Source organism: Ambystoma mexicanum, chromosome 7p (genome assembly GCF_040938575.1).
Source record: "Ambystoma mexicanum isolate Mex_15411 chromosome 7p, UKY_AmexF1_1, whole genome shotgun sequence".
NCBI classification, from domain to species: domain Eukaryota; kingdom Metazoa; phylum Chordata; class Amphibia; order Caudata; family Ambystomatidae; genus Ambystoma; species Ambystoma mexicanum.
Window position 1 is genome coordinate 232079717 of NC_090939.1, and position 288358 is coordinate 232368074.

The 288358-nt window shown below is 46.7% G+C and overlaps 2 protein-coding genes and 1 long non-coding RNA gene across 3 annotated transcripts; 1 reads left to right on the forward strand and 2 right to left on the reverse strand.

The window, feature by feature from the left end:
- Positions 1 to 11800: 11800 nt before the first annotated feature.
- LOC138525854 (carbonyl reductase [NADPH] 1-like) lies at positions 11801 to 108215 on the reverse strand. The gene is made up of 4 exons (XM_069636122.1): positions 108156 to 108215; positions 39902 to 40207; positions 13896 to 14003; positions 11801 to 12386 (listed from the first exon to the last, which is right to left on the reverse strand). The coding sequence occupies exons 2-4, from the start codon at positions 40188 to 40190 to the stop codon at positions 11950 to 11952; spliced, it is 834 nt and encodes a 277-aa protein (XP_069492223.1). The 5' UTR covers positions 40191 to 40207; positions 108156 to 108215; the 3' UTR covers positions 11801 to 11949.
- LOC138526545 (uncharacterized) lies at positions 96761 to 97392 on the forward strand. Its single transcript, XR_011283619.1, has 2 exons — positions 96761 to 96899; positions 97282 to 97392. It is a non-coding gene; the product is annotated as an uncharacterized lncRNA (long non-coding RNA).
- A 39659-nt stretch (positions 108216 to 147874) lies between the features above and the next one.
- On the reverse strand, positions 147875 to 278321 carry LOC138525856 (carbonyl reductase [NADPH] 1-like). Its single transcript, XM_069636123.1, has 4 exons — positions 278243 to 278321; positions 200201 to 200506; positions 150405 to 150512; positions 147875 to 148893 (listed from the first exon to the last, which is right to left on the reverse strand). Exons 2-4 carry the CDS (start codon positions 200487 to 200489, stop codon positions 148457 to 148459), a joined length of 834 nt encoding a protein of 277 aa, XP_069492224.1. The 5' UTR covers positions 200490 to 200506; positions 278243 to 278321; the 3' UTR covers positions 147875 to 148456.
- Between the last annotated feature and the right edge of the window lie 10037 nt (positions 278322 to 288358).

A 288358-nucleotide genomic window follows, 5' to 3' on the forward strand; every position in this document is an offset into this window, starting at 1 on the left:
AGACTTACTTAGCAAAACTGTTTGAGACAAAGAATTCCTACTGTGTACCATGGACATAAAGGCACTGTACACTTACATTCAACACAAGCTAGCGCTGACCACAATAGACTACTATTTCAAGGACAAATCAGCCTCTATTGTGTTACAAATGGACATGCAAGCTAAAAGAATTCCTAGCGTTTACCTTACAACAGTGTTTTGCACAGACAGACCAAAAGGTATGGCCATGGGAGCGAGTTACACACCCTTCCTGGCCAACTTATTTATGGGTGTCTACGAAGCAGAACATGTATCCACCCATCCTGAGTTCTTGGATAAAATCCACATGTGGGTCAGATACATAGACAACATCTTTCTTACTGGAAGGGCAATGAACACAAACTAGTGGAATTCAATTACTATCTGAACCAAAATACATTCGGTATCAAACTGACACATCACCTTCCTAGATCTAAACACTGAAATAGAAAATGACAGAATTGTTACTTGCACCTTCAGGAAACCAACTGATTTCAACACGGTACTGCATTCGACAAGTTGTCATGAAGAAATCAGTACTGACCATCATACCCAAGGGGGAACTAATAAGAGCAAGGAGAAATTGCAGCACAGACTCTGCTTTTCAGGAAGAAGCACTAAATCGTACAGAGGGTACACTACTGAGTGTATAAAGGAAGCGAGAAAACATGTGGACAAACTTAACAGGTCTACATTACTAAGCCTCAAAGAAAGAAAGACAAAAACAGACAACATGAATGATCAGCATATTCGGTAGAAACGTCATAAAAAAATCTTCAGGAAGCACTGGCCCATGCTATTATTAGATGATGACCTGAACAACTATATATCCAACCACCCAGACTTTGTGTTCACTAAAGCTCACACACTGAAAACCAAACTAAGTCCTAGCTTCACGAGAGAGTCTAATTTGCAAGTTCAAACCAATGCGATAACGGGGAATGTATGTGATTTCACCGAATTTACTTCACCTAAAGGTGAAATCTTAGAATTATTTTCTTTGAATTATTTTTTCATTATGCGGGGGGAGATTCCCCACCCCACCCACTTCCCCTACCTTATCCTATCCCCTTACCCTACCCCATCTATGTTTTAAAATATACCCACTTACCCAACCGATTCCAAAGACTTTTTTTTCAAAGATTTCATATTAGGTGAAAATGGATTCAGTGAAATGCAGGGATACAGATAACAGGAAACAAGTTGAGTGGTTTCTACAAATGCATGAAAAGCACCCTATGCAAATATGCACTAAACAATGTCAACATTTTTTAGACAAAGGGCAAACAGAAATTGGTTATTGATGATCTGATCAACTGCAGATCCAAATTTGTGGTTTATATCATATGCGTGTGTCACAAATTGTACGTAGGTTCAACAATCAGAACTATGCCTAAGAACCTGGGAGCATCTCAATATGAATGTCACCAACTCCACATAGAGGAAACAACCTTTCCAAGAACACTGGGTTACCAAACATCAAATGGACAACAAGGATGCAATCAAGTTCGTTGGAATCGAATCAAACACATCCTGCAAGATGTCAGACTCGGCAATTGTGAACTCATCCCAAGGCAAGAAGAAGCACAAATAATTTGCAAGTTGCAAAGCACAAACATGGGTCTCAACAAGGAAGATGACATGCAAGTTTTCCTGTAAAATGTTGCAAGATCAGCTAACTCTTTGCTGTAACCATTTAATTATAATGATTGTTATTACTGGTTTATACATTGATGATCTGAACACTAGCACATTATAGATTCACAGATGTCTGAAAAATAATATGATGTACAGATGGATGACTTGTGCAGACTGATGCAATAATAGCCCCATGATAATAAAGACCTTCAAATAAGTCAGAGGGCAACGATTCATATTGGGCTAACACCCTACAGCCCCTACTTCAGGTATTCCTACAGGGTCATACTACCAACACACTCAACATAGCCCTGCAGCGCATACAGTCGCAGTCTTAGCTATGCACTAAAATACAGGATTACCCAGATAATGATCAATGAATAATGGGTCTTAACTACAAAACGGAACCACACAGCAGGAGCAGCAAAAATAGTGGGTGGATAATTCAACCGTACACACACAAAATAACAAGACCGACGACCGTCAGGTGTAACTCACTGCGGGGTATCACCTGCACGGACATAGACCAGCCCTAGCTGAGTAATGATGTACCTAAGTTAACAAACCTTAAGGAACATGTACAAACATTGCAGCTGAATACAGTGCTGACATATGCACCAGTAGAGCCAACACACATGTATCTCAACACACATACAGCCACAAACGGCAGTAAGATTATGCTGACACAATGTTTCAATAGCACAATGATTAATTTACAAAGTGCGACTTTAACCACTCAGGGCTAGTCGTGACTTCCTTAACTAAGGAAATATGCAGTGAGGGCTTCACGCCCACTCGCACAGTAATCACACAGGCGTTTACATGGCCACACATCACAGGCCAAATAGCATTCGGAAATGTGACCCCCATTCAGCCAATAGACGGCGGGAGGTGTATGCATACGAAATATGGAATTTAGCACAATTATTAATTTTCATAGTGTGACTTAAACGGTTTTGGCCCTTTTTTAAGTCTCAACTAAGGAAATATTTAGTGAGGGCGATACATTAATTATACAGGCACTGAAAGGGCCAAATTGACAGGCCACACTACATCCCGGAAAGGGACGTGATGATGTCACGCTGACGCGCCGCACAGAAGGCATACATAGATTTTTCCAAGATGTCGGCAGCAGCATGACAAAGCGGAATGCCGCTGTAGTCTTGGAGTGAATCACCACTGGAAACAAGGAAATAATAAGGTAAGAAAACCCTAAGACGGGCCATTAGGCTTATGCCCACCAGCCTACTGCGTTATTTATATTTGGGTTTCTTAACAGAGAAGCCATGCCACTTGCACAGGTGCTCTCCATAAAAGAGCCCCTGATTGATATAAATACGTTCCTTCCAGGCAAGCTCACTAACAAGTGACCTCGAAATACCAAGGGGGGAATAATTCAAGACTATAGGAATCCACACCTATGAGCATAGAGATATAAGTAATTACCCAACCTAGATTTCAGAATCCATATGATAAATGCCGGGCTCACTCATTAATTCCTAGATCAACCAACGTTTATTTCACAGGATTTCACCCTGCTTAGGATTCATGGCAGTGGTACTTGATGCCGTCTTTCTTAACACTGCAGGGCAGCGCGCACAACCAAAGAAGGTAATGATCATGCCCGCATCCAACAATATAGTCACCCAGAACTGAGACCCTTATCATATTACAAGGATATAGACCTGGTGCCCACCTGATCCCCCTTCTTAAACAAGCTGCCTTAAATGCCCCCAACCTTTAAATTACTTCCACTTCCCTGCGAGGAAACTAGCACTCGGGCAACCAGAATTAATAAGGCCACGCACTGGATATTGTATGCCAATGGACACGAACCCACCATAATCCATCTACATGGGCACACCATACGTTAGTGTGATATATAAGACTATCCCTGGGATCTCCATTTCACATGAAGCACAAGTCACCCCAAGGCAAGAACTGTATGAAAATATGAATGCATTTAGCAAAAGGTGAGCAATAGAAGTTAAATGTAAATTGCTACACCATGCAATTGAATTTATACTTCTACTCACACGTTTCATTTTTTCTTTTTTCCACTCTCATTTTCAGATCAAATTCTTGATTATGTACTGTACTTTAAATACATGTGACTGTGTACAAATATATGTGTAGATGTTACTTAACAGTGTTAAATTGTATCACAGTAAAAATACACTATCATAAAAGCGTGCTATCTGAAATACAACGGAAAGATAATGTGAACTATGCTAGATGATCTACAGGGTATCTACGATTCCAGTAAAAACAAGGAAACTTAACTAGCCTAAAAGGCACGTGCACCAAAAGATTATTGTTGGCTGATAAAGGTTTTATTTGGCTGATTAAAGATGTGGATTTTGTGTATCCGAATTCATGGTATGGATGCCACAACTTTACTTTACTTTAATAGACTTATAATGCGCAGCAATGGATCCATAGGCATGATGGCGCAGACAAGACAGAAACAAAGAACATAATCAAGGGACGGCCAGAGAGAAAGAAGGAATAGAGGAAAAAGGTTTAGTCAAACAAACAAAGTTTCAAAGTTTTCTTGAAGGGCTCTAGTTTTGTTTCCAGCCTGAGTTCCAACGGCAAGCTATTCCAGGCCGCCGGTGCCGCTATAGCAAAGGCTCCTTTTTCAGCCCTTTTAGATTTGCTTCTAGGAATCCTTAGCATTTTTTTCTCATTTGATCTAAGTGATCAAGAGATGTTCTTAAATGTAATGAGTTCATTCAAATAACGAGGCATAATGCCCAAAAGGCTCTTGAAGGTGATCAGGAGAAGGTGATAATGAATTCTCGCCTCCACACTGAATATCTATAAATATTCACATAACAATGACACAATTAAAACATGTTTGGTGAGACACACAAGACTAGTTAAGTTCTCGTTGTAAGAAACCATCAGGCATTGAGAGCATAATTATGGGGAGAGGCTTAGATTACTGCTAATTACATTTTTCAGGTGTTATGGTTTTCTCCCCACCTGTTGCAGACAATGCCACTAAAGCAACACAATATATTTATAAATAAGGGCTGGCAGAGTGACACTTGACTAACACGACACACTTGTATAGCTAAGTCTAGGGTGTTGCCTTGGTTGTGCGTGGAGAGAGCACAATTTGCTTAAGGACCATGGAAGCGGTCCATGCAAAAAGCATGCTTGGAGTGTGGGTTGTCAGCTTGTGACTCAGGGACATCAAAATCATTGAGAAAGACACTATTTGAATGTGATAATTTGGCAGAGGATAGTGTGTTCAGATATCTGCAAAGAAAGAGTCACTCCTGTGACGTGGTCTGTAGATGAGGTGGAAAGTAATGGATTCCTTGTGCGATAGAGGGAACCATCAGGCAAGTGATTCAAATGAGCTTGTTCTGGCAGAGTGGATAATGGAGCATGACCTGTCGCTCCTGTGGATGATTGCCATTCTGCCTCCTGCCCGTCATGGCAGGTCGGCAAGTTGGATTCAGTATCCTTAGGATAGTAGGACATCCAAAACATGTGGGGATGATGGGGTAAACCATGTTTCAGTGATGATCAGGCCATCAAGGTTGTTGTACGAGATGAGTTCAGTGATCTCTACAGCATGAGCTACTGCTGAGCGAGTACTGATCAACATGAGAGAGCGTGTGCATGTGGCCTGTGGATGTTGGTTGGTGGCAAGGTAAATATTGAGGAGGTTCGCAAGGGTAGCTTGCCGGGGCTGCCCAGGACACTTGGCCATTCGCACCCTAGTAAGAATTGGGATGGACCGTGGAGGGAGGAGACACATGGGGATGTCTTGATGAGTGGTAGTAGTAGATATTAGTTTGTGGGTGAAATCCAGGATAGTGATTCAGGCCCTTCAGCCCATCATGCACAAACGGATGAGGTCCTTGTCTTTGCACGTCCTTCGCAAAGGATGTCAGTGAGGAGGACGCCTAATGAGGACTGATTGAATAGGGGGTGGGTGGAGCGACTAAGTGGAAGTCCTGGCCATGTGACCAGAGGCCTACTACAAGCTGTCTGCCTGGAGCTGGCCTACAGTCCTTAAGTAGAAGCTTGGAAGGCGCAAAAACTGGAGGCGAACGGGGCAACTGAGTGGCAGGGCCTGGCCATGTTACCAGAAGCCTACTGTAAGGAAGCAGAAGGAGGAGACTGACACAGGAGTGGCATACTGGTTGGCATAGACTTTTATTCAACAAAAAGAAAAGGAGAAACCCAACTTTCCCTAACACTAAGAGTGGTATCATTGCCTCAACTAAAACTAAGGATTCTGTCAGGATGTCTATCCAAAGTAAATAGCCCACCTTCTATGTCCAAAACCTATTTCCGCCCCTTACACTTTCAACTTAATTAAAGCTGGTACCACTGTTCTTGGTCCAGAAGAATGGCACCCTTCTCTTGGACAGTGATTTACAGTTCATGTGGGTAAGTGAACCGTTGACTAAGGGAATTACTCCCTTCCCCAGTTTATAGTTCTTTTCCTAGATGTAAATTTCGGATTGAAAATGGTGTAACAAAAGAAAGTTCCAAAGTGTGCAAACCAAAGTTCCTTCTTCTTCTTCTTCTTCTTCAAATTATCGAATGTGTGGGCGGACCCACGCAGGTGCTTCCCCATCCAAAAGGATGATGTGCACCTACCCCACCAATCTTACACCCAGCCCTCACATTCTCATAACTCCTCCCACTACCCGTCTAAATCTAGCAGCACACTGCTCCTCTCCCTGCCTCTCACCCCGCCTCCTCCCAGCAAAGCCTTCCCACTCAGTTCAGCCACTCCCAGCGCAGGCAACCGAACCCTCATCAACTCTCCCTCCTCAACATGCCTCTCACACGCAAGCAAAAAATGTCCCACAGTCTCAGGCACCCCACACACCGTACAGTCCCTCAACTCATGCTTCCCCACTCGAAACAGACTGTCATTCAGCCCCACATGCCCTATCTTCAACCGGTTCAGCATCACCTCCTCCCTCCTCCTCCATTCCAGTTTCCCTGCATCCACCTTCACAGACACTTTCTCACGAACACCAAACATCCACCTGCCCTTCACCCCACTCTCCCACCTCTCCTGCCACTCATCCATAACCCGCTTCACCACCACAGCCTTCACCTCATCCACACTCAAAGGTATCCTCACATCAACCGCTCCTCTCCTCATACCCGCACCCGCCGCCAAATCCACCAACTCATTACCCAAAATGCCACGGGATACAAAGTTCTTAAAGAAAACAAAGTTCCAATTGGAACACTTGGGATTGAGAATATGAATCCCTCCTCTTCGTCTTTCTCTGGCTTCTTCCAGTGCCAAGAAAATGCCTCCCTTCTCTTGGCTTACAACTACTTCTTAGGATACTGTAGTTGGTGTTACGCTCACCTGGTCTCTGCGGGGACGTTGGGGCACGGTTGGAGCCCTCCCAGAAGTTGACTCCCTTGGATAGCTTCTCTCCCCCAACTGCAGTGGAATCGAGGACCTGGGGTGCTGGTCCTGGTCCTGAGAGAAGATGAGAGGCAGTGAGAATAGCGTGGTGGTGCTGTGATTCCTCTCGACCCTTTCGTGCCAAAATGTAGTGTGCAAGAGTTTGTACATGCAAGCTCACCTGTTTTGATGTAATGATGGGCTCTCCATCCTGCTTTCCTTCAGCAGGGGCGCTGTGGATGGGCCTAGTTGCGTCACTGGTCCTGGGTGTGGAGGTCCAGACAGGCTGCGACCATTCCGTCTTGAAGCTAGGTTTATTACTATGATTATTGTCTGTATCCTTTGTGGTAATTTCTCCCCGATGATTATTGTCCGTAACCATATATTGTCCTTTCTCTCCCTAGGCATGAAGATGGCCCATGATCGCGTGTTGATGAAAAAAGTCTATCCCTAAGGACCGACTGGTGGTAAGTAGACTGTTCCAGAACTGCGCCAAGTTTGTGAGTTGCGCTGCTTAATGTGTGATAGTCTATCCGACTTGCTCACCTTGTGTTTTCTATTCCGTTTGCAGGTGCAGCCAGTCAGTGTTAGCTGGTGAGCGATTTCTGAACTCCTGCAGGCTGCCGGAGATGAAGATCTGTGTGGATGCTGCGCCGGAAGATGGCCCGTGATGATTGAAGTTTGGGACAGGTAAGGATGCTAGGCGGCACCCGCGGAGGACTCAACAAGACTGGTAACAGGAGCGCGGCTGTTTCAGCGTCGGAAGCGGTAGAAGTGCTTCTTCAAGCGATGGCGAGGCTGACTCAGGTAAGATGCGCGCAGCGGCTGCAGATGAAAGCAGATGACAGTGCTTCTTCAAGCGAAGGCGAGGCTGACTCAGGTAAGATGCGCGCAGCGGCTGCAGATGGGAAGCAGATGGCAGTGCTTCTAGCAATGGTGTGGCTGATTCCAGGTAAGATGCTGGAGGGTTCCGGAGACTGAAGATGCACATGCTGAACCAGGTAAGAGTCTTCTGAACGGCAGTAAGCGTTACGCTGCTCCAGCAGACTAACACGAAGCGCCAGCATGCGGGTGGGGCTGGCTTATATAGCCTGGCCCTAGCCACTCTCCTTAGGCCCCGCCTTGTGGCCCCACCTTGCCACTCCTCCTGTCTTCTGCACGTGCCTTCCCTGTATTGGTAGGGCCCCGCCCAGCCTAGAGGCATGTGCTTTCTGTTTTCTGTGTGCAGAGCACACTTTGTAATGAGCTTGGTGCCATAGGCGCCAATACTGGGTCCATTGGGACCCTGCAGGTGGTGAAGTACTTGGCCCTTGACCACTGCCCATGACAGTTGGGTTAGGCAAGAAGAGGTATTGTGCTTCTCTATTTTTGCCATTCTCCACAGATGCTTCACTTGAACTACTACTTCTCAGGCTAGGGTTACTTTGTCAAGGCCTTAACTTCTGTTGTGGGTCGCAGACTCACACTGGATTCTTGGTAGGTTCTGTCCACCTAGTATACTCGCCTGCCAGGTATTGAGAATATGATATGCCTCTTGGAGGCCTTTATGGTTTCTGTGCGTGTGGGTCCCAGAATCTCACTTTTATTTCTGCCAGTTCTGCCTACCTGGTATATTAGTCTGCCAGGTACTGTGACTATGAATATGAAGATCTTGTTGGAGGCCTACGGCTGGTAATAGGTCCCAGACCTGCCCTTCGTAATCCTCCTTTTAGCTGTCCTGCCAACCTTCCTGGTCTCCCCGACCTCTCTGGATAGCTTGCCGGTGGTGTTCGGTTGTCTGTGGGTACTTCAGGCCGTTCTCGGCTTCCCTCTTCTGCTTCCAGGGACTGCGGCAGCTTCTCCACGTGCATCAGCCTTCAAGTCTGGCTGGATACTCAGGCCTCTGCTTCTCTCGGGTGTCCATCTGAAACTGATGTTTTCGGACTGCCTCTGCCAGCGGGCAAGCATCCCACACCCGATACTCTCAGCGTCCTGTCTCTACTGCTGCCGGGATTCAAATCTCCCACTTCCTCCTGGGAGGGTGTCTCTCTTCACCAAGTCCTTCTTCCCTTTTTATGTATGTTCCTCATTTGGTTGATACAAGTTGACTAGTGCATTTGTACTGGTTCTGTGGAGCAATACACATTACTAAACACTCCTTCCTCGTCACAGTATTAAATTCATCCCTGTACTCAATGTTCTTCCTCATCGTAGGGGTTCATGGGGAAATAATGTTTTCTACTTTACAAGAATATACACAGGAATGAGTTTCTCTGGACTACCATGTATGGCATAATAGGGTGGGAATGGTTTGGGGGTGGTGTTCTCCCTGGATTTCCATCCCTCATCCCATATGGGTTTTCCCCTCCTATTTGATCCTCCAACACTGCACCACCCCCAGGGGCATTATTAGACTGTGGCTGCATAGCATATGGGAGAAGGGACAACATCCTGGTTTTCATCACAGTACTGAATGCTGTCTGTCTTGAGCTGACCTACAGTCCTTAAGTAGAGGCCTGGAAGATGTGAAAACTGGTGGTGGGCGAAGCAACTGCATGGCAAGGCCTGGCCAGGTGCCTAGCAGCCTACTCAATGCCCGCCATGCATGGACCTGCTTGGTTGCATACTCCTTTTATGCTATACCTTACTACTATCCCTCATTTTATTTATTATTTGTTTATAGTTCAATTAGAACTTCAACAAATCATTACTTTAATATAATCCCATAGATCTGTTAAAACACAAAATTATTACATCCATTATTACTATCCTTAATGAACATGATATTTTTCTTCCAACTCCTATTGCCCTGATCACCACACATAATCCCTACAACATCCAAACCTCTTGCTTAATTTCATAATTCCTCATACGCACGCCCTACTAGCCCACATTCCCTTCTTCCCTTCTTTCTTCACATACCAAATTTCTACATAAATACATTCCCTGACTGCATAAACCCAACATCTCTAAACGCATTCCAACTCCTTATAGTTCTTCTGTAATTGTGCTACTCGAGCGCTGAAAAGTTTGCCGCGATTCTGCATTTGGCTCAATTTCTACACATGTAAAATAGCTATTTCTTGCATTCAACCTCTGAATTCAGTTTCATATCTGCTAGTTATCCAACCATCATTGCTAGTGTTTACCTGAAGCTATCCAAAGCGGATACTACTAGTTTTGAATCCCATTTAGAGAATTAAATCCATTTTTAGCATTTTTCCCATTCATTTAAAATCACATTCAAAAGCAATTGACCTGTTTTGAAATCATTCCTGTTTCTCTCTAAGCTTGCTGGGTAACTGGGATTGAAACTGCATTTGTAGAGTGTTTATTCCTGAAATCTGTTTCCTCGCCTTCCATCTCTATATTGCATATTAGTGGGGATTGAGTAGTATCAGGGGGAAAGAGTGATTACATTGCATTTGATTGAATTCATATCAAGTTTTATTTCTGTGCTGCATTCATTTCCTATCATTGCATTTGACTGAACCGACACAAGGTTTTATTCTATGCTACATTATTCTTCTCATCCATACTCCTACTGATTAAAGAGATTGTTGATTGTAGTATCACCCAACGCTGATCATTGTATAAATATTAATAGTGTGATATCTAGATATTGTTCAAATTCATAAAAATAAATCTTTTAACTTTGCAAAACAACCTGCTCCTTGGTTCAGTGAGACCAGGGGGGATTCAAAGAGAGGGGTGTGATATAAGGGTACAATATTCAGAAATAAAAGAACTTATAGACACAAATATATAATTAAGGGTTCCAGCTGGGCATCACACGCTAGGCATTGACTTAGGTGGAGTGCTGGGTTCAAACCACTTACACTTTGCCCAATTGTCTCCTTCATTGGCTAAGCTGTGGCTTTTTTTAAATGTGTTATGTTGTTCGTTACACTGGTGACACCTCTGTTTTTTTTGTCTTTGGGGGTGTGCCATTGATGATGACCCTCCCTTCCTCTGCATTCACTTGTTTGCTTTGCATTGAATGGATACACGAGAAAAGGCACACTGTGGAACATTTGGCGTGGTAACGGGTATTTCCAATAAAGTATATCAAATGGCAACATCGTCAAAAATAAGCTGATAGAAGAACTCTGTATGGGGTAATGGAAAGGTTTTAGGATATGCGCCATAAGCATTCTGACGTTCGCTGCCTTGGTTCAGTCCGCACGTTGCAGTGAATTATACATTCTAAAAGAAAAGTATATGGGACTCTACATGAAACCCACTTCGCACAAAACCACATCATCTTAATGGGCAATCAATACTGTAATTCTAAATGTTGTAACAGTCACAGAATACTTGAAACAGGATCAGATTTGAGAAGAAATACATATATGCAGACTGAAAAATCATAGGCATATATTTTTTCGTACAGCTGTACAATCTATAAGTGGACTGACCAGCACATATCAAAGTATTCATCAAAAGGACTTGTGGTATATGGCTGCATCGCATTCAACTGCACCTGGTCTGCTATACATGGGAATAGTATGGAAAGCCAGGAATGCGTAAAAAGATGGCCACATGCCTTCCACAACAGCCCATGCCTTAGTATGTCGAAGCTCTCATAATAAATATGAGAGGAGCAACAATTAATTGTGTTCCAAGAGAGTACCCATTGGAAGCCAGTCGATGAGAAAGAATGTTGGGGATTTGGGCCCTCAAGCGAATATTACAGAGCGCTTTGAGAATACGCCGATACATTAACAAAAATGTTTTGCCAACCCATGTGTATGGGAAAAGCAGTCTCAGTTATTGCACTTTATTTTTTTCTAAAAAAGTTTCTTCTAATCAAGGCACAATGACCATGTAAGGAAGACAGTACGCTCACAGTGCCTAGACATGCAATGAGGGGTACCCAGAGAAACGCATGAAGTGAACGTTACATGTTTCATTTACCACTTTCCCACTTTCTTTTCACTAACAAATTGCCCATGAGGCCCATCAGAATTAGGGGGCAAGAGTGCCAAGTAAACCGGTGTCTCTGCTCCTTCGTCTGGAGATTTGGTGGCCTTGGGACCTGCCATGTCTGTCCTGACCCATCCAGGACAGCAGGCATTGAGGAGAATTCCATCTGCTCCCCTTTCCTCATTCAACTTCCTGGCATGAATCCTGGACAAAACAGTCACTCCAATTTTAGAAACCCCATAGGCTGTATTGGGCCAGCCTTCTTGGCTGTGGATTCCTTTCTTGGTGTCTTCCACAAACTTTTCCATGAGTTTCACGAGCTCATCTTCTGTGATTGAATCACTGCGAAACTTCTCCTGCAGCTCTTTGCTACAATTAGCCAATGCACTGAGGCTAACCATGCTGGACACATTCACCACTCTTCCTGCAGGAAGAGAGAATTGTTTGATTAGGTTTACTATAGGAAATTTGTTAAGGGAAAATGAATAATAAAACAAGCTTTTACAAAGAAATGATTGTATTTGATTCCATGTTTGCTAAAGGGAAATCAAACTAGGAGAAAAAGTGTGTACATAGCCATACAATGTAACTGATGTTAAAATAAAACAAGAAACTTTTGAACTGCAAACAGTTCATCTCTAAATTGGAAGTAGACCTTCGTTTTATGCACTCTGGGATTTCCCATAGTATCCATTTCGTGCTTTCCACCCATGTGCTCCATGCTGTGGCTGCACAAGCATTGCTAACATATGAGCATTGCAATCACAATGATGTATCCTCTCTCAAGAATTGCCACTGCACTCAGTTAATGTTGCAAATTCTGACTATTCTATAGCGCTCTTCTGTGTCTTCATTTCACCAGATAACCCAAGGCCTCCCCACATCTTCTGTGTTTTCCCTCTTCACTGTGTCCTCAACACCATGTGCACCTTGTCCCCAACTCAAGTGCATTCTTATTCACTTGCATCCATTTGCGCAGCTCTGTGCCCCTTCTCATAAATTCATCCTTCTCAGTGTTTGCTTTGGCTACCCCCAGACCGGTTTAAATGGGCATGCATGGCAGAATCAAATGAAAATTATCCAGGTCCAACAGACCAATCCGTAGAGGAGTTGACAAGACAGAAAGGGATATGAGCAGCCTCAGGAGATGGTCGGGTCCTGCAGCAGAAACCTACATGCCTCTTAGCAGCACAATACATTTCTGCCATCGTGTGTATTTACAGTTTTTCTTGTTAATTTTCTGTGTGATTAGGTTTCCAAATCGTAGGTCCCCTGTCAAATGACTACTATGAAATGTAACTTCTCTCTCGCGATGAACCCCATCGCCAATTCATTATTCCCATGTGGTCACCTCATTTAGTGTTCATGCAGAATGGCCCATGATGGTTGCTTATTGATTCAAAATATCACGTCTGCAGCCTCGCTATGTATTGCATTACTAAGAAACTGATGAAAACACATCAACAGATAACACTTTTGAAATAAACAGATTCCGGAAATGTTATCAGCATTTTCTAATGAATTCCAAGTATCTCGGAGATTATCATCTCCCTATTGGGCTGTGATGCTTAGGAAGAGGTGCTGCTATCGATGACTGTCTATATGTAGGATGCTGTGCCAGGAAACAGGCATAAACTGACAAAGGGTAGTAAAGCACACACAGGACAATCAAGCACAAGTGATCTAGTGCCTTTTGCAACCTTCCAATAGGCTTAATGGATTACCGGTTGCTCTTGAGCACTTAACAATAAGAGATGTTCAACGTTCTGATACAAAAAGAGAAGCCCAAAGATCCGAGAAGAGGAGTGCTCCACCTGGCAGCACAGGTCACTTGGAACACTCCCATAGAATCACAGATCTTGCATGTGCTCGGAGGACTGGAATGTATTCCAGGCATCAATACTTGGGGGGGGGGGGCGGCGAATAAACTTACCATGTGGCTTTATGAGTGGTAATAACTCTGTGCAGACATTCCTAGTAGCAAAAAAGTTGGTTTTCAGGGTCACCTCTGCTTGTGTATGAAATGGAGTGGGATCAGCACCTGTTCAATTTGTTGGGAGAAAAGAAAACATTAGTTTGAGTTCTTGAGCGAAGATGGACTGTAAACAGCGACTAGAGTGCAGCGTCTATGGCACACAATCCGTTACATAAAGCTATGTATTGACTCCTCTGCTGCAGAAATAAATATATGCTTTTGCAGGGGACCTGCATACCGGTACAACGCTGGGTACACACATATCGATATTGGTTTCTCTGTGCAGTATGACAAGCTGGCAAGGCTCCATTTACGTCTCTCAATGTCCAAAATAACATGTGTGCCCATATCACCTCTGCAATCCCCCCCAGTCCTCCTCGAGTATGTAGCACCACCTGTGGCTTACGTAGAAGGTGGGTGCATTGCTGGCATACCTCTCCAAATGCCAGTACATAGGAACACACTAATCATAAAAGCCTATATGAGGGACATTTTGTAAATGAAGCAAATGGGGCGGGGGAGGAGGAGGTTGGGGGTGAAGGGTGCATTCTGCAACCATAAAATATCGATGCTCTAAACATGCATTAATCCAGCAAATGACGGATGCCAAGGCCAAATGGAGGCCTGCACTAAAAGACTGTAAAGCAGTGATATCATTTTAAGAAGTAGGCTGATGTATCAATCAAATAGCACAGGAGCTCCCAACGGGCTTTGGATGTTCTTGTGGAAGCAGTAATATTCACGAGATACAGTACTAACAACCTGTACTAGTGTACAGTCATGTCAATTCAACAATTTTTACTCAAAGAACTCTTATAGAATAAAAACAAACACAAAATTGTACCTTCGTATTCGACCGAATCGCCCCAGTTCTACGCGATCTACACTAGCTTCCTCTCCAGGCCTGGATACTGTTCAAGATAGCATGTATCATCTACAAAGCAGTCATTAGTAGCACACCAGCATACCTGCCAGCGATTTCGCCAATCTTTAAAAATATGGCTTTTTCAACAGCACCAGACCATGGACTAATCCCAATGGTCACACAGAACGCAACTCACAGTATTGCGCTACTGTTAAAAGATGCCAACTCGTAGACTGCTAGGGGGTGCAGGCAAGATGGCTGCCTGACACAACCGCTTCGTGCTGAACCCCCACAGTGAGCCCGACGCTAAGGGTGGCGAACAGCCAAAAAAAACAAGGATTGTGTGGTGCAGTGGGAGAGGCACTCTCTAGAGCTCGAAGCAGCAAAGCAGAGAAGCTAACCTCCGGGCTGAAAGCAAAAGTGCGACACAGTGGGCCTCCTAGTGTAGCGACCACAGTGAAGAGTGGAGGCAGAGACTGCCCGGTACCGGAGAGGCGACGGCCTGCAATCAGAGAGATCGCAGAAGGGCTCCGCCACCCGCCTCCCGGGACGAGGGAATTGCAAGGAGGACACCTCAGGATGAAAGAGAAGAGCTGAGCTGGGCACCCGGGAAGCGAACAGGCGTCCGCTTCGGAGAGAAGGTGTGAGCCACCTCATGAGTGAGGGACAGAGCTCAAGAAGGAGATCCAAGACGGGAGAGGCAGAAGCGGCCTGGAACTGCGCTCGGATTTATGAAAGGGAGAGGAGCAGCCCACGCCCCTCGGACACGGGGGTTGGGTACAATGTCCCCACCCACCACACCCCCTGCTGGGTACTTGGTTGAGGTATCCCCTGGGGAGAAGAAAAGCATGCGATGAGCGGCCCTAAAGAACAGCTGTGCCAGCACCCGTAATAAGGTCCGGACCTCTGACAGGGCCTGGAGTAGACCCGGGCAGCAATAAAGAGGAAGGTGTGCAAGGCAGCGGATAGTACAGCAGAGATGCCCGAAGGCAGTAGTGGGCAAAAGGAGGGGAAGGAGGCACAACCCAAAAAACTGGAAACCTATAAAAGTATAGTGCCAGGCACATCAGGACCCACAGATGCAGAGATGGGGTCAGAGACAAAGGACACGGTCACGAAAGCCGACTTCACTGCGCTGCTAAGGGAGGTTCAGTCCATCAGAAAGGACATCCAGAACTCTCTCCAGGTCCAGGTCCTGGGAGGCCGGGTGGACAAACTTGAGGAAACAGTCCAGGGGCTGGAGCATTCACAGCTGTCCGCGGACGTTCTTGAAATGTGCATGGAGGCACGCATGAAGGAACTAGAGGAGAAAGACTATGATACCTCCATAAAGATAGATGATCTGCAACATCCGCATTTTAAGGGTGAAAGAGGGGGAAGGAGAAGGGGCACTGGTGACGGAGGCGAAAGTCAGTCCATTCTGGAGATGTTGCTTGGAGAAGCGACCAACGGGGCAGCAGAGATTCGCTTTGATAGAGTGCACAGAGCTGGGGGACCCTCAGGCGGCCCACGCTCTGTATTAGCCAAATGCCACAATTACAGAGGATTCCAGAGAAGGCCAGACAGCGGCCGAATCTGACCTACGAAGGGATGAAAGTGGTGATATTCCAAGACCTGTCCGCCTTCACATTGGCTAGGCGCATAGACTGCCAAGCCCTGACCCAATGGTTAAGAGAGCAAGACACAAGGTATCGCTGGGGCTACCCCTTCTTGCTCACCTTTGAAAAAGATGAATAGTTTCAAAATACCTCAAGAGAGGAGGCTGAGGGGCCCACCTGCAAGACAAGGCCATACATCCAATGAAAGAGGGAACTGAAGTCCAGAAAGAGTGAAGGCCCAGGGCGAGGTGGAGAACAGTCAAAGAGGCCAGGCAGTCATACATTCAGAAGGCTGAATACTCCCTCTCCACCAACCTGAGATGGGAGACTTACCCATGAACAATAACAATCTGCTAAAGCGGTTTACGATGAGACGGAAGGGAGAAGAGGCTTGCTGTTCAGAACTCAAATGTTATGTTGACAAGGGTGGGGGGTGGCGTGGGGAGTAGGTATGGGCTCACCTGGTGACTTGCTGTTGTTGGGGCATCTACGCAAGTTCACCGTGCAGGGCCCCGCGGAGGAAGGGTCAAATGGGGCCAATAAGGTCTACTGGTTTTTTGGTTCCTGGTTGTTTGGCGTTCAGTCGGTGGGTTTCATGGCGCAGGGGGGACACAGTGTTACGCTCACCTGGTATCCACGGGGACGCCACCCAGCCCTGGTTGGATGATTTGAACTCTCGAACCCTCTTGCCGGTCTCTTGTTAAGGCCTCTGGTTACAGATGGGACTTAATTTTGTAAAAGGTGGATTCTTCGTCCTGCTCCTCGTGGCAGGGGCGCGTAGATGTGGGGGGCGAGCAGCGGCCCAGTTACTTCACTGGTGCAAGCCCTCTGTGGGAATCCAGGCCTGCTGCGACTATGTAGGTTTTCTGCTTTACAGTCTTTAAATGCAGTTCTTATGTTCCTCTGAGTTCGAATAATAATGACTTGCTTCTTCCTTTTAGGTATGGAAAGGTATTTTGGTGTTGTCATGCAGTTTGATGAGCATGGGCCGGTAGGCGAAAGCACGATGTGCGTGATGCTGTCCGGTGAGTAATGCGCAATGCGCGGCACTGTTTCGCCTTTTATATTGCTAACCTGTGTCTTTTCTCTCCTTGCAGGTTGCGATGTTCCTCGCCGAGTGCCGTAATGTCCCAGCAATGATACTGACCAGGAGATGACTAACCAGGTAAGAATTGTGTGGCTTTCTTCATTCGGGAGGAAACGTGAGTAAATGCTTATTAATGCTGTCTTTCTTTCTCTTCTTTCCAGGTTATGGTATTCCACGATGCATGCGGTGCCGGATGTGAGAGTTCGTACCTTCAGGTGAGTGGAACTGAAGTCAGCGATGGATTGAAGACAGGATACTGTTCCAGGTAAGTTTCGTAATGTTCTTTCTCTCTCTGCAGGTCCTTGGTATCAGGTAAACTGGCATAAAAGAACTGGACATGGTGAGCATTACGCTGCCCACAGCAGAATAACGCAAAGCATGTTCTGCTGTTGGGGTGCGGTTTAAATAGTCTCAGGTAAAGTAGTCCAGGTAAAATAGTCCCAGGCCTGCCACACCCAAAGTAGTCCAAGTAAAGTAGTCCCAGGCCTGCCACACCCAAAAGACTAGACCGCATAGCTCAGTTCCTTGTAACTGAGCTATGTGTGTGCCTCCATGTTGGCTGACCCCCCGCCCCCCAAGTCAAATAGTACCAAGTAAATAGTCCCATTCTAATGTTGGTCTTCATGATGGTTATGAGCCTGGCGCCAAAGGCGCCAGGACTGAATCAAAGAGAGTCTTGGATGAGGTTAAGGCCTTTGACCTGGCCCTAACTGGAAGGCTGGCTTGCCAGTGCGGGCCAGGAGCAAGGGTCATGACACACAGGGGGCAGCAAACAAGGGACACCTAGGGGAAATGCGACATGAGATGGTGGGGCAATGGATAAGTGATGGCAGGGACAATGACTGAAGGGAGTAGGGGTGAACGCAGGTTGGCCATAGGCACTCGCAATGTAAAAGGCCTTAACTTGTCTACTAAGAGGTCCTTGGTGGTGCACGAATTCCACAAAGTGGCCCAGGGTATTTTATTCCTGCAAGAAACTAGGTTGAAGACCGGAGAAGAACACTCCTTGAAAGAAGGTGGAATAAGACATGTATACTGGGCCTCTGGCCTAGCCATGAAGGGAGGAGTGGGTATTGTAATCGGCAAGCACTTACAGCTCACACATGTTTCGAAAGCTAGAACTGATGGAGGGGAAGCTATTGATACTCCAGGGATTGTTAGAAGGAATCAGCTTAGTGTTGGCATCAGTGTATACCCCAAATCAAGGTCAGAAGGAATTCAATGCACCCGCTTTGGCTGAGGTGATGGCACGGTCGAGAGAGCAGACAGTCCTGGGTGGGGACTTTAAACTCATGGGCTAACCCTGCGGTGGATAGGGTGTCCGCCGGGGAACAGGTTTTGTTGGGTCACAAGAGGGTGGATGGTTTTGGGAACACATTAGACGGTCGGGCCTGATAGACGTCTGGAGAATAATCCAACCCGGCAGGAAAGGCTACACATTTTACTCTGTGCCGCACGCAACATACACGCATATTGATTAAATACTGGTCAATAGGGAGCAAGGGGCCAGAATTCGCCACTGCAGCATTTGCGCAGTTGGTCCACATGGTGATTGATGTAGGTGGTCTGAGCAAGACCGATTCAAAATGGTTGTGTAACGACTCATCATGGCGGGACACACTGTTCGCTGAGAGCTCGAGTACAGAAATTACAGAATACTTCTGCGTCAACGATACTGGGCAAGTAAGTGTAGGGATAGTATAGGATGCGGGGAAGGCCACCTGGAGAGGTCTTCTCATTGGTGAGGGGGCTAGGAAGAAGCGCGAGCGACAGCTACTAAAAGACATGTTGCGCAGGGATATTGCTAAAATGGAGGAAAACATCCACAAGAAAGGGGTATATTAAGAGGAAGACCTGCATAGTCTGCAAAAGAAGCATATGGAGTTAAAAGCACTGGGTCTGGAAGACATGGCTAGAAAACTAATGTACTTAAAACAAAAATATTATGAAAAGGGGGACAAGGCTGATGCAATGCTAGCAGCTAGACTCCGGGCACAGAGGGCAGTGAGATGGGTGACAGGGATTCGGGACGCAGTGGGACACTGGAGAGGAAGCCCAGGGAAATATCTGAATGCTTCGCACAATATTATGGGAGCTCTATACTAGCGATACCCAGGGGAAGGAGGAAGAACTGGGGAAGTACCTGAAGGGCATAGACATGGCAAAGTTAAAGAAGTGCGATGTAGACCTGTTTGAGAGCCAATTTACCCCGGAAAAAGTGCAAGAAGCCATCAACAGATTGGCCAACGGGAAGGCCCCAGGTGAAGATGGCTACACCATCGGCTTCTGTAAGAAATTTGCAAGGGTTCTTTTCCCCCAACTGGTTAAACTGTTCAACCATGTGACTGAAACGGGGGTAGCCTCTCCCTCCTTCAGTAAAGCTCTGATTACAGTGATTCCAAAGTAAGTCCTACCGTCAGATATTGCTCTTGAATTTGGACGAAAAGATCTAAAATAGAATGGTAGCAATGAGACTGCAAATGATGATGCCATACCTCATTCACCCAGGTCAAGTGGGCTTTATAGTGGGGAGGCAAGGGGCTGATACAAGGCGCAAGACACTGAATATCATGGAAAACGAGGAGGGAGGGGAAACTGTATTATTAAGCTTGGATGCCGAGAACCGCGTGGAATGGGGGTTCTTGTTTGCAGTTCTGCAAAAATGTGGGTTTGGCCCAAGGATCCTGAAAGGCATTCATCAATTTACAGAGACCCATCGGCCAAGGTAGCGGTGAATGGTAGAACATCTAAATCATTCCGCCTGACCAGGGGGACCAGACAGGGTTGCCCTTTGTCACCTCTGTTTGCATTATCAATTGAACCCCTGGGGATACAGATCAGAGAAGAATCAGAGATAAAGGGGCTAACAATAGGAGAAAGAATATAAGCTTGGAATGTATGCAGACAATGTTCGTCTACAAGGATCCGCATAGATCCATACCTAAGCGATCCAAGTGCTGGAAGACTACAGAGAGCTGTCAGGCTTTAAGATTAATAATAGTAAATCAGTAATTCTCCCTTCCGGTCGCTCAGCGAGGCAGCTAGTGGGCATTGAGAGGTATGATATGCATATAGAACATACAGCACTGAAATATCTGGGGATTTGGGTGACGCAAACAATACGAGACCTCCATGAAGCACATTTCCCAGTATTCCTCAGTAGGCTCTTTTCAGACTTGAAAACCTGGTCCTCCCTGACGCTCTCTTGGCTAGGCCACTTAAACGTGGTGAAGATGACCCTAGTACCGAAGGTGTTATATCTATACCACATGCTGCCCATAAAAATGCCACAGAAACACTTTAAAAAACTCACTGGGAAGATAATGAGATTTATATGGCAGAGACAGAAACACAGGGTGGCGCGAAAGATTCTAATGCAACCTAAAGATAGGGGAGGGGTGGCCCTATCTGACATTTACACTTAATACAGAGCCACACAATTCCGCGCACTGATTCCACACCTGGGGATGGATAAGGACAAACATTGGGTAGATATGGAAAATCACATGCTCTGCCCAGTAACTGTGGGAGAATGGCTGTGGGCACAGCTAAAAAAATACAGCGCAGTGTCAGGAAAAACAACATATTAGGCCCACTCTAGGTACTATGGAATGTAAAGCAGGGATGAAGGGGGTGATGACTTGGCCATCACCTTTGAGCCTCATCTGGGCACCCCCATTTATAGAAGAGATTTGGGAGCCGGCACACTTCCAAGAATGGTTTGAGGCAGGGCTTGAAAGAGCGGGACAATTGGTAAAAAAAAAGGAGGCATTTATCACGATTGAGGAGGGGCTGGGGTTGAAAAGGCTTTCTGTGTTTGAAAGGGGTGTTTATGGCAGAGAAATTAATGGAGGGAATACAGAGAGATTTGACAGCGATGGAGTAGATATTGAGTGAAAAGCAGACAAACAAGGGATTAACCTCCAGTATCTATCAGGCACTCCTCCAGGCGGGTGAGGGGGACACAGGGCAGTACCTTAGAAAGTCGGAAAAGGACCTGGGGAGGGAATTGGATGAAGCACAATGGAAGGCCTTATGCAAGAATGCGCACAAGACGTCTGTGGCATGTCAATACAAGCTGCATGGGATACAACTGCTTTACAGGTGGCAGTACAACCCCCATGCTTGTCTAGAATGTTCCTGGGGGTGAAATCCATCATGCTGGAGGGGCTGCGGCCAGAGGGCTACTTATTGGCACATGTGGTGTGCTTTTTTGGAAGTTTGCAGGTACTGGAAAGAGGTGCTCAGTTGGGTCAGGAGGCTAGATTGGATAAAAAGAAGGATGGACCAGCTGCAAGTGCTATTTGGGGTGGAGGAGGTGGATGGAGAATGGACGCGCTTGCCACATATGGTGCATTTCCTGCTTTTGGCGGCTAGGGCATGTCTCGTCATAAGGTGGAAAAAACCCAGGCTACCCACGGAGGGAATGTGGGCTCTCAAAGTGGGGGAGATCTATGAAATGGAGAATGTAAGAGGAATCTTGCATGCCCAGCGAATCGGAATGGAGCCTATTGTTGCAAAAATACGGCTTAACCCCAATATAGGGGGAGGCCATCTGTGACTCTCACTGGGTAATTCTGAGTATTCTGGGAAGCCCCCACCATAAAGAAGGTGCACTGTCCTGCTGATGTTGCAACCCAATCACAATAGTTGTTCATACTTCAGCTGCCGGGAGGCGGGAGAAGGGAGATGGGTGGTGGGGGTAGACAAGGGGGGGAATTTGAAATAAAATTAAAAATACTTTTGCACTTTGTTATTAAATGAAGACCCTCTCCTGTTGAGGGGTCAGTTTGTAGAACAAGCAGAAGAATAAAGAATTAAAAAAGAAAAAGATGCCAGCTCAAACGATGGCTCTCAAAACCTTGTACATCGCTCCATTGCTTACAATGCACACGCTTTAAACAATAACATATATATACATTTTTTAAAAATCATATTGTACTGACATGCACTTAAATGACCGATATGCTTGCGTTAAATTAGTTTGCATTTGGACAAAGTAGTTTCTAACCAAACTACCATTAACAAACCCAATATGTTCAACTTTGTATAGGCAATTAATATATCTGCAGGTGTATGTGCAGGGTGAGGGCGTATGCATAAAGGGGTACATGGATTTCGTGGGTGTATGTTGAATCCGAGCATACGTGCGAGTGTGCATGTGCAGTATTAGCATGCATTTGCAGTATGAGGGTTTATGCGCAATGTGAGCAAGTATGTGCAGAGTTTTGAACAGACATGAATGTTTGAGTGCATGTGTATTGTGTGGGTTTATGCACACTTTGTGAACAATTGGTTATAAATATTGTTATATATGTTTATAGTGCATACCTAGTTCGCGAGCAATGGAACACTTTACAGGTCAAAGAGCAAAACATAGGTAATGAGTATTTAACTAGCCATCAAGTAAACATTAATAATAATCATCACAGTACAACATATGGTTGCAGGTGTGCACAAAATAGCCAGAATCTATGTTAAACTAAGGCCTTAATTTCTTTCCAAAACTGAAGGAGACTTGGACGGGTCTAGGTTGGAACTCTCGAGAACCGGCGTATGGTACGAGAAGGATTGTTTACTTGCTTTCTCCTTGCAATTCAGTCTATTTTCCAGTGTTGTGATGGTCTTACTACATATTGACTGTGTACTCCATGATGCTTTTAGTTTGGCCGCTAGGTAGCCCAGCACAGATGGTGGTTGCCATGTAGGTACGGTCAAGCGGTTTTGGACCAGATGCTCGATGAGATGGTGAACCAGGGTAATTCGTGCAAGGGTGGGTGTGGTGTGGTGACATTTCACAGAGCCATCAATGTGGTGAGTTGCGGTGTGGTAGAAGGCTTGGAGGGGAGACAAGCAAACAGCAGGGAGTCCTGCAAAGAGGGTGTTACCCCAGTCGATATGCAACATCACTGTGGCCTACACCACAGTTTGGAGGTCCTGCGACTGGAGGAAGAGCTTCACCTTGCAGAGTAGAGAGATCAGATACTAAGCCATTTGAGCCTTTTGGCAATATGTTATTGGAATTGTAGCGGGTCAGAAGAAGAACACAGACTGATCTCCCATCTCAATGTTTAGGTTCATTAAAAAAAATAAAAATACATTTTAAAAAAGTGAAAACTCCTAACTTCCCCTATGCTAAGGGTATTCCTACCTAAAAAGCTAAGGGTATTCCATACTTAAAATAAACTAACTACAGTGCGTGTCAGTGAGAGTCCAAATCAAGATCAGTCCACTGTCCAAACTAAGCTATTTTAACTCTACCACTGTCATGGGCCACAATAATAAACATAGAATTCCAGTGCTGGGAAGGGCTCAGGAACTAATGACAATCAGCATCAAGAAGACGCAAGCCACTAAAAACAAAATACTATTGTACAAAAGGCTGTTGTGTCCTTTCTGCAGGAGAAACAGCTCACGGACAACATCTCCCAAGCACCCCCGGGCCAAGAACTACATTTTGGAGCCCACGTCGGGCGGGGCACGCGCGCGCATGCGCACGCGTTTAACAAGAGCACGGGGCTTGTGCTCAGGACAGCAACCAGAGAAGACGTGTTCTTCGGAGCTCCGAGCAAGGGGAAGCTCACGAGGGGCCATGCCCCATCCAACCTCCAACCGAGCCCCTCAAGCCTTTCAGAAAAGTACCACAGACTATCGGCAGCGTAAGCAGACCTGGGGGAAGGCGCGCAGCGCTGTGCTGAATCATAGAGAGTCAGAGGATACCACCAGCAACTGCGGTCAGGGGCACGCGCAGGGGGGCTCCGCCCAACTTCCTCATGTTCCCCCCCTGCTCCAGCAAGCTAAGTGAAAGCCTTGAATTGAATATTAACGCCATAGTGCCTGCAATTCGAACTACGCGCAACTATAGAAAAACACGCAGCGCATAGTCGAGCATGTTTTAACCCACTAACAGCCACTCTTGATTACGCCACGAGTTGTTGCTACGCAGAAGCCTTTGGGGCAATACAGTTTGGGCAATAATGGATGCGGAGCCACGCGCGGCTGTAATCCGCTCATAAAGGGGAAAAGCCAGCATAACTTTTTGGGCAATAAAAGACACGGAGCCACGCGCGGCTGTAATCCGCTCGTAAAGGGGGAACGTTAACAGCTGCATGCTCTAAACTACTTGAGCACTGAAGGGTGCATGAACTTCTAGTGCAAGAGTGAGTGAATGTAAACATTCGGTGTGATGTAACACGCAGATGGTAATTCCCACTCTCTTTTCAGCATAACACTGCTCCGGATTCCGGACCTGAGAGTGCACAGGCAGGAGGCCAGCACTCACCCCTTGAGATAAGTCCCTTTCTGGTTATAACCCTTGTTGTGGGGTTTGGGGGGGGGGGAATGTGCATGTTGTGAATGTGTGTAAATGCCAACTATTGCTTTTGTTATCCTATGTCCCCTTCCCTGACCACCTCCCCTCTCCCAGTCCTCTCTCCGGTTACCCTAACTACTGAACCTATCCAACTATCGAGATCCTAACCCTCTTTCCCCGCCCGGGTCGCGGAAGCTTGTGTAAGTCTAAACTTGCAGGCGTCAAGACCCTGGAGGGGTAGGTTGGTTCGTGCCACTCCTGAGCCTGGAAGCTGAAGCCGTGACAACCACTATCAGAATAACAAAAGACATGAGAATGACTCCCTTCTCTTGTGAGCTGGTTCCCCAACGACTTCAGTTTAACAAAGTACCTTTAAGTAGCTTTTAACTAATTTAATTAAATTATACCGTTCTGATGGATTCTTTCAGGTTTCAAGCATCGTCTCCCCTTAATTACTCTCTTTCTTCTTATACTTCTCTTGTCTTATTCTATTTATGTTTGTCCTTTTCTTCTCAATGGACAAGTCTAGTCCCTTCTCTTTATTCAGTTTAAAGGTTTCCCCTTTATCCAATGTCTACTCTTTATCTTGACTGGGAGGAGTTTGGGCATTCGAGTAAAGATTCTCACTCTATATATTTAATGTTGATACTTTATCTTGACTGTGAAAAGTATTAGCGTCCCAGTAATTATTTTCGGTCCCTCTTCCCCATAACCTGGATTATTCAGGGATAATGTCACTGGGATTTGCAGCAGACTGGGACCCTCCCTTTCACTCTTCAGTTTTGCTTCTCAGTTTTCCAATGTACTCCCATACTTGTTCTCAGTTCCTCTTTCGATCGATCCGTTTTGCAATTCCTCAACAAAGTCATGTCAGCATAGTTTATGGTCCCACACAGCTTGTTTGCAGTTACGCCACCACTTATTCTTCTCTCATGGTCATGACGCCTTGCATTCATGTCGGTTTGCCGCGCGTCTCCTACTTTCTGACACTGCACATCTGAAGTTAAGGTACACTTGGGCTTTCCTTCCCCATCAGCCGCCGTGTACCCAGTAGTTCTGTAGCGCACTTCAGCGAACGGATTTGAAACTTTTGGGGTCTCTCTCAATGTCTTCGCCTCCCATTTTTATTACACTTATTACGCTGTGGTGGGACTTAAAAAAGCGCAACAACAAAGCCCCTCCTTTCTTCCAATGGTTTTCTTCGTCTCAGTACAACATATGTTTTTCATTAAAGGATTTGGATGACGACAACAAACTCTGGTTTGCTCTTCATCTTCTTCTTCAGTGGATGTGGTTGAAGGGGGGTTAGTGATATGTGGTTTAGGGAGTTCCCATAAGAATGGTTGCCCCGAGCCCCAGGGAGGGCATTGCAGAGCAGGTTCACCTCCTAGCCGCACAGGGAAAGGCTCTCCCCTGGCGAGAAGCGACAGAATCTAGCACTTTGTCACAGAAGACTAGATTGCTTCCAACAATGAAGCATAGGGATTTTAGAGAGTGGATAAGGTGAGGATTTAACCTGTCCAAAAGCCTTTAATCCGGCCAACTTCGAGTGGGTTTGTGCCTAGTGGGGTGGCTCTGTAGTATGAATTCGGTCTTCTTGGGGTTTAACTTTATGCAGGCACTTGTCATTCACATTTGAATGCTTGCAACAAAGGCGAACAATACTTTTGGAAATAAGGAGGTTCTAGGGGACAGGGTAAGAGGGATCCCTTTGGAGGTGAATCCCCCCTTAGGGAACAGAGAAACCTCAGGGAGAGACTCATGTCACCATCCCACCACTCCAGAGACTAACACCTTTTTGGGGTGTGCAGGAACTATGATGTGTGATGGCTGGCTTGGCTTCTGACCCAAACTTCTGCAGAGTGGGGAGAGAAACAGCAAAAAGTCCCAGAGTGGGGAAAAGAGATGGAGAGGAGCCTGCTGTGGGTGAAAGGTCAGATGAGCCGAGAACAGGAGTGAAAGACTCCAAGACCCCCAGACAGCAGGAAGGGGAAATATGAAAGTCTTACCAAAGTGAGAAGATACGCAATTTCAAGAAGAATCAGAGAGATTTCCCCACTTAGCAAGCCCTGCTCACCTGGTGCCTTCCTAGTTGCCGCTCTTTTTCCCTACTTAAGGAACCCTCCAGCCTATTTTCCTTTGCAAATGGGGAGCAGGCAGATGCAAGTGGATCTAGGTCACCTGGCCTAAGCCCTGCCTACCTGACGCCTTCCAGGTTGCTGCCCTTTTTCCCCAATTAGCAAGCTCCACCCACCTGGTGCCTTCCTGGTTGCTGCTCTTTTTCCCCTACTTACGGAGCCCTCCAGCCTCTTTTCCTTTGCAGATGGGGAGCAGGTGCAAGTGGATCTAGGTCACATGGCCTAAGCCCCACCTACATGGGGCCTTCCATGTTGCCGCTCTTTTTCCCCACTTAGCGAGCCCCGCCCACCTGGTGCCTTCCTGGTTGCCACTTTTTTTCCCAACTTAAGGAGCCCTGCAGCCTCTTTTCCTTTGCAGATCGGGAGCAGGTGCAAGTGGATTTAGGTCACCTTCTTAGCACTGCCTCTTCCTTCCTGCTCTTAACTCTTAGATCAAGGGCGTCCATCGCCCAGGCATCCGAAGTGAAGGGCAGATGAAGAAAAGGGCAATTCCTGTTTGGACCTGTTCGGACTCAGGGCCCGACCCCCTGCTCAGACACCAATTAAGCATGCACCAACATGTGTTTACTCCCTCTGTCCCCACAGGCCATCCCCACCCCTTCTGGTCCCCCGTGATGTGCCCTTGTGCCCCCTCCCTTCTCGCACACAGGTGTTGCCTGTTTTGCTTGATTCTTCTACCCTGCCCCCCCCCGCGCCTCCAGCCTACTTCTGCAGGAGTCTGTCCCGATACGTTCTCGTTTCACCATCACCGTCTTGTGGCCAATGCTGGATTTGACTTTTATGGACTTCATTGATTCACAGTGTGTCACCCTTTCTCAACTCTCATGCTGGACTTCCTTTGCATCTTGTACTCATGGTGGCCCTGAATCATGCTGTTTCCGTCTTCATCTTGTATCCTGGCTTGCAACTTTATGTGTTACTACTGACTTCTGCAATTGTATTCGCTCTCCCCTCTTGCTTCCCCACTCTTTTGACTGCTTACTCTCTATTCTCTCCTCCTCTCCCTTTTCCTATCTCCTCCCCTTACTTTCTTCTATGCACTTACTCTATCAGAATTGTCCCTGGACCTAGTAGGATAGCAACCTCATCTGTCTCCTCCCTCTCCCCTGCACTATCTGAAATGTCGTCAGGCCTAGTACGATAGTCGCTGGTTTTGTTCCTCCCCTCCCTTTCTGCACCCCTCTTGCTCACCTTTTTGTTTTTCTCTGGCTCTACCAGAAATGTCGTCAGGCCTAATGCGATAGTTGCCGGTCTGTTTCCATTTCCTTCCCACTCTCGCCCTCCCTTCCTTATCAAGGTCTTAGCTCTTGTACTATCTGAAATATCGTCAGACCGAATACGATAGTTAATTTCACATCCTTACTGTTCATGCCCTGTTAGAATGTCATTGTATTGTCCTTTGTTCCCTCCCTTGCCTTGAAGCGCTTTGAAACACATTGTGTATAGGCGCTATATAAATAAATGATTATATCATATCCAGCTGGAACCCCAGGACAGTACTCCAGCTGTACACAAACCTTATGTTTTGGGCTGTGAACAAGGCAAGGGACTATGCTAAATAGATACATGGGTGAATGTCAGGGGCCAGCAGCCATCTGTTTCTTTTGGGCAAAGCCCATGGTTGTTTTAGATTTTCAGTTGAGCAGTACAAAGAGAAATAGGTTAGAATAGGATTTGTGGACAGAGAACTTTATGTTTGACAATCTTGACCAAACGGCAAACACCCCTTTGTATATTCATTTGTATAGAGTATGGTTTACTATCACAGAGTTAGGGAACAATTAGGTTTTTTTGAAAAAGAAGAGGAAATAAAGATTTTTCGAAATCATGCATGCTTGTCTGTCTCCTGATTCTGACCTACCGCAAGATCATGTGCCAGGGATTGGGTACCAGGTCTGTGGGCGATTCCTGTCTGCACAAACAAGCCTTTCCAACATCTTCTTTGGAGCCCCAAAACACTGTTCACACATCCTGTCAGAAGGCAGGTTACCCCTTCACCATTCTGGATGCACAATTATCCCTCGCTCCTAATGCCTGGTTGGCAGGTCAGAGAATCAAAGCAATTCGGGAGCACAAGACAGCATTGTCAGGTACCCGGGGAGGGCACAGGAAAGCTCCACAGTTTTCAAGAACATGACACAGAAACATATCACCACCAACAATTGAAAGCATAGCGGAGCACCTCCATGCCTTAAGGAGGTCAGAGAAAGCCACTCTGCATGCCTGGTAGATGCAGGAATCCACCACTACACGCCTGGAGTACACATTGAAACACACCTGCATTCCTGGAAGGCACCAACCGCTCCTTCAGCAGCTCTGGAGTACAGAAGATCACCTCTACATCTTTGCGAGGGGAGAAGGGCACATGAAGTGCCATCCACACCTTTGGGGGATACAGCACTCCAACATCCTCGTGAAGAGTGGAAGAAACCGCTGTACCTTGGAGAGGTCACACAAAGCACCCTCTGGAGCCCTTGGGAGCATATGGATCCCCATTAGCTCTGCTAGAGGGTCATGAAATACTCCCAGCACCCCTGGATGGCACACAAGGAGATTTCGCACCACAGAAAAGTGCAGCAAGCTCCTGGCATCTCTTCTCAAAAGCACACATTGCTCCTGAAGAGCCACGAAGAGCCATAAAGTACTATCACCCCTGAAGGGGATGGAAAATACCATTAATGCCCCTCCAGGACATAGGTAAGACCCAAGTGCCTCGAGCTCAGACGCAAAAATGGAGGGAAGGAAACAAGGGCGAGGGAAAGAAGGCAAGGAGAGGGAGAGTAGAGAGGGAGTAAGCCATGCCAAACCGTGCCTGAATGGAAATAAAAGCCAGTGTCTTTGTCACTTTTGAATATTTTGGGGCAAGTGCCTGATGGTGGAATTATCCAATTGTTTGCATATCACCATATATATCAAAACACAATACAGAAACTGAAAACGCATTATCAAGGCTAGAACTGATGCAAAGACCAAGTCAATGCTTCCAGGTGTTTAATAGGTTATGTACCAAAGTCCATATCAAATTATTTCTAGATTTGTACAAGAGTTATGGCCATTTAGCCAGACAGTGTTCAGGAGTAGATGTAATTAGCATTAGGATGATTGCTTGTAAAGCAGTTAGGGTTATCTTTTAGCTGCAGTTTGAATGAGGTCCAGCATTCCCTGTAAAATATTTTCTGTTGAGCGAGTACTATTTGGAGATCTGCCATTATGTTTTTGGGGCCACCATAGATCATAACTGATGGGGATACTAATGGCAAGCTCCTTTTTCCCAGTTCATTGCAGCTTTTCTCACTTTCGAGTACTTGTTGATTCACATGGCTTGTTCTGAACAAGAAAACTTGGATCATTCAAATGTGTTGCATAATGGAAGGACTGTGGTTTGTGTGGACGGATTGCAAAATGTATTTGAGACTTAAGTAGCTCTCCAAAACACTGAAACGAAGGAAACAATTGAGTTGTAGGGATCGGACCAGGAATGTTTTCTTGTGTTGCCAGACTTGTTGAAGAGACAAGACGTCAATAAATATCCAAAAAGGCCAAACTAGGGGTTTGCGCCATTGCAGAATGTAGGGGATGTTCTTAAGCAAACACATTCCAACAGAAAAGGTAAATCTTTACCTTATTATCGAGTACTCCACAAAATTATTGTATGGCACATTGATAACGGCACTCAACGAACTGCAAATTCATCACCCAACCTAATCGAGGTTATGAATGTTATGCATCAAACAATGCTGTCAACTACCACATTAAACCATTTATGAATTTGAAGGAGGGGGTTGTTCTCCCGGCTAGCTTGCTTGTGTGATTTAAAGAACTTGTTCTTCCACACTAGTTGATGTGATATACTCTTGCTTTTATTTGTGCAATTGGTCGTTTTTTCTTCAATTTATAGGTATACAGGTAGTAGTACATCTGGGGCTAATACATCCCCTAATTGTCAGCCGACATGTGTTTCGACCTGTGGGTCTTTATCAAGCCTATTGGTTTTAGGTCTGGTGCCCCCTGTGGGGTCCTGGTACGTTGAGTAGGTGTCCTGTGGATACAGTGGCTCCTGTTGGGCCCAGAGTCTCATCCGCGCACTGGCTCCTGTTTGCCTTCATAAAGACCCACGGGTTTTGGCTAAACCTCAACAGCTCCTGTGATCTTGTGACTCATGAATCTCACCCCAATGCACAAGAAATAACAGAGCTCAGCAAGATCAACTCCAATTCTAGAGCCACCCCGTTTCTACCATTTATGAATTTGTCCTCGGTTTACCAAAAAAAGTTGCTCCCTGCCAGTTCCAGACATTGTCGGATGAGGAAGCTATCCGGGTATTCATCCTCAAGGGATGTACGTCCTCCACTTTTCGCAAGCATCTCCTGATGAAGACACTACCTCCAACGTACATACACGACTGTGTCAGAATATAAGAGCGGGTCGAGACCTAAGCTGCAATAGAGACACATAAAAAGGGTGAACCACTTTGCTGCCATATCTGCCATACCCATCCCTCAAGAAAAAACAGCGGCCAGGAAGATGGCGGTCCCGAATATCCAGCTCTCCTACAGATGCGGGTTCCCCTTCTCACCCAAAGGTCCATGGCCCACCATTGGACAGACATGCAGAAAATGTGGATGCCAAAATCACTTTTAGGCAGACACAGAGAGAAGAAGAAAAAGGTTGCATGCTGGCACCGTTAAGAAAGCCTGTAAAATGCTGTTCTATCCACCTTTGTGGGGTATCAGGTAATATTTTCGCCACCAAAAATATCGCCGTACATATGGTCGTCGGGAACGGCCATAGGCGATATTTTTAGTGGGGATAATATTAGGTGCGGGAGTTGCGGGGGTGTCCCCCACACATTAAAAAATGATGCGGGGGTTGCGGGGGTGTCCCCCGCAGGGTCCATGTGTTATTTCCGCCACAAAAATATGGCAAAATTTTTGTATGGCGATATTTTTGCGGCGAAAATATCACATGGAACCCTTTGTGGATGGGGCGTTTCCATTGAATGGGTCCTTCTCACGAGGAGCATATAACAGGAAGGCACATTTTTTTCTGGAAAGAGTTTCAGGGTCTATTATTTCAAGTAAAAGTTCATAAAAAATGTCACATTCCAATAGCAGTTTGTATTTAAATGCGACTTTGTAAATAGAGTTCACGTCTCAAAGATATTCAACTATCTTACTCAAGCGTTTATATTTGGGCTAGTAGCAAGTGACATGTATTGTGCATACTTTGACATTAAAGGTGTTTTAGGAAAGTTTGGTATTAGCCCAAAAAAGAGAATTAAATTAAGGCAATCAAGTACGGACGCCCCAGTAGATCACACAGGGCATTACCGCAAACTGCACAAATGTGACTGGTTGCAGGACTGTAAACTATCGTACATTTATTTCAAATTGGGCGAACTTACAGCCAACGGCCAGCAGAGGGGTTCTCTGTGGTCAGGTCTACGTACAACACATATCTTAGTTATGCACTTCAGGAATGTATTGAGATTTATCTGATTTGACTTGCCTTCTATGGAATCTCCATTAAGAAGGACCCCACAATATTCTTTAGTTTGAGGATACCTGCATGGTGTTGAGACTGTGCTGAGCAGCGCAGTTATTCAAGACATATCTATGTAACAGGCACCATGGGTGATCTCAGTGAGGCGCTTATTTTTGTTGCGAGAAACGGTTGGCAAATCAAATATGAGCTTAATGCTATGCCCAACCATGACACATCTTATGCCAGGGTTGCAATTATGGCTCCAGAAAATATTTTGAAGTGAGAGTATTTTACTCCCTATTTTTAAGATTTGGGAGTTCTTTATAGACAAGTAGAAATATATTTAACTCCAGGACAGATATATTTTTGATATCCATACCCCTTTCCACCTAGTAATTCATGCCAGTTAAAATATGCATTTTCTGGGGGCGCTGTTGCGCACGACCAAGATGGCCGCCTGATGTGAGAGCGCCGACCCGACAGAAATTCGAACTACATTTGAATCCTGTTTCGGAGCCCCCAGCGGATAGTGGAGTCGAGCAGAGGGTGCACCTTGACCCAGTCCACACCCGACCGAAATCCTGAGAGCAACGGGCTAAAACTCACAGAGATATCAGCGTTGGCGTGGTGAGCGGGAGAAGGCCCGGGAGTTGGCCGCAGAGGACATCCGGCTGGACTACACCCCGCGCCGCTGACGCTCTAGCCTGAGAGACATAGAGAGGTGAGACTCCTGTGCCGTGGTCGCAGTGTCGGGCCCGTGGACACTGCAGAGCGACTGGAGTGACCCCCCCTGGGCCCTGTACGAGTGGCTGTGCAAGCGTTGCTGGCTCGTGGGCCCTGCTCCGGACCGGAAACGAGGTTTTGACCGGGCGTGCCCAGTGGAACCCTGCCTTCGCAGTTACTGAGACCATCCTGTTGGGCGAGAGCTGGAGCTCCCTGCCGCGGCGCGGCGGGTGCTGGAAAGTGGGCCATCGTGGGACGGCGTGATATCCTCTCCTCCCCAACTGAGGAATCGACTGCATTTTTTGGCCGGCAGCCAGGGCGCGCCACGCGGGCTACATTCCCTGCAAGTTGGCGGGACGGTGCAGCTCTTTTCTAAGCGTGAGGGGTCGAATTAGCAAACTACCGCTGATACCTGACCGTTGATGGCTCCATGAAACACTATTGTTGCGATACCCAGGCCGGAGCGAGCCCGCTTGACAAACAATATCCTACGTGGCACAGGTGGCCTGCCTCCGCGGTTAAGTCACACAGATTCCGCTGCCCCCGTCGGGTTGTGGTGGGATACCGGCAGGTGTGGCGAACATGGGCAACACTAGGAAGCAGGATAAGGTGGCTGAAGGGGCGACTGGGAAAAAGAAAGGTCCGATGGATTCGTACACCAGTAGCCAAGCAGCTGGCCACAAGCCGGATCCATCGACGGCGTCAACGGCGGAGCCTAGCGTGGAGGGCGGCGACAGGGTTGATCGCCTTACCACGATAGTGCAGAATGGCTTCCTATCCCTGAATGTGAAACTAGACGACATTGTCAACACTATAGGAGCACTGAAAACCAGAGTTGACAAAGAGAGCCTTAGAATCACTGAGGCCGAAGACAGAATTGGTACAAGAGAAGACACTATTGCGCGGCAGAATCGCGACATAGCGCAGCTTAAGGCGGGCATGACCGCACTGCAGAGTAAGTGCGAAGACCTAGAATCCAGATCCCGAAGGAACAATATTCGGATTGTGGGACTTTCTGAAAAGTTCGGGAAAGGTGCTATGGAACAGCAAGTGGAAAACCTACTTAAGACTCTTTTTGGAACAGAATCCTTTTCAAGCCAATTCCTGGTTGAGCGAGGGCATCGCACTCTGGCCCCCGTGCCGAAGCCTGGAGCCCCACTGCGTACTATCATCGCCAGACTGTTGAATTACAGGGACAGAGATGCAATACTTAGGAAGGCCAGAGAAATTGGGACACTACAATATGAGGAGAACCGCATACATGTCTATCCAAACTTTGCTGCGGGAGTACAGGCCAGCAGGAGATCATATGAGCCGGTCAAACGGCTACTGAGGGCGCGTCAGGTCCCGTATGCGCTGATATTCCCGGCTAAAATGCAAATCCAGTATGGAGGAAGAGCACACTTTTTTGAGACTCCGTCCGCCGCTCTGGCATATGTGGAAGCAAATATACCCCTACCACCTAGAGGCCGTGGACCGGACCAGAACGGAAGATCACCTCTGGGAGAGGGAGACCGGGGTGCTGTTGATTGAACGTGGTTGCGCACTTATCATAAGCAGCTGTTTTGTCAATGTTTAAAGGGATTCTGCTCCCACTGGGGGGCTCTGAGTAACCTTCGAAACGGGTCGTGAGCCCGCTCGGGTGGCCTCGTGACGACAACGTGGCACCCACAGGAAAGTTCCAAAAAAGTTTAAGGGTACATCGTCAAGTTGGGGTGGATGATGTGGGTGGAGGGTGGGGTTGGGGAAGTCTGGAAGTTACAGATTGTTATTGCTGCCAGGGCATGTTTGGGACCTGGGATTTAGATTGGTTTAATTTCAGTTCCAGGTTGGTTGAAATCAGGTCTGGCAGGTGCACGATGCGGCTACAGCAGATAAACACTAGACATGGTGGAAGCAATGGCACGGCATGGATTCTGTATATGGAGAAATGGGTAACGGGGTGAAAATCACTTTATTATCTTGGAATGTCCGAGGGCTAAACAACCCGATGAAAGCCAGAAAGGTAGGAAATTATGTCACCAGACACGGTCCTCAAATCCTAATGCTCCAGGAGACACACGCCCAGGGAGCGGTTAACCGTAACATAATGGCTAAATGGGGCAAGCTATGTTATTATACAGAATATTCTTCACAATCTAGGGGGGGTCATAACACTCATACATCCTGCAATGGGATTCCGCACTGAGGGGCACGAGGCCGATCCAATGGGAAGATATGTGTTGGTGTGGGGGGAAATGGCCGGCAGACGAGTGACCCTGGTTAACACCTACAGCCCTAACATAGATGACCCGGATTTCTATCTGAAAATGTTCGACACAGAAATTGACACGACACAGAAATCATTATATGGGGCGGCGATTTCAATGTTGCACTCGACCCCATGTTGGATAGGTCAACCAGTGTAGCGAGGGCTCCCACTAAAACAGCGATAACCCTGAACCAACTCGTCCCACAGTTGTCACTGATAGACGCTTGGCGGGTTCTGCACCCGGATGATAGGCAATATACATATTACTCAACAGTGCATGACAGTGAATCACGTATAGACTACTGGTTCATATCCTCTGACATCTCGAATACGCTGCAACACTGCACGATCCTTCCCCGCACACTGTCCGATCACTCTCCGGTCTTATTGAGCCTCGTTTTCCAAGATGTTCCTAGACAGGCCAGGAGGTGGAGAATGCCGGGGGGACTGTTGGGAGATGCAAACATGGCCGAATTACTACATGAAGAGATAACCAACTTCTTTGCAGACAATCTGGGGACGGTGGACCGGATATCCACGGTCTGGGGAACCTTTAAGGTTTGGGTTAGAGGGATCCTTATGTCCAAATCAACAGGACTCTTGAAGGGGGTGAGACGGGACCTTGAAGGGGTGGAACGGGAACTGAAAGAGCTGGAGAAGATATATAGCCGCACCCATGATAGGGACACCCTTGCTGAAATTCATAGACTCCTTAGGACCTTTGACAATTTAGCCACGAGGGAGGTACGATACATTGCGGCCCCCATGCGGGCACGTCGCTATGGGGAGGGGAATAAGACGGGAAAATGCTGGCCAACCTGCTTCGAAATGAAACAAATAACACCACAATAGCCGCTATTCAAACAGCTCCAACTGTAATGGTCACAAGCGATAAAGGTATTAACAATGAATTTGTTGAATATTACAAAACACTCTACACAAATAGAGACCAGAAAACCCCCACTGAGACGAAAGAATACCTGGCCTCACTGGGTCTCCCGACACTCCCAGATGAAGATAGATTGGCTTTGGAGCTACCTGTCACGATAGAAGAGATCACTGAAGCCATCAAGGATCTCACGTCGGGTAAAGCTCTGGGTTTTGATGGACTGGGGGCTGAATTTTATAAGGAGTTCCATGAGGAGCTGGCCCCTATTCTACTCAGAACCTGGGAGGAGGCCCTCGAACAGCACAAACTGCCCCCTACAATGAGGGAAGCTATTGTTACGGTGCTTCTCAAGCCCAGACACCCACCCCAGGATATGTCCTCTTACAGACCCCTCTCGCTCATAAATACTGACGCAAAAGTTTTCGCGAAGGTCATGGCCAATCATATGTTACCCATGGTTCCAGCACTGGTTCATCCGGACCAAAATGGGTTCATTCCCAAAAGGTCTACAGCCTAAACCTCTGCAGGCTGTTTGGAATCATGGCACAAATTGACCCGGGCAGGCAGGCGGTCGCGGTGTCCCTCGACGCCGAGAAGGCATTTGATTCAGTCTCATGGGAGTACCTCTTCTCGGTGCTGGACACGTTCGGGGTGGTACCCAATTTTATCAGATATGTCCGCCTACTCTACACAAAGCCCGGGGCGAGAGTATACACTAACAGAACCATGTCTGACATGTTCGAACTGGGAAGGGGCACAAGACAGGGATGCCCGTTCTCGCCAATCCTATTTGCTCTTACAATAGAGCCCATGTCTGCTGCAGTCAGATTGTGCCATAAAAATAAAGGCATAGTCATGAAGGGCTCTAATCAGCTGATTTCGCTTTATGTGGATGACACGCTGTTATATATCCGTGAACCCGACAAAAACCTGGCGCCCATAATGGCAGATATACACGAATTTGCTGATTACTCTGGTTACACTGTGAATAGTTCTAAGTCAGAAATCTTCCCACTCACCCCTTGTACTAATTGCCCGGAAACGACGGAGGGCCCTAAATGGACGGAGAGATATATTAGATACCTGGGCGTTCTGGTCTCCGGGAGCAGACAATCTCTATTTACCGATAACCACAAATGGGCGCTACAGTCAATTAATGCAAAGCTCACGATATGGAGGCAACTCCCTATCTCACTGCATGGCAGGATAGCAGTGCTAAAAATTACCGTCCTTCCTGAAATGCTGTAGCTGTTTGTGAATATCCTGATATGGCCAGGCAGGGAATTCTTCTCCAGGCTGCGATCAATGGTGACCACATTTCTATGGAACGGGAAGACTGCTAGAATGGGATGGGAGAAAATGGTGGAACCATACAGTACCGGAGGCATAGCAGCCCCGGACTTTGAACTTTATTATTTAGTTGCCCAGGCGCAGTTCGCGAGATATTGGTATGAGATGGCAGAAGAAGCACCGCATGCATGGGTGGAGACACACACAGTTGCACCCTCGGATGTGAGATCAATTATCTTCGCCCCACGACATAGAGACGTGTGTGAATACGACCCGGCAAGCTGCACTGTCCGGGCTTGGGGGGCAATATGCTGGAGACTTAAAATTGAAAGGCCCTATAACCCACAGATTCCCTTGTGGAACTTTCCCGGCATTCCTCCCACATTCGACACGGAAATGCAGGAAGCATGGGACCCCAATAGGGAAATGGTGGTAGGGTATATGTTCATAGAGGGGACATTTGTTAACTTAACAGATATTTTAAGGGCACTGGGGAGAGGACCGCTTTGAACGCTCCAATACTACCGAATTAGATCAGCATTCCAGGCTAGATGGCCCCTATTTCCTGATGCGCCACTCTCACACCCTTGTTTACAAATGATCACAACTCATGGGGGTCTCGGAGTCTCCAAATTATATGCATCGGTGCAGGCCCACACCCCCACGATCAATAATGTGAAAACAAAATGGGAAGCAGATTTGCAGGCAACCATTCCTGATGAGAAATGGGTAAAGTATTGTACACTCACTAAAAGGGTGTCGCTCAATGCAGGGCTGCGCCAGATACAATTTAAAATTCTGAACAGACTGCACTATACACCGGCCACAGTTGCGAGGTTTGTACCAGACTCCTCGAGCGAATGCCCCAAATGCGGCGCCCCACAAGCAGGGTCTTTCCACATGTATTGGGACTGCCCTGAGCTGCAGCAGTTCTGGTGGGGGGGTGGCTGAGTTACTGGCGGAACTAACACAAATATCCCCATTCCTGTCTCCACAAAAATACCTTTTTGGTGATATTGGGAAGTTCTCGGAGAGAACTAGAAGACTCTAATTTTTCTTGCGCAGTCGCTAAAAAATGCATTCTCCAGGCTTGGAAAAGCCCCACGCCTCCGAGCATGAACACCTTTTTACGAGAATTGACGTATGTGAATGAGAACGAGGAACAATATGCACTGACTCAGCCGAGAATGAGCCGACCGAAAGATATCTGGGGCCCGTTCAGGACATACTTATGTGAACTGCCGTCGGACAATGAAGACCCCATGTAAATATGTATCACTTGTGAAAATGCATAGTGCCACTGTATACTTTTTTGTTATGATGTTGGAACGAGTTGTGAACCTGCCACTACCTCAATAAAAAGATGTTTAAAAAAAAAAAGATGCATTTTCCCTTTCAATTTCCTCCTGCGATTAGGCCGTAATATCACTAGAACCCTTCCTGTACCATTGTTCTGCTGGTAACACTGATCCCACAATAACAGTGGAACTTTGTGGGTGGAAGCATGTTGTAGACTTCTATGTGCCCATTTTTTCCTATGTTTGTTGGGCATTTGTCCTTTTTTTGTGGTGGGAGTATTTACCACTTCTGAGACAGGCAAAGTCCGCCGATTATCTATAGGGCCGGTTAGGAGTAAGCGTTTGACGGATCTATTTTCTGGGAAATGGCATGTTGATAGTAAGCACTACAAAAATAATTCCAATTAGCATACCCTGTGGTGCAGCAATAGGGATGCTATTATTCTTCCTACACATGTATTTGCAGATGTCCCCATGGCGGGCGCACATACAAGGACACCCCCACCTACCCAATACTGAAGGTACTCACTAGCACTCAAGATCCATACACACCAAAGACTAAATGCACACTCCAATTACATTAATTTGGAATGCACAGGGAAACATCAATTTAAAAAAGGAGGAAATCAGTGGAAAGAAAAACAGTTTTAAAAAGCAAACTCCAGCACACTACAAATTAGACCTTACCTCGCACGACTTTAAAACACTCATTTTAGTGAAGTAGCAGAATATTTGATTTGTAGTGTGATGAGGTTTGTTTGTGTTAGGGAAATACTTCATTTGGAAAGAGTGTTTACACCTGAACGTTGGTTTCCCAGCCTTTGTGGGTATGACATTTTGTTTCATTTTGTTTCTTTTATGCTGAGGTGTTTGTATCTTCCAATTGTAGGCTTCATTTCTTTTAAGTAACAACTTTAACTGTTTTAACTGGTGTCAATCTCCCACCATGTTACCTTTTCCACTTTCTGAAATTGATTAAAGCCTTAATACATAAGTTAAAAATAACAGATTCAGTAGCTTATCATTTACCTTTGAAAGCAATTCCTGCGTTGTTGATCAGAACATCTATTCCTCCATACTTTCCCTTGAAGAAGTCCTTCAGTGCCACAATACTATGCGTGTCATTGATATCCAGCTGGTGGAAAAGAGCAGTCAGACCTTCCTCCTCTTGTAGCTTCTTCACAGATGCTTCCCCCAGTTTTGGGTCTCGGGCTGTCAAGTACACATCCCCACTGAACTGCTTGCATAAAGCCCTCACAATTGCCAGTCCGATGCCTTTATTCCCTCCGGTCACCACAGCTACTTTGCTGCTGGCCATAGTTTGACGGCAAAGTACTAAAAGAAGGGAAAGGCAACATAAATAGAAGCATAACACTGCAGTGCACCAAAGGTGGGCCAGGAAAAGGTACTAAACTATGAGACAGTCACAAGACAAGCATAGGGGAAGACAAAACATGCTAAAGGTGGCAGAGGAACACAAGACAAACCCACATTGGGTGAAAGGCACAACACATTGCACAGATATTGTAGAGAGACATCAAAAAGGCAGACAGAGTATGTAGGGGAAAACAAGACAAGATGTGCTAAAGAATAAAACACGTGACAAGACTCAAGACGTACCCAAAGTAAGAGAAAAACACGGATGTGCTAGGTGTCCCGAAAAGGAAAATATAGGTAAAAGGTGGGAGAAACAAGCAAGATGTACCAAGGCAGAAGAGAGATGAAAAACAGCTGTGATGAAAGGGAGAAAGAGGAACAAAAGAAGACATATACCATGTAGAAGGGAGACACAGGAGAAGATGTAACACATGAGGGCAAGACACAAATGTTGTACTAAAAATGACACGGACAGGAAAACATTTGCTAAAAGGCAGCAGAGGGATATTGGGCAAGTAAAATGTGCTAAAGGACCCAGGAAAGGATATGCTATACTCAGGGTGCCAAATGTGCACTCGCCACTAGCCAATGGATAGTGACAATGAATTCTCAGCGAGTAGGAACTGCTGTGATATGTCTATGTTTTGAATTGAGGTGGCAAGTGACTTTTTGTGGCTGGCTAGTAGCTTGCAACCTGACATTTGTACACCTGCTACAGGTAAGCATGGCTTCACATGCCAAAGGTATAAATTAGAGCAGAGGTCTTCAAACTGTAGGGCGCCCTCCCTCCCTCCCCCCAGCGGGACGCGAGAGCCCAGCATGAAAAGTTTAAAAAAAAAACACATTTAAAATTACTTGGCTCATATGTTCGGAATGGAGCATACAAAGGTCTCGGGCACCAATGAAAAAGTGGCCTGCAGTTGCAAATGGATACCTATTCCTTTAGTCACAGACTATTTGAATAGTACCCAAGTGGGTGTATTTTGTTAAAATGGAAGCAAATTGTGATATTTAAAGAATATTTATTCAGCAACAATGGTCAAAACGACTAGCTGCATAGTTAAGCAACTCATCAAACTGGCCCACATTGGCCAGAAAAAAGTGGCCCATTTGGCCTGGCCCACAGTAGCATTTTTGGTATGGGCATTGCCCTAGAGGCCAGTTCTGGCCTGGCGGCTCATCCATAATGGGCGAGGGAGTGTACACCCACTGGCCCCCTCACCTATTATGGAGGTGCCGATGAGCCAGCCTATTGAAACACTGAGCACTCGCTCTGCTGCTTTTTTCAGCTGTGAGAGTGCTCCTGGGCTGGCTGAACTGTCAGAGGGAAAACTTTTTCCCCTTGACAGTTCAGTTCCCCAGCTGCACATGCTCACTGAGTCATGCAAGGCTGGGGCGTTTTGCTTTGCCAGCCTTGCATAGCTCATTGAAAATGCTGGTTGGGGCACTGCATGTCTGTATGTGTGAGGGGGGGGCTCCTGCACCTCCTCGCATGTTCAGCCTGGAGCTGGGCATTTCAGCACCCACGCGCAGACCCCTGCAGAAGGTACGTTTATGTTAATTTACTTTTATTTAAATATATGTATGGAGGCATGTATGCTTGTGTTATGAGTGAGTGTATGGTGATGGGTGCTCGTGTGAATGATAGATTGATTGCTGCCCAACAGCCGGGTCCAGAGATGTTTTTTACAGTAGGGGGAGTCTGGGCGGGGCCAGATTGTCTGAGAATGAAGTGTTTCTTTGTTTGTTAGTTTATTGATTTATAAAGCGCACCAAACCCTTAGTTATCTGGGCGCATTACAGGTAAGTTTCATGGTTTCAGTTGCAAGTGTTGTTACAGACATTCTATACATTAATCAGTTTTAAACTTTACAGTAAGGAGAATTGTGAACATTAAATACAAAATATTTACAGACAACATAAAAAATGTAACAGTATATACATTGTTAGCTTTACATCAACAATTTACATAAGAGGAGATAGTGTTGAACCGTGAGAGGCGACCTGGGGTAGCCACGAGTATTTCATGAGTCCTTCGTGAGGTGCCAACTTTTGGTGTTTTTCCAAAAACTATAGAATGATTGGTCAGTTCTCAGGGCAATAAGAAGCAAGTTCCACATTTGAGCTGCCAAGACAGGGAAGCTGCTGCCTCCATATTTTTTCAGATTAAATCTTGGAACTGTGATGCAGAAGGAGTTGGCTGACCTGATAGGGCGAGTGGATGTTTTTTGGGAAAAGTTTTTCATTCAGTAACGAGGGGCTGAATTACTAAGGCATTTGAAGGTGAGCGAGACAGTTTTGAACTGGATTCTGTCATTAATGGAGAGCCATTTGATATTCAATCTAGTCTCCGAGATATGTTGTCTCCTCAGTATACTGAGGGCAGTTCTGATGGCATTATTTTGAAGTATTTGAAGTTTATAGACAATGTGTGTTCTTGCCCCTAAATAAAGTGCATTGCAATAATCAATTTTGGATAGAATTAAGGCTCTCGCTAACATGATGCAACTTTCGATAGAAAGGAAAGGTTTGCAAGCCTGTATCAATTTGTAAGTGTAGGCTGTTGCTGAAGACGTAGCCTTGACTTGTTTGCCTAGGCTGAGAGTTGAATCTAGGTAAAAGCCCAAGGGTTTAACCTCCTTAGCCACAGTAACGTCAATGCTGTCAATCTTGAAGGCTGAATATTGACTGCTAAGTTTGTTAATGTTGGCAGACGTTCCTAAGATTAAGAGCTCAGTCTTCTCGTCATTCAGGCAGAGGCCATGAGTGGCCATCCATGCCTGAATGACTAGGTAGAATTTGTTTCCCATTGCCACGTTGGTATCATAGTCTCCAATAAGTGGGATCAGGATCTGGGTATCGTCTGCATAGTTACTGTAGATGACACGTAGATGGTCCAAATCATCAAAAAAGTGGTTTGGTGAAGACATTATACATAGTAGGTGATACGCAAGAGCCTTGCGGTACACCACATGTAATAGATGTGGCATCTGCTGAAGCTGAAGGTGAGAACACTCTCATTGATCTATTGTTAAGAAATGAATGGATCCACGCAGTGGCTTCATGGGAGAAGTGGGCAACTGTAGCCAGGTGTTTGCATAGCACTTAGTGGTCCACCAAATCGAAAGCGGCAGATAAGTCTAATAAGTAGGAGGACAAATTTCCTGTTGTTTTTGATTTGATCAATTTGGGTCTTTAAATCTATCAGTGCCGTTTCCGTGCCATGTAGCGGTCTGAAAGCAGACTGGCGAAGTCCTAAAAGGTTATTAGATTCCAGATAAGCTTGTATCTGGAGGTAAGCCGCTTTGTCTATTGTCTTGAGTAAAAATGGGACTGTAGTTACCGGTCTGTAGTTTGTTGGGATGGACGGGTCCAAGGAGCATTTTTAAAAAAATGTTTAGGAGAGGCATGACCCAAGCGTCCTTCAAATTAGTAGGGACGTTACAGGATAGAAATTAAGCATTCATTAGTTTTGTAATGAAAGTAACCAGCTCTCTGGTTGCTTCTTTAATGATCTGGGCTGGGCATATATCGCCCTGACACCTTGAGGGTATAAGCGATGCAATGATGTTTACCACTTCTTGGGTAGTAACTTGGGCACATTTTGAAGCGCAGAAATGGTTTAAGGATATGATCTCGGTATTTGTGATATGCATTAGTTGTGGACAGGTTCAGGATTTTTTTCTGAGATTTTTGTTTGGAGGAGGGAGATTTTATTAGAGTGCATTCTGGATGTTAGTACACCATACTTGACCCTTAATACATGTGTCCACAGGGGAAATAGGAGCTTCCAGTTCTCCAAGAATACTAAAGAGTTCCTTAGTACTTGAACTAGCTTTATTGATCCTGTCGTTTGGTGAGTAATATTTCGGCTTTATATTTCGCAGAAATGTTCATTAGATTACATTTGTTATCCTTGGTTGGGAGGTTTTTCCACTGGACTTCCAATTTCCTTTTTTCTGCTCTACGGGCCTTTAGTTGTGGCATAAACCATGAGTTCTATTGAGCTCTGGGTTTACTCTTACACAATTTGTGTGGGCAATAATATCTAGGGCATGTGGAATGGTGGAATTATACAAGTCCACTAAGGTTGCTGGATCTGAGGTGGCCGACAACGGGTTAAGGATAGGCAGCAGATGGTGCATTAACCTATCCACTGTGATGTTCCATGTATTCCTTGTGAGGAGTGGGGGTGCTAGTAACATAGTTTTGCTAGATTGTGTATTAGCTTTTCGAGTGAATGATACTAGGTGGTGGTCAGTGCATGACTGAGGAACAATGGAGGCGATAGTAGTCTTGCAATTAAGGTCAGCCACCCAGTCTCAGGTTCTGCCTTTGTCATGGGTAGGCTGGTTGAATCTTTGTGTGAGGCCAAATTCAGCAAGGGTGTTGGAAAGCGCTAGTACGTGTTGGTCGTTAGCGTCATTAAAGTCTCCTAACACTAGTATTTGCGAGGAGGGTTTGGAGTTGGCAGTTATAGTGGTGAGGTCTTCCTTGAAGGAGCCGGTAGGACCTGGTGGTCTATAGATTAGGTGTGCTGTTACCGTCCAAGATGCTGATAATGGGATTTTCACAGAGAGAAGTTTGCACGACTGGACGTGAGCTGACGAGATGACTCTCAGCCCTAGGTTTGATTTGGAAATAAAAGCAAGGCCACCCCCTCTAGATGCTTCTCTATCTGCTCTCACGATAGTATAATTCTTAGATATAGCAAGTGGAGGAGAAGGGCCAGCAGCTGCATGAAGCCAGGTCTCCGTAGTAGCTTGGAAGTCTAGTTCCTCAGAAGTGATCAGATCATAGCATGGGCTGGCAGGGAACTCACGTTAATTAGAGACCCTTTGATAAGACTAGTATTCGTTATTGGGGGTTTAGTGAGTGGGTTTCTCTGACTAGTTTGGTACATGTTTGTATTATTGGTCTTAGAGGACTGGTTATTGAGCATTTTAGAAGGTAGTCTGGCCTGCGGACAGACAGATATGGTAAATCTTGAGCGCAGCCTGTCATTTCTCGCTGCAGTGCGATATGGTAAGTTAGATGCTGGACTAGAGGCAAGGTTAACTTAGGCTTTTGGTTAGAGATAAAGTGCCTTCTGATCCAGTAGAAGTGACATCATCTAGGGTGTGTTGCTTACGTATAGGTTTTAACTCTGGTAGGAAGGTCGTAGGTTTAATGGAGGATGGCAGGGGGCAGTAGTTGAGGGCATGTAGGAATTTGGTTGGCTTCATCCATAATGGTGGTGAGGTAAGAATGGACATGGTGGAGAGCTGGCACTCAGCCGGTCAATAGTCTCCAACTGTATTATAATGACTATCAACCAGTAGCTAGAGCCATAGTTTTACAAAGAGACACATGGCAGCGTACATAGTGTTAATAGCACGGTCAGCTGATTCTGGAGGTGAGGCAGGTAAGGGTGACGTTGGCAGTAAGTAAATACAAAGGCTTTACACGGTATTGTAGTAAGCTTATACAATGTGCTAGTGATGTACTTTAGCAATGGTAGGGTCTTAACAAGTGGACACAGGTATAACGCTTTGCATTTAGTCAGTATCAACAGTAAAAGAGGACATGCCTAAATAATTGCTAGTGCGTCTGTATGAAGTAACAAAGATAGCCAAGTGTGATAAGCAGTAAAAACAGCTCCAGTGGTAGCAATTAGTTGTTTGCCTACGGAAGGGCAAGGTCCTATGGTGGTGCTACAACCTGCAGTAGAAACATTTGAACAAGTGAGCGGTGTTGACAGAACAGTGATGATAGGGTTGCACAGTTATAGAGAAAACTGGTAAGGCGACAGTGTAAAGGTAACAGTGTGGTGCATCCTTGCATGTCAAGGACTGGAGTGAAGTTTCAAGAGTTCAGGATATAGGGTTACAAGAGCGTACATGAGTATAGACGAACGCTGCTTCGTTACGGCCAAGAGAACAGTCTAGTGTGTGATAGCCGGTACCATCCGGTTGTCGAAGCAGTAAAAGTACTATATTTGTAAGATGGGCATGTGGTTTCAGGCACAACTATAAGGCAGTGCGTGCTCAACTTTGGCTAGTGTGGCAGAACAGCAGTGGATAACAGGATGCAGAAGCTGCGGCCCTAATGCAGACAAGGACGTTTTCTTCAGCCTTCTTCGCCTGACTGGCTTCCACCTGCCGGCGCAGCGGATTGGTTGGGTGAAAGGCGCGGTTGCTAGACAACCAAATAATTAGCCTCTATGTGGTGCTGAGTACCGCCAGACATTTTTGAATCAGGCGAAACACACAGCGACGAGGAGGGAGAGCAGAATAGAGGCATGAAATGAAACACCAAAGGGTATTTTTGGTGCCCTCACTTAACAGTGCTATCCGATGCACTGGGGGTGATATGGATGAAGAAAGGGGTTATTCCTGGCATCCAAAGTCTGGCAGACCTCGGGATGTTGCAGCTGGATGCTCCTGAGTCAGCTGAGCATGAGGGGAAGGGGCTCCTGCGTTGATGAATTGGCTGTTTCTTGTTCTGCGATACAGCTAAAGTGGAATGAGGTGCAGGGTGTATGTTAGTGAGGGGGGTGAATTGGGAGTGGTGATTAATGCTGTTTTATTTGCCATGTTTTGCTGTAGCATGCATATTTTGGTGCGCATGGCATTCTGAATATTAGGGCACCAAGATTAGTCTTTGTTGATGCGGTTAGGTGCTGAGACAGGAGATTCTAGTTTTGAGTATTTTGAATAATTCTTTAGAGTTGGAGCTGGCATTAGCAATTCTGGTGTTGTAGACTTTTGCTCTGGCTGCCGAGATGTTGTGTTTGTATTCTTTAGCAATCTTATTAAATCTTATTGTATGGTAGTCCCGATTTTTTTCCAGCTGGCTTCCGCCTGCCTCTTCAGAGAGTGCAGGGCTTGGAGGTCAGAGGTGAACCAAGGGTTGAGGTGGCAGGTCGGTTTGGATTTTCTGGGGAGGAGCGCGGCCACCAGGTCTACTGCATTGGTCAGCGTGTTGACATAGATGTCTGCTAGGCCTTGAGGGTCAGTATCGTTAAGGCGTCCAGGCTGAGGGTAAGAGGGAAGATACAATCGAAGCATTGGTGATTTTGCGGGAGTTGCAGGCTAGTGTGGGTGGCAACATGGTTGCGAGGGTAATGGTATTATCCAGTGGTATCCCATCTGGTGTCCCCCAATTATGTTTAGTTGTGGCATTAGGTTGCACTTTTGTGCATCCTATAAGGCGAAACTATTACACTTGAGTATTGCTAGGAGAAGATAGCATGAGAGGAGGGATATGCATCGTGTGGGTGTTTGGTAATTTATCCACCATCCACTGCCTATGCAATGCTGATCCCTATGGCCATTCCCAAAGACTACCGGGAAAAAATAAAATCAAAAAGGAGGAAGCATGCTGGCCATTGTTCTACAAGAGAGCTGTGTAGCCACTCAGCCTAGACATCAAAACACAAATCCATTCACATCTAGGAACTGTTCACAGAGCGGACAGTGATGGGATATCAGATTATTGTGGCTTTCATATTTGTTCGCTCTTCTCAGTCACCATGCCACAAACCTGGCATGGCTTGTTTAGATGTGTCTACTACCAGGCTGATTAAGGCAGATATATCTCAGAGGTGCAGAAGTTAAATTAATACTTCTGCCTGCAGTGAATGCGTACCTGAAGAATTACCTGTATCATTTTATGAATACAAATCAAGAAAGCTATCAAAAGCGCTAGAGTAAGAGGAAACATTTGGTGCTCACTTCTGCTGCGGAGTTAGAGTCCTCTTTGTCTTCCCCTTCTTCACTGAAGAAGAGAAAGGAGCACAAGAAGTGCCTTTCTGTGTCTGAGCGGAGGGACATATTTGTGCAGCATGCTTTGAAGGAGGCATTGGGGCACAAGAAAAAAACAGCAAGTAGGGTGGCATTGTCTGCTTCAAAGTAGACTTCTTCATCTTGGACCTCCTATGTGGGCATGTCTAGTTCTTTGTAAAATGGTGATCCCAGGGGAAAGTAGCTGGATGAAGAAGAACTAGCAATGGTGCTTCAGTAGGTGGTGGATGGAATGGGTTCTCCTTTCAGGAAGGGCCTGGGATGTTGGGGGATTCAAAAGGTCAGACAGTTTAGGAAGTCCTCCAAACTTGGTTTAGCACTTATTTCCCAGATCAATGACATGGTTTTATTTGAAAGATGGTACCAGATCGGATCACCCTTCCATACTTTGCGGCCAAATTGTATCCATTGAAGTGCAAGGAATTGCCTTTTTCAGAGAATGTGGAGATTAATCCAATATTGGCCAGTTTGGTAGCAAGGTCATCCATGGTGGCCAAAAAGGCAGCTCTGCTTGATCCGTTGGATCATAAAGTGATGTAGCCTTAAAGAAATTGTATGCTGGGACCCATTTGGCTCTCGGGTTAGTACATGCCCAGACTGAATTGGGGGACTTTTCAGAAGTTGGGCAATGCAATTATGCAAGAGGTTGAGTGTGTCTATTCCGGTGGGTATGTTCACCTTCAGGTGAAGTTCCAGCAGTGGAGAAGGGGAAGAGCCGGGTAGCAAGGCAGTACGATCGCCCAAGATCTCTGGAACTAATATTTGGCAGAGAGGTTCAGCTTCCAAAAGGGCCACAGATGACAGCATTCAAATAAGTCATGACCTTTTTTTAGGGAGAGGCCAAAAGGCAAGAAAAGAAATGGGTGGTCCATGATCCACAATGGAATACCAGGGGTTCGGGGAAGGACACTGGCAGTCAATCCATCAGAAAATGCTCTCATTCAAAGCAAATAATCAGTTTTGGAAAGAGAATATTGTTTTGTAGTTACTTACAAACAACCCAGTTACTTTCAGGAGTGAGTTATATCAATTAATGCTAAACTAAACATAAAATAATTGTTTCACAGAGGAACCTCCTTTGGCCACAGAAAGTGTAAATGGGCCAAGAAGCATGACTGTTCTATGCGTTTCGTCTACCAAGGTTTGTAAGTGGACATGCAATTTGACCTGTTGTGGGTCATTCACTCACAAACTGCAGTCGACAAAACCACTATATATCATGCACATCTTCCTTTCTTCCACTGCAACCGGAACTTAAGGTGCACATTTCACAGTCTTAAATCAGAATTTGAGTAGAAAAGAGAAACAGGTCTTTGATGCACTGAGGGGCAATGATAATATTGTTATAAAATCTGCAGATAACGGTACAGATATTCTTCTACTTAATACTGAGTGATGAAAGGAGATGTAACAATCAATACCCTACCGTGCAACTCAAAGAAAACCATAAAAGATCATGTTCGTATAAAGATAATGGGATACTTTTTAACAAGAAAGTGATTTTCTCATGCCCTTTGCAAAATGAGAAGCAATGTTCATGCTTTGCTAAAATACAAAGTGTTTACTGAATTCTACCACTACCGAGGACAACCGATGGATGGTATGAATTCTGTTCTAGCACCTTGATCAAAATATGCAGACTTCTACCTTAGATAACATATCTCAAATATGAGATCACATGTATAAGATACCACCTATAATATAAATATTGTTGAGAGAATGAACTATGATCGAGAAGAGTTCTGGCTTATTGGTTTAGATGTCAAGTCCTTATATACAAATATTTCTCCAGGAGAAGTAAATTATTATTCAACATCATCATCCTGACTTGGAGAAATCTAGACAATAATTGATAGAATGGTGTACCCAAATGACTCTGAGAACTTGTTTAGAGAGGAATTCTACCATCAATTAGAGGGCACATATATGAGCTTGACAATGGTTTCTAATGTAGCACATTTCTATATGTAGTCTTTTTAATATGACTCAGACACAAGAATATTTTTTCAAAAACATTATCTTATGGAAACGATACAATATTTTATACATATGAAAAGGTTCAGAGGATTTGGCATTGGAATTGTGCAGCTGGCTCAACTGTTTACATCCACATCCAAGTTTCACATATACTATGTATCATAATGAAACAGATTTCCTGGACATAAAGATCTTTGAGAAAATTCTACAGAAAGGTCATCACCACCATGATCAACCCATTTCCGCTTCAAGGAAAATGAGTATTAACTTGGCCTTGTAAAGGCCAACATCAGCAATAATAGAAACAACTTACCAAAACTGAGATATGGGGATTACCAAGACCAAAAGGCCATTTATAGACTGAGTAGTCTAGGTTTGGATACTGAGTGCAATCTATATTTACTAATTGCAATACAAAAAGGATTAGTGTACATGATTATGTACCCGTGGTACAAGAAGCAGATAAATGATATGATGCAGACTCTAAAGACCAGAATTGGTGAACATGGAAACAGCATATGGGCCAAGAATACGGAGGCTCCTTTAATGTCATACTACATGGCAGCAGGACACAAAGAGAATGGCTTACAGTGAACTGTGATTAAAATCAGACAGATACTCGTTGAAGAAATTGGCACAAAGACTAATCTTTAAAACAGAAAGGTCATATTGTAGGACTCATTGAATATTTGGGAATGCTTCACATAATATCCGTTACACCAGTGTCATCAAAATCTGTATGAATAGTGACATTGCCTCAAAGAATGGGTATTTTGGCAAAACTGGATAAAGGTCGAAAAATCATGTGAATGATTTGATTTTTTATTTCAATGTGGGATTATTATGGATTCTGTCAACACACATTCATTACATTATTGTATGTTTTTCTAACACAATGAAGAAGTGTTTGTGGTTTAGTTAACCAATGTTTGACCATGAATCTGACTTATGTTGGAATGTTTGATTGGGAACCTTTTGTTTTTTTAAGCATTAACATTGTATGACAAAATGTGCACATGGGGTCTAGTTTATCCTTTCAATATAGCCACCATCTGTGTTCCAGTCACAGAATACACCCGTAACTAAGCGAATACCTATGGAATGATTCAGATAATTGTTTGCTTTCTAAATGCCCCCTGCATAGCTCAAAATGCAGTGTGTAACTAGTCTACAGCTAAGCAGAAGGTAATTCTGAACATGTGAATAAACAGAAGGTAATTCTGAACATGTGAATAGTAGCAGTGAGTCTTGAGACAGCGATCGTGGTGGGTGTGTACAGCATATGATCTTTTACGCAAGAATGCTCTGCGTATTTACAGTGATCAATGGTTGGCATTTTCTTGTCCCATTTCTTGACGGCGTTTGTGAAAAGACGGATATGCGTTACCATAGTTGATGAAGTTTTAAGAACTTTTTTTTATCCACTAACACTCTGTAAACGGTCACACACTAAAGTGCATGGTGCATTCTGTCTGGGTAGTCCTTTCGCTGTAAATATATTGCAGTTTTATGTACTAATTTATAGGGTACTGTGGCAAATTGAGAGTGTTTGCCCCTTCTCCCCAAGCAGGAGCCACTCCTTTGAGGAGAGGGAAGTGAGGTCCCACTTAGGGGATAAGAATTCTCCTTCCCACGAAGAACTCCCTAGACCAAATATCCTGTCTGCATATACAGGACTGCTTTCTATGAAGAATGACAGACCCTCCTATTTGCATTCAGACATTGTTGAATCAAACCAAGCATACAAAGGAAAAGCTAACTCTTTAAGAAGAGATCTGTATAGAACTGGGATGAGTAAAGCAAAGAAAGAGAACGGTATGCAGGGGAAGCCCCGGACGTAATCATGCCTTGGAGAGGTGGAGCAGAACTAAGCCACAGAGAGGCAAATTATGCCAAGTCGAGATGCCGAAGGACCGGCAACACCAGCAACAGGGAAACCATTTGAAGAAAGGGGAGAGAAGACCCATCCAAAGTGGTGGCGTGACCACGGTCATACCGTGATGGACAAGATGTCTGTCTAATGGTGGAGAGACCACAGAGCAAGGATCGCCAACAGCTTCCAACTGCCCGCACCCATAGACGGCCACATCCTGAAGGCCAGGAACGGGGCGCTGACAAGGACCGAGAACGAGACACAAGGAGGCAAGGTCGATTACTCAAGCGAGTGCCAAGCCCTGCGATGTTCCCCTGCAGAAACAAAGGTACCAGGGAGAACGGGAGAAGCGGGAGGCCGCCGCGGCAGCATGATGTGAAGAGTGAAATTGGTAGAGACCATGAAGGTTAAATACAAACTATAAATCAGTATAATTGGGATATGAAAAACCGTTGAGGAAAGTGGCAAATAACATTGTTTGAAAAAAATGCATAAAATGTTGTAAACTAAGACCATCAAGTGACTTGAATTTTACGAGTAATAATCCAGTCGAGAGAATCCTGAAGAGGGATTCCTAATCTAGACAAAGCCATAGGAAACCCAGAAAGGGCTGGAACTCCAGAAAGTGACATAAAATCAAATGCCTGAGAGAGTGCTCAAGGAAAACCTCAATAAGCATTCTTTTAAAAAGAGTACAGTACCCAGGAATATTTGGGAGGAACTTCAAGAGCTCATTAATTATTACCCAAGAGAGGGTCAAAGAAAGACCATCGTAAGAAAACATAGTTCTAAAGAGAGACATTCACAAAAGGAAACTACCAGGAGAAGGGGGACATTATTTTGGTCGATTTTGAGTTGTTCATGTTAGTCCAGACCTATCTCTACCTAACCTTACAACTGAGGACATCTGCTTTGGACTTCCTGACCACAGACAAGCACCTTTAGTTATTGTAAATAAGCAGGGAAACTCCCTTTAGCAATAGGGAAAGATGGGCCTTTTTATATTATTTGATTAAACAATCATTAACATATCCGAAGTGTGTCTTTCATTTACTATGACCATGTGCAATGCTTTGGCCAAAGTGCTATATAAAGATCAATAAAATACAAATACTGATTATGCGAGGGTTCGACTACTTCTTCTGACCCACCAGAGTACAAAGAAAACCTGTTGGCACATATCCAAACTGGTTTGCATGATTTTAAATTTTAAAGAAGCTGCATGCTTCCATATGTGTGGATTTTCAGGGATAATCCCCAGATCTGTTCCCTTTCTTCCTTCTTAGATTTGCTTCTTTATTCTTCCATATCATCCAGTTTCTCTGCTGTCCAATACTGGATGCACTCTTGTTTCCTGCCAGTAAATCTGCCAAAACGAGATTCTTTTCTTTCCTCCATCCTCCCCTTCGTCCCTATGCCTCCTCCTGGTCTTTATCCCCCCGCTTCCTTTTTCTTCTTAAGCTCGTAACCTTGAAGTCATCTTCGACTCTTCACTTTCCTTCTCATATCTCACAAACTGCCTATGCCTGTTGCTTCCACCTTCACATGCTGCTTCCACCTTAAAAACAGTCACCGGATCCATACTTTTCTGCCTTTCTTATTACCTCCTCTATTTTCTCTTGATTACTGTTCTGCTGTCCACCTAGGTCTACCTCCTCTCACCCCACTACTCTCTGTCATACATTCTGCCATTTGTCTTCTTTTCCCAATCCCCAATGCCCAATGGCTCTTCAATCAACCCCTCCCTGCTCTCTCTCCCTTCCTCCTTACAAATCTCTCTAACTTTTCCATTTCCTCTGTATAGTATGTAAATGTTATCACGGTCTATCTCCTATCTTTCCGCTATTTCTCCTTATTTCCCTCCTGTGAGAAACTCAGAGGTTCTCCTTAGATCTACTCCTCTTGGATCCTCTTCTGAGGTGGCCAAGTAAAGGCCATCGCTTTTGGATCCTGTCCCTTGGGGTGGAGATGCGAGGAAGGATCACCTGGGTGTAGGGTCCTTGGGGAAGAGGAAATTCGCAGCAGAGACATGGTATCCCCCTATTCCTTGTGAGAACCAAATTCACCCTCTCCCTGCCTTTATAGGCTGTTGCAAACTATCTTCCCTCATTCTCCCTCATTCAGACCATTATGGTACTGGGACGAGGAAGAGACGACTAGGAGCAATGCACACCAAATTGTAATTTCACCACTCTAGTACTGAGATGAGGAAGAGGCCTGCAGACTGTTGTAAATGTCAGGCATGTCCAGAGTGCTCCACTAATTGCAGTCAGGCAAATGGTTGCAGGTGCATAAAAGATGGAGCTGACAAGTTAGGAGGGGAGACCAACAGGAGAGACAGCAGGAGAAAAGCCGGCTGAGCATTGTGGGCCAGTGGGAAGAATCCTGCAGAGAAGGAGGTGGCCGAGTTGGGTCCTGCAGGAGAGCCAGGATGCCGGCAAGCACCCCCAAGAAGCCGTGTAGCCGAGGGCAGGGCGGGCCGTGAGAGGTGGCAGCCTCATTGTTTGGGTGTCAGCGGCAGGAGCAGTGGGCACGGAAGATATTTGCATACTACAAGTCACTGGCAGCATCCGCGGGAAGCGAGCAGAGCTGCCGGCAACCCACAAAGAGAAGGTTAAGTGCGAGCGGGCCCACTAGCTGAAGAAACTGTCGGTGTAACAGAACCAGAAGAAGCAGCCGCTCAGACTAGACGTTGCGGTAAGTGAAAAGGAGGGAGCACTCGAAATGGGGCACTGCTGGGGGCTGTCAGAATGTCAAAGTAAATGCAGAATGAATGAAAGTGTATGTTTAGGATGTAGTGAGCCGAAAGCAACCAATAAGATGGACAAGATGAACTTTGAGCAACAGAATGAAAGATTTCAATCATTGAATACCTAACAAAAAAGAAAGCTTTTGACACAGCTGTAAACAGATATGTTTGTGTGAAAGACACGTACAGTATATTAAAGCACAGAACAAACCATATGAAATGAAGTGTAAAGCAATTATGGAATATTGCTGAAAGGTATGAAAGCAAATGTGGTGAAGAAATTAACACCACTAAGTGAACTGTATGGGAAATCACATTATGGCAAAGTCAAGAGACCGGCAAAGAAGAGAACACATTGTGGCAAAGCCAAGAGGCTGGCAAGGAAAAGCCAAGTGAGTGTGAATCAGCACACAGGCACAGATACAGAAGAATCTATGTGGCCCAGAAGGCCTAGGCTTCCTGGTTGCGTGACCTTTAATGGGTGGACCGACAACTGCGCCTAGACCGGGGATACCCTAATTTGTGAAAGCCACAGAACTATACTGATAGCAAAGACAAGTGGATGAAAGAGATTGCTGAAGTGAAGCCAAAGAAAGCAACCTGTATGAACTATCAAGAAAGCAGGAGTGTAAAGTTAACCTGGAAGTGGTATTTTGAATATTGAGAAATTGAGACCAAGTACAAATTGGCAAGCTGAAGTGAAGTGAAGTCTTGAGGAGTTTAAAAAAAATAAAAAGAACTGGCCACCAGGGGGCGCACCGATGAGTATCCCTCCCGTGTGAGCTCCGTCCCTGCGGTCCCGATAAGCGGTATGAGCCCCCGCTGATGGACCCCCCCCACGAAAGTTCGAGATTCTGTGACCTGAACGGACCCCCCCGCAGCTGAGAAAAAACCCGACAAAAATCGGGCCCGTTTTGACCGAGAACTCGGTAGTTCCAGAAGTGCCTATCCGCTGCGCCACGGAAAGCGCGAACCCTGGCGTTGCATGGCCCGTGCGACAGGCGTTACCCGCAGTGAACATCTGTGCCCCAGGCCTGTGGTGGTGATCCCTCGCTCGCGGGAGGCGGCGAGCCCAAAGACTCCCAACGATACCGGGTGGCTGCACGGGGTGAGTGAGGGACTTCTACGCGAAACTCTGCGGTGCCAGGGCCCGCGCCTCGTGGTGCCGCGTAATACGCGTGACCCCCATCCCTGCCGCGGAGCTCATGCGGTGAACTGTACCCCGGGGGCTTTGTGCTACCCGAACCGGGCGGCGCATTGGCCTCACGAGGTGTTGCATCCCGTTCCGGAGGTCCGCGGCTTAACCCGCTGCAGGACTTGCTGCCTCCCGCTGCACCGGAGGGGGAGAGGCATCCTCCTACGCCGACCCGCGTTGGGCCGGCGTGAGACCCCGCAGCGTCCTAGGGACCCCCGTTCTGGCGCTGGCTGCCCCCCCTGCAGGGGCACTGCACACGACCTCCCTGAATGCTGTGAGGGGAGAAGGACATTGGACACCACGTGGATTGGAGGACACATCGCATAATGCGGTTTTGAGGAAACGCTGATCTCCACACTGTCACCCTGGCTTTCCGTCTCCTGCCTGCCTGGGCCATACGCTCCCTGCACAACACACTATGTCGGATGAACAAAGGTGGTCTGCTGGCCTCACACCAATTACAGTGCAGCCCCTCTGCCCACGCACACTCCTGAACCACACATAGCCTGCATTGGGGACACCCATGATCCCCCTGCGGAGCTGAATCGAGGAGTTGACCCATATCACACGAAGTGCTGAAGATCGAGGAAAAAACTGACCCCGCAACCCGCGTATCCTCATAGAGGGTAGGGCCCCCTACTCAGGGGCGTGTGCCTCCTCTAATCTGGATTTCGTCGTATGGACCTACGCCACAAACTAGCCAGATTTGCCTACGAACCGTCCCTCCCGCCTTGCGGATCTACAGGTGCAATGGCCATGGACCCATCGGAAGCAGGTGCCGCTGCCACCAAAGGAGACATTGCCACACTATTGAATGAAATAAAAAACATGGGAGCCAACCTCAGCGATAAAATCGGCAAAATCACCCAGAGGATGGACAGATTTGAAGAACGATTGGAAAGTGTGGAGAATAACCAGGCTTCGATTGATACCCTTGAAGCCCAGTACAGATTCGAAACATCGAAAAAAGGGAGGTCGAGGCGAGGCTCAAGATGGATGACTTAGAAAACAGGGAGAGGAGGAATAACCTCCGCTTTTTTGGTATTCCGGAACGTGAAGGTGAAACTGAAAAAGACCTGAAAGACACCATCCACGACATCATTAGAATATTGACCGCCGATGAAGACATCGATGAGCCTAAGACAGAACGCATACATAGAGCTGGTGGGATGCCCGGCGGCCCACGGTCTGTCCTGGCCAAATTTCATCGATATCAAGACAAAACCAGAATTCTTGAGAAGGCCAGGTCTGGAGGCCCGCTCACAATGGGAGGTGCCCAAATCACCATCTTTCAAGACTTATCCTCACTAACATTAGCCCTGAGACGCCTTTGCAGCCCCCTGACGAAATGGCTTAAGGACCAGGGCATAAGGTACAGATGGGGATACCCTTTCTCGCTCACCTTCGAGCATGGCTGTAGGAAAATAGTCCTACGCTCTGAAGATGAAATCAAAGATTGCATCGTCGACCTCCTTGGTACGGACCCGCGGGGCAAAGAAGGTTGCAACGACAGACGACCGGGATCGCAGTGGGAGCTCCAGGGCCCCAGGCGCAAGAGGGTAAAGGGATCGAGAAAATTTAGATGCCCCAACAACACCACCGACCATGATTAAGCAAGAGAAGCTGCGTCAGATTCGTGCTGGCTACAGTCATACCTAAAACACGATGCGTTGTCTCCCGCGGAGGGTGCGACATGGCGAAATCCCCCACTTTGGAGCCGCAGCGGACAGGGCACCCCCCGGAAATGGGAGGCGACGTGAACTCCTGCGGGATGACCTGAGAACCACACGTAACGTTGAAACTTTCACATGTTTGTTGTTACTATTGTTGAAACTGCATAATGTTTGGGGGAGGGGAGAAAGAGATGGGGGCTCACCCTTAAGTTGCGAAGATACATCTGATCGGGACCGTAGGTCAACGGCCCCTACTGATGGTCCGCCGACGGACTACATACTCTCATCCAGTCTGTTCCGGACGCCGTCAACAGCTGCCTATGCAGCACCCCCTGTTCGTAAGCTCAAGCGAGCACCATCAACTATGGTGGAACATGGGAAAAGGGGAGAGAGGTAACGGACACTTGGGAAATGTACAGATAACACTACGTTTGCTCCAAAGTATCATAGTCAAGATGGCACAGGGTATCCACTTGTCTCTCAGGCCGCTGGTGGTGAAGGATCCTAGACTGCAAACCGCTGATGGCATCACATGAGAAGCCTAAGGGCAAGGGTCTCCTCAGAATTGGGACTATCAATGTGAAGGGATTGAATTCCCCTACTAAGAGGTCGCTGGTGCACAGAGAATTCAGAAGATCTGACATTGACATTCTCCTCCTTCAAGAGACGAAATTTGCGAGAGGGGAGGAGCGGACGGTTCTGGGGAATCGGGGAGGTATGGAATTCTGGGGCTCTGGCCCGCTCAGGAAAGGAGGGGTCGGAATTCTCTTCAAGAAGGGAGTTGGCTTTGAACTAGAGAAGACCTGGTCGGATGTGAGTGGACGAGCCCTCCTGATAGTGGGGAAAATCGCAAGAGTTCAGGTCACAATTGCTACAATATACTCACCTAATAGCGGACAAGCTGCATTCCTTCAGAAAACGATACCCAAAATAGTACTGGAAAGTGCAGGCCACCTCATCATAGGAGGCGACTTTAACCAGTGGGTGGACCCATCCGTAGACTGGAGGCCAGGCAACCCCGACACGCGGACCCAGCATAGTGGGGACCGTACTGAATTTGCCGTCATGATGGAGCTATACGATCTACGGGATGTGTGGAGAACACAACACCCTGACGAAGGGGGCTTCACCTTTTACTCGAACCCCCACCGCACATTCTCACGCATAGACTATATATTCCTCGCGCCTGACCTTGCAAGGTCCACAAGTCACACGAGTATTGTCCCGATAACAATGTCAGACCATGACATGGTGCTAGCAGACGTCAACTGGGCCGACCTACCTGTCGCTGGGGGATCCTGGTGCTGCAATGAGTCCCTCTGGACCGACGCGGTGTTCAGACATGAAATGGAGACCGAGATCGAAGAATACTTCAAGACGAATGACAACGGGGAGGTCTCCAAACAAGTGATTTGGGAAGCGGGGAAGGCCACTTGGAGAGGCATATTAATACGCGAGGCCTCCTCTAAAAAGAGAGAGCGTAAGATTGTAGAAAACAAGCTCCGTAATGAAATACACCAGCTGGAGGCGGAACTAAGAGACAAAACAACGGTGGACTCCACCAAACTAGACATGGCCCATCGTAAAAGAGAGGAACTACGGCTGTTAGAACATGGCCAGGTGGTGCGGAAATTGCAATTCCTGAAACAGACATATTATGAGAAGGGGGACAAGGCTGATGCACTCTTAGCCGCCAGGCTCAGGGAAAGGAGGGAGGAACGCAAGGTGAAAGAGATAATAGAGCCCACCAATCCTGCGATGCACCCACCCCACTCAATACCCGAGTGTTTTGCCAACTTTTCCGAAAACCTATATACCTCCGAGCTGCTCTCGGCTCATTCTGACATATCCTCCTACCTGTCCCCAATTACTATGCCTACAATAACACACACAGAGACCGAACTCCTTGATAGTCCAATAACTGAACACGAGACACGAGAGGCGATCAAACGGCTTACACTGGGGAAGTCTCCGGGTGAAGACGGTTACACGGCCGGCTTCTATAAGACCTTCACCGATCAACTGTCACCCTTTCTCACGGAACTCTTTAATGAGATAACGAGCTCTGGGATCGCACCAGATTCCTTTAAGAAAGCCCTCATAACTGTCATCCGTAAAGAGGGTAGAGACCCCAAACTATGTGGGTCATATCGCCCCATTTCCCTCCTCAATCTTGATGCGAAGATTTACGCTCGAGTATTGGCGGCCAGACTGGAAACTTTAATGCCCAAGTTGGTCCACCCTGACCAGGTGGGATTTATCCTTGGAAAGCAGGGTGCCGACACCATGCGTAAAACTCTACATCTTGTCCACGTAGGGCACAGTCTACCAGATGATCCGGCCCTCCTATCGATTGATGCAGAAAAAGCCTTTGATAGGGTGGAATGGGATTTCCTGGGGGCAGTCCTCCAGAAAGTAGGGATAGGCCCCAAAATTCCGTGATGGGATACGAGCAATATACGCCTCTCCCAAAGCATCAATATTTGTGAATGGGGAATATTCCAGGTGGTTTGAACTGCAACGGGGGACCAGACATGGATGTCCACTCTCCGCGATCCTGTTTGCACTTTCCCTCGAGCCCTTAGCTCAAAAAATAAGGAACGATCCCCGAATAGAGGGAATACGGCTGGGAGGGACAGAATATAAGGCAGGGTTGTATGCTGATGATATCGTTCTACATCTAACTAAACCTATGACCTCCATCCCCCATGCCCTAACTCTAATAGAAGAATATGGCCGGTTTTCTGGGTTTAAAGTAAACATGTCAAAATCCATACTCTTTCCACTCCAAGGTACCCCGGATGATAATGACACCAAGTTCCTCCCCTTAGGACTCAAAGTAGAACACACAACATTACGATACCTGGGCATACGGATCACCAGAACCCTAGACGACCTCTACGAGGCTAACTTCCCCCTGCTCCTTCGTTGCTTCGAGAGAGACCTCGAGAAATGGAGCAAACTGACGATCTCTTGGCTGGGGCGTATCAACGCCGTCAAGATGGTGTGCCTCCCCCGTTTTCTCTACCCCTTTCAGATGTTACCGATCGAGATGCCCAAAAAATTCTTTGTGGATGCCCGAAAGATCATGTTGCGGTTCATCTGGCAGGGGAAGAGACCGAGGATCTCTTACGACACACTTATTCTCCCCAAAGACAGGGGAGGAGTAGGTCTTCCTGATCTTGGAAAATACTATAAAGCCGCCCAGTTACGTGTCCTAATTCCGCACTTCAGGGACCACAAACACCTGCAATGGGTTCAGATGGACAACCACTACATGTCCCCCGCCACAGTGGCAGAGTGGCTGTGGTCATCATACCAACGGGTCCAGGGGAGAATTAATCACCATCCCATACTGACTACCATATGGGCCATATGGCGCACTGGGAAAGAGATGCGAGAAGTTACCACCTGGCCATCCCCGCTCAGTCACTTGTGGTCTCCTGGCATAAATGACCAAATTCCGAATCTAGAGCGGTTCCAGTCATGGTACGAGGCGGGCCTGGAAAGGGTGGGACAACTCCAGAGAAAGGACTCGTTCATCACATTACCTGATCTGACAACGGCACTGGGGATAGGTACTTTATCAACATTTCACTTTATCCAGCTAAAAGGGGTGTTAACGAGACCTGATTGGAGAGAAAAACTGAGAAGAGACCTTACCGCCTTTGAGAAACTCCTAGACTCCAGAACAGAAATGAAAGGCCTCATATCTGTAATGTATCAAACGCTATTAGCAGCAGGAGGTGGAACTACAGAACCCCTTAGGGCCAGATGGGAAAAAGACCTCGGCGAAGAGACACTCCCCGATCAATGGGACTTAATGTGCAGAACTGCACCTAAATCCTCCATATCCAACCAATATAAGCTTCATGCAATAAAGCTTCTACACAGATGGCATTACGATCCGCTTCGACTCTCCAAAATGTCCCAGTCCATGAGCCCGAAGTGCTGGAGAAATTGTGGAGAAAATGCCAACTACTGGCACATGTGGTGGAGCTGCCCGCACATCAAAGTGTTTTGGACTGAGGTTCTGGGATGGATTAAAGAGGTAGACGACATCCACAGAGAACTTGACCCATACCTTGTTTTGTTTGGCCTTGAAAGAGACAAGGAGGATTGGTTTCGGGTGAACGGCCTGGCCCCCCAGCTATTACTGGCAGCGAGGGCCCTGATAGCGACCAAATGGAAATCTCCTCTGGTCCCAGGTAAGACCGAGTGGATCAAACTGGCCACGAGCATTTATGTGATGGAAACGATCACTGCCTCCCTGCATAATAAATCGGCAAAATGTGAAACTCTATGGATGGACTTCAAGAATACATAATATCGCACCCACTTACGACTCCCAACCAGAGGAACCCCCAAAAGCCTGACCGAATGATGCTATGCTCAAAGAACACTACAAAGGATGAGAATCTCATCTCCAGTGAACATGGTACTGCCAGATGTGACACTGTGTCAACCATACGATACTGATACTTTCGTCAATCAATTGCACTTGTGATGTACACCAACCCAAGTGGGGGGGGGGTGGGAGTGGGTTATGGCAAACAGTCAATGAGACATACCCAGATAATCGGGACTGTCGCACTACTATGAGATTCCAGTATATTGTTTTAGTCTGCACCGTTTGTTCGACATGTACCTGTGGAAGATGTATGATTTTATTTGAATATTGTTTGCCTCTTTTTGTTTCTTGCAAAACCAATAAAGTTTAATTTAAAAAAAAAAAGTGACATCTTGAAGAAGGGAACACAAGACTTTGTGGAACGGTCTTGAATTTGGGGAAGGGGAGCTGGAAAGTAAGCAAGGAGCTGGAAGAAGCTCAGAACTTTATTTGGAACACTATTTATGTTATTGCTGACATCCCTACAAATTGTTTAGCGTTAGTATTTAGGGCAAGTACAGGTTTTGGGCACAGACACACTTAAGTTGAACTTACTGACTCAGACGTTCCTTAATGTACTGAAATCCCACCTTAGCATAGGGCAAGTTGGTCCTTCCATCATCCTGACATTCAATGTAATAAAATACTTTATCTTGAACTTTGAATCTGTTGTCAGTGTCTTGCTTCATGATGCCTTCAGACTCCCTGGCCCCTCCGTTCAGAACACCAATATCTCTTAACCTCCCCCAAACACTCCTGTGTGTCATCTTTTATTTTTATTTTCGTTCCTTTTTCTTCCTTGCACCCAAACATTGCAACTCCTTACACTTCAATTTAAATTCCAGCCCCCGTCTCTCAACATTTTCCACCTCTGCCTAAAAGCTCATCTGCTTTCTACTCTTTCTTAACCTTCTTTCCCCTTCTGCTGGTTTATGTTTTATGGTTCAATGTGTCATTATTATTTTGTTTACTATAAGCATGTGCAATGCTTTGGCAAAAGCGCTACATAAATATCAATAAAATACAAATACTGACCATGCAAGGTGAGGCATTTTCTATTGCTGAGTTCTATAGGCAACGGTTTCTTGCCTTTCACCATTCTTAGTCAATTAACAATTATGTTATTTTTTCCCCATGGGTCTCCCATATTGATTAGGGTTTATGAAAGATGTATCATGTATGTTCAGGATGGTAGATAACACGGGTGCCCAACTCCAGGCTTCGAGGGCCAGAGATGTCAGATTTTGAAGCTACCCCTCATTAATATTCATGAGATAAATTTGCACACGATTCTAAATGTATGCACATTTGTTTTCATGAATATTAATGAGGAATATCCTGAAACCCCATCAGATTTGCCACCCTTGAGGCCGGGAGTTGACACCCTTGGTATAGAATGATTGCAGACCTGTGGAAGTGGACAGAAGACACTTTTCACATGTTATGAAGTAGACAACTAGTGTTTTTATGACTATGTTTAACGTTTTCAAGTAAGGTGATTTTTAAACCCCCTTGTTTTCATTTGCAATGTAGAACTCACCAATTTCCACAACTTTTGCAGCCCTTGAATAATCTCCAACTAAGGGGACCGAAACCTGTAGTATTGTGTCCCTCATGTCTTAATTGTTGGTATAACTAATTCAGGAGAACTTTGTGTTTTTTCAAGAATTGTCAATATAAGTATCACATTTCATTATTTTGCACTGCAATAATGTACTTTTATGTGTTATTTTTGAAATTATGTTTTGCTGGTGACATGTACTTTACAAAATTAATGCATTTAATGATGCTTGGCTATATAAAGGTTTTATTAATAAGAAAAATAACAATGGCAACATATTTTAATTACCAGGGGTTCTTTTGTAGTCAAACGTAGAGTATACCCAGTTTTACCCCTGGAATATAATCCAGATCCCTCTCATTGCTGTTATACATTACATTCTAATAGTACTGTTAGCCTCACCGGGTATCCACAGGGACGCCACCCAGCCGGGTTACTCGCTGGTATGCTTCTCAACTTTGCCCAGATGTGGTCTGCGGGGAAGGTTCTGCCTGAAAATACAGGAGGACTGTGTTCGAGACTGACCGACCGGGGTAAGTATCCTCGCTCCACCCCCGTATGATTTCAGCCCCTCTGGCGCCCTCTCCTCACCTTGTGGTAGAGTTAGGCGTGCTCTCCGTCCTGCCTTCTTTGCAGGGGCGTGTTGTCTTTGATGGGCGTGTGCGGTCCAGTTACTTCACTGACGTGGCCCGTTTGATATGGTTCAGGTAGGTCTTATTGCTTTTCTTTAGTTTTGTTGCTATCCTGCATGCCTTTCTTTGTTTAAAATGTCTCTTTTTTCTCCCTTAAGTTTGCGGAGCTTTAGCGCAGCGAACTGGCTTGGTTGAGCCCCGCTGGTAAATGATGGCGCATTAAGAGCGCTGTGATGCGGTAAGTAAGCGCTATACAGAGTTGCGAAGACTTGCCTTTGCTAACCTGTGTTTTCCTTCCTTGCAGGTCGCTGTGTTCTTCAGCGCAAGTGGAATGTGCAGAGTGGTGCCAGCCGAGAGCCGACCAGCCAGGTAAGCCTTTTGAGCAGTTCGTAATTTGCAAATGTCTCCACTGCTTACTTTAATGTTGCCTCTATCTTCCTCTTTCAGGTCGTTCTGTCCGGGAGGCGTGCAGATTCGAGGAAGCTGTTCTCAGTAGCTGCGAGTGGCTACAGATGAAGACTGCAGGTAAGATGCTGCTGCTAATGATGTTCCTTTTGTCTCCTTGCAGGTTCTGCTTCTCTGAGGTTCGAGGGAATAGCTGGACACGGTGAGCGTCACGTTGCAAGCTGCAAAGTAACGCAAAGCGTGTTGTCTTGCTCGGGTGTGGTTTAAATAGCCCCAACAAAATAGTCCAGGTAAAGTAGTCCCTAGGCTACCACACCCAAAACATTAGACCGCATAGCTTGGTTCCTAGGAACCAAGCTATGTGGATGCCTCCCTGTTGGCTGATAATACTTTAAGTAGTTCCAAAGCACATGTTTTTTCATGATGTATGAGCCTGGCGCCATAGGCGCCAGGAGTGGCCCCAAGATGGTTTTGGAAGAGGCTGCTAGGCTCTAGAGGCCCGAGTCCTGACTCTACCTGGCCAATGGGTTTGCCAGAGGGGGGTTTGGGCGAGGTCGTGACAAGTACCTAGTTAATGATGGTGTGCGATCTGTGGGTATGGGTGCAATGGCCTCTGGCAGATACCATCTGCCTCTGATGAGGTGCCATTTGCGGCTATGGGTGCAGCCTCTGACAAATGCCATCCGCACCTCAGCAATTGGCACTCTGAGGGCAACCACCTTGAACCTACCTTTTGAGATTGCTAAATTGTTTGATGATTCACTGGAGAACAAGTTGCATAGAGTCTTTAAAGCGGACAAGCAAGCAGATAACTTTGTCTTGCATCAGATCTTATATTATTGAACTCAGAAGATTGTTCTTTGCAAATCTGTCAAGCCCCCTTCTTCCTCTGAATCTAGGTGGAAAGTGAGCAAGAAAGTTGATTATGATTCTTCTAAGTTCCCACCAATGCAGAAGTCCTGGCAGGTGGGAGAGAGACTGTGCTATTTAATCAGCAAACTGGAACGCTTGGAATCCAATCCATGGGCCAATCAAGTATTGAGGCTAGGCTACATGATAGAATCCCCAGTTCGTCCTCCACAATCAGGATCCATCGTCACTATCATGGTCCAAAGGAAGGATCAAGAGATTGATGTTTCAACGAGTCCACAAGTTGTTGTACACGTAGTCGCAATGACTATCATCTTTCAAGTCCCCAAAGGATTGGATAACTTCAAATTAGTGATGGATTTGAGGAATCTCAACCAGTATGTGAACCGATTCCATTAAAAGATGGAAACGTTGCATAGAAACATTCCCCGGGAGAGAGTCCTGGTCTCCATCGAACTTCAGCATGAATCTTTCCATATCCCAAACAGGGATTTCTTTAGCAGTGCCTGTGGTTCACAGTGGGGAGACACCACAACAGTTCGAGATCCAATGGTGTTCACAAAGGTCCTTACTCCTGTGGTGGCCACCCCCACCTGGACTTTGCTTAGATTGATGATCTGCTGGTGAAGTCAACCTTGAGGATTCAGCTTAAGGAGTATATTTGATCTATGTGCTCTCGCTTGGCTTTCTTGGGGTTCCTAGTAAACTGGGGAGGGGTGTAGTTTCTTTTGCCTTCTTAATACACGAGAGAGCCAGCTTCAGACAGAGGTGGGAAGGGTCTTGCTCCTGGTGGATTGGGCAGTCCGTCTTAAGGACTGGTCACTTAGCTCGGCTAAAATGTGGGCGACATCAGCCTGGATGAAACTACAGGCACAAGGGCATAGGGCATCTTGCTTGTGCTTGTTGTGCCATTGGCAAGATTTCAGCTTAGGCCTCTGGTGTCACATCTACATCAACATGGTGTCTGACCTCTGGAATTCGAAACCCTGTAGCCAGCGACCCAGTCACTGAGGGACATTTTTCATTGCCGAGGGATTGGCCACACAGAAGAAGGATTTCTCACTGGTGCAAACTGTGCTGATCATTCTTACCACCAATACTAGAGGTACAGGGTGGGGAGCTACTCTTTGGGGGTTCACTCATCAAGAACTGGACGAGGCAAATAAAGAAGCATTCCTCCAAGTTGGCAGCGATGTGGTCTTTTAAAATGGATAACACATCGACAGTAGCCTTTTTCTACCAGCAAAGAGGTACTCGGGGCGAGTACTGGGGGCACCTGAATGGACAGAGTCATTTCAGGAGTTCCTGCACGCAATGCATTTCAAAGGAATGGCTGTTAGGAAAGATTTATCTTTACAGCACCTTTCCCTCCATTTTTATGGACCCCCAAACCTTTTGCTTTTATTTTTTAATCTGACCTACTCTTTTTGCAGTGCAGTCACTACACTGGCTTTTGCTAATTTGTCATTGGGAAATGGACATGTCTTTCAGGTTGTCAGCACTGGGAAACATTGTTTCCCTTAGTCTTGTTACATTGTTTCCCTTTTGGTAATTTATCATTGTACAATGCATCTTACATTGCAGTACAATAGGGTACACTTTTTGTTTTACCCTAGACTAACACTCTGAGGATTTTTGGTTACCTTAGGTGTGCCTAAGCCACAAGCTGGTGGCAGCAGTTACCTTTTGCTATTTTTAGTGTATTTCACTTTAGCATTACCGCGTTTGGCTACCTACTGTGACTTGTGCCCAAACATGGCTGTGCCAAAAGGTTTTTCCTTTGTCCGTTGGCCATCTTGTCACTAACCCTTTCCTGGGAGGCCAGTAAACTCCTTATTAGGGACTTCCAGTGCCCGGGAAAGCAGTGGCTTTTCAAGGGCTTCTACAGGACCATGTGTGTTTGCTGCCAGGAAGTGGTTTAGGACTGTCTGGTCCCAATCCACAAACTGGTTTCCGAGAGTCTGAATGGCATTCATGAGTTGTGTCACCAGAGGTCCTGATTGAGAAGAGGACCCCTGCACTCATTCGCCAGATATACTGGAAGAAACTGAAGGAGACAAGAATCCTGTCAAGCTGCAGGACGAGCAAGGAGACCGTGGACCCATTGGAAGAAGGCCTGTCGACCAACTGCTGCTGTTGTCCTGTAAGAGCCCCATCTTGTTGAAGATCTTCAGCAGTCCTGCGAAAGAGCTGAAACCCTTGGAGTGGAGGAAACATCCATTCGCAACATCAGCTCGTAGTCCTGCGAAGAAGATCCTTCAGCAGTGCCCCCGGATCACCCAGTGGCTGACCAGCTCAGACTTTGGGCTACTGTGATGCAGCCGTTGTAGCCTGGGGCAAGGGGGAGGGGACCACCATCTTGTGCTACAAGACTTACCTCTGCTGCCAGATTTCATGGTCCCAGCATCAAAGGGACCCGAGATAGGAGGTGGAGTATGACTGCTACAAGTGTGTCCCCCTGCTTTCTCCAACCTGAAGACCTTGCACCAGCATTTGGTGCTTACTGGAACAGTGCTCAAACAGGCAACCCCTGGGCATCAAGAACTGAAGCTGAATCGGGAAAAGCGACCTCAGACCCTCTTCAGATGACCTGTCAAGTCCTAAGAAGATCCAAGTACGGGGGAGAGTTGGAATGATACCTGAACCCCTTACTCTCTTTTAAAGGTTTGATAACTTTTACAACAGTTTGGCTTTGCCATTGCTTGCTCAAGCACTTCCAAAATTGGGGACACTTTGAACAATTTGTCCTCTACCAATTGGAACTCTTCATTGGACTTCAGAAGCCCATACACATTTTTTTTCCCGTCTCACAGAATTGTGTGCAACTTTGGTGAACATTTGGACACAAGGCCCATACATCTTAGGAATGTACGTCTAAAGTTTGTGTTGTATCTCTGTGGGCCTATAGTGCTGCATGCTCATACTTACCTTCCTTTTCAGGTGTTTGTTATGTATTTTGCCCTACTCCAGTGACTGTATATATGTATCTTTTATTTAGTGTTGTGTGATAATTGTTACGCTCACCTGGTCTACACAGGGGCGCCGAACGGAACTGGACGGTCCGATGTTGAATGGCTCCTCGTCCCCCTCTGATTCCCTCTTCCGTCACTGAAACAGGTTTGCCTAAAAGGTTAAATGAAATGTTACCCAACCGTAAGGAGGAAGGCCAACTCCCACTTCCCGTGGCCTTCTTGTGCACCCCTCTGCTATGTCTCACCTTAGCGTTATGAATGGCACTCTCTCCATCCTGCGACTGCATGCAGGGGGGTGCATAGTAGTTCAAGGATGTAGATACTTCACTGATCCTGCAGAGTTCCAGACAACTGTGACTCAATGGGGTAAGTCTTTATACCAATGGTATGGATTGCTTTAGTGTTCAAGTTGTCAAAAGTTCACTTCTGTGCCTCTTTCTTACAGGTTTCCCCTTGGGGCGAAAAGATGAAGCGGACTTCTTCCCAGGAACATTGAGCTGGATTCCAAGGTAGGTTTCACACCAGCATTATGCGATAAAGTCTTTACATGCGGTATTGTTCTTCTGCGCAACTAACCTGTTGTTTCTTTTGTATTCTGCAGGTGCTGTATCTCCGGGACGGAGATCGCGTGGTGATGCCTTGCGGGACCGCTAGGAAATGCAGCCCTCAGGTGAGTAGTACTGCTGTGTAAGAGTTAAATGTCCAATGAGGTCTTTCCCCAATGCGCAGCTAACCTGATGATTTCTTTGTGTTCAACAGGTGCGGCAGCTCCGGAGCCGCGATCGAGTGATGGTGGCGATCAAGTGATGGTGCTTCGATGGATCGCTGGGATGAGCAGCCCTCTGGTGAGTATTAGCGTTGCGCAGGATAGCTATGTAGTTTACGTGGTCTGCGCGGCTAACCTGATGTCTTGTCCTTTTCAGCTCAGCAGAAACAGAAGCTCCAGAGCGATCGAGATGGAGCATCAGGTAAGAGCCTTGTTCTGTTTTCTCCTATCTCTTCCTTCCTTTGCAGGTAGCTCGTGGAGAAATGGACGGGCGTGGCTGAAGACAGGCCTGAAGTTAACAGACACGGTGAGGGTTACGCTGCAGGAGTGCAGAATAACGCGAAGCGTGTTCTGTTCTGAGGGCGTGGTTTATATAGCTTTCAAGAAGTAGTTCCCAGGTAAAGTAGTCCCTCCAATCACACCCTAGCAAGTAGTTCCTCAGGTAAAGTAGTCCCTTCAGCCTGCCTCAGACTGGTCTGCACGTGGGTCTCTCCCTTTGAAACCTGCCTTACTTATGATGGCAGCATAAGCCTGGCGCCAACGGCGCCAGGACCAAGTCCAGGAAGCCCTTATCGAATCCTTTGGGGCTTTACAGGTCCCCTCGGGTGCCAGTACCCTGGGCAGGTTGGTCTGTTCCTGATGTCTGGGGCAAGTACTGTGACAATAATATAACATGCTAGCAGTCATTTTGCATAGTGTTTTATGGCCATGAAAATTGTTATAACTGATTGCCTATGTGTGTTCCCTGACTTTTCACTTTGTGTGCTCATTGAGGAGCCCTTACAAGTTCACCACCTCTTGAGGCTTAGTCTAGACCACTCATCCACCTACCTTGAACTAGTTTGGCTACAGCTCAGAGTTGTCCCCATCACTACACTAGGTTGGCCTTCTATATATCTGTCCACCAGGCCAGAGCAGGGCTTAGGATTGGATAAGCAGGAGGTACAAGCAGCTTCTGGGTATCCAGCAGTAACCAGTCACCAGGAGCTACCACTGGGGAAGAACGAGCTAGTATATAGTGTTACGCCAATTTACTTCCACATAAAATGCAAACATGTATTATTCATGACCCCTAATGCTTTAAATGTCATATAGATGTGTCATAATGTTTATTTATAGAAAGTCCCAAATGCACAGAGTTAAAATTCATATATGTGTGTTTGTTCGGAATCAGTTGGCACGAGGAGCCAAAAGTGGCTCCTGGTAAGTGCTGGTTTTAAGCTAACCAGGCTCTTCTAAACTATAAGCAGGAGCTAAATAGCTCACAGATCCCCGCAATTTCCAACCCTACCGAGTATAGAAAATCAGTCCTAACAAATTGGTTTACAGTGGTGGGATGACCCTCTCCACTTGCTTCACTGGTGCTGGATGAACTTTTATATTAATAGCTGCTTCTTTCTTTAGACATTATTTTAAAGTGTTTTTAGCTGTATTTTTTTCACTTAAATGTGTGTTGATCGTTTTCTTGGTTAGAACTATATCCCCCATCAGCTTCTGTAGTTCTCCTTATTAACTCTGCAACCAGGAGCGTGAGAGAGGCCGGTCTGTGCTAGGTATGCGCTTCCACTTCCACTCTCTGTACCTGAACTGCCCTAGTATGCAGGTGCTGGATGCTATTGAACGCGCCAGAAATAGTTTAGGTAAGGAGCGCGCCAATAATTCTTTTATTACGTCTTCCCGAGTGCATAACATTGTTGAACAATATCTGCCTATAAGTACCGATTGTTGAACTATATATAATGCAACACAGAGTACAGATGGACAGCTTGACAACTAATTGTTTTGTTAACCCTCCGATCATCTTGTCTGCCTCAGTTATGCCACACGGTCCTTGTGAAGAACAACTTACCTTGGAAGTCGCTGATGATAACAGAACTGTTAAAAACATCATGTACGTATCTTCTGTACAGAAATTCATGCACTCTACAATATACAAGTAGCAACATCAGACACTTTAATGACCTTGTGATCCCTGATGTTGCTGACCCAGGTCCATTGCCCTTGTGTCTCCTCTTTGGGTTACTTAACACTCGTTCCATGGTTAGGCACGCAGAGGAGGTTTCCAACCTGATATTGACTCTGAATCTTGACGTTCTCGGTTTTACAGAAATGTGGCTTACCAGTTTGATTAATCACACTGCCATTACATCACTCCCTAGTGGATATCAGATGTTCAAAACTCACTGGGATATAGGTTGGGGTGGTGGCACAGTGATAATTGTCTATCTAATTATCTAAATAATTTGTCACCCACAGATGTACCTCTTCTGAGATGGATGAATGTCAATATACTTTTCTCAAAGTCTCAGTTGATCATAACACTACTATTTTTATTGTTAATATTTAGCGCCCTCCCACAACCATGACCTGGTTTGAGAAGCAACTTCTGGTGGTCATTGGTGACCTCATAAGGAGCACATCCTATGTGTTTAACCTCCTAACAACCATGTTGCCCATGGTCTCCTCCACTCCGTTGAGGCTATGGGTCTGAAACAGTTTGCTATGAGCCCCACCCATAAGGGTGGTCACACCTTAGACTGTGTACTTACTCATCGCTTGGAAATTGACGATCTTGAAATCTCAGCTTGTCCTTGGTCTGACCACTGCTTTATACCCTTTACCGTGAACCTTCCTGGCAAAAATGTTAGGCAGAATACTAATCCACGTTGTTTGAGGGTTGTTAGGAATACCCATATCACACCTGCGGCTTTCCGTGAACAAGCTTTGCTTTTACTGCTCAATTGTAGCCCCTCCAACAATGTTGTGACTCTCAATGATGAATATAATGAAACTATTGCAGCCATTGACAACTTTATTGCACCTCTTTCTACTAAAACAATGAATACCGAAAACCTTAGTAAATCATGGTTCTCTCCTTAGTAAATCATGGTTCTCTGGTAAGATTCACCTTCGAACATGTAAAAGACAAAAAGAGCAGTTCTGGCAGAAAAATTCTTCAACTGACTCTCTGGCAGCTTATCGTAGAGCCGCCTCTGAGTATAAATTGTCCATCTTGGCAGCTAAACGCAACTATTATCAAGAACGCATTGAAACAGCCAACTCCTCCCAAAAAGAACTCTTCACCATTCTTAAGGAATTTGAAGGGAAAAATAACCCTTTTCCTCCTATCACAAAAAGTGATCAATGGTGCTCCGATATTCAACAGGGCTTTAGTAAGAAACGTAATGTCTATCGGGATAAAATCACTCTCCTATGCGCTGGTCATGCTACCTTGACCAATGTCCATTGCAAGGAACTTGAGTGCACTGAAACATGCAATTGCACTATCCCCGTTTTTAACTTTAAAGAAATAACGGAAGCTGAACTCTCGAATATCGTCCGCAATCTGAAGCCATCTTCCTTCCCTGATGATCTCTGTCCACCATCAAAAATTAAAGAATCTTTTGACTATCTAGCCCCTTTTGTCACTAAATTTGTTAATTCCTCCTTTGTCACCTCTACAGTACAGGCGTCTCTCAAAAATGTCTGGATTTCCCGTTATCAAGGTTTCTCTTGATCCGGCTGCCGTAGAGAACTACCGTCCTATCACCATTGCTACTTTCTTGTTTCTGGACAGGGTTGCTTACCTGCAGCTCCAGAAACATATTGAAGAAAATCAGCTTTTATGTTCTTTGCAACCAGGCTTCAGAACGCTTCGCAGCACCGAGACTGCTCTGTTGGACCTTAAGGACAACCTGTGCCGTGTTGTTGACTCTGGTCAGGTTGCTATTTTGATGCTCCTCGACCTCTCCACAGCGTTTGACCGTGTTGACCATTCTGTGCTGTTGGAGAGGTTGGGGACCATCGCTAACTGTTCCAGTAGCGCCTTGGGATGGCTGGCCTCCTCTTTGGGACCCCGCTCTATCCGTTTGGCCTCCGGTGGCTTTAAGTCACTTGCCAAACTCCTTACTTGCGGTGTCCCGCAGGATGCTTGCCTTTCTCCCCTCTTTAACCTCTATATTCGTCCTTTATTTGATCTTCTGGATAGCACCAGCGTGGGTTACACCAACTATGCCAATGATACCCAGATATTGATTGAGCTGACTGGCGACTACGAGAGGGATCGGTCCAGGATCACTTCTATCTTCTTTGATTGAGGAGTGGATGATTAACAACTCACTAGTCCTTAGTGGGAACAAAACCGAACTTATGATGGTGGGCACTACCCAATGCCCTGGTAAACTAGATCCCAGGTATGCCCCCTTTGAAAATTTCTGATACCTCTATTAAACCAGCCCCTGGGTCAAGACTCTTGGTGTTTATTTTGATGCCTCTCTTAGCATGAATATGCACGTTAGCCAGGTGAAGAGATCCTGTGACTACACTACTCACCTCATTAGCCAAATCAAGCCCTTCCTCTCTACAACTAATACTGCTAACCTTGCTCAATTCTAAACTGGACTATGGAAATAGTCTATTGGCAGGCATTTCTGCGTCCAACCAGGCCTCATTACAGGTGGCTCAGCATAAAGGTTGTTCAAGGCGTTTGTGGTCTGGCGAGAAGGAATCATGTCACTGAGGCTTGTAAATCCAGTTAAACATCACGTCACCTATAAAATTCTTCTCCTTACAAGCGTCTTACAAGGAGCACCTCATTATCTGAAGAAAAGGATTAGGCGACCCCAGTCCTTACTGATCTAACAACTCTAAGACTCGAGCAGCCTCGGTATACACTGGCTCGATTTAGCGGCATCTGCTTCGATTCTATTGCACCTCGCATATAGAATACGTTGCCCACTGATCATCTTCTTTGCCCTGAACTTTCCTAATTTAAGAGATCTCTTTAATTCTAATGACTAAGCTCCTTACTTCTTCCTGTCTCCTTTTGGTTTTCTGGACTTCCCGTTTCTCCTCTTACATGAAGATCAGGTATTGGGTACCTCTGTTGTTCACTGATGGAGTGTCTGGATAACACTCGTACAGTACACTGATTTTTGTTTACCTTCTGGTCGACAGTCACCTACTATAATTGACAGGATGGAGACTATACTTGACAGGATGGAGACAATCAAATTCACTTCCTTACCTTTTTCTAAGGTGGATCACTTTAGTTGTGTAGTGACAGTCTCTGGCACTGAAGCTAAATTAATGGTCAAGATTCTATATTTTGAAAAGTATAAGGGTACCTTCCCTAAATAATGGTACTGGTAGTGAAGATGGGTCTGGACCCAGCAGCAGTAATGAGTTGCTGCCACGGCTGCCACTGCAGCTACTGATGTTGTGGATGAGGAGAGTGCATCTTCTGGACTTTTGTCTGTAACAGACTCAGAGGCTGAGGCCATTTTGATCTAAAAAGGAGAAGCTTAGGCTCAAAGAAAAAGAGTTTGAGTTCAACTTGGCAAGATTAGATTTTGTGAGAATGAAGAGGTAGAAGCACAGAGATTACCAGGTGGAGCTTGCCAAGTTTCAGTCTTCACAAGATTCTTCCAGTGGATCTGGAGATGGTTCTAGGTCCTATTCACATTCAAGGTTCCCAAAAGATCTTCTCAATGTGTACGAGGAGAAGTATGACATAATTAATTGGCTTGTGACCTTTGATTATGCATGTGAAGTACAAGGAGTGAGTGATGCTGATAGAATTGCATTGCTGCTCAGCAGACTGCACAATACAAAGGGGAGGCTTGAGGGCAGTTCAAACAAACAGTCCCTTTAAAGTAGCCCCTCTAAAGGTTATTAACCTATGTACTAAACAACAATGCTTATGAGTCTAAATCATTTCAAGAGAGTGCGGTTCAAGTATTCAGGTGAATTCTAATAATGCTTGATCCTGAACTAATCTTATGCAAGCTCCAGTGTTACTATCAAAAAATACAACAGTTAAAAAAGCATATTTTGAATAGTATACAAAAAGGCGCAATATAAACTACAGTAAAACCACATCAGAAGACAGTCACAATATTTAAACACATCTATAGTTGATAAAGTGCTTTGTGCTGTGCAACATTTCGTAAAACATCACACACATTCATCATTCAGTTACCAGACTAAATCTCTCCCAGTCATACTATTCGAAATACACAAACAAAACAACCCAACATGTTTCATTCCTTCGTGTCTGATATTCTATTGACTATCTGGGAATTTCATCAGGGGGTAACTGTCTTTTAGTGCAGTTGGCCACACTTTCTATGGCTTCATTTCCACTTCCTTTATTCTTAAGCGGACTCCATTATCTTCACCGTACTACACAAAGCTCAGATTGCTTCTACTGGGTCCAAAGTACTCTCTGGGTTCTAACTCGGCTTCGCGTTTGGAGCTGTTGTCCTCTGCAGCGGGACAACCTCCACTCAGCAGCTTAACTGACACCCCGATTCAGATCAAGTGCCAATTTCTAACCATTTCTGGCATCTAAAGGATAGCCGGCTTCTTTCTACTGGGTGATTGTGTTCCTAAATTACGCAGTGATTTCATTTGATGCATGCCACAACGCCATTACTGCATACTTGTATCTGTCATCGAGCAAGTTCCACACTTGACTGAATCAGTGCTCTGCTCCGCGCTTTTCTGGCCAGAATGAAAGCTCAGTAGACTGCCCTATTCTGACTGCAGTGCCATTATAGAAATGTCAAAGGCTGAAAGGCAAGATTTTGCAAACCTTAAGCAAACTCTCATCTCATTGGGAAGACTCTTGCCCAATACTTGAGGAGATTTAGGGAGCACAGAAAAATAGAATCCATGACTTATTTTACTTTTGTTACTGATTCTTTGAAAAACTTGTGTGGCTGGTATGATGAATCAATGATGATTCCTCCCAGAAACATGGTCTGGGACCCTCCTCATGCAGCCAGGAAAGGAAGACACTTCCTGATCTAGATCCTGCGGGTGCAGTACTGCGGGTGGACCACACAGGGGTTGGGGGGGGGCAGACCAGGAAGACTGGGAAATGCATGTTTAACTTTCCCTGTAATCCCACACTTTTAATAGTGGTTTGCCAAACTGCAGAAGTTGAAAGAAACCTCTTTTTGGAGGGGGCTACAAGTCCCAGAATCCTCAAAGTACTGGGATGAGGAAGAGGGCTGAAAATGCAGGCTGCAGCAGTAGTCAGGAAATTAAGCCTAACAGCCCAGCCCTGATGAAACCTGGGAGGCATATAAGGCCCCCTAAGGTGCAGGCAATTGGAAGCAGTGGAAGGAGATGGAACGGTGACTGGCATGCGAGCAGTAGTAGCAGAAGGAAGAAGGCACAAGGCTGGCAAACCAAGCAGAAGTGGGAGAACAAGAGGGACGCTGGAACGTGGAGACAACAGATTTCACCTGTTTGTTCTGAGAGGGTCTGGTTCCCCCAAACTGTGAAGCGCAGAGGCTGTATAGCAGAAGGCATGCAGGAGAGCTGTCTGTCCCCATGTGAACCTGATTGCTGAGCAGCGAACGTGCAGGAGTCAGAGGCAAGAAGTAGTTGTCAAGCAGCGAGTCTCGGGAGCGAGAGGGGTCCCCTAAATGTGTGGCTGGACCGGAGCCACCTTTAAAGGAGAAGGATGTGGGTCCCCAACAAGCCAGAAGCAGTAGAAGTTGTGGCAGAAGTCGGGAAAAAAGTGTGACCCACAGAGCAAGTATTCAAGAAGCCGGTGAGTGAAGCACAGCGTTCTTACACCTTGCGTAAGCATTGCCGGCAACAGTATACAGTTCCCTGTTCACTTGCGTAAGAATTAAAGCGAGTAGAAGTTGTTTGTTGCAGCTGAAATACCCAGAACCATGGAAATGAAGCACTCACGTAAAAAAATGAAAGGCACTTCACACGTGTGAGAAGATAACGTTGCTTAAACCCATTGTGTTGTCGTTGAAAGATTGTTCCTGCTTGAAGGAGTGGTTGCGTGTGCCTAATTAAAAAGAGGGCACGCTGCTATGACTATTACCGAGTACCTTATCTTGACAATACAAGTGTTATGACCATTAACTTGTGAAAACTACATGAAAGAATGGTTGCGTGTGCCTAATTACAATTCCCAAAGGAGGACTGAACTCTATCATTCACTTTCACACGGGAATACAATTATATACCAATCTTTAAAACTAGATAAAGAAGTGATCACATGTGCCTAATTGTGAATTCTAAAGAAAGACATCTATTCTTTATCTTAACACGGCAGACCGTTCATTGAAAGAAGTGAAAATGTACAAGAGAACAAGCATTCACCAAGCCAAGAGTCTCCCCATATTAACAGTGAAACCAACCGTTCCCACTGTTTAAAAGCAATCTAAGTGTGCTGTGAAGTTGCAAACAGTTCATTGGCCTACGATACAAGTGTGCAAGCATTACCTGAAGCTAAGAGTGGCAAAAAAGGTTCTGTGTATTTACTTGGACTGATAACTGGCAGAAAGGTAAGATTGGGGAAGGGAACTGCCTGCTTGGAAAGACTATTTTGAAGTTGACACACCATGTAGTGCCAGAGACTGTGGAAGACAGAGAGAAGTGAGTCTTAAAGGCAAACCCAGGTTGCTATTTTGGCAGCCAGACAAGAGAGGCAAAGAGGCTGCACCTTTTGAGGAGAGTTATTAAGAGGAAGAGTGCCTTGCCTACTTGAAGGTGTTGAAGTACGTTTTATCAGAGCCTGTCTAAAAGTACATATCACTGAAGCTGTGGTAGAAGTTCAAAGTACTGAAGCTTTGGTGGTATATCTAAGTGTCAGTAGATGCAACCTTGTAGCAGTCTAAAGAAAGTGGAGTACTGCGAGACTAAGTTTACTGTTCCCATAGTAAATCAAGTAGAAATTAGGTTGTTGAAGTGGTAGTAGCAGCACTAAGAAGTTATCCTGACAAATATACCATTGTGAAGTCTAAAACTGTAACCAAGAGAATACCAACTGTTGACCAAGAACTGTATATCCCAGACAGTCTTGGATGTTGCCTGTCATTTGTACTGTGGCAACTTTTCTTGAAAAGGTGACGAAGCATCGTGGCCGGGAGTACCATTGGTGCTTTTTGGTGGAAAAGGAAAGTGAATATTTCAACAAGGAGAAGAGATGTGTTATCATTGGAACTTTGGTTAACAAATGTTTACATTAAATTTGAAACATCAGGAACTGATTTGAGACATTTCTTTATTTGGTGCAACACTAACAGAACTGACCTTGAATCCTGGGGAAGGGCAATAACCCGGGACATTAGAAAGTTATTCAGAGACTGCAAATGCTGTTCATGTCATGTTGAATTGCCATATATTGTCGTTGTGTATTTGTTGCTTAACGTGAGGGCCAATTATCCTGTGTAAGAGTGTCTCCCCTTAGCTTTGGTTAGGTAGGGAAATCCTCGGCAGAGTAGGGAGAGTGAGGCATTATGATGATATTTTCTTTAATACTTTACTTTATATCACGTACCAAGAGACCCAGAGGCTTGTGGGTGCAACACAAATCCTAAAAATAATCCACTTTAAGAAACAGCAACAGGATAAAACAAAGATTACGTATGGCATATGTTGATAAATCATGAAACAGTTGTCCGCCTCACATTACTGACCCCTCACACCGGGTAGAGGGTTATCAAGTTAACACATTTGAGGGCATGATTGACTTGGTCATGCTGGGGCATATTTTAGCTTCTTGTTCCCCACAGCTTATGCAAAATTGGGCTAAATCTAAGGAGTTAAATCCCAAGAGGCTAGCTGTTGCTGCTGACATATGAGTCTCACAGAGTGTCCCATACGGACAAGCCTGCTTCTGGTAAGCAGGAGGAGGGAAGGAACCACAAGGAGAAAGAGGGTGGGAGTACAGATACATCTTCATCCCATAAGGACCACAAAAGGTTTAATAAGGGGAAGTCAAACGTGTTGGGTCAGAGTAGTGGGACTAATCCTCCCAAGCATGAGAGTGTTTTTTCTACGCCTCCCTATCTATCAAGATCCAGTGATATGATATGTTATCTATAACGTGCTTAATACCCAGCGGTTTCTAAGTGCGGACCTGGGGATCGAACCTGTGGTGCTCTGTGTTGTCTTGCTTCCAAGGCGAGCGCGTTCTAGTGAACACAGGAAGGGGGACCCCCAAGCAGAAGGGTCAGACCTTGGGGGTCCACTGTGCAAGTCTGGCCTTCCCTCAGTACAAGGAAGAAGAGTTTGCAGGGGTGTCCTTTCCTTTATGATTCCTTCCCCATAGGTGAAGAATCTGAAATTTGTCTAGATTTCTTGGAACCTAGTAATGCTGGAGCTTCTGCTCCCATCCCAGTTCTGTCCCGTAGCCATGTTTCTCATGAGGGTAGTATTCAGGAAGCAGGTGCAAGTACCTCCACTATTAGGAACACTGGGCCCAGTCCTACTGATGTAGCTTCCTCCATGGTAAACCCACAAGCTCTTGCCAGATCTCCTGTGGGGGAATACTCAATTGGCTGATAGGCCCTCCCTCGATGTGCCAGTAGCACCTGTCATGAGAGCTGTGAATGGTGAAACGGTCAGGGCATCTGTCAATGGAAGGAGAACTGTTCCTAGATGTGTTTTGGGTGAGATCAGTCTTCAAGAAGTGGGTCCTAAAAGACACTCCCCAAACTCTCAGAGCACTAGGTCTCAGAATCAGGCTGCCTAAACCAAGCCTAAGGGAAAGCCTAGGCCTAAGGGGAAACCCATGGCCAGAAGATTCGGTAAAAGAGGCAGAGGGAGAGAGAATATTCCTCCTGTCCTACCTACAACGTCCGTTGAGTACGTTGGTAGTGTCCCTAATCCAAGCTTGGAAGGACAACCAGATAATCTTGGATCCAACGGGACTCCTGAACTACCCAGTCTGCTGGTAGACGAGATCCCTTGGGGGGTGGGGGGTGGTGAGAGAGAGAAGTATGTGCCAGCAGAGATAGAAACCATCCTTGAAAGGCCTGCTACCAATGGGAAGGTTTCCCACCAGTGAAGCAAAGAATACAACAGGAAGGTGAGTTACTGAAATTTAAGACCACAGGCACATCAGAGGAAACCTTGAGAGGTTGGCGGTTCTTAGGGGTGTGTGGCCCTCCCACCTACAGTTGGTGTGTAACGTTACCCTGGTGGTTCATCCTAATGCCAGGAGTGGTCTAACATACATTTATGCTGCCCCTAGATGGAGGTCCCAGAAGAAAACCACTGTAGCTGTATCACTGTCTGTCACCAGCTGACAGGAGTGAGAACGGTATTCAGTCCATCCAGAGTTCACTTTTAGGAGTAGACTTATTTAAACCAGAAACCAGGCCTAAATTAGTTAGCCCTTTGACTCTGAAGACCTCAGGCAATAAGTGACAATTGGTGGTTGCTGATCACACCACCATATGTCTTTATGTCAACCCACACAGAATGACTGCTATGTCAGTCACTGACACCTTACTGAGTGTCAGGACCAGCAGCAGCACCTCTACTGTATACAGTAATGGTCAGACCCAGAGGAGAGGGGTGGGTGAAGTGATCTGTCAATTATAAATTAGCTGTCATTCACAGGAAAATGGTCAGAGAGACAGACTTGCCAGTTCTATCCTGAGTTTGACTGCAGCCTGAGAAGGGAATGGGACCTTCTCCTGTCAAACTTATTTTCTAAATCTCTGAACACATGTGAGTGGTCTGGGCCTTGCCAACTTTCCCAACCAACCAGAAAGGTAAACTCTTCAGAAGGCCTTGATCGACCTACATAGAGTTCCCTATGAATAGTGTGGAGGATTCTGCCTTGAGAGATATTGGAGTCCTGCTTATGGCAACAGAAAGGGGACCAGAGAAATCAGAGTGTCTCCCTGTCCTGTGCCAGAGCAGCCCTCATAATGGCTTCAGTGAGGATGACCTACTGTCTCCTCCCCTGACCCCAGATCAGCGAGGGAAGGTGGAGAGTCTGCAGAGGCAATCTCCCCCCCTTGTTTGCACGGATGCCCAGTATAGCAGATTGGTGTGAGTCAAACTGCATCATGTGAATTAAAGTGAACCCAACAGGTTTGGGTGTTGTGGTGGTTCAAATCCACAAACAAGAGGTTCTGACATATGGTGCATGATCCACCCTGTGTTGGGACAACAGGTGTTTGAGCCCTCTAACAGTCACAAGTCCAGTTCTAAGGATCTGGAGAAACATACAGGTACATCCAGTTTGGGATTCTGTATGGACACTAGAGCTCTGTTTGCTCTCCCCAAGACAGATACACACTCCCCACCAAGAGGTGTCAACTTGGTGGATCAGCTTGGTACTGAAAAGTGCAGTAGAATTTAGGATATTTCTGCAGGGTATGACAGCATATCTCCGTCAGTCTGTGCTAGGGAGGAGACAGCAGTTTCGGTCTTTTCAGAGCCTTACTTCAGTGTATGGACTTCTGAATTGGTGGCTGCAACGGACACCTGTGAAACGAGATTAAACCCTGATCTGAATGGGAGAAAGGATCTCAGCAATACATATCTGGATGATATGGCAGATTCTAAACACTCTTGGAAGGAACTAGGAATAATTCAAAATACTGTGCCAGGACCTTCATCAGGGCAACTTGTTCAAGAAGACAAGTGTCAGACTGAACAGGAGCCATGGGCTTCTTTCAGCATATCCTTGGTGTAGGTGGAGGCCATTTGCAACCTCTTGTCAGTGAAGTACATAATTTACAGAACTGGGCAACACCCGCAACCAAAACCCAGGTGAGGACTTTCCTGGGACTCACTGGGAAAAACAGGAGTGAAGCGGCAGACTATAGCAATATAGCGGTCCCTTTGATTGCCCTCACTAAGGGAACCTAAAGAATTCTTATGGGCCCTGGAGCGTGAGAAGGCCTTCATTGGCTTGAAAGAATCCCTTGGCCCGGCACCTAGTCTCAGAGCACCTGATTTGAAGAGACCCGTCATAGTGCCTGGTGGTGCCCAGGTATATCCTAAAAAGAGCTGGCGGAACCAGTTTCCCGGTTCTAGCCTCCCAATTATGGAATACAATTCCACAGGACATCAAATCTATCCCTACCTTTCAATCATTCAGAAGTCACGTCATCACATGGTTACTGAACAAAAACTAACACTACCTACCTCACACTTGACATCACCTTGTACCCCACCCCTCTAACTGTATATATCTTTATCCTTGCCCTGCCATTGCTATTTGAATGTATTATTTGTATTCTACCTGTATATACTGCATAAACTGTATAAACTGTATCCTGTAACCATTACCCTCAAGTGCCAAGATACCCCTGGGCCAGGCGCGCTATATAAATAAAATAAACAAACATAGTGCAGGCAGATGCCTATGACACTGGGATAGTAGGAACACTATCACAGCTTAATGACAAAGGTGGGGAACAACCTATATATCACAGGGGGTCTACATTAAGATTAGATATGGTGGAGCTTAAAGCAGCTCCTTTGAATCCGGCATTAACAATTGAGAAGGAGCTGGTACATAGCGATCCACAACTTCAAAATGTAAAAAATGTTTTCTTATGACCCCTATGCTTTAGCTGTCATATAAATGCGTGCTACTGCTTATTTATAGATTGTCCCAAATGTACAGAGTTCAATTCACATAGGTGTGTTTGCTTGGCATAAGTTAGTTTGGGGAGCCAAAATGAGCTCTCGGTTGCTGTTGGTGCCAAGCTAGCTAGGCTCGTCTAAGCTACAAGCAGGAGCTAAATAGCGCCTAGCTCCCCTCAATTTCAAACCCTGCATCCATTACCAGTTTAGGAGTCGAGAACTCAGGTGGCCCAAGGTGGAGAAGAAATATTTCTCAATTATATGTTGCCTTAAGAAGTTGAGGTCCTACACCTCTATGGGACTCCCTTCACTGTGTATGCTCACCCTAAGACTTTCAAGTGGTTGGTGGATATTAAGGGAGAGAAGCCAAAGTTGTTCAGATAGTTCACAAGTCTACGGACCTTGAACATTACCATTAGGCTGAAAGCCAGATCCCAAATTTAGTAAGGCTGACGGACTGTCCAACTGGGATAACCGACTGGAACAGAGTACTCATCCAGCAGTGGATTATTTCTCCCTACCCCTAATCTGGGGGGGTGAGGGATGCGAGCGTTAGGAAATATTTCTCTTTACAGCACACTTCCCTCCATTTTTATGGACCCCCAAACTGTTAGCTTTTATTTTTAATCTCAGCTGCTCCTTTTGCAGTGCAGTGAAGCCTTCAGCTTCACTACACTTGCGTTTGCTCATTTGTCATGGGGAAATTGACATGTCCTTCAGGCTGTCAGTACAGGAAAACATTGTTTTCCTTAGTCTTGTTACATAGTTATCACTTTTGGTAATTAGTTTCATCATTGTACAATGCATCTTACTATGCAGTACAATGGGGTGTACTTTTTGTTTTACCCTAGACTAACACTGCCAAAGGAGGCGAATGGGCACCGATTGGATGTTCGGAGGGCAGTGCTAATGCACACTGGAGGGACTAAAGGTTTTTGGAAAGCGAAACACTTGTTTGAACATTTGGGGCCTTAAGGGGTCTCAATTAGTCTGTGGATTTGTTTGGTCATTTGCATGGCAGATAAGGTGGCAGGGGTTTCTCTGCCGGTGATGATTCAGGGGTGGTCGACCAAGCGCATAGCAATATACTGGACGGATGCACAGGGTGTCTCTGCAGGACATTTGCAGGGCAGTTAATAGGCCAACAAGAATACATTCACCAGACATTATCAGCTGAATGCAGTCAGTCAGGCTTTTGGTACCAGCGTTCTGAGTTCTGTCATGCACTTGTGGGTGTAAGGGGTCCGTTAATAAAAGTGGTGATGGGGTATGTTGCAGCATACATTGTGTGCTATGTTTCATAGTCCCTTTGATCAGTGTATTTGGTATTCCTCAAACTTAAGTACTGGGACTAGGAAGAGGGGCATTGAAGTAACACTTATATTACGTAACAATAATCCTCATTGCAAGCCTACACCCTGTGAACGCCCCGCTTCCTGTCACCAAGCATCCCTGGGAACAGCCATAAACCAGTTCCACCTGTTGTGTCCATCATGAGGGAGGGTGGGGCGGGATCTAGCATGGGTAAGCAAGAGCTGTGGAGAGAGGGCCTGTCCCTGCTTATGTTGGCCTACCTGTGATGTCCCTCCCTCTTCCTGTCACCAAGCCACATCCTTGAGCCCTGGGTACAGCCAGAAAGCAGTTCCACCTGTTGTGTCCAGGGGTGGGCAGACTCTGGAGTGGGGAGCAACATCCTCATAAGCGTGTGGAGAGAGGACCTGGCACTATTTTCGTGGTAGCTGGCAGTGGTGTGCTGAACGTGTAGGTGGTGGCAGAGAAGCTGAGGGGGCCCTTTAGAAGGTAGCCTGTCCCTTGTCTGACCTTCACCATCTTCCCCCTTTCACACCTCTTGTTCCTCTCTCCCGCCCAAGCTGCTATTTTTCCCCCTGTCGGCCTGCCAGTCGTCTCGGCCCCTGTTCTTCTCCCTCCCTCTTCCCCCCTTCTCTCTGCCCTCACCCTCTTCTCCCACTACCTCCCCACCAGCTATTTTTCTCCTTGCGCCTCTCATCGCTTCCCAGCTGCCCATTCTTTCTTCTCTGTCCCCCCACTACCCTCTCCAGTCTCTCACTTTCACCCCCTCTCACCTGCTTCCCAGCAGTACCTCACTCGGCTTTTCCCTCTCCAACCCTTTCTTTCTTCCGTTGGTATCCCTTATTTCCCCTGTTACATCAAAGAGTACTCCACAGGCCCCGGGTCCCATGAAAGTGGGTGTGCCTAGCTTGTATGACTGCAATCAATGCCCCACCTTGTACCCGCAGCCCAGTGCAGACAATCATTGTGTCCAGTGTGCCTAACATACTCTGCTGGCAATAAGTCTACTTCTCTACTTGTAAGAAATCTGTTCTGCAAAGACGTGTTGCCTGCCTGTTATTGGCTGAGGTGGGACCCAGTCTGTCTCCATACACAACGCACTCTCACCAGGTCAGTTATTCCTGGCCCAAAACTGTGGCTCTGCCTAAGGTCTACCACAAAATCTTCCCGGTTTTGGCCTGGCTCCCAAATCCACAAGAGATTAAGGGTTGATGGACCAGGCACAGGGGTGCCTGGGGAAGAACTATTGTTATTAAGAGGTGTGAATGGTGGGCGAAGGCAAGCAGGAGGGGAGCACAGCACTGCTTTCTATGTTAAATAATGACCCAAGCAGGTAAACCTGTATTGCATTGCATTGCATTTTCTTTCACTGCAAACACAATTTAAAACCGTAAATCCTAATGAGACTTATTCTGGCTCACAGACACTTGCAGGCCGCTACTACAATCATCCAGTCAGGATGGGAAAAGCAATGCTATAATCATATTTTTGTTGCCCATATTTATATATCAATTGATATAATATTACACTAGTTCCTTATGTAGTCTGTGTTCTTTTCAATCCATTGTTACACAACAACCCAAACTAACAAATACTTGAATATTAACTATAAAATGGAAGATATACGGTCATGTGCTTAAAATCACACACTAGGCCTAAATACTGATTTCACCACTGACCGTGGGCATGCCACAAACTACTTCTGATGCTCCACCACATCCTGCAAAACTGTTTTATTAAGTTGGGCGCACTAAAAATAAATCTTGATGCCTTTTCAGGGAATGTTGAGCCTGTCCCCCCTCCTCACCTTTTCCGCCACTGTGAGAAACCCGAGGGTATCCTCACATCTACTCCCCTTGGATCCTCTGCTCAGGTGGCCAGGGAAAGGCCATTGATTTTGGATCCTGGCCCTGGGGGTGGAAATGCAAGGTAGGATCACCTGGGTGGGGGTTCTTGGGGATTGGGAAAAGGATATCTGCAGGCGAGACATGGTATCACGCTTTTCCTTGTGAGAGCCAAACTCCCCCTGCCTTTATAGGCTACATCAAACCAATTCCCCTCAATCATACCATTATAGAACTGGGACGAGGAAGGGGCGACTAGGAGTAGTCCACACTAACATGTAATTTCATCACTCTAGTCCTTACACAAGGACACAAGGAAGAAGCATACAGACTGGTGTAAGGGTCAGGCATGTCTCGGTAGTACTCCATTAACTATAATCAGGCAATTGTACCAGAGGACTCACACCTGGAACCTGTCAAATGGTTGCAGGTGTATAAAAGGTGGAGCCAATGAGGATAACGGAGAGACAAGCAGGAGAGAGAGCCACAGCAGTGGGACCCTCATTGGTCGGGTGGCCGTAGCAGGAGCTGCGGACACGAAAGAAATCAGGTAGCCGCAAGCTACCTACAGCATCCGTGGGAAGCCGGCAGAGCTGCAGGCACCCCAGAGAGAGTGGACCAAAGTGAGAGCGGGGCTCGCAGTCCAAAGGAAACGTATCGGCGGAGCAGAAGATGAGAAAGCAGCTGCTGGGAGGAGACACCAGGGACCGGTGAGTGCACAAGAGGAAAAAACTCAAACCGGGGCACTCCTGTGGAAGCAAAAGTGAAAGTGGAATTAACAAAAGATGAGATCCAAAGTATGGTTAACCCCAAGCAACTGGTTTTAATGAAAATTGTGAATAAGATGAACTGTGAGCAGCAGAATAAAAGCTCAGAACTATAGAATACCTAACTAAATGAAAGCTTTTGACAAACCGCTGAACAGATGACATGTTTGTGTGAAGTACACATACAATCTATTGAAAACAAAGAACGAATCTTAGGAAATGCAGTGAACAGCAAAGATTGAATAATGCTGTACGAGTACTTAAACAATAATCTCCACTTGCTTCACTTATTCTTCATACTTGGTTTGTATAGGAATAAGTATGAGCAGTTAAATTCTGGTTTTCCTCTCTTCTCACTTATTCTTGATACTCCAGATTTACTGGGACGAGTAGGGGTCTCCTCATTTTTACTCTTCCTTCTCACACACTCTCGATACCCGATTGGTACTGGGACGAGTATGAATGTTTCAACTATTGTTATTCGTTGTCCCCCACCGCGTATCCCACCTTCCCTGTTACCTGCGTTCCTCAGGGATAATGTCACCGGGTTGTATGCACCTGGGGAACCCTCTGGATCAATTGTCAGGTGGGCTCTCTGGTCTCTCAGTGGTCACACAGGTTCTTTCCAGTTTCCTCGGTTATCTCACACTGCTTCTTCTAGTGTCAGCGTAGTTAATGGACTGCCTAGTCCACAACGGCTTGTTCATGGTCATGCGCCCTTCTACCTCTGGGTGTGGAGCGCTATATAAATAAATAATAATTTTAAAAAACGGTATGGTCATCTTTCTGGACTGCACGGCTACTGTCAGCACTTGGCTTCTCCCTTGGATTCCAGGCATACACCAGTGTGTTTGGCCTTTTGCTCCGTCTTAGACGCCTAGCGCCCCATCTTATTTCAGTGGGTCTTTGTGAGATTGTTTAAAACTATTCCTCTTTCGGGTCTCTGCCTCCTCTCTTTATCACGCTGGCATGGGACTTCTCCAGCAGAGTGTAAATGTCCTTCTTTTCTGTCCGACACATGATCATTACGTTTCCACTGTTTTTCTTTGTCTAAGTACATTTCAATTTTCCATTCAGAGGCAGCAATGCTCTGATTACTTACTGGAAATCTTCATTACTTCTAGTCCTACTCTTCCTCGTCACAGTACTTAACTCATGAGGGCCCCTGCCTCCGAAACAGGACCTTCTTTTATTAATTTTATTCCTATAACTCCTCCCCCACACCCATGTCACTTAGTTTTATATTACCAAGCCTTAGCATGGGACCTTTCCCGCAGGGAGGATGAAGAGGGTTGTCAGTACTGTGACAAGGAAGAGCAGAACTAGGAGTAATGAAGATTGCCGGTAAGTAATCAGAGCATTGCCTCCACGTCCACTCTTCCTCGTCCAAGTACTTACCGCATGAGATATACCAAAGTGTTACGCTCACCTGGTATCCACAGGGACCCCACCCAGCCCTGGTTGGATGATTTGCACTCTCAAACCCTCTCCTGGTCCCTTGTTAAGGCCTCTGGTTAAAGATGGGTCTGCAATACAGGTGTAACGCTCACCTGATTCCCACGTAGGCGCAGGTCTGGCTTCGAGTGCTGATGCTTCTTCAATGGTGAAGCGCAGGACTCTGAAGATGGACAGGAAGGGCCCTCTACTCTGGCTTCTCCGGCTTGCAGGAATATTCCCCTGTGCGTGAAAAGGGAGTATTACCTACTGACTGAGTTATGCTCAAGCCTCCCACTCTCTTCCAACCCTCCACGATACCCTTCCACGATTCCCCGTGAAGTCTCACCTTAGGGTCAGGAAGGATGAGCTCTCCATCCTGCTTCTGATGCAGGGGCGCGTTGAAACCCAGTTACTTCACTGGATTGAGGATTGATGGGAGTTCAGGTAAGCTTGACTATTCAGGTAAGGCTCTGTAAAAGTTCAGTTGCAAGTTCAAAAGTCCAAGCTTAATAATAATGTTCATTGTCTTTTTGCAGCAAGCGCTAATGCTTATGTCTTTTTTCCCCTTAGGGGCCGGGGTTCGGAATGCCGGAGATATGGCGCCAACCCGAAGTGAAACGTGCAGTTCCAGTTCCAGTAAATGACAGGTTAGTTCTGGATGAGCGCTCGGGAACTGTCTTTGCATATGCTCATTCAATGTCTTTGTCTTTTTTCCCCATAGGGGCCGGGGTCCGGAACATGCCTGGAAGCGGCAAGACCCGAAATGAAATGGGAATGACCCAACAGGTAAATCTTATTCCCTTCCTTCTCTCACCTCTTATTCTTGTCTTTTTCTCTAGGCTCTGGGAAGTGGCTGTGTATCCGGATGATCGCTGCTGAAGATGGAGGAACCCAGGAAAGGTGAGTGAAATGCAGCGCTGCAGCGATCGTAACGAAATGCTTCTAAAAATAATGTCTTCCCTTTCAGGATCGTCGGTGATGTCTCCGTGGTGCAGATGTAGCTGGTAAGGTCTCTTGTCTCCCTTTGCAGGTGACCCAGGATGCTGACAGGCGTGGCTGAAGTCCAGATGCAGGAGCTGACACGGTGAGCGTCCAGCTGCGAAGAGCAGAACAACGCGAAGCGTGAGTTGCTGATCGGGTGTGGTTTAAATAGCTTTGGAAGAAGTTCCAAAAGTGTATCCTTCCTCCGATCAGGTATGTATCCTTTCCCGACCACACCCGGGTGGAAAGTAATCCCACAGGTAAAGTAGTTCCATTCAGGCCTCAAGAGGGCCTGGATGTGGCAGCATGGTCTGCATCAGGTAAGTCCACATTTAAAACACTTGAACACATGTCTAGCTTTATGAGTCTGGCGTCTAAGGCGCCAGGACAGGGGTCCAACATGAGCCTGGCGCCTAAGGCGCCAGGACTGCGTCCAAAGGGCCCCACCTTGGGCCCGCTGGCACTCCCCTGGGGGAAATGATGCCTGCCTCTGGGGTTGCTGGGTCGGACCTGGCTCCTTGGAGGTAGGCTTCATGACAATAGGAGAGCTGGATTCAATACCAGATTGTCTTTCTGTTTTCCCACCTCCCTTGGCCTCAACTCCTTCTCCCCTTTGGGCCTTCTTCTCACCTTAATATTGTAAAAGGTGGATTCTCCGTCCTGCTCCTCGTGGCAGGGGCGGGTAGATGTTGGGGGGGGGCAAGCAGCGACCAAGTTACTTCACTGGTGCAAGCCCCCCTGTGGGAATCCAGGCCTGCTGCCACTCGGTAGGTTTTCTGCTTGACAGTCTTTATATGCAGTTCTTATGTTCCTCTTAGTTTGAATAATAATGTCTTGCTTCTTTCCTTTTAGGTATGGAAAGGTGTTTTGGTGTCGTCATGCAGTTTAAAGATGAGCATGGGCCGGTAGGTGAAAGCGCGGTGTGCACGATGCTGTCCCGTGAATAATGCGCGATGCGCAGCACTGTTTCGCCTTTTATATTGCTAACCTGTGCCTTTTCTTTCCTTGCAGGTCGCGATGTTCCTCACCGAGCGCCGTAATGTTCCAGCGATGATACTGACCAGGAGATGACTACTCAGGTAAGAATTGTGTGGCTTTCTTCGATCTGGAGGAAATGTGAGTAAAGGCTTACTAATGCTGTCTTTCTTTCTCCTCTTTCCAGGTTATGGTATTCCAGGATGCACAAGGTGCCGGATGATGGAGTTCGTACCTTAAGGTAAGTGGAACTGAAGTCGATGATGGATTGAAGACAGGATACTGTTCCAGGTACGTTTCGTAGTGTTCTTTCTCTCTCTGCAGGTCCTTGGTTTCAGGTAATCTGGCATCAAAGAACTGGACACGGTGAGCATTACGCTGCCCACAGCAGAATAACGCAAAGCATGTTCTGCTGTTTAGGTGCGGTTTAAATAGTTTCAGGTAAAGTAGTCCAGGTAAAGGAGTCCCAGGCGTGCCGTACCCAAAAGACTAGACTCATTTCCTTGTAACTGAACTATGTGTGTGCCTCCATGTTGGCTGAACCCCCCCAGTTATATAGTCCCAAGTAAATAGTCCCATTCTAATGTTGGTCTTCATGACGGTTATGAAGCTGGCGCCAAAGGCCAAAGGCACCAGGACTGACTCCAAGAGAGTCTTGGATGAGGTTTTAAGGCCTTTGACTTGGCCCTTACTGGAAGGCTGATTTGCCAGTGAGGGCCAGGGGTAAGGGTCATGACACAAAGCAGCAACGGGGAAAAGGTCCCAATGAGACACAGAGTCAAAACAGTGCAGAAACACACACCTTTAATAGCTCCAAATGTACATCCCCACAGACAAAACTCCAACCCCGAAGGAACCAACCCCGAGTGGGAGACATTCAACCTATGGTGGTTGATGAAGGTGCTCTGATCAGCCCAAGTGGCAGCCCTACAAATCTCCTGTAGAGAAACCCCCCTTGTATCGGCCCATGAGGCCGCCAAACCTCTGGTGGATCGACCCTGAACGTGCGCAGACACAGGCAGGCCAGAAGCCACATAGGCCATGGAGACCACAACACGGATCCACCGGCTAATGGACACCGCAGATGCCTTACGCCCAGCCCCAGCCGGGCCAAATGTAACCAGAAGACTAAGAGAGTGGCGGAAAGGGGCAGTCCTAGCCAAATACTCCAACACCGGCCGCCGCACATCAATGTTATGCCAAGCCACTTCCTCTGGCGTTTGCGGATTCTGAAGAAAGGCAGTGAGAACCAGATCCTGAGAGGTTTGAAACCGAGAAATAACTTTAGGGAGAAACTTCGGATCACACCTCAGCACCACCAAGTCCGGCAGAACCCTCAGGAAAGCAGGGGGTTGGCATAACAGAGCCCCAATCTCCCCAAGCCTACAGGCAGAAGTTATGGCAATCAGAAAGGCAGTCTTCAATGTCAGATGTTTCATATCGGTCTCGGAAATGGGCTCAAAAGGAGGCCCTTGAAGGAACTTTAAGACAAGAGGGAGATCCCAAGGTGGAAGCCCATTATAAGTACAAGGACGGAAAGTAGAAAAACCCCTGAGCAACTTCCCCACCAACATCTCCCCATCCAAGTGCCCATCAGAGTCCCCCAAAAGGAATTTTATGGAGGCCCACTGAGAGTGAAGCGTGGAAACCGCCAGGTTCTTGTCAAACGCATCCGGGAGTAATTGAAGGATAGCAGGGAGGCCAGAACGTAGGGGAGGGATCCTACACTGCCCACACCAGTCCTGGAAATGGCTCCAATGCCTGCCGTAAGCCTTCAGAGTGGAGGGTCTAAGAGCATTCATTATGGACTCTACCACAGGACCAGAGAACCCCTGAGATATCAGCCTAGCCTGCGCAATAGCCACACTGCCCATTGCATCTGGCGGACCCCCAACCGCAGATCCCCTAGAAGGGGACAAGGTCACTTCGGAACCAGCCAAGGGTCCTGGGACCGAAGCTCCAACAGAGAGGGGAACCAACTCTGGCGGGGCCAGAACGGAGCCAACACTACAGTCACCCTGGACACTCTGATGCGCTGAACCACACGGGGCAGAAGGGGAATGGGTGGAAAAGCATAAAGGAGACCCTGAGGCCACGGCACAGAGAGGGCGTCCACCCCCACGCACCCTCAGCCTGAAAACGAGAGCAGAAGAGGGGAACTTTTGCTGCGGCCGGAGATGCAAACAGATCCAGAACATGAGATTAATTAATGAAAATACAGGACTCTGCGCCAACAACTCAAGTTGAGTTAAATCTTAGATTATGCTTTATTGATCATCCATGACCATTGAGCCCATAATTGATAACATGTTTCGGCTCCACTGAGCCTTTTTCAAATCCGGGCTACCCATAATTGTAATATAGGACATACAATATATCATAGTCAAAAAACAATTTGTATGAACGACATCATAAAGTATAACATAATACCAGTTTTCAAATATCGTGACCACAAAATATGCATAATAACATGAAAGAAATTAGACAGAAAAACAAGGATGGGCAAAAGGGAAGGGTTCATGGGTGTAGAAAAATAGGCAAACATATCATAATACATTGTTATATTTGAGTAAACAGAAAAAGAGCACAAAAAACAGAAACAAAAACACAAACAAAAAGAAAAAAGAACCCATTAGTAATCATTATTCTTCAATTCATTGAATAATATAACCAAATTCTGCAATGGTCCCTTAAGACAAACTGACAACTTGGTGGATGTCCTTACCCGAAATTTGATGTAACCAGTTCTTATGACTATTTGTCCATGTAGTAGTAACGGGGTACAATCCCCAATATCAATCTAAACAAAAAATGTAAGTAGCGAAGGTAAATAAAACTGATTGTCCAATTTAGAATATACATTAATTGTGTATATCAAGGTTGCCTATGGCAACTAGGCATTTTCACTTATGAGAATAAATCCCGCCCTTCACCAAACGGGCAAAACAACTCTAGTTAATGGTCACAGGCCATTTCTGCCTTATTCAAAACAATTCATTATAAGTTCCGTAGTGAAGACAATTGTAATTAACCATCATTACGTGAAATGATGACGCATTTCAAATATAGAACTCGTATTTCAAGTACGGAAATCACAACATATAGCTTATTTTGTTGCTACTCGTCAAGTACCATTAAAGCTAAATCTCATTGAAAAGTAAACCATGAGATAAGCGGTCCTCTCTTACCAGTTCCTGGAACACAAACAGTCACACGCGTCGGCAGGTAAGCCGAACGCTTACCAGGTATGTCTTCTTATACTAGGCGTCATCACTGTGCGCGGTTACCACGGCGACGCAAGGACAAGCGTCGTCATTGAAAACCGCATTCTATCCCCCAGCATTCTACAAATTACATATGCTATATAATTCAAAATATTTGAATAAAGCCTGAAAAACTAACAAAGCATGTATACGCTTCTCCTGACCCAATTTATATTTGTTGAATACTTAAATGGTTACTATCACAATAATGTATAATCACGGGCACTAATGCACCTAACTACAAAAGGTTGGTGAGCATTACACGCAACATTCAAATAACATACTGAGCTACCAATTATAATGGGGTGTCCCTTTAACAACACCCTGAAATACATGTAACCTCCTAATAAACAATGAGCCGTGTTCTAAATCAAGTATAACAATGAAAATTATTCGAGCTTGAGAAACCAGATTGCAATGTACTACATCTCACAAGAATGAAACCATTTCATTATCTGTATTAAGTCCTGTATTTGTCGAATTGAAGTAACAAATTGCTCTTGCTTCCGCTTGTCGTAACACCTTCACTCTGTCACCACCTCTTTTGTTCAAGGATACTTGTTTAAGACCAATGAATCTAATTTCCGATTTGAGATGTAGCTGATGTGTTTTTTGCCAATGTTCAGCTAACGGAAGTGATGGGTCTTGACTGCCAATTTTGGCTAAATGTTCACGGATACGGATTCTCAACTGTCTCTTGGTGCTACCAATATATAGTTTGTGGCAGACACAGATGATGCCATATACTACAAAAGTTGTTTTGCAATTGATTCCTTGTTTAATGATCTAACATTTTCCATTTTTATCTTCGAATTCCGTTGTTCTTTGGTATGCATATTTACATTGTGGACAGACTCCACATTTCCTGAAACCAGAATCTTTCTTGTGTAACCATGTACCTTGAGTAGTGCTCTCAATGTCCGGTAATAACGATGGACTAAGGATGGATTTAAGTGTATTTGCTCTTCTGAAGGTAATGCGTGGATGATCACTCACAAACTCACCAATATGACTGTCCAATTTAAGTAGGTACCAATGTTTGTTCAAAATTTTTCGTAATCTCTGGTGGTCTGAACAATATTGAGTGATAAAGCTAATCGGCATGTTAGCTTCCAAATTATTCCCTTGTCTCTGTCTCAAAGTATCCTGCTGCTGCATCAATTTGGTTCTCTTATATGCTTTACTTATGTCTTTTTGGGCATATCCCCTCCTTCTAAAACGTCGTCGTAATAAATTACATTCCTCTTCAAATTTTAAGTTACTATTACAATTTCGTCTCGCTCTGATATATTCACCCAATGGTATATTGGTGATAGTTGGTCGAAAATGACAACTTTTAGCATGTAATATTGAGTTAACTTCAGTTGGTTTTCTGAATGTAGTTGTTTGTAGTACTTGATCTTCCAAATATATTGTCAAGTCCAAAAAATGTATCCGCTGTTTGTTGCATTCTCCAGTAAATTGAATATCAAAACAATTAAGATTTAACTTGTCCACAAATGCGTGAAATTCCTCTATGCTACTATCGACGATGCAAAAAACATCGTCGATGTACCTTGTCCAAAATTGGATTTTCTCAATGAAAAACGATTCAGTGTATATTGCTTTGTCTTCCAACATCCCCATGAAGATATTCGCCAATGCTGGGGCATATTTAGTACCCATAGCTACCCCCTTGGTCTGTTGGTATACCTTGTTGTCAAAGGTAAAGACATTGAGATCAAACGTGAGATGTAACATTTCTTTAATCATGTTCAAATGGTTATAATACAAGGCTGTTTTTTGCATCGTCGATAGTAGCATAGAGGAATTTCACGCATTTGTGGACAAGTTAAATCTTAATTGTTTTGATATTCAATTTACTGGAGAATGCAACAAACAGCGGATACATTTTTTGGACTTGACAATATATTTGGAAGATCAAGTACTACAAACAACTACAATCAGAAAACCAACTGAAGTTAACTCAATATTACATGCTAAAAGTTGTCATTTTCGACCAACTATCACCAATATACCATTGGGTGAATATATCAGAGCGAGACGAAATTGTAATAGTAACTTAAAATTTGAAGAGGAATGTAATTTATTACAACGACGTTTTAGAAGGAGGGGATATGCCCAAAAAGACATAAGTAAAGCATATAAGAGAACCAAATTGATGCAGCAGCAGGATACTTTGAGACAGAGACAAGGGAATAATTTGGAAGCTAACATGCCGATTAGCTTTATCACTCAATATTGTTCAGACCACCAGAGATTACGAAAAATTTTGAACAAACATTGGTACCTACTTAAATTGGACAGTCATATTGGTGAGTTTGTGAGTGATCATCCACGCATTACCTTCAGAAGAGCAAATACACTTAAATCCATCCTTAGTCCATCGTTATTACCGGACATTGAGAGCACTACTCAAGGTGCATGGTTACACAAGAAAGATTCTGGTTTCAGGAAATGTGGAGTCTGTCCACAATGTAAATATGCATACCAAAGAACAACGGAATTCGAAGATAAAAATGGAAAATGTTGGATCATTAAACAAGGAATCAATTGCAAAACAACTTTTGTAGTATATGGCATCATCTGTGTCTGCCACAAACTATATATTGGTAGCACCAAGAGACAGTTGAGAATCCGTATCCGTGAACATTTAGCCAAAATTGGCAGTCAAGACCCATCACTTCCGTTAGCTGAACATTGGCAAAAAACACATCAGCTACATCTCAAATCGGAAATTAGATTCATTGGTCTTAAACAAGTATCCTTGAACAAAAGAGGTGGTGACAGAGTGAAGGCGTTACGACAAGCGGAAGCAAGAGCAATTTGTTACTTCAATTCGACAAATACAGGACTTAATACAGATAATGAAATGGTTTCATTCTTGTGAGATGTAGTACATTGCAATCTGGTTTCTCAAGCTCGAATAATTTTCATTGTTATACTTGATTTAGAACACGGCTCATTGTTTATTAGGAGGTTACATGTATTTCAGGGTGTTGTTAAAGGGACACCCCATTATAATTGGTAGCTCAGTATGTTATTTGAATGTTGCGTGTAATGCTCACCAACCTTTTGTAGTTAGGTGCATTAGTGCCCGTGATTATACATTATTGTGATAGTAACCATTTAAGTATTCAACAAATATAAATTGGGTCAGGAGAAGCGTATACATGCTTTGTTAGTTTTTCAGGCTTTATTCAAATATTTTGAATTATATAGCATATGTAATTTGTAGAATGCTGGGGGATAGAATGCGGTTTTCAATGACGACGCTTGTCCTTGCGTCGCCGTGGTAACCGCGCACAGTGATGACGCCTAGTATAAGAAGACATACCTGGTAAGCGTTCGGCTTACCTGCCGACGCGTGTGACTGTTTGTGTTCCAGGAACTGGTAAGAGAGGACCGCTTATCTCATGGTTTACTTTTCAATGAGATTTAGCTTTAATGGTACTTGACGAGTAGCAACAAAATAAGCTATATGTTGTGATTTCCGTACTTGAAATACGTGTTCTATATTTGAAATGCGTCATCATTTCACGTAATGATGGTTAATTACAATTGTCTTCACTACGGAACTTATAATGAATTGTTTTGAATAAGGCAGAAATGGCCTGTGACCATTAACTAGAGTTGTTTTGCCCGTTTGGTGAAGGGCGGGATTTATTCTCATAAGTGAAAATGCCTAGTTGCCATAGGCAACCTTGATATACACAATTAATGTATATTCTAAATTGGACAATCAGTTTTATTTACCTTCGCTACTTACATTTTTTGTTTAGATTGATATTGGGGATTGTACCCCGTTACTACTACATGGACAAATAGTCATAAGAACTGGTTACATCAAATTTCGGGTAAGGACATCCACCAAGTTGTCAGTTTGTCTTAAGGGACCATTGCAGAATTTGGTTATATTATTCAATGAATTGAAGAATAATGATTACTAATGGGTTCTTTTTTCTTTTTGTTTGTGTTTTTGTTTCTGTTTTTTGTGCTCTTTTTCTGTTTACTCAAATATAACAATGTATTATGATATGTTTGCCTATTTTTCTACACCCATGAACCCTTCCCTTTTGCCCATCCTTGTTTTTCTGTCTAATTTCTTTCATGTTATTATGCATATTTTGTGGTCACGATATTTGAAAACTGGTATTATGTTATACTTTATGATGTCGTTCATACAAATTGTTTTTTGACTATGATATATTGTATGTCCTATATTACAATTATGGGTAGCCCGGATTTGAAAAAGGCTCAGTGGAGCCGAAACATGTTATCAATTATGGGCTCAATGGTCATGGATGATCAATAAAGCATAATCTAAGATTTAACTCAACTTGAGTTGTTGGCGCAGAGTCCTGTATTTTCATTAATTAATCTCTTCAACGTATGGGACGGTTAGGCTTTTTACCGTCCTTATACAGTTGACCTGCGACTTCATTGACCGGATTTTGAAACTTTTAATTTTGCACGTATAACTATCGGGATTGTAAGGAGTCGCCCTGGTGGAGCAAGATTTTTCAAAGCCACAGTTTTTCAGATCCAGAACATGGGTCCCGAACCTGACACTGATCTCTGCAAAGACCTGGGTCGACAGGACCAGTTCCACCGAGGAGGGAAACCGGCCACTGAGAAGATCCGCTCGAACATTGTCCACCCCTCTGATAAGCCACCAGGGACACCAAATGTGATTCCCCCACGCGCCTATCTGAGCTGCCAGGGCATTCAAGGAGCGCCGGAACCCCCTTGGCAGTTGACATAAGCCAAAGCTGTTGTATTGTCCATCCGGACCAAAACTGTCCAGCCTACCAGCAACCTCCTGAAGTACACCAGAGCCAGGAGAATGGCACACAACTCTTGCCAATTGGATGTTCGATGGCTATCCTCTGGATCCCACAACCCCTGAGCAGAGAGGACCACCAAAGTAGCCCCCCAACCCCTTCCACTTGCGTTGCTAGTAAGTGCGGTCACAGGAGGAATGATCAGGGGCAACCCAGGCCGTAGTTTCGAAACCCCCAACCACCACTGCAGGGAAACCCGCAGCGCTGGGGACACCGGAATCAAAGCCTTGAATGCTTGAGATGTCGGGAGCCACTGGGAGAGAAGGTAAGACACCAGGGGGGCGTAAATGAAGACGGGCCCAGGGAACTAGAAACATGCAAGAAGCCATGTGCCCCTGCAATTTCAGCAATAGGCGAGCCGGGACTTACTGCCTCCTGAGAACCCTGCCCAGAACAGCCAGCAAGTGAAGGACCCTCTCCAGGGACAGGAACACCCTCCCCATCCTGGTGCGAACCTGTGTACCAATGAAAACTAGATCCTGAGAAGCCTCCAGTTGAGACTTCTGCCAGTTCACCAGGAAACCCTAGTCCTGCAATGCCTGGCAGACCAATCAGAGATGAGACATGACAGTCCGCCGGCAGGACGCTGTGATCAACCAATCATCCAGGTAGGGAAAAATCTGAATGCCCCGCAGATGTAAGTGCGCCACCAGGGGAGCCACCAGCTTGGTGAATACTCTGGGGGCTGATCTCAGTCCGAACGGGAGCACTCTGAACTGAAAATGTCGGGATCCCATGGCAAAGCGGAAGAACTTCATGTGCCTGGGACGGAGAGCCACGTGGTAATAAGCATCCTGGAGATCCAGAGATGTCATCCAATCCCCCTTGAATGACATTGGAAGAATGTTCTGTAAAGGCTCCATTTTGAAGTGTTCGTTCTGGATAAAGCAGTTCAGGACTTTGAGGTCCAGAATTAGACGATACTTCCCCGAACGTTTGGGGACCAGGAACACCCGCGAGTAGAACCCCAAATCCCGAACAGGGAGAGGAACGGGCATGATGGCACTAATTCGGAGAGAGCGGCGTCCATGGCCAACCTCTTGAGCCGAAACCTGGGAACCACAGTCTGAACCATACAATGCTGGACAGGAGGAGACAGGAAATGCACTTGATAACCCCTTTGCACTGTGTCCAGAACCCATGAGTCGGAACACCACCTTTCCCATAATGGAAAAAACTGCCGGAGCCGCCCACCCACTGGCAATTCCTAACCGTCAGGATTTAGGTGCCGGACCAGGACACGAAGAGCGTGGAGGACCCCGACATCCCCTAGTTCTCCAAAAAGGAATGTGATGAAGAGCCAGGGAAAGACCTGCTGGTCATTGGACCAGCACCAGAGGAAGACTTCTTGGCCGTTGAAGGAGGCTTGCATCGAAGTTTGTCAACATGTTTGTCCACCCTAAAAACTTTGTGCACCTTATCCTCAAGGGAATCTCCAAAAAGCCTGGACCCAGTGAAAGGAAGTTTCAGGGCAGCCGCCTTCTGAGACCCATCAGTCTTCCAGTCCCTCAGGTGCAAATGCCTCCGGACAGATACTCCAGCCCCCATGGCCATGGGTGAACCACGCACCCCATCAAAAGCCAGATCGGCCAAAAGTTCAACCTGTCTCTGCATGTCTGTAAGCAAAGGGGCACAATCAGAGCCTTCATTGACAGCCTTCTTCAACTTCCTGAAACCATTAAGCACTGTTTCAGAAGTGTGGGAACTGTAGATATTAGCTGAAAGGGCCAGATACACCCCTTCATGAACCTTCTTAAGGCTGGAATTAACTAGGCGGTCCACTGGATCCCGGACGGCCGCCTCCTCGGCCGACATAGAGGAGCGACCCAACCAGGCGGGCGAGGATATCGTCGACCTCAACTGTATCAGACAGCAAAGTCTTGCCCTTGAATGGGTAAAGTTTGGACATGAAGCAGGGCATTGCAATCTTCTCCGGGTCATGCCATTCCCGAAGGATTTTATCCCGGATATTGGAAACCAATGGCAACCCCATCCTAGGGGTATGCCTATACTGGCAAATAGAAGGGTTGGCCCCCTCCAAAGTACGAGGGGCTCCGAAAATCCCATGCAAATCCCAACTTGAGCAAGCATCTCCTCCACTCCCTCTCTGTCCAGATACTTCCCTTCTGCATCAGCCGACGATGAACATGAAGAGGCCAATGACTCTGTGCCAGAAGAAGAGCAGGATTAGGAAGACAGACACCTGCGATTGTGTCCATGAGTATGTGTGCGACTCCCTCTATGATGCTTAAGTAGCTTCTTCAACTCCTTTCTAGTCAGGGAAATACGCTTAGTCTTCTTCTTTCTCTTTCTGTATAACTCAGGAGAAGAAGATGAAGAAAGGACCAAATGCCTGCTCTTTGCAGAATGTTTACCCATGTCGAGTATTTTCATAAACAGTGACCAAAGGAAGCCTGCTTCATCACCAAAGCCCTCTGTACACTGAACCAAGGCTCCACATACAAACAATTGCCAATGTGCCTTACCCACATTCAAATAGAGGCCAGAAAGAACAACAACCAATAGGAGTACAACAATTAATTCCTATGGCAACAATGCTTGCAGCACCAGAGGTGGAGCCCACCCACCTCCGGAGCATGTGGATCAAACAAAAAAAAGTAGCCACCAAGCCGCGCACAGCTGCCCGTGCAGCACGGCCATACAACAGGAAAAACATGCCCCCAAACTCCTTACCTTAACCCGGGTCCTTTTCCAAGGACCCAGGCCACGATGCACTGTGCTGGCCATAGCCCAGCAGAAACCAGGCAAGACAGCCTGACTCGACCACGTTCCGAGCCCCGCAGGGAACCCAGGAGTCTTGCTGCACCTGAGGGAGCTGAAGGCCCCGCCACACACTCTCTTCCAGTGCAGTCCAGCTTGCCTCTAACCCCAAGGAGGATACTGCTTAGCAGGCCCACCTTCCTAGACTCACAGGGAAGGGCTCTCCCCTGGAAGACAGAATCGCTTGATTTGTCACAGTACCTATCAAAAAAACATGCCTTCCTTTAAGACGCTGAAAGTGAGCACAAAATAATACCACTTTTAAGGCTAAGTTTACGTCTATGATATATGTTAGTTTGACAAGCACAAAATGAGAGCTCACATTCATGTGGTGAATTGCCATCTGGGAAGGGTGTGAAAGCTGTTTTTTTGTTTTATTTTTAATAAAATGATGCAGGTAATTCAGTCTCTGAAAGGGAAATCTGCTGATCAAATTCCCCTTTCATACGTGTCATACCAAAAGCATGCAGTGTACTTGTGCCTTGCTGCATAAGCAGCCTCATCTGCAGCACCTGCTCTACAAGTGGCACAGAGAAGGTTCAGGTCACAGGAGTCCATTTGACAGCTATTCGACAGCCAGGTTTCTGCAGTGCAGGGACTGAATTTAAGATATGCACCCCTGTACCAAAACTATCATCATAAGTAGCCCATGCTGGTGGCAGGGTAACCTATAAAAGAAGCCATGCCCAAGTTAAGGCATGGAGCATGGCCCTACTTCTAATCATTGCAGCAACATCCAATTCGATATCAGATGAGTCAGCTCCTGGGAGCCAGTTTAGCTGTGGAAGATGTTTATTATGGCCAGACAGGACAGCAATGTGAATGGCCATGCCTCCACTTTGATCTCTTTAAGAGGGTATAACGCACACACCCCCAGAAACAGCCACACAAAAGGCAATTGTCCTGAGACCACGCATTAAAGGAGCACACCCATTCTAAGGTAGTAGCCTCATACCAAGGTGTTCTTTTTCTAAATGTCTTCGATCCTAGAGAGAAGGGAAGGGGCAGGGTTATGGGGGAAGACATCCACCATCTTGTTTCTCTCTGCCTCTCTCTTTCCGGTCTCCTCCACTTCCTCTAGACTACAGCAAAGCACAGTAGGTGTGATATAGCAAGGGCAAAGTATGTTTCTTTTAAGAACAGGGATTGGACTACTAAGGTAGGCTAGCTTTCGTCTAATCACCTGTGGGCTTTTATCTTTAAAAGAAGTACTCACACCACTTTTTTTAATCATCTTTTGGACTCCAACCCTTTCAATAAGATTTAATTGGACCGCTGTGGGGAGAGTTGATCCAGTGAGGTGAACACTGAGTTTGCAAGGCAGAGGCAAATCGCTGTCCCCTAACCATCCCCAGGTACAATTGGGGGGTGAACCTGCTAATGGACAGCCAGAGCGGTACCAAGGACCTCACTGTGCAGAAGTACCCCTGCAGTTGTGTGCAGCCTCCCCAGTGTTTGGGAAACTAGAAAAGGACTAATCTTATCCCCAAGCCCAGGGACTCACACCACCCGGAAATCAAAGATAGCTGGGATCCTGGTGCTTTTCGTGTTTAATTGCTTGGAGACATGTTACAAGAACCGTTTGACAGATTGAACGACCAGGATTCTCTGTTGGTGCCTTTTGCACTCTCCTGATCTTCAAATTGCTCTCACAGCGCCAAGAGGTCTGGTTTGGTGCTGCCGGACCACAAAGAACTGCAAAAGGTACTATTGACTGCTAACTGCATCCTTTGTCAATTGTTGCAACCTAGGGACGGGTTAGGCCATTTTTATCCCTTTTACACCTAAAAACATATACTTTTAAAAAATACTAGCCGATATACCCGCCGTTGCCCGGGCTTTCTTTTCCTCATAGGTACAGGTCACTGTGCACAATTTGGTGCAGATTGATGACGATGGTATGGAATTGTATAAGGAACAAGCCACAAATAAATATTGACTTTGGCTGAAATCCGGGGGGAAAGGGGTGGGGTGTCCAAATGTCATGTAGCCAGTAATGTAAAGAGGGTCCTGTGAAGATTTGCTATAGTGTGGAATTGTATAGGGTACATAGGCGAAATCACAAACACAGCGACTTTAGCTGAAATACGGGGAAAAGGGTGGGGTTTCCAGATGTCATGTAGCCAGTAATGTCTGCAGGGTCCTAACAGGGGTGACTGTGCAAACAAACCCACATATATATAAATATATATAAATATATATATATATATATATATATATAGAGAGAGAGAGAGAGAGAGAGAGAGAGAGAGAGAGAGAGAGAGAGAGATTGAGAGATTCTCACTTGCCAAACACACACACAGATTACTGCTGCATCTTGATCTCTTTTCTTATTCTGTGTTCTTTCCTCAGGGGTGTGTTTTGTGTAGTTTGTATAGTTAATTATTATTGTACATGGCATGTTTAATTAAAGTATGTATATTTGTATAGAACCTAGATAGGACATTCCAATATTTTGGACTGTTATACTTCACTGGTTGGGTTGCTACAGAACCACATTCACATTCCTCTTTAGAGTATAGCCTTCCCTCAGACCACATTAACACAAAAGGCAAAGGTGTATCTCTTAACTGTGCCCATTTTACCTTTATGATTGTTTTGTTGAATTGTGAGGGCTCAGTAGCGTGCAGAAAGAAAGAAGACCTTGGCCGTGTGGCCAGCGGTGCGGGCTGCACACCCTTATTCCACTACTCAGTGGCGTAGTTCAAAAATAATCGTAGAAAAAAATCTTGAATTGATTCCTTTTTTCAAAGAGAAATTTTGAATAAATCAAACTTCATTCGCTTTCTTTATATCAAAGATAAATTATAATGGCAGAATTCATCACATCTGCGGCCTATGCATTTTGGGTCAAAAACACTTCTTCAGGGCCTGTGATTACACCTTTTCTTATAATACTCGGTCTCAACTGTCTTCACATAATTCCATATTGCGAACAAATCAACATTGCATTAAACAATCAAACACAAACATCATAATTCACTAACATCAATAAAACATTTGCATATAAACATATCAGGTGCATATGTCAAAGAAGAAAAAACACAGTAGCAACAGTACATTACCCCATTTCCATTCGGATGATGCAAATCCCATGAACCATGTCGAGGTCGGAAAATGTCGAAAATAAAAAATAAAAAAATAATAACAGAAAACGAAAATAATGTAAAATCATAATAAAGAAAAAAAGAAAGTAATCATCAGTGCAATGTCCACAGTATACCTCAATGTATCCATAACAATATTTAACTCTCAATACGTCTTCCAAAACGGTATCACTAACCTTCAAAACGTCAGAGCTCAAAGAAAAACCAGCACGTCCACCCGTGCGGAAAGAATATCTGATCAGCAGTCGTCTCTGTAACGAGAACGGCCGCGTGTTAGTTAATACATTCCGGCTACAAATTCAAAACAATACAATGTCTTCAAGTGCACCAGTTACTTACATATTTCGTTAACCAACTATATTCTTCAGGACCTGGTTGGTCCGACTGTATGCCTGCCACTTTCCCATGCGGTCAAGTCCGCAGGAGACTAACGCATGCAACTCGGTCTCTGTAATGAGATTGAGCGCGTATAAGTACACTTAAGTTATTCTGCGTGCTATCCTATTCGTGTTCCTATTCCATTTCACTTACTTGTAACTAGAATAGCAGCAATCTGCCGGAGCTGAGCACGTTGACACGCTTCCTCGGCAATGTCTGTAGGAAAGTGTTGTGGCAGCTACCTGTTGCTAAGGCAACCATTGCTTTGTATAGAGCGGCCATTTTAGAATCGAACAAATGACTAGCTTTCCTCACACTTGTTAGGCAACCATATTGGAACGATGTGGTAATAGATGAAACCTAATGTTGTAATAAAACGGAATTCATTCCAATTCATTTAAAAGACGTAACATAATGCTTTTGGACAAAAGTTGCCACTTGCTGCAAATTGTGGTAAAATAAAAATTGTCAAAAATTAACAAAAATTAATAAAAATAAAACCACAATAATACAAATAATAATAATAAAAAATAAATAATAAAAATGAATAATGAACATAAATATCAAAACCAAACAGAATAAACGAAAATAAAGCTCAAAGATCCATCAAAATGCAAAAAGCATTTCCCTTCCTGTATTTATACTAATGTGCCCAAATATTCACATTTCAGTGTTACTCAACCATAAAACACAATAGAATTGTTCATAAAAAACAGCTCAGATGTAGCTCCTCGTTCATTCCATCTGGAGCGATCGACCCCATCCTTTCTATCCATTGCGCCTCTTTCTGGGCTCTCAATTTCTTCATGTTTCTGTTTTGGCCTTTGGTTGGTATAACTTCCAGAACTGCAAACCTGAGTTGAGTTGAGCGACAGTGTGTCCACTGTCATGAAAATGTCTTGCTACGGATGATGCTCTGTTGTTAAGTCTGATACATGATTTATGTTCATTAATGCGAACCTGCACTTTGCGTGCGATTTCTCCTACATAATACTGGGCACAAGGGCACTTGATGGCATATATAACGTTCTCTGACAGGCATGTTGCATGATATTTCAACTTAATCTGCTCTCCTGTTCGAGGGTGGGATATGAGTGGTCCTTTCATTATGTTATATGGCTCAGTAGCGTGCACTCATCCTTGTACTTCTGCAAGGTATAATACAATTTGTCACGTGGTGACTATTTTTAACACCATGCAATACGAGAAAAAAATCTTTTTGGCAGGTGAATTTCACAATATTTCTTTTATTGTGCTTTTTTAAGTACACATGGTTTAGTGGTGGTGAACATTAGATATTTCAGGATTGCATTATTTTGCATTCTGTGACTTGTCTTCATCCAAGATGTGGAAAATAAATCTACAATGATACTCTTTTGGTTTAACATGTTTCGGTAAAGATGTATGCATTGTCCGATGTTCTACTATGCGATGTGTGCACTTTGCAAGTAAGATCTATACGATTTTAGTTTTCTGAAAGTCAAAACATAAATATTTGTACTATGTAAAGCCTGAAAGGTATGTGGTCAATTGTCTAAATTGCACAATGGATTTGAATCCCAGTTTAACCAAATTGTGCAATCCCAATTAGGCAGATTTCGGCAGTCATTTTTCTCCTCGAGCTGTAAATGAAGTGCAAAAAGCATGTATAAAAGGTTACGAATTGTGAGGGTCATAATTTCCCACTACAGGAGAAATTACATTTCCACCACCCCATCCGCTCCACCTTTTAAAAACGAATTCATTGCCCCCCAGCATCGGATTTTGATATTGGCGGACATACATTGGCGGATACCCATGGAACCGACAACTGTTAGTAAAATAGAAATTAATGTAAATGCCTCATGCCATATGCATATATGGTAGGAGGCATTTACCATTACACTACGAAGTAGAGTAGTAAAAAATGCAAGGAAATGCAGGTCTGTCTGAATTTGCGCTTGGTGGTAAAAGAAATCGAAATTGCACGGGTAGCACTGCTAACACTGAAGCGTTAGAGTGAGTGGCCCTCTCCATGCAATTAGCAGAGAAGAAAATTACCAACTTTCCACCAAAGCCATGGTATGCTGCCCTCAGTAAAACTTACCAACTTGTGAGGATGAGCAGGTTTGAAGCTAAGTAATACAGCTGTCTGCTCACTGTTTCATACATGCACCCACTCTGTGTGCCTAGATACGTTGAGGATTGTAAAATATAAATGGGTGGCCTTTCTCTTTGAACTCCCTTGTTCAACCATAGATCATAATTGTTCATTTAGTATTAGTTTTCTTTCTGACCATCTTTTCTCTCAAGGCGCTTACCAACGTTTGTACATTATAATACTGGAGGCAAAACAGTGCAAAAATCAGTCTGTGATTGGACGTCTTTGAAAGAAGGCTGCTGATGGGACAAACAGTGAAAGAGGGCAGACTCATGATTAGTGTGAAGGAAGGGGTAGAAGCAAATAGAAAATTATACAAATAGAGAGTGAGAAACGAAGAGTAAGACACTCTTCAAAGTATGACAAATACTGCTGCCCTGTTCCCAGACCGAGCGGCTTTCCCACGATACTCACCGTTCTGAAGCTAAGTTACGGCACGGACATGCAGCCCACGATTCCATGAGGAAGGAGGCCGCTTTCACAAGGCTCTGTCGAGTCTTCTGAAAGCGGTCTTCCATTTGAAGAACGGTTGCTCTGCTCGTGCGTAAAACTCAGAATTAGAACAGGATACTGCCAGCGAGATATGTCCCGAAACAGTCATCACATGTACGAGCAACCCACATTTCAACAAGTAACACGCATTTCAACAAGCGGATACTTTCAGTAGACTTAGCATGGGAAACTGAATACCGAACTACCCAAAACTCACATACATGTTGCAGCTGTCCAAACGTATATAAACCGTGCAACGTACAGACATGTATTCCTTAGGGTGAGTAGTATGACCAATAAAAAGTGCAGAGCTTAGTTCCATAATTCGCTCAAATGTTATTCTACTGAATCACCAGAAGACATATTTAAAATTGTGGACATTCTTATGTTCTCAGAATGCCCTTTGCTTTTATGCAACTCGCCAGGATTGGGTTCTTCGAAGAGATACAGTATTGCATGGTGATCAGGCTGGGGCCCCATCCCTCCAAGTATGAGAGAGTCCCCCTTCTCCCCCAACACGTAAATGTTTATCTCCGGTTCCGGAAGCACCTCAAAACCTTCCTCTTTGCTTCTGCTTTCTCTCTCCCTCTCCCCTGCTAAATTCTCGACTGAATCTGCACCGAATCTGCAACTGGGCCACTCTCACCGACCTCGGTCCTGGGCCCAGCCACTCTCCTCTTGCACTGCCTCCCTGGCAACCCCTGCACTGAGGGACTGTCTCTGTATCCCTACAGCCCCCCCTTTCCCAGCACTTGTCTGCACTTACCTTGCACTTGCCACCAGCTGGCCCTATTTATTTACTTTATTCTACTTACTTGTACTGCACTTCCCCCCTCCCCTTCCCCTTGCACTTTTCCCTTCCCCCTACCCCTGCACTTGCGCGGTCTGAATGACACCTGGCCTAGGAGGATCGTTGTCTGTCTTCCCCTTGTTCCCCCCTCCCTGCCTCGTCGCGCCTTGAAACAAAATGCCATATCATATCATATTACAGTACTAGCCACGGCCCACTTAAGCCCACATTGCGGAATACCAGCACTTATTCGTTTCCATTTAAATCACTATGCAATCGGAAAGGCGGATAGGTGTAGCTCAGCTGGTATAGTAAACGAATGCTGTGGGAACATAATAATATTTTCTAAGCTTGAAATAAGCCACGGTGCAAAATCCCTACTTCCCCGCAGAGCCAAGGAGCTTCCCGATGGTGTTATGTTAATTATGGAGAGTGGGAGCGGGACACCACAAAATGAGAGGCATACATAGAAGAAAGCAATTAAGTGTCATTCTACAGCAAACGAGTTATGCTCCAAAAGGAATCATTACGTTAACGAAAGGATAGAAAAAGAACGGACGGACGGATCAAACAAAACGTACCTAAGAGCCGCTTGGCAGACGGTCTTGCAGTTTCGCGCAAAGGTGTGCTAATGAAAGCTTTACGCCCCTAAGCGTTGATACAAAACATCATCGTGACTCAGCAGTTTACGTAAGTGAAGAAAAAAAAACGATTCCATGCAGAATCTGCCAGAATCTGCCACTAAGCACAAAGAAATGCAAAATTCCCGCCGTGTTTTACGGTCCTTCGGGTCTGTTACACATCAGTATTGCGAAGATGTTTATGTCATTTTAACTAAAATCAATAATATAGTTTGAGGGGGAAAAAATAATAATTCCCCTCAATAAATGTAAAACTCGAAATTAACTAAAAACGCATGATAGTTTATGTATAAAAGAAGTTCAAGGTTCAAGGCCATGTTCCGCAACACGTTTACCGAGTTAAAACATACACACAAATTCGATCCCGTAGCTTATCAACCAATTCAGATGATGCAACAGCGAATGAAAACATATATAAAAAAAAGTTAACCCAATATTTCTGAGAAAAAAAACCTGGTCCATGTAAAGTATTTCCTCGTGGTAGCGACTAGTTCGCATCCGAGAAAGACCATAGCAACGGCCTCGACAAGATCTCCTCCCACCAGGTAAGTATTCAAGTACTTTATTGCATGGACCCCACAGGCCAGCTCCCACCTCCAGAGTCCCCGATCAACTGGCCCCTGTGGAATGTTGACTCCTGAACCGGCATCAACATTCCACACGCGCCCGTGCACATTACAACATATCCTCTTCCCTTACATTACAATAATATTAACAGGCATGGAATGTTAATGTTAATGTTAATGTTAAAGGACATTTGTACCGCGCACTATCACCACCGTAGTGGTGCCATGGCGCTCTGGCGGTTCTGAAAGAGGAGGGGAGGTTGAGTTCGTGGGAGGAAGCAGGAAAAGTGCAAGAGAGCAGTGATGTGCTGTTGGCGGCCTCAGCCCGGTGGATCCGTTGGCTGGGCCTGGGGTGTTTGCGGCCGGTGGTTGTCGTGTACTGTTGTGCAAGGCTATGTGTGTTTTTGTTTTGTTGATGCAATGTAGTGAAGTTTGTGCGGTTTGTTGTGCTGTAGGTTTTGGTTGTGTTTGGTTTGGAGTTTGAGAGGTGTATGCAGAAAGGGAAATTGTTAGTAGGGTTGGTTAGTTTGCGTCTCTATCCTGCATTGAAGCGTAGTCTCCCTGTTGCGGCTCTGTCCTGATCTGGGTCTGACTGGCATACGGGTTCCATACTCCTCTAGTCCCCACCTCTAACATGCTCTCTGATAGCTCCCCTTATCCTCCATTTAGACTCTAGTGGCCAGTGCATCTGCCAATGACATGCTAACTTCACAAATCTATCCAGACGCGACGTAGGCTACTGTTCGCAGTTCTATCTAAGTGTGGACATGCTAGTATTCACAGTTCTATCTAAGTGTGGACATGCTAGTATTCACAGTTCTAAGTGTGGACATGCTAACATTCACAATTTCATCTGGACGCAACGCAGGCTAATGTTCACAATTCTATCTAAGTGTGGACATGCTAGTATTCACAGTTCTATCTAAGTGTGGACATGCTAGTATTCACAGTTCTATCTAGGTGTGGACATGCTAATATTCACAGTGGAAGACAACCTGAAATGCAAAACAACAACACAACATGAACGAATGGTGAAATAAACAGTAACATATAGCTGACCTTCATACATGACTACATATGTTGTAATAATCAGGATCATAATCAAAGCCATTGCACCTAGAATACACAAGATTGCAACACTTAACAAATGTAGTCTCTAAACCTTATGGGAGGCCCACAGTGCCTGGCAAGGCGGCCCCCATCTTGCCCCACATTGGCTTGCTGAGCAGGAACACTCTGACTCTTCACATTCACACCTGACCTAGCAGGGCCTGGAACATCCTCTTCCTGTTAGCACCTAATTACTTGTGAACCCACAGGATCATAGTCCAGAACTGTTTCCTAAGAATCCACACTCAAATGTGCATCTGAACCTCCAGCACGCTTGCCTCCATCCACTGCCACCCGTCTCTTACTCCACACAGAGCCATCCTCCAATTGCACATGACCCTTTCCAGTCTTGACAACTCTCCTCGACGGTAAAAACGTGCTATTGCCTTTGTGAACCAACCTAGGATTTTTTATGTACACATCATCCCCAGGCTTAACGCTTAATTCCTTCCTGAATTTCTGGGAAGAAATCATAGCTTCCTGCCACGCCAAGATACTGCGATGTATACCTTGCAGATCCACATTACATGAGCCACCACCACCCAAAGCCAGAGTTCTCAACATTGTACCTGCTTTCCTGCCCCTCATGAGCTCAAATGGAGACCTCCCCGTAGCCACAGCAGGAGTTCCACGATATGCAGCCAGGTACTGTGTCACAACTTCCTGCCAATCCAAACCATTAGCCAAGGCCAATTGTATAGCCGACTTAATAGTACCATTGGCCCTCTCAACCAATCCATTAGCACATGGATTATATAATGCAGTCCGGTGATGGGAAATGACATGCTGATCCAAAAATTCTCTCATAGCTCTGGACGTGAGCTGCACACCATTATCTGTAACTAAGCTGGCAGGTAATCCCTCACGGTCAAATACTTTCCTTAAAAAAGCAATAACAGAATCAGTAGTAACATTAGCACAGGCAGCTACCTCGATCCACCTGGACGTATAGTCCACCAACACCAATAGATATCTACACTCAGGCTGCAATCATTCAAAAGGACCCATGATGTCCAAAGCCAATTTAGTCCATACTTGCTCAGGAACATCTACAGGATGTACCGGTTGGGGATGCAGTACCTTACTTTTATCACTGACAGCACACGCCTGACAATCTTTCACCGCCTGTTCTACATCCTTGTCCATAGACGGCCACCAGTAGTCTTCCCTAAGTCTTCTCTTGGTCAAAGACCAGCCCAAATGACCGACATGCGCAAATTCCACCATTTTACCTCTTAGACTTACAGGGGGAATTAACCTGCCACCTCTGGACACACCCCAAGGACCCTCAGCCAATTCATGCAATACTTGGGCATAGCCTTTCCCCTCGGGTTTGTCCTTGACGGTATGCCAACCTTTGACAAGACCCTCCCTGATCCATTTCAATTCAGCATCAGCCTCCGACTCCACATCCCACAACGACTTGTCCACAGCAGAAGAAGCCACATAAGCAACCTGACACCCCTGCAAATCCTCATCTTTCACCAACCCTGCCTGATCGTGACCGTCTGCCTCCATCCCAGGCAAACGGGACAAACAATCCGCCACGACATTAAATTTCCCTGGAAAATACTGCAAAGAGAAATTGTAATCCTGTAGCTCCACCGACCACCTCGCAACCCTTGGGGATACCGCCATGACACCTTTAGTGGAAAACACCTGCACCAACGGTTTGTGGTCCGTCCTGACTATACACGGTATACCCCACAGAAATGTCCTGAAATGTTTTGAGGCCCACAATACGGCCAAGGTCTCCCTCTCAATTACCAAGTGCCTAGTTTCCACATCTCTCAGTGTCCTGGCATCCATTCACCATCCACCCATTGTTCTAGCACCGCACCCAAACCCACCTCACTCGCATCCACAGTCAGTACAGTCTTGTTTTTTGGATCAAATGACTTCAGGCACGGAGCATTTTACACATCCCTCTTAATCAGCTCAAATTCTGCCCCGCACTCCTCACACCACACAAATCTGACTGACTTCCTCATCAGAGCCCTCATGGCCACAGTCTTCTCAGCATAGTTGGATATAAATTAAACATAATATTCTGAAAGCCCCAGGAAAGCCCTCAGCTGGTCTTTATTGGTCGGAGCTGGTGTGTCTCTCAAAACCTGTACCAACTCCCCCTTGGGACTTACACCTTGTGAATTCAGGGTATGACCTAAATAGGTAACCTCCTCCACACCCACCTGACATTCGGTTAATTTTACAGTCAGACCTCTATCTTTAAGAATCTGCATGACCTTCCTAACCCTAACATCATGTTCTTCCCTGCTACTGCCCCACACCAAGATGTTGTGCTGGGAATAAATTACTCCAAACACCCCTCCAAACATCTGCTGCATCAACCGTTGGAACACAGCAGAGGCTGAAGCCAGGCCAAATGGCATGCGACAAAAACGGTATGCCCCAAAAGGAGTCACAAATGAAGTTAACGGCCTAGAGTCCATATGCAAGTCAATTTGATGGTACGCCGTTGACAAATCAAAGGTGGAAAAATACTTGGCATCCCCCAAAGTCAACAACAACTCGTTAATGTTCGGCAAGGGATGCCGATCCACTCATTTGCTAAAATTTAGCTCCCAGAGGTCTACACACATTCTGATGCTCCCATCACCCTTCTTGACCAAAACCACGGGAAACAACCACTCTGACGACTCAATAGGCTCAATTATTCCCGCCGTCTGTAGTTTGGTCAACTCTGCTTTCAATGCCTCCCTTGCTGCCACCGGCACTCCCCTCACTTTGTGTACTTTGGGGACTGCACCCCTCTTCAATACAATGCGATGGGTAAAACCTCTGAGCTTAGCCAGAGTGTCTGAAAATACTTTGGGAAACTCCCTCATGAGCACTGTTGGGGTAACTATGTCGCCCTGCACCACTCCCTCCACCATACTGAGAACCGGCACTTCCTCCCCCGGATGTATCTGTATTTTCAAAGCTGCCTGCTCATCCCAACCCAACACACTAGTGCCCTTTGAAGCCACATACAGTTTACCCAAAGCATGCCTCCCCTTGAAAGAAAAATTAGACCAATTGTATCCCAGCACATCAATAGGGTTCTGCCCATATGCGCATGGCTTGATGTCCGAAGCCAACTAAGTTGAAACTTGTTTACCCAATACTTCCTGATACACCTCTGGAGCCACCAATGTGTAAGGGGACCCTGAATCCACAAGCATATCCACAGGATGCTGATCCACCAATACTGAAACCCATGGACCCTTCTGCTCACTTCCCTCCACATGCAGAATCACACCCTGTCCGGGTCTGCCTCCTGAGGCACCATCTTGTAACATTGTGGAATCATCTGGAGCCACATTAGCCACCACCTGCACCTTACACATGCGTGCAAAATGGCCCAGACGTTTACATTTCCTGCATTCAACATTGCAAGCAGGACAGGACTTAGAATCGGCCGCATGGCTGGACCAACCACAATTTTTACACCCATCCTTGCTCTTGAATCCCCTACTCCCTTGACCAACTCCCTTATCCACACTTTTCTTGTTCCTTGGCATTACAGCATGAACCACCTCCCTAGACGCATCCCTTTCAGTAACAATCTGTACCCTCGTCTTGGAAGCTTCAATTGCTCTTGCAATCTCCAACACCTTATCTAAAGATGGATCACTCTCAATCCACAATCTTTCTCTAATTTTCTGATTAGATGTCTTCATCATAATTTGGTCCCTGATATGTTCATCCCCATTACCAGGAAACCCACACATGGCCATGAGTGCACGCAATGCCGTAACATAAGTATCTATGCTTTCCGTGGATCCTTGTGCCGTGGAAAAGAATTTATATCGCTCTAAAACCACATTAACTCTTTTACCAAAACGTATTTGCAATTTCCTTAAGGCAGTCTCAAATGCGCTTATAACCATCTCTCCCTCACCGCCCCCTTCAACAATTACATTCTCTCCAGGCAGGTGACAAAAAACCCTCAATCCCTCAGTACTAATACAATTGAGCAATGCCGTCTCCTTTTCATCATCGTTGAACTTTGCACCACCGGCAGCCCTCAGGTACACTTTGAAGGCATCCACCCACTGCTCCCAAGGGGCAGTAGGTTCACCAGGGTTTGGCAAGAAGGCAGGTGGAGGCCTTGCACCTGTATGCAACATGTCAAATCAAAGATGCCCTGGTCACCAGGTCCCAAACCAGGAACACTCCTCGAAGATTCGTGTTCCCAACCACTGAGTAAGCGTCTCCACAAACTGTCACCTTGTCTACGTGCACCCACACGTTAAATGCAGTACTCTCAACTGACAGGTTGGCCCCAGGTGAGTCAATACAGAGTGCCCGATGCAATTCAGGCAATCCGTGCTACCAACTATCCAAGGCAATCCATGGCACAGACCATCCCAGGGATTAGCCCAGCATGCAAATGTCACCACACCTACCGGTGCTCCCTAGCAGCTGTACGCATCAAGCTTGCTGCCACCGGCCTGTCTAGAGATCACAGCCGCATTCAGTTGGCCCATAGCACAAACCAACACTCCGAAATCCTCGTGGGACGTGGTCTAGTTCAGCCACTTTATTCACATCTGCTCCTCACGTACGCGGAGGCTCAAAAGATAGCCCCGCCCCTTGCTGGCAGCACTCGGCAACACAAACGGAAGACAACGGGAAGGACGCAAATGCGTATCGCGTCCCAGGCCACTCCTTCGCCAGTGCCCAGGCTGGACTCATGAACAGCCACCACCACCAGAGGCCACCGCAAGTCTCACCAGCCCGTGACTGCCAAACTCAGGCGGCAGCGAGACGGCCAGGGAGAGCCGCATTCATCCAAGCGGGGCCCGCCTGCAACCGCCACCGCACACGACTCACAGAGCCCTCTGTATGCAATCCGGTGGGGGCGACAGCACGGCGGCACCGAGTCGCCGGTACCCCCACAGGGCCCCCACTGATCCTTCGGCACCCAACAGCGGTCTCCGGGCTGCCCTGGTCGCCGCCAACAGCTCCGCAGTATGTCCACGTCGCCGCGCGGATCAGGCTGAAGGTGCACCGACAACAGCGGGATGGCAGCAAAACAACAACGCACGCGTGAAACCGGGGTCCACACAAATCCGCGTCGCCAATGACAAGCTCTCCTCACACCAGGTAAGTATTCAAGTACTTTATTGCATGGACCCCACATGCCAGCTCCCACCTCCAGAGTCCCCGATCAACTGGCCCCTGTGGAATGTTGACTCTTGAACCGGCATCAACATTCCACACGTGCCCGTGCACATTACAACAGGCCTGCCCACTCTTCTTCACGCGACCTCTGATGTATTCCTGTGATTTCCGGAGCAGTGAAGCCTTCCGGAGCAATTATTGAGCAGGGCTGAGGCCGAACCGGAATCACTAAGCGTGAAGGTTGTGGCTGCCAGTGCCAGCCTTTGACTTGCAGTGGTAATGGGTGGGCATTTTCTTGGGGGACCCTGCCTGCCTTTGGCTTGCAGCAGTTGGGGTGGGCATTTTCCTTGTGATACCGGTCTACGAAACGCTGGAGCGTCCGACTTCGTCTTGTCTGAGCAGGAAGGCAAAGGCTGCAGGAACAGCAGCAATCCGTGTGCTCTAGGCTGGCCGCAAATACAATTTGTATTTTCTCCCGTGAACGTTCCGGCAAGACACCCGATTATGTTCAGCTATTCAACATGAAAGGTATGGAGGGCTAAGAAAAGGCACAAGGAGACAGCGTATGGTGGTGTTTAACTGATCAAAGGGTGCTAATAGAGTAATGCAATGTTACACAAGGGTGTGTTTAGGCTGGGTTGTTTTAGATGGGGTCGGCTGGGGATATTTGTGTGAGATTTGGGATCGGCATACAGGCATCTTTTGCAAGGAGGAAGGGGCATCTTGCTATGTGGAGGGGGGATAGGGCATTATTGTATTGGTCTAGACTAGAGGGACGGGTGGGGCATCTTGGTGGGGTCTGAATGGTTAGATGTGGGCATGCTGGTGTTGGTCTGGTGGGATGGGGCACATTGATGTGGGTCTGGAGGAAAGGATAGGAACATAGTGCTGTGGGTTTGGGGAAGGGATAGGGACAGTGGTGTGGGTTTGGGGGAGGGTTGGGGTACATTGATGTGGGTCTGGGGGGATGGGGACATGGGTGTGGGTCTGGAGGGAGAGATGGGGCACAATTGGTCTGGAAGGTGGCATGGGTCATCTAGGTGTGGGTTGGGAGGGTAGGATGGGGCATCTTGGTGTGGCTCTGCAGGGAGAGGGAGAGGGTAGGGGCACATTGGTTGGGTTTGATGCGAAGGATGGGGCACATTGATGTGGGTCTGGGGGGAGGGTTGTGGCACATGGGTGTGTTTCCTGAGGGAGAGATGCAGTGGGGCTGGAGGGTGGCATGGGTCATCTAGGTATGGGTTGGGAGTATAGGATAGGGCTTCTTGGTGTGGCTCTGGAGGGAGGTGGTGGGGGCACATCGGTGTGTGTTTGATGGGAGGGATGGGGCACATGGATGTGTTTACGGAGGGAGAGTTGAGGCTAAGTGGGTCTGGAGGGTTGCATGGGTCATCTAGGTGTGGGTTGCGAGTGTGGGATAGGACATCTTGGTGTGGCTCTGGAGGGAGGTGGTGGGGGCACATCAGTGTGTGTTTGATGGGAGGGATGGGGCACATTTGTGTTGGGATGGGGCACATGGGTGTGTTTCCGGAGGGGGAGATGCAGCACAGTGGGTCTGGAGGCTGGCATGGGTCATCTACGTGTGGGTTGGGAGGGTGGGATGGGGCATCTTGGTGGCATCTTGGTTTGTCTCTCGAGGGAGGGGATGGGGGCACATTGATGTTTCTGGGGAGGGATGGGTGCACATTGTGGGACTTGGGGAGGGATGGTTCATCTAGGTGTGGGTCTGGAGGGCGGGATGGGGCATCTTGCTGTGTGGATGGAGGCATGGTGGCATCTTGGGGCCTGCAATGGCTAGGGGCACATTATGAGTTTGATGTGGGGGTGGGTCACATTGATGTGGGTTTGATGGGAGGGATGGGGACATTGGTCTTGGGGGGGTGGCACATTGGTGTGTCTGGGGGTATGGGGCATACTACGATGGGTGGTTTTAGAAGGGGTTGGCTGGCTATCTGCGTCTGATTCAAGATCGGCACATGGGAATCTGTTGCAAGGGGACGTGGCATCTTGCTAGGTGGAGGGAGGATGGGGCATTGAGGTATTGGTCTAGAGGGAGGGATGGGGTATCTTGGGGTCTGAATGGATGGATAGGGCACGCTGCAGTGGGTCTGGCGGGATGGGGCACATTGTGGGTCTGGGGGCAGGGGATAGGGGCACTTTGGTGTCGGTCTGGGGGCACATTGGTTTGAGTTTGATGTGGGGGTTGGGCACATTCGTGTGCGTTTGATGGGAGGAATGGGTACGTTGGTCATGGGGGGGATGTGGCACATTGGTGTGTGTCTGGGGGATGGGGCATACTAGGATAGGTGGTTTTAGAGGGGGCTGGCTATCTGTGTGTGATTCAGGATTGGCACATGGGCATCTGTTTGAAGGGGCACCTTGCTAGGTAGAGGGAGGATGGGGCATTGTAGTATTGGTCTAGAGGGAAGGATGGGGCATCTTACTGTGGTCTGAATCGATGGATAGGGGCCCACTGGTGTGGGTCTGGTGGGATGGAGCACATTGGTGTGGGTGTGGAGGAAGGGGCATATTGGTGTGGGTCTGGAGGGAGGGATAGGAACATAGTGGTGTGGGTCTGGGCGGAGGGGTAGGGACAGTGGTGTGGGTTTGGGGGGAGGGTTGGGGTACATTGGTGTGGGTCTGGAGGAAGAGATGGGGCATATTGGTGTGGGTCCTGATGGAGGGTTGGGGCATATTGGTGTGGGTCTGTTGACAGGGATGGGGCACATTGGCTTGGGTCTGGAGGGAGGGTTTGGGTACAATGGTGCGAGTCTGGGGAGAGGGACAGTTGGGGCACAGTGGTGCGGGTCTGGGGACAGGGAGGGATAGGGACACAGTGGTGTGGGTCTGGAGGGATAGGGACACAGCGGTGTGGGTCTGGAGGGAGGAATAGGGACACAGTGGTATGGGTCTAGAGGAAGGGATAGGGAAACAGTGATGAGGGGAGGGATAGGGACACAGTTGGTGCGGTCTGGAGGGAGGGTTGGGGTACAGTGGTGGGAGTCTGGGGACAGGGAAGGTTGGGGTACAGTGGTGCGAGTCTGGGGACAGGGAAGGTTGGGGTACAGTGGTGCGAGTCTGGGGACAGGGAGAGTTGGGGTACGGTGGTGGGTCTGGGGATAGGGAGGGTTGGGGTACGGTGGTGGGTCTGGGGATAGGGAGGGTTGGGGCACAGCAGTGTGGGTCTGGGGACAGGGAGGGTTGGGGTGTAGTAGTGCGGGTCTAGGGGCAGAGAGCGTTGGGGCACATTGGTGGGTCTGGGGGAGGGATAGGGACATAGTGGTGTGGGTCTGGAGGGAGGGTTGGGGACACAGGCGTGTGGGTCTGGAGGGAGGGTTGAGGTACAATGGTGCAAGTCTGGGGAGAGGGAGGGTTGGGGTACAATGGTGCGAGTCTGGAGAGAGGGAAGAAGGAATAGGGACACAGTGGTATGGGTCTAGAGGAAGGGATAGGGAAACAGTGGTGAGGGGAGGGATAGGGACACAGTTGGTGCGGTCTGGAGGGAGGGTTGGGGTACAGTGGTGCGAGTCTGGGGACAGGGAAGGTTGGGGTACAGTGGTGCAAGTCTGGGGACAGGGAAGGTTGGGGTACAGTGGTGCGAGTCTGGGGACAGGGAGGGTTGGGGTACGGTGGTGGGTCTGGGGATAGGGAGAGTTGGGGTACGGTGGTGTGTCTGGGGATAGGGAGTGTTGGGGCACAGCAGTGTGGGTCTGGGGACAGGGAGGCTTGGGGCACAGTGCTGCGGGTCTGGGGAAAGTGTAACGCTCACCTGATTTCCACGGAGGCGCTGGGCTGGACTGAGCTGTCGCTGTGTCTTCTAGTGTGACTCGTAGATCTCGGCCTTCTCCTAGGGCTGGTCCCCTTCTCACGATGTACCGGACGTGTAGAGTGAGGTGTCTGCAGACGGAAGAACAAGGATTTAGGAACTGGATTGACTGAACTTCTCCTTCCTCAGTCCTCTTATTCGAACCAAGGGCGTGGCTTGCTCACCTTAGATATATTAAGGCCGGGCTCTCCATCCTGCGTCTTTGCAGGGGCGCAAGCACCAGTTACTTCACTGGTTCACTGACAATCCTCTTGATTGCAGAGGTTGATGTTGGAAGATACCGCCGTTTACCGCACGAGCGGTTTCTTGATAGTTATTGGAGCACCCTTAATTTAGTCCCTTGCTCAGTCTCAGGGTGTCAAGATTGAAATTGTAGAGGAATGATGCGGCGAGCAGGTGAGTAGGAAAGATGGCCGGTTGCTGTCACCCTTTCTAATGTCTCTCTTTGTCCTGCAGGTTTAGGTGCAATGGACGCTGATGAATAAGTGCCCAGGATCGTGCAAGCGCGTATGTACGAAGAAGATGAAGCGCGGTGCACGTAAGTAAAATGACTGCTGTTTGTTTGAAAAGCACGCCTTAATGTCTCTTTTGTCCTTGCAGATCGTGGATGCAGAGAGCGTTGCTAGATGGATGCCGGCGAACGTGCGAGCGCGTAAGTAGAAAGTTTATGGTTGGTTTAGAATGCGCCTTAAAATGTCTCCCTTTGTTTTGCAGATGCTGGCATGCAGCGCTTCTTGAAGTTCAGAACGTGCGGAGCGCAGGTAAGCAATTCAAGAATGCAATGCTTAATCAAGTCCTTTTCTTTGCAGATGTCGATGGGGAGCCGAAGAAAGCGGCGGAAGGCTTTGGAAGATGCCGCCGTATTTGGTAAGTAAGAGCGCTGCTCTCGAATTGAATTCTGCTAACCTGTTGTTTTGTCTTGGCAGGTGCAGCTGAGGATCGGATCTCTAGCAGGTAAGGAATTCGTTTTCACAGGAACTGGAGCTGAAGAATCTCAGGAAGACTGGAGCTGACACGGTGAGCGTCCTGCTGCAGATGCAGAATAACGCGAAGCACGTTTCATCAATCGGGTGTGGTTTAAAGAGCCTTCTGTAGTGCTTAGGCGTCTTCTTCCACAGCCTCGCCCAGGTAAGAAAAGAGTTCCTGTGTTCTGATTCCAGGGAGTGGCTCCTGCCCCACCCAGACAGGAAAAGTAGTTCCAGGCAGAGAAGGATCAGAAGACCATCGAGCTGGTAAGTAAGCAGCATGGTCTGCTGCAGGTAGGTCCACCCAAGCACTCTTAAGCATTATGAGCCCGGGGCTTCCAGCGCCGGGAGCCTGGTGCCACTGGCGCCAGGACAAGGTCCAAAAGGTCCCGATAGGGTCCGGCTGGTACCCAGGATCAAGGTTACGGGCCTGCTTCCAAGGATGTGAGGCAAGTCATGACCCCTTGGAAACAGGGATCATGACAGCACCCCCCCTCAAGGCCCCTCCCAAGCTTGACTTCTCCGGGGGTCTTGGTTTGTTAGGAAATGTTCGATGAAATTTCTTGAGTAAACGAGGTGCTTGGACATGTTCTGCAGGTTCCCAAGACCTTTCCTGGGGGCCATAACCTTTCCAGTCAATCAGGTAGTATAGCCTTGATTTGGAGATTTTGGAATCTAAGATGTTTTTGATTTCAAACTCGAGTTCTCCATCAACTAGGATAGGTTCTGGAGATTTAGTCAATCGGGTCTCTGGCTGCACAGGTTTTAGTAGCGAGACATGGAAGACTGGGTGCATTTTCATATGAGGGGGCAAGTCCAACTTGACTGCCACTGGGTTTATTATGGTAGTGATTGAGTAGGGTCCCAGGTATCTTGGGTTGAAGGTGCGCGGTCCTTTTAGGGGTAAATGTTTGGTGGATAACCAGACTTGAACTCCTACTTGATATTGAGGGGCCTCCTTCCGATGTTGGTCTGCTCCTTTCTTCTATTGTTCCTTAGCCCTTTGCAGATGAGAAGTGGCTTCCTTAAAGGCTTGGGTGATTGCAGAATGCAGGTGGTCTACTGCTGGTGTCCCTAGATCCTGAGGTGGATCCAGATTAGAGGTTCGAGGATGGCTACCATATAAAAGAAAAAACAGGGTTTTTCCGGTTCCAGAGTGGACTGAATTATTGTAAGCGTACTCGGCTATCCAAAGGATGTCCTTCCAAGTTCTTTCTGTTTGTTGCAGCATGCAGCGTAAGTACTGTTCCAAAGTTTGATTGGTCCTCTCGGTCTGTCCGTCGGTTTGGGGGTGGTGACTGGTTGAAAGCCTTACATCAATTTGAGCCAACCGACAGCAACTCTGCCAAAAGTGGGAGACAAATTGACTTCCTCTATCCGAGATTAAAACTGAAGGAAAGCCATGCAACCGAACGATGTTTTCGAGAAACTCCCGGGCCAGGATTGCTGCTGACGGTAGACCTTTCAGTGGGATGAAGTGCGCCATCTTGGAGAATAGGTCCACGATTACTAAGATCGTATTATATCCGGAACATGAAGGTAAGTCGGTGATGAAATCCATGGAGAGAGTATGCCAGGGACGAGGTGGGATGTCCAGTGGGCGTAAGAGGCCTGCTGGTTTCTCCTTTTGACTTTTATTTTGAGCGCACACTCCACAGGACATTACAAAGTCTCTGATATCCTTTCTCCAAGACGGCCACCAGAAGTGACACTTGATCTTTTCCGAGGTCTTGGCCATACCGGGGTGTCCCTCCATTAGGGAGTCGTGATAACAAGAGATGACTTGATTCTGTAAACTAGCACAGGGTAGATATAACCGTTCTTGGAAGTACAATAGTTCGTTCTTTACCGTGAAGTCTTTTCCCTGAAGATGCCAATTCTGTATGTCTGCTGGAGTTATAAATTGTTTAACTTTGGCTTTAACTTCTTCGATGGATTGTGTGCCGATTAGACCTAGGATTCTTTGTTCGGGAATGATAGGTACGGGTTCAGGATTGACCATGTGCTCTTCCACTCCCATCCGGGAAAGGGCATCAGCTTTACCGTTCTTGTTGCCTGGTCGGTAGGTAATGACGAAGTCAAACTCGGCAAAAAATAGTGCCCAGCGGAGTTGTCTGGAGGATTGAGCTTTAGCTGTCTTTAGGTATTGTAAGTTGCGGTGGTCTGTAATCACTGTGACTGTGTGTCTGGCACCCAGAAGATAGTGTCGCCAGGCCTTGAAGGCGGACTTAATAGCCAGAAGTTCCTTATCGGTAATGGTGTAGTTGATTTCAGGAGCCGAGAATTTGCGGGACCAAAATGCCACGGGGTGTAACTGGTTTGTTTCTGGATCTCTTTGCGATAGGACTGCACCCATCGCAAGACTGGAGGCGTCGGTTTCTACGATGTAAGGAAGCTCTGGGCGGGGATGTCTCAAAACAGGAGCGGAGATAAACTTGGCTTTTAACTCTTGGAAGGCTTGCTCCGCCTCGGTAGACCACACAAAGCGTTTGTTTTTCCTTAGAAGGGCAGTAATGGGTTGGACTATTCGGGAGAATTCTGGAATGAATCTACGGTAGAAATTGGCGAAACCCAACATGCTTTGGACTCCTTTCACCGACGTTGGTGATGGCCACTTAATGAAAGCGTCTACCTTTCTTGAATCCATGTGGACTCCATTTGGTGACAGAATGAATCCCAGAAATTCGACCTCGGTGACATGGAAAACGCACTTCTCAAGCTTGGCAAAGAGTTTATGTTGGCGAAGCCTCTCAAGAACTGCCCTGACGTGTTTCCGGTGATCGGCCTCAGAGGACGAATATATAAGGATATCGTCGATGTAGACAACTGTACACACGTCAATTAGTTCTCTGAGGACGTCATTCATGAAGTACTGGAAGGCGGCCGGGGGGTTACATAGTCCAAAGGGCATTACTTGATACTCAAATAATCCATACTTGGTGCGGAAGGCCGTCTTCCATTCGTCGCCCTCTTTTATTCGGACCAAGTGGTAAGCTCCTCTGAGATCCAACTTCGTATAAATGCGAGCATTCTTGACTTGGTCTAGAAGTTCAGGGATCAATGGCAAAGGATATCTGTTCTTGACTGTAATCTGATTCAGGGCGCGATAATCGATACATGTTCTGAGATCCCCTTCCTTTTTCGGAACGAAGAACAGAGCTGAAGAGGCTGGAGACTTAGAAGGACGAATAAATCCATTGGCCAGGTATTGGTCCAAATACTGCCTAAGGTGGAGATTTTCTGGTTTGGTGAGAGCAGAGATCCTACTAGATGGAGGAGTGGACCCAGGTACCAGGTCTATCTGACAGTCGTATGACCTGTGCGGGGGTAGGGAGTTGGCTTGTTCTTTCTGGAAGACATCTTGGAACTCTAGATATTCAGGAGGCAGTTGGGGACCCTCGGATGTAATTGCTGCCAGCTTAATGTCGGACTTCAGATAACAAGTGGAGGCACATTCCGGAAACTGAATCGTCTTTGCTCGCCAATCAATTTGAGGATTGTGTTTTTCTAACCAAGGGATCCCCAGAATAATTTGAAACTGAGGGGCCTTGATCACATCAAACACGATCTCCTCACGATGTCCATTTTGGCTTACTAACGTCACTCCTTCGGTGGTATGGGTAACTGGTCCGGAAGCTATTTCCGTACCATCCACTGTGGTAATAACGTCTTTAACAATTTTAGGACAGAGAGGTAGATTCATCCTGGATGCCATCTCGCGATCCACATAATTGCCGATTGCTCCACTGTCAATGTATGCCTTGATGGCATGCAAACGATCTGGCTTCTCGGGGTTTATTAGGACCATGGGCACGATGAAATGCGAGGTCAAAGAACTGGTTTTAACGCTCGGCAAGCGGACCTCTACACTTGTCGGGCGAGATCGTTTCCCGATTCTGGCTTTTCGATGCTTTTGTCGGAAGCTCCCACGGTCTTCTTAGCAGGTTTCACCGGGCATTCACGAAGAAAATGTCCTGAATTCCCACAATAGAGGCACAATTGCAGCTGTCTTCTTGTTTCTCGTTCCTTTTGTGTTAATGGCCCTTTCACGACTCCTATTTGCATGGGTTCTACGGTATCGACTCCTTTGGCGGAACTCTGTGGTCTTGAAAAAACCCGAGCTTCGAATCTGGAGCGATCAGCCTTCCTATTCTGTAACCTGTGATCCAGTTGAACCACCAGGTCAATATATTCAGAACAATCTTGCGGAGGATTTACTACTTGGGCCAGGACATCTTTGAGTTCTCCACGCAACCCCCTATAAAACAGCGTAATCCTTTTATCCTCGGGCCATCTGGCTTCAACTACCAGTCTGTTAAATGATGCAATATATGCCAGAAGATCCTGATTACCTTGTCGTAAAGAGAGGAGTTCGTTATCTAAGACCTGTCCCTGAGAGTGTCTGGCAAATAGTCTTTCCATACTGGACTGGAAGGCCTGAGAATTACGAAGAATCGGGTCATCCTGGGTTACCAGGGGAATTGACCAGTCTGCAGCACTGCCACTTAGATATGAAAGTACAAAGGCCACTTTGGCCTGATCAGTGGGAAATGCAGCTGGCCTACACAGGAAGTGCAGACGACATTGATTGATGAACACTGCAAACCTTTTGGGATCGCCTGAGAAGCGTTCGGGTGGAGCCAAAGGCACATTTCCAGGTAGATTAATTTGTACAGGATTAGTGGAGGTCGCTGGGATATTACCCCCCTGGGGTCGGCAGCGGTGTTTGCCCCGCCTGCGTTTGTAACAACTGTCTAGCAAGATCATCTGTGCGCTCTTTGGACACAATTAGCTCCCTCCTTAGGGCGTTTGTTTCCTGGCGCGCTGCTAGTACTTCTGCTCTTAATTCCCCTAGCAACTGGGCTAGTTGGTCCGTATCTGAGGTTTCCATTGCGCCTGGGTGGAGGATTTGTGGTGGGCTTTGCGTTCTGTAACGCTCACCTGATTTCCACGGAGGCGCTGGGCTGGACTGAGCTGTCGCCGTGTCTTCTAGTGTGACTCGTAGATCTCGGCCTTCTACTAGGGCTGGTCCCCTTCTCACGATGTACCGGACGTGTAGAGTGAGGTATCTGCAGACGGAAGAACAAGGATTTAGGAACTGGATTGACTGAACTTCTCCTTCCTCAGTCCTCTTATTCGAACCAAGGGCGTGGCTTGCTCACCTTAGATATATTAAGGCCGGGCTCTCCATCCTGCGTCTTTGCAGGGGCGCAAGCACCAGTTACTTCACTGGTTCACTGACAATCCTCTTGATTGCAGAGGTTGATGTTGGAAGATACCGCCGTTTACCGCACGAGCGGTTTCTTGATAGTTATTGGAGCACCCTTAATTTAGTCCCTTGCTCAGTCTCAGGGTGTCAAGATTGAAATTGTAGAGGAATGATGCGGCGAGCAGGTGAGTAGGAAAGATGACCGGTTGCTGTCACCCTTTCTAATGTCTCTCTTTGTCCTGCAGGTTTAGGTGCAATGGACGCTGATGAATAAGTGCCCAGGATCGTGCAAGCGCGTATGTACGAAGAAGATGAAGCGGGTGCACGTAAGTAAAATGACTGCTGTTTGTTTCAAAAGCACGCCTTAATGTCTCTTTTGTCCTTGCAGATCGTGGATGCAGAGAGCGTTGCTAGATGGATGCCGGCGAACGTGCGAGCGCGTAAGTAGAAAGTTTATGGTTGGTTTAGAATGCGCCTTAAAATGTCTCCCTTTGTTTTGCAGATGCCGGCATGCAGCGCTTCTTGAAGTTCAGAACGTGCGGAGCGCAGGTAAGCAATTCAAGAATGCAATGCTTAATCAAGTCCTTTTCTTTGCAGATGTCGATGGTGAGCCGAAGAAAGCGGCGGAAGGCTTTGGAAGATGCCGCCGTATTTGGTAAGTAAGAGCGCTGCTCTCGAATTGAATTCTGCTAACCTGTTGTTTTGTCTTGGCAGGTGCAGCCGAGGATCGGATCTCTAGCAGGTAAGGAATTCGTTTTCACAGGAACTGGAGCTGAAGAATCTCAGGAAGACTGGAGCTGACACGGTGAGCGTCCTGCTGCAGATGCAGAATAACGCAAAGCATGTTTCATCAATCGGGTGTGGTTTAAATAGCCTTCTGTAGTGCTTAGGTGTCTTCTTCCACAGTCTCGCCCAGGTAAGAAAAGAGTTCCTGTGTTCTGATTCCAGGGAGTGGCTCCTGCCCCACCCAGACAGGAAAAGTAGTTCCAGGCAGAGAAGGATCAGAAGACCATCGAGCTGGTAAGTAAGCAGCATGGTCTGCTGCAGGTAGGTCCACCCAAGCACTCTTAAGCATTATGAGCCCAGCGCTTCCAGCGCCGGGACCGGTCATCTTTATGAGCCTGGTGCCACTAGCGCCAGGACAAGGTCCAAAAGGTCCCGATAGGGACGGGCTGGTACCCAGGATCAAGTTTATGGGCCTGCTTCCAAGGATGTGAGGCAAGTCCTGACCCCTTGGAAGCAGGGATCATGACAGACAGGGAGGGTTGGGGTGCAGAAGTGCGGGTCTAGGGGCAGAGAGCGTCGGGGCACATTGGTGGGTCTGGGGGGAGGGATAGGGACATAGTGGTGTGGGTCTGGAGGGAGGGTTGGGGACACAGTGGTGTGGGTCTGGAGGGAGGCATAGGGACACATGCGTGTGGGTCTGGAGGGAGGGTTGAGGTACAATGGTGCAAGTCTGGGGAGAGGGAGGGTTGTGGTACAATGGTGCGAGTCTGGAGAGAGGGAGGGTTGGGGCACAGTGGTGCAGGTCTGGGGACAAGGAAGGCTTGGGGCACAGTGGTGCGGGTCTGGGGACAGGGAGGGTTGGTGGCAGTAGTGCAGGTCTAGGGACAGGGAGGGTTGGGGACACAGTGGTGTGGGTCTGCAGGGAGGGCTGGCAACACAGTGGTGTGGGTCTGGAGGGAGAGATAGGGACACAGTTGTGTGGGTCTGGAGGGAGAGAAACAATGGTGTGGGTCTGGTCGGAGGGATATGGAAACAGTGGTGTGGGGAGGGATAGGGACATAGTGGTGTGGGTCTGGAGGGAGGGTTGGGGACACAGTGGTGTGGGTCTGGATGGAGGGTTGGGGTACAGTGGTGCAGGTCTGGGGCAGGGAGGGTTGGGGCGCAGTAGTGCGGGTCTAGGGATAGGGAGGGTTGGGGCACATTGGTGGGTCTGGAGAGAGGGATAGGGACATAGTGGTGTGGGTCTGGAGGAAGAGTTGGGTACACAGTGGTGTGGGTCTGGAGGGAGGGTTGTGGACACAGTGGTGTGGGTATGGAGGGAGAGATAGGGACATAGATATGTGGGCCTGGAGGGAGGATTGGGGTACAATGGTGAGTTGGGGCACAGTGGTGCAGGTCTGGGGACAGGGATGGTTGGGGCGCAGTAGTGCGGGTCTAGGGACAGAGGGTTGGGGCATATTGGTGGGTCTGGAGGGAGGAATAGGGACACAGTGGTGTGGGTCTGGAGGAAGGGTTGGGGACACAGTGGTGTGGGTCTGGAGGGAGGGTTGAGGTACAATGGTGCGAGTCTGGGGAGAGGGTGTTATGCTCACCTGGCTCCCACAGAGGTGTCGATCTGGACTGGACTTCTGCGGTCTCCACCAATATGACGTGTAGGGCCGAGATGACGGACTGGACTGGCCCACCTAGATTCGTTTGCTTGGCCCGTAGGAATATTCTTCTGCAAGTGGAGAAAGGGAATTAACCACCCGTAGAGTTGAGCATAAATCCCTCACCCCGCTGTTCTCCCCACTGATCACCTTGGATGTTCCCTCTTCTAGTCTCACCTGATGATTTGAAAAGATGAGCTCTCCATCCTGCATTGAGCGCAGGGGCCCGTAGATAACCAGTTGCTTCACTGGCTTGAGTTCCAGGACAATATTGACTCCGATATTCCCGGCAAGACGCCGTAAGTATGTAGTTCGTAAGAGTTCAAATGCCTGACTTTCACTCTTGTCCGATTCCTTGCAGGTTGCAGCTTGACCCTACTGAAGAGTTCCTCGTGGCAACCGGTAATGTTCTGGTAAGGATTTGTATTATCCTACACAGTTCGATAAAATAATGTCCATATGCAACCTGTTGCTTTCTCCCTTATTCAGGTGCTTAGAGAAAGTATGAAGTCTCAGGGAATAATGCCTCCGACTGTAAAATCAGGTAAGTCTTTTGTGGTGAGGAGGGTTCCCCTTGTTAGTCCCTTGTTTCACTTTGCTGTCCTTTTGTTTCCCCTTGGGGGCCGGGGTTCGGCTAGGATGTAGTGGAAGCTGCGCCGACCCGTGAAGAAGAATAGTACCCCTGGTGGTAAAATCAGGTAAGTCTATGGGGGGTATTCCTCTGTGTTCCCTTGGCTCACCTTGCTGTTCTTGTCTTCTCTTTAGGTGCCGGAGTGCGGCGGTAACATGCAGGAGGATGCAGTGAAATGTGAAGATGCTGCGAAGGCCGGTGAGTTCAGCGCGTCGCTGCAGCAGGCGAGGCGACGCGCATAAAATAACTTCTTTCTTCCAGCTCAAAGGCGCGATGGATCAGGAATTCAGGTAAGGATCAAAGGTATTGCTCTTGTTCTAACGTTTTCTCCTTCTTTCTCCCTTTTTCTAGGAGCTCCAAACTCGAGGCGGGTGTGGCAGATGACTGGATGCAGACTTGCAGGCACGGTGAGCGTTACGCTGCTGGATGCAGAATAACGCGAAGCGTGTGCTGCTCTTCGGGTGTGGTTTAAATAGCCCCCAAAGTAGTCCCAGGTAAGTATGCCTCCCCAGCCCCACCTGAGTAAAAAAATAGTCCCTAGGTAAAATAGTCCCTTCCAAGCCTCGTTTGGCTTGGAGCTCTTGCAGCATGGTCTGCATCAGGTAAGTTTGCAGCATGGTCTGCATCAGGTAAATTTTTATCTATGAGCCTGGTGCCTATGGCGCCATGACTGACCCTCCATATGAGCCTGGCGCCATAGGCGCCAGGACTGCACCCAAATAGCCCCTAGCGGGGGTTGTTGGGCTTGCTTGGGGTAACTTGATGCCTGCTTCCAGGATTGCTGGACTTGGTCTGGGTCCCCGGGGGTAGGCATCATGACACTCCACCTCTCAGAGCCACACCCATATGCTTCAACTGTACCTCCAGACTCATACTCAGATGGTGCCATCCGCCCCCTCTCTATACCCACACCCAATTACCCCATCCCTTCGTCATACACATGCTCCCACCCCTCCCATAAACCAACATCCTTCTATTTAGACATACATACCCATCCCTCCATTCACACCCAGATGCCCCCCTTCCTTCCCAACAGAGAGCTCCAGCCCTCACTCAGACCCACATGCTCCATCATTACGACTTGCCCCCATCATATGCCCTGTCCCTCCATTCCAGATCAACAATGCCCCCTTCCGATCCAGACTCCACCAAGATGCCCACTCCCTTCAAGACTAATACAATGATGCCACAACATCCCTACAAACACAGAAAGATGCCCCTATCCCATCCCTGACCAATGAGCACCCATCCCTCCCTCTAGACCCACACCACTGTCAGTATCCCTCCCTCCAGACCCACACCACTGTCACTATCGCTTCCTTCAGACCTGCACCACTATGTCCCCATCCCTCTGACCAGACCCACACAACTGTGTCCCTATCTCTCCCTCCAGACCCACACCACTGTGTCCCCAACCCTCCCTCCAGACCCACACCACTATGTCCCTATCCCTCCCTCCCTCCCAAGGCCCCTCCTAAAGTCATTATTCCCTGTGGTTTCGGTTTGTCTGGGAAATTTCAGTGGAATTTTTTCACCAATCGGGGCGCATGAACATGGTCACTAGGTTCCCATGACTTTTCCTGTGGTCCGTAACCTTTCCAGTCGATTAAATAAAAACGTTTTGACTTTATCAGCTTAGAGTCCAGGATGTTCTTAACTTCAAATTCAGGTTCTCCGTCTACAAGGATCGGGTCTGGTGGCTTGGTTAGTCTTGTCCCTGGTTGTACTGGCTTCAAAAGTGACACATGAAAGACGGGATGAATTCGCATATTAGCAGGTAAATCCAACTTGACAGCCACCGGGTTAATAATGGCCTTAATAGAGTAAGGTCCCAAATATCTGGGGTTAAAGGTCCGTGTTCCCTTTAGAGGTATATGTTTTGTGGCTAACCATACTTGGTCCCCTATTTGGTATTGTGGAGAATCACTTCTATGCCGATCAGCATCTTTCTTGTATTTTTCTTTCGCCTGTTTTAAATGTGTAGTTGCTTCCTAAAAGGCTTGTGTAATCGTAGCGTGCAGATGGTCCACTGCGGGCATTTCTAAGTCTTGGGGTGAGTCAAGGTCTGAGGTTCGAGGATGGTGCCCATATAAGGTATAAAAGGGGCTTTGCCCAGTTCCAGAGTGTACTGAATCATTGTATGCATATTCGGCGATCCAAAGAATGTCTTTCCAATTACTCTCCGTCTGATGTAACATACAACGCAGGTATTGTTCGAGAGTATGATTGGTCCTCTCCGTTTGACCATCGGTCTGGGGGTGGTGACTGGTCGATAACCTCACATCGATTTGCGCCAATTCACAGCATTTTTTCCAAAAATGTGAAATGAATTGACTGCCCCGGTCAGAGACCAACAAGGACGGAAATCCATGTATGCGAACAATGTTTTCGAGGAATTCTTTGGCCAGGATTGAGGCTGAAGGTCGTCCTTTTAATGGAATAAAGTGGGCCATCTTGGAAAAAAGATCCACAATAACTAGAATGGTGTTAAACCCATTACAAGGAGGTAGATTGGTAATAAAGTCTAACAATAAGGTGTGCCATGGTGTAGGCAGAATGTCTAAAGGTTGTAAGAGTCCAGCTGTTTTTTTCTTTTGACTTTTGTTTTGGGCGCAAATGCCATAAGACATCACAAATGATTTAATATCCTTTCGCCAGGTGGGCCACCAGAATTGTCTTTTAATTTTAGCTTCAGTTTTTGCAATACCTGGGTGCCCCTCCATTAGGGTATCATGATAACGGGAAATGACTAGCTCTTGTAGATCCTTGTGTCGCAGAAATAGCCGCCCTTGGTAATAAGGCAGATCATTGGTGACAGAGTAGTCCGGGCCTTTCTTTACCCAGTCGTACAGGGCTGTAGGATCAAAGAGTTGCTGGATCTTTACCTGAATGTCCTCTAGTGTCTGTAGAGTAGTCATGCCAATAATCCTTTGTTCGGAAATTATAGGTACTGGGTCTGGGTTCACTTCTGCCTCTACCATCCCTATTCGGGATAAGGCGTCTGCTTTACCATTCTTACAACCTGGTCGATAGGTTATCATGAAATCGAACTCGGCAAAGAGCAATTCCCATCGGAGTTGACATGACGATTGGGCCTTGGCTGTTTTTAAATACTGTAATTTCCGGTGATCAGTGATCACAGTAATGGTATGCATGGCACTGAGAAGATAGTGCCGCCAAGCCTTGAAGGTGGATTTAATGGCTAGTAACTCCTTATTTATTTATTACATTTATATAGCGCGCAGGAAGCCCAGGGGCATTGTGGCGCTGTTACTTGTAAGGAGACTTAGTTACACTGGGTACAGGTTGTGCCTTGAGTTACAGTAAGGCAGGGACCTGTGATCGGCTATAGGTGGTATCATACAACATAATACATCATACATGTTATTCATGAGAACTTGGACATATGGTGTTGGTTAGGTGAACAGGGTAGTTTTCATGGCTTTACGAAAAGCAGCCAGTGAAGGTTCAGATCGCAGGGAGGTGGGAAGGGTGTTCCAGTGTAAGGCAGCAAGGTAAGGGAAGCTGGAGCCCCCTGCTCTGGCTCTTTTTACCCTAGGTACTGAAAGCATGTTTGCATAGGGTGACCTAGTGGGTCTTGTGGAGGAGACCGGGTGGATTCTCTGGGATAGGTACACTGGGGCTGCGAGGTGGACGCATTTGTGGGTGATGCTTAGCGCTTTGAATATGATCCTTTCCTTTATGGGGAGCCAATGGGACGCTTTTCTGGCAGCAGGGATGTGCTCTCTCTTGGCAATGCCTTGTGCAGCACGTAGGGCACTGTTCTGGATTACTTGCAGCTTCTCAAGGTTTTTGTTGGTGGTCCCTAGGAAAAGAACATTACAGTAATCTAGCCGCGAACCAGTTATGGCTATGTTGGTGCATGTGTCTTTTGACAGAAAAGGCCTGATTGCGTTGAGGAGTTTTGCATGTTAAGTAGCAGAGGAGGCGATGGCGTTTACTTGTCTGGTCATGGATAAGTTGGAGTCTAGATAGATACCTAGTGTTTTTACCGTGTCTAGTACTGGGATTCTGATTGAGTCAATGGTAAAGTAACTAAACTGGGCGTTAAGTTTCTTGAGGGTGTCAGGGGAGCCTACGAGTAAAAGCTCAGTTTTGTCAGAGTTAAGGCAGAGGCTGTTGATAGCCATCCACATTTGGATTGTGTTATATATGTCGTTGAGAGTTGCGCAGTCAGTGTCATAGTCGCCTGTCAGTGTGAGAAGGATCTGAGTGTCGTCGGCGTAGTTGATGTAAGAGATACCCATGGCGTCAAGGATGAGGAAGAGGGGGCGGGTGAAGATGTTATAAAGGGTAGGGGAGAGGCAGGAGCCTTGGGGCACCCCACATAGCATGATGGTGGGTGACGCAGTGGCTAGGTCAGAGAAGACCTGCATGGTCCTGCCTTGGAGGAAGGAGGTGATCCATGTGGTGGCTTCCTGGGAGAAGTTGGCTGTGGAGGTGAGGTGATGGCAGAGGATGTCGTGATCTACAAGATCAAAAGCTGCCGAGAGATCGAGGAGAAGGAGTAGGACAGGTTTGCCTTGGTCCCTTGCATCATCCATTTGGTTTGTGAGGTCGAGTAGGGCGGTCTCTGTCCCGTGCCTAGGGTGAAAGCCTGATTGTCTCAGTCCTAGGAGGTTGTGCTCTTCGAGGAAGTGCTGGACCTGCAGGTAGGCTGCTTTGTCTAGAATCTTGAGGAGGAATGGGACTGTGGTGATGGGGCGGTAGTTATTGGGGAAGGTGGGGTCAAGTGTAGGTTCTTTTATGAGAGCTCAGACCCATGCTTCCTTGAGGCATGAGCGGACTCTTCCTGTGGTGAAGGAGCCGTTGATGAAGGCTGTTAGGAAAGGAGCCAGGGTGTCTGCGCAGTCTTTGATGATGGAGGCAGGGCAAGGGTCACCTTTGCAATTGGAGGGTTTTATGTTTTTCATGATGTTGATCATGTCTTTCTCCTGGATGGGTTTGAATGAGAAGGTGGGTGGGGCTTCTGTGGGTGAGGGGAGGGGTGGGGTGGGGTTGGGGTGGGGGGTGCAGAGCGCTAGTTTGGTGTTCAGAATTTTGGCTTGGAGAGAGCTAATCTTATTACGCATGGCTGTTTGGATGTCATCACACCTTGCTTTATCCTTGGTGAAGTTCTGGAGGGTGGGTGTAGGGGTCTCAAGTTCCCTGAATATGGCGAACATTTCCTTGGTGTTCGATTTGGCCTCAGCGATTCTATCTTCAAATGATTTAGCTTTGGCTTTGATGATGGCTTTCTTATATTCATTTGCAAGGGATTTGAAGTTAGGTTTGTCTTTATCATCCTGAGATGTTTGCCATTGAGCTAGTGCTGCTCGTTTGTCTGTGCGCAGTTTTAGAAGGTCTTGGGTGAACCACGCTTTGTTGTGTCTAGTGGGTTTAGTTTTGCGCGGTTTAAGTGGGGCGATAGAATTGATTGCTGCTGTAATGGCAGTATCGTAGTTTTTGGCCAGGGTTTCTGGGTCTTTGGAGAAGGGGGCCCTGAAGGCAGGTCCCTGTAAGAAGGGTAGGAGTCTTTCTTTGGTCAGTTGACGGGCACTTCTTGTGAGGGCTGGTGGTAAGGGTTGGGGTCCTAGACATAGGCAGAGTGCAATTTGCATCAGTGGGTAGCATGGCTATGGTAGAAGATTTGCACATAGCAGTAATTACATTAAAACCAGTGGGGGCAAATTTTCGGGAGTTTTAGACATTGTAGCAAATGCATTTTGGTCATGGCAGTGCTTACTTTGTGGGCTCAGCTCCATTGTGTGGCTTAGTCTATGGGATATATGGACTGCTGAGGAGGGAGCCTTTAGGCTAGTAGCTGATTTCAGTGTCCTTGTTTGCAGGTGTGCATTGCGTACCTTTGTGGGGATGGGTATTGTGAGCAATGCACTCGTGAGAGTATGTGCGTGTAGCCGCTGTAGTCTAAGGGCGAGTGTTTTGTGCTGCTCAGGAGTGCGGTACTCTTTACCTTGTGGTGCATGCAGGGTTCCACGGCGAACGGCAGACTGCGAGCAGCGAAGAGCTGCTAAGAGGAGCGCTGGCCTTTTTCTGCGGCCTTCTTCTCCAGGCTTCGCCTCACGGCCCCCTCTACCTCCATTTAAAGCAGGAGGGGAGGGGCAGGCAAGTCGGGGGAGCAGGATCCGGGCCTGCGGCGGTGATGATCGCGGGCTGCAGGGACGCTCCGGTCGTCAAATGGATGGCGGCGGCCATTTTAGGAGCCGCGTGGCTCATGGGAAGCAACAAATCGAATCTAGCAGCTGATCCGAAAGAAAGGAGATCAGCTGTTGGGGCCTCAGCTTGCAGGTGCGCTCGCAGCAGAGCTGCTAAGAGGAGCGCTGGCCTTTTTCTGCGGCCTTCTTCTCCCGGCTTCCTTGTCGGTAACCGCATAGTTTAACTCGGGTGCCGAGAATTTTCTGGGCCAAAATGCTACTGGGTGAAGCTGGACAGTTTCAGGGTCCTTTTGAGACAGGACAGCTCCCATGGCTAGAATGGATGCATCAGTTTCCACTATGTATGGAAGTTCAGGGCGTGGGTGCTTTAACACAGGTGCAGGCGTGAATTTCGCTTTCAGCTCTTGGAAGGCATTTTCAGCTTCTTCAGTCCACATAAAGCGTTTATTTTTTCGCAAGAGTGCTGTGATGGGATGTACGACATGTGAAAAATCTGGGATGCATCTGCGGTAGAAATTGGCAAAGCCGAGCATGCTTTGTACTCCTTTACCTGAACTTGGTGATGGCCACTTAAGGATTGCGTCCATCTTTCGTGAGTCCATTCGGACTCCCTTTGGGGTCAGGATAAACCCAAGGAATTCAACTTCTGTGGCATGAAAAACGCATTTTTCTAGTTTTGCATATAGTTTGTGCTGGCGCAATTTCTCAAGAACTGCTCGGACGTGCTTCACATTGTCAGATACTGAAGAGGAGTATACTAGAATATCATCGTTATACACGACAACACAAACGTCAATTAGTTCACGAAGGACATCGTTCATGAAGTATTGGAAGGCTGCTGGTGCATTGCACAACCCGAAAAGGGATCACCTGGTATTCGAATAACCCATACTTAGTGCGGAAAGCAGTCTTCCATTCGTCGTCCTCTTTTACACGTACCAGATGGTATGCCCCCCGGAGATCTAATTTGGTGTATATACAAGCGTCCTTCACTTGGTCTAGTAGTACAGGGATCAGAGGCAACGGGTATCGGTTCTTAACAGTTATCTGGTTCAATGCGCGGTAGTCTATGCACGTTCTGAGGTCACCTTCCTTTTTGGGTACGAAAAACAAAGCTGAAGATGCAGGGGACTTGGATGGGCGAATAAAGCCATTGGCAAGGTTTTGGTCTAAGTATTGTCGTAGGTGAAGGTTCTCAGGTTCCGTAAGGGCATAGATCCCGCTACAAGGGGGTTGTGCACCGGGTATGAGATCGATTTGACAATCGTACGATCTGTGAGGAGGTAATGTGTTAGCCTGTTCCTTTCGGAAGATATCCTAGAATACCAAGAATTCCAGAGGTAGTTGCATGACTGCTGTGGTTACTGTGGCCAGGCCTGCGTTCTGATTTTTCTTTGGGTAACAGGTTTGTGCACAATCCGGGAAGGTTATTCTCTTCTCTCGCCTATCAGTACAAGGATTATGTGTTTCCAACCAAGGTATCCCCAGTATTATTTGGAACTGTGGGGCTTTGATTAGATCAAACACAATAGTCTCTCGATGCCCATCCTGACCCAATAGTGTCATCTCTGCGGTGGAGTGAGTTACAGGCCCAGAGGCAATTTCAGTTCCATCGACTCTGGTGATGACATATGAGGTGGTTTTTCGGCAGAGAGGTAGATTCATCCTGGAAGCCAATTCATAGTCCACATAGTTTCCTATGGCCCGCTATCAATGTATGCCCTTACTGCGTGCATACGCGATGGCTGCCCTGGATCTACGAGGACCATTGGTATGATGAAATGCGAGGTCTGAGTATCCTTCTTCAAGCTCGGCAAGCGGACCTCTACGCTTGTCGGGCGTGGTTGTTTCCCAAGTCTGACTCCATATGGCTTTCATCAGCAGCTCCTACCACCTTGTTGGGTGGTTTTACAGGGCAATCCCATAGAAAATGTTCAGAAGTTCCACAATATAGACACAATTGCATTTGCCGTCTCCTTTCGCTTTCCTTTTGGGTTAGGGGTCCTTTAATCCCTCCGATTTGCATGGGTTCTGAAGCATCTGCTCCTTTGGGGTTAGCGTGGGTTTTGACCAACACCCGATTCTCAAACCTGGCTCGATCAGCCTTTCTGTTCTGTAGTCTGTGATCTAACTGGACCACTAAGTCTATATATTTAGCGCAGTCTTGAGGTGGGTTCACGACTTGAGCCAAGACATCCTTGAGTACTCCTCGAAGCCCTCGATGAAATAACGTGATTCGTTTTACCTCAGGCCATCCAGTTTCCACTATTAACCTATTAAAGGTTGCGATGTAGGATAGAAGGTCCTGGTTACCCTGTCGTAGAGACAAAAGTTCGTTATCCAGGGCCTGTCCTTGGGAGTGCCGGGCAAATAGTCTTTCCATGCTAGTTCGAAAGCCCTGAAAATCCCGAAGAATTGAGTCATCCTGAGTAACTAGTGGAATTGACCAATCAGCTGCACTGCTGCTGAGATATGACAATACAAAGGCTACCTTGGCTTTATCATTTGGGAAGGCTCCAGGTCTGCATAAAAAGTGTAAGCGGCATTGGTTCATGAACATGGCAAACCATTTGGGATCTCCGGCAAAGCGTTCAGGTGGGGCTAATGGAATATGTCCTGGTAGGTTTATTTGCACAGGGTTACTCGATGACACAGGAGCTGGATTTCCCCCGGAACCAGGTAGGGGTGCTTGTCCAGCCTGGCTTTGCAATAGTTGCCTAGCAAGATCATCAGTTTGCTCCTTTGACAAAATCAGTTCTCTCCTAAGAGCATTGGTTTCTTGACAGGCGGAATGCACTCCAGCCCTCAGTTCCCCTAGTAATTGGGCCAATTGGTCAGTCTCTGAGGTATCCATAACGCCCGGGTGGGTAGGCTTCGCGTTCTGTTACGCTCACCTGGCTCCCACAGAGGCGTCGATCTGGACTGGACTGCTGCGGTCTCCACCAATGTGACGTGTAGGGCCGAGATGACGGACTGGACTGACCCACCTAGCTTCGTTTGCTTGGCCCGTAGGAATATTCTTCTGCAAGTGGAGAAAGGGAATTAACCACCCGTGGAGTTGAGCGTAAATCCCCCCACCCCGCTGTTCTCCCCACTGATTACCTTGGATGTTCCCTCTTTAGTCTCACCTGATGATTTGAAAAGATGAGCTCTCCATCCTGCATTGAGCGCAGGGGCGCGTAGATAACCAGTTGCTTCACTGGCTCGAAGGAATTGGTGAGTTCGAGGACAATATTGACTCCGATATTCCCGGCAAGACGCCGTAAGTATGTAGTTCGTAAGAGTTCAAATGCCTGACTTTCACTCTTGTCCGATTCCTTGCAGGTTGCAGCTTGACCCTACTGAAGAGTTCCTCGTGGCAACCGGTAATGTTCTGGTAAGGATTTGTATTATCCAACACAGTTCGATAAAATAATGTCCATATGTATCCTGTTGTTTTCTCCCTTATTCAGGCGCTGAGAGAAAGTAAGAAGTCTCGGGGAATAATGCCTCTGGCGGTAAAATCAGGTAAGTCTTTTGTGGTGAGGAGGGTTCACCTTGTTTCACCTTGCTGTCCTTTTGTTTCCCCTTAGGGGTCGGGGTTCGGCTAGGATGCAGTGGACGCTGCGCCGACCCGTGAAGAAGAATAGTACCCCCAGTGGTACAATCAGGTATGTCTATGGGGGGTATTCCTCTGTGTATTCCCTTGGCTCACGGTGCCGGAGTGCGTCGGTAACATGCAGGAGGACGCTGTGAAATATGAAGATGCTGCGAAGGCCGGTGAGTTCAGTGCGGCGCTGCAGCAGGCGAGGCGACGCACATCAAATACCTTCTTTCTTCCAGCTCGAAGGCGCGATGGATCAGGAATTCAGGTAAGGATCAAAAGGTATTGCTCTTGTTCTAACCTTTTCTCCTTCTTCTTCCCTTTTTCTAGGAGCTCCAAACTCGAGGCGGGCGTGGCAGATGACTGGATGCAGACTTGCATGCACGGTGAGCGTTGCGCTGCTGGATGCAGAATAACGCAAAGCGTGTGCTGCTCTTCAGGCGTGATTTAAAAAGCCTCCAAAGTAGTCCCAGGTAAGTATTCCCCCCCAGCCCCACCCGAGTAAAAAAATAGTCCCTAGGTAAAGTAGTCCCTTCCAAGCCTCTTTTGGCTTGGAGCTCTTGCAGCATGGTCTGCATCAGGTAAGTTTGCAGCATGGTCTGCATCAGGTAAGTTTTAATCTATGAGCCTGGCGCCTGTGGCGCCAGGACTGATTCTCCATATGAGCCTGGCGCCATAGATGCCAGGACTGCACCCAAATAGCCCCTAGCAGGGGTTGTTGGGCTTGCTTGGAAGAACTTGATGCCTGCTTCCGCGGTTGCTGGACTTGGTCTCGGTCCCCAGGGGTAGGCATCATGACACTCCATGGGGGAAGGTTAACGCTCAACTCCACGGGTGGTTAATTCCCTTTCTCCATTTGCAGAAGAATATTCCTACGGGCCAAGCAAACAAAGCTAGGTGGGCCAGTCCAGTCCGTCATCTCGGCACTACGCGCCACATTGGTGGAGGCCGCAGCTGTCCAGTTCAGATCGATGCCCCTGTGGGAGCCAGGTGAGCGTAACAGAACGTGAAGCCTACCCACAAATTCCCACCCGGGCGTTATGGATACCTCAGAAACTGACCAATTGGCCCAATTACTAGGGGAACTGAGGGCTGAAGTGCATTCCGCCCGTCAAGAAACCAATGCTCTTAGGAGAGAACTGATTTTGTCAAAGGAGCGAACTGATGACCTTGCTAGGCAACTACTGTAAAGCCAGGCTGGACAAGCACCCCTACCAGGTCCCAGGGGAAATCCAGCTCCTGTGTCATCGAGTAACCCTGTGCAAATAAACCTACCAGGAAATATTCCATTAGCTCCGCCCGAACGCTTTGCAGGAGATCCCAAAAGGTTCGCCATGTTTATGAACCAATGCCGCTTGCACTTTTTATGCAGGCCTGGAGACTTCCCAAACGATCAAGCCAAGGTAGCCTTTGTATTGTCATAGCTCAGCGGCAGTGCAGCTGATTGGTCAATTCCACTAGTTACTCAGGATGACCCAATTCTTCGGGATTTTCAGGGCTTTCAAATGAGCATGGAAAGACTATTTGCCCGGCACTCCCAAGGACAGGCCCTGGATAACGAATTTTTGTCCCTACGACAGGGTAACCAGGACCTTCTATCCTACATCGCAACCTTTAATAGGTTGATAGTGGAAACTGGATGGCCTGAGGTAAAACGAATCACGTTATTTCATCGAGGTCTTCAAGGAGAACTCAAGGATGTCTTGGCTCAAGTCGTGAACCCACCTAAAGACTGCGCTGAAAATATAGACTTAGTGGTCCAGTTAGATCACAGACTTCAGAACAGAAAGGCTGATCGAGCCAAGTTTGAGAATCGGGTGTTGGTCAAAACCCATGCTAACCCCAAAGGAGCAGATTCTTCAGAACCCATGCAAATCGGAGGGGTTAAAGGACCCTTAACCCAGAAGGAAAGAGAAAGGAGACGGCAAATGCAATTGTGTCTATATTGTGGAACTTCTGGGCATTTTCTACGGGATTGCCGTGTAAAACCACCCAAGAAGGTGGTAGGAGCTGCTGATAAAAGCCACATGGAGTCAGACTCGGGAAACGACCACGCCCGACAAGCATAGAGGTCCGCTTGCCAAGCTTGAAGAAGGATACTCAGTCCTCGCATTTCATCATATCAATGGTCCTCATAGATCCAAGGCAGCCATCGCGTATGCACGCAGTAAGGGCATACATTGATAGTGGGGCCATAGGAATCTGTGTGGACTACAAATTGGCTTCCAGGATGAATCTACCTCTCTGCCAAAAAACCACCTCAGATGTCATCACCACAGTCGATGGAACTGAAATTGCCTCTGGGCCTGTAACTCATTCCACTGCAGAGATGACACTATTAGGTCAGGATGGGCATCTAGAGACTATTGTGTTTGATCTAATCAAAGCCCCACAGTTCCAAATAATACTGGGGATACCTTGGTTGGAAACACATAATCCTTGTATTGATTGGCGAGAGAAGAGAATAACCTTCCCGAATTGTGCACAAACATGTTACCCAAAGAAAAATCTGAACGGAGGCCTGGCCACAGTAACCACAGCAGTCGTGCAACTACCTCCAGAATACCAAGAATTCCAGGATGTCTTCCAAAAGGAACAGGCAAACACCTTACCTCCTCACAGATCGTACGATTGTCAAATCGATCTCATACCCGGTGCATAACCCCGTTCTAGCAGGATCTATGCCCTTACGGAACCTGAGAAACTTGACCTACGACAATACTTAGACCAGTACCTTGCCAATGGCTTTATTCGCCCATCCAAGTCCCCTGCATCTTCAGCTTTGTTCTTCGTGCCCAAAAAGGAAGGTGACCTCAGAACGTGTATAGACTACCGCGCATTGAACCAGATTACTGTTAAGAACCGCTACCCATTGCCTCTGATCCCTGAACTACTAGACCAAGTGAAGGACGCTTGCATATACACTAAGTTAGATCTCCGGGGGGCATACCATCTGGTACGTGTAAAAGAGGGTGACGAATGGAAGACTGCTTTTCGCACTAAGTATGAGTTATTCGAATACCAGGTGATGCCTTTCAGGTTGTGCAATGCACCAGCAGCCTTCCAATACTTCTTGAACCCATTGACGTTTGTGTTGTTGTATATATCGATGATATTCTAGTATACTCCTCTTCAGAATCTGACCATGCGAAGCACGTCCGAGCAGTCCTTGAGAAATTGCGCCAGCACAAACTATAAGCAAAACTGGAAAAATGCGTTTTTCATGCCACAGAAGTTGAATTCCTTGGGTTTATCCTGACCCAAAGAGGAGTCCGAATGGACTCACAAAAGGTGGACCAATCCTTAAGTGGCCATCACCAAGTTCAGTTAAAGGAGTACAAAGCATGTTCGGCTTTGCCAATTTCTCCCGCAGATTCATCCCGGATTTTTCACATGTTGTACATCCCATCACAGCACTCTTGCAGAAAAAATAAACGGTTTATGTGGACTGAAGAAGCTGAAAATGCCTTCCAAGAGCTGAAAGCGAAATTCACGTCTGCACCTGTATTAAAGCACCAGCGCCCTGAACTTCCATACGTGAACTTTTCTAGATGATCTACAGGGTATTTATTATTTATTTATTTTTATTATTATTATTTATTTTATTATTATTAGGGTATCTAAGATCCCAGTAAAAACAAGGAAACTTAAATAGCCTAGAAGGCACGTGCACCAAAAGGTTATTGTTGGCTGATAAAGGTTTTATTTCGCTGATTAAAGTTGTGGATTTTGTGTAGCCGAATCCATGGTATGGATGCCACAACTTTACTTTATACTTTACCTTAATAGACTTAATGCGCAGCAATGGACCCATAGGCATGATGGCGCAGACAAGACAGAAACAAAGAACATAATCAAGGGACGGCCAGGGAGAAAGAAGGAACAGAGGCAAAAGGTTTAGTCAAACAACCAGTGTTTAACTTTTTCTTAAAGGGCTCTAGTTTTGTTTCCAGCCTGAGTTCCAACGGCAAGCTATTCCAGGCCGCTGGTGCCGCTATGGCAAAGGCTCCTTTTTCAGCCCTTTTAGATTTGCTTCTAGGAATCCTTAGCATTTTTGTCTCATTTGATCTAAGTGATCGAGAGATGTTCTTACATGTAATGAGTTCATTGAAATAACGAGGCATAATGCCCAAAAGGCTCTTGGAGGTGATCAGGAGGAGGCGATAACGAATTCTCGCCTCCACACTGAATATCTATAAATATTCACATAACAATTAAACAATTAAAACATGTTTGGTAAGACTAGTTAAGTTCTCTTTGTAAGAAGTGAACAAGCATTGAGAGCATAATTGTGGGGAGACGCTTAGATTACTGCTAATTACATTTTTCAGGTGTTAGGGTTTTCTCCCCACCTGTTGCAGACAATACTACTAAAGCAACACAATATATTTATAAATAAGGGCTGGCACAGTGACACTTGACTAACACCGACACACTTGTATAGCTAAGTCTAGGGTGTTGCCTTGGTTGTGCGTGGGGAGAGCACAATTTGCTTAAGGACCATGGAAGCGGCCCATGCAAAAAGCGTGCTTCAAGTGCGGGCTGTCAGCTTGCGACTCAGAGACATCAAAATCATTGAGAAAGACACTATTTGAATGTGCTAATTTGGCAGAGGATAGTGCGTTCAGATATCTGCAAAGAAAAAGTCAGTCCTGTGAGGTCGTCTGTAGATGAGGTGGAAAGTGATGGATTCCTTGCGCGATTCAAGGGATCCGTCAGGCAAGTGATTCAAATGAGTTTTTATTCAGGCAGAGTGGATAATGGAGCATGGCCAGTCGCTCCTTTGGATAATTGCCATTCCGCCTCCTGCCCGTCACGGCTGGTCGGCAAGTTGGATTCAGTATCCTTAGGGTAGTAGGACATCTAAAACATGTGGGGAGGATGGGGTAAACCATGTTTCAGTGATGAAAAGGACATCAAGTTTGTTGTACGAGATGAGTTCAGCGATCTCTGCAGCGTGAGCTACTGCTGAGCGAGCACTGATCAACATGAGAGAGCGTGTGCATGTGGTCTGTGGATGTTGGTTGGTGGCAAGGTAAATATTGAGGAGGTTCACAAGGGTAGCTTGCCAGGGCTGCCTAGGGCACTTGGCCATTCGCACCCTAGTAAGAATTGGGATGGACCGTGGAGGTAGGAGACACATGGGGATGTCTTTTGATGAGTAGCAGTAGTAGAGATTAGTTTGTAGATGAAATGCAGGATAGCGATTCAGGCCCTTCAGCCCATCAGACACAAACAGGTTAGGTTCTTGTCTTTGCACGTCCTTCTCGAAGGACGCCAGTGATGAGGACGCCTAATGAGGACTGATTAAATAGGTGGTGGCGGAGCAACTAAGTGGAAGTCCTGGTCATGTGACCAGCAACCTACTCCAAGCTGTCTGCCTGGAGCTGGCCTACAGTCATTAAGTAGAGGCTTGGAAGGCTCAAAAACTGGAGGCGGACAGAGCAACTGAGTGGCAGGGCCTGGCCACGTTACCAGAAGCCTTCTGTAAGGAAGCAGGAGGAGACTGACACAGGAGTGGCATACTGGTTGGCATAGACTTTTATTCAACAAAAAGAAAAGGAGAAACCCAACTTTCCCTAACACTAAGAGGGGTTTCCCTGCCTCAACTAAAACTAAGGATTCTGTCAGGATGTTTATCCAAAGTAAATAGCCCACCTCCTGTGTCCAAAACCTATTTCCGCCCCTTTCAATTTCAACTTAATTAAAGCTGGTACCACTGTTCTTGGTCCAGGAGAATGGCACCGTTCTCTTAGACAGTGATTTACAGTTCATGTGGGTAAGTGAACTGTTGACTAAAGGAATTACTCCCTTCCTCAGTTTATAGTTCTTTTCCTAGGTGTACATTTAGGATTGAAAATGGTGTAAGAAAAGAAAGTTCCAAAGTGTGCAAAGCAAAGTTCCAAAGAATACAAAGTTCTTAAAGAAAACAAAGTTCCAATTGGAACACTTGGGATCGAGAAAATGAATCCCTCCTCTTGGTCTTGCTCTGGCTTCTTCCAGTGCCAAGAGAAGGCCTTCCTTCTCTTGGCTTCCAACTACTTCTTAGGATACTGTAGTTGGGATAGGCAAGAAGAGGTATTGTGCTTCTCTATGTTTGCCATTCTCCACAGATGCTTCACTTCAGCTACTACTTCTCAGGCTAGGGTTACTTTGTCAAGGCCTTAACTTCTGTTGTGGGTCGCAGACTCACACTGGGTTCGGTCCACCTAGTATACTCGCCTGTAAGGTATTGAGAATATGATATGCCTCTTGGGGGCCTTTATGTTTCTGCGCGTGTGGGTCCCAGACTTATCTTTCTGCCAGTTCTGCCTACCTGGTATATTAGTCTGCCCGGTGCTGCGACTATAAAGATCTTGTTGGAGGCATACGGCTGGTAATGGGTCCCAGACGTGTCCTTCATAATCCTTGCTCCTTTTAGCTGTCCTGCCAACCTTCCCGGTCTCCCCGACCTCTCTGGATAGCTTGCCGATGGTCGTTGGTTGTCTGCGGGTGCTTCGGGACGTTCTCGGCTTCCCTCTTCTGCTTCCAGGGACTGCAGCAGCTTCTCCACATGCATCAGCCTTCCAGTCTGGCTGGATACTCAGGCCTCTGCTTCTCTTGGATGTCCGTCTGAAACTGATGTTTTGGGAATGCCTCTGCCAGCGGGCAAGCATCCCACACCCGATACTCTCAGCGTCCTGTCTCTACTGCTGCTGGGATTCAAATCTCCCACTTCCTCTTGGGAGGGTGTCTCTCTTCACTATGTTCCACATTTGGTTGATAGAAGTTGACTAGTGCATTTGTACTGGTTCTGTGGAGCATGACACATTACTAAACACTCCTTCCTCGTCACAGTATTAAAATCATCCCTGTACTCAATGTTCTTCCTCATTTTAGCGGTTCATGGGGAAATAATGTTTTCTACTTTACAAGAATATACACGGGTGGGCGTTTCTCTGGACTAACATGCATGGGATAATAGGGTGGGAATGGTTTGGGGGTGGTGTTCTGCCTGGATTTCCATCCCTCATCCCATAAGGGTTTTCCCCCTCTTACGTGATCCTCCCACACTGCACCACCCCCAGGGGCATTATTGGACTGAGGCTGCATCGCATATGGGAGAAGGGACGGAATCCCGGGATTCATCACAGTACTAAATGCTGTCTGTCTTGAGCTGGTCTACAGTCCTTAAGTAGAGGCCTGGAAGACGTAGAAACTGGTGGTGGGTGGAGCAACTGCGTGGCAAGGCCTGGTCATGTGGCTAGCAGCCTACTCTATGCCCGCCATGCACGGACCTGCTTGGTTGCATACTCCCTTTATGCCGTACCTTACTACTATCCTTTTATTTATTGATATTTGTTTATAGTTCAATTAGAATTTCAACAAATCATTAGTGTAATACAATCTCATAGATCTGTTAAAACACAAAATTAGTATATCCTTTATTACTATCCTTAATAAACATGATATTTTTCTTCCAACTCCTACTGCCCTGATCACCACACATAATCCCTACAACATCCAAACCTCTTGCTTAATTTCATCATTCTCATATGCACGCCCTACTAGCCCACATTCCTTTCTTCCCTTCTTTCTTCACATACCAAATTTCTACATAAATACATTCCCTGACTGCATAAACCCAACATCTCTAAACTTAATATCTCTTCTCATCATTTGGGTTTTTGAACTCTCCATTTAAACGAAAGTTTATGGTAAAACGGCTGCAAACTTTGGAAGTATATATCGTCATGCTTCAGGAGACTCACCTGGTTCACTAGGGTAAGCAGAGGTTGCATCGCCAGGGATAGCCCTTTTTCACTGTGATATTACTATCTAAGCGTACGCTGATTGTAAAATTCGATGTATTGAGAGATTTGCATGGCCGTTAAATATTGTTGAAGGGCAATTTATTTAGCTATTTGATGACAATAATATTTTTGTACCTCTCTAATGACAAACAATCGGATTATTTAACAAGGTTCATCCAACGTTGGCTGCTTTTGCTAATGGTGAAATTTTAATGGGGACTGGGGGTGAATTTCAATCTGACCTAAATATCCCTCCCGCCAATCCTCTTTAAACTTCATAAACGCAAAAGCACTGGTTAGAGTTCCGAGAGAGGTTGAGAATGCCAAGCATGGCATATTTTTCATTAAATTAGAGAGCACACCTATTTTTCTCACGTTCACCGAGGCTTCGCCCATAAAGATTTTCCCCGGCTTGCTTCCTAATTGATCCCATACGAAAAAAGGAGCAAGGGTGCTGCCTGGTATGCGTTGACAACTCTGTGGGTAATCTGACTAAATCTTCATCCTAGGCCTTAATGGAGGTTATGCGACGACAAAGTTAAAGATCCAGTATTACGGTCTTATTCTTCTACAGTATTATTCTTCTATTGATGTATAGTTTAGGACGCAACAAAGACAGTCATCTAGGGGGAGTAGAATAGCAGATCTGTGGCACACTCCAAAGCCAAGCAGAGAATAAAAGGGTGCCTCAGGTGCTTCGTCAGGGTGAAGGAACTAGACCACTCAAAAAGCCTTTAGAGAACTTAAAATTGCCAGACCGAATTTAGAAGCACATTTAGCCTCTCCTAAACAACGACACAAATGAGCTATGTGCAGGGTAAGAAGGCAAACCAATTACTGGCATACAAATGATGCATCACGAAAATACTACTAGATGGTGAGAGTTGCCCACAATATTCCGAAGAGGGCAAGGCTGGGATGCTCACCACCTTCTTTAGATCACTTGTTGGTACCTTAAATGGGAGGATGCAAAAAATGTTTTTGAACTCTGCCCATCTGCCTCGGATCTCAGAATATGCACAATAATAATAATCGCCTAACATGACGGTTACTTACAGCATTACTTAATGTGGGGCCCCCTTTCCGAGGTTGACCTTCCCTGTGAAACCACTCTACAGCACCTCATCCACTCATCGAGGTTTCTTTTTCCTTCCAGGCATTGAACATTCATGGCAGGCGCCCCTGCACATCCATGCAGCCTCTTTGCCCAATTGTCTCCTTCATTGGCTAAGCTGTGGCTTTTTTTTATGTGTTATGTTGTTCGTTACACTGGTGACACCTCTGTTTTTTTGTCTTTGGGTGTGTGCCACTGACGATGACCCTCCCTTCCTCTGCATTCACTGCTTTGCTTTGCATTGAATGAATGCACGAGAAAAGGCACACTGTGTAACGTATGGCATGCTAACGGGTATTTCCAACAAAGTATATCAAATGACAACATCTTCAAAAATAAGCTGATAGAAGAACTCTGTATGGGGTAATGGAAAGGTTTTAGGATATGCGCCATAAGCATTCTGACGTTAGCGGCTTTGGTTCAGTCCGCAGGCTGCTGTGAATAATATACATTCTAAAAGAAAAGTATATGGGACTCTACATGAAACCACATCATCTTAATGGGCAATCAATACTGCAATTCTAAATGTTGTAACAGTCACAGAATACTTGAAACAGGATCAGATTTGAGAAGAAATACATATATGCAGACTGAAAAATCATAGGCATATATTTTTTCGTACAGCTGTACAATCTATAAGTGGACTGACCAGCACATATCAAAGTATTCATCAAAAGGACTTGTGGTATATGGCTGCATCGCATTCAACTGCACCTGGTCTGCTATACATGGGAATAGTATGGAAAGCCAGGAATGCGTAAAAAGGGTGTCACATGTCTTCCACAACAGCCCATGCCTTAGTATGTCGAAGCTCTCATAATAAATATGAGAGGAGCAACAATTAATTGTGTTCCAAGAGAGTACCAATTGGAAGGCATTCTAGGAGAAAGAATGTTGGGGATTTGGGCCCTCAAGCGAATATTACAGAGCGCATGAGAATACGCTGATACATTAACAGAAATGTTTTGCCCATCCATGTGTATGTGGTAAATATCACATGAACAATTGTAATAAAAATAGAGACAATACCCAAAACCATTAATTAACTCCCAAATAATCAGTGAGCTCCCTGGGGCTGAGAAAGTTGTGGTCTTGTTTTCTTCAACACAGCTTTAATACTCTGTTCCGTCAACGAGCTGAAAAAACTGCTTTCAAACAAATAAAGAACCAGTTGGGGTAAATCATGCGACAAAGCAAGAGGTGCACATTTATTTGTACAATGACTTGAAAGAAATTAACTGAACAAGTTCCCTTTATAGACACATACGTTCAATGTAGAAGTGAATAGGGTTCCCTTTAAGGAAGGAATGGCAACGATGATAGAGACCCTCCATTTTTCAAAAATTCTTTAAGTGCTTTCAAAATCTGTAATCTTATTAATAGAAATTGCATTTATTATTCCATCGGCAAATTAGTGACTCTTTGGAAAATTATGAAAACAAAAAGTGTGAATTAATAGGGGTGGGTCTGAGATGAAATAGAAAGGGAAGCAAGAGACAGGGGACAAATAAAGATTATGCTATGTAGAGTGAACAGCTTTGCACTTTGTCCAAAAAGGAACACTGCACCATAGAGAGTAAAAAGAGTCGATGCCCAAGATTTAAGCAGGAAGAAAATATTATTCCCAATGCTACTGTGTTCTACAAATGTTTCTTCTAATCAAGGCACAATGACCATGTAAGGAAGACAGTACGCTCACAGTGCCTGGACATGCAATGAGGGGTACCCAGAGAAACGCATGAAGTGAACGTTACATGTTTCATTTACCACTTTCCCACTTTCTTTTCACTAACAAATTGCCCATGAGGCCCATCAGAATTAGGGGGCAAGAGTGCCAAGTAAACCGGTGTCTCTGCTCCTTCGTCTGGAGACTTGGTGGCCTTGGGACCTGCCATGTCTGTCCTGACCCATCCAGGACAGCAGGCATTGAGGAGAATTCCATCTGCTCCCCTTTCCTCATTCAACTTCCTGGCATGAATCCTGGACAAAACAGTCACTCCAATTTTAGAAACCCCATAGGCTGTATTGGGCCAGCCTTCTTGGCTGTGGATTCCTTTCTTGGTGTCTTCCACAAACTTTCCCATGAGTTTCACGAGCTCATCTTCTGTGATTGAATCACTGCGAAACTTCTCCTGCAGCTCTTTGCTACAATTAGCCAATGCACTGAGGCTAACCATGCTGGACACATTCACCACTCTTCCTGCAGGATGAGAGAATTGTTTGATTAGGTTTACTATAGGACATTTGTTACGGGAAAAGGAATAATAAAACAAGCTTTTACAAATAAATTATTGTATTTGATTCCATGTTTGTTAAAGGGAAATCAAACGAGAGACAGACAGTGTGTAAATATCCATACTATGTAACTGATGTTAAAATAAAACAAGAAACTTTTGAATTGCAACAGTTCTTCTCTAAATATAACTTCGTTTTATGCACTCTGATTTCCCATAGTATCCGTTTCGTGCTTTCCAAAGGGTGTCCTATGTGCTCCATGCTGTGGCTGCACAAGCATTGCTAAAATAGGAGCATTGCAATCACAATTATGTATCCTCTCTGAAAAATTGCCACTGCACTCAGTTAATGTTGCAAATTCTTCCTATTCTATAGCGCTCTTCTGTGTCATCATTTCACAAGATAACCCAAGGCCTCACCATATCTTCTGTGTTTTCCTGCTTCGCTGTTTCCTCTCAACACCATGTGCACCTTGTCCCAACCCAAGTGCATTCTTATTCTCTTACATCCATTTGCGCTGCTCTGTGCCCTTTCTCAAAAATGCATCCTTCTTCTCAGAGTTTGCTTTGCCCAGACCAGTTTAAATGGGCATGCAAGGCAGAATCAAATGAATATCATACAGGTCTAACAGGCCAATCCGCAGAGGAGTTGGCAGGAGAGAAGGGGACTTGTGTAGCAGCACAAACCTACATGCCTCTCAGCAGCAGAATAAATGTGTCTCTAGCTTGCACTCTGCCATCATGTGTATTCACAGTTTTTTCCTTGTTAATTTTCTGTGTGATTAGGTTTCCAAATCGTATGTCCCCTGTCAAAGGACTATTATGAGATGTAACTTCTCTCTTGCAATGAACCCCATCACCAATTCATTATTCCCATGTGGTCACCTCCTTTAGTGTTCATGCAGAATGGCCCATGATGGCTGCTTATTGATTCAAAATATTACGTCTTGCGCCTCACTTTGTATTGCATTACTAAGAAACTGATGAGAACACATCGACAGATAACATTTCCGGAATCTGTTTATTTTAAAAGTGTTATCAGCATTTGCTAATGAACTCAAGTAACCCAGGGATGATCATCTCCCTATTGGGCTGTGAGCATGGGTTGTGATGCATAAGAAGAGGTGCTGCTATCGATGACTGTCTATATGTAGGATGCTGTGCCAGGAAACAGGCATAAACTGACAAAGGGTAGTAAAGCACACACAGGACAATCAAGCACAAGTGATCTAGTGCCTTTTGCAACCTTCCAATAGGCTTAATGGATTACCGGTTGCTCTTGAGCACTTAACAATAAGAGATGTTCAAAGTTCTGATACAAAAAGAGAAGCCCAAAGATCCGAGAAGAGGAGTGCTCCACCTGGCAGCACAGGTCACTTGGAACACTCCCATAGAATCACAGATCTTGCATGGGCTCGGAGGACTGGAACGTATTCCAGGCATCAATACTTTGGGGGGGGACGGGGAATAAACTTACCATGTGGCTTTATGAGTGGTAATAACTCTGTGCAGACATTCCTAGTAGCAAAAAAGTTGGTTTTCAGGGTCACCTCTGCTTGTGTATGAAATGGAGTGGGATCAGCACCTGTTCAATTTGTTGGGAGAAAAGAAAACATTAGTTTGAGTTCTTGAGCGAAGATGGACTGTAAACAGCGACTAGAGTGCAGCGTCTATGGCACACAATCCGTTACATAAAGCTATGTATTGACTCCTGTGTTGCAGAAATAAATATATGCTTTTGCAGTGGACCTGCACACCGGTACAACGCTGGATCCACACATATCGATATTGGTTTCTCTGTGCAGTATGACAAGCTGGCAAGGCTCCATTTACGTCTCTCAATGTCCAAAATAACATGTTTGTCCATATCACCTCTGCAATCCCCCCCAGTCCTCCTCCAGTATGTAGCACCACCTGTGGCTTACGTAGAAGGTGGGTGCATTGCTGGCATACCTCTCCAAATGCCAGTACATAGGAACACACTAATCATAAAAGCCTATATGAGGGACATTTTGTAAAGGAAGCAAATGGGGCGGGGGAGGAGGAGGTTGGGGGTGGATGGTGCATTCTGCAACCATAAAATATCGGTGCTCTAAACATGCATTAATCCCACACATGACTGATGCTAAGGCCAAATGGAGGCCTGCACTAAAAGACTGTAAAGCAGTGATATCATTTTAACAAGTAGGCTGATGTATCAATCAAATAGCACAGGAGCTCCCAACGGGCTTTGGATGTTCTTGTGGAAGCAGTAATATTCACGAGATACAGTACTAACAACATGTACTAGTGTACAGTCATGTCAATTCAACAATTTTTACTCAAAGAACTCTTATAGAATAAAAACAAACACAAAATTGTACCTTCGTATTCGACCGAATCGCCCCAGTTCTACGCGATCTACACTAGCTTCCTCTCCAGGCCTGGATACTGTTCAAGATTGCATGTATCATCTACAAAGCAGTCATTAGTAGCACACCAGCATACCTGCCAGCGATTTCGCCAATCTTTAAAAATATGGCTTTTTCAACAGCACCAGACCATGGACTAATCCCAATGGTCACACAGAACGCAACTCACAGTATTGCGCTACTGTTAAAAGATGCCAACTCGTAGACTGCTAGGGGGTGCAGGCAAGATGGCTGCCTGACACAACCGCTTCGTGCTGAACCCCCACAGTGAGCCCGACGCTAAGGGTAGCGAACAGCCAAAAAAAACAAGGATTGTGTGTTGCAGTGGGAGAGGCACTCTCTAGAGCTCGAAGCAACAAAGCAGAGAAGCTAACCTCCGGACTGAAAGCAAAAGTGCGACACAGTGGGCCTCCTAGTGTAGCGACCACAGTGAAGAGTGGAGGCGGAGACTGCCCGGTACCGGAGAGGCGACGGCCTGCAATCAGAGAGATCGCAGAAGGGCTCCGCCACCCGCCTCCCGGGACGAGGGAATTGCAAGGAGGACACCTCAGGATGAAAGAGAAGAGCTGAGCTGGGCACCCGGGAAGCGAACAGGCGTCCGCTTCAGAGAGAAGGTGTGAGCCACCTCATAAGTGAGGGACAGAGCTCAAGAAGGAGATCCAAGACGGGAGAGGCAGAAGCGGCCTGGAACTGCGCTCGGATTTATGAAAGGGAGAGGAGCAGCCCACGCCCCTCGGACACGGGGGTTGGGTACAATGTCCCCACCCACCACACCCCCTGCTGGGTACTTGGTTGAGGTATCCCCTGGGGAGAAGAAAAGCACGCGATGAGCGGCCCTAAAGAACAGCTGTGCCAGCACCCGTAATAAGGTCCGGACCTCTGACAGGGCCTGGAGTAGACCCGGGCAGCAATAAAGAGGAAGGTGTGCAAGGCAGCGGATAGTACAGCAGAGATGCCCGAAGGCAGTAGTGGGCAAAAGGAGGGGAAGGAGGCACAACCCACTGAACCAAAGTCAATGTGATTGGAGCCTCCTGCCTACAGCATATCAGATTGCCCCAGCGTACAAGAGGCGCAGGAGTAACCAGGTGTGTGGGGATAGGTCAGGAAAGCAGATCGGCCTGCATACCCATGCTATCAGACACGATTGCCAAAAAACTGGAAACCTATAAAAGTATAGTGCCAGGCACATCAGGACCCACAGATGCAGAGATGGGGTCAGAGACAAAGGACACGGTCACGAAAGCCGACTTCACTGCGCTGCTAAGGGAGGTTCAGTCCATCAGAAAGGACATCCAGAACTCTCTCCAGGTCCAGGTCCTGGGAGGCCGGGTGGACAAACTTGAGGAAACAGTCCAGGGGCTGGAGCATTCACAGCTGTCCGCGGACGTTCTTGAAATGTGCATGGAGGCACGCATGAAGGAACTAGAGGAGAAAGACTATGATACCTCCATAAAGATAGATGATCTGCAACATCCGCATTTTAAGGGTGAAAGAGGGGGAAGGAGAAGGGGCACTGGTGACGGAGGCGAAAGTCAGTCCATTCTGGAGATGTTGCTTGGAGAAGCGACCAACGGGGCAGCAGAGATTCGCTTTGATAGAGTGCACAGAGCCGGGGGGACCCTCAGGCGACCCACGCTCTGTATTAGCCAAATGCCACAATTACAGAGGATTCCAGAGAAGGCCAGACAGTGGCCGAATCTGACCTACGAAGGGATGAAAGTGGTGATATTCCAAGACCTGTCCGCCTTCACATTGGCTAGGCGCATAGACTGCCGAGCCCTGACCCAATGGTTAAGAGAGCAAGACACAAGGTATCACTGGGGCTACCCCTTCTTGCTCACCTTTGAAAAAGATGAATAGTTTCAAAACACCTCAAGAGAGGAGGCTGAGGGGCCCACTCATAATCTATATAATACCTATAGTTTGTGTGATGGTTTTTGTAATGCCCTTTTGTCTGAGGTATAGTATTTTGCATTGAAATTTTTGGTTTATGTCTTCTACTCCTACGCTCTTATTCTCTTTCTTCCTTTTCTTTTTCTTTTTCTTCTTTTCCTTTCTTCCTTCTTGTTCTATTTTTGATGTTTATATGTTTGGATTGTTTATGGCGAATTGATTACTTTGCTTTCACTAGGTTGATATGTGTGAATTTCATGGACAGCTGTTCATTTATTTATGTTTGCTTACTGTGAAAATAAAAAATTTAAATTAAAAGAGAGGAGGCTGAGGGGCCCACCTTGCAAGACAAGGCCATACATCCAATGAAAGAGGGAACTGAAGTCCAGAAAGAGTGAAGGCCCAGGGCGAGGTGGAGAACAGTCAAAGAGGCCAGGCAGTCATACATTCAGAAGGCTGAATACTCCCTCTCCACCAACCTGAGATGGGAGGCTGACCCATGAACAATAACAATCTGCTAAAGCGGTTTACGATGAGACGGAAGGGAGAAGAGGCTTGCTGTTCAGAACTCAAATGTTATGTTGACAAGGGTGGGGGGTGGCGTGGGGAGTAGGTATGGGCTCACCTGGTGACTTGCTGTTGTTGGGGCATCTACGCAAGTTCACCGTGCAGGGCCCCGCGGAGGAAGGGTCAAATGGGGCCAATAAGGTCTACTGGTTTTTTGGTTCCTGGTTGTTTGGCGTTCAGTCGGTGGGTTTCATGGCGCAGGGGGGACACAGTGTTACGCTCACCTGGTATCCACGGGGACGCCACCCAGCCCTGGTTGGATGATTTGAACTCTCGAACCCTCTTGCCGGTCTCTTGTTAAGGCCTCTGGTTACAGATGGGACTTAATTTTGTAAAAGGTGGATTCTTCATCCTGCTCCTCGTGGCAGGGGCGCGTAGATGTGGGGGGCGAGCAGCGGCCCAGTTACTTCACTGGTGCAAGCCCTCTGTGGGAATCCAGGCCTGCTGCGACTATGTAGGTTTTCTGCTTTACAGTCTTTAAATGCAGTTCTTATGTTCCTCTGAGTTCGAATAATAATGACTTGCTTCTTCCTTTTAGGTATGGAAAGGTATTTTGGTGTTGTCATGCAGTTTGATGAGCATGGGCCAGTAGGCGAAAGCACGATGTGCGTGATGCTGTCCGGTGAGTAATGCGCAATGCGCGGCACTGTTTCGCCTTTTATATTGCTAACCTGTGTCTTTTCTCTCCTTGCAGGTTGCGATGTTCCTCGCCGAGTGCCGTAATGTCCCAGCAATGATACTGACCAGGAGATGACTAACCAGGTAAGAATTGTGTGGCTTTCTTCATTCGGGAGGAAACGTGAGTAAATGCTTATTAATGCTGTCTTTCTTTCTCTTCTTTCCAGGTTATGGTATTCCACGATGCATGCGGTGCCGGATGTGAGAGTTCGTACCTTCAGGTGAGTGGAACTGAAGTCAGCGATGGATTGAAGACAGGATACTGTTCCAGGTAAGTTTCGTAATGTTCTTTCTCTCTCTGCAGGTCCTTGGTATCAGGTAAACTGGCATAAAAGAACTGGACATGGTGAGCATTACGCTGCCCACAGCAGAATAACGCAAAGCATGTTCTGCTGTTGGGGTGCGGTTTAAATAGTCTCAGGTAAAGTAGTCCAGGTAAAATAGTCCCAGGCCTGCCACACCCAAAGTAGTCCAAGTAAAGTAGTCCCAGGCCTGCCACACCCAAAAGACTAGACCGCATAGCTCAGTTCCTTGTAACTGAGCTATGTGTGTGCCTCCATGTTGGCTGACCCCCCGCCCCCCAAGTCAAATAGTACCAAGTAAATAGTCCCATTCTAATGTTGGTCTTCATGATGGTTATGAGCCTGGCGCCAAAGGCGCCAGGACTGAATCAAAGAGAGTCTTGGATGAGGTTAAGGCCTTTGACCTGGCCCTAACTGGAAGGCTGGCTTGCCAGTGCGGGCCAGGAGCAAGGGTCATGACACACAGGGGGCAGCAAACAAGGGACACCTAGGGGAAATGCGACATGAGATGGTGGGGCAATGGATAAGTGATGGCAGGGACAATGACTGAAGGGAGTAGGGGTGAACGCAGGTTGGCCATAGGCACTCGCAATGTAAAAGGCCTTAACTTTGTCTACTAAGAGGTCCTTGGTGGTGCACGAATTCCACAAAGTGGCCCAGGGTATTTTATTCCTGCAAGAAACTAGGTTGAAGACCGGAGAAGAACACTCCTTGAAAGAAGGTGGAATAAGACATGTATACTGGGCCTCTGGCCTAGCCATGAAGGGAGGAGTGGGTATTGTAATCGGCAAGCACTTACAGCTCACACATGTTTCGAAAGCTAGAACTGATGGAGGGGAAGCTATTGATACTCCAGGGATTGTTAGAAGGAATCAGCTTAGTGTTGGCATCAGTGTATACCCCAAATCAAGGTCAGAAGGAATTCAATGCACCCGCTTTGGCTGAGGTGATGGCACGGTCGAGAGAGCAGACAGTCCTGGGTGGGGACTTTAAACTCATGGGCTAACCCTGCGGTGGATAGGGTGTCCGCCGGGGAACAGGTTTTGTTGGGTCACAAGAGGGTGGATGGTTTTGGGAACACATTAGACGGTCGGGCCTGATAGACGTCTGGAGAATAATCCAACCCGGCAGGAAAGGCTACACATTTTACTCTGTGCCGCACGCAACATACACGCATATTGATTACATACTGGTCAATAGGGAGCAAGGGGCCAGAATTCGCCACTGCAGCATTTGCGCAGTTGGTCCACATGGTGATTGATGTAGGTGGTCTGAGCAAGACCGATTCAAAATGGTTGTGTAACGACTCATCATGGCGGGACACACTGTTCGCTGAGAGCTCGAGTACAGAAATTACAGAATACTTCTGCGTCAACGATACTGGGCAAGTAAGTGTAGGGATAGTATAGGATGCGGGGAAGGCCACCTGGAGAGGTCTTCTCATTGGTGAGGGGGCTAGGAAGAAGCGCGAGCGACAGCTACTAAAAGACATGTTGCGCAGGGATATTGCTAAAATGGAGGAAAACATCCACAAGAAAGGGGTATATTAAGAGGAAGACCTGCATAGTCTGCAAAAGAAGCATATGGAGTTAAAAGCACTGGGTCTGGAAGACATGGCTAGAAAACTAATGTACTTAAAACAAAAATATTATGAAAAGGGGGACAAGGCTGATGCAATGCTAGCAGCTAGACTCCGGGCACAGAGGGCGGTGAGATGGGTGACAGGGATTCGGGACGCAGTGGGACACTGGAGAGGAAGCCCAGGGAAATATCTGAATGCTTCGCACAATATTATGGGAGCTCTATACTAGCGATACCCAGGGGAAGGAGGAAGAACTGGGGAAGTACCTGAAGGGCATAGACATGGCAAAGTTAAAGAAGTGCGATGTAGACCTGTTTGAGAGCCAATTTACCCCGGAAGAAGTGCAAGAAGCCATCAACAGATTGGCCAACGGGAAGGCCCCAGGTGAAGATGGCTACACCATCGGCTTCTGTAAGAAATTTGCAAGGGTTCTTTTCCCCCAACTGGTTAAACTGTTCAACCATGTGACTGAAACGGGGGTAGCCTCTCCCTCCTTCAGTAAAGCTCTGATTACAGTGATTCCAAAGTAAGTCCTACCGTCAGATATTGCTCTTGAATTTGGACAAAAAGATCTAAAATAGAATGGTAGCAATGAGACTGCAAATGATGATGCCATACCTCATTCACCCAGGTCAAGTGGGCTTTATAGTGGGGAGGCAAGGGGCTGATACAAGGCGCAAGACACTGAATATCATGGAAAACGAGGAGGGAGGGGAAACTGTATTATTAAGCTTGGATGCCGAGAACCGCGTGGAATGGGGGTTCTTGTTTGCAGTTCTGCAAAAATGTGGGTTTGGCCCAAGGATCCTGAAAGGCATTCATCAATTTACAGAGACCCGTCGGCCAAGGTAGCGGTGAATGGTAGAACATCTAAATCATTCCGCCTGACCAGGGGGACCAGACAGGGTTGCCCTTTGTCACCTCTGTTTGCATTATCAATTGAACCCCTGGGGATACAGATCAGAGAAGAATCAGAGATAAAGGGGCTAACAATAGGAGAAAGAATATAAGCTTGGAATGTATGCAGACAATGTTCGTCTACAAGGATCCGCATAGATCCATACCTAAGCGATCCAAGTGCTGGAAGACTACAGAGAGCTGTCAGGCTTTAAGATTAATAATAGTAAATCAGTAATTCTCCCTTCCGGTCGCTCAGCGAGGCAGCTAGTGGGCATTGAGAGGTATGATATGCATATAGAACATACAGCACTGAAATATCTGGGGATTTGGGTGACGCAAACAATACGAGACCTCCATGAAGCACATTTCCCAGTATTCCTCAGTAGGCTCTTTTCAGACTTGAAAACCTGGTCCTCCCTGACGCTCTCTTGGCTAGGCCACTTAAACGTGGTGAAGATGACCCTAGTACCGAAGGTGTTATATCTATACCACATGCTGCCCATACAAATGCCACAGAAACACTTTAAAAAACTCACTGGGAAGATAATGAGATTTATATGGCAGAGACAGAAACACAGGGTGGCGCGAAAGATTCTAATGCAACCTAAAGATAGGGGAGGGGTGGCCCTATCTGACATGTACACTTAATACAGAGCCACACAATTCCGCGCACTGATTCCACACCTGGGGATGGATAAGGACAAACATTGGGTAGATATGGAAAATCACATGCTCTGCCCAGTAACTGTGGGAGAATGGCTGTGGGCACAGCTAAAAAAATACAGCGCAGTGTCAGGAAAAACAACATATTAGGCCCACTCTAGGTACTATGGAATGTAAAGCAGGGATGAAGGGGGTGACGACTTGGCCATCACCTTTGAGCCTCATCTGGGCACCCCCATTTATAGAAGAGATTTGGGAGCCGGCACACTTCCAAGAATGGTTTGAGGCAGGGCTTGAAAGAGCGGGACAACTGGTAAAAAAAAGGAGGCATTTATCACGATTGAGGAGGGGCTGGGGTTGAAAAGGCTTTCTGTGTTTGAAAGGGGTGTTTATGGCAGAGAAATTAATGGAGGGAATACAGAGAGATTTGACAGCGATGGAGTAGATATTGAGTGAAAAGCAGACAAACAAGGGATTAACCTCCAGTATCTATCAGGCACTCCTCCAGGCGGGTGAGGGGGACACAGGGCAGTACCTTAGAAAGTCGGGAAAGGACCTGGGGAGGGAATTGGATGAAGCACAATGGAAGGCCTTATGCAAGAATGCGCACAAGACGTCTGTGGCATGTCAATACAAGCTGCATGGGATACAACTGCTTTACAGGTGGCAGTACAACCCCCATGCTTGTCTAGAATGTTCCTGGGGGTGAACCCATCATGCTGGAGGGGCTGCGGCCAGAGGGCTACTTATTGGCACATGTGGTGTGCTTTTTTGGAAGTTTGCAGGTACTGGAAAGAGGTGCCCAGTTGGGTCAGGAGGCTAGATTGGATAAAAAGAAGGATGGACCAGCTGCAAGTGCTATTTGGGGTGGAGGAGGTGGATGGAGAATGGACGCGCTTGCCACATATGGTGCATTTCCTGCTTTTGGCGGCTAGGGCATGTCTCGTCATAAGGTGGAAAAAACCCAGGCTACCCACGGAGGGAATGTGGGCTCTCAAAGCGGGGGAGATCTATGAAATGGAGAATGTAAGAGGAATCTTGCATGCCCAGCGAATCGGAATGGAGCCTATTGTTGCAAAAATACGGCTTAACCCCAATATAAGGGGAGGCCATCTGTGACTCTCACTGGGTAATTCTGAGTATTCTGGGAAGCCCCCACCATAAAGAAGGTGCACTGGCCTGCTGATGTTGCAACCCAATCACAATAGTTGTTCATACTTCAGCTGCCGGGAGGAGGGAGAAGGGAGATGGGTGGTGGGGGCAGACAAGGGGGGGAATTTGAAATAAAATTGAAAATACTTTTGCACTTTGTTATTAAATGAAGACCCTCTCCTGTTGAGGGGTCAGTTTGTAGAACAAGCAGAAGAATAAAGAATTAAAAAAGAAAAAGATGCCAGCTCAAACGATGGCTCCCAAAACCTCGTACATCGCTCCATTGCTTACAATGCACACGCTTTAAACAATAACATATATATACATTTTTTAAAAATCATATTGTACTGACATGCACTTAAATGACCGATATGCTTGCGTTGGACAAAGTAGTTTTTAACCAAACTACCATTAACAAACCCAATATGTTCAACTTTGTATAGGCAATTAATATATCTGCAGGTGTATGTGCAGGGTGAGGGCGTATGCATAAAGGGGTACATGGATTTCGTGGGTGTATGTTGAATCCGAGCATACGTGCGAGTGTGCATGTGCAGTATTAGCACGCATTTGCAGTATGAGGGTTTATGCGCAATGTGAGCAAGTATGTGCAGAGTTTTGAACAGACATGAATGTTTGAGTGCATGTGTATTGTGTGGGTTTATGCACACTTTGTGAACAATTGGTTATAAATATTGTTATATATGTTTATAGTGCATACCTAGTTCGCGAGCAATGGAACACTTTACAGGTCAAAGAGCAAAACATAGGTAATGAATATTTAACTAGCCATCAAGTAAACATTAATAATAATCATCACAGTACAACATATGGTTGCAGGTGTGCACAAAATAGCCAGAATCTATGTTAAACTAAGGCCTTAAGTTCTTTCCAAAACTGAAGAAGACTTGGACGAGTCTGGGTTGCAACTCTCGAGAACCGGCGTATGGTACGAGAAGGATTGTTTACTTGCTTTCTCCTTGCAATTCAGTCTATTTTCCAGTATTGTGATGGTCTTACTACATATTGACTGTGTACTCCATGATGCTTTTAGTTTGGCCGCTAGGTAGCCCAGCACAGATGGTGGTTGCCATGTAGGTACGGTCAAGCGGTTTTGGACCAGATGCTCGATGAGATGGTGAACCAGGGTAATTCGTGCAAGGGTGGGTGTGGTGTGGTGACATTTCACAGAGCCATCAATGTGGTGAGTCGCGGTGTGGTAGAAGGCTTGGAGGGGAGACAAGCAAACAGCAGGGAGTCCTGCAAAGAGGGTGTTACCCCAGTCGATATGCAACATCACTGTGGCCTACACCACAGTTTGGAGGTCCTGCGACTGGAGGAAGAGCTTCACCTTGCAGAGTAGAGAGATCAGATACTAAGCCATTTGAGCCTTTTGGCAATATGTTATTGGAATTGTGGCGGGTCAGAAGAAGAACACAGACTGATCTCCCATCTCATTGTTTAGGTTCATTTAAAAAAATAAAAATACATTTTAAAAAAGTGAAAACTCCTAACTTCCCCTATGCTAAGGGTATTCCCTACCTAAAAAGCTAAGGGTATTCCATACTTAAAATAAACTAACTACAGTGCGTGTCAGTGAGAGTCCAAATCAAGACCAGTCCACTGTCCAAACTAAGCTATTTTAACTCTACCACTGTCATGGGCCACAATAATAAACATAGAATTCCAGTGCTGGGAAGGGCTCAGGCAACTAATGACAATGAGCATCAAGAAGACGCAAGCCACTAAAAACAAAATACTATTGTACAAAAGGCTGTTGTGTCCTTTCTGCAGGAGAAACAGCTCACGGACCACATCTCCCAAGCACCCCCGGGCCAAGAACTACATTTTGGAGCCCACGTCGGGCGGGGCACGTGCGCGCATGCGCACGCGTTTAACAAGAGCACGGGGCTTGTGCTCAGGACAGCAACCAGAGAAGACGTGTTCTTCGGAGCTCCGAGCAAGGGGAAGCTCACGAGGGGCCATGCCCCATCCAACCTCCAACCGAGCCCCTCAAGCCTTTTAGATAAGTACCACAGGCTATCGGCAGCGTAAGCAGACCTGGGGGAAGGCGCGCAGCGCTGTGCCGAATCATAGAGAGTCAGAGGATACCACCAGCAACTGCGGTCAGGGGCACGCGCAGGGGGGCTCCGCCCAACTTCCTCATGTTCCCCCCCCCTGCTCCAGCAAGCTAAGTGAAAGCCTTGAATTGAATATTAACGCCATAGTGCCTGCAATTCGAACTACGCGCAACTATAGAAAAACACGCAGCGCATAGTCGAGCATGTTTTAACCCACTAACAGCCACTCTTGATTACGCCACGAGTTGTTGCTACGCAGAAGCCTTTGGGGCAATACAGTTTGGGCAATAATGGATGCGGAGCCACGCGCGGCTGTAATCCGCTCATAAAGGGGAAAAGCCAGAATGACTTTTTGGGCAATAAAAGACACGGAGCCACGCGCGGCTGTAATCCGCTCGTAAAGGGGGAACGTTAACAGCTGCATGCACTAAACTACTTGAGCACAGAAGGGTGCATGAACGTATAGTGCAAGAGTGAGTGAATGTAAACATTTGGTGTGATGTAACACGCAGATGGTAATTCCCACTCTCTTTTCAGCATAACACTGCTCTGGATTCCGGACCTGAGAGTGCGCAGGCAGGAGGCCAGCACTCACCCCTTGAGATAAGTCCCTTTCTGGTTATAACCCTTGTTGTGGGTTTTGGGGGGGGGGGATGTGCATGTTGTGAATGTGTGTAAATGCCAACTATTGCTTTTGTTATCCTATGTCCCCTTCCCTGACCACCTCCCCTCTCCCAGTCCTCTCTCCGGTTACCCTAACTACTGAACCTATCCAACCATCGAGATCCTAACCCTCTTTCCCCGCCCGGGTCGCGGAAGCTTGTTTAAGTCTAAACTTGCAGGCGTCAAGACCCTGGAGGGGTAGGTTGGTTCGTGCCACTCCTGAGCCTGGAAGCTGAAGCCGTGGCAACCACTATCAGAATAACAAAAGACATGAGAATGACTCCCTTCTCTTGTGAGCTGGTTCCTCAACGACTTCAGTTTAACAAAGTACCTTTAAGTAGCTTTTAACTAATTTAATTAAATGATACCGTTCTGATGGATTCTTTCAGGTTTCAAGCATCGTCTCCCCTTAATTACTCTCTTTCTTCTTATACTTCTCTTGTCTTATTCTATTTATGTTTGTCCTTTTCTTCTCAATGGACAAGTCTAGTCCCTTCTCTTTATTCAGTTTAAAGGTTTCCCCTTTATCCAATGTCTACTCTTTATCTTGACTGGGAGGAGTTTGGGCATTTGAGTAAAGATTCTCACTCTATATATTTAATGTTGATACTTTATCTTGACTGTGACAAGTATTAGCGTCCCAGTAATTATTTTCGGTCCCTCTTCCCCATAACCTGGATTATTCAGGGATAATGTCACTGGGATTTGCAGCAGACTGGGACCCTCCCTTTCACTCTTCAGTTTTGCTTCTCAGTTTTCCAATGTTCTCCCATACTTGTTCTCAGTTCCTCTTTCGATCGATCCGTTTTGCAATTCCTCAACAAAGTCATGTCAGCAGAGTTTATGGTCCCACACAGCTTGTTTGCAGTTACGCCACCACTTATTCTTCTCTCATGGTCACAACGCCTTGCATTCATGTCGGTTTGCCGCGCGTCTCCTACTTTCTGACACTGCACATCTGAAGTTAAGGTACACTTGGGCTTTCCTTCCCCATCGGCCACCGTGTATCCAGTAGTTCTGTAGCGCACTTCAGCGAACGGATTTGAAACTTTTGGGGTCTCTCTCAATGTCTTCGCCTCCCATTTTTATTACACTTATTACGCTGTGGTGGGACTTAAAAAAGCGCAACAACAAAGCCCCTCCTTTCTTCCAATGGTCTTCTTCGTCTCAGTACAGCATATGTTTTTCATTAAAGGCACAATTAAAGAATTTGGATGACGACAACAAACTCTGGTTTGCTCTTCATCTTCTTCTTCAGTGGATGTGGTTGAAGGGGGGTTAGTGATATGTGGTTTAGGGAGTTCCCATAAGAATGGTTGCCCCGAGCCCCAGGGAGGGCATTGCAGAGCAGGTTCACCTCCTAGCCGCACAGGGAAAGGCTCTCCCCTGGCGAGAAGCGACAGAATCTAGCACTTTGTCACAGAAGACTAGATTGCTTCCAACAATGAAGCATAGGGATTTTAGAGAGTGGATAAGGTGAGGATTTAACCTGTCCAAAAGCATTTAATACGGCCAACTTCGAGTGGGTTTGTGCCTAGGGGGGTGGCTCTGTAGTATGAATTCGGTCTTCTTGGGGTTTAACTTTATGCAGGCACTTGTCATTCACATTTGAATGCTTGCAACAAAGGCGAACAATACTTTTGGAAATAAGGAGGTTCTAGGGGACAGGGTAAGAGGGATCCCTTTGGAGGTGAATCCCCCCTTAGGGAACAGAGAAACCTCAGGGAGAGACTCATGTCACCATCCCACCACTCCAGAGACTAACACCTTTTTGGGGTGTGCAGGAACTATGATGTGTGATGGCTGGCTTGGCTTCTGACCCAAACTTCTGCAGAGTGGGGAGAGAAACAGCAAAAAGCCCCAGAGTGGGGAAAAGAGATGGAGAGGAGCCTGCTGTGGGTGAAAGGTCAGATGAGCCGAGAACAGGAGAGAAAGACTCCAAGACCCCCAGACAGCAGGAAGGGGAAATATGAAAGTCTTACCAAAGTGAGGAGATACGCAATTTCAAGAAGAATCAGAGAGATTTCCCCACTTAGCAAGCCCTGCTCACCTGGTGCCTTCCTAGTTGCCGCTCTTTTTCCCTACTTAAGGAACCCTCCAGCCTCTTTTCCTTTGCAAATGGGGAGCAGGCAGATGCAAGTGGATCTAGGTCACCTGGCCTAAGCCCTGCCTACCTGACGCCTTCCAGGTTGCTGCCCTTTTTCCCCAATTAGCAAGCTCCACCCACCTGGTGCCTTCCTGGTTGCTGCTCTTTTTTCCCTACTTACGGAGCCCTCCAGCCTCTTTTCCTTTGCAGATGGGGAGCAGGTGCAAGTGGATCTAGGTCACATGGCCTAAGCCCCACCTACATGGGGCCTTCCAGGTTGCCGCTCTTTTTCCCCACTAAGCGAGCCCCGCCCACCTGGTGCCTTCCTGGTTGCCACTTTTTTTCCAAACTTAAGGAGCCCTGCAGCCTCTTTTCCTTTGCAGATCGGGAGCAGGTGCAAGTGGATTTAGGTCACCTTCTTAGCACTGCCTCTTCCTTCCTGCTCTTAACTCTTAGATCAAGGGCGTCCATCGCCCATGCATCCGAAGTGAAGGGCAGATGAAGAAAAGGGCAATTCCTGTTTGGACCTGTTCGGACTCAGGGCCCGACCCCCTGCTCAGACACCAATTAAGCATGCACCAACATGTGTTTACTCCCTCTGTCCCCACAGGCCATCCCCACCCCTTCTGGTCCCCCGTGATGTGCCCTTGTGCCCCCTCCCTTCTCGCACACAGGTGTTGCCTGTTTTGCTTGATTCTTCTACCCTGCCCCCCCCCCCGCGCCTCCAGCCTACTTCTGCAGGAGTCTGTCCCGATACGTTCTCGTTTCACCATCACCGTCTTGTGGCCAATGCTGGATTTGACTTTTATGGACTTCATTGATTCACAGTGTGTCACCCTTTCTCAACTCTCATGCTGGACTTCCTTTGCATCTTGTACTCATGGTGGCCCTGAATCATGCTGTTTCCGTCTTCATCTTGTATCCTGGCTTGCAACTTTATGTGTTACTACTGACTTCTGCAATTGTATTCGCTCTCCCCTCTTGCTTCCCCACTCTTTTGACTGCTTACTCTCTATTCTCTCCTCCTCTCCCTTTTCCTATCTCCTCCCCTTACTTTCTTCTATGCACTTACTCTATCAGAATTGTCCCTGGACCTAGTAGGATAGCAACCTCGTCTGTCTCCTCCCTCTCCCCTGCACTATCTGAAATGTCGTCAGGCCTAGGCCCCTCCCTTTCTGCACCCCTCTTGCTCACCTTTTTGTTTTTATCTGGCTCTACCAGAAATGTCGTTAGGCCTAATGCGATAGTTGCCGGTCTGTTTCCATTTCCTTCCCACTCTCGCCCTCCCTTCCTTATCGAGGTCTTAGCTCTTGTACTATCTGAAATGTCGTCAGACCGAAAACGATAGTTAATTTCACATCCTTACTGTTCATGCCCTGTTAGAATGTCATTGTATTGTCCCTTGTTCCCTCCCTTGCCTTGAAGCGCTTTGAAACACATTGTGTATAGGCGCTATATAAATAAATGATTATATCATACCCAGCTGGAACTCCAGGACAGCACTCCAGCTGTACACAAACCTTATGTTTTGGGCTGTGAACAAGGCAAGGGACTATGCTAAATAGATACATGGGTGAATGTCAGGGGCCAGCAGCCATCTGTTTCTTTTGGGCAAAGCCCATGGTTGTTTTAGATTTTCAGTTGAGCAGTACAAAGAGAAATAGGTTAGAATAGGATTTGTGGACAGAGAACTTTATGTTTGACAATCTTGACCAACCGGCAAACACCCCTTTGTATATTCATTTGTATAGAGTATGGTTTACTATCACAGAGTTAGGGAACAATTAGGTTTTTTTGAAAAAGAAGAGGAAATAAAGATTTTTCGAAATCATGTGTGGGATGTTTTTACCCATGCATCCGAGCCCTACCTCAAAAACTGTGCAGTACTGGCATTGAAAACATCATGATGGCCAGAGCTTCCCAGAAAATGCCCAGGGAAGTGCATGAAGAATAGGCTGCCACCCATTTTTGCCGATGTTATGGGCACAGAAGGGCACTGCCTAAAAACACCATTGGACTACCCACACAGTAGCCTGAAACCATTGGGAATGGCAATGCTGATTGCCAAAAGCAACCTAGAATTGTGGGGGATTCATGTTCTTAAATCCCAAAAATGGGTGCATTACCACTATCCAAAAGCCGGCGTTTTAAAACAACACCAGATTTTACTTTTTTGTAGAAAACTGAATAAATGAACCCAAAGCAGGCCAAAGAAAGACTTACTGAGAGGTGGATCCAATGTAAAGTTATATTCTGAAATGACTTGAAGGTTTATAACAAGACTGGCTGAGCTGTGGATTTCAGCAGTTTAAGTAAATTTGGACTGAAAGACACTAAAAATCTAAATGTTTAAAAGAAATGAGTGACCTACTTTTGAATGTCACATAGGCTGCAATTGTTTAAATGTCATAGTTTTAAACTTAGAATCAGCATTCTAGCTGCATATGTAAAAAATTGTTAGTTATTTGAATGCAGAAAACTGGGGAACAGAAATGACATGTGGCTAAAAAGTGGCTTAAAGAGATTCCAATTTTGCCTGGCATCTACCCCCATCAGGAGTGAAACTTGATTCACAAGTAACTTCCCAGGCCTGGCTGTTTCCTGCTGGCCACACTAAGGATATGCCATCTCTCTGATAATTGAATTAAGGGGAGCCCACACAGAATACAGGAGCTCTGAACAATGCAACCCCCTTCACCCAGGCAGATGGTTTATTGCAGATGTCGTAAAGCAGCTTCCTCTTGGCAGAAGCTGGGAGGGGCAGGGTCTCTGAGCTTGGCAGAAACTGGAAAGACTGGTTTCTGTACCATGTGACCTGAAAAGACACACCCCTGTAGCCAGAATATGGTTTTAGAAAAAGATGGATCATTCATAGAGCGGACTTGTGAAAATTATTTAAATGATACCATAATTCTTGTGATTTTTCTGCCCACATTTTAAGACGTGTTAGGACCCGGTGGTATGTTCAGGGGGGTTTTAGCGGAAAAGAGGATATTACTCAAAATGTGTGCATGTGAAAAATCTGACACTTCATCAACTAATGTCCATACTCCTGGCGCACATGTGTGTAAATTTGGGTTAATGTCCGATATTGCAAACCAGTTAAAAAGTGCAAAATATTGCCATTTCTGAATGCAAGTCCCCAGGAAGAGCAGATTTGGACAGGGTATACCTCCTGTGATATGTGATGGGTGCGTGTAATTTTAAACAAATGTGTACCTGTGAAAATATGTCTTTTTTTATCAAATATAGATTGTGTGCAATTTGACAGGGGAGGATCCTCTGACCCATAAAACCTACAGCATCACTCTGACTCACAGTTCCTTCCCCAATCATGGGAGAGGGGAGAATTGGGCCAATGGCAAGTGTAGAGGGGTAGGGGCTAGTGATGCTGCATACACACCCATTTTCAAAACACATAAAAGCAGACAGTCAGGACAGAGAGGGACCTTCATTTCCATCTGCTGCGGGACGCTCTTCCGGAAAAATCCATACTTTACCTCCATCAATCTCTAGAGAAAGCTGTGCAGAAAGATCCAGACTTCAAATCTATCAATATCCAGAACCAGAGGCAGAGCAGAGCTGACCCAGACCGCTGTTAGCAGAACCAGAGAGCTGACCCAGACCGCTGTTAGCAAAACCAGAGAGCTGACCCAGATCACTGTGAAGTGCCGAGACCAGACCAGAGTCCAGTCTAAAACCTGACCAGATCCGTGGCGAGGCCCATTCTATTTCTAAATATATTGTGAGTACATAGCAGAACTGTGCAGAACCAATCTCTTAGTTAAAATAATATAATTCAATCTATTTTAATCTAACCAGAACTGTCTCCTAGAAGTTGTACCTTGTCATTTTGCAAAACTGTCACTTGTCACTTTGAACTTTAAAATTTCAAATCCGAAAAACAACCTTTACCATATCGCTCATATCTCCGTGACCGTTTGTCTTAGAGACTTGCAGTAACTTTCATCTGGAAGCTGAGATCCTAGGCTGTCCTAGGACCCCGAAACGATATTGCAAGTCCTTGTAGTTCCTCTGTAATCGCGCCCGGCGCACTCGGAAAAATCTGCCGCGATTTGCAAATTCCTCCACGTGTGAAATCCGCAGCTGCTTGCCTTCCGTTGCAGAAATTCGTTTAACCTGCTAATCATTCCTAGGACATTGCTAAAGTAAGCCTGAACTAATTTAAACCAACTAATCCTCAACCTGAACCTCTAGGGGGAATTACAAGCATTTTAGCATATTTTTCACTTCATTGCCAGCACATGTAAAAGCATTTTGGGCCTGTGTTTAAAACTCCGATCTGTAATCTAAGCTTGCTGGGGTGAACTGAATTACATTTGATTGCATTTCTGAGAACTGTGTGCTTTCCTTCCATTTCCTTGCATTGCATAAAGGGGGGGAGTGGATTGCCAGAGAAAAGTGATTACATTGTTTTGTTGAAATCATATTGAGTATTTTCTGTATTGCATTTTTCATTCAACATTACATCCATCTGAACTTATATAAAGTATTCTCTACCACCTTATTCTTCTGTTCCTATTCACAAGTGTGCTAGTGCCAGACTATCCATTATTGATTACTGCTCAGATTCAGTGTGATATTCAATTATTAATTTATTATAAAGCGTGATATATATATATATATATATATTGTTTAAATTATTAAATAAACCTTTAAACTTGCAAAACAGAACTACTTCTTGGCTCAGTGGGGTCAGGAGGATTCCAAGAGAGGGGTGTTATATAGGGGTAGTCATCCAGAACGCATGAACTGGACATAAAGATATATCAATAAGGGTTTCCATTCAGTATCCCAGACTAGGCATTGACTTAGCTGTAGTGTTGAATTGAATCCTCTTACAAATTGGGGGCTCGGGCCGGACGTTTGGGTTAGATTTACCATTTGTGCAGATTAATACAGCGTGCCAGCTGACCAGATACACATATCCGGTCGGATCACCACGCTGTGTTACGCTGTAAAGCACTCCTCAAAGGAACGCTCTAAGGAAAAGTTCTGTTTTGCAAAAATAAAATACAAACTTCTGTAAGTCAGGACAGAGACCAATCTCTAGAATGACGACCTTAGTAGACATGAAAATAGCCAGAGAGCACTTCTTACATAAGTTATTTGTGAGAGGTGAGTGGACTCACCAGGACCAAACAGTCTGGTTGCAGGCAATCGCGCAACAGGTCACTGAAACAGGGTCAGATATATGGGGGGGATCAGGGTCCCCTACATGTGGCCCTGAGTGAACTATACATGGCCCCGAAGGCCAAGGATGAGCACCACAAGATTGCCAGGGTAGCAGCATATTTATATTTACATATGGGAGCCATGCAGGACAAATGTGCTGTAGGCCAAGATCTGGCGAGTAGGCACCTGCTGGCATTACAGAAGGCCCAATCTGACCTGGTCTCTTCTGAGCAGAGGCTGCAGGGGAGCCAGGAGTCAGAAAATGAGAGTAGACAGCACATCATTAAAATAAAGAAGGATATGGACATCCTGCAACAGGAAAAGGCAGAACAGGATACCAGATTTCTGGCCTTGCAGAAGGAATACCAAGAAGGTTTGGACTCCCTACTGCAGAGCCAGAAAAAGCTGGAGCAACAATTAGACTTTAACAGGGCATGCACGGAGCAGGTAGCCACCCTGCAAAGTCATCTAGATAGAGTGAAGGCAGAGAGCAACAAGCTGATTTTGAAAGACCTGGATACCCAGGCAGAGTTTGATGAAGAACGCCAGAAAGCTGGTGCCTTTCAAAGGCAGAGGGACGACCTGGCGGCACAAATGCAGGCTCTTAGTCAGGAAAGAGACGCCTTAGGCCAAGAAGTCTGCCATTTAAAAAGAAAAACAGATGAAAATCACTTGGCCCTCCAGGGGCTGGGTGACCTCCAAAAAGAACGCCAGAACTTGTTAGAACACACCAGGAGTGTGGAGGATGCTCTGGCAAGAAAGGAGCAGGCCAATAGGGACACAGCTCAGGAGGTAACCCTCCTGCAGCAAAGACTGGCCCAGTGCTCCAGGACCAATCAGGAGGCACAGAGAGAGAATGAGGCTCTCTGCCAGCACAATGATAGACTCCAACAACAGGTAGCGATGCAGGAGAGACTGATAGAGTCTAGTAAGGCCTTAACTGAGGAACTGAAGGCGCAGGCTCTTGCATTGCAACAGGGAGCAGGGGCGGATAGAGATGAGGTTCGCTGGGAAAGAGAAACTCCTGATCATAACCCCAGGAGCCCTAGTACCAGAGGCCTTTATTTCTCGCAGTCCCTGGACTCTGCCACCCCCATGTCCCCTGGCGCACATGAGCACAGGGCCACAGGGATGGCAGATTACTATCCAGCCAGAAGCATGGGGCTCATAGGCCAGTACCACCCAGGAATGGAGGGGCGGGCATCTGGGTATGGGCACCCAAGCACAGTGCAATTTGATGGGGAACCCCAGGAGAGTAGGCCCATTAAGGGCATCCTGAAAACCTCTGCCCAGTTAGGTCAATGGGGGGGGTACCCATCAAATCCTGGCAGCAAGGAGGGATCTGAAGACTCCTCTGAGCGGTACAGGACACAGGAGACCAGGTCCCCACATTCTGCCAGCCATTCCCAGGCTCGCAGAATCCGGGAAAACCTGGAAGAACAGACGGGAACCTCTGGGAGCAGTGCCTCTGAGTCAGAAGATGAATGGACCAGGGTTATCCGGACCAAAAGAGCCAATAAGACAAAAAGGGCCTTGCTTAAGGACCCCTTAAAGCAGATTAAGGCAATCAGGAGCGTCATCACGCCTTATCATAAGAACGCCAAGTATTCTGTTTGGGAGCACTTAGAGTTGTTTGAGCAAATGATGGAGACTTTCCATTTGAAGGACAGCCAAAGCTGTATTCAATATGTAAAGTGGACCTTCTCCCCGGAATACTCCAGTTTCTTTGCGGGGCTGGAGGACCAAAATCATTTAAGATGGTCCACCTATAAGGCGGCCATCCTGAAACATTTTTCTACTCATAGAAATCCTCAAGAGGCTCGCAAGGCAGCCTACAATTTACAATGTGGGGAGGATCAGGCCCCACAAGAGTTTGTGCAGGAGTTAAAGCATGCTTTTGCACAGACCACAAGAAGGGTGCGCACGGATAGCAGAGAATTTATTAATACGTTTTTCCATGCCTTGCCCAAATACATAATGACCCAGCTCGTGAGGGATTTTCACGAGAAAAGATCTTTAGACTGGGTCATTGAACAGGCGACCCGGATCTATGAGGTGCAGAAGCCCATAGAAAATAAAAGCAATACCCAGAAAAATCCCAAAACCAACAGCACCCCTGCTGCTGCCAAGGTGGCAGAGGTAAAGGTCACCCCCGTTTTGGATTTGGAGATGGGGGGGCCTAAAAACCTACCTGCACCTAATAATGCTAGGCCCAGAAGGTCCTCGGGCCAGTCACAGACAGGGAGCCAGGGAGGCAGCCCCACAAATGGGGTCCCTCGCTCTCCTGATTATGTAAGTCCCCGTTACAAGGGAAATCGACCCATCCTGGGTTATGTGTGGACTCCTCCAGCCCAAGGGGGGGCATCCAGCCAAGCACCTAACCCAGGGAACTTCCCTCCTAACTTCCCACCGGAGGGCAGAAATTCTCCAAAACCTGGGCAGAACTTTTTCCCCAGGTATCCACCCAACTTCCAACCCCAAAATCCTCCACCCTTCTTTCCCCAATTCCCTGAGCCCAGACAACCGAATCCGGGAGAGGGGAGGCCAAGGGTGGAGGGGTATCCAAATCTTCCCAACCAGGGGTACTACCAAAGAAGGGATAGCTACCCTTCCCGGGATCAGCCCAGGGGAGAAAACAGGGCCCCGTATCAGCCTGAGCGGGTTTCCCAGTTAGAGCGCCAGGTTCAAAACATGGCGCGGGATCTGGGTTACATACTGAGGGCTCAGCAGAACCATCAGATCGGCATGCCGGCGCAGAACGCACCCAACTCTGGACCTGGTGCTCCAGAACAATGACGGGGGCAGCACCCCGATAACTCACCGGTTCCCAGGGAGGAGGCACAAGGGGAAGGGGGGTGTAAAGCCTTGGAGGAAGCTTCCTTCCTCACTTGTAAACAGCCCCTGGAAACCCAGGAACCGGAAACAAAATCTCCTGCCCCTGAAAGTCTGCCTCCTAAGGAGCAGAGGGGGGGTAGGAGAAACAAAAGACCCAAACAGACTCAGTTTGAGGAGGAGGTGCAGATCTTCCAATTTGAGGGAGAGGGATCCTCAGAAGATCCTGGGAAAAGGATCTTCTCCTTCAGAGAGGGGGGAACTCCTCCCAAAGAAAAATGGGTCCCTAGGGATGCAAATCCAGACTGGGGAGATGTGGAGACTGAGCTACCGCCGCCCACCATCTCATCCCAGAACCAACCGCAAGAAAATCCCCTGGTTCAAACCCATCCTGATGACTGCCTCCAAAAAGGGCGGGGCGTCCCAGAACTGGAGCCAGGGGAACCCACAATGGCTCTGATCTCCAGTTGCCAACTTTTTCTTTCAGATTCCCAAGGCTCTCCACAGAATTCTGCCCAAATCTCTTCGCTAGCAATGTCCAAAACCAGAAAGTTAGCCCACCAGTTGTCCAAAAATGTGCATTATCTGTGCCCCCTTGAGGAGAAGGAGGGAAGATACTATGCCCCGGTACAAGTACAGGGGCAGGGTACAATTTTGGCACTGGTGGACACTGGATCTCAAGCTACCCTTCTGTCCAGAAGGGCCTTTGATGAACTGAATGCAGGAAGGGGAGGGAATTACCAAATTCCTCTCACCTCACTTCCTGGACAACTCCAGAACTTTGACGGGAAGGAAATTCCCGTCGAGGGGACGGCAGATTTGGACATTAAAATTGGGCGACACAAGGTGAAACACCCGGTCATAGTAGTGACTCCAGAGGGCACCCCTTGTTTACTGGGGAATGACCTCCTGAGGAGGTTGTCACCCTTAATAGATTGCGTAAACAAGGTCCTCTGGACCCAGACTAGCCGACCAATAAAATTAAAACAGAGTGTCAACCATGTTAGTTTAAACGGCACCTGCCACATGGTTGAACAAAAATCTGACCAAGTAGAATTCCACTTCCAGAATAACCAAATTCCAGACGTGACAGTAATAGCAGTAGGACAACAGACTGGTGATGGGGGGTCCTCTCTATTTCTGAAAATCAACCTTCCTTCCAGTCTAAAGTGGTACTCCACGCTGGAAGGAAACACTCTGAGATTCTATACTAATCCACAATCAGAAACTCCCGCTCCTATAGTCCAGAAAGATGTGAAATCAGCTCAGAGCCTGGCTGATATTCAGCAAATTGGAGAGCAGTTGTTCATCCCTGTTCAGTTAAATGATGGGAAGGACTCTGTTCTCACTCGAGTGTGCGTGAACAATGGTAAGAGCTTCATCAGCGAAGCCATGTTTCGCCAACTCCCAAAAGATCCAGCCATTCCCACATTCAAACTGATAGACAAATGGGAAATGGACCTGGAAGCACCCAATTCCAAACATCTCCTGCCAAGCAGGTGTATGCTCAAAATCTCCATTGGCAACAAGAGCATAGTCCATAATTGTTGGGTCGTGCGAGACGTCACCGCCGCCTTTTACTTAGGCAGTGACATTCTCAATAGCTTTGCCATTAGTTTGGACCTAATAAACTTCAAAGCTTGGTCCCGATTAGCGGATAATCCCATGGGCTTTGATGATCCAGAAAAAGCATTTAGGTCAGCTCAATTGCTACCTTATGCAGTTGAAATTCAGATTAAAGAGGAAGTCACCATCCCAGAAAGGACCCGACAATTCTCCCTGGAAGTGAAAGTTAAAAGAGGACAACATTTGAAAAACCCTGATGCTTACATACATCTAAACGCTTCTCTCCAACAGCAAGGGTTGGGGGTAAACCCAACTCCATTAGTCAACATAGAACATGACACCATTCCAATAGAGGTGGATAACAGCGACTTAAAGAGTATTACTCTAGCCGCAGGCACCATTATTGGAATGGCGATTGATGACCGACATTTTTCCATAGATTTAGGTAATGAACTGTTAGGGCCAATCCCCAAGGACTGCTTTGACAGTGACAGTGATGACAATACAACACCAGACAGGATTTTTACCCGGCATGGGGGGAACTTCCTGGTGTACACTTCTTGCTCTTATGGTAAGGAAGATGTGACTTGTGACTTCAGGAGGGATGAGGTGATTTTCCAGGTCCGAGGGCTGCCTTTCCCACCTGAAGCCTCCAGTCCAAATCAGCACTCTGACCAGGGACTTCTCCACCCAGCTGGAGGAGGCCGCTGAAATAGCCAAACCAGAAGTCTTTCCAGGCTTCAGGCAGATGGTGGAAGAGAGAGTTAACCTAGCTGATGCCTGTGTGACTCTGGAACAAAAGCAAAAGTTGAAACAAGTTTTCTTGGATTTCCAAGATCTCTTTGCGGTAGACTCATATGACTGTGGTCGCACCGACATCCACACAACAACAATCCCCACGGACCCTGGCATGACTCCTGTGTTTGTGAAGCAATATCGCTTGCCTCTCGCATCAATGGAGTCCCTTACTGAAATAATTAAGAACCTTGAGTCCCGGGGAATAATCCGTCCAGTCCACAGCACCTTCAATAATCCGGTGCTGGGAATATTGAAGCCAAACGGCCAGTGGAGACTCTGTGCTGACCTTAGGGAGCTCAACAAACGGGTCCATACTTCCCGATGGCCTCTGCCCTACATTGACCAAGGGCTGGCCCAGATCCAGGGGTCACAGGTATTCACTGCAATAGACCTGACCAATGGGTACTGGACCGTGCCTGTCAGTAGGGAGGACCAATACAAACTGGCTTTTACCTTTGGGGGCCAGCAGTACACCTGGACCCGGACTCCCTTCGGATACCTTAATTCCGGTAATGAGTTCAATATTTTCCTACATAAGGCCATGCCCGACCTGGGTGCGAGGGGTAACCTGGCTTATGTAGATGATGTCCTCATCAAAAGTTCATCTGTGGAGGAACACATAGCGGAGATCCGTTATGTTCTGACACAGTTGAGGGCCGCCGGAGCAAAACTTTTCTTTCAGAAAGCACAGTGGTGTAGAACCCGTGTTAATTTCTTGGGGCATGAGATTACTCCTCAGGGTCTCTGTCCCCAGGAAAAGAAAGTGGAAGCACTTCAGAAACTGAAAGACCCCACAACTCTGCGGGAACTAAGGAGCCTCCTTGGACTGACTAATTACAGCAGAAAGTTCATTGAGGGCTACGCAGAGATCACCAGACCCCTGATTCATCTCCTGAAGGGGGGGGTCAAGTGGGAATGGGGTCCAGAACAAGCCGAGGCAGTAAAACAACTCAAAAGAAGCCTCTCACAAGCGCCTTGCCTAGCTTACCCTGTCAGAAACAAGGAGTTCTTCCTGGAGACAGGGTTCTCTAATACGTGCTTGACGGCCGTATTATACCAAAAGCATGACAAGGTCAATAAAGTAATCTCCTATGCGAGCAAAACTTTATCCTCTGTGGAGGAAAAATTCAACGATTGTGAGAAGGCACTCCTGGCAACGGTGTGGGCATTGAAGAATTACCGCCCGTTTATCCAGGGGGAACACATCATAGTGGAGACTCCACACCAGCCTCTGCAATATCTCCAAAGTGACAGAATCCGGGCCGGAAATGTGAGTAATTCCCGAATTACTTCCTGGATTCTGTCAATGCAAGGCTTTCCTGTGGAGGTCAGATTTGGCCAAAACAAGAAGAGTCCCCTCGCGCAAGGTCTGGCTGACTTGCATGATTGTGCCAGAGAAAACTGTCTCGAGGACGAAAGTCTAAAAATCAAGGACAACACGGAGGCATACCTTAATTCCCCACACAAAGTCTTTGAAGAAGACAAGTGTGAGGGAATGCCCACTGTGTATGTGGATGGATGCTCTTACCATGTTGACAACGACGGGGAGAAAGAACTGGTGGCCGGCGTAGGGAATGCATGGGTGAATGAGTCCCCAGAACCCTCCGCTGGATACAAAATTGGTCCCCGAAGTAGTCAGGTGGCAGAATTGATGGCTGTGCATCAGGCCATCCTCACTGCTGTCCAGCATCAACTCCCCGAACTGGTCATAATCACAGATTCGGATTATGTACGGAACGGGTTCGTGGAGCACCTGGTTAATTGGAAAACCAGAGGCATGTTATGTGCTAACAACAAACCCTTGAAACATGGGAAGTTGATCCTAAACATTGATGATCTGGTCACCTCGAAAGGAATGACCATCTATTGGAAGAAGATCAAGGGTCATTCCAAAATAGAGGGACCAGACAAAACTGGAAATGACTTAGCTGATCAGCTGGCCAAAACCGGGGCCATCCAAGGGGATCTAATTGAGATTGAGTCCCTGTTGGGGGAAATCCAGGTCACTGCTATCACTAGGTCCCAGACAAATGCTCACAACGACCTTTCAATCGCACAATGGAGTAAGGAGACCCCTGATGCTGATTTGATTACCGCTCAGAAGGGGGATCCAATAATTGGTAAATTTTACCAGCACCTTGAGGACCCTGAGAACTTTCCCCTGACGGATACCGATTACATTGGGAAAGAGGACCTAAGAGTGTTGATGAAATGTCCAAAAATGTTCCGGATCCAAGACGGTTTGTTGGTAAGGAAATCCAAAGCTGGCCACGATCAATGGGTGGTTCCTACCTCATTCCGAAGCCTGATGTTAAGTCACGCCCATGATGCGGCCACTGCCGGTCACAGGGGGTTTCACACAACATTGGAAATCTTAAGAGAGGTTGCATACTGGCCACACATGGGGCAGGACCTTGACCAATACTTGAAGGGGTGTCTTGTGTGCGCACAATTTCAGCCATCATCCCTCACGCACTGCGCGCCTCTCCAAAAGAGGGGGATGACGCTGCCATGGTCAGATTTACAAATCGACTTTGTAGGCCCTGTGATTCGCTCTGCTAGGGGGAATAAGTACATGTTGATTGTGACATGCTTGTTTACCAAGTGGGTGGAATGTCTCCCAGCCCCAAATTGCAAGGCAGAAACTGCAGCTGCCCTGATGATTAACCACATCTTTTCCCGTTTCGGTCTACCTCAAAGGATTGAGTCAGACAGGGGTAGCCACTTCACCAGTGAAGTAATGACAAAGATGTGGGAGATACTGTGGGTCAAAAGGAAGTTGCAGATTGCTTACCGGCCAGCTTCTTCTGGGGCAGTAGAGAGATATAACCGAACCATTGTGAGCATATTAAAGAAGTTTGTGGCAGATTCTGGGCCAAGTTGGGATATCCGATTACCCCTGGTCCTAATGGCCATCAGATCTACCCCTTCATCTGCAACCAAAATGTCACCATTTGAGTTGATGACTGGGCGCATGATGGTGCTTCCTCAGCATTTGCTCTACAGGACCCAAGAGCAGACACTGATAAATGCCTCCACAACTCATGAGTATGTGGAGAATTTAAGGAAACACCTTCAACATGCTTTTGCTTATGCTCAGCGGAATCTAGAAAGATCAGCTGATAGCATGAAGACCCACTATGACCTGAAAACTTCCAGGAAGGAATATCAGGTGGGGGACCGGGTCTATTTATACAACTTCCAAAGAAACCAGGCAAAACAACAAAAATGTTTGCCTACATGGAAGGGACCCTTTGAGATCACCGACAAGATCTCCCCTGTGGCCTACAAAATCCACATCCCCAAAGGTCCTTAGGCAGCGGGGGAAGACAAGTGGGTCCACATAAACCAGTTGAAATGTTGCCATCCCAGGCACACTCTGCAACAACTGGAGGAATCCTCTGGAATCCTAGCGGGTACTGTCTCAGACTAATTCAGTTCCCATCATAAAACATACCACATCTAGTCTCTAAAATATAGTGTTTGCATGAAACTGTCTCTTAGTTATACTGTTTTTTTTCAAAATAAGAATGTAATGTTTCGTTATGATGAAATGCATATGCTGCCCCACTATCTCAACAGTGGTGGAAAAACGTCTATGAGTAGGTATTGCCGCTTTTGCTTTATCATCCTAGGAGAGATGAAACCATGGAGAATGACCAAGGAGGATGACCCGGAGACCGGGAGCAGAGACGCAAGGGGCCCAGCGTACCGCCCAATATTCCCATCAGGACCGGCGAGGAGAACCGATCGATCCGACCGGATGGAGGAAAAGATGCTGAACTGTGCCATCTATTGGAAGAAGATGAGGAAACATCCCAGGTCTTGCGAGTCCCATCAGTGAAACAGAATGGCCATCGCAAGAGGGGGGCTTGTGGGATGTTTTTACCCATGCATCCAAGCCCTACCTCAAAAACTGTGCAGTACTGGCATTGAAAACATCATGATGGCCAGAGCTTTCCAGAAAATGCCCAGGGAAGTGCATGAAGAATAGGCTGCCACCCATTTTTGCCGATGTTATGGGCACAGAAGGGCACTGCCTAAAAACACCATTGGACTACCCACATAGTAGCCTGAAACCATTGGGAATGGCAATGCTGATTGCCAAAAGCAACCTAGAATTGTGGGGGATTCATGTTCTTAAATCCCAAAAATGGGTGCATAACCAGTACTCACCACTATCCAAAAGCCGGCGTTTTAAAACAACACCAGATTTTACTTTTTTGTAGAAAACGGAATAAATGAACCCAAAGCAGGCCAAAGAAAGACTTACTGAGAGGTGGATCCAATGTAAAGTTATATTCTGAAATGACTTGAAGGTTTATAACAAGACTGGCTGAGCTGTGGATTTCAGCAGTTTAAGTAAATTTGGACTGAAAGACACTAAAAATCTAAATGTTTAAAAGAAATGAGTGACCTACTTTTGAATGTCACATAGGCTGCAATTGTTTAAATGTCATAGTTTTAAACTTAGAATCAGCATTCTAGCTGCATATGTAAAAAATTGTTAGTTATTTGAATGCAGAAAACTGGGGAACAGAAATGACATGTGGCTAAAAACTGGCTTAAAGAGATTCCAATTTTGCCTGGCAACTACCCCCATCAGGAGTGAAACTTGATTCACAAGTAACTTCCCAGGCCTGGCTGTTTCCTGCTGGCCACACTAAGGATATGCCATCTCTCTGATAATTGAATTAAGGGGAGCCCCCACAGAATACAGGAGCTCTGAACAATGCAACCCCCTTCACCCAGGCAGATGGTTTATTGCAGATGTCGTAAAACAGCTTCCTCTTGGCAGAAGCTGGGAGGGGCAGGGTCTCTGAGCTTGGCAGAAACTGGAAAGACTGGTTTCTGTACCATGTGACCTGAAAAGACACACCCCTGTAGCCAGAATATGGTTTTAGAAAAAGATGGATCATTCATAGAGCGGACTTGTGAAAATTATTTAAATGATACCATAATTCTTGTGATTTTTCTGCCCACATTTTAAGACGTGTTAGGACCCGGTGGTATGTTCAGGGGGGTTTTAGCGGAAAAGAGGATATTACTCAAAATGTGTGCATGTGAAAAATCTGACACTTCATCAACTAATGTCCATACTCCTGGCGCACTTGTGTGTAAATTTGGGTTAATGTCCGATAGTGCAAACCAGTTAAAAAGTGCAAAATATTGCCATTTCTGAATGCAAGCCCCCAGGAAGAGCAGATTTGGACAGGGTATACCTCCTGTGATATGTGATGGGTGCGTGTAATTTTAAACAAATGTGTACCTGTGCAAATATGTCTTTTTTTATCAAATATAGATTGTGTGCAATTTGACAGGGGAGGATCCTCTGACCCATAAAACCTACAGCATCACTCTGACTCACAGTTCCTTCCCCAATCATGGGAGAGGGGAGAATTGGGCCAATGGCAAGTGTAGAGGGGTAGGGGCTAGTGATGCTGCACACACACCCATTTTCAAAACACATAAAAGCAGACAGTCAGGACAGAGAGGGACCTTCATTTCCATCTGCTGCGGGACGCTCTGCCGGAAAAATCCATACTTTACCTCCATCAATCTCTAGAGAAAGCTGTGCAGAAAAATCCAGACTTCAAATCTATCAATATCCAGAACCAGAGGCAGAGCAGAGCTGACCCAGACCGCTGTTAGCAGAACCAGAGAGCTGACCCACACCGCTGTTAGCAGAACCAGAGAGCTGACCCAGATCACTGTGAAGTGCCGAGACCAGACCAGAGTCCAGTCTAAAACCTGACCAGATCCGTGGCGAGGCCCATTCTATTTCTAAATATATTGTGAGTACATAGCAGAACTGTGCAGAACCAATCTCTTAGTTAAAATAATATAATTCAATCTATTTTAATCTAACCAGAACTGTCTCCTAGAAGTTGTACCTTGTCATTTTGCAAAACTGTCACTTGTCACTTTGAACTTTAAAATTTCAAATCCGAAAAACAACCTTTACCATATCGCTCATATCTCCGTGACCGTTTGTCTTAGAGACTTGCAGTAACTTTCATCTGGAGGCTGAGATCCTAGGCTGTCCTAGGACCCCAAAACGATATTGCTAGTCCTTGTAGTTCCTCTGTAATCGCGCCTGGCGCACTCGGAAAAATCTGCCGCGATTTGCAAATTCCTCCACGTGTGAAATCCGCAGCTGCTTGCCTTCCGTTGCAGAAATTCGTTTAACCTGCTAATCATTCCTAGGACATTGCTAAAGTAAGCCTTAACTAATTTAAACCAACTAATCCTCAACCTGAACCTCTACGGGGAATTACAAGCATTTTAGCATATTTTTCACTTCATTGCCAGCACATGTAAAAGCATTTTGGGCCTGTGTTTAAAACTCCCATCTGTAATCTAAGCTTGCTGGGGTGAACTGAATTACATTTGATTGCATTTCTGAGAACTGTGTGTTTTCCTTCCATTTCCTTGCATTGCATAAAGGGGGGGAGTGGATTGCCAGAGAAAAGTGATTACATTGTTTTGTTGAAATCATATTGAGTATTTTCTGTATTGCATTTTTCATTCAACATTACATCCATCTGAACTTATATAAAGTATTCTCTACCACCTTATTCTTCTGTTCCTATTCACAAGTGTGCTAGTGCCAGACTATCCATTATTGATTACTGCTCAGATTCAGTGTGATATTCAATTATTAATTTATTATAAAGCGTGATATATATATATATATTGTTTAAATTATTAAATAAACCTTTAAACTTGCAAAACAGAACTACTTCTTGGCTCAGTGGGGTCAGGAGGATTTCAAGAGAGGGGTGTTATATAGGGGTAGTCATCCAGAACGCATGAACTGGACATAAAGATATAACAATAAGGGTTTCCATTCAGTATCCCAGACTAGGCATTGACTTAGCTGTAGTGTTGAATTGAATCCTCTTACACATGCATGCTTGTCTGTCTCCTGATTCTGACCTACCGCAAGATCATGTGCCAGGGATTGGGTACCAGGTCTGTGGGCGATTCCTGTCTGCACAAACAAGCCTTTCCAACATCTTCTTTGGAGCCACAAAACACTGTTCACACATCCTGTCAGAAGGCAGGTTACCCCTTCACCATTCTGGATGCACAATTATCCCTCGCTCCTAATGCCTGGTTGGCAGGTCAGAGAATCAAAGCAATTCGGGAGCACAAGACAGCATTTTGGCTTACTGCACAAAAACCCAGACTCATTTAAAAGTGGAAAAGGTCGCTTTAATGTGACAGGCCAAAGCTTACAATCAAAATGCTTAACTGGCTCCATGGCCTAACAAGCTAAATAGATATTTGAACAATCAATTAAATAACTTAAACATTTTTCATTTTCCCCCCAACAATTAAATAATTAAATAACCAATTTCCTCCCTAATGATCGCTTGGATCCTACCGTATCCTTGCCCCTTTTCCAGGCGTCCCGCTTTCTCCCCAGGGGCCATGCCCCTCCAGGCTCAATACCTGATCCCCCGGGGTGACCTGCTTGTGCAAACAGCGCCACCCCCTCCTTTCCCGTGTCATTCCCCCATTGTGCTTCCCTCCCCCCACATCAAAAGGGGCCATGCCCCCGGCGCCCCGACCCCCTTCAATCCCTTTAAACTCCCCTCTACACCAAACTCCCCCTTCCTGTGACCTGCAGCCAGCCTGACCTGCCACATCAGCAACAATATTACACACACCTTTCACGATGCCCTGACCTGTCACTCAAAACTACCATCCCTACCCTCCTAACAGACCCCCAAAACCATAACCCCCCCCCGCATAATCCCCTGAAAAACGCCCCCCCCCTATTCCATAACTGACATCACCCTAAACAAAATGAGGGGTGGGAGGGCGGGACAATCACCAAGTCCTAACCGTCGCCTGCCTCCTGAACCTTCCCTGAGCCCTTAAATACCCCTGGAGGGGCGCTCTGCACCCCACGGCCACTCGCTGGCCGTGTGCAGCGCCAAAAAACTCCCCGGGGGGAAACGCTTCGCGCTCCCCCCGGGGCTCCCCTTTTGGCTTACTGCACAAAAACCCAGACTCATTTAAAAGTGGAAAAGGTCGCTTTAATGTGACAGGCCAAAGCTTACAATCAAAACGCTTAACTGGCTCCATGGCCTAACAAGCTAAATAGATATTTGAACAATCAATTAAATAACTTAAACATTTTTCATTTTCCCCCCAACAATTAAATAATTAAATAACCAATTTCCTCCCTAATGATCCCTTGGATCCTACCGTATCCTTGCCCCTTTTCCAGGCGTCCCGCTTTCTCCCCAGGGGCCATGCCCCTCCAGGCTCAATACCTGATCCCCCGGGGTGACCTGCTTGTGCAAACAGCGCCACCCCCTCCTTTCCCGTGTCATTCCCCCATTGTGCTTCCCTCCCCCCACATCAAAAGGGGCCATGCCCCCGGCACCAGAAAAACCCTCCCCCGAGGAGTTCTTTCTGCCCCAACCCCCCCCCCACTTTTCTACCTCAAACTTTTCACCCAGTCTCCCTGCCAAGAACCCAAGTCCGCCAGGTAGTGACTATTCCCATACATGGACAAGTGTACCCCATCCTCTCTAAAGATAAGAAACCCCTCATATGTTATTTCCTTATGGTCCATGACCCTCACCGCCACTGACGCACAACATTTCTCCATTTCCCTGTTTATCCCCTTCCTGGTCCGCTCTATTGCTCCCTCATTTCTTGCTCCCCTCCACACTCTTCTCGGCAACAACTTAGTCCACACCACCACCGCTTGAGGCCACATATCCCTAATCCACCCTAAGTCCCTCTTCATTTTCCTCAGCAGAGCCACCCCCGTATCCCTAACCAGGTCATTCTCCCCAGCATGCAGCATCACCACCCGTGGAACTCCATAGCGTTCCCTCATTCCTGCCAATATGGGCAGCAGCTGATCCCACCGCAGGCCCCCCAAACCATGCCACCTCACCACCACTTCCTTGTAACTGCACCCCAACTGCCTTCCAAACACCCTTTTCTCCGCCTCTTTACCAGCCCACTTCACAATTGAATGTGCAACAATCCAAACTTGCGCCAACTCCCCCTTTCTTTGCGCAGCATCTGAAACAGAAATTACAAAAATTTCTGACAAGTCAACTTATTACAAACAACAACAACTTGCCCACAAAGTCCTCCACCATCTTTCTTCAACAATCCCCTTTCCCAAAATCCCTAACGTAACCCTTGTATTTTCCCGACCTCCAACGCCCCAAACTTTTCACTTTTTCCTCCGAAAAACCCAGTCTGCTACCCTCAGATGCTGCGCCCATCCTAAAAGAATGAGTCCCAAACTCCTCCGCCTTTTCTCCTACCGTGTCCAACGCCTTTCGCAATACCCCCAGCACCTGTGCTGCTGTAACCGGCGATCCATCCGAATGCTGGAAAACCAAACCTGAATTAAGCCCACAGCGCTCCTTCCACACCTTACCCGCCTGAACTGGACATAAAGCCTCGCTCCCTCGACCCAGCAGGACCCAAGAGCCCCTTCCCTTCTGATCCGTCTTGGACCTTTTAATCCTGATGTCTAAACCTTCTTCTGTAATTTGCACATCTTCCCACTGCAGCCCCCCTACCCCCTCTTTTCCCCCGACCAACTCAGAAACCCTGAAGGCCCCAAAAAATAACCATGTAAAACAAGCCGCAAACAGTTCCCCTTCCCATACCGACCAGCAAACCCCCCCCAAAACCTCAATCAACCTCTGCAGCAATTCAGCCGATATCGGCCTCCTCTTATCCTTGTCCCTCTTACTCTCCCTTGCCCATCCTTCCAACATCCTACTCGCCATCTCCCCCCCACTTGGTTGAAAACCCCAAAACCATTTTCCGTAAAAAGGAAATCCCCGCTAGCTTTCCTGTTATCGTTGCCCTTGACCAGCCCCTGTCCATGCACCTCAGCAGGAAATTCATGACATCATCCCTCCTCCGCTCTTCCGCATCCCATCTACCCCTCCAACTACAAGCTCCTCCTCTAATAAAATCCTCCCAGGCCCTCCTGTATGACTTCTTAGATGCCGCGGCCAATAAACACTCCACCAGTGCAAGCGCTCTCAGCTTCCTATCTTCCACAGCTCCTCCGGAATCTGCTGCCCCTCCTGATCTGCCTCTGGAGCCAATCCACGGAATCTCTGCCATTGAAAACGAGATAATGCATCAGCGATGCCATTATCCTTCCCTGGCACATGTGTTGCCTTAAACACCACATTCCATTCCATGCAACGCAGGACAAATTCTCTCATCAACCTTGCGACCCTCTGATCCCTCGCTGACTGCCTGTTTACCACATGGACCACGCATTCGTTGTCTACATTGAAATTCACCTTCTTATTTCGCAACTCCTTCCCCCACAACTCCAATGCTACTAGTAATGGAAAAAATTCAAGAAATGCTATACTCCTCCCTTCCTTCAACCATCTCTCTGGCCACTTTTCGGCACACCATTTTCCCCCCCAAAACACTCCAAAACCACTGGCCCCCGCTGCATCCGAGAGAATCTGAACTTCCCATTTCACCGGGTCTCCCTGCAACTACATTGACGTTCCATTGAAACTCTCCAAGAAGCGCAGCCAAATCCTGCAATCCTCCCTCACTGCCCCCGATACTCTTATCCGGTGATGTGGGCACTTCGCTCCCGCCATGGCCCTTGCCATGTTCCTGCAAAATGTCCGCCCCGGGGCCACCACCTTACATGCAAAATTCAGATGCCCAACCAATCTCTGCATCTCCACCAGCATCATTTTCTTGGCCCCCACCGCTTTTTCCAACAGTACCACCAATTTGCTCACCTTGTCGTGCGGCAAGCGTGAGGTCATGGCCACTGAATCCAACTCAATTCCTAGAAATGTTTACACCACTGCCGGCCCTTCCGTTTTGTCTTCGGCTAATGGTACCCCCAGCTCCTCCATCAAGTCTTGAAACAACTTTAGCATTCCTCTGCAATCCTCCTCCCTTTTTGCCCCGCTAATGAACAGAAAATCATCCAAGTAGTGCAACACACTCTCCCACCCCGAGCTGAATGAGAAGACCCACTGTAGAAAAGAGCTAAATCGTTCAAACAACGCACAGGAAATGGCGCACCCCATAGGCAATGCTTTGTCTATGTATATACGGTCCTCAAACTGCAAACCTAACAACCAAAAATCCTCTGGGTGCACCGGCAATAATCTAAACGCCGCCTTGATATCGCACTTGGCCATGAAGGCCCCTCGCCCTTCCTTCCTTATTAGCTCAACCGCCTGGTCTACACCCGCATACACTACCCCACATTCTTCCGGGGCAATGAAATCATTAACTGACATACCCTCCGGCCATGACAAATGATGAATCAGTCTGAACTCCCCCGGAGCTTTCTTGGGCACCACCCCCAATGGGGATATCACTAAGTCACCCGGTACGTCATCAAATGGACCCACTATCCTTCCTGCCTCTATTTCCTTGCTCAATTTTTGCCTTACCACCTCCGCATTTTCTCTCGCCGACTTCAAATTTTCCGCCCACCGCCGTACCCTTGAACCCTGGTAACCTAATCTGAACCCCTGCCCAAACCCCTCACTCAAAATCTTAGCCCCTTCCCTATCCGGATAAAATTGCAACCATTTTTCCAACATCCCCACTTTAATTGGAGTAAAAGCTTTTCCCCCCAACCCCTTTTCCTGCACCTCTCCCCCTCCCCCTGTCTCCTTGTTGGAAACACTGCGTGAGAGGGTGTTTTCCCCTGCACTTGCTACACTCGTGCTTGAACCTGCACATGGTCCTTGCGCAGCTATCCTTATTGTACCCCCAGCATGCTGCTGAGGACTGGCCCCTGCCTCCTCCCCCGCCCCCTCATGGGCGGGGCGACCAAGAAAGGGCCGGAAAGGCACTGGCAGCCCACTCGCCGTATGTAATGTCGGGGCAGGCCTCGTTGGGGCCATCCATTGCAGCCAAAGATCCATATCTATCTCCCCCCAGACCGCCTGACTGTCCTCTGCCATTCTCGCTCTAAATTCCTCATCATACCTTACCCAGGCAAAGCCCCCAAAGCTCGTAAAAGCCTTCCTTATTACATCCATATATTTAAGCAGGGCCACGCAACGCTCCGGGAATTTTTCGCAATACACACTGGCATAAATGATAAACGCCGACGTCCAATTCTCAATGGTCACCGGGACCCTCGGGCGTGAAGCCAGTTCCCTCTCTTCCTCCTTAGACCCCTCCTTCGCTCTCACCTCCCTATGTAGCAATTTGAAAACATCCACAAATTCCCCTGCCTGGATCTTCTCCCTGGTCGCCGCCATCAAGTGTGCCCCCAATGGTTTTGTTATCCCCATGTATGGCAATTTCTTCTCCTTTCCTTTTACTTCCACCTCTTTATCTTTACCAGCCTGTACCTCGAGCCCCAATGACTCCACCACTTTGTCTGTTTGGACCTCCACTGAGCAAATGTTCTTCTCAACCCTCTCGGCTCCAATGGCCTGCACACCAACCTCCTTCATCACACCTTGAAAACCAGCCTGTTCAACCCCTAACCACCTATTTGTAACCCCTCTCTGCCATGCAGATGACTATTCCCTTTCCCGCTCACCTCTTTCCACGCCTGCCACCTGTGGCCTGGCATCCACAACGGTGCTCCTCCTCTCCATTCTTAGAGGGCTCCTGCTGCGGGGACAAAACATGTCAGCACAATCAACCAGCCAATAATTCCCTTGACCCCTTTCACCCCGACCACCCTGCACTTCCCTTTCCCTATCCCACCTTGAACTTCTTCTCTCCTCAATCCTTTCCCTTTCCGCCCTGTAATCTTCAAATTCCCATTGCCCCCCGTATTCCTCCCAACCAACTTCATCACCCCTTAAATACCATTGAGGATGCGAGCTCATGCCCGAGATGATTTGCTGATCTTCTTGCGAGCCCGGGGCGTCCGCCCCGCCACTCCCTTGACGTCTTCTCGGCGGGGTTGTGGGAACCTCTGCCTGGTCCTCTTCTCTTGGACGAGGCGTTCCGACCTCCACCCTGGAATCCTCATTGCTAGGGGCTGTGCTGCGCCCTCTAGGCTCTCCTTGCGTTGACCGAGGAGGGGCCGTACCGAAACCATCACCCTCCACCTGGACAGCGGGGGCTGCGCAGCGCCCTCCGCCCCCACTCCTCCTACCCGGGGGGGCCGTTCCGCGCCCCACCCTACCCTCCTCAAATGACGGGGACCTCTCCCTCCTTCTCCCACCTGCGCTCTTCTGCAGGTATTTACCCCCTCTTCCCTGACACCCCCGTCTGCGCCCCACCCATGCCCCCACTGATGTTCCCTCGGGCCCCACCTTCTCGAGCATTCCCCTCTTCCCTAGAGCTATCATACCCTTCCTCCCTCCCTGGCTGCCCCCCCGACCTCCTTAAACCCCCATCCGCCCTCTTGTCTATCTCCCTCCTCATCTTCCTACCCCTGGATTCCCAAACCTCCTCTCTCCCTGCCGTAGGGGTGCAAGCCACCACCGTCGCCAGCGCACCGTCTGCCGCCGCTCTACGCTGCGGCCTGCCCCCACTACTCTCCTCTTCTCCCGTAACTTCCCCTACCGCCCCTTCCAATTGGGCTTTAGTTGCCCTGCTAATGATTTCCAGGGCCTTCTTCAAGGTCCCAGCATCCACCAGCCCCTTCTTGCTTGCTCCCCGGCCTGTCATTGTGCACAATAGTCCGCGTGTGCCCAAAAATATGCCCCTTAAAATCAAACTATGTACTCTAAGCCCCCGAGCCGGGACCTACCCGTGGACTAGCACCCTTGGCCCTGAGCAACCCTGACAAGAAAATAAAAAGCCCCCAGAACCAAAACACACCTTGGGTGATAACCCGTAAAATAACCTCACTAATATTGATAATTAATAAAAGAAAAACTAAACCCAAAAATATCCCTACCTAATTACCCTTTTATTACTGGTATTATTACTATTATTATTGCCTTATGCTATTTTGTAATCTATAAAAAAATATATATTTTTTTATTTTTTTTTTTTATAAAACCCTATTAAACTATTTTATCCTTGACCACACCCCCTCCCTACTACCTAGTAAAAAAAACCCTAAAGAGGGAGCCCCAGAAACACTAGAAAACAAGCACAAATTAGTGCTTACTAACGGCAGCGCACACTGCCACCTAGCGGTGCCCAAGCAGCACCGCACCTCTCCCTCACACGAGGGACACGGTCCCTTTAACGGCGCTGCCCTGCCCCCTTCCTAACGAGCGCTGCTAACGCGTCCACAAGCGCCGAGACAAACGCTCGCAATCCGTGGGAAAAACCACTGCCGCTATGCTCCTTAACCTGCCCCTAAAACCCCCACGCACAGCCGGCTCGCGAACGGAGGAAGGATTCCTCCCCAAATCCCCGCCGCAACACCACGGAGCCCTCACGCCCCCCACTCACGGAATACCCCCGGCGCGCACACGGAAGCACGGAGACCCACGGTAAGACGCAAGGGGTGTCTTATCTACGGCACCCCTCCTACAAAACTCCTAATCGTAATGTAAACGATATATTTTTTTTTTTTTTTAAAGTTAAACAAAACCTAACCGCCCTCCCCTGCTACAACTCCCCTACCTCACCTGCTCTAACTCGCATCTAGGCCCCAGGCACTACAGGGAAGGCTCGGGAGCAGGCAACAGGACTTGACAATCACCAAGTCCTAACCGTCGCCTGCCTCCCGAACCTTCCCTGAGCCCTTAAATACCCCTGGAGGGGCGCTCTGCACCCCACGGCCACTCGCTGGCCGTGTGCAGCGCCAAAAAACTCCCCGGGGGGAAACGCTTCGCGTTCCCCCCGGGCCCCCCCTTGTCAGGTACCCGGGGAGGGCACAGGAAAGCTCCACAGTTTTCAAGAACATGACACAGAAACATATCACCACCAACAATTGAAAGCATAGCGGAGCACCTCCATGCCTTAAGGAGGTCAGAGAAAGCCACTCTGCATGCCTGGTAGATGCAGGAATACACCACTACACGCCTGGAGTACACATTGAAACACACCTGCATTCCTGGAAGGCACCAGCCGCTCCTTCAGCAGCTCTGGAGTACCGACGATCACCTCTACATCTTTGCGCGGGGAGAAGGGCACATGAAGTGCCATCCACACCTTTGGGGGATACAGCACTCCAACATCCTTGAGGGCACAAAAAGCAACCTCTGCACCCCTGTGAAGAGTGGAAGAAACCGCTGTACCTTGGAGAGGTCACACAAAGCACCCTCTGGAGCCCTTGGGAGCATATGGATCCCCATTAGCTCTGCTAGAGGGTCATGAAATATTCCCAGCACCCCTGGATGGCACACAAGGAGATTTCGCACCACTGAAAAGTGCAGCAAGCTCCTGGCATCTCTTCTCAAAAGCACACATTGCTCCTGAAGAGCCACGAAGAGCCATAAAGCACTATCACCCCTGAAGGGGATGGAAAATACCATTAATGCCCCTCCAGGACATAGGTAAGACCCAAGTGCCTCGAGCTCAGACGCAAAAATGGAGGGAAGGAAACAAGGGCGAGGGAAAGAAGGCAAGGAGAGGGAGAGTAGAGAGGGAGTAAGCCATGCCAAACCGTGCCTGAATGGAAATAAAAGCCAGTGTCCTTGTCACTTTTGAATATTTTGGGGCAAGTGCCTGATGGTGGAATTATCCAATTGTTTGCATATCACCATATATATCAAAACACAATACAGAAACTGAAAACGCATTATCAAGGCTAGAACTGATGCCAAAGACCAAGTCAATGCTTCCAGGTGTTTAATAGGTTATGTACCAAAGTCCATATCAAATTATTTCTAGGTTTGTACAAGAGTTATGGCCATTTAGCCAGACAGTGTTCAGGAGTAGATGTAATCAGCATTAGGAAGATTGCATGTAAAGCAGTTAGGGTTATCTTTTAGCTGCAGTTTGAATGAGGTCCAGCATTCCCTGTAAAATATTTTCTGTTGAGCGAGTACTATTTGGAGATCTGCCATTATGTTTTTGGGGCCACCATAGATCATAACTGATGGGGATACTAATGGCAAGCTCCTTTTTCCCAGTTCATTGCAGCTTTTCTCACTTTCGAGTACTTGTCGATTCACATGGCTTGTTCTGAACAAGAAAACTTGGATCATTCAAATGTGTTCCAAATGTGGTTTGTGTGGACGGATTGCAAAATGTATTTGAGACTTAAGTAGCTCTCCAAAACACTGAAACGAAGGAAACAATTGAGTTGAAGAGATCGGACCAGGAATGTTTTCTTGTGTTGCCAGACTTGTTGAAGAGACAAGACGTCAATAAATATCCAAAAAGGCCAAACTAGGGGTTTGCGCCATTGCAGAATGTAGGGGATGTTCCTAAGCAAACACATTCCAACAGAAAAGGTAAATCTTTACCTTATTATCGAGTACTCCACAAAATTATTGTATGGCACATTGATAACGGCACTCAACGAACTGCAAATTCATCACCCAACCTAATCGAGGTTATGAATGTTATGCGTCAAACAATGCTGTCAACTACCACATTAAACCATTTATGAATTTGAAGGAGGGGGTTGTTCTCCCGGCTAGCTTGCTTGTGTGATTTAAAGAACTTGTTCTTCCACACTAGTTGATGTGATATACTCTTGCTTTTATTTGTGCAATTGGTCGTTTTTTCTTCAATTTATAGGTATACAGGTAGTAGTACATCTGGGGCTAATACATCCCCTAATTGTCAGCCGACATGTGTTTCGACCCGTGGGTCTTTATCAAGGCTATTGGTTTTAGGTCTGGTGCCCCCTGTGGGGTCCTGGTACGTTGAGTAGGTGTCCTGTGGATACAGTGGCTCCTGTTGGGCCCAGAGTCTCATCCGCGCACTGGCTCCTGTTTGCCATGATAAAGACCCACAGGTTTGGGCTAAACCTCAACAGCTCCTGTGATCTTGTGACTCATGAATCTCACCCCAATGCACAAGAAATAACAGAGCTCAGCAAGGTCAACTCCAATTCTAGAGCCACCCCGTTTCTACCATTTATGAATTTGTCCTCGGTTTACCAAAAAAAGTTGCTCCCTGACAGTTCCAGACATTGTCGGTTGAGGAAGCCCTCCGGGTATTCATCCTCAAGGGATGTACGTCCTCCACTTTTCGCAAGCATCTCCTGATGAAGACACTACCTCCAACGTACATACACGACTGTGTCAGAATATAAGAGTGGGTCAACACCTAAGCTGCAATAGAGACACATAAAAAGGGTGAACCACTTTGCTACCATATCTGCCATACCCATCCCTCAAGAAAAAACAGCAGCCAGGAAGATGGCGGTCCCGAATATCCAGCTCTCCTACAGATGCGGGTTCCCCTTCTCACCCAAAGGTCCATGGCCCACCTTTGGACAGACATGCAGAAAATGTGGACGCCAAAATCACTTTTAGGCAGACACAGAGAAAAGAAGAAGAAAAAGGTTGCATGCTGGCACCGTTAAGAAAGCCTGTAAAATGCTGTTCTATCCACCTTTGTGGGGTATCAGGTAATATTTTCGCCACCAAAAATATCGCCGTACATATGGTCGTCGGGAACGGCCATAGGCGATATTTTTGGTGGTGAAAATATTAGGTGCAGGGGTTGCGGGGGTGTCCCCCGCACATAAAAAAATGATGCAGGGGTTGCGGGGGTGTACCCCGCAGGGTCCATGTGTTATTTTCAGCGCAAAAATATGGCGAAATTTTTGTATGGCGATATTTTTGTGGCGAAAATATCACATGGAACCCTTTGTGGATGGGGTGTTTCCATTGAATGGGTCCATCTCACGAGGAGCATATAACAGGAAGGCAAATTTTTTTCTGGAAAGAGTTTCACGGTCTATTATTTCAAGTAAAAGTTCATAAAAAATGGCACATTCCAATAGCAGTTTGTATTTAAATGCGACTTTGTAAATAGAGTTCACGTCTCAAAGATATTCAGCTATCTTACTCAAGCGGTTATATTTGGGCTAGTAGCAAGTGACATGTAGTGTGCATACTTTGACATTAAAGGTGTTTTAGGAAAGTTTGGTATTAGCCCAAAAAAGAGAATTAAATTAAGGTTATATTTGGGCTAGTAGCAAGTGACATGTAGTGTGCATACTTTGACATTAAAGGTGTTTTAGGAAAGTTTGGTATTAGCCCAAAAAAGAGAATTAAATTAAGGCAATCAAGTACGGACGCCCCAGTAGATCACACAGGGCATTACCGCAAACTGCACAAATGTGACTGGTTGCAGGAACTGTAAACTATCGTACATTTATTTCAAATTGGGCGAACTTACAGCCAAAGGCCAGCAGAGGGGTTCTCTTTGGTCAGGTCTACGTACAACACATATCTTAGTTATGCACTTGAGGAATGTATTGATATTTAGCTGGTTTGACTTGCCTTCTATGGAATCTCCATTAAGAAGGACCCCACAATATTCTTTAGTTTGAGGATACCTGCATGGTGTTGAGACTGTGCTGAGCAGCACAGTTATTCAAGACATATCTATGTAACAGGCACCATGGGTGATCTCAGTGAGGTGCTTATTTTTGTTGCGAGAAACGGTTGGCAAATCAAATATGAGCTTAATGCTATGCCCAACCATGTCACATCTTATGCCAGGGTTGCAATTATGGATACAGAAAATATTTTGAAGTGAGAGTATTTAACTCCCTATTTTTTAAGATTTGGGAGTTCTTTATAGACAAGTAGAAATATATTTAACTCCAGGACAGATATATTTTTGATATCCATACCCCTTTCCACCTAGTAATTCATGCCAGTTAAAAGATGCATTTTCTGGGGGCGCTGTTGCGCACGAACAAGATGGCCGTCTGATGTGAGAGCTCCGACCCGACAGAAATCCGAACTACATTTGAATCTTGTTTCGGAGCCCCCAGCGGATAGTGGAGTCGAGCAGATGGTGCACCTTGACCCAGTCCACACCCGACCGAAATCCTGAGAGCGACGGGCTAAAACTCACGGAGATATCGGCGTTGGCGTGGTGAGCGGGAGAAGGCCCGGGAGTTGGCCGCAGAGGACATCCGGCTGGTCTACGCCCCGCGCCGCTGACGCTCTAGCCTGAGAGACATAGAGAGGTGAGACTCCTGTGCCGCGGTCGCGGTGTCGGGCCCGTGGACACTGCAGAGCGACTGGAGTGACCCCCCCTGGGCCCTGTACGTGTGGCTGTGCAAGCGTTGCTGGCTCGTGGGCCCTGCTCCCGACCGGAAACGAGGTTTTGACCGGGAGTGCCCAGTGGAACCCTGCCTTCGCAGTTACTGAGACCATCCTGTTGGGCGAGAGCTGGAGCTCCCTGCCGCGGCGCGGCGGGTTCTGGAAAGCGGGCCATTGTGGGACGGCGTGATATCCTCTCCTCCCCGACCGAGGAATCGACTGCATTTTTTGGCCGGCAGCCAGGGCGCGCCACGCGTGCTACATTCCCTGCAAGTTGGCGGGACGGTGCAGCTCTTTTCTAAGCGTGAGGGGTCGAATTAGCAAACTACCGCTGATACCTGACCGTTGATGGCTCCATGAAACACTATTGTTGCGATACCCAGGCCTGAGCGAGCCCGCTTGACAAACAATATCCTACGCGGCACAGGCGGCCTGCCTCCGCGGTAAAGTCACACAGATTCCGCTGCCCCCGTCGGGTTGTGGTGGGATACCGGTAGGTGTGGCGGACATGGGCAACACTAGGAAACAGGATAAGGCGGCTGAAGGGGCGACTGGGAAAAAGAAAGCTCTGATCGATTCGTACACCAGTAGCCAAGCAGCTGGCCACGAGCCGGATCCATCGACAGCGTCAACGGCGGAGCCTAGCGTGGATGGCGGCAACAGGGTTGATCGCCTTACCACGATAGTGCAGAATGGCTTCCTATCCCTGAATGTGAAACTAGATGACATTGTCAACACTATAGGAGCACTGAAAACCAGAGTTGACAAAGAGAGCCTTAGAATCACAGAGGCCGAAGACAGAATTGGTACAAGCGAAGACACTATTGCGCGGCACAATCGCGACATAGCGCAGCTTAAGGTGGGCATGACCGCACTGCAGAGTAAGTGCGAGGACCTAGAATCCAGATCCCGAAGAAACAATATTCGGATTGTGGGACTTTCTGAAAAGTTCGGGAAAGGCGCTATGGAACAGCAAGTGGAAAACCTACTTAAGACTCTTTTTGGAACAGAATCCTTTTCAAGCCAATTCCTGGTTGAGCGAGCGCATCGCACTCTGGCCCCCGCGCCGAAGCCTGGAGCCCCACCGCGTACTATCATCGCCAGACTGTTGAATTACAGGGACAGAGATGCAATACTTAGGAAGGCCAGAGAAATTGGGACACTACAATATGAGGAGAACCGCATACATGTCTATCTGGACTTTGCTGCGGGAGTACAGGCCAGCAGGAGATCATATGAGCCGGTCAAACGGCTACTGAGGGCGCATCAGGTCCCGTATGCGCTGATATTCCCGGCTAAAATGCGAATCCAGTATGGAGGAAGAGCACACTTTTTTGAGACTCCGTCCGCCGCTCTGGCATATGTGGAAGCAAATATACCCCTACCACCTAGAGGCCGTGGACCGGACCAGAACGGAAGATCACCTCCGGGAGAGGGAGACCGGGGTGCTGTTGATTGAACTTGGTTGCGCACTTATCCTATGCAGCTGTTTTGTCAATGTTTAAAGGGATTCTGCTCCCACTGGGGGGCTCTGAGTAACCTTCGAAACAGGTTGTGAGCCCGCTCGGGTGGCCTCGTGACAACAACGTGGCACCCACAGGAAAGTTCCAAAAAAGTTTAAGGGTACATCGTCAAGTTGGGGTGGATGATGTAGGTGGAGGGTGGGGTTGCGGAAGTCTGGAAGTTACAGATTGTTATTGCTGCCAGGGCATGTTTGGGACCTGGGATTTAGATTGGTTTAATTTCAGTTCCAGGTTGGTTGAAATCAGGTCTGGTGGGTGCACGATGCGGCTACAGCAGATAAACACTAGACATGGTGGAAGCAATGGCACGGCATGGATTCTATATATGGAGAAATGGGTAACGGGGTGAAAATAACTTCATTATCTTGGAATGTCCGAGGGCTAAACAACCCGATGAAAGCCAGAAAGGTAGGAAATTATGTCACCAGACACGGTCCTCAAATCCTAATGCTCCAGGAGACACACGCCCAGGGAGCGGTTAACCGTAACATAATGGCTAAATGGGGCAAGCTATGTTATTATACAGAATATTCTTCACAATCTAGGGGGGTCATAACACTCATACATCCTGCGCTGGGATTCCGCACTGAGGGGCACGAGGCCGATCCAATGGGAAGATATGTGTTGGTGTGGGGGGAAATGGCCGGCAGACGAGTGACCCTGGTTAACACCTACGGCCCTAACATAGATGACCCGGATTTCTATCTGAAAATGTTCGACACTCTCAACAAACACAACACAATCAACCAGCCAATAATTCCCTTGACCCCTTTCACCCCGACCACCCTGCACTTCCCTTTCCCTTTCCCTATCCCTATGGGGCGGCGATTTCAATGTTGCACTCGACCCCATGTTGGATAGGTCAACCAGTGTAATAAGGGCTCCCACTAAAACAGCGATAACCCTGAACCAACTCCTCCCACAGTTGTCACTGATAGATGCTTGGCGGGTGCTGCACCCGGATGATAGGCAATATACATATTACTCAACAGTGCATGACAGTGAATCGCGTATAGACTACTGGTTCATATCCTCTGACATCTCGAATACGCTGCGACACTGCACGATCCTTCCCCGCACACTGTCCGATCACTCTCCGGTCTTATTGAGCCTCGATTTCCAAGATGTTCCTAGACAGGCCAGGAGATGGAGAATGCTGAGGGGACTGTTGGGAGATGCAAACGTGGCCGAATCACTACATGAAGAGATAACCAACTTCTTTGCAGACAATCTGGGGACGGTGGACCGGATATCCACGGTCTGGGAAACCTTTAAGGTTTGGGTTAGAGGGATCCTTATGTCCAAATCAACAGGAATCTTGAAGGGGGTGAGACGGGACCTTGAAGGGGTGGAACGGGAACTGAATGAGCTGGAGGAGATATATAGCCGCACCCATGATAGGGACACCCTTGCTGAAATTCATAGACTCCTTAGGACCTTTGACAATTTAGCCACGAGGGAGGTACGATACATTGCGGCCCCCACGCGGGTACGTCGCTATGGGGAGGGGAATAAGACGGGGAAAATGCTGGCCAACCTGCTTCGAAATGAAACAAATAACGCCCCAATAGCCGCTATTCAAACAGCTCCAACTGTAATGGTCACAAGCGGTAAAGGTATTAACAATGAATTTGTTGAATATTACAAAACACTCTACATGAATAGAGACCAGAAAACCCCCACTGAGACAAAAGAATACCTGGCCTCACTGGGTCTCCCGACACTCCCAGATGAAGATATATTGGCTTTGGAGCTACCTGTCACAATAGAAGAGATCACTGAAGCCATCAAGGATCGCACGTCGGGTAAAGCTCCGGGTTCGGATGGACTGGGGGCCGAATTTTATAAGGAGTTCCATGAGGAGCTGGCCCCTATTCTACTCAGAACCTGGGAGGAGGCCCTTGAACAGCACAAACTGCCCCCTACAATGAGGGAAGCTATTGTTACGGTGCTTCTCAAGCCCAGACGCCCACCCCAGGATATGTCCTCTTACAGGCCCCTCTCGCTCATAAATACCGACGCAAAAGTTTTCGCGAAGGTCATGGCCAATCGTATGTTACCCATGGTTCCAGCACTGGTTCATCCGGACCAAAATGGGTTCATTCCCAAAAGGTCTACAGCGCTAAACTTCCGCAGGCTATTTGGAATCATGGCACAAATTGACCCGGGCAGGCAGGCGGTTGCGGTGTCCCTCGACGCCGAGAAGGCATTTGATTCAGTCTCATGGGAGTACCTCTTCTCGGTGCTGGAGGCGTTCGGGGTGGGACCCAATTTTATCAGATATGTCCGCCTACTCTACACAAAGCCCGGGGCGAGAGTATACACTAACAGAACCATGTCTGACATGTTCGAACTGGGAAGGGGCACAAGACAGGGATGCCTGTTCTCGCCAATCCTATTTGCTCTTACAGTAGAGCCCATGGCTGCTGCAGTCAGATTGCGCCATAAAAATAAAGGCATAGTCATGAAGGGCTCTAATCAGCTGATTTCGCTTTATGCGGACGACACGCTGTTATATATCCGTGAACCCGACAAAAACCTGGCGCCCATAATGGCAGATATACACGAATTTGCTGATTACTCTGGTTACACTGTGAATAGTTCTTAGTCGGAAATCTTCCCACTCACCCCTTGTACTAAGTGCCCGGAAACGACGGAGGGCCTTAAATGGACGGAGAGATATATTAGATACCTGGGCATTCTGGTCCCCGGGAGCAGACAATCTCTATTTACCGATAACCACGAAGGGGCGCTACAGTCAATTAATGCGAAGCTTACGATATGGAGGCAACTCCCTATCTCACTGCATGGTAGGATAGCAGTGCTAAAAATGACCGTCCTTCCTAAACTGCTGTACCTGTTTGTGAATATCCCGATATGGCCAGGCAGGGAATTCTTCTCCAGGCTGTGATCAATGGTGACCACATTTCTATGGAACGGGAAGACTGCTAGAATGGGATGGGAGAAAATGGTGGAACCATACAGTACCGGAGGCATAGCAGCCCCGGACTTTGAACTTTATTATTTAGTTGCCCAGGCGCAGTTCGCGAGATATTGGTATGAGACAGCAGAAGAAGCACTGCATGCATCGGTGGAGACACACACAGTTGCACCCGCGGATGTGAGATCAATTATCTTCGCCCCACGACATAGAGACGTGTGTGAATACGACCCGGCAAGCTGCACTGTCCGGGCTTGGGGGGCAATATGCCGGAGACTTAAAATTGAAAGGCCCTATAACCCACAGATTCCCTTGTGGAACTTTCCCGGCATTCCTCCCACATTCGACACGGACATGCAGGAAGCATGGGACCCCAATAGGGAAATGGTGGTAGGGTATATGTTCATAGAGGGGAAATTTGTTAACTTAACAGATATTTTAAGGGCACTGGGGAGAGGACCGCTTTGAACGCTCCAATACTACCGAATTAGATCAGCATTCCAGGCTAGATGGCCCCTATTTCCTGATGAGCCACTCTCACACCCTTGTTTACAAATGATCACAACTCAGGGGGGGTCTCGGAGTCTCCAAATTATATGCATCGGTGCAGGCCCACGCCCCCACGATCAATAATGTGAAAACAAAATGGGAAGCAGATTTGCAGGCAACCATTCCTGATGAGAAATGGGTAAAGTATTGTACACTCACTAAAAGGGTTTCGCTCAATGCAGGGCTGCGCCAGATACAATTTAAAATTCTGAACAGACTGCACTATACACCGGCCGCAGTAGCGAGGTTTGTACCAGACTCCTCGAGTGAATGCCCCAAATGCGGCGCCCCACAAGCAGGGTCTTTCCACATGTATTGGGACTGCCCTGAGCTGCAGCAGTTCTGGGGGGGGGTGGCTGAGTTACTGGCGGAACTAACACAAATATCCCCATTCCTGTCTCCACAAAAATACCTGTTTGGTGATATTGGGAAGTGCTCGGAGAGAACTAGAAGACTCCTTAATGTTTCTTGTGCAGTCGCTAAAAAATGCATCCTCCAGGCTTGGAAAAGCCCCACGCCTCCGAGCATGAACACCTTTTTACGAGAATTGACGTATGTGAATGAGAACGAGGAACAATATGCACTGACTCAGCCGAGAATGAGCCAACCGAAAGATATCTGGGGCCCGTTCAGGACATACTTATGTGAACTGCCGTCGGACAATGAAGACCCCATGTAAATATGTATCACTTGTGAAAATGCATAGTGCCACTGTATACTTTTTTCTTGTTATGATGTTGGAACGAGTTGTGAACCTGCCACTACCTCAATAAAAAGATGTTTAAAAAAAAAAAAAGATGCATTTTCCCTTTAAATTTCCTCCTGCGATTAGGCCGTAATATCACTAGAACCCTTCCTGTACCATTGTTCTGCTGGTACCACTGATCCCAAAATAACAGTGGAACTTTGTGGGTGGAAGCATGTTGTAGACTTCTATGTGCCCATTTTTTCCTATGTTTGTTGGGCCTTTGTCCTTTTTTTTGTGGTGGGAGTATTTACCACTTCTGAGTGAGGCAAAGTCCTCCGATTATCTATAGGGCAGGTTAGGAGTAAGCGTTTCACGGATCTATTTTCTGGGAAATGGCATGTTGATAGTAAGCACTAGCAAAATAATTCCAATTAGCATACCCTGTGGTGCAGCAATAGGGATGCTATTATTCTTCCTACACATGTATTTGCAGATGTCCCCATGGCGGGCGCACATACACGGACACCCCCACCAACCTAATACTGAAGGTACTCACTAGCACTCAACATCCATACACACCAAAGACTCAATGCACACTCCAATTCCATTAATTTGGAATGTACAGGGAAACATCAATTTTAAAAAGGAGGAAATCAGTGGAAAGAAAAACATTTAAAAAAAAGCAAACTCCACCACACTACAAATTAGACCTTACCTCGCACGACTTTAAAACACTCATTTTAGTGAAGTAGCAGAATATTTGATTTGTAGTGTGATGAGGTTTGTTTGTGTTAGGGAAATACTTCATTTGGAAAGAGTGTTTACACCCCAACGTTGGTTTCCCAACCTTTGTGGGTATGACATTTTGTTACTTTTGTGCTGAGGTGTTTGTATCTTCCAATGTTAGTAGGCTTCATTTAATTTAAGTATCAACTTTAACTGTTTTGAAAAATGTGTTTTGTTCCTACTGCTGCAAGATATATGCACCAACATGCACACAATCTCCCACCATGTTACCTTTTCCACGTTCTGAAATTGATTAAAGCCTTAATACAGAAGTTAAAAATAACAGATTCAGTAGCTTATCATTTACCTTTGAAAGCAATTCCTGCGTTGTTGATCAGAACATCTATTCCTCCATACTTTCCCTTGAAGAAGTCATTCAGTGCCACAATACTATGCGTGTCATTGATATCCAGCTGGTGGAAAAGAGCAGTCAGACCTTCCTCCTCTTGTAGCTTCTTCACAGATGCTTCCCCCAGTTGTGGGTCTCGGGCTGTCAAGTACACATCCCCACTGAACTGCTTGCATAAAGCCCTCACAATTGCCAGTCCGATGCCTTTATTCCCTCCGGTCACCACAGCTACTTTGCTGTTGGCCATAGTATGACGGCAAAGCACTAAAAGAAGGGAAAGGCAACATAAATAGAAGCATAACACTGCAGTGCACCAAAGGTGGGACAGGAAAAGGTACTAAACTATGAGACAGTCACAAGATAAGCATAGGGGAAGACAAAACATGCTAAAGGTGGCAGAGGAACACAAGACAAACCCACATTGGGTGAAAGGCACAACACATTGCACAGACATTGTAGAGAGACATCAAAAAGGCAGACAGAGTATATAGGGAAAACAAGACAAGATGTGCTGAAGAATAAGTGACAAGACTCAAGACGTACCCAAAGTAAGAGAAAAACAAGTAATTGCTAGGTGTCCCGAAAAGGAAAATATAGGTAAAAGGTGGGAGAAACAAGCAAGATGTACCAACGCGGAAGAGAGATGAAAAACAGCTGTGATGCAAGGGAGAAAGAGGAACAAAAGGAAGACATATACCATGTAGAAGGGAGACACAGGAGAAGATGTAACACATGAGGGCAAGGCACAAATGTTGTACTAAAAATGACACAGACAGGAAAACATTTGCTAAAAGGCAGCAGAGGGATAACGGGCAAGCAACATGTGCTAAAGGACCCAGGAAAGGACATGCTATAGTCAGGGTGCAAAATGAGCACTAGCCATTGGATAGCGACAATGAATTCTCAGCGAATAAGAAATGCAGTGATGTGCGTATCTTTTTAATTGAGGTGGCAAGTGACTTTGTGGCTGGCTAGTAGCTTGCAACCTGACATGTGTACACCTGCTATAGGTAAGCATGACTTTACATGCCAAAGGTATTCATTAGAGGAAAGGTCTTCAAACTGTGGGGCACCTCCCCGCCCCCAGTGGGACGCGAGAGCCCAGCATGAATGTTTAAAAAAAAAAAACAATTGTAAAAATGACATGGCTCACATGTTCAGACTGTCCAGACAAAATGTCTCGGGCACCAATGAAAAAGTGGCCTGCAGTTGCAAATGGATATTTATTACTTTAGTCACCGACTATTTGAATAGTACCCAAGTGGGTGGTTTTTGTTAAAATGGAAGCAAATTGTGATAATTTAAAGAATATTTATTCAGCAACAATGGTCAAAACCACCAGCTGCATAGTTAAGTAACTCATCAAACTTGCCCACATTGGCCAAAAAAGTGGCCCATTTGGACTGGCCCACAGTAGCATTTTTGGTATGGGCATTGCCTTATAGGCCAGTTCGGGCCTGGCAGCTCATCCATAATGGGCGAGGGAGCGTACACCCAGTGGCACCCTCACCTATTATGGAGGAGCCGATGAGCCAGCCCAGTGAAACACTGAGCACTCCCTCTGCTGCTTTTTCCAGCTGTGGGAGTGCTCCTAGGCTGGCTGAACTGTCAGAGGGAAAACTTTTTCCCCTTGACAGTTCAGTTCCCCAGCTGCACATGCTCACTGAGTCATGCAAGGCTGGGGCGTTTTGCTTTGCCAGCCTTGCATAGCTCATTGAAAATGCTGGTTGGGGCACTGCATGTCTGTATGTGTGAGGGGGGGGCTCCTGCACCTCCTCGCATGTTCAGACAGAGCAGCCTGGAGCTGGGCATTTCAGCACCCACGCGCAGACCCCTGCAGAAGGTACGTTTATGTTAATTTACTTTTATTTAAATATATGTATGGATGCATGTATGCTTGTGTTATGAGTGAGTGTATGGTGATGGGTGCTCGTGTGAATCATAGATTGATTGCTGCCCAACAGCCGGGTCCAGAGATGTTTTTTACAGTAGGGGGGAGTCTGGGCGGGGCCAGATTGTCTGAGAATGAAGTGTTTCTTTGTTTGTTAGTTTATTGATTTATAAAGCGCACCAAACCCTTAGTTATCTGGGCGCATTACAGGTAAGTTTCATGGTTTCAGTTGCAAGTGTTGTTACAGACATTGTATACATCAATCAGTTTTAAACTTACAGTAAGGAGAATTGTGAACATTAAATACAAAATATTTACAGACAACGTAAAAAATGTAACAGTATATACATTGTTAGCTTTACATCAACAATTTACATAAGAGGAGATAGTGTTGTACTGTGAGAGGCGACCTGGGGTAGCCACGAGTATTTCATGAGTCCTTCGTGAGGTGCCAACTTTTGGTGTTTTTCCAAAAACTATAGAATGATTGGTCAGTTCTCAGGGCAATAAGAAGCAAGTTCCACATTTGAGCTGCCAAGACAGGGAAGCTGCTGCCTCCATATTTTTTCAGATTAAATCTTGGAACTGTGATGCAGAAGGAGTTGGCTGACCTGATAGGGCGAGTGGATTTTTTTTTGGTAAAGTTTTTCATTCAGTAACGAGGGGCTGAATTATTAAGGCATCTGAAGGTGAGCGAGACAGTTTTGAACTGGATTCTGTCATTAATGGAGAGCCATTTCATATTTAATCTAGTCTCCGAGATATGTTGTCTCCTCAGTATACTGAGGGCAGTTCTGATGGCATTATTTTGAAGTATTTGAAGTTTATTGACAATGTGTTTTCTTGCCCCTAAATAAAGTGCATTGCAATAATCAATTTTGGATAGAATTAAGGCTCTCGCTAACGTGATGCAACTTTCGATAGAAAGGAAAGGTTTGCAAGCCTGTATCAATTTGCAAGTGTAGGCTGTTGCTGAAGACGTAGCCTTGACTTGTTTGCCTAGGCTGAGAGTTGAATCTAGGTAAAAGCCCAAGGTTTTAACCTCCTTAGCCACATTAACGTCAATGCTGTCAATCTTGAAGGCTGAATATTGACTGCTAAGTTTGTTAATGTTTGCAGAAGTTCCTAAGATTAAGAGCTCAGTCTTCTCGTCATTCAGGCAGAGGCCATGAGTGGCCATCCATGCCTGAATGACTAGGTAGAATTTGTTTCCCATTGCCACGTTGGTATCATAGTCTCCAATAAGTGGGATCAGGATCTGGTTGTCATCTGCATAGTTACTGTAGATGAGACGTAGATGGTCCAAATCATCAGAAAAATGGTTTGGTGAAGACATTATACATAGTAGGTGATACGCAAGAGCCTTGCGGTACACCACATGTAATAGATGTGGGATCTGCTGAAGCTGAAGGTGAGAACACTCTCATTTATCTATTGTTAAGAAATGAATGGATCCACGCAGTGGCTTCATGGGAGAAGTGGGCAGCTGTAGCCAGGTGTTTGCATAGCACTTAGTGGTCCACCAAATCGAAAGCGGCAGATAAGTCCAATAAGTAGGAGGACAAATTTCCTGTTGTCTTTGATTTGATCAATATGGGTCTTTAAATCTTTCAGTGCCGTTTCCGTGCCATGTAGCGGTCTGAAACCAGACTGGCGAAGTCCTAAAAGGTTATTAGGCTCCAGATAAGCTTGTATCTGGAGGTAAGCCGCTTTGTCTATTGTCTTGAGTAAAAATGGGACTGTAGTTACCGGTCTGTAGTTTGTTGGGATGGACGGGTCCAAGGAGCTTTTTTAAAAAAATGTTTAGGCGAGGCATGACCCAAGCGTCCTTCAAATTAGTAGGGACGTTACAGGATAGAAATTAAGCATTCATTAGTTTTGTAATGAAAGGAGCCAGCTCTCTGGTTGCTTCTTTAATGATCTGGGCTGGGCATATATCGCCCTGACACCTTGAGGGTATAAGCGATGCAATGATGTTTACCACTTCTTGGGTAGTAACTTGGGCACATTTTGAAGCGCAGAAATGGTTTAAGGATATGATCTCGGTATTTGTGATATGCATTAGTTGTGGACAGGTTCAGGATTTTTTTCTGAGATTTTTCTTTGGAGGAGGGAGATTTTATTAGAGTGCATTCTGGATGTTAGTACACCATACTTGACCCTTAATACATGTGTCCACAGGAGAAATAGGAGCTTCCAGTTCTCCAAGGATACTAAAGAGTTCCTTAGTACTTGAACTAGCTTTATTGATCCTGTCGTTTGGTGAGTAATATTTCGGCTTTATATTTCGCAGAAATTTTCATTAGATTACATTTGTTATCCTTGGTTGGGAGGTTTTTCCACTGGACTTCCAATTTCCTTTTTTCTGCTCTACGGGCCTTTAGTTGTGGCGTAAACCATGAGTTCTATTGGGCTCTGGGTTTACTCTTACACAATTTGTGTGGGCAATAATATCTATGGCATGTTGAATGGTGGAATTATACAAGTCCACTAAGGTTGCTGGATCTGAGGTGGCCGACAACGGGTTAAGGATAGGCAGCAGATGGTGCATTAACCTATCCACTGTGATGTTCCATTTATTCCTTGTGAGGAGTGGGGGTGCTAGTAACATAGTTTTGCTAGGTTGTGTATTAGCTTTTGGAGTGAATGATACTAGGTGGTGGTCAGTGCACGAATGAGGAACAATGGAGGCGATAGTAGTCTCGCAATTAAGGTCAGCCACCCAGTCTCAGGTTCTGCCTTTGTCATGGGTAGGCTGGTTGACTCTTTGTGTGAGGCCAAATTCAGCAAGGGTGTTGGAAAGCGCTAGTACGTGTTGGTCGTTAGCGTCATTAAAGTCTCCTAACACTAGTATTTGCGAGGAGGGTTTGGAGTTGGCAGATATAGTGGTGAGGTCTTCCTCAAAGGAGCCAGTAGGACCTGGTGGTCTATAGATTAGGTGTGCTGTTACCGTCCAAGATGCTGATAATGGGATTTTCACAGAGAGAAGTTTGCACGACTGGACGTGAGCTGACGAGATGACTCTCAGCCCTAGGTTTGATTTGGAAATAAAAGCAAGGCCACCCCCTCTAGATGCTTCTCTATCTGCTCTCACAATAGTATAATTCTTAGATATAGCAAGTGGAGGAGAAGGGCCAGCAGCTGCGTGAAGCCAGGTCTCCGTAGTAGCTTGGAAGTCTAGTTCCTCAGAAGTGATCAGATCATAGCATGGGCTGGCAGGGATCTCACGTTAATTAGAGACCCTTTGATAAGACTAGTATTCGTTATTGGGGGTTTAGTGAGTGGGTTTCTCTGACTAGTTTTGTACATGTTTGTATTATTGGTCTTAGAGGACTGGTTATTGAGCATCGGACTTGTTTTAGAAGGTAGTCTGGCCTGCGGACAGACAGATATGGTAAATCTTGAGCGCAGCCTGTCATTTCTCGCTGCAGTGCGACATGGTAAGTTAGATGCTGGACTAGAGGCAAGGTTCTTAGGCTTTTGGTTAGAGATAAAGTGCTTCTGATCCAGTGGAAGTGACATCATCTAGGGTGTGTTGCTTACGTATAGGTTTTAACTCTGGTAGGAAGGTCGTAGGTTTAATGGAGGATGGCAGGGGGCAGTAGTTAAGGGGATGTAGGAATTTGGTTGGCTTCATCCATAATGGTGGTGAGGTAAGAATAGACATGGTGGAGAGCTGGCACTCAGCCGGTCAATAGTCTCCAACTGTATTATAATGACTATCAACCAGTAGCTAGAGCCATAGTTTTACAAAGAGACACATGGCAGCGTACATAGCGTTAATAGCACGGTCAGCTGATTCTGGAGGTGAGGCAGGTAAGGGTGTCGTTGGCAGTAAGTAAATACAAAGGCTTTACACGGTATTGTAGTAAGCTTATACAATGTGCTAGTGATGTACTTTAGCAATGGCAGGGTCTTAACAAGTGGACACAAGTATAACGCTTTGCATTTAGTCAGTATCAACAGTAAAAGAGGACATGCCTAAATAATTGCTAGTGCGTCTGTATGAAGTAATAAAGATAGCCAAGTGTGATAAGCAGTAAAAACAGCTCCAGTGGTAGCAATTAGTTGTTTGCCTACGGAAGGGCAAGGTCCTATGGTGGTGCTACAACATGCAGTAGAAACATTTGAACAAGTGAGCGGTGTTGACAGAACAGTGATGATAGGGTTGCACAGTTATAGAGAACACTGGCAAGGCGACAGTGTAAAGGTAACAGTGTGGTGCATCCTTGCATGTCAAGGACTGGAGTGAAGTTTCAAGAGTTCAGGATATAGGGTTACAAGAGCGTACATGAGTATAGACGAATACTGCTTCGTTACGGCCAAGAGAACAGTCTAGTGTGTGATTGCCGGTACCATCCGGTTGTCGAAGCAGTAAAAGTACTATATTTGTAAGATGGGCACGTGGTTTCAGGCACAACTATAAGGCAGTGCGTGCTCAACTTTGGCTAGTGTGGCAGAACAGCAGTGGATAACGGGATGCAGCAGCATGGCCCTAGTGCAGACAAGGACGTTTTCTTCAGCCTTCTTCGCCTGACTGGCTTCCACCTGCCGGCGCAGCGGATTGGTCGGGTGAAAGGCGCGGTTGCTAGGCAACCAAATAATCAGCCTCTATGTGGTGCTGAGTACCGCCAGACATTTTTGAATCAGGCGAAACACACGGCAACGAGGAGGGAGAGCAGAATAGCGGCATGAAATGAAACACCAAAGGGTATTTGTGGTGCCCTCACCTAACAGTGCTATCCGATGCACTGGGGGTGAGATGGATGAAGAAAGGGGGAAATCCTGATGTCCAAAGTCCGACAGACCTCGGGATGTTGCAGCTGGACACTCCTCCGTCAGCTGAGCCCGAGGGGAAGGGCTCCTGCCCTCTTCGCTTCGGTCGATGCTGTGGATACAAAGAAGCGCAGACAAGGCCTTTTTTCTTCAGACTTCTTCGCTTGCCCGGCTTCCGCCTGCCGGCGCAGCGGATTGGTCGGGTTAAAGGCACGGTTACAAGGTAACCAAACAAACAGCCTCGATGTGGTGCCGTGTGCCGCCGGACATTTTTGAATCAGGCGAAACACACAGCGACGAGGAGGGAGAGCAGAATAGAGGCACGAAATGAAAATACCAAAGGGTATTTGGGGTGCCCTCACCTAACAGTGCTATCCGATGCACTGGGGGTGATATGGATGAAGAAAGGGGTTATTCCTGGCATCCAAAGTCTGGCAGACCTCGGGATGTTGCAGCTGGATGCTCCTGAGTCAGCTGAGCATGAGGGGAAGGGGCTCCTGCGTTGATGAATGGGACTAGGGCTTTGGAACAATCTTTGATGATCGATGCTGGACAGATGTGTCCTTTACATTTGAACGGTTTACCGTTTCTGAGGATATTGGCTGTTTCTTGTTCTGCGATACAGCTAAAGTGGAATGAGGTGCAGGGTGTATGTTAGTGAGGGGGGTGAGTTGGGAGTGGTGATTAATGCTGTTTTATTTGCCATGTTTTGCTGTAGCGTGCATATTTTGGTGCGCATGGCATTCTGAATATTAGGGCACCAAGATTAGTCTTTGTTGATGCGGTTAGGTGCTGAGACAGGAGATTCTAGTTTTGAGTATTTTGAATAATTCTTTAGAGTTGGAGCTGGCATTAGCAATTCTGGTGTTGTAGACTTTTGCTCTGGCTGCCGAGATGTTGTGTTTGTATTCTTTAGCAATCTTATTAAATCTTATTGTATGGTAGTCCCGATTTTTTTCCAGCTGGCTTCCGCCTGCCTCTTCAGAGAGTGCAGGGCTTGGAGGTCAGAGGTGAACCAAGGGTTGAGGTGGCGGGTCGGTTTGGATTTTCTGGGGAGGAGCGCGGCCACCAGGTCTACTGCATTGGTCAGCGTGTTGACATAGATGTCTGCTAGGCCTTGAGGGTCAGTATCGTTAAGGCGTCCAGGCTGAGGGTAAGAGGGAAGATACAATCGAAGCATTGGTGATTTTGCGGGAGTTGCAGGCTAGTGTGGGTGGCAACATGGTTGGGAGGGTAATGGTATTATCCAGTGGTATCCCATCTGGTGTCCCCCAATTATGTTTAGTTGTGGCATTAGGTGGCGCTTTTGTGCATCCTATAAGGCGAAACTATTACACTTGAGTATTGCTAGGAGAAGATAGCATGAGAGGAGGGATATGCAGCGTGTGGGTGTTTGGTAATTTATCCACCATCCACTGCCTATGCAATGCTGATCCCTATGGCCATTCCCAAAGACTACCGGGAAAAAATAAAATCAAAAAGGAGGAAGCATGCTGGCCATTGTTCTACAAGAGAGCTGTGGAGCCACTCAGCCTAGACATCAAAACACAAATCCATTCACATCTAGGAACTGTTCACAGAGCGGACAGTGATGGGATATCAGATTATTGTGGCTTTCATATTTGTTCGCTCTTCTCAGTCACCATGCCACAAACCTGGCATGGCTTGTTTAGATGTGTCTACTACCAGGCTGATTAAGGCAGATATATCTCAGAGGTGCAGAAGTTAAATTAATACTTCTGCCTGCAGTGAATGCGTACCTGCAGAATTACCTGTATCATTTTATGAATACAAATCAAGAAAGCTATCGAAAGCGCTAGAGTAAGAGGAAACATTTGGTGCTCACTTCTGCTGCGGAGTTAGAGTCCTCTTTGTCTTCCCCTTCTTCACTGAAGAAGAGAAAGGAGCACATGAAGTGCCTTTCTGTGCCTGAGCGGAGGGACATATTTGTGCAGCATGCTTTGAAGGAGGCATTGGGGCACAAGAAGAAAACAGCAAGTAGGGTGGCATTGTCTGCTTCAAAGTAGACTTCTTCATCTTGGACCTCCTATTTGGGCATGTCTAGTTCTTTGTAAAATGGTGATCCCAGGGGCAAGTAGCTGGATGAAGAAGAACTAGCAAGGGTGCTGCAGCAGGTGGTGGATGGAATGGGTTCTCCTTTCAGGAAGGGCCTGGGATGTCGGGGGATTCAAAAGGTCAGACAGTTTAGGAAGTCCTCCAAACTTGGTTTAGCACTTATTTCCCAGATCAATGACACGGTTTTATTTGAAAGATGGTACCAGATCAGATCACCCTTCCATACTTTGGGGACAAATTGTATCCATTGAAGTGCAAGGAATTGCCTTTTTCAGAGAATGTGGAGATTAATCCAATATTGGCCAGTTTGGTAGCAAGGCCATCCATGGTGGCCAAAAAGGCAGCTCTGCATGATCCGGTGGATCATAAAGTGATGTAGCCATAAAGAAATTGTATGCTGGGACCCATTTGGCTCTCGGGTTAGTACATGCCCAGACTGAATTGGGGGACTTTTCAGAAGTTGGGCAATGCAATTATGCAAGAGGTTGAAAGTGTGTCTATTCTGGTGGATATGTTCACCTTCAGGTGAAGTTCCAGCAGTGGAGAAGGGGAAGAGCCGGGTAGCAAGGCAGTACGATCGCCCAAGATCTCTGGAACTAATATTTGGCAGAGAGGTTCAGCTTCCAAAAGGGCCACAGATGACAGCATTCAAATAAGTCATGACCTTTTTTTAGGGAGAGGCCAAAAGGCAAGAAAAGAAATGGGTGGTCCATGATCCACAATGGAATACCAGGGGTTCAGGGGAGGACACTGGCAGTCAATCCATCAGAAAATGCTCTCATTCAAAGCAAATAATCAGTTTTGGAAAGAGAATAATGTTTTGTAGTTACTTACAAACAACCGAGTTACTTTCAGGAGTGAGTTATATCAATTAATGCTAAACTAAAAATAAAATAATTGTTTCACAGAGGAACCTCCTTTGGCCACAGAAAGTGTAAATGGGCCAAGAAGCATGACTGTTCTATGCGTTTCGTCTACCACGGTTTGTGAGTGGACATGCAATTTGACCTGTTGTGGGTCATTCACTCACAAACTGTAGTCGACAAAACCACTATATATCATGCACATCTTCCTTTCTTCCACTGTAACCGGAACTAAGGTGCACATTTCACAGTCTTAAATCAGAATTTGAGTAGAAAAGAGAAGGTCCTTGATGCACTGAGGGGCAATGATAATATTGTTATAAAATCTGCAGATAACGGTACAGATATTGTTCTACTTAATACTGAGTGATGAAAGGAGATGTAACAATCAAGACCCTACCGTGCAACTCAAAAAAAACCATAAAAGATCATGTTCGTATAAAGATAATGGGATACTTTTTAACAAGAAAGTGATTTTCTCATGCCCTTTGCAAAACGAGTAGCAATGTTCATGCTTTGCTAAAATACAAAGTGTTTACTGAATTCTACCACTACCGAGGACAACCGATGGATGGTATGAATTCTGTTCTAGCGCCTTGATCAAAATATGCAGACTTCTACCTTAGATAACATATCTCAAATATGAGATCACATGTATAAGATACCACCTATAATATAAATATTGTTGAGAAAATGAACTATGATCGAGAAGAGTTCTGGCTTATTGGTTTAGATGTCAAGTCCTTATATACAAATATTTCTCCAGGAGAAGTAAATTATTATTCAACATCATCATCCTGACTTGGAGAAATCTAGACAATAATTGATAGAATGGTGTACCCAAATGACTCTGAGAACTTGTTTAGAGAGGAATTCTACCATCAATTAGAGCACACATATATGAGCTTGACAATGGTTTCTAATGTAGCACATTTCTATATGTAGTCTTTTTAATATGACTCAGACACAAGAATATTTTTTCAAAAACATTATTTTATGGAAACGATACAATATTTTATACATATGAAAAGGTTCAGAGGATTTGGCATTGGAATTGTGCAGCTGGCTTAACTGTTTACATCCACATCCAAGTTTCACATATACTATGTATCATAATGAAACAGATTTCCTGGACATAAAGATCTTTGAGAAAATTCTACAGAAAGGTCATCACCACCATGATCAAACCATTTCCACTTCAAGGAAAATGAGTATTAACTTGGCCTTGTAAAGGCCGACATCAGCAATAATAGAAACAACTTACCAAAACTGAGATATGGGGGGTTTACCAAGACCAAAAGGCCATTTATAGACTGAGTAGTCTAGGTTTGGATACTGCGTGCAATCTATATTTACTAATTGCAATACAAAAAGGATTAGTGTACATGATTTGTACCCGTGGTACAAGAAGCAGATAAATGATATGATGCAGACTCTAAAGACCAGAATTGGTGAACATGGAAACAGCATATGGGCCAAGAATACGGAGGCTCCTTTAATGTCATACTACATGGCAGCAGGACACAAAGAGAATGGCTTACAGTGAACTGTGATTAAAATCAGACAGATACTCGTTGAAGAAATTGGCACAAAGACTAATCTTTAAAACAGAAAAGTCATATTGTAGGACTCATTGAATATTTTGGAATGCTTCACATAATATCCGTTACACCAGTGTCATCAAAATCTGTATGAATAGTGACATTGCCTCAGAGAATGGGTATTTTGGCAAAACTGGATAAAGGTCGAAAAATCATGTGAATGATTTGATTTTTTATTTCAATGTGGGATTATTATGGATTCTGTCAACACACGTTCATTACATTATTGTACGTTTTTCTAACACAATGAAGAAGTGTTTGTGGTTCAGTTAACCAATGTTTTATCATGAATCTGACTTATGTTGGAATGTTTGATTGGGAACCTTTTTTTTTTTAAGCATTAACATTGTATGACAAAATGTGCACATGGGGTCTAGTTTATCCTTTCAATATAGCCACCATCTGTGTTCCAGTCACAGAGTACACCCGTAACTAAGCGAATACCTATGGAATGATTCAGATAATTGTTTGCATTCTAAATGCCCCCTGCATAGCTCACAATGCAGTGTGTAACTAGTCTACAGCTAAACAGAAGGTAATTCTGAACATGTGAATAAACAGAAGATAATTCTGAACATGTGAATAGTAGCAGTGAGTCTTGAGACAGCGATCATGGTGGGTGTGTACAGCATATGATCTTTTACGCAAGAATGCTCTGCGTATTTACAGTGATCAATGGTTGGCATTTCCTTGTCCCCTTTCTTGACGGCGTTTGTGAAAAGACGGATATGCGTTACCATAGTTGATGAAGTTTTAAGAAAGTTTTTTTTATCCACTAACACTCTGTAAAAGGTCACACACTAAAGTGCATGGTGCATTCCTTCTGGGTAGTCCTTTCGCTGTAAATATATTGCAGTTTTATGTACTAATTTATAGGGTACTGTGGCAAATTGAGAGTGTTTGCCCCTTCTCCCCAAGCAGGAGCCACTCCTTTGAGGAGAGGGAAGTGAGGTCCCACTTAGGGGATAAGAATTCTCCTTCCCACAAGGAACTCCCTAGACCAAATATCCTGTCTGTATGTACAGGACTGCCTTCTATGAAGAATGACAGACCCTCCTATTTGCATTCAGACATTGTTGAATCAAACCAAGCATACAAAGGAAAAGCTAACTCTTTAAGAAGAGATCTGTATAGAACTGGGATGAGTAAAGCAAAGAAAGAGAACGGTATGCAGGGGAAGCCCCGGACGTAATCATGCCTTGGAGAGGTGGAGCAGAACTAAGCCACAGAGAGGCAAATTATGCCAAGTCGAGATGCCGAAGGACCGGCAACACCAGCAACAGGGAAACCATTTGAAGAAAGGGGAGAGAAGACCCATCCAAAGTGGTGGCGTGACCACGGTCATACCGTGATGGACAAGACGTCTGTCTAATGGTGGAGAGACCACAGAGCAAGGATCGCCAACAGCTTCCAACTGCCCGCACCCATAGACGGCCACATCCTGCAGGCCAGGAACGGGGCACTGACAAGGACCGAGAACGAGACACAAGAAGGCAAGGTCGATTACTCAAGCGAGTGCCAAGCCCTGCGATGTTCCCCTGCAGAAACAAAGGTACCAGGGAGAACGGGAGAAGCGGGAGGCCGCCGCGGCAGCATGATGTGAAGAGTGAAACTGGTAGAGACCATGAAGGTTAAATACAAACTATAAATCAGTATAATTGGGATATGAAAAACCGTTGAGGAAAGTGGCAAATAACATTGTTTGAAAAAAATGTGCATTAAATGTTGTAAACTAAGACCATCAAGTGACTTGAATTTTACGAGTAATAATCCAGTCGAGAGAATCCTGAAGAGGGATTCCTAATCTAGACAAAGCCATAGGAAACCCAGAAAGGGCTGGAACTCCAGAAAGTGACATAAAATCAAATGCCTGCGAGAGTGCTCAAGGAAAACCTCAATAAGCATTCTTTTAAAAAGAGTACAGTACCCAGGAATATTTGGGAGGAACTTCAAGAGCTCATTAATTATTACCCAAGAGAGGGTCAAAGAAAGACCATTGTAAGAAAACATAGTTCTAAAGAGAGACATTCACAAAAGGAAACTACCAGGAGAAGGGGGACATTATTTTGGTCGATTTTGAGTTGTTCATGTTAGTCCAAACCTTTCTCTACCTAACCTTACAACTGAGGACATCTGCTTTGGACTTCCTGACCACAGACAAGCACCTTTAGTTATTTTAAATAAGCAGGGAAACTCCCTTTAGCAATAGGGAAAGATGGGCCTTTTTATATTATTTGATTAAACAATCATTAACATATCCGAAGTGTGTCTTTCATTTACTATGACCATGTGCAATGCTTTGGCCAAAGTGCTATATAAAGATCAATAAAATACAAATACTGATTATGCGAGGGTCCGACTACTTCTTCTGACCCACCAGAGTACAAAGAAAACCTGTTGGCACATATCCAAACTGGTTTGCATGATTTTCAATTTTAAAGAAGCTGCATGCTTCCATATGTGTGGATTTTCAGGGATAATTCCCAGATCTTTTCCCTTTCTTCCTTCTTAGATTTGCTTCTTTATTCTTCCATATCATCCAGTTTCTCTGCTGTCCAATACTGGATGCAGTCTTGTTTCCTGCCAGTAAATCTGCCAAAACGAGATTCTTTTCTTTCCTCCATTCTCCCCTTCGTCCCCATGCCTCCTCCTGGTCTTTATCCCCCCTGCTTCCTTTTTCTTCTTAAGCTCGTAACCTTGAAGTCATCTTCGACTCTTCACTTTCCTTCTCATATCTCACAAACTGCCTGTACCTGTTGCTTCCACCTTCACATGCTGCTTCCACCTTAAAAACAGTCACCGGATCCATACTTTTCTGCCTTTCTTATTACCTCCTCTACTTTCTCTTGATTACTGTTCTGCTGTCCACCTAGGTCTACCTCCTCTCACCCCACTACTCTGTGTCATACATTCTGCCATTTGTCTTCTTTTCCCAATCCCCAATGGCTCTTCAATCAACCCCTCCCTGCTCTCTCTCCCTTCTTCCTTACAAATCTCTCTAACTTTTCCATTTCCTCTGTATAGTATGTAAATGTTATCACGGTCTATCTCCTATCTTTCCGCTATTTCTCCTTATTTCCCTCCTGTGAGAAACTCAGAGGGTCTCCTTAGATCTACTCCTCTTGGATCCTCTTCTGAGGTGGCCAAGTAAAGGCCATCGCTTTTGGATCCTGTCCCTTGGGGTGGAGATGCGAGGAAAGATCACCTGGGTGTAGGGTCCTTGGGGAAGAGGAAATCCGCAGCAGAGACATGGTATCCCCCTATTCCTTGTGAGAACCAAATTCACCCTCTCCCTGCCTTTATAGGCTGTTGCAAACTATCTTCCCTCATTCTCCCTCATTCAGACCATTATGGTACTGGGACGAGGAAGAGACGACTAGGAGCAATGCACACCAAATTGTCATTTCACCACTCTAGTACTGAGATGAGGAAGAGGCCTGCAGACTGTTGTAAATGTCAGGCATGTCCAGAGTGCTCCACTAATTGCAGTCAGGCAAATGAGACTGTCGACTTACACCTGCAACCTGACAAATGGTTGCAGGTGCATAAAAGATGGAGCTGACAAGTTAGGAGGGGAGACCAACAGGAGAGACAGCAGGAGAAAAGCCGGTTGAGCATTGTGGGCCAGTGGGAAGAATCCTGCAGAGAAGGAGGTGGCCGAGTTGGGTCCTGCAGGAGAGCCAGGATGCCGGCAAGCAACCCCAAGAAGCCGTGGAGCCGAGGGCAGGGCGGGCCGTGAGAGGTGGCAGCCTCATTGGTTGGGTGTCAGCGGCAGGAGCTGTGGGCACGGAAGATATTTGCATACTACAAGTCACTGGCAGCATCCGCGGGAAGCGAGCAGAGCTGCCGGCAACCCACAAAGAGAAGGTGAAGTGCGAGCGGGCCCGCTAGCTGAAGAAACTGTCGGTGTAACAGAACCAGAAGAAGCAGCCGCTCAGACTAGACGTTGCGGTAAGTGAAAAGGAGGGAGCACTCGAAATGGGGCACTGCTGGGGGCTGTCGGAACGTCAAAGTAAATGCAGAATGAATGAAAGTGTATGTTTAGGATGTAGTGAGCCGAAAGCAACCAATAAGATGGACAAGATGAACTTTGAGCAACAGAATGAAATATTTCAATCATTGAATACCTAACTAAAAAGAAAGCTTTTGACACAGCTATAAACAGATACGTTTGTGTGAAAGACACGTACTGCCTGACCCTGTCCCCACACGCCGCCTGACTCGCCCATGCCGGGCGCAGCGCGGCCTGAAACCGAGGCTGAGCCTCATTAACATCAGCTGTAACCGCCGGCAGGCGGATCACGCCGGCGGCCAGCTCCAAGGCCACTCTAAGGCCTGTTGGGTGCCTGCTCACCCCCTCACTCCACTCCTTCTCATCGTGGGGCGAGGGCAGGAGCCCCCCCAGCACCCCAGCCCAGCAGAGGAACCACGCGACAAGCGGGGAGGAACACGGACAGGGCCTGCCTGACCCTGTCCCCACACGCCGCCTGACTCGCCCATGCCGGGCGCAGCGCGGCCTGAAACCGAGGATGAGCCTCATTAACATCAGCTGTAACCGCCGGCAGGCGGATCACGCCGGCGGCCAGCTCCAAGGCCACTCTAAGGCCTGTTGGGTGCCTGTTTGGAGCCGTAGGAGCCAGGGGCCAGGATCTCTGCCCTTTCAACTCCAGGATCTCTCACTATCAGAAGCTGGAGACGCCCTCAGCCGCACCATACTGATTCTAAACATGCATGGTACATTGGCCACGCACAGCACCATGGTACCTGTCAGCTTAACTGAACTGTCTTGGTGAGTAATGCTTAACTACATAAGATGGCTAAGCTCTTATAAAAAAATAATAGAAGCGCTACACCTACATTTGTAATTGTTGATTTTCTAACGACAGAAGCGGTAACAATCACCAGCTGCGGAAACTCTGACATTCTCTAACGCCAAACAAATTGTACGCATTTCTTAATGTGTGATTGGAGCGATCTCATTTACTGAACAGCTATCATTCTATAGTACTCAAGAAGCAAGTACAGTAGACACGTATACATGTTTACTCATACACCACAGATCCTTCTTGGTATTATTCGAAACCCACAATACAGTGGTGCGCCCCCCCGCCCATGTGGTAGTCTTTTTTCTACTAACTGGTCCAACTTGCAGAGTTATTTATATGTCTGCAGCCACTTCCAGCCCAAATATGATTACCAAATTCAGGTGAACCCCTTGCGTACTTGCATCTACTTGCACATGCCTAAATGTGATTACTGTTCTTAGGTGAACCCCTTGCCTACTTGATTACTGTTCTTAGGTGAACCCCTTGCCTACTTGCATCTACCTGCACATGTCATTTTTAGCCTAAATGTGATTACTGTTCATAGGTGAACCCCTTGCGTACTTGCATCTACTTGCACATGCCTAAATGTGATTACTGTTCTTAGGTGAACCCCTTGCCTACTTGCATCTACTTGCACATGCCTAAATGTGATTACTGTTCATAGGTGAACCCCTTGCGTACTTGCATCTACTTGCACATGCCTAAATGTGATTACTGTTCTTAGGTGAACCCCTTGCCTACTTGCATCTACTTGCACATGCCTAAATGTGATTACTGTTCTTAGGTGAACCCCTTGCCTACTTGCATCTACTTGCACATGCCTAAATGTGATTACTGTTCTTAGGTGAACCCCTTGCCTACTTGATTACTGTTCTTAGGTGAACCCCTTGCCTACTTGCATCTACCTGCACATGTCATTTTTAGCCTAAATGTGATTACTGTTCATAGGTGAACCCCTTGCGTACTTGCATCTACTTGCACATGCCTAAATGTGATTACTGTTCTTAGGTGAACCCCTTGCCTACTTGCATCTACTTGCACATGCCATTTTTAGCCTAAATGTGATTACTGTTCTTAGGTGAACCCCTTGCCTACTTGCATCTACTTGCACATGCCTAAATGTGATTACTGTTCTTAGGTGAACCCCTTACCTACTTGCATCTACTTGCACATGCCATTCTTAGCCTGAGTTGTGAATTCAGGTAAACCCCCTGTCTATCTACATATGCCAAACCGCACAATGTACCTCAGCAAGAGCCAAACAGCCACCCTACTGTATCTCCTCATACATATATCACACCTTACCATCGTCATTGCCACCACAACCATGTACCCTGCAGATAATGCACCCTGTCCAACCCTAGAAAGAAACACTAGACTACGAGCCAGACTACCCCGTCTCTACGAGCCCATCTACCACAACAAGAGACCCACCCTGCAACACACCAAAATCCACCCGAGCCACATCACACCCTGCTACAACCCCACCCAACCCAAACTCATCCCTATAACAATCCAGGATACACCCAACACTACCACTATATCCGGAGCTTTGATCAACGCCAGATCGATAATGGCCCACGCCACAGAAATAGCAGACACCTTATCCTCAAACAACCTCGACCTCCTAGCTATCACTGAATCATGGCTGCACGAAGCAGCAGGCCCAGCACTCTCAATAGCCATTCCAGAAAATTACCAAATAATCAGAATGGACAGGCCCAACAACAGAGGAGGCGGCCTAGCCATCATAGCTAAAACAAACCTCGAGCTAAGACCACTGCCCCAAACACCTCTCAAATCCTGCGAACTCCTAGTAGCCAAACTACCCATTTCCAACTGTCGCACCTTAACCATCCTTCTAATATATAGGCCACCCGGCCCCATTGGCTCATTCGAAGCAGACCTATCCAGCCTCCTAGCCAACAACACAAAAGACACCACCCAAATATTACTACTAGGCGACTTGAATCTAGGACTAAACGACCCTGACGACAAATCAGCACAAGCCATAGCTAACATGCTAGATGAACACGGCCTAATCCAAAGAGTGCTCACCCCCACCCATAATAAAGGTAGGACCTTGGACTGGATCGCCACTCTAAACTGCGACACCATCATTACCAAAACCACTCCCCAGCACTGGACAGACCATTACCTCATTGACTTCACCTTATCTCTTAATAGAGAAGTCAACAAAGGAAAAATCATGGCACCACCACTACCCACTAGAGCAAAAAAAAACATAACCCCAGACAACCTCCTACCACTACTACTGCCAACCCTCAATGCTCTCCCCGACAATCTAAAACCAGAACTCCTAGTAGAAAACTATAACAATACCATAAAAAAAGGACTAGACATCATTGCCCCTCTAAAACTGCAAAAAAGCAAACAACAAGCCCACCTGAACACCTGGTTCACCCCACATCTGAAAGAACTTAGACTGCACAAAAGGAAACTTGAAAGCCAATGGCACAACTCCCCTACTGAAGAGAACAAATCACAACTCAAACTTTGTGCAAACAACTACAAAAAAGAAATTCTACTCACAAAAAAGAAACTATTCAATGAAAGAATCGAAAAATCGAGCTCCAACACCAGAGAACTATTTGCTATACTAAGGGAATTAGAATCCCCTATACCCCCACCAGACAATATAATTAAGGATAAAGCATGGTGCACCAGCGTCCAAAACGCCCTAACTAATAAAATCAAAAGTCTCCAAACCAAAATCGCTCTGAAAAAAGACTCTCTCACCACCAATGAAGCATCTCCCAGCAACCACGACAAAACAGCCAACCGTCCAGGCCATAATCTCTTCAGATTTACCAAAATATCTATCCCAGAAACAGAAAAAATTATAGCCTCACTTAAACCATCTAACTGCAAAGGCGACAACTGCCCTCCCCAAATAATCAAGGATGCTGCTAGGGATCTAGCCCCCTTCATAACCAAGCTGATCAACGCATCCTTCTCCTCCAACACCATACCAAGCAACCTCAAAGAATCTTGGGTCCTGCCTCTCCTCAAGAAGCAAACCCTAGACCCCGCCATTCCCACCAATTACAGGCCCATCACCACGGTGCCATTTCTGTTAAAGATAATAGATAGAGTAGCATACCTGCAGATTCAGCAATATCTTGAAACTCACAAACTACTAGGCACCCACCAATCAGGCTTCAGACCGAAGCACGGCACCGAGACAGCCTTAATCGATCTTAAAACCCAGATCAATGAGATTAACGACAAAGGGAACACTGCCATGTTACTACTCCTCGACCTGTCGGCAGCATTTGACCTGGTGGATCACGCAGTCCTGTGCGAACACCTGGCCTCAGCAGCCCACTTCTCGAAAGAGGCCATAGCCTGGATCCAATCATTCCTGGACAACCGAACTATGAGGGTCTTCTCCACCCTAGCCTCAGCAGACCCCATTAAAATAACCTGTGGGGTGCCCCAAGGCTCCTGCGTCTCTCCCACCCTCTACAACATCTTTACCAAGCCCCTATTTGACAAGTTGGACAGACTGGGTGTCTCATATACCAATTATGCAGATGACACCCAGATCCTCATACCCCTCTCAGGCAACTACGCTTCAGATACGGCCTTGGTAAACAAAATATATCTCATCATTCAGGCATGGATGGCCACACACGGTCTATGTCTAAATGATGAGAAAACCGAAATCCTGCTCCTCGGATCCAATACCAATCTCAAAAAACTCAGCTCCAACTATAAGGCCTTCAACATTGATGGCAATACCATCACAGTGGCCAAAACAGTGAAAACACTAGGCTTTCACCTTGATGCAACCATGTCACTAAAAAAACAAGTCAACTCACTAGCATCCTCCACCGCCTACACATGCAAGCTAATTAGGGCATGTAGAGCCTTCCTCACCCAAACTAGCTGCATCATCATAGCCAACGCCCTAATACTATCCAGACTGGACTATTGCAACGCCATGTACCTAGGAGCCAACAAATGCATAACCAACAAACTACAGACACTACAAAACAACGCTCTCAGAACAGCCCTCAACCTACCCTCTAAGGAACACATCTCCAACAAAAGAAGAGAACACAAATGGCTTAAAATCCATGACCGCATCTCCCTCAAAACGGCATCACTCACCCACAAATGCTTAAACAACGCAGCCCCCCCCTATCTCGCATCCAGAATAAAGAAAAAAACGTCCACCCGCCCCACCAGATCGATCAATTCCTACTGCCTGCAGGTACCCAACTTCAGACAAAAGAAAACCGGCGGCAGCAGCTTCCCTGTCCTGGCAGCCCAACACTGGAACGCCCTCCCACTCCACATTAGGACAGACCAATCCTACTATAGCTTCAGGCGAAACACCCTCACTTGGCTGCGGGCCAATGATCCTCACGACTAACCCTGCCATCTAATCCGATCATGCCAATGCTATAACCTGACTACCATGCACAGCCTTAAATTTGTAAATATGTAAATGCAACCGAACTGCTCCTACGCACAGTATTAATATGTACATTTGTAAACCTTCGCTCAATTATATGTATATATGCACATCCCACACAATGTAACTGTAAATGCAATGCACTTTTTCTCATGCCTATCTTATTCTGTAACCAAGTTTTTAAGTAATCCTATCTTCCTGACCTCTGTTGCGCCCTGTTACCTCTGGGTTTTGCGCGCTATACTAAATAAATAAACAAACAAACAAACTATATTAAAGCACAGAACAAACCATATGAAATGAAGTGTAAAGCAATTATGGAATATTGCTGAAAGGTATGAAAGCAAATGTGGTGAAGAAATTAACACCACTAAGTGAACTATATGGGAAATCACATTATGGCAAAGTCAAGAGACCGGCAAAGAAGAGAACACATTGTGGCAAAGCCAAGAGGCTGGCAAGGAAAAGCCCAGTGAGTGTGAATCAGCACACAGCCACAGATACAGAAGAATCTGTGTGGGCCAGAAGGCCTATGCTTCCTGGTTGCGTGACCTTTAATGGGTGGACCGACAACTGCGCCTAGACCATAGATACCCTAATTTGTGAAAGCCACAGAACTATACTGATAGCAAAGACAAGTGGATGAAAGAGATTGCTGAAGTGAAGCCAAAGAAAGCAACCTGTATGAACTATCAAGAAAGCAGGAGTGTAAAGTTAACCTGGAAGTGGTATTTTGAATATTGAGAAATTGAGACCAAGTACAAATTGGCAAGCTGAAGTGAAGTGAAGTCTTGAGGAGTTTAAAAAAAATAAAAAGAACTGGCCACCAGGGGGCGCACGGATGAGTATCCCTCCCGTGTGAGCTCCGTCCCTGCGGTCCCGATAAGCGGTATGAGCCCCCGCTGATGGACCCCCCGCCCACGAAAGTTCGAGATTCTGTGACCTGAACGGACCCCCCCCGCAGCTGAGAAAAAACCCGACAAAAATCGGGCCCGTTTTGACCGAGAACTCGGTAGTTCCAGAAGTGCCTATCCACTGCGCCACGGAAAGCGTGAACCCTGGCGTTGCATGGCCCGTGCGACAGGCGTTACCCGCGGTGAACATCTGTGCCCCAGGCCTGTGGTGGTGATCCCTCGCTCGCGGGAGGCGGCGAGCCCAAAGACTCCCAACGATACCGGGCGGCTGCACGGGGTGAGTGAGGCACTTCTACGTGAAACTCCGCGGTGCCAGGGCCCGCGCCTCACGGTGCCGCGTAATACGCGTGACCCCCATCCCTGCCGCGGAGCTCATGCGGTGAACTGTACCCCGGGGGCTGTGTGCTACCCGAACCGAGCGGCGCATTGGCCTCACGAGGTGTTGCATCCCATTCCGGGCGTCCGCGGCTTAACCCACTGCAGGACTTGCTGCCTCCCGCTGCACCGGAGGGCAAGAGGCATCCTCCTACGCCGACCCGCTTTGGGCCGGCGTGAGACCCCGCAGCGTCCTAGGGATCCCCGTTCTTGCGCTGGCTGCCCCACTCTGCAGCGGCACTGCACACGACCTCCCTGAATGCTGTGAGGGGAGAAGGACATTGGACACCACGTGGATTGGAGGACACATCGCATAATGCGGTTTTGAGGAAACGCTGATCTCCACACTGTCACCCTGGCTTTCCGTCTCCTGCCTGCCTGGGCCATACGCTCCCTGCACAACACACTACGTTGGAGGAACAAAGGTGGTCTGCTTGCCTCACACCAATTACAGTGCAGCCCCTCTGCCCACGCACACTCCTGAACCACACATAGCCTGCATTGGGGACACCCATGATCCCCCTGCGGAGCTGAATCGAGGAGTTGACCCATATCACACGAAGTGCTGAAGATCGAGGACAATACTGACCCCGCAACCCGCGTATCCTCATAGAGGGTAGGGCCCCCTACTCAGGGGCGTGTGCCTCCTCTAATCCGGATTTCGTCGCATGGACCTATGCCACAAACTAGCCAGATTTGCCTACGAACCGTCCCTCCCGCCTTGCGGATCTACAGGTGCAATGGCCATGGACCCATCGGAAGCAGGTGCCGCTGCCACCAAAGGAGACATTGCCACACTATTGAATGAAATAAAAAACATGGGAGCCAACCTCAGCGGTAAAATCGACAAAATCACCCAGAGGATGGACAGATTTGAAGAACGATTGGAAAGTGTGGAGAATAACCAGGCTTCGATTGATACCCTTGAAGCCCAGATGGATGTACGAACCGAAAAAAGGGAGGTCGAGGCGAGGCTCAAGATGGATGACTTAGAAAACAGGGAGAGGAGGAATAACCTCCGCTTTTTTGGTATTCCGGAACGTGAAGGTGAAACTGAAAAAGACCTCAAAGACACCATCCACAACATCATTAGAATATTGACCGCCGATGAAGACATCGATGAGCCTAAGACGGAACGCATACATAGAGCTGGTGGGCGGCCCGGCGGCCCACGGTCTGTCCTGGCCAAATTTCATCGATATCAAGACAAAACCAGAATTCTTGAGAAGGCCAGGTCTGGAGGCCCGCTCACAATGGGAGGTGCCCAAATCACCATCTTTCAAGACTTATCCTCACTAACATTAGCCCTGAGACGCCTTTGCAGCCCCCTGACGAAATGGCTTAAGGACCAGGGCATAAGGTACAGATGGGGATACCCTTTCTCGCTCACCTTCGAGCATGGCAGCAGGAAAATAGTCCTACGCTCTGAAGATGAAATCAAAGATTGCATCGTCGACCTCCTCGGTACGGACCCGCGGGGCAAAGAAGGTTGCAACGACGGAGGACCGGGATCGCAGTGGGAGCTCCAGGGCCCCAGGCGCAAGAGGGTAAAGGGATCGAGAAAATTTAGATGCCCCAACAACACCCCCGACCATGATTAAGCAAGAGAAGCTGCGTCAGATTCGTGCTGGCTACAGTCATACCTAAAACACGAGGCGTCTCCCGCAGAGGGTGCGACATGGCGAAATCCCCCACTTTGGTGCCGCTGCGGGCAGGGCACCCCCCGGAAATGGGAGGCGACATGAACTCCTGCGGGATGACCTGAGAACCACACGTAACGTTGAAACTTTCACATGTTTGTTGTTACTATTGTTGAAACTGCATAATGTTTGGGGGAGGGGAGAAAGAGATGGGGGCTCACCCTTAAGTTGCGATGGTACATCTGATCGGGACCGTAGGTCAACGGCCCCTACTGATGGTCCGCCGACGGACTGCATACTCTCATCCAGTCTGTTCCGGACGCCGTCAACAGCTGCCTATGCAGCACCCCCTGTTCGTAAGCTCAAGCGAGCACCATCAACTAAGGTGGCACATGGGAAAAGGGGAGAGAGGTAACGGACACTTGGGAAATGTACAGATAACACTACGTTTGCTCCAAAGTATCACAGTCAAGATGGCACAGGGTATCCACTTGTCTCTCTGGCCGCTGGTGGTGAAGGATCCTAGACTGCAAACCGCTGATGGCATCACATGAGAAGCCTAAGGGCAAGGGTCTCCTCAGAATTGGGACTATCAATGTGAAGGGATTGAATTCCCCTACTAAGAGGTCGCTGGTGCACAGAGAATTCCGAAGATCTGACATTGACATTCTCCTCCTTCAAGAGACGAAATTTCCGAGAGGGGAGGAGCGGACGGTTCTGGGGAATCGGGGAGGTATGGAATTCTGGGGCTCTGGCCCGCTCAGGAAAGGAGGGGTCGGAATTCTCATCAAGAAGGGAGTTGGCTTTGAACTAGAGAAGACCTGGTCGGATGTGAGTGGACGAGCCCTCCTGATAGTGGGGAAAATCGCAAGAGTTCAGGTCACAATTGCTACAATATACTCACCTAATAGCGGACAAGATGCATTCCTTCAGAAAACGATTCCCAAAATAGTACTGGAAAGTGCAGGCCACCTCATCATAGGAGGCGACTTTAACCAGTGGGTGGACCCATCCGTAGACTGGAGGCCAGGCAACCCCAACACGCGGACCCAGCATAGAGGGGACCGTACTGAATTTGCCGTCATGATGGAGCTATACGATCTACGGGATGTGTGGAGAACACAACACCCTGACGAAGGGGGCTTCACCTTTTACTCGAACTCCCACCACACATTCTCACGCATAGACTATATATTCCTCGCGCCTGACCTTGCAAGGTCCACAAGTCACACGAGTATTGTCCCGATAACATGGTCAGACCATGACATGGTGCTAGCAGACGTCAACTGGGCCGACCTACCTGTCACTGGGGGATCCTGGCGCTGCAATGAGTCCCTCTGGACCGACGCGGTGTTCAGAAATGAAATGGAGACCGAGATTGAAGAATACTTCAAGACGAATGACAACGGGGAGGTCTCCAAACAAGTGATTTGGGAAGCGGGGAAGGCCACTTGGAGAGGCATATTAATACGCGAGGGCTCCTCTAAAAAGAGAGAGCGTAAGATTGTAGAAAACAAGCTCTGTAATGAAATACACCAGCTGGAGGCGGAACTAAGAGACAAAACAACGGTGGACTCCACCAAACTAGACATGGCCCATCGTAAAAGAGAGGAACTACGGCTGTTAGAACATGGCCAGGTGGTGCGGAAATTGCAATTCCTGAAACAGACATATTATGAGAAGGGGGACAAGGCTAATGCACTCTTAATCGCCAGGCTCAGGGAAAGGAGGGAGGAACGCAAGGTGAAAGAGATAATAGAGCCCACCAATCCTGCGATGCACCCACCCCACTCAATACCCGAGTGTTTTGCCAACTTTTACGAAAACCTATATACCTCCGAGCTGCTCTCAGCTCATTCTGACATATCCTCCTACCTGTCCCCAATTACTATGCCTACAATAACACACACAGAGACCGAACTCCTTGATATTCCAATAACTGAACACGAGACACGAGAGGCGATCAAACGGCTTACACTGGGGAAGTCTCCGGGTGAAGACGGTTACACGGCCGGCTTCTATAAGACCATCACCGATCAACTGTCACCCTTTCTCACGGAACTCTTTAATGAGATAATGAGCTCTGGGATCGCACCAGATTCCTTTAAGAAAGCCCTCATAACTGTCATCCCTAAAGAGGGTAGAGACCCCAAACTATGTGGGTCATATCGCCCCATTTCCCTCCTCAATCTCGATGCGAAGATTTACGCTCGAGTATTGGCGGCCAGACTGGAAACTTTAATGCCCAAGTTGGTCCACCCTGACCAGATGGGATTTATCCTTGGAAGGCAGGGTGCCGACACCATGCGTAAAACTCTACATCTTGTCCACGTAGGGCACAGTCTACCAGATGATCCGGCCCTCCTATCGATTGATGCAGAAAAAGCCTTTCATAGGGTGGAATGGGATTTCCTGGGGGCAGTCCTCCAGAAAGTAGGGATAGGCCCCAAATTCCGTGATGGGATACGAGCAATATACGCCTCTCCCAAAGCATCAATATTTGTGAATGGGGAATATTCCAGGTGGTTTGAACTGCAACGGGGGACCAGACAGGGATGTCCACTCTCCGCGATCCTGTTTGCACTTTCCCTCGAGCCCTTAGCTCAAAAAATAAGGAACAATCCCCGAATAGAGGGAATACGGCTGGGAGGGACAGAATATAAGGCAGGGTTGTATGCTGATGATATCCTTCTACATCTAACTAAACCTATGACCTCCATCCCCCATGCCCTAACTCTAATAGAAGAATATGGCCGGTTCTCTGGGTTTAAAGTAAACATGTCAAAATCCATACTCTTTCCACTCCAAGGTACCCCGGATGATAATGACACCAAGTTCCTCCCCTTAGGACTCAAAGTAGAACACACGACATTACGATACCTGGGCATACAGATCACTAGAACCCTAGATGACCTCTACGAGGCTAACTTCCCCCTGCTCCTTCGTTGCTTCGAGAGAGACCTCGAGAAATGGAGCAAACTGACGATCTCTTGGCTGGGGCGTATCAACGCCGTCAAGATGGTGTGCCTCCCCCGTTTTCTCTACCCCTTTCAGATGTTACCGATCGAGATGCCCAAAAAATTCTTTGTGGATGCCCGAAAGATCATGTTGCGGTTCATCTGGCAGGGGAAGAGACCGAGGATCTCTTACGACACACTTATTCTCCCCAAAGACAGGGGAGGAGTAGGTCTTCCTGATCTGGGAAAATACTATAAAGCCGCCCAGTTACGTGTCCTAATTCCGCACTTCAGAGACCACAAACACCTGCAATGGGTTCAGATGGACAACCACTACATGTCCCCCGCCACAGTGGCAGAGTGGCTGTGGTCATCATACCAACGGGTCCAGAGGAGAAGTAATCACCATCCCATACTGACTACCATATGGGCCATATGGCGCACTGGGAAAGAGATGCGAGATGTTACCACCTGGCCATCCCCACTCAGTCACTTGTGGTCTCCTGGCATAAATGACCAAATTTCTAATCTAGAGCGGTTCCAGTCATGGTACGAGGCGGGCCTGGAAAGGGTGGGACAACTCTAGAGAAAGGACTCGTTCATCACATTACCTGATCTGACAACGGCACTGGGGATAGGTACTTTATCGACATTTCACTTTATCCAGCTAAAAGGGGTGTTAACGAGACCTGAATGGAGAGAAAAACTGAGAAGAGACCTTACCGCCTTTGAGAAACTCCTAGACTCCAGAACAGAAATGAAAGGCCTCATATCTGTAATGTATCAAACGCTATTAGCAGCAGGAGGTGGAACTACAGAACCCCTTAGGGCCAGATGGGAAAAAGACCTCGGCGAAGAGGTACTCCCCGATCAATGGGACTTCATGTGCAGAACTGCACCTAAATCCTCCATATCCAACCAATATAAGCTTCATGCAATAAAGCTTCTACACAGATGGCATTACGATCCGCTTCGACTCTCCAAAATGTCCCAGTCCATGAGCCCGAAGTGCTGGAGAAATTGTGGAGAAAATGCCAACTACTGGCACATGTGGTGGAGCTGCCCGCACATCAAAGTGTTTTGGACTGAGGTTCTGGGATGGATTAAAGAGGTAAACGACATCCACAGAGAACTTGACCCATACCTTGTTTTGTTTGGCCTTGAAAGAGACGAGGAGGATTGGTTTTGGGTGAAAGGCCTGGCCCCCCAGCTATTACTGGCAGCGAGGGCCCTGATAGCGACCAAATGGAAATCTCCTCTGGTCCCAGGTAAGACCGAGTGGATCAAACTGGCCACGAGCATTTATGTGATGGAAACGATCACTGCCTCCCTGCATAATAAATCGGCGAAATGTGAAACTCTATGGATGGACTTCAAGAATACATATATCGCACCTACTTATGACTCCCAACCAGAGGAACCCCCAAAAGCCTGACCGAATGATGCTATGCTCAAAGAACACTACAAAGGATGAGAATCTCATCTCCAGCGAACATGGTACTGCCAGATGTGACACTGTGTCAACCATACGATACTAATACTTTCGTCAATCAATTGCACTTGTGATGTACACCAACCCAAGTGGGGGGGGAGGGGTGGGAGTGGGTTATGGCGAACAGTCAATGAGACATACCCAGATAATCGGGACTGTCGCACTACTAAGAGATTCCAGTATATTGTTTTAGTCTGCACCGTTTGTTCGACATGTACCTGTGGAAGATGTATGATTTTATTTGAATATTGTTTGCCTCTTTTTGTTTCTTGCAAAACCAATAAAGTTTAATTTAAAAAAAAAAAGTGACATCTTGAAGAAGGGAACACAAGACTTTGTGGAACGGTCTTGAATTTGGGGAAGGGGAGCTGGAAAGTAAGCAAGGAGCTGGAAGAAGCTCAGAACTTTATTTGGAACACTATTTATGTTATTGCTGACATCCCTACAAATTGTTTAGCGTTAGTTGTTAGGGCAAGTACAGGTTTTGGGCACAGACACACTTAAGTTGAACTTACTGACTCAGACGTTCCTTAATGTATTGAAATCCCACCTTAGCATAGGGCAAGTTGGTCCTTCCATCATCCTGACATTCAATGTAATAAAATACTTTATCTTGAACTTTGAATCTGTCAGTGTCTTGCTTCAAGATGCCTTCAGACTCCCTGGCCCCTCCGTTCAGAACACCAATATCTCTTAACCTCCCCCAAACACTCCTGTGTGTCATCTTTTATTTTTATTTTCGTTCCTTTTTCTTCCTTGCACCCAAACATTGCAACTCCTTACACTTCAATTTAAGTTCCAGCCGCCGTCTCTCAACATTTTCCACCTCTGCCTAAAAGCTCATCTGCTTTCTACTCTTTCTTAACCTTCTTTCCCCTTCTGCTGGTTTATGTTTTATGGTTCAATGTGTCATTATTATTTTGTTTACTATGACCATGTGCAATGCTTTGGCAAAAGCGCTACATAAATATCAATAAAATACAAATACTGACCATGCAAGGTGAGGCATGTTCTATTGCTGAGTTCTATAGGCAACGGTTTCTTGCCTTTCACCATTCTTAGTCAATTAACAATTATGTTATTTTTTCCCCATGGGTCTCCCATATTGATTAGGGTTTATGAAAAATGTATCATGTATGTTCAGGATGGTAGATAACACGGGTGCCCAACTCCAGGCTTCGAGGGCCAGAGATGTCAGATTTTGAAGCTACCCCTCATTAATATTCATGAGATAAATTTGCACACGATTCTAAATGTATGCACATTTGTTTTCATGAATATTAATGAGGAATATCCTGAAACCCCATCAGATTTGCCACCCTTGAGGCCGGGAGTTGACACCCTTGGTATAGAATGATGGCAGACCTGTGGAAGTGGACAGAAGACACTTTTCACATGTTATGAAGTAGACAACTAGTGTTTTTATGACTATGTTTAACGTTTTCAAGTAAGGTGATTTTTAAACCCCCTTGTTTTCATTTGCAATGTAGAACTCACCAATTTCCACAACTTTTGCAGCCCTTGAATAATCTCCAACTAAGGGGACCGAAACCTGTAGTATTGTGTCCCTCATGTTTTAATTGTTGGTATAACTAATTCAGGAGAACTTTGTGTTTTTTCAAGAATTGTCAATATATGTATCACATTTCATTATTTTGCACTGCAATAATGTACTTTTATGTGATATTTTTGAAATTATGTTTTGCTGGTGACGTGTACTTTACAAAATGAATGCATTTAATGATGCTTGGCTATATAAAGGTTTTATTAATAAGAAAAATAACAATGGCAACATATTTTAATTACCAGGGGTTCTTTTGTAGTCAAACGTAGAGTATACCCAGTTTTACCCCTGGAATATAATCCAGATCCCTCTCATTGCTGTTATACATTACATTCTTATAGTACTGTTAGCCTCTCCGGGTATCCACAGGGACGCCACCCAGCCGGGTTACTCGCTGGTATGCTTCTCAACTTTGCCCAGATGTGGTCTGCGGGGAAGGTTCTGCCTGAAAATACAGGAGGACTGTGTTCGAGACTGACCGACCGGGGTAAGTATCCTCCCTCCACCCCCGTATGATTTCAGCCCCTCTGGCGCCCTCTCCTCACCTTGTGGTAGAGTTAGGCGTGCTCTTCGTCCTGCCTTCTTTGCAGGGGCGTGTTGTCTTTGATGGGCGTGTGCGGTCCAGTTACTTCACTGACGCGGCCCGTTTGATATGGTTCAGGTAGGTCTTATTGCTGTTCTTTTGTTTTGTTGCTATCCTGCATGCCTTTCTTTGTTTAAAATGTATCTTTTTTCTCCCTTAAGTTTGCGGAGCTTTAGCGCAGCGAACTGGCTTGGTTGAGCCCCGCTGGTAAATGATGGCGCATTAAGAGCGCTGTGATGCGGTAAGTAAGCGCTATGCACAGCGTTGCGAAGACTTGCCTTTGCTAACCTGTGTTTTCCTTCCTTGCAGGTTGCTGTGTTCTTCAGCGCAAGTGGAATGTGCGGAGTAGTGCCAGCCGAGAGGCACCCAGCCAGGTAAGCCTTTTGAGCAGTTCGTAATTTGCAAAGTCTCTACTGCTTACTTTGATGTTGCCACTATCTTCCTCTTTCTGGTCGTTCTGTCCGGGAGGCGTGCAGATTCGAGGAAGCTGTTCTCAGTAGCTGCGAGTGGCTAAAGATGAAGACTGCAGGTAAGATGCTGCTGCTAATGATGTTCCTTTTGTCTCCTTACAGGTTCTGCTTCTCCGAGGTTCGAGGGAATAGCTGGACACGGTGAGCGTCATGTTGCAAGCTGCAAAGTAACGCGAAGCGTGTTGTCTTGCTCGGGTGTGGTTTAAATAGCCCCAACAAAATAGTCCAGGTAAAGTAGTCCCTAGGCTACCACACCCAAAACACTAGACCACATAGCTTGGTTCCTTGGAACCAAGCGATGTGGATGCCTCCATGTTGGCCGACAATACATTAAGTAGTTCCCAAGCACAGGTTTTTTCATGATGTATGAGCCTGGCACCAAAGGCACCAGGAGTGGCCCCAAGAGGGTTGTGGAAGAGGATGCCAGGCTCTAGAGGCCCGAGTCCTGACTCCACCTGGCCAATGGGTTTGCCAGAGGGGGTTTTGGGTGAGGGTCGTGACAGCACTCCCCCCTAAAGCCCCTCCCATGTTGTTCCTTCAGTCTGGCCCAGGTTTGGTTGGGAAATTCTGATGGGATTTCCTGATTAGACGTGGTGCGTGGATATTCTCACTGGGCTCCCAGGATCTATCTTGTGGTCGAAATCCTTTCCAATTGACGAGATAATATAGCTTGGTCCTAGAGTATTTTGAGTCCAAGATATCTTTGACTTCGAATTCTGGTTCTCCGTCAACAAGTATGGGCTGAGGTGGTGTCCCAATCCGTGTGCCGGGTTGCATTGGTTTCAGGAGGTACACATGAAATACCGGGTGGATTTGTAGATTAGGTGGTAAATCCAGTTTCACGGCTAATGGGTTGATAATTGCCTTAATGGTATAGGGTCCTAAGAATCTGGGATGAAAGGTCCGGGTTCCCTTGATGGGTACGAATTTAGCGGCTAACCAAACTTTGTCTCCTACTTGATAATCAGGGGCCTTTTTCCGGTGTTGGTCGACGAACCTCTTGTTTTTCTTTGGCATGAATAAGGTGTTCCTTTGCCCTTTTTAACGCCTGAGTAATGGTTGTGTGTATAGTCTTTACCGTTGGCATTTCCAAGCTGGCTGGAAGGTCTAGTTCATAGGTACGCGGATGTCTGCCATAAAGGGTATAGAAGGGCATTTGTCCCATGCTTGAATGCAAAGAATTGTTATATGCATATTCGGCTATCCATAGTAGGTCTTTCCAATTCCTTTGTTCGTGGTGCAGCATGCACCGTAAATATTGCTCGAGTGTCTGATTGGCTCTCTCGGTTTGGCCGTCTGTTTGGGGATGGTGACTGGTAGATAGCCGAACGTCGATGTGCGCCATTGCACAAGATTTTTTCCAGAAGTTTGAAACAAACTGGCTGCCTCGATCAGAGACCAGAACCGAAGGGAAGCCATGTAGCTTAACCACACCCTCCAGAAACACTTTTGCTAAAGTAGCTGCATCTGGGAGGCCTTTGAGGGGAATAAAATGGGTCATCTTCGAGAATAAGTCCACAACTACAAGGATGGTGTTGAACCCTTGGCTTGGAGGTAGATCAGTGATGAAGTCAAGGGAAAGAGTGTGCCATGGAACTGGAGGAATGTCCAATGGTTGTAGGAGACCAGATGGTTTTTGTTTCTGTGATTTATTTTGTGCGCAGACACCGCAGGACTGAATATACAGAATGATGTCCTTACGCCAGGTAGGCCACCAAAAGTTCGCTTTGACCTTAGCTAGGGTTTTGGTGATCCCAGGATGCCCTTCGATCAGTGAATCGTGATAGTTTGAAATAATAAGCTGTTGTATTTCCTTCTTGGGTACATATAGGCGATCCCTAAAAAAGGGTGGATGGTCCTTGATGGTATATTGTTCTCCTTGAGTTTGCCATGCGAGGAAGGCATCAGGATTCATTGTCCATTGGATTTCTTTTCGTAGTTCTGCTTGTGTTAAGGCTGTCGTGATACCCAAGAGTTTGTCTTCAGGTATAATAGGTACTGGGTCTGGAGTTGTATATACCATTTCATATATGCCCATGCGAGACAAGGCATCCGCCTTTCCGTTTCAGACTCCTGGTCAAAATCGGATTACATAATCATATTCGGTGAAGAAAAGGGCCCACCGTAATTGGCACGAGGACTGGGGCTTGGCTGTTTTGAGATATTACAGGTTTCGGTGGTCTGTGATGACTGCAATAGTGTGTCTGGCCCCCAGAAGGTAGTGCCTCCAGGCTTTAAAGGCGGGTTTGATAGCCAGGAGTTCCTTGTCCGTGATGGCATAATTAATCTCTGGAGGGGAAAACTTTTTCAACCAGAAGGCCACTGGATGTAGCTGGCCGGTTTCCGGGTCTCTCTGTGAAAGGACAGCCCCCATTGCAAGACTGGACGCATCAGTTTCAACGACATAAGGGAGGTCTGGACGAGGATGTTGCAGGATTGGAGCGGAGGTAAATCTTCGTTTAACTTCTTGAAAGGCTTCTTCTGCTTCTTCGGTCCAAGCAAACTTTTTATTGTTTTTTCGTAATAGTACTGTGATTGGGTGCACAACCTGAGAGAAGTCTGAGATGAACCGGCAGTAGAAGTTCGCAAAGCCCAGCATGCTTTGTACCCCTTTCAGAGACATCAGTGAAGGCCATTTCAGAATGGAATCTACCTTGTGCACGTCCATTCTGATGCCTCCTGGAGTAAGGATAAAATCAAGAAACTACTTTGGTGACGTGAAAAAAGCATTTTTTAAAGCTTTGCAAACAAGCGATGTTGACAGAGCTTGGTGAGGACTGAACTAACGTGCCTGACATGATCTTGTTTCAAGGCTGAGTATACTAAGATGTTGTCTATGTACACTAAGGTGCACACATCAATTAACTCCCTTAAGACGTCATTCATGAAATACTGGAATGCCGCAGGAGCATTGCATAACCCGAAGGGCACGACTTGATATTCAAACAAGCCGCACTTAGTACGGAAGGCGGTTTTCCATTCATCTCCTTTTCTGACTCGGAACTCGGACCAGGTGGTACGCTCTTCAAAGGTCCAATTTGGTATAAATCTGGGCATCTTTAACTTTGTCTAGCATCTCAGGGATGAGTGGCAAGGGGTAGCGGTTCTTCACGGTGATCTGGTTCAATGCGCGGTAGTCAATACAGGTTCTCAAGTCTCCTTCCTTTTTCGGTACGAAGAACAAAGGACTGGCTGCGGGGGACTTCAAAGGACGGATAAATCCGTTTGCAAGGTACTGGTCTATATAGGTTTTCAAATGAAGGTTTTCCGGTTCTGTGAGCGTAGATCCTGCTGCAAGGGATTTGTGCACCAGGAACAAGGTGGATCTGACAGTCATAGGGTCTGTGCGGTGGCAATGTATTGGCTTGGTCCTTTCGGAAAACATCCTGGAAATCATGGTATTCACTTGGCAAGGTATTAGTTGCTCCCAGGGTTGATACTGTTGCCCCGGGAGTCATGGGGATACAGACGTCGGGTTTCTCCTCTTGGTAATAGCAGGCAGGGGAGCAGTGACCGGGGAAGGCTAATTTTCGTGCCCACCAGTCTACCAAAGGGTTGTGAGCAACCAACCATGGCATCCCTAGTATTAGCCTGAACTGAGGTGCCCTGATGAGATCAAATGAAATAGACTCCCGATGTCCGTCCTGGCACAGCAAGGTTATCCTGGCTGTGCACTGGGTTACTGGTCCGGAAGCGATTTCTATCCCATCCATGGTGGTTACCTTGTCCATAGTTGGCTTAGAACACAAAGGAAGCCCCATCTCTGCTGCCAGTTCTTGATCAATATAATTTCCAACTGCTCCGCTATCGATGTATGCTTCAACGGCATGCATTCTTGATGACTGTTGGTGGTTAATTAAGATCACTGGTCAGCAACTCTTTCTTCTCACTCGACAAACTGATCTCTACGTTTGTCGAGCTTGGTAGTTTTCTGATTCCTTAGCTTCATCCTTCTCTATGGCCCCGACTGTTCTTCTTGGGGTTTTACTGGACAGTCCTTCAGGAAATGTCCTGGTTTCCCACAATACAAAAAAAGTTGTTGTTGTCTTCTTTTGTCCCACTCGTTTTGTTAATGGAGGCCGTATCCCTCCAATCTGCATGGGTTCTACAGCATTTTCAGGTACACGGGGTGTGTTTTCCCTTGGTGGAACATACACAGTCCGGGGGTCTGTCTTAGATCGGTCTGCTTTTCGGTCCTGCAACCGGTGGTCTAGCTACACGACCAGATTTATGAATTCGGCACAGTCTCTGGGTGGATCAACCACCTGGGCTAAAATGTCCTTTAATTCACCTCGTAAGCCTCGATGGAATAATCTGGTTCTTTTGTTTTCTGGCCACCTAGCTTCGGCAACCAGTCTGTTGAAAGTAGCAATGTACGTTAACAAGTCCTGGATCCCCTGTCGGAGGGACAAGAGTTCACATTGTCTACTGCTTGTTCCTGGGTATGGCGAGCAAAAAGTTTTTCCATTTCTCTCTGTAACCCCCCAAAGTCATGTAATAGAGGATCGTCATGGGTTACCAATGGCACCGACCAATCTGCTGCACTACCACGCAGGTATGATAAGACAAAAGCTACCCGAGCTTGGTCGTTTGGAAATGATCCAGGCCTACAAACAAAATGAAGGCGACACTGATTGATGAATGCTGCATACATCCGTGGGTCGCCTGAGAACCTTTCTGGTGGTGCCAGGGGAACTGTTCCAGGTAATGTGATCTGTACCGGAGTGGAGGTAGTGGATGGTATGGCGGGGTTTTACATTGTTGGATTGCTTCCAAGTAGAGGCGTCTGTCCTGCCTGTGATTGTAAGTATTGCCTGCTAATCTCTTCAGTGCATTCTTTGGTCACTATTAGGTCTCTCCGGAGGGCATTAGTCTCTTGTTGGGCAGAATGAACCTCAGCACGAAGCGCTCCTAGTTATTGGGCCAATTGGTCCATTTCTGATGTCTCCATGGCGCCCAGGTGGATTCGTTATGGTAGGCTTTGCATTCTGTTACGCTCACCTGGTATCCACAGGGACGCCACCCAGCCGGGTTACGCGCTGGTATGCTTCTCAGCTTTCCCCAGATGTGGTCTGCGGGGAAGGTTCTGCCTGAAAATACAGGACGACTGTGTTCAAGACTGACCGACTGGGGTAATTATCCTACCTCCACCCTGGTATGATTTCAGCCCCTCTGGCGCCCTCTCCTCACCTTGTGCTAGAGTTAGGCGTGCTCTCCATCCTGCCTTCTTTGCAGGGGCGTGTTGTCTTTCATGGGCGTGTGCGGTCCAGTTACTTCACTGACGTGGCCCGTTTGATATGGTTCAGGTAGGTCTTATTGCTGTTCTTTAGTTTTGTTGCTATCCTGCATGCCTTTCTTTGTTTAAAATGTCTCTTTTTTCTCCCTTAGGTATGCAGAGCTTCAGCGCGGCGAAATGGCTTGGTTGAGCCCCGCTGGTAAATGATGGCGCATTAAGAGCGCTATGATGCGGTAAGTAAGCGCAGCGCTGCAAAGTCTTGCCTTTGCTAACCTGTGTTTTCCTTCCTAAGATGCTGCTGCTAATGATGTTCCTTTTGTCTCCTTGCAGGTTCTGCTTCTCCGAGGTTCGAGGGAATAGCTGGACACGGTGAGCGTCACGTTAAAAGCTGCAAAGTAACGCGAAGCGTGTTGTCTTGCTCGGGTGTGGTTTAAATAGCCCCAACAAAATAGTCCAGGTAAAGTAGTCCCTAGGCTACCACACCCAAAACATTAGACCGCATAGCTTGGTTCCTAAGAACCAAGCTATGTGGATGCCTCCCTGTTGGCTGATAATACTTTAAGTAGTTCCCAAGCACATGTTTTTTCATGATGTATGAGCCTGGCGCCATAGGCGCCAGGAGTGGCCCCAAGATGGTTTTGGAAGAGGATGCTAGGCTCTAGAGGCCCGAGTCCTGACTCCACCTGGCCAATGGGTTTGCCAGAGGGGGGTTTGGGCGAGGTCGTGACAAGTACCTAGTTAATGATGGTGTGCGATCTGTGGGTATGGGTGCAATGGCCTCTGGCAGATACCATCTGCATCTGATGAGGTGCCATTTGCGGCTATGGGTGCAGCCTCTGACAAATGCCATCTGCACCTCAGGGATTGGCACTCTGAGGGCAACCACCTTGAACCTACCTTTTGAGATTGCTAAATTGTTTGATGATTCACTGGAGAACAAGTTGCATAGAGTCTTTAAAGCGGACAAGCAAGCAGATAACTTTGTCTTGCATCAGATCTTATATTATTGAACTCAGAAGATTGTTCTTCGCAAATCTGTCAAGCCCCCTTCTTCCTCTGAATCTAGGTGGAAAGTGAGCAAGAAAGTTGATTATGATTCTTCTAAGTTCCCACCAATGCAGATGTCCTGGCAGGTGGGAGAGAGACTGTGCTATTTAATCAGCAAATGGGAACGCTTGGAATCCAATCCATGGGCCAATCAAGTATTGAGGCTAGGCTACATGATAGAATCCCCAGTTCGTCCTCCACAATCAGGATCCATCGTCACTATCATGGTCCAAAGGAAGGATCAAGAGATTGATGTTTCAACGAGTCCACAAGTTGTTGTACACGTAGTCGCAATGACTATCATCTTTCAAGTCCCCAAAGGATTGGATAACTTCAAATTAGTGATGGATTTGAGGAATCTCAACCAGTATGTGAACCGATTCCATTAAAAGATGGAAACGTTGCATAGAAACATTCCCCGGGAGAGAGTCCTGGTCTCCATCGAACTTCAGCATGAATCCTTCCATATCCCAAACAGGGATTTCTTTAGCAGTGCCTGTGGTTCACAGTGGGGAGACACCACAACAGTTCGAGATCCAATGGTTTTCACAAAGGGCCTTACTCCGGTGGTGGCCACCCCCACCTGGACTTTGCTTAGATTGATGACTTGCTGGTGAAGTCAACCATGAGGATTCAGCTTAAGGAGTATATTTGATCTATGTGCTCTCGCTTGGCTTTCTTGGGGTTCCTAGTAAAATGGGGAGGGGTGTAGTATCTTTTGCCTTCTTAATACACAAGAGATCCAGTTTCAGACAGAGGTGGGAAGGGTCTTGCTCCTGGTGGATTGGGCAGTCCGTCTTAAGGACTGGTCATTTAGCTCGGCTAAAATGTGGGCGACATCAGCCTGGATGAAACTACAGGCACAAGGGCATAGGGCATCTTGCTTGTGCTTGTTGTGCCATTGGCAAGATTTCAGCTTAGGCCTCTGGTGTCACATCTAAATCAACATGGTGTCTGACCTCTGGAATTCAAAACCCTGTAGCCAGGGGCCCAGTCACTGAGGGACATTTTTCATTGCCGAGGGATTGGCCACACAGAAGAAGGATTTCTCACTGGTGCAAACTGTGCTGATCATTCTTACCACCAATACTAGAGGTACAGGGTGGGGAGCTACTCTTTGGGGGTTCACACATCAAGAACTGGACGAGGCAAATAAAGAAGCATTCCTCCAGGTCGGCAGCAATGTGGTCTTTTAAAACTGGGTGCAGTGACACTGTTGGTCCATATGGATAACACATCGACAGTAGCCTTTTTCTACCAGCAAAGAGGTACTCGGGGTGAGTACTGGGGGCACCTGAATGGACAGAGTAATTTCAGGAGTTCCTGCACGCAATGCATTTCAAGGGAATGGCTGTTAGGAAAGATTTATCTTTACAGCACCTTTCCCTCCATTTTTATGGACCCCCAAACCTTTTGCTTTTATTTTTTAATCTGACCTACTCTTTTTGCAGTGCAGTCACTACACTGGCTTTTGCTAATTTGTCATTGGGAAATGGACATGTCTTTCAGGTTGTCAGCACTGGGAAACATTGTTTCCCTTAGTCTTGTTACATTGTTTCCCTTTTGGTAATTTATCATTGTACAATGCATCTTACATTGCAGTACAATAGAGTACACTTTTTGTTTTACCCTAGACTAACACTCCAAGGATTTTTGGTTACCTTAGGTGTGCCTAAGCCACAAGCTGGTGGCAGCAGTTACCTTTTGCTATTTTTAGTGTATTTCACTTTAGCATTACCGCGTTTGGCTACCTACTGTGGCTTGTGCCCAAACATGGCTGTGCCAAAAGGTTTTTCCTTTGTCCGTTGGCCATCTCGTCACTAACCCTTTCCTGGGAGGCCAGGAAACTCCTTATTAGGGACTTCCAGTGCCCGGGAAAGCAGTGGCTTTTCAAGGGCTTCTACAGGACCATGTGTGTTTGCTGCCAGGAAGTGGGTTAGGACTGTCTGGTCCCAATCCACAAACTGGTTTCCGTGAGACTGAATGGTATTCATGAGTTGTGTCACCAGAGGTCCTGATTGAGAAGAGGACCCCTGCACTCATTCGCCAGATATACTGGAAGAAACTGAAGGAGACAAGAATCCTGTCAAGCTGCAGGATGAGCAAGGAGACCGTGGACCCATTGGAAGAAGGCCTGTCGACCAACTGCTGCTGTTGTCCTGTAAGAGCCCCATCTTGTTGAAGATCTTCAGCAGTCCTGCGAAGGAGCTGAAACCCTTGGAGTGGAGGAAACATCCATTCGCAACATCAGCTCGTAGTCCTGCGAAGAAGATCCTTCAGCAGTGCCCCCGGATCACCCAGTGGCTGACCAGCTCAGACTTTGGGCTACTGTGATGCAGCCGTTGTAGCCTGGGGCAAGGGGGAGGGGACCACCATCTTGTGCTACAAGACTCACCTCTGCTGCCAGATTTCATGGTTCCAGCATCAAAGGGACCCGAGATAGGAGGTGTAGTATGACTGCTACAAGTGTGTCCCCCTGCTTTCTCCAACCTGAAGACCTTGCACCAGCATTTGGTGCTTACTGGAACAGTGCTCAAACAGGCAACCCCTGGGCATCAAGAACTGAAGCTGAATCGGGAAAAGCGACCTCAGACCCTCTTCAGATGACCTGTCAAGTCCTAAGAAGATCCAAGTACGGGGCAGAGTTGGAATGATACCTGAACCCCTTACTCTCTTTTAAAAGTTTGATAACTTTTACAACAGTTTGGCTTTGCCATTGCTTGCTCAAGCACTTCCAAAATTGGGGACACTGAACAATTTGTCCTCTACCAATTGGAACTCTTCATTGGACTTCAGAAGCCCATACACAATTTTTTTTCCCGTCTCACAGAATTGTGTGCAACTTTGGTGAACATTTGGACACAAGGCCCATACATCTTAGGAATGTACGTCTAAAGTTTGTGTTGTATCTCTGTCGGCCTATAGTGCTGCATGCTCATACTTACCTTCCTTTTCAGGGGTTTGTTATGTATTTTGCCCTACTCCAGTGACTGTATATATGTATCTTTTATTTAGTGTTGTGTGATAATTGTTATGCTCACCTGGTCTACACAGGGGCGCCGAACGGAACTGGACGGTCCGATGTTGAATGGCTCCTCGTGCCCCCTCTGATTCCCTCTTCCGTCACTGAAACAGGTTTGCCTAAAAGGTTAAATGAAATGTTACCCAACCGTAAGGAGGAAGGCCAACTCCCACTTCCCGTGGCCTTCTTGTGCACCCCTCTGCTATGTCTCACCTTAGCGTTATGAATGGCACTCTCTCCATCCTGCGACTGTATGCAGGGGGGTGCATAGTAGTTCAAGGATGTAGTTACTTCACTGATCCTGCAGAGTTGCAGACAACTGTGACTCAATGGGTTAAGTCTTTATACCAATGGTATGGATTGCTTTAGAGTTCAAGTTGTCAAAAGTTCACTTCTGTGCCTCTTTCTTACAGGTTTCCCCTTGGTGCGAAAAGATTAAGCGGACTTCTTCCCAGGAACATTGAGCTGGATTCCAAGGTAGGTTTCACACCAGCATTATGCGATAAAGTCTTTACATGCGGTATTGTTCTTCTGCGCAACTAACCTGTTGTTTCTTTTGTATTCTGCAGGTGCTGTATCTCCGGGACGGAGATCGCGTGGTGATGCCTTGCGGGACCGCTAGGAAATGCAGCCCTCAGGTGAGTAGTAGCGCTGTGTAAGAGTTAAATGTCCAATGAGGTCTTTCCCCAATGCGTAGCTAACCTGATGATTTCTTTGTATTCAACAGGTGCGGCAGCTCCGGAGCCGCGATCGAGTGATGGTGGCGATCAAGTGATGGTGCTTCGATGGATCGCTGGGATGAGCAGCCCTCTGGTGAGTATTAGCGTTGCGCAGGATAGCTATGTAGTTTACGTGGTCTGCGCGGCTAACCTGATGTCTTGTCCTTTTCAGCTCAGCAGAAACAGAAGCTCCAGAGCGATCGAGATGGAGCATCAGGTAAGAGCCTTGTTCTGTTTTCTCCTATCTCTTCCTTCCTTTGCAGGTAGCTCGTGGAGAACTGGACGGGCGTGGCTGAAGACAGGCCTGAAGTTAACAGACACGGTGAGGGTTACGCTGCAAGAGTGCAGAATAACGCGATGCGTGTTCTGTTCTCAGGGTGTGGTTTATATAGCTTTCAAGAAGTAGTTCCCAGGTAAAGTAGTCCCTCCAACCACACCCTAGCAAGTAGTTCCTCAGGTAAAGTAGTCCCTTCAGCCTGCCTCAGACTGGTCTGCACGTGGGTCTCTCCCTTTGAAACCTTCCTTACTTATGATGGCAGCATAAGCCTGGCGCCAACGGTGCCAGGACCAAGTCCAGGAAGCCCTTATCGAATCCTTTGGGGCTTTACAGGTCCCCTCGGGTGCCAGTACCCTGGGCAGGTTGATCTGTTCCTGATGTCTGGGGCAAGTACTGTGACAATAATATAACATGCTAGCAGTCATTTTGCATAGTGTTATATGGCCATGAAAATTGTTATAACTGATTGCCTATGTGTGTTCCCTGACTTTTCACTTTGTGTGCTCATTGAGGAGCCCTTACAAGTTCACCACCTCTTGAGGCTTAGTCTAGACCACTCATCCACCTACCTTGAACTAGTTTGGCTACAGCTCTGAGTTGTCCCCGTCACTACACTAGGTTGGCCTTCTATATATCTGTCCACCAGGCCAGAGCAGGGCTCAAAATTAGGATTGGATAAGCAGGAGGTACAAGCAGCTTCTGGGTATCCAGCAGTAACCAGTCACCAGGAGCTACCACTGGGGAAGAACGAGCTAGTACATAGGGTTACGCCAATTTACTTCCACATAAAATGCAAACATGTATTATTCATGACCCCTAATGCTTTAAATGTCATATAGATGTGTCATAATGTTTATTTATAGAAAGTCCCAAATGCACAGAGTTAAAATTCATATATGTGTGTTTGTTCGGAATCAGTTGACACGAGGAGCCAAAAGTAGCTCCTGGTAACTGCTGGTTTTAAGCTAACCAGGCTCTTCTAAACTATAAGCAGGAGCTAAATAGATCACAGATCCCCGCAATTTCCAACCCTACCGAGTATAGAAAATCAGTCCTAACAAATTGGTTTACAGTGGTGGGATGACCCTCTCCACTTGTTTCACTGCTGCTGGATGAACTTTTATATTAATAGCTGCTTCTTTCTTTAGACATTATTTTAAATTGTTTTTAGCTGTATTTTTTTCACTTAAATGTGTGTTTATCGTTTTCTTGGTTAGAACTATATCCCACATCAGCTTCTGTAGTTCTCCTCCTTATTAACTCTGCAACCAGGAGCGTGAGAGAGGCCGGTCTGTGCTAGGTATGCGCTTCCACTTCCACTCTCTGTACCTGAACTGCCCTAGTATGCAGGTGCTGGATGCTATTGAATGCGCCAGAAATAGTTTAGGTAAGGAGCGCGCCAATAATTCTTTTATTACGTCTTCCCGAGTGCATAACATTGTTGAACAATATCTGCCTATAAGTACCGATTGTTGAACTATATATAATGCAACACAGAGTACAGATGGACAGCTTGACAACTAATTGTTTTGTTAACCCTCCGATCATCTTGTCTGCCTCAGTTATGCCACACGGTCCTTGTAAAGAACAACTTACCTTGGAAGTCGCTGATGATAACAGAACTGTTAAAAACATCATGTACGTATCTTCTGTACAGAAATTCATGCACTCTACAATATACAAGTAGCAACATCAGACACTTTAATGACCTTGTGATCCCTGATGTTGCTGACCCAGGTCCATTGCCCTTGTGTCTCCTCTTTGGGCTACTTAACACTCGCTCCATGGTTAGGCACGCAGAGGAGGTTTCCAACCTGATATTGACTCCGAATCTTGACGTTCTCGGTTTTACAGAAACGTGGCTTACCAGTTTGATTAATCACACTGCCATTACATCACTCCCTAGTGGATATCAGATGTTCAAAACTCACTGGGATATAGGTTGGGGTGGTGGCACAGTGATAATTGTCTAAATAATTTGTCACCCACAGATGTACCTCTTCTGAGATGGATGAATGTCAATATACTTTTCTCAAAGTCTCAGTTGATCATAACACTACTATTTTTATTGTTAATATTTAGCGCCCTCCCACAACCATGACCTGGTTGGAGAAGCAACTTCTGGTGGTCATTGGTGACCTCATAATCCTATGTGTTTAACCTCCTAACAACCATGTTGCCCATGGTCTCCTCCACTCCGTTGAGGCTATGGGTCTGAAACAGTTTGCTATGAGCCCCACCCATAAGGGCGGTCACACCTTAGACTGGGTACTTACTCATCGCTTGGAAATTGACGATCTTGAAATCTCAGCTTGTCCTTGGTCTGACCACTGCTTTATTCCCTTTACCGTGAACCTTCCTGGCAAAAATGTTCGGCAGAATACTAATCCACGTTGTTTGAGGGTTGTTAGGAATACCCATATCACACCTGCGGCTTTCCATGAACAAGCTTTGCTTTTACTGCTCAATTGTAGCCCCTCCAACATGTTGTGACTCTCAATGATGAATATAATGAGACTATTGCAGCCATTGACAACTTTCTTGCACCTCTTTCTACTAAAACAATGAATACCGAAAACCTTAGTAAATCATGGTTCTCTCCTTAGTAAATCATGGTTCTCTGGTAAGATTCACCTTCGAACATGTAAAAGACAAAAAGAGCAGTTCTGGCAGAAAAATTCTTCAACTGACTCTCTGGCAGCTTATCGTAGAGCCGCCTCTGAGTATAAATTGTCCATCTTGGCAGCTAAACGCAACTATTATCAAGAACGCATTGAAACAGCCAACTCCTCCCAAAAAGAACTCTTCACCATTCTTAAGGAATTTGAAGGGAAAAATAACCCTTTTCCTCCTATCACAAAAAGTGATCAATGGTGCTCCGATATTCAACAAGGCTTTAGTAAGAAACGTAATGTCTATCGGGATAAGATCACTCTCCTATGCGCTGGTCATGCTACCTTGACCAATGTCCATTCCAAGGAACTTGAGTGCACTGAAACATGCAATTGCACTATCCCCGTTTTTAACTTTAAAGAAATAACGGAAGCTGAACTCTCGAATATCGTCCGCAATCTGAAGCCATCTTCCTTCCCTGATGATCTCTGTCCACCATCATAAATTAAAGAATCTTTTGACTATCTAGCCCCTTTTGTCACTAAATTTGTTAATTCCTCCTTTGTCACCTCTACAGTACAGGCGTCTCTCAAAAATGTCTGGATTTCCCGTTATCAAGGTTTCTCTTGATCCGGCTGCCGTAGAGAACTACCGTCCTATCACCATTGCTACTTTCTTGTTTCTGGACAGGGTTGCTTACCTGCAGCTTCAGAAACATATTGAAGAAAATCAGCTTTTATGTTCTTTGCAACCAGGCTTCAGAGCGCTCCGCAGCACCGAGACTGCTCTGTTGGACCTTAAGGACAACCTGTGCCGTGTTGTTGACTCTGGTCAGGTTGCTATTTTGATGTTCCTCGACCTCTCCACAGCATTTGACCGTGTTGACCATTCTGTGCTGTTGGAGAGGTTGGGGACCATCACTAACTGTTCCAGTAGCGCCTTGCGATGGCTGGCCTCCTCTTTGGGACCCTGCTCTACCCGTTTGGCCTCCGGTGGCTTTAAGTCACTTGCCAAACTCCTTACTTGCGGTGTCCCGCAGGATGCTTGCCTTTCTCCCCTCTTTAACATCTATATTCGTCCTTTATTTGATCTTCTGGATAGCACCAGCGTGGGTTACACCAACTATGCCAATGATACCCAGATATTGATTGAGCTGACTGGCGACTACGAGAGGGATCGGTCCAGGATCACTTCTATCTTCTTTGATTGAGGAGTGGATGATTAACAACTCACTGGTCCTTGGTGGGAACAAAACCGAACTTATGATGGTGGGCACTACCCAATGCCCTGGTAAACTAGATCCCAGGTATGCCGCCTTTGAAAATTTCTGATACCTCTATTAAACCAGCCCCTGGGTCAAGACTCTTGGTGTTTATTTTGATGCCTCTCTTAGCATGAATATGCACGTTAGCCAGTTGAAGAGATCCTGTGACTACACTACTCACCTCATTAGCCAAATCAAGCCCTTCCTCTCTACAACTAATACTGCTAACCATGCTGTGGCTCTGATCAACTCTAAACTGGACTATGGAAATAGTCTATTGGCAGGCATTTCTGCGTCCAACCAGGCCTCATTACAGGTGGCTCAGCATAAAGGTTGTTCAAGGTATTTGTGGTCTGGCGAGAAGGAATCATGTCACTGAGGCTTGTAAATCCAGTTAAACATCACGTCACCTATAAAATTCTTCTCCTTACAAGCGTCTTACAAGGAGCACCTCATTATCTGAAGAAAAGGATTAGGCGACCCCAGTCCTTACTGATCTAACAACTCTAAGACTCGAGCAGCCTCGGTATACACTGGCTCGATTTAGCGGCATCTGCTTCGATTCTATTGCACCTCGCATATAGAATACGTTGCCCACTGATCATCTTCTTTGCCCTGAACTTTCCTAATTTAAGAGATCTCTTTAATTCTAATGACTAAGCTCCTTACTTCTTCCTGTCTCCTTTTGGTTTTCTGGATTTCCCGTTTCTCCTCTTACATGCTGCGCACTGAGGCCCCAGGCGAGTTGCGCCCTATAAAAGATATTTAAAATTATCATTAACAAGTGTGGAAGATCAGGTATTGGGTACCTCTGTTGTTCACTGATGGAGATTCTGGATAACACTCGTACAGTACACTGATTTTTGTTTACCTTCTGGTCGACGTCACCTACTATAATTGACAGGATGGAGACTATACTTGACAGGATGGAGACAATCAAATTCACTTCCTTACCTTTTTCTAAGGTGGATCACTTTAGTTGTGTAGTGACAGTCTCTGGCACTAAAGCTAAATTAATGGTCAAGATTCTAGATTTTGAAAAGTATAAGGGTACCTTCCCTAAATAATGGTACTGGTAGTGAAGATGGGTCTGGACCCAGCAGCAGTAATGAGTTGCTGCCACTGCAGCTACTGATGTTGTGGATGAGGAGAGTGCATCTTCTGGACTTTTGTCTGTAACAGACCCAGAGGCTGAGGCCATTTTGATCTAAAAAGGAGAAGCTTAGGCTCAAAGAAAAAGAGCTTGAGTTCAACTTGGCAAGATTAGATTTTGTGAGAATGGAGAGGTAGAAGCACAGAGATTACCAGGTGGAGCTTGCCAAGTTTCAGTCTTCACAAGATTCTTCCAGTGGATCTGGAGATGGTTCTAGGTCCTCTTCACATTCAAGGTTCCCAAAAGATCTTCTCAATGTGTACGAGGAGAAGTATGACATAATTAATTGGCTTGTGACCTTTGATTATGCATGTGAAGTACAAGGAGTGAGTGATGCTGATAGAATTGCATGGCTGCTCAGCAGACTGCACAATAAAAAGGGGAGGCTTGAGGGCAGTTCAAACAAAGAGTCCCATAAAGCAGCCCCTCTAAAGGTTATTAACCTTTGTACTAAACAACAATGCTTATGAGTCTAAATCATTTCAAGAGAGTGCAGTTCAAGTATTCAGGTGAATTCTAATAATGCTTGATCCTGAACTAATCTTAGGCAAGCTCCAGTGTTACTATCAAAAAATACAACAGTTAAAAAAGCATATTTTGAATAGTATACAAAAAGGCGTAATATAAACTACAGTAAAACCACATCAGAAGACCGTCACAATATTTAAACACGTCTATAGTTGATAAAGTGCTTTGTGCTGTGCAACATTTCGTAAAACATCACACACATTCATCATTCAGTTACCAGACTCAATCTCTCCCAGTCATACTATTCGAAATACACAAACAAAACAACCCAACATGTTTCATTCCTTCGTGTCTGATATTCTATTGACTATCTGGGAATTTCATCAGGGGGTAACTGTCTTTCAGTGCAGTTGGCCACACTTTCTATGGCTTCATTTCCACTTCCTTTATTCTTAAGCGGACTCCATTATCTTCACCGTACTACACAAAGCTCAGATTGCTTCTACTGGGTCCAAAGTACTCTCTGGGTTCTAACTCGGTTTCGCGTTTGGAGCTGTTGTCCTCTGCAGCGGGACAACCTCCACTCAGCAGCTTAACTGACACCCCGATTCAGATCAAGTGCCAATTTCTAACCATTTCTGGCATCTAAAGGATAGCCGGCTTCTTTCTACTGGGTGATTGTGTTCCTAAATTACGCAGTGATTTCATTCGATGCATGCCACAACGCCATTACTGCATACTCGTATCTGTCATCGAGCAAGTTACACACTTGACTGAATCTCGTGTCGTGCAAGACCAGTGCTCTGCTCCGCGCTTTTCTGGCCAGAATGAAAGCTCAGTAGACTGCCCCATTCTGACTGCAGTGCCATTATAGAAATGTCAAAGGCTGAAAGGCAAGATTTTGCAAACCTTAAGCAAACTCTCATCTCATTGGGAAGACTCTTGCCCAATACTTGAGGAGATTTAGGGAGCACAGAAAAATAGAATCTATGACTTATTTTACTTTTGTTACTGATTCTTTGAAAAACTTGTGTGGCTGGTGTGATGAATCAATGATGATTCCTCCCAGAAACATGGTCTGGGACCCTCCACATGCGGCCAGGAAAGGAAGACACTTCCTGATCTAGATCCTGCGGGTGCAGTACTGCGGGTGGACCACACAGGGGTTGGAGGGGCAGACCAGGAAGACTGGGAAATGCCGGTTTAACTTTCCCTGTAATCCCACACTTTTAATGATGGTTTGCCAAACTGCAGAAGTTGAAAGAAACATCTTTTTGGAGGGGGCTACAAGTCCCAGAATCCTCGAAGTACTGGGATGAGGAAGAGGGCTGAAAATGCAGGCTGCAGCAGTAGTCAGGCAATTAAGCCTAACAGCCCAGACCTGATGAAACCTGGGAGGCATATAAGGCCCCCTAAGGTGCAGGCAATTGGAAGCAGTGGAAGGAGATGGAACGGTGACTGGCATGCGAGCAGTAGTAGCAGAAGGAAGAAGGCACAAGGCTAGCAAACCAAGCAGAAGTGGGAGAACAAGAGGGACGCTGGAACGTGGAGACAACAGATTTCACCTGTTTGTTCTGAGAGGGTCTGGTTCCCCCAAACTGTGAAGTGCAGAGGCTGTATAGCAGAAGGCATGCAGGAGAGCTGTCTGTCCCCATGTGAACCTGATTGCTGAGCAGCGAATGTGCAGGAGTCAGAGGCAAGAAGTAGTTGTCAAGCAGCGAGTCTCGGGAGCGAGAGGGGTCCCCTAAATGTGTGGCTGGACCGGAGCCACCTTTACAGGAGAAGGATGTGGGTCCCCAACAAGCCAGAAGCAGTAGAAGTTGTGGCAGAAGTCGGGAAAAAAGTGTGACCCACAGAGCAAGTATTCAAGAAGCCGGTGAGTGAAGCACAGCGTTCTTACACCTTGCGTGAGCATTGCCGGCAACAGTATACAGTTCCCTGTTCACTTGCGTAAGAATTAAAGCGAGTAGAAGTTGTTTGTTGCAGCTGAAATACCCAGAACCATGGAAATGTAGCACTCACGTAAAAGAATGAAAGGCACTTCACACGTGTGAGAAGATAACGTTGCTTAAACCCATTGTGTTGTCGTTGAAAGATTGTTCCTGCTTGAAGGAGTGGTTAAGTGTGCCTAATTAAAAAGAGGGCACGCTGCTATGACCATTACCGAGTACCTTATCTTGATAATACAAGTGTTATGACCATTAACTTGTGAAAACTACATGAAAGAATGGTTGCGTGTGCCTAATTACAATTCCCAAAGGAGGACTGAACTCTATCATTCACTTTCACACGGGAATACAATTATATACCAATCTTTAAAACTAGATCAAGAAGTGGTCACATGTGCCTAATTGTGAATTCTAAAGAAAGACATCTATTCTTTATCTTAACACGGCAGACCTTTCATTGAAAGAAGTGAAAATGTACAAGAGAACAAGCATTCACCAAGCCAAGAGTCTCCCCATATTAACAGGGAAACCAACCGTTCCCAGTGTTTAAAAGCAATCTAAGTGTGCTGTGAAGTTGCAAACAGGTCATTGGCCTACGATACAAGTGTGCAAGCATTACCTGAAGCTAAGAGTGGCAAAAAAGGTTCTGTGTATTTACTTGGACTGATAACTGGCAGAAAGGTGCAGGTAAGATTGGGGAAGGGAACTGCCTGCTTGGAAAGACTATTTTGAAGTTGACACACCCTGTAGTGCCAGAGACTGTGGAAGACAGAGAGAAGTGAGTCTTAAAGGCAAACCCAGGTTGCTATTTTGGCAGCCAGACAAGAGAGGCAAAGAGGCTGCACCTTTTGAGGAGAGTTATTAAGAGGAAGAGGGCCTTGCCTACTTGAAGGAGTTGAAGTACGTTTTATCGGAGCCTGTCTAAAAGTACATATCACTGAAGCTGTGGTAGTAGTTCAAAGTACTGAAGCTTTGGTGGTATATCTAAGTGTCAGTAGATGCAACCTTGTAGCAGTCTAAAGAAAGTGGAGTACTGCGAGACAAAGGTTACTGTTCTCATAGTAAATCAAGTAGAAATTAGGTTGTTGAAGTGGTAGTAGCAGCACTAAGAAGTTATCCTGACAAATATACCATTGTGAAGTCTAAAACTGTAACCAAGAGAATACCAACTGTTAACCAAGAACTGTATATCCCAGACAGTCTTGGATGTTGCCTGTCATTTGTACTGTGGCAACTTTTCTTGAAAGGGTGATGAAGCATCGTGGCCCGGAGTACCATTTGTGCTTTTTGGTGGAAATGGAAAGTGGATATTTCACCAAAGAGAAGAGATTTGTTATCATTGGAACTTTGGTTAACAAATGTTTACATTAAATTTGAAACATCAGGAACTGATTTGAGACATTTCTTTATTTGGTGCAACACTAACAGAACTGACCTTGAATCCTGGGGAAGGGCAATAACCCAGGACATTAGAAAGTTATTCAGAGACTGCAAATGCTGTTCATGTCATGTTAAATTGCCATATATTGTCGTTGTGTATTTGTTGCTTAACGTGAGGGCCAATTATCCTGTGTTAGAGTGTCTCCCCTTAGCTTTGGTTAGGTAGGGAAATCCTCAGCAGAGTAGGGAGAGTGAGGCATTATGATGATATTTTCTTTAATACTTTACTTTATATCACGTACCAAGAGACCCAGAGGCTTTTGGGTGCAACACAAATCCTAAAAATAATCCACTTTAAGAAACAGCAACAGGATAAAACAAAGATTACGTATGGCATATGTTGATAAATCATGAAACAGTTGTCCGCCTCACATTACTGACCCCTCACACCGGGTAGAGGGTTATCAAGTTACCACATTTGAGGGCATGATTGACTTGGTCATGCTGGGGCATATTTTAGCTTCTTGTTCCCCACAGCTTATGCAAAATTGGGCTGAATCTAAGGAGTTAAATCCCAAGAGGCTAGCTGTTGCTGCTGACATATGAGTCTCACAGAGTGTCCCATACGGACAAGCCTGCTTCTGGTAAGCAGGAGGAGGGAAGGAACCACAAGGAGAAAGAGGGTGGGAGTACAGATACATCTTCATCCCATAAGGACCACAAAAGGTTTAATAAGGGGAAGTCAAACGTGTTAGGTCAGAGTAGTGGGACTAATCCTCCCAAGCATGAGAGTGGTTTTTCTACGCCTCCCTATCTATCAAGATCCAGTGATATGATATGTTATTTATAACGTGCTTAATACCCAGAGGTTTGTAAGCGCGGACCTGGGGATCGAACCTGTGGTGCTCTGTGTTGTCTTGCTTCCAAGGCGAGCGCGTTCTGGTGCACACAGGAAGGGGGACCCCCAAGCAGAAGGGTAAGACCTTGGGGGTCCACTGTGCAAGTCTGGCCTTCCCTCAGTACAAGGAAGAAGAGTTTGCAGGGGTGTCCTTTCCTTTATGATTCCTTCCCCATAGGTGAAGAATCTGAAATTTGTCTAGATTTCTTGGAACCTAGTAATGCTGGAGCTTCTACTCCCATCCCAGTTCTGTCCTGTAGCCATGTTTCTCATGAGGGTAGTATTCAGGAAGCAGGTGCAAGTACCTCCACTATTAGGAACACTGGGCCCAGTCCTACTGATGTAGCTTCCTCCATGGTAAACCCACAGGCTCTTGCCAGATCTCCTGTGGGGGAATACTCAATTGGCTGGTAGGCCCTCCCTCGATGTGCCAGTAGCACCTGTCATGAGAGCTGTGAATGGTGAAATGGTCAGGGCATCTGTCAATGGAAGGAGAACTGTTCCTAGACATGTTTTGGGTGAGATCAGTCTTCAAGAAGTGGGTCCTAAAAGACACTCCCCAAACTCTCAGAGCACTAGGTCTCAGAATCAGGCTGCCTAAACCAAGCCTAAGGGAAAGCCTAGGCCTAAGGGGAAACCCATGGCCAGAAGATTCGGTAAAAGAGGCAGTGGGAGAGAGAATATTCCCCCTGTCCTACCTACAACGTCCGTTGAGTACGTTGGTAGTGTCCCTAATCCAAGCTTGGAAGGACAACCAGATAATCTTGGATCCTATGGGACTCCTGAACTACCCAGTCTGCTGGTAGACGAGATCCCTGGGGGTGTGGGGGGTGGTGAGAGAGAGAAGTATGTGCCAGCAGAGATAGAAACCATCCTTGAAAGGCCTGCTACCAATGGGAAGGTTTCCCACCAGTGAAGCAAAGAATACAACAGGAAGGTGAGTTACTGAAATTTAAGACCACAGGCACATCAGAGGAAACCTTGAGAGGTTGGGGGTTCTTAGGGGTGTGTGGCCCTCCCACCTACAGTTGGTGTGTAACGTTACCCTGGTGGTTCATCCTAATGCCAGGAGTGGTCTAACATACATTTATGCTGCCCCTAGATGGAGGTCCTAGGAGAAAACCACTGTAGCTGTATCACTGTCTGTCACCAGCTGACAGGAGTGAGAACGGTATTCAGTCCATCCAGAGTTCACTTTTAGGAGTAGACTTATTTAAACCAGAAACCAGGCCTAAATTAGTTAGCCCTTTGACTCTGAAGACCTCAGGCAATAAGTGACAATTGGTGGTTGCTGATCACACCACCATATGTCTTTATGTCAACCCACACAGAATGACACCTTACTGAGTGTCAGGACCAGCAGCAGCACCTCTACTGTATACAGTAATGGTCAGACCCAGAGGAGAGGGGGTGGGCGAAGTGACCTGTCAATTATCAATTAGCTGTCATTCACAGGAAAATGGTCAGAGAGACAGACTTGCCAGTTCTATCCTGAGTTTGACTGCAGCCTGAGAAGGGAGTGGGACCTTCTTCTGTCAAACTTAATTTCTAAATCTCTGAACACATGTGAGTGGTCTGGGCCTTGCCAACTTTCCCAACCAACCACAAAGGTAAACTCTTCAGAAGGCCTTGATCGACCTACATAGAGTTCCCTATGAATAGTGTGGAGGATTCTGCCTTGAGAGATATTGGAGTCCTGCTTATGGCAACAGAAAGGGGACCAGAGAAATCAGAGTGTCTCCCTGTCCTGTGCCAGAGCAGCCCTTCTAATGGCTTCAGTGAGGATGACCTACTGTCTCCTCCCCTGACCCCAGATCAGCGAGGGAAGGTGGAGAGTCTGCAGAGGCAATCTCCCCCCCTTGTTTGCACGGATGCCCAGTATAGCAGATTGGTGTGAGTCAAACTGTATCAAGTGAATTAAAGTGAACCCAACAGGTTTGGGTGTTGTGCTGGTTCAAATCCACAAACAAGAGGTTCTGACATATGGTGCATGATCCACCCTGTGTTGGGACAACAGGTGTTTGAGCCCTCTAACAGTCACAAGTCCAGTTCTAAGGATCTGGAGAAACATACAGGTACATCCAGTTTGGGATTCTGTATGGACACTAGAGCTCTGTTTGCTCTCCCCAAGACAGATACACACTCCCCACCAAGAGGTGTCAACTTGGTGGATCAGCTTGGTACTGAAAAGTGCAGTCGAATTTAGGATATTTCTGCAGGGTATGACAGCATCTCTCCATCAGTCTGTGCTAGGGAGGAGACAGCAGTTTTGGTCTTTTCAGAGCCTTACTTCAGTGTATGGACTTCTGAATTGGTGGCTGCAACGGACACCTGTGAAACGAGATTAAACCCTGATCTGAATGGGAGAAAGGATCTCAGCAATACATATCTGGATGATATGGCAGATTCTAAACACTCTTGGAAGGAACTAGGAATAATTCAAAAGACTGTGCCAGGACCTTCATCAGGGCAACTTGTTCAAGAAGACAAGTGTCAGACTGAACAGGAGCCATGGGCTTCTTTCAGCATATCCTTGGTGTAGGTGGAGGCCATTTGCAACCTCTTGTCAGTGAAGTACATAATTTACAGAACTGGGCAACACCCGCAACCAAAACCCAGGTGAGGACTTTCCTGGGACTCACTGGGAAAAACAGGAGTGAAGCGGCAGACTATAGCAATATAGCGGTCCCTTTGATTGCCCTCACTAAGGGAACCTAAAGAATTCTTATGGGCCCTGGAGCGTGAGAAGGCCTTAATTGGCTTGAAAGAATCCCTTGGCCCGGCACCTAGTCTCAGAGCACCTGATTTGAAGAGACCCGTCATAGTGCCTGGTGGTGCCCAGGTATATCCTAAAAAGAGCTGGCGGAACCAGTTTCCCGGTTCTAGCCTCCCAATTATGGAATACAATTCCACAGGACATCAAATCTATCCCTACCTTTCAAGCATTCAGAAGTCACGTCATCACATGGTTACTGAACAAAAACTAACACTACCTACCTCACACTTGACATCACCTTGTACCCCACCCCTCTAACTGTATATATCTTTATCCTTGCCCTGCCATTGCTATTTGAATGTATTATTTGTATTCTACCTGTATATACTGCATAAACTGTATAAACTGTATCCTGTAACCATTACCCTCAAGTCCCCAGATACCCCTGGGCCAGGCGCGCTATATAAATAAAATAAACAAACATAGTGCAGGCAGATGCCTATGACACTGGGATAGTAGGAACACTATCACAGCTTAATGACAAAGGTGGGGAACAACCTATATATCACAGGGGGTCTACATTAAGATTAGATATGGTGGAGCTAAAAGCAGCTCCTTTGAATCCGGCATTAACAATTGAGAAGGAGCTGGTACATAGCGATCCACAACTTCAACATGTAAAAAAAAAAATCTTATGACCCCTATGCTTTAGCTGTCATATAAATGCGTGCTACTGCTTATTTATAGATTGTCCCAAATGTACAGAGTTCAATTCACATAGGTGTGTTTGCTTGGCATAAGTTAGTTTGGGGAGCCAAAATGAGCTCTCGGTTGCTGTTGGTGCCAAGCTAGCTAGGCTCGTCTAAGCTACAAGCAGGCGCTAAATAGCTCCTGGCTCCCCTCAATTTCAAACCCTGCATCCATTACCAGTTTAGGAGTCGAGAACTCAGGTGGCCCAAGGTGGAGAAGAAATATTTCTCAATTATATGTTGCCTTAAGAAGTTGAGGTCCTACACCTCTATGGGACTCCCTTCACTGTGTATGCTCACCCTAAGACTTTCAAGTGGTTGGTGGATATTAAGGGAGAGAAGCCAAAGTTGTTCAGATAGTTCACAAGTCTACGGACCTTGAACATTACCATTAGGCTGAAAGCCAGATCCCAAATTTAGTAAGGCTGACGGACTGTCCAACTGGGATAACCGACTGGAACAGAGTACCCATCCAGCAGTGGATTATTTCTCCCTACCCCTAATCTGGGGGGGTGAGGGAGGCGAGCGTTAGGAAATATTTCTCTTTACAGCACACTTCCCTCCATTTTTATGGACCCCCAAACTGTTAGCTTTTATTTTTAATCTCAGCTGCTCCTTTTGCAGTGCAGTGAAGCCTTCAGCTTCACTACACTTGCGTTTGCTCATTTGTCATGGGGAAATTGACATGTCCTTCAGGCTGTCAGTACAGGAAAGCATTGTTTTCCTTAGTCTTGTTACATAGTTATCACTTTTGGTAATTAGTTTCATCATTGTACAATGCATCTTACTATGCAGTACAATGGGGTGTACTTTTTGTTTTACCCTAGACTAACACTGCCAAAGGAGGAGAATGGGCACCGATTGGATGTTCGGAGGGCAGTGCTAATGCACACTGGAGGGACTAAAGGTTTTTGGAAAGCGGAACACTTGTTTGAACATTTGGGGCCTTAAGGGGCCTCAATTAGTCTGTGGATTTGTTTGGTCATTTGCATGGCAGATAAGGTGGCAGGGGTTTCTCTGCCAGTGATGATTCAGGGGTGGTCGACCAAGCGCATAGCAATATACTGGACGGATGCACAGGGTGTCTCTGCAGGACATTTGCAGGGCAGTTAATGGGCCAACAAGAATACATTCACCAGACATTATCAGCTGAATGCAGTCAGTCAGGCTTTTGGTACCAGTGTTCTGAGTTCTGTCATGCACTTGTGGGTGTAAGGGGTCCGTTAATAAAAGTGGTGATGGGGTATGTTGCAGCATACATTGTGTGCTGTGTTTCATAGTCCCTTTGATCAGTGTATTTGGTATTCCTCAAACTTAAGTACTGGGACTAGGAAGAGGGGCATTGAAGTAATACTTATATTACGTAACAATAATCCTCATTGCAAGCCTACACCCTGTGAACCCCCCGCTTCCTGTCACCAAGCCTCCCTGGGAACAGCCATAAACCAGTTCCACCTGTTGTGTCCATCATGAGGGAGGGTGGGGCGGGATCTAGCATGGGTAAGCAACAGCTGTGGAGAGAGGGCCTGTCCCTGCTTATGTTGGCCTACCTGTGATGTCCCTCCCTCTTCCTGTCACCAAGCCTCATCCTTGAGCCCTGGGAACAGCCAGAAAGCAGTTTCACCTGTTGTGTCCAGGGGTGGGCAGACTCTGGAGTGGGGAGCAACATCCTCATAAGCGTGTGGAGAGAGGACCTGGCACTATTTTCGTGGTAGCTGGCAGTGGTGTGCTGAACGTGTAGGTGGTGGCAGAGAAGCTGAGGGGGCCCTTTAGAAGGTAGCCTGTCCCTTGTCTGACCTTCACCATCTTCCCCCTTTCACACCTCTTGTTCCTCTCTCCCGCCCAAGCTGCTATTTTTCCCCCTGTCGGCCTGCCAGTCGTCTCGGCCCCTGTTCTTCTCCCTCCCTCTTCCCCCCTTCTCTCTGCCCTCACCCTCTTCTCCCACTACCTCCCCACCAGCTATTTTTCTCCTTGCGCCTCTCATCGCTTCCCAGCTGCCCATTCTTTCTTCTCTGTCCCCCCACTACCCTCTCCAGTCTCTCACTCTCACCCCCTCTCACCTGCTTCCCAGCAGTATCCTCACTCGGCTTTTCCCTCTCCAACCCTTTCCTTCTTCCGTTGGTATCCCTTATTTCCCCTGTTACATCAAAGGGTACTCCACAGGCCCCGGGTCCCATGAAAGTGGGTGTGCCTAGCTTGTATGACTGCAATCAATGCCCCACCTTGTACCCGCAACCCAGTGCAGACAATCATTGTGTCCAGTGTGCCTAACATACTCTGCTGGCAATAAGTCTACTTCTCTACCTGTAACAAATCTGTTCTGCAAAGACGTGTTGCCTGCCTGTTATTGGCAGAGGTGGGACCCAGTCTGTCTCCATACACAACGCACTCTCACCAGGTCAGTTATTCCTGGCCCAAAACTGTGGCTCTGCCTAAGGTCTACCACAAAATCTTCCCGGTTTTGGCCTGGCTCCCAAATCCACAAGAGATTAAGGGTTGATGGACCAGGCACAGGGGTGCCTGGGGAAGAACTATTGTTATTAAGAGGTGTGAATGGTGGGCGAAGGCAAGCAGGAGGGGAGCACAGCACTGCTTTCTATGTTAAATAATGACCCAACCAGGTAAGCCTGTATTGCATTGCATTGCATTTTCTTTCACTGCAAATACAATTTAAAACCGTAAATCCTAATGAGACTTATTCAGGCTCACAGACACTTGCAGGCCGCTACTACAATCATCCTGTCAGGATGGGAAAAGCAATGCTATAATCATATTTTTGTTGCCCATATTTATATATCAATTGATATAATATTACACTAGTTCCTTATGTAGTCTGTGTTCTTTTCAATCCATTGTTACACAACAACCCAAACTAACAAATACTTGAATATTAACTATAAAATGGAAGATATACGGTCATGTGCTTAAAATCACACACTAGGCCTAAATACTGATTTCACCACTGACCGTGGGCATGCCACAAACTACTTCTGATGCTCCACCACATCCTGCAAAACTGTTTTATTAAGTTGGGCGCACTAAAATAGGAGAAAAATAAATCTTGATGTCTTTTCAGGGAATGTTGAGCCTGTCCCCCCTCCTCACCTTTTCCGCCACTGTGAGAAACCCGAGGGTATCCTCACATCTACTCCCCTTGGATCCTCTGCTCAGGTGGCCAGGGAAAGGCCATTGATTTTGGATCCTGGCCCTGGAGGTGGAAATGCAAGGTAGGATCACCTGGGTGGGGGTTCTTGGGGATTGGGAAAAGGATATCTGCAGGCGAGACATGGTATCACGCTTTTCCTTGTGAGAGCCAAACTCCCCCTGCCTTTATAGGCTACATCAAACCAATTCCCCTCAATCATACCATTATAGAACTGGGACGAGGAAGGGGCGACTAGGAGTAGTCCACACTAACATGTAATTTCATCACTCTAGTCCTTACACAAGGACACAAGGAAGAAGCATACAGACTGGTGTAAGGGTCAGGCATGTCCCGGTAGTACTCCATTAACTATAATCAGGCAATTGTACCAGAGGACTCACACCTGCAACCTGTCAAATGGTTGCAGGTGTATAAAAGGTGGAGCCAATGAGGATAACTGAGAGACAAGCAGGAGAGAGAGCCACAGCAGTGGGACCCTCATTGGTCGGGTGTCCGTAGCAGGAGCTGCGGACACGAAAGAAATCAGGTAGCCGCAAGCTACCTACAGCATCCGTGGGAAGCCGGCAGAGCTGCAGGCACCCCAGAGAGAGTGGACCAAAGTGAGAGCGGGGCTCGCAGTCCAAAGGAAACGTATCGGCGGAGCAGAAGATGAGAAATCAGCTGCTGGGAGGAGACACCAGGCACCGGTGAGTGCACAAGAGGAAAAAACTCAAACCGGGGCGCTCCTGTGGAAGCAAAAGTGAAAGTGGAATTAACAAAAGATGAGATCCAAAGTATGGTTAACCCCAAGCAACTGGTTTTAATGAAAATTGTGAATAAGATGAACTGTGAGCAGCAGAATAAAAGCTCAGAACTATCGAATACCTAACTAAATGAAAGCTTTTGACAAACCGCTGAACAGATGACATGTTTGTGTGAAGTACACATACAATCTATTGAAAACAAAGAACGAATCTTAGGAAATGCAGTGAACAGCAAAGATTGAATAATGCTGTAAACTGTGAAAGCAGTGTGGTGAAATAAAGAGCACCACAAAGTAAACCGTATTAAAGAGCACATTGTGACAAAGTCAAGAGAATGACAAAGAGGAAAACACATTGTAGCAAAGCCAAAACACTGGCAAGAGAAAGCCAAGTGAATGTGAACCAGAACACTGGTGCAGTTACAGAAGAACCGGTGCGTGCAAGCAAGCCTAGGGTTACTGGTAGCGTGACTTGTATTGGGTGGATCGCGTGGTCAGACAACTGCGCCTAGACCAGAATACCCTATCTGTGAAAGCCAAAGAATCATACAGAGAGCAAATCCAAGTGAATGAAAGAGGCTGCTGAAGTGAAGCAGAAGAAAGCAATCCTTATGAACTGTTAAGAACCCAGAAGGAGTGTAAAGTTGACCTGGAACTGGTTTTGAATATTGAAAGATTGAACTAAGTATATGTTGGCAAGCTGAGTAAGCTAAAGTCTTCGGGAAGGGAAACCCAAGACCTTGTAAGTGTTGGTGAAGCATTAGTAGAAGAGAACCCTGAAACCACTGTGGAATTGTAACATCTTCTTGTGAAAACCCCAAGATTCCTTTTGAACAGTGATGTCTTTGTGGGAAAGGGAACCCAGAGACTTTGCGGTTGTCTTGAGGAAGGAACCGCCAGGCCCCTTTTTGGAACTGTGTTGTCTGCATGCGGAAGGGAACCTGAGACTTTGTGGAACTGTCGGGCACTTGTGGAAGGGGTGCTGGAAAGTAAGCCAGGGGCTGGAAGAAGCTCTGAACTTTATTTGGAACACTTTCTTTTGATGCTGACATCTCTACACATTGTTCAGTTTTAGTTGTGAGGGCAGGTATGGGTTTTGGACACAGGCAGAAAGTTTAAACTTACTGACTCTGACTATCCTTAGTTTCTTTAGGTAGGGAAATCCTACCTTAGCATAGGACAAGTTAGGCCTTCAACCATCGTGACATTTAAGTTAATAAACCATTTTTGTTTGAACTTTCAATATGTTTTCTGTGCCTGGCTTCTTGACGCCTTCACATCACCTGTAGTGTCCTCCTATGCCCCCTTCACCCCTGACAAAACAAAAGGTGGTGTGCACGTGAGGGTGTGGTAATAACTTTTTAAATCCATATTTCACCCTCTTCCAAGGATGTGCCCTACCTAACTAGTGTGCCGGTCAGTCGTCAGTGACAGTCCAAAAGTAAGATCTGTCCACTGTCCAAAACTACACTATGCTGACTCTACCATTATATATATATTATAAAGTACAGGAGAATTACGCCCTTCTCCTGTCAATTGGTTTCTCACCATGTTCAGTTCAGTATTGAATCATCAAGTAGTTCTTAGTAACTACTCATCAAGTTCTTTAGTTCTGATACTGGATTTGTATATGTTTCGCTTGTCCTTTCTCTTGTGTGGTTCCTTTTCCCCTTTTTAGCGTCCTCATGCTTTGTCCCTTGATACCTTATACTTTTCTTGCTACTCAGTTTCAAAGGTTTGGATTCACTCAAAGTACACTTTTTTCCTTAGCTTTGAATGTTCCAACTACAATTCACAATCCCTTTACTTATTCTCAACACTCTTTTTTTACTGGGATGAGTATAAATGCCCAAATAATGATTTCCAGTCGCTTCACTTATTCCTGGTACTTGCTCTCCATTGAGAAGTGTGAATAACCTGCAGATCCCTCACTGGAACCCTGCCTAAAGTCTCCTCCCAGGTGGCCAGGGGAAGGCAGAAACTTCCTGATGCCAACCCTGAGGGTGGTGTACTGCGGGAGGATCACCTGGGTGGAGACAAGGCCCAGGGTGGCGAGGAGATTCCGTGGCATGAGACACAGTATTTTTCCTCTCACAGGGAGATTCTTACCACTGTGCCAAAAGAGGTTATGGCTTATTGTCATTTTAGTGTCTCTCAACCTTATATTAAATCTAAGGTTGCGCACCCGAAGGTTGTAATATCAAAGCACACTAGACCAAGAGAAATACCCGTTTTGGTATTTAAAGCCAAATGCCCTCCTCAATCCCAAGGTTGCAATACAAAGGATTGTGGAAATGTATTCTCTAAACCATCTTTCTCTGTAAAAGTTCAAACCCACAGCCACTATGTTAAAAGTATTAAGGGAATTAAACCTACCCTTATAAAGAATCAAGAAGATGAAAAACCTAACTTTGTTGAAGAGAACTACGTGTCCCAGAATCCTAGAGGAACTGAGACGAGTAAGGGGGCTGAAGAGGCATGTAGAGGTAGTAGTCAGGCAATTAAACCTAGTGGCCGTTGCAGGAGTCCGGAAAATGAAGCCAATGGCTCACACCTGAAGCCTATTGTCAAAGTTGGTAGTCATAAAAGACCCCAGCAAGAAAGGTGAGGGAGAAAAACCTGGAAGGCTGGCAGTAGTAGTAGCAGCAGAGGAGAAGCGTGAAGCTGGCAAGTCACGAGGAAGTGGGAGCAGAGAAGGGACAGCAGATTTTACCTGCAAGTTCTGAGAGGGTCCTGTGTTTCCAAAACCTGTTTTGCAGAGGAAGGTGTGCTGGAAGGGAAGTTTTCCCCCATGTGAGCAGAGCTGCTGTGATTGCAGAGCCATGACCGTGCAAAAGCCCAAGGCTAGAAGCAGGAGGCAAGCCGAAGGTCTCAGGAGTGAAAGTGACTCCCAATTAAAGTGGCTGGACCGGAGACACCCGTGCTGGAGAAGGGTGTGGGTTGAAAGTGAGCCACAAATTGTAGCAGAGGTCTAGGACGTAAGTAAACAATGGAAATGTAGCACTCGTGTTTATTCTGAAAACTGTAATGTTCATGTGAAAAGGGAAAGCCTTAACATCCATTGTTGAACCTTTTTCGGAATAAAGGAGTGGTCGCGTGTCCTTAATTTGGAAGAAGGAATGCTTGTTAAATCCATTCCGAATATCTAACATTGAAGTAGTACAAGAGTTACAAATGATACAGAGTGAAAACTGCATCAAAGGAAGTTTGCGTGTGACCAATTGCGTTTCCTGAAGGAAGTCAGAAGCTGCCTCCTTTAACAATACCCAGGAATACAATTCTGTTCATCACTTTAAGTTTAAAAAGTCGCCTTGGACGTGCACAGAAGGCAAACCGTAGTGCTGAGGGGAGACCAACAGTTTCAACAGAACACGCATCTCTAGCTACCAGGATCTGACATCCCCTAATGCCAAACTAAGGGCAGCCACTAGCTTATTTTACTATATGGAATATCCCAAGAAACTACCTTTACTATGCATGTTACCCATATATGCCCCTATGCTGCATAATCCTATAGGCTCTCCCTAATTCATGTGATGCTATAGAAATGTACGACTTCAAAATACTGTACAATTATAATATTGGACCAAACTGCCTTGACAAAGCCGGATGGGCGAAACGCAGTTGGCAATTGTTCTTTTCGTTATATTGCCATGAACAGGAGTCAAAAACTTCATGTTGAAATAGAATTTTGTTCACATCACTTACTAACACAAATCTCACAAGACATGATATATGTGCTGTGTAAAATCACATGAAATCAGTTCAGTTTATGCTGTCTCAAACTGAACACATATTTGTACACACCCTCTATATAGCATTTTCTTGGAGCGCTTGTACACACCGCCTAAAAAACTTTTTCTTGGAGCGCTTTCATAGGGATGCACCCGCGAAAACTCCAACAACGTCAAAAAGTGGTCGCGTGTGCCCAATTATATTTTCAATTTGAATACTAAACCTTGTATTGTATTCAGAATTGACATTCTGTTCCCAGAAGTAAAGAATACACAATACTGAACAGAACAAGCATAACCAAAGCCAAGAAGCGAACCCTTTCCATAGTGAAACCAGTCTTGCTTAAAGCCATCCGCCTACTCTGTGAAGTTGCCAAATCAAGTGGCCTAAGATACAAGTGTAGTATTGTTACCTGAAGCTGTAAAGAACATTCAGAAGTAGACTATAACCTGTAACGCTAAAGACTGCTGAAGTTGAAAGAAAGTAATTTTGGTGTGCAGAAGCAGGTTATTCTTATGACAGTTACACAGACGGAAGAGGCTGCCCCCTTTTAAGACATTTAAGGGAATAGTGCATTGCTTACTTCAAGAGGTTGAAGTGTCGTGTCAGACTGTGCCTGATAATTCAGCACAGTGGTAGAAGTACCTGAACTGTGGTGGTATACAAAGTTGTCAGTGGATGTCACATTGGAGTGGTTTGACGTGGTGGCACACTGTGGGACAAGGGTGACTGTTCTCACAGTAACAACAGTAGAAGGGTGGTTGTTAGAGACGGAAGCAGCAACCCAAAGAGAAGCATCCTGACAAATATACCACATGTACTGAAGATGTTCTAACCAATTGTAAAGTTGTAGCTGGATAAGTCCTGAAAGTAAATCTCACATATTCTTTTGAACTGTGATAAGTAATCTTGATGAGGAGATAATGTATCATCCAAACCAGGAATACCCATTGGTAATATTTTCTTTGTTGTAATTGGAAGGGAATCTTTACAACTGAAACCAAATAATTGTTACCAGTGGAATTTTGTTCCATTCACTTTTTGATTGGGCCTGGAACTGATAAGAACTGGTTCAAGACTTTTTTCCTTTGAACATTTAGAAGTTGATATTAAAACCTGGGGCAAGAATCTTGCCCAGGGCAGTTGAAGGTCATCCAGATTTTGTATAATTCTGTTCATTATCTTGTGTTGCATTATAATTTTCTTTGAATGTTTGTTCTTTAGAGTGAGGGCCAGTTTCTCTATGCTAAAGATTGTTCCCTTAGCCTTTAGGCTAGGTAGGGAATTCCTAGGTAGAGTAGGGCAAGCAAGGCTTTATTTGAAAATATTTATTTTAATCAAATGTCACATTTTGAAAAAACTACAAGCAGTTGTCCACCTTGCATCGCTGACCCCTCACAGACTAGTACGAGTACTTAAATAATAATCTCCACTTGCTTCACTTATTCTTCATACTTGGTTTGTATAGGAATAAGTATGAGCAGTTAAATACTGTTTTCCTCTCTTCTCACTTATTCTTGATACTCCAGATTTACTGGGACGAGTAGGAGTCTCCTCATTTTTACTCTTCCTTCTCACACACTCTTGATATCCAATTGGTACTGGGACGAGTATGAATGTTCCAACTATTGTTATTTGCTGTCCCCCACCGCATATCCCACCTTCCCTGTTACCTGCGTTCCTCAGGGATAATGTCACCGGGTTGTATGCACCTGGGGAACCCTCTGGATCAATTGTTAGGTGGGCTCTCTGGTCTCTCAGTGGTCACACAGGTTCTTTCCAGTTTCCTTGCTTATCTCACACTGCTTCTTCTAGTGTCAGCGTAGTTAATGGACTGCCTAGTCCACAACGGCTTGTTCATGGTCATGCGCCCTTCTACCTCTGGGTGTGCAGCGTTATATAAATAAATAATAATTAAAAAAAACTGTATGGTCATCTTTCTAGACTGCGTGGCTACTGTCAGCACTTGGCTTCTCCCTTGGATTCCAGGCATACACCGCTGTGTTTGGCCTTTTGCTCCATCTTAGACGCTGCGCGCCCCATCTTATTTCAGTGGGTCTTTGTGAGATTGTTTAAAACTATTCCTCTTTCGGGTCTCTGCCTCCTCTCTTTATCACGCTGGCATGGGACTTCCCCAGCAGAGTGTAAAAGTCCTTCTTTTCTGTCCGACACATGATCATTACGTTTCCACTGTTTTTCTTTGTCTAAGTACATTTCAAATTTCCATTCAGAGGCAGCAATGCTCTGATTACTTACTGGTAATCTTCATTACTTCTATTCCTACTCTTCCTCGTCACAGTACTTAACTCATGAGGGCCCCTGCCTCCGACACAGGACCTTCTTTTATTAATTTTATTCCTATAACTCCTCCCCCACACCCATGTCACTTAGTTTTATATTACCAAGCCGTAGCATGGGACCTTCCCCGCAGGGAGGGTGAAGAGGGTTGTCAGTACTGTGACAAGGAAGAGCAGAACTAGGAGTAATGAAGATTGCCGGTAAGTAATTAGAGCATTACCTCCACGTCCACTCTTCCTCGTCCAAGTACTTACCTCATGAGATATACCAAAGTGTTACGCTCACCTGGGATCCACAGAGATGCCACCCAGCCCTGGTTGGATGATTTGCACTCTCAAACCCTCTCCCGGTCCCTTGGTAAGGCCTCTGGTTAAAGATGGGTCTGCAATATAGGAGAGCTGGATTCAATACCAGATTGTCTTTATGTTTTCCCACCTCCCTTGGCCTCAACTCCTTCTCCCCCTTGGGCCTTCTTCTCACCTTAATATTGTAAAAGGTGGATTCTCTGTCCTGCTCCTCGTGGCAGGGGCGCGTAGATGTGGGGGGAGAGCAGCGACCAAGTTACTTCACTGGTGCAAGCCCCCCTGTGGGAATCCAGGCCTGCTGCGACTCCGTAGGTTTGCTGCTTGACAGTCTTTATATGCAGTTCTTATGTTCCTCTTAGTTTGAATAATAATGTCTTGCTTCTTTCCTTTTAGGTATGGAAAGGTGTTTTGGTGTCGTCATGCAGTTTGAAGATGAGCATGGGCCGGTAGGTGAAAGCGCGGTGTGCACGATGCTGTCCGGTGAATAATGCGCGATGTGCAGCACTGTTTCGCCTTTTATATTGCTAACCTGTGCCTTTTCTTTCCTTGCAGGTCGCGATGTTCCTCGCCGAGCGCCGTAATGTTCCCGCGATGATACTGACCAGGAGATGACTACCGAGGTAAGAATTGTGTGGCTTTCTTCGATCTGGAGGAAATGTGAGTAAACGCTTACTAATGCTGTCTTTCTTTCTCCTCTTTCCAGGTTATGGTATTCCAGGATGCACGAGGTGCCGGATGATGGAGTTCGTACCTTAAGGTAAGTGGAACTGAAGTCGATGATGGATTGAAGACAGGATACTGTTCCAGGCAAGTTTTGTAGTGTTCTTTCTCTCTCTGCAGGTCCTTGGTTTCAGGCAAGCTGGCATCAAAGAACTGGACACGGTGAGCATTACGCTGCCCACAGCAGAATAACGCGAAGCATGTTCTGCTGTTTAGGTGCGGTTTAAATAGTCTCAGGTAAAGTAGTCCAGGTAAAATAGTCCCAGGCCTGCCACACCCAAAGTAGTCCAGGTAAAGGAGTACCAGGCGTGCCACACCCAAAAGACTAGACCGCATAGCTCATTTCCTTGTAACTGAGCTATGTGTGTGCCTCCATGTTGGCTGAACCTCCCAAGTTATATAGTCCCAAGTAAATAGTCCCATTCTAATGTTGGTCTTCATGACGGTTATGAGCCTGGCGCCAAAGGCCAAAGGCACCAGGACTGACTCCAAGAGAGTCTTGGATGAGGTTTTAAGGCCTTTGACTTGGCCCTTACTGGAAGGCTGACTTGCCAGTGAGGGCCAGGGGTAAGGGTCATGACACAAAGCAGCAACGGGAAAAAGGTCCCAATGAGACACAGAGTCAAAACAGTGCAGAAACACACACCTTTAATAACTCCAAATGTACATCCCCACAGACAAAACTCCAACCCCGAAGGAACCAACCCCGAGTGGGAGACATTCAACCTATGGTGGTTGATGAAGGTGCTCTGATCAGCCCAAGTGGCAGCCCTACAAATCTCCTGTAGAGAAACCCCCCTTGTATCGGCTCATGAGTCCGCCAAACCTCTGGTGGACCGCCCCTGAACGTGCGCAGACACAGGCAGGCCAGAAGCCACATAGGCCATGAAGACCACAACACGGATCCACCGGCCAATGGACACCACAGATGCCTTACGCCCAGCCCCAGCCGGGCCAAATGTAACCAGAAGACTGTCAGAGTGGCGGAAAGGGGCAGTCTTAGCCAAATACTCCAACACCGGCCGCCGCACATCAATGTTATGCCAAGCCACTTCCTCTGGCGTTTGCGGATTCTGAAAAAAGGCAGTGAGAACCAGATCCTGAGAGGTTTGAAACGGAGAAACAACTTTAGGGAGAAACTTCGGATCACACCTCAGCACCACCAAGTCCGGTAGAACCCTCAGGAAAGCGGGAGGTTGACATAACAGAGCCCCAATCTCCCCAAGCCTACAGGCAGAAGTTATGGCAATCAGAAAGGCAGTCTTCAATGTCAGATGTTTCATATCGGTCTCGGAAATGGGCTCAAAAGGAGGCCCTTGAAGGAACTTTAAGACAAGAGGGAGATCCCAAGGTGGAAGCCCATTATAAGTACAAGGACGGGAAGAAGAAAAACCCCTGAGCAACTTCCCCACCAACATCTCCCCATCCAAGTGCCCATCAGAGTCCCCCAAAAGGAATTTTATGGAGGCCCACTGAGAGCGAAGCGTGGAAACCGCCAGGCTCTTGTCAAACCCATCCGGGAGGAATTGAAGGATAGCGGGGAGGCCGGAACGTAGGGGAGGGATCCCACACTGCCCACACCAGTCCTGGAAATGGCTCCAATGCCTGCCGTAAGCGGCTCCAATGCCTGCCGTAAGCCTTCAGAGTGGAGGGTCTAAGAGCATTCATTATGGACTCTACCACAGGAGCAGAGAACCCCTAAGATATCAGCCTAGCCTGCGCAATAGCCACACTGCCCATTGCATATGGCGGACCCCCAACCGCAGATTCCCTAGAAGGGGACAAGGTCACTTCGGAACCAGCCAAGGGTCCTGGGACCGAATCTCCAACAGAGAGGGGAACCAACTCTGGCAGGGCCAGAACGGAGCCAACAACACTACAGTCACCCTGGACACTCTGATGCGCTGAACCACATGGGGCAGAAGGGGAATGGGTGGAAAAGCATAAAGGAGACCCTGAGGGCACTGCACAGAGAGGGCGTCCACCCCCACGCACCCTCGGCCTGAAAACGAGAGCAGAAGAGGGGAACTTTCGCTGCGGCCGGAGATGCAAACAGATCCAGAACATGGGTCCCGAACCTGACACTGATCTCTGCAAAGACCTGGGTCGACAGGACCAGTTCCACCGAGGAGGGAAACCGGCTGCTGAGAAGATCCGCTCGAACATTGTCCACCCCCCTGATATGCAAAGCCACCAGGGACACCAAATGTGATTCCCCCACGCGCCTATCTGAGCTGCCAGGGCATTCAAGGAGCGCCGGGACCCCCATGTCAGTTGACATAAGCCAAAGCTGTTGTATTGTCCGTCCAGACCAAAACTGTCCAGCCTACCAGCAAACTCCTGAAGTACACCAGAGCCAGGAGAATGGCACACAACTCTTGCCAATTGGATGTTCGATGGCTATCCTCTGGATCCCACAACCCCTGAGCAGAGAGGACCACCAAAGTAGCCCCCCAACCCCTTCCACTTGCGTTGCTAGTAAGTGCGGTCACAGGAGGAATGATCAGGGGCAACCCAGGCCGTAGTTTCGGAACCCCCAACCACCACTGCAGGGAGACCCGCAGCGCTGGGGACACCAGAATCAAAGCCTCGAATGCTTGAGATGTCGGGAGCCACTGGGAGCGAAGGTAAGACACCAGGGGGCGTAAATGAAGGCGGGCCCAGGGAACTAGAAACATGCAAGAAGCCATGTGCCCCTGCAATTTCAGCAATAGGCGAGCCGGGACATACTGCCTCCTGAGAACCCTGCCCAGAACAGCCAGCAAGCGACAGACCCTCTCCAGGGACAGGAACACCCTCCCCATCCTGGTGCGAACCTGTGTACCAATGAAAACTAGATCCTGAGAAGCCTCCAGTTGAGACTTCTGCCAGTTCACCAGGAAACCCTAGTCCTGCAATGCCTGGCAGACCAATCAGAGATGAGACCTGACAGTCCGCCGGCAGGACGCTGTGATCAACCAATCATCCAGGTAGGGAAAAATCTGAATGCCCCGCAGATGTAAGTGCGCCACCAGGGGAGCCACCAGTTTGGTGAATACTCTGGGGGCTGACCTCAGTCCGAATGGGAGCACTCTGAACTGAAAATGTCGGGATCCCACGGCAAAGCGGAAGAACTTCATGTGCCTGGGACGGAGAGCCACGTGGTAATAAGCATCCTGGAGATCCAGAGATGTCATCCAATCCCCCTTGAATAACATTGGACGAATGTTCTGTAAAGTCTCCATTTTGAAGTGTTCCTTCTGGATAAAGCAGTTCAGGACTTTGAGGTCCAGAATTAGACGATACTTCCCCGAACGTTTGGGGACCAGGAACACCCGCGAGTAGAACCCCAAATCCTGAACAGGGAGAGGAACGGGCATGATGGGACTAATTTGGAGAGAGCGGCGTCCATGGCCAACCTCTTGAGCCGAAACCTGGGAACCAAAGTCTGAACCATAAAATGCTGGACAGGAGGAGACAGGAAATGCACTTGATAACCCATTTGCACTGTGTCCAGAACCCATGAGTCGGAACAACACTTTTCCCATACTGGAAAAAACTGCCGGAGCCGCCCACCCACCGGCAATTCCTAACCGTCAGGATTTAGGTGCCGGACCAGGACACGAAGAGCGTGGAGGACCCCGACATCCCCTAGTTCTCCAAAAAGGAATGTGATGAGGAGCCAGGGAAAGACCTGCTGGTCATTGGACCAGCACCAGAGGAAGACTTCTTGGCCGTTGAAGGAGGCTTGCATCGAAGTTTGTCAACATGTTTGTCCACCCTAAAAACTTTGTGCACCTTATCCTCAAGGGAATCTCCAAAAAGCCTGGACCCAGTGAAAGGAAGTTTCAGGGCAGCCGCCTTCTGAGACCCATCAGTCTTCCAGTCCCTCAGGTGCGAATGCCTCCGGGCAGATACACCAGCCCCCATGGCCATGGCTGAACCACGCACCCCATCAAAAGCCAGATCGGCCAAAAGTTCAACCTGTCTCTTCATGTCTGTAAGCAAAGGGGCACAATCAGAGCCTTCATTGACAGCCTTCTCCAACTTCCTGAAACCATTCAGCACTGTTTCAGAAGTGTGGGAACTGTAGATATTCGCTCAAAGGGCCAGATACACCCCTTCATGAACCTTCTTAAGGCTGGAATTAACTAGGCGGCCCACTGGATCCCGGACGGCCGCCTCCTCGGCCGACATAGAGAAGTGACCCAACCAGGCTGACGAGGATATCGTCGACCTCAACTGTATCAGACAGAAAAGTCTCGCCCTTCAATGGGTAAAGTTTGGACATGAAGCGGGGCATTGCAATCTTCTCCGGGTCATGCCATTCCCGAAGGATTTTATCCCGGATATTGGAAACCAATGGCAACCCCATTTTAGGGGTATGCCTATACTGGCAAATAGAAGGGTCGGCCCCCTCCAAAGTACGAGGGGCTCCGAAAATCCCATGCAAACCTCAACTTGAGCAAGCACCTCCTCCACTCCCTCTCTGTCCAGATACTTCCCTTCTGCATCAGCCGATGATGAACATGAAGAGGCCAATGACTCTGTGCCAGAAGAAGAGCAGGATTAGGAAGACAGACACCTGCGATTGTGTCCATGTGTATGTGTGCGACTCCCTCTATGATGCTTAAGTAGCTTCTTCAACTCCTTTCTGGTCAGGGAAATACGCTTAGTCTTCTTCTTTCTCTTTCTGTATAACTCAGGAGAAGAAGATGAAGATGAAGAAAGGACCAGATGCCTGCTCTTTGCAGAATGTTTACCCATGTCGAGTATTTCCATAAACAGTGACAAAAGGAAGCCTGCTTCATCACCAAAGCCCTCTGTACACTGAACCAAGGCTCCACATACAAACAATGGCCAACTTGCCTTACCCACATTCAAATAGAGGCCAGAAAGAACAACAACCAATAGGAGTACAACAATTAATTCCTATGGCAACAATGCTTGCAGCACCAGAGGTGGAGCCCACCCACCTCCGGAGCATGTGGATCAAACAAAAAAAAGTAGCCGCCAAGCCGCGCACAGCCGCCCGTGCAGCACGGCCATACAACAGGAAAAACATGCCCCCAAACTCCTTACCTTAACCCGGTCCTTTTCCAAGGACCCAGGCCACGATGCACTGTGCTGGCCATAGCCCAGCAGAAACCAGGCAAGGCAGCCTGACTCGACCGCTTTCCGGGCCCCGCAGGGAACCCAGGAGTCTTGCCGCACCTCAGGGAGCTGAAGGCCCCGCCACACACTCTCTTCTGGTGCAGTCCAGCTTGCCTCTAACCCCAAGGAGGATACTGCTTAGCAGGCCCACCTTCCTAGACTCACAGGGAAGGGCTCTCCCCTGGAAGACAGAATCGCTTGATTCGTCACAGTACCTATCAAAAAAACATGCCTTCCTTTAAGACGCTGAAAGTGAGCACAAAATAATACTACTTTTAAGGCTAAGTTTACGTCTATGATATATGTTAGTTTGACAAACACAAAATGAGAGCTCACATTCATGTGGTGAATTGCCAACCGGGAAGGGTGTGAAAGCTGTTTTGTTGTTTTATTTTTAATAAAATGATGCAGGTAATTCAGTCTCTGAAAGGGAAATCTGCTGATCAAATTCCCCTTTCATACGTGTCATACCAAAAGCATGCAGTGTACTTGTGCCTTGCTGCATAAGCAGCCTCATCTGCAGCACCTGCTCTACAAGTGGCACAAAGAAGGTTCAGGTCACGGAGTCCATTTGACAGCTATTCGACAGCCAGGTTTCTGCAGTGCAGGGACTGAATTTAAGATATGCACCCCTGTACCAAAACTATCATCATAAGTAGCCCATGCTGGTGGCAGGGTAACCTAGAAAAGAAGCCATGCCCAAGTTAAGGCATGGAGCATGGCCCTACTTCTAATCATTGCAGTAACATCCAATTCGATATCAGACGAGTCAGTTCCTGTGAGCCAGTTTAGCTGTGGAAGATGTTTATTTTGGCAAGACAGGACAGCAATGTGAATGGCCATGCCTCCACTTTGATCTCTTTAAGAGGGTATAACGCACACACCCCCAGAAACAGCCACACAAAAGGCAGTTGTCCTGGGACCAGGCATTAAAGGAGCACACCCATTCTAAAGGTAGTAGCCTCACACCAAGGTGTTATTTTTCTAAATGTCTTTGATCCTAGAGAGAAGGGAAGGGGCAGGGTTATAGGGGAAGACATCCACCATCTTGTTTCTCTCTGCCTCTCTCTTTCTGGTCTCCTCCACTTCCTCTAGACTACAGCAAAGCACTGTAGGTGTGATGCTGCAAGGGCAAAGTATGTTTCTTTTAAGAACAGGGATTGGACTACTAAGGCAGGCTAGCTTTCGTCTAATCACCTGTGGGCTTTTATCTTTAAAAGAAGTACTCACACCACTTTTTTTAATCATCTTTTGGACTCCAACCCTTTCAATAAGATTTAATTGGACCGCTGTGGGGAGAGTTGTTCCAGTGAGGTGAACACTGAGTGTGCAAGGCAGAGGCAAATCGCTGTCCCCTAACCATCCCCAGGTACAATTGGGGGGGTGAACCTGCTAATGGACAGCCAGAAGAGTACCCAGGACCTCACTGTGCTGAAATACCCCTGCAGTTGTGTGCAGCCTCCCCAGTGTTTGGGAAACTAGAAAAGGACTAATCTTATCCCCAAGCCCAGGGACTCACACCACCCCGAAATCAAAGATAGCCGGGATCCTGGTGCTTTTCGCGTTTAATTGCTTGGAGACATGTTTCAAGAACCGTTTGACACATTGAACGACCAGGATTCTCTGTTGGTGCCTTTTGCACTCTCCTGATCCTCAAATTGCTCTCACAGCGCCAAGAGGTCTGGTTTGGTGCTGCCGGACCACAAAGAACTGCAAAAGGTACTATTGACTGCTAACTGCATCCTTGGTCAATTGTTGCACCCTAAGGACGAGTTAGGCCATTTTTATCCCTTTTACACCCAAAAACATATCCTTTTAAAGAATACTAGCTGATATACCCACTGTTGCCCAGGCTTTCTTTTCCTCATAGGTACAGGTCACTCTGCACAATTTGGTGCAGATTGATGACGATGGTATGGAATTGTATAAGGAACAACGCTTTGACAAGCCACAAATAAATGTTGACTTTTGCTGAAATCCGGGGTGAAAGGGGTGGGGTGTCCAAATGTCATGTAGCCAGTAATGTAAAGAGGGTCCTGTGAAGATTTGCTATAGTGTGGAATTGTATAGGGTACATAGGCGAAATCACAAACACAGCGACTTTATCTGAAATACGGGGAAAAGGGTGGGGTTTCCAGATGTCATGTAGCCAGTAATGTCTGCAGGGTTCTAACAGGGGTGACTGTGCAAACAAACCCACATATATATATATAAATAAATAAATAAATAAATAAATATATATAGAGAGAGATAGAGAGAGAGAGAGAGAGAGAGAGAGAGAGAGAGAGAGAGAGAGAGAGAGAGAGATTGAGAGATTCTCACTTGCTAAACACACACACAGATTACTGCTGCATCTTGATCTCTTTTCTTATTCTGTGTTCTTTCCTCAGGGGTGTGTTTTGTGTAGTTTGTATAGTTAATTATTATTGTACATGGCATGTTTAATTAAAGTATGTATATTTGTATAGAACCTAGATAGGACATTCCAATATTTTGGACTGTTATACTTCACTGTTTGGGTTGCTACAGAACCACATTCACATTTCTCTTTAGAGAATAGCCTTCCCTCAGACCACATTAACACAAAAGGCAAAGGTGTATCTCTTAACTGTGCCCATTTTACCTTTATGATTGTTTTGTTGAATTGTGAGGGCTCAGTAGCGTGCAGAAAGAAAAAAGACTTTGGCTCTCTGGCCAGCGGTGCGGGCTGCACACCCTTATTCCACTACTCAGTGGCGTAGTTCAAAAATAATAATAGAAAAAATTCTTGAATTGATTCCTTTTTTCAAAGAGAAATTTTTAATAAATCAAACTTCATTCACTTGCTTTAAATCAAAGATAAATTGTAATGGCAGAATTCATCACATCTGCGGCCTATGCATTTCGGGTCGAAAAACCCTTCTTCAGGGCCTGTGATTACACCTTTTCTTATAATACTCGGTCTCAACTCTCTTCACATAATTCCATATTGCGAACAAATCAACATTGCATTAAACAATCAAACACAAATATCATAATTCACCAACATCAATAAAACATTTGCATATAAACATATCAGGTGCATATGTCAAAGAAGAAAAAACACAGTAGCAATAGTACATTACCCCATTTCCATTCGGATGATGCAAATCCCATGAACCATGTCAAGGTCGGAAAATGTTGAAAATAAAAAATTAAAAAATAATAACAGATAACGAAAATAATGTAAAATCATAATAAAGAAAAAAAGAAAGTAATCATCAGTGCGGTGTCCACAGTATACCTCAATGTATCCATAACAATATTTAACTCTCAATACATCTGCCAAAACGGTATCACTAACCTTCAAAACATCAGAGCTGAAAGAAAAACCAGCACGTCCACCCGTGCTGAAAGAATATCTGATCAGCAGTCGTCTCTGTAACGAGAACGGCCGCGTGTTAGTTAATACATTCCGGCTACAAATTCAAAAGAATACTATGGGCCTCATTACACGGTAGGCGGTAAGGGTTTACCGGTACCGGTATTTTACCGCTACCGGTAAACCCTTACCGCCTTACTACGAGGTCCCTTTGCGGGTTGGTACATTAACGCCTGCTTTTAGCAGGCGTTAAAAAACGAACCCGCAAAGGGACTGGGGTGCTAATTACAGTACCGCAATTTGCGGTACCGTAATTAGCGCCTTCCCCATTCCCATTATGCCTTATGGGGCCAAAATGGGAATGGGGAAGGGCAATGGAGGAAGGAGGAATTACCGCCTTCTCAACCTTGGAATAGGGCGGTAATTCCCCTTTCCTCCAAGGCGGTACCGGTAAATTACCAGCATGAACCATGGCGCTAATAGCGCCATGGTTTACCACCTACCGTGTAATGAGGCCCAATGTCTTCAAGTGCACCAGTTACTTACATATTTCGTTAACCAACTATATTCTTCAGGACCTGGTTGGTCCGACTGTATGCCTGCCACTTTCCCATGCGGTCATGTCCGCAGGAGACTAACGCATGCAACTCGGTCTCTGTAATGAGATCGAGCGCGTATAAGTACACTTAAGTTATTCTGCGTGCTATCCTATTCGTGTTCCTATTCCATTTCACTTACTTGTAACTAGAATAGCAGCAATCTGCCGGAGCTGAGCGCGTTGACACGCTTCCTCAGCAATGTCTGTAGAAAAGTGTTGTGGCAGCAACCTGTTGCTAAGGCAACCATTGCTTTGTATAGAGCGGCCATTTTAGAATCGAACAAATGACTAGCTTTCCTCACGCTTGTTAGGCAACCATATTGGAACGATGTGGTAATAGATGAAACCTAATGTTGTAATAAAACGGAATTCATTCCAATTCATTTAAAAGACGTAACATAATGCTTTTGGACAAAATTTGCCACTTGCTGCAAATTGTGGTAAAATAAAAATTGTCAAAAATTAACTAAAATTAATAAAAATAAAACCACAATAATACAAATAATAATAATACAAAATAAATAATAAAAATGAATGATGAACATAAATATCAAAACCAAACAGAATAAACGAAAATAAAGCTCAAAGATCCATCAAAATGCAAAAAGCATTTCCCTTCCTGTATTTATACTAATGTGCCCAAATATTCACAATTCAGTGTTACTCAACCATAAAACAAAATAGAATTGTTCATAAAAAACAGCGCAGATCTAGCTCCTCGTTCATTCCATCTGGAGCGATCGACCCCATCCTTTCTATCCATTGCACCTCTTTCTGGGCTCTCAATTTCTTCATGTTTCTGTTTTGGCCTTTGGTTGGTATAACTTCCAGAACTGCAAACTTGAGTTGAGTTGAGCGACAGTGTATCCACTGTCATGAAAATGTCTTGCTACTGATGATGCTCTGTTGTTAAGTCTGATACATGATTTATGTTCATTAATGCGAACCTGCACTTTGCGTGCGATTTCTCCTACATAATACTGGGCACAAGGGCACTTGATGGCATATATAACGTTCTCTGACAGGCACGTTGCATGATATTTCAACTTAATCTGCTCTCCTGTTCTAGGGTGGGATATGAGTGGTCCTTTCATTATGTTATATGGCTCAGTAGCGTGCACTCATCCTTGTACTTCTGCAAGGTATAATACAATTTGTCATGCGATGACTATTTTTAACACCATGCAATACGAGAAAAAAATCTTTTTGGTACGTGACTTTCACAATATTTCTTTTATTGTGCTTTTTTAAGTACACATGGTTTAGTGGTGGTGAACATTAGATATTTCAGGATTGCATTATTTTGCATTCTGTGACTTGTCTTCATCCAAGATGTGGAAAATAAATCTACAATGATACTCTTTTGGTTTAACATGTTTCGGTAAAGATGTATGCATTGTCCGATTGTTCTACTATGCGATGTGTGCACTTTGCAAGTAAGCTCTATACGATTTTAGTTTTCTGAAAGTTAAAACATAACTATTTGTACTATGTAAAGCCTGAAAGGTATGTGGTCAATTGTCTAAATTGCACAATGGATTTGAATCCCAGTTTAACCAAATGGTTCGATCCAAAACCCTCCCTCCCAATTAGGCAGATTTCGGCAGTCATTTTTCTCCTCGAGCTGTAAATGAAGTGCAAAAAGCATGTATAAAAGGTTACGAATTGTAAGAGTCATAATTTCCCACTCCAGGAGAAATTACATTTCCACCACCCCATCCGCTCCACCTTTTAAAAACGAATTCACTCCCCCCCAGCATCGGATTTTGATATTGGCGGACATACATTGGCGGATACCCATGACAACTGTTAGCAAAATAGAAATTAATGTAAATGCCTCATGCCATATGCATATATGGTAGGAGGCATTTACCATTACACTACGAAGTAGTAAAAAATGCAAGGAAATGCAGGTCTGTCTGAATTTGCGCTTGGTGGTAAAAGAAATCGAAATTGCATGGATAGCACTGCTAACACTGAAGCGGTAGAGTGAGTGGCCCTCTCCATGCAATTAGCAGAGAAGAAAATTACCAACTTTCCACCAAAGCCATGGTATGCTGCCCTCAGTAAAACTTACCAACTTGTGAGGATGAGCAGGTTTGAAGCCAAGTAATACAGCTGTCTGCTCACTGTTTCAATGATGCAGTCACCCTGTGTCCCTAGGCAGGTTGAGGATTGTAAGATATAATGGGTGGCCTTTCTCTTTGAACTCCCTTGTTCAACCATAGATCATAATTGTTCATTTAGTATTAGTTTTCATTCTGACAATCTTTTCTCTCAAGGCCTACCAACGTTTGTACATTATAATACTGGAGGCAAAACAGTGCAAAAATCAGTCTGTGATTGGACGTCTTTGAAAGAAGGCTGCTGAAGGGACAAACAGTGAAAGAGGGCAGACACATGATTAGTGTGAAGGAAGGGGCAGAGGCAAATAGAAAATTATACAAATAGAGAGTGAGAAACGAAGAGTAAGACACTCTTCAAAGTATGACAAATACTGCTGCCCTGTTCCCAGACCCAGCGGCTTTCCCACGATACTCACCGTTCTGAAGCTAAGTTACGGCACGGACATGCAGCCCACGATTCCATGAGGAAGGAGGCCACTTTCACAAGGCTCTGTCGAGTCTTCTGAAAGTGGTCTTCCATTTGAAGAACGGTTGCTCTGCTCGTGCGTAAAACTCAGAATTAGAACAGGATACTGCCAGCGAGATATGTCCCGAAACAGAGTCATCACATGTACGGGCAACCCACATTTCAACAAGCAACACGCATTTCAACAAGCGGATACTTTCAGTAGACTCAGCATGGGAAACTGAATACCGAATCACCCAAAACTCACATACATGTTGCAGCTGTCCAATGTACAGACATGTATTCCTTAGGGTGAGTAGTATGACCAATCAGAAGTGCAGAGCCCAAGTTCCATAATTCGCTCAAATGTTATTCTATTGAATCACCAGAAGACATGTTTAAAATTGTGGACATTCTTATGTTCTAAGAATGCCCTTTGCTTTTATGCAACTCGCCAGGATTGGGTTCTTCGAAGAGATACAGTATTGCATGGTGATCAGGCTGGGGCCCCATCTCTCTAAGGATGAGAGAGTCCCCCTTCTCCCCCAACACGTAAATGTTTATCTCCGGTTCCGGAAGCACTTCAAAACCTTCCTCTTTGCTTCTGCTTTCTCTCTCCCTCTCCCCTGCTAAATTCTCGACTGAATCTGCACCGAATCTGCAACTGGGCCACTCTCACCGACCTCGGTCCTAGGCCCAGCCACTCTCCTCTTGCACTGCCTCCCTGGCAACCCCTGCACTGAGGGACTGTCTCTGTATCCCTACAGCCCCCCCTTTCCCCAGCACTTGTCTGCACTTACCTTGCACTTGCCACCAGCTGACCCTATTTATTTACTTTATTCTACTTACTTGTACTGCACTTCCCCCCTCCCTTCCCCTTGCACTTTTCCCTTCCCCCTACCCCTGCACTTGCGCGGTCTGAATGACACCTGGCCTAGTAGGATCGTTGTCTGTCTTCCCCTTGTTCCCCCCTCCCTGCCTCGTCGCGCCTTGAAACACTTGTGTATAGGCGCGTTACAAATGCCATATCATATCATATCATATTACAGTACTAGCCACGGCCCACTTAAGCCCACATTGCGGAATACCAGCACTTATTCGTTTCCATTTAAATCACTATGCAATCGGAAAGGTGGATAGGTGTAGCTCAGCTGGTATAGTAAACGAATGCTGTGGGAACATAATAATATTTTCTAAGCTTGAAATAAGCCACGGTGCAAAATCCCTACTTCCCCGCAGAGCCAAGGAGCTTGCCGATGGTGTTATGTTAATTATGGAGAGTGGGAGCGGGACACCACAAAATGAGAGGCATACATAGAAGAAAGCAATTAAGTGTCATTCTACAGCAAACGAGATATGCTCCAAAACGAATCATTACGTTAAAGAAAGGATAGAAAAAGAACGGACGGACGGATCAAACAAAACGTACCTAAGAGCCGCTTGGCAGACGGTCTTGCAGTTTCGCGCAAAGGTGTGCTAATGAAAGCTTTACGCCCCTAAGCGTTGACACAAAACATCATCGTGACTCAGCAGTTTACGTAAGTGAAGAAAAAAAAACGATTCCATGTAGAATCTGCCAGAATCTGCCACTAAGCACAAAGAAATGCAAAATTCCCGCCGTGTTTTACGGTCCTTCGGGTCTGTTACACATCAGTATTGCGAAGCTGTTTATGTCATTTTAACTAAAATCAATAATATAGTTTGAGGGGGAAAAAATAATAATTCCCCTCAATAAATGTAAAACTCGAAATTAACTAAAAACGCATGATAGTTTATGTATAAAAGAAGTTGAAGGTTCACGTTTACCGAGTTAAAACATACACACAAATTCGATCCCGTAGCTTATCAACCAATTCAGATGATGCAACAGCGAATGAAAACATATATAAAAAAAAGTTAACCCAATATTTCTGAGAAAAAAAACCTGGTCCATGTAAAGTATTTCCTCGTGGTAGCGACTAGTTCGCATCCGAGAAAGACCATAGCAACGGCCTTGACAAGATCTCCTCCCACCAGGTAAGTATTCAAGTACTTTATTGCATGGACCCCACAGGCCAGCTCCCACCTCCAGAGTCCCCGATCAACTGGCCCCTGTGGAATGTTGACTCCTGAACCGGCATCAACATTCCACACGCGCCCGTGCACATTACAACATATCCTCTTCCCTTACATAACAATAATATTAACAGGCATGGAATGTTAATGTTAATGTTAATGTTAAAGGACATTTGTACCGCGCACTATCACCACCGTAGTGGTCCCTTGGCGCTCTGGCGGTTCTGAAAGAGGAGGGGAGGTTGAGTTAGTGGGAGGAAGCAGGAAAAGTGCAAGAGAGCAGTGATGTGCTGTTGGCGGCCTCAGCCCGGTGGATCCGTTGGCTGGTCCTGGGGTGTTTGCGGCCGGTAGTTGTCGTGTACTGTTGTGCAAGGCTATGTGTGTTTTTGTTTTGTTGATGCAATGTAGTGAAGTTTGTGCGGTTTGTTGTGCTGTAGGTTTTGGTTGTGTTTGGTTTGGAGTTTGAGAGGTGTATGCAGAAAGGGAAATTGTTAGTAGGGTTGGTTAGTTTGCGTCTCTATCCTGCATTGAAGCGTAGTCTCCCTGTTGCGGCTCTGTCCTGATCTGGGACTGACTGGCATACGGGTTCCATACTCCTCTAGTCCCCACCTCTAACATGCTCTCTGATAGCTCCCCTTATCCTCCATTTAGACTCTAGTGGCCAGTGCATCTGGCAATGACATGCTAACTTCACAAATCTATCCAGACGCGACACAGGCTAGTGTTCGCAGTTCTATCTAAGTGTGGACATGCTAGTATTCACAGTTCTATCTAAGTGTGGACATGCTAGTATTCACAGTTCTAAGTGTGGACATGCTAACATTCACAATTTCATCTGGACGCGACGCAGGCTAATGTTCACAATTCTATCTAAGTGTGGACATGCTAGTATTCACAGTTCTATCTAAGTGTGGACGTGCTAGTATTCACAGTTCTATCTAGGTGTGGACATGCTAATATTCACAGTGGAAGACAACCTGAAATGCAAAACAACAACACAACATGAACGAATGGTGAAATAAACAGTAACATATAGCTGACCTTCATACATGACAACTTATGTTGTAATAATCAGGATCATAATCAAAGCCATTGCACCTAGAATATACAAGATTGCAACACTTAACAAATGTAGTCTCTAAACCTTATGGGAGGCCCACAGTGCCTGGCAAGGCGGCCCCCATCTTGCCCCACATTGGCTTGCTGAGCAGGAACACTCTGACTCTCCACATTCACACCTGACCTAGCAGGGCCTGGAACATCCTCTTCCTGTTCGCACCTGATTACTTGTGAACCCACAGGATCATAGTCCAGAACTGTTTCCTGAGAATCCACACTCAAATGTGCATCTGAACCTCCAGCACGCTTGCCTCCATCCACTACCACCCGTCTCTTACTCCACACAGAGCCATCCTCCAATTGTACATGACCCTTTCCAGTCTTGACAATTCTCCTCGACAGTAAAAACGTGCTATTGCCTTTGTGAACCAACCTAGGATTTTTTATGTACACATCATCCCCAGGCTTAACGCTTAATTCCTTCCTGAATTTCTGGGAAGAAATCATAGCTTCCTGCCACGCCAAGATACTGCGATGTATACCTTGCAAATCCACATTACATGAGCCACCACCACCCAAAGCCAGAGTTCTCAACATTGTACCTGCTTTCCTGCCCCTCATGAGCTCAAATGGAGACCTCCCCGTAGCCACAGCAGGAGTTCTACGATATGCAGCCAGGTACTGTGTCACAACTTCCTGCCAATCCAAACCATTAGCCAAGGCCAATTGTATAGCCGACTTAATAGTACCATTGGCCCTCTCAACCAATCCATTAGCACATGGATTATATAATGCAGTCCGGTGATGGGAAATGGCATGCTGATCCAAAAATTCTCGCATAGCTCTGGACGTGAACTGCACACCATTATCTGTAACTAAGCTGGCAGGTAATCCCTCACGGTCAAATACTTTCCTCAAGAAAGCAATAACAGAATCAGTAGTAACATTAGCACAGGCAGCTACCTCGATCCACCTGGACGTATAGTCCACCAACACCAATAGATATCTACACTCAGGCTGCAAGCATTCAAAAGGACCCATGATGTCCAAAGCCAATTTAGTCCATACTTGCTCAGGAGCATCTACAGGATGTACCGGTTGGGGATGCAGTACCTTACTTTTATCACTGACAGCACACGCCTGACAATCTTTCAGCGCCTGTTCTACATCCTTGTCCATAGACGGCCACCAGTAGTCTTCCCTAAGTCTTCTCTTGGTCAAAGACCGGCCCAAATGACCGACATGCGCCAATTCCACCATTTTACCTCTTAGACTTACAGGGGGAATTAACCTGCCACCTCTGGACACACCCCAAGGACCCTCAGCCAATTCATGCAATACTCGGGCATAGCCTTTCCCATCGGGTTTGTCCTTGACGGTATGCCAACCTTTGACAAGACCCTCCCTGATCCATTTCAATTCAGCATCAGCCTCCGACTCCACATCCCACAACGACTTGTCCACAGCAGAAGAAGCCACATAAGCAACCTGACACCCCTGCAAATCCTCATCTTTCACCAACCTTGCCTGATCGTGACCGTCCGCCTCCATCCCAGGCAAACGGGACAAACAATCCGCCACGACATTAAACTTCCCTGGAAAATACTGCAAAGAGAAATTGTAATCCTGTAGCTCCACCGACCACCTCGCAATCCTCGGGGATACCGCCATGACACCTTTAGTGGAAAACACCTGCCCCAACGGTTTGTGGTCTGTCCTGACTATATACCCCACAGAAATGTCCTGAAATGTTTTGAGGCCCACAATACGGCCAAGGTCTCCCTCTCAATTACCGAGTACCTAGTTTTCACATCTCTCAGTGTCCTGGAGGCAAAAGCCACCGGCATCCATTCACCATCCACCCATTGTTCTAGCACCGCACCCAAACCCACCTCACTCGCATCCACAGTCAGTACAGTCTTGTTTTTTGGATCAAATGACTTCAGGCACGGAGCATTTTCCACATCCCTCTTAACCAGCTCAAATTCCGCCCCGCACTACTCAGACCACACAAATCTGACTGACTTCCTCATCAGAGCCCTCATGGCTACAGTCTTCTCATCATAGTTGGATATAAATTAAACATAATATTCTGCAAGCCCCAGGAAAGCCCTCAGCTGGTCTTTATTGGTCGGATCTGGTGTGTCTCTCAAAACCTGTACCAACTCCCCCTTGGGACTTACACCTTGCGAATTCAGGGTATGACCTAAATAGGTAACCTCATCCACACCCACCTGACATTTGGTTAATTTTACAGTCAGACCTCTATCTTTAAGAATCTGCATGACCTTCCTAACCCTAACATCATGTTCTTCCCTGCTACTGCCCCACACCAAGATGTCGTCCTGGAAATAACTTACTCCAAACACCCCTCCAAACATCTGCTGCATCAACCGTTGGAACACAGCAGAGGCTGAAGCCAGGCCAAATGGCATGCAACAACAACGGTATGCCCCAAAAGGAGTCATAAATGAAGTTAACGGCCTAGTGTCCATATGCAAGTCAATTTGATGGTACGCCGTTGACAAATCAAAGGTGGAAAAATACTTGGCATCCCCCAAAGTCAACAACAACTTGTTAATGTTCGGCAAGGGATGCCGATCCACCCATATGCTAAAATTTAGCTCCCGGAGGTCTACACACATTCCGATGCTCCCATCACCCTTCTTGACCAAAACCACGGGAAACAACCACTCTGACGACTCAATAGGCTCAATTATTCCCACCGTCTGTAGTTTGCTCAACTCTGCTTTCAATGCCTCCCTTGCTGCCACCGGCACTCCCCTCACTTTGTGTACTTTGGGGACTGCACCCCTCTTCAATACAATGCGATGGGTAAAACCTCTGAGCTTACCCAGAGTGTCTGAAAATACTTCGGGAAACTCCCTCATGAGCACTGTTGGGGTAACTATGTCGCCCTGCACCACTCCCTCCACCATACTGAGAACCGGCACTTCCTCCCCCGGATGAATCTGTATTTTCAAAGCTGCCTGCTCATCCCAACCCAACACTCTAGTGCCCTTTGAAGCCACATACAGTTTACCCAAAACATGCCTCCCTTTGAAGGAAAAATTAGACCAATTGTATCCCAGTACATCAATAGGGTTCTGCCCATATGCGCATGGCTTGATGTCCGAAGCCAACAAAGTTGAAACCTGTTTACCCAATACTTCCTGATATACCTCTGGAGCCACCAATGTGTAAGGTGACCCTGAATCCACAAGCATATCCACAGGATGCTGATCCACCAATACTGACATCCATGGACCCTTCCGCTCACTTCCCTCCACATGCAGAATCACACCCTGTCCATGTCCGCCTCCTGAGGCACCGTCTTGTAACATTGTGGAATCATCTGGAGCCACATTAGCCACCACCTGCACCTTACACATGCGTGCAAAATGGCCCAGACTTTTACATTTCCTGCATTCAACATTGCAAGCAGGACAGGACTTAGAATCGGCCGCATGGCGGGACCAACCACAATTTTTACACCCATCCTTGCTCTTGAATCCCCTACTCCCTTGACCAACTCCCTTATCCACACTTTTCTTGTTCCTTGGCATTACAGCATGAACCACCTCCCTAGACGCATCCCTTTCAGTAACAATCTGTATGCTCGTCTTGGAAGCTTCAATTGCTCTTACAATCTCCAACACCTTATCTAAAGATGGATCACTCTCAATCCACAATCTTTCTCTAATTTTCTGATTAGATGTCTTCATCATAATTTGGTCCCTGATATGTTCATTCCCATTACCAGGAAACCCACACGTGGCCATGAGTGCACGCAATGCCGTAACATAAGTATCTATGCTTTCCGTGGATCCTTGTGCCCTGGAAAATAATTTATATTGCTCTAAAACCACATTAACTCTTTTACCAAAACGTATTTGCAATTTCCTTAAGGCAGTCTCATATGCGCTTATAACCATCTCTCCCTCACCGCGCCCTTGAACCATTACATTCTCTCCAGGCAGGTGACGAAAAACCCTCAATCCCTCAGTACCAATACAATTCAGCAATGCCGCCTCCTTTTCATCATCGTTGAACTTTGCACCACCGGCAGCCCTCAGGCACACTTTGAAGGCATCCACCCACTGCTCCCAAGGGGCAGTAGGTTCACCAGGGTTTGGCAAGAAGGCAGGTGGAGGCCTGGCAGCTGTATGCAACATGTCAAATCAAAGATGCCCTGGTCACCAGGTCCCAAACAAGGAACACTCCTCGAGGATTCTTGTTCCCAACCACTGAGTAAGCATCTCCACAAACTGTCACCTTGTCTATGTGCACCCGCACGTTAAATGCAGTACTCTCAACCGACAGGTTGGCCGCAGGTGAGTCAATACAGAGTGCCGATGCAATTCAGGCAATCCGTGCTACCAACTATCCAAGGCAATCCGTGGCACAGACCATCCCAGGGATTAGCCCAGCATGCAAATGTCACCACACCTACCGGTGCTCCCTAGCAGCTGTACACATCAAGCTTGCTGCCACCGACCTGTCTAGAGATCACAGCTGCATTCAGCTGGCCCGTAGCACAAACCAACACTCTGAAATACTCGTGGGACGTGGTCTAGTTCAGCCACTTTATTCACATCTGCTCCTCACGTACGCGGAGGCTCAACAGATAGCCCCGCCCCTTGCTGGCAGCACTCGGCAACACAAACGGAGGACAACGGGGAGGACGCAAAGTCTCACCAGCCCGTGACTGCCAAACTCAGGCGGTAGCGAGACGGCCAGGCAGAGCCGCATTCATCCAAGCGGGGCCCGCCTGCAACCGCCACCGCACGCGACTTACAGAGCCCTCTGTACGCAATCCGGTGGGGGCGACAGCACGGCGGTACCCCCACAGGGCCCCCACCGATCCTTGGGCACCCAACAGCGGTCTCCGGGCTGCCCTGGTCGCCGCCAACGGCTCCGCAGTATGTCCACGTCACCGCGCGGATCAGGCTGAAGGTGCGCCGACAACAGCGGGGATGGTAGCAAAACAACAACAACGCACGCATGAAACCGGGGTCCACACAAATCCGCGTCGCCAATGACAAGATCTCCTCACACCTGGTAAGTATTCAAGTACTTTATTGCATGGACCCCACAGGCCAGCTCCCACCTCCAGAGTCCCCGATCAACTGGCCCCTGTGGAATGTTGACTCCTGAACCGGCATCAACATTCCACACGCGCCCGTGCACATTACAACAGGCCTGCCCACTCTTCCTCACGTGACCTCTGATGTATTCCTGTGATTTCCGGAGCAGTGAAGCCTTCCGGAGCAATCATTGAGCGGGGCTGAGGCCGAACCGGAATCACTAAGCGTGAAGGTTGTGGCTGCCGGTGCCAGCCTTTGACTTGCAGTGGTAACGGGTGGGCATTTTCTTGGGGGACCCTGCCTGCCTTTGGCTTGCAGTAGTTGGGGTGGGCATTCTCCTTGTGATACTGGTCTACGAAACGCTGGAGCGTCCGACTTCGTCTTGTCTGAGCGGGAAGGCTCAGGCTGCAGGAACAGCAGCAATACGTGTGCTCTTGGCTGGCCGCAAATACAATTTGTATTTTCTTCTGTGAACGTTCCTGCAAGACACCCGATTATATTCAGCTATTCAACATGAAAGGTATGGAGGGCTAAGAAAAGGAACAAGGAGACAGCGTATGGTGGTGTTTAACTGGTCAAAGGGGGCTAATAGAGTAATGTAATGTTACACGAGGGTGTGTTTAGGCTGGTTTGTTTCAGATGGGGCCGGCTGGGGCTATCTGTGTGTGATTCGGGATCGGCATACAGGCATCTTTTGCAAGGAGGAAGGGGCATCTTGCTATGTGGAGGGGGGATGGGGCATTATTGTATTGGTCTAGACTAGAGGGACGGGTGGAGCATCTTGGTGGGGTCTGAATGGTTAGATGTGGGCATGCTGATGTTGGTCTGGTGGGATGGGGCACATTGATGTGGGTCTGAAGGAAAGGATAGGAACATAGTGCTGCGGGTGTGGGGGAGGGATAGGGACAGTGGTGTGGGTTTGGGGGAGAGTTGGGGTACATTGATGTGGGTCTGGGAGAGGGATGGGGACATGGGTGTGGGTCTAGAGGGAGAGATGGGGCACAATTGGTCTGGAAGGTGGCATGGGTCATCTAGGTGTGGGTTGGGAGGGTAGGATGGGGCATCTTGGTGTGGCTCTGGAGGCAGAGGGTAGGGGCACATTGGTTGGGTTTGATGGGAAGGATGGGGCACATTGATGTGGGTCTGGGGGGAGGGATGTGGCACATGGGTGTGTTTCCTGAGGGAGAGATGCAGTGGGGCTGGAGGGTGGCATGGGTCATCTAGGTATGGGTTGGGAGTATAGGATAGGGCATCTTGGTGTGGCTCTGGAGGGAGGTGGTGGGGGAACATCGGTGTGTGTTTGATGGGAGGAATGGGGCACATGGATGTGTTTATGGAGGGAGAGTTGAGGCTCAGTGGGTCTGGAGAGTTGCATGGGTCATCTAGGTGTGGGTTGCGAGTGTGGGATAGGGCATCTTGGTGTGGCTCTGGAGGGAGGTGGTGGGGACACATCAGTGTGTGTTTGATGGGAGGGATGGGGCACATTTGTGTTGGCATGGGGCACATGGGTGTGTTTCCGGAGGGGGAGATGCAGCACAGTGGGTCTGAAGGGTGACATGGGTCATCTAGGTGTGGGTTGGGAGGGTGGGATGGGGCATCTTGGTTTGTCTCTCGAGGGAGGGGATGGGGGCACATTGATGTTTCTGGGGAGGGATGGGTGCACATTGTGGGACTTGGGGAGGGATGGTTCATCTAGGTGTGGGTCTGGAGGGCGGGATGAGGCATCTTGCTGTGTGGATGGAGGGATGGTGGCATCTTGGGGCCTGCAATGGCTAGGGGCACATTATGAGTTTGATGTGGGGGCAGGTCACATTGATGTGGGTTTGATGGGAGGGATGGGGACATTGGTCTTGGGGGGGTGGCACATTGGTGTGTCTGAGGGTATGGGGCATACTAGGATGGGTGGTTTTAGAAGGGGTTGGCTGGCTATCTGCGTCTGATTCAAGATCGGCACATGGGCATCTGTTGCAAGGGGAAGTGGCATCTTGCTAGGTGGAGGGAGGCATTGTGGTATTGGTCTAGATGGAGGGATGGGGCATCTTGGGGTCTGAATGGATGGATATGGGCACGCTGCTGTGGGTCTGGCGGGATGGGGCACATTGTGGGTCTGGGGGCAGGGGATAGGGGCACATTGGTGTCGGTCTGGGGGCACATTGGTTTGAGTTTGATGTGGGGGTTGGGCACATTGGTGTGCGTTTGATGGGAGGGATGGGTACGTTGGTCTTGGGGGGGATGTGGCACATTGGTGTGTGTCTGGGGGATGGGGCATACTAGGATAGGTGGTTTTAGAGGGGGCTGGCTATCTGTGTGTGATTCAGGATCGGCACATGGGCATCTGTTTGAAGGGGCACCTTGCTAGTTGGAGGGAGGATGGGGCATTGTAGTATTGGTCTAGAGGGAGGGATGGGGCATCTTACTGGGGTCTGAATGGATGGATAGGGGCCCACTGGTGTGGGTCTGGTGGGATGGAGCACATTGGTGTGGGTATGGAGGAAGGGGCATATTGGTGTGGGTCTGTAGGGAGGGATAGGAACATAGTGGTGTGGGTCTGGGCGGAGGGGTAGGGACAGTGGTGTGGGTTTGGGGGGAGGGTTGGGGTACATTGGTGTGGGTCTGGAGGAAGAGTTGGTGTCAGGATCATTGAGGCCACAGGTGGGTAGTTCTTGAAGCTCGGATCCACGGAAAATGTTGAAACCCAAGGCAACTGTAAAGGAAAACCTTTATTAGCAATCAACTGAGCACAGTACAAGCAAACAAGCAGAATAAAGAGCAGGGCTTATCTAAACTGATGGGTGAGGAAGCCCAGAACCTATAATGGTTGATAATTCCGTGGAGGGGCACATGAGCTGGTTTCCCCGATGACAGTGGGGAGAAGAACTGTAGGCTGGGTTATAACCCAACTTGCCCTCCTGTAACTTGATGAAACAAAAGGACCAAAATCGAAAGTACTTGGTAACGTAATGCAGTGAAGAGGAAAAAATGCCAAGTCCAATTCAGGGTAATCCAAGACAGTCCGAAAAGCGTTCCGAGTTCGAGATGATCCAGCAAACAGAGCCAAAGACGTGAGCAAAACAAATCCGAAAACAGTCCAAGAGTCAAGAGCCGTGAAACACAAGGTATCCAAACGCTGTACAGAGTCCTCCAAAGAACAGCTGTGAAGCGTGGACGTGTGGAAGTTCAGCGCTTAAGTAGCGGAGGCTTCCGCGTCACCTGATACGCGAGTGAGACGGATGAACGCGTCACATGACCCGCAGACCCGACACGTGAGCGTTGTCTTGATCTCAATGGTCTCCACGATCGCGGAACTGATCCTCTGCGGGCAGCGTCCTGTAGCCAGCACCTGC

Excerpts from the sequence above, each read along its gene's own strand:
- LOC138525856 (XM_069636123.1), bottom strand. The coding sequence starts at position 200,489 with ATGGCCAACAGCAAAGTAGCTGTGGTGACCGGAGGGAATAAAGGCATC. Across the intron at positions 150,513-200,200 it reads CGCAGGAATTGCTTTCAAAG|GTGCTGATCCCACTCCATTT; the intron begins GTAAATGATAAG and ends CAAATTGAACAG. Across the intron at positions 148,894-150,404 it reads ACCACTCATAAAGCCACATG|GAAGAGTGGTGAATGTGTCC; the intron begins GTAAGTTTATTC and ends CTCATCCTGCAG.
- LOC138525854 (XM_069636122.1), bottom strand. The coding sequence starts at position 40,190 with ATGGCCAGCAGCAAAGTAGCTGTGGTGACCGGAGGGAATAAAGGCATC. Across the intron at positions 14,004-39,901 it reads CGCAGGAATTGCTTTCAAAG|GTGCTGATCCCACTCCATTT; the intron begins GTAAATGATAAG and ends CAAATTGAACAG. Across the intron at positions 12,387-13,895 it reads ACCACTCATAAAGCCACATG|GAAGAGTGGTGAATGTGTCC; the intron begins GTAAGTTTATTC and ends CTCTTCCTGCAG.